The sequence below is a fragment of the Megalops cyprinoides genome, chromosome 1, assembly GCF_013368585.1.
Source record: "Megalops cyprinoides isolate fMegCyp1 chromosome 1, fMegCyp1.pri, whole genome shotgun sequence".
Taxonomy (NCBI): Eukaryota; Metazoa; Chordata; class Actinopteri; order Elopiformes; family Megalopidae; genus Megalops; species Megalops cyprinoides.
This window is the reverse complement of record NC_050583.1, coordinates 36,565,000-36,848,585: the sequence shown is the minus strand read 5'-3', so window position 1 is coordinate 36,848,585 and position 283,586 is coordinate 36,565,000. Positions and strand designations below refer to the sequence as shown.

General features: G+C 40.3%; 24 protein-coding genes, 1 long non-coding RNA gene and 1 pseudogene across 32 annotated transcripts in view; 9 read left to right on the top strand and 17 right to left on the bottom strand.

Annotated features, from left to right (window-relative positions):
- Positions 1–1,689, bottom strand: part of LOC118783919 (calcium-activated chloride channel regulator 1-like) — a 7,586-nt gene extending 5,897 nt beyond the window's left edge. The window contains exons 1-2 of the mRNA XM_036537882.1: positions 1,531–1,689; positions 243–389 (exon numbers count right to left, since the gene is read on the bottom strand). Of these exons, the coding sequence (XP_036393775.1) occupies positions 243–389; positions 1,531–1,689 (306 nt within the window). The remainder of the gene's footprint in view (positions 1–242; positions 390–1,530) is intronic.
- A 6,577-nt stretch (positions 1,690–8,266) lies between these two features.
- On the top strand, positions 8,267–12,863 carry LOC118789874 (progestin and adipoQ receptor family member 4). Its single transcript, XM_036546591.1, has 3 exons — positions 8,267–8,432; positions 11,126–11,344; positions 12,430–12,863. The coding sequence occupies exons 1-3, from the start codon at positions 8,267–8,269 to the stop codon at positions 12,861–12,863; spliced, it is 819 nt and encodes a 272-aa protein (XP_036402484.1).
- Positions 12,864–19,703: 6,840 nt separating this feature from the next.
- On the bottom strand, positions 19,704–25,396 carry pelo (pelota mRNA surveillance and ribosome rescue factor). The gene is made up of 13 exons (XM_036546332.1): positions 25,213–25,396; positions 24,345–24,437; positions 24,032–24,182; positions 22,906–22,996; positions 22,519–22,682; positions 22,321–22,381; positions 21,393–21,554; positions 21,240–21,286; positions 21,001–21,074; positions 20,826–20,897; positions 20,676–20,750; positions 20,425–20,456; positions 19,704–20,303 (listed from the first exon to the last, which is right to left on the bottom strand). The coding sequence occupies exons 1-13, from the start codon at positions 25,251–25,253 to the stop codon at positions 20,209–20,211; spliced, it is 1,158 nt and encodes a 385-aa protein (XP_036402225.1). The 5' UTR covers positions 25,254–25,396; the 3' UTR covers positions 19,704–20,208.
- A 669-nt stretch (positions 25,397–26,065) lies between these two features.
- On the top strand, positions 26,066–36,226 carry LOC118789699 (coronin-1A-like). The gene is made up of 11 exons (XM_036546235.1): positions 26,066–26,161; positions 28,957–29,160; positions 32,849–32,971; positions 33,180–33,309; positions 33,572–33,753; positions 34,409–34,528; positions 34,644–34,748; positions 35,122–35,267; positions 35,414–35,471; positions 35,729–35,941; positions 36,103–36,226. Exons 2-11 carry the CDS (start codon positions 28,963–28,965, stop codon positions 36,193–36,195), a joined length of 1,368 nt encoding a protein of 455 aa, XP_036402128.1. The 5' UTR covers positions 26,066–26,161; positions 28,957–28,962; the 3' UTR covers positions 36,196–36,226.
- Positions 36,227–36,253: 27 nt separating this feature from the next.
- Positions 36,254–40,254, bottom strand: LOC118789934 (claudin-3-like). Its single transcript, XM_036546682.1, has 3 exons — positions 40,102–40,254; positions 38,583–38,715; positions 36,254–38,046 (listed from the first exon to the last, which is right to left on the bottom strand). Exons 2-3 carry the CDS (start codon positions 38,712–38,714, stop codon positions 37,549–37,551), a joined length of 630 nt encoding a protein of 209 aa, XP_036402575.1. The 5' UTR covers position 38,715; positions 40,102–40,254; the 3' UTR covers positions 36,254–37,548.
- A 7,179-nt stretch (positions 40,255–47,433) lies between these two features.
- On the top strand, positions 47,434–58,322 carry ppp1cab (protein phosphatase 1, catalytic subunit, alpha isozyme b). Its single transcript, XM_036546379.1, has 7 exons — positions 47,434–47,814; positions 52,983–53,114; positions 54,211–54,441; positions 54,634–54,738; positions 55,012–55,235; positions 55,476–55,610; positions 55,801–58,322. The coding sequence occupies exons 1-7, from the start codon at positions 47,760–47,762 to the stop codon at positions 55,915–55,917; spliced, it is 999 nt and encodes a 332-aa protein (XP_036402272.1). The 5' UTR covers positions 47,434–47,759; the 3' UTR covers positions 55,918–58,322.
- A 21,336-nt stretch (positions 58,323–79,658) lies between these two features.
- Positions 79,659–97,080, top strand: atp2a1l (ATPase sarcoplasmic/endoplasmic reticulum Ca2+ transporting 1, like). Its single transcript, XM_036545992.1, has 24 exons — positions 79,659–80,006; positions 81,783–81,800; positions 81,950–82,032; positions 84,187–84,291; positions 84,751–84,889; positions 86,038–86,118; positions 86,448–86,533; positions 87,369–87,666; positions 87,893–88,059; positions 88,197–88,285; positions 88,896–88,998; positions 89,199–89,330; positions 89,820–89,945; positions 90,253–90,471; positions 90,884–90,995; positions 91,911–92,134; positions 92,494–92,714; positions 92,838–93,040; positions 93,137–93,222; positions 93,929–94,062; positions 94,861–94,978; positions 95,410–95,527; positions 96,122–96,165; positions 96,791–97,080. The coding sequence occupies exons 1-23, from the start codon at positions 79,889–79,891 to the stop codon at positions 96,124–96,126; spliced, it is 2,985 nt and encodes a 994-aa protein (XP_036401885.1). The 5' UTR covers positions 79,659–79,888; the 3' UTR covers positions 96,127–96,165; positions 96,791–97,080.
- Positions 97,081–100,841: 3,761 nt separating this feature from the next.
- On the bottom strand, positions 100,842–102,905 carry LOC118783807 (annotated as a pseudogene).
- A 172-nt stretch (positions 102,906–103,077) lies between these two features.
- Positions 103,078–106,489, bottom strand: LOC118789817 (sulfotransferase 1C4-like). The gene is made up of 8 exons (XM_036546476.1): positions 106,188–106,489; positions 105,588–105,746; positions 105,084–105,212; positions 104,583–104,680; positions 104,352–104,478; positions 104,068–104,162; positions 103,804–103,984; positions 103,078–103,632 (listed from the first exon to the last, which is right to left on the bottom strand). Exons 2-8 carry the CDS (start codon positions 105,742–105,744, stop codon positions 103,520–103,522), a joined length of 900 nt encoding a protein of 299 aa, XP_036402369.1. The 5' UTR covers positions 105,745–105,746; positions 106,188–106,489; the 3' UTR covers positions 103,078–103,519.
- Positions 106,490–107,496: 1,007 nt separating this feature from the next.
- Positions 107,497–113,419, bottom strand: LOC118789812 (sulfotransferase 1C1-like). The gene is made up of 7 exons (XM_036546462.1): positions 113,030–113,419; positions 109,639–109,767; positions 109,424–109,521; positions 109,154–109,280; positions 108,576–108,670; positions 108,174–108,354; positions 107,497–107,828 (listed from the first exon to the last, which is right to left on the bottom strand). Exons 1-7 carry the CDS (start codon positions 113,208–113,210, stop codon positions 107,716–107,718), a joined length of 924 nt encoding a protein of 307 aa, XP_036402355.1. The 5' UTR covers positions 113,211–113,419; the 3' UTR covers positions 107,497–107,715.
- A 3,197-nt stretch (positions 113,420–116,616) lies between these two features.
- LOC118789955 (katanin p80 WD40 repeat-containing subunit B1-like) lies at positions 116,617–119,031 on the bottom strand. Its single transcript, XM_036546722.1, has 7 exons — positions 118,832–119,031; positions 118,602–118,710; positions 117,803–117,834; positions 117,551–117,650; positions 117,250–117,315; positions 116,917–117,009; positions 116,617–116,822 (listed from the first exon to the last, which is right to left on the bottom strand). The coding sequence occupies exons 1-7, from the start codon at positions 118,909–118,911 to the stop codon at positions 116,691–116,693; spliced, it is 612 nt and encodes a 203-aa protein (XP_036402615.1). The 5' UTR covers positions 118,912–119,031; the 3' UTR covers positions 116,617–116,690.
- A 13-nt stretch (positions 119,032–119,044) lies between these two features.
- On the bottom strand, positions 119,045–121,098 carry LOC118783699 (serine-aspartate repeat-containing protein C-like). The gene is made up of 5 exons (XM_036537689.1): positions 120,794–121,098; positions 120,155–120,516; positions 119,543–119,627; positions 119,142–119,284; positions 119,045–119,051 (listed from the first exon to the last, which is right to left on the bottom strand). Exons 2-5 carry the CDS (start codon positions 120,514–120,516, stop codon positions 119,045–119,047), a joined length of 597 nt encoding a protein of 198 aa, XP_036393582.1. The 5' UTR covers positions 120,794–121,098.
- Positions 121,099–121,557: 459 nt separating this feature from the next.
- LOC118789618 (tectonic-3-like) lies at positions 121,558–126,485 on the top strand. 2 transcript variants are annotated; one of them, XM_036546100.1, is made up of 14 exons: positions 121,558–122,238; positions 122,429–122,543; positions 122,926–123,023; positions 123,215–123,336; positions 123,442–123,550; positions 123,817–123,932; positions 124,156–124,194; positions 124,303–124,377; positions 124,699–124,818; positions 124,953–125,048; positions 125,233–125,336; positions 125,461–125,608; positions 125,750–125,884; positions 126,093–126,483. In XM_036546100.1, exons 1-14 carry the CDS (start codon positions 121,839–121,841, stop codon positions 126,321–126,323), a joined length of 1,908 nt encoding a protein of 635 aa, XP_036401993.1. In that variant the 5' UTR covers positions 121,558–121,838; the 3' UTR covers positions 126,324–126,483. The 2 variants fall into 2 exon arrangements, with proteins under 2 accessions (XP_036401993.1, XP_036402001.1); XM_036546108.1 differs by lacking the exon at positions 122,926–123,023 and having other exon boundaries at positions 122,184–122,543; positions 126,093–126,485.
- A 130-nt stretch (positions 126,486–126,615) lies between these two features.
- Positions 126,616–132,053, bottom strand: mto1 (mitochondrial tRNA translation optimization 1). Its single transcript, XM_036537580.1, is given in 13 exon segments — positions 126,616–126,834; positions 127,053–127,210; positions 127,309–127,418; positions 127,578–127,749; positions 127,912–128,116; positions 128,623–128,753; positions 128,984–129,174; positions 129,308–129,420; positions 129,902–130,200; positions 130,320–130,437; positions 130,658–130,857; positions 131,064–131,263; positions 131,887–132,053. Coding segments are annotated over 12 exon segments (2,109 nt in total). The 5' UTR covers positions 131,257–131,263; positions 131,887–132,053.
- Positions 132,054–132,986: 933 nt separating this feature from the next.
- Positions 132,987–151,821, top strand: LOC118789508 (ataxin-2-like protein). Of its 2 annotated transcripts, none has more exons than XM_036545973.1 (23): positions 132,987–133,640; positions 134,711–134,750; positions 138,636–138,692; positions 139,732–139,803; positions 142,099–142,258; positions 142,347–142,468; positions 142,746–142,837; positions 142,955–143,218; positions 143,481–143,989; positions 144,122–144,208; positions 144,902–145,033; positions 146,275–146,355; positions 146,437–146,498; positions 146,785–147,125; positions 147,339–147,408; positions 147,620–147,757; positions 148,710–148,773; positions 148,912–149,090; positions 149,175–149,313; positions 149,606–149,715; positions 149,947–150,129; positions 150,223–150,406; positions 151,197–151,821. In XM_036545973.1, exons 1-23 carry the CDS (start codon positions 133,519–133,521, stop codon positions 151,253–151,255), a joined length of 3,267 nt encoding a protein of 1,088 aa, XP_036401866.1. In that variant the 5' UTR covers positions 132,987–133,518; the 3' UTR covers positions 151,256–151,821. The 2 variants fall into 2 exon arrangements, with proteins under 2 accessions (XP_036401866.1, XP_036401874.1); XM_036545981.1 differs by lacking the exon at positions 132,987–133,640 and adding an exon at positions 134,017–134,108.
- Positions 151,822–155,030: 3,209 nt separating this feature from the next.
- LOC118783514 (linker for activation of T-cells family member 1-like) lies at positions 155,031–163,584 on the bottom strand. The gene is made up of 13 exons (XM_036537464.1): positions 163,543–163,584; positions 161,814–161,886; positions 161,567–161,671; positions 161,223–161,265; positions 161,034–161,077; positions 160,052–160,130; positions 159,522–159,574; positions 157,275–157,313; positions 156,543–156,582; positions 156,032–156,108; positions 155,861–155,890; positions 155,580–155,636; positions 155,031–155,137 (listed from the first exon to the last, which is right to left on the bottom strand). Exons 3-13 carry the CDS (start codon positions 161,667–161,669, stop codon positions 155,031–155,033), a joined length of 672 nt encoding a protein of 223 aa, XP_036393357.1. The 5' UTR covers positions 161,670–161,671; positions 161,814–161,886; positions 163,543–163,584.
- A 5,544-nt stretch (positions 163,585–169,128) lies between these two features.
- adprh (ADP-ribosylarginine hydrolase) lies at positions 169,129–173,913 on the bottom strand. The gene is made up of 8 exons (XM_036546366.1): positions 173,633–173,913; positions 173,134–173,248; positions 172,215–172,323; positions 171,983–172,081; positions 171,701–171,806; positions 171,347–171,613; positions 170,095–170,309; positions 169,129–169,950 (listed from the first exon to the last, which is right to left on the bottom strand). Exons 1-8 carry the CDS (start codon positions 173,638–173,640, stop codon positions 169,802–169,804), a joined length of 1,068 nt encoding a protein of 355 aa, XP_036402259.1. The 5' UTR covers positions 173,641–173,913; the 3' UTR covers positions 169,129–169,801.
- Positions 173,914–176,938: 3,025 nt separating this feature from the next.
- Positions 176,939–183,124, bottom strand: sgf29 (SAGA complex associated factor 29). 2 transcript variants are annotated; one of them, XM_036546503.1, is made up of 10 exons: positions 183,054–183,124; positions 182,401–182,477; positions 182,121–182,196; positions 181,954–182,026; positions 181,327–181,391; positions 180,599–180,728; positions 178,598–178,744; positions 178,084–178,119; positions 177,697–177,859; positions 176,939–177,329 (listed from the first exon to the last, which is right to left on the bottom strand). In XM_036546503.1, the coding sequence occupies exons 2-10, from the start codon at positions 182,473–182,475 to the stop codon at positions 177,213–177,215; spliced, it is 882 nt and encodes a 293-aa protein (XP_036402396.1). In that variant the 5' UTR covers positions 182,476–182,477; positions 183,054–183,124; the 3' UTR covers positions 176,939–177,212. The 2 variants fall into 2 exon arrangements, with proteins under 2 accessions (XP_036402396.1, XP_036402405.1); XM_036546512.1 differs by having other exon boundaries at positions 182,977–183,055.
- Positions 183,125–184,942: 1,818 nt separating this feature from the next.
- LOC118790007 (nuclear protein 1-like) lies at positions 184,943–186,071 on the top strand. Its single transcript, XM_036546795.1, has 3 exons — positions 184,943–185,239; positions 185,437–185,583; positions 185,705–186,071. The coding sequence occupies exons 1-2, from the start codon at positions 185,143–185,145 to the stop codon at positions 185,562–185,564; spliced, it is 225 nt and encodes a 74-aa protein (XP_036402688.1). The 5' UTR covers positions 184,943–185,142; the 3' UTR covers positions 185,565–185,583; positions 185,705–186,071.
- Positions 186,072–190,264: 4,193 nt separating this feature from the next.
- LOC118789709 (double C2-like domain-containing protein alpha) lies at positions 190,265–209,462 on the top strand. Its single transcript, XM_036546262.1, has 12 exons — positions 190,265–190,276; positions 190,617–190,681; positions 195,800–196,140; positions 202,308–202,387; positions 202,791–202,865; positions 202,966–203,075; positions 204,862–204,988; positions 205,523–205,582; positions 206,836–207,035; positions 207,888–207,969; positions 208,361–208,457; positions 208,543–209,462. The coding sequence occupies exons 3-12, from the start codon at positions 195,804–195,806 to the stop codon at positions 208,677–208,679; spliced, it is 1,305 nt and encodes a 434-aa protein (XP_036402155.1). The 5' UTR covers positions 190,265–190,276; positions 190,617–190,681; positions 195,800–195,803; the 3' UTR covers positions 208,680–209,462.
- A 3,949-nt stretch (positions 209,463–213,411) lies between these two features.
- LOC118789595 lies at positions 213,412–236,130 on the bottom strand. Of its 3 annotated transcripts, none has more exons than XM_036546091.1 (9): positions 236,079–236,130; positions 233,654–233,924; positions 233,331–233,384; positions 232,928–233,161; positions 231,751–232,596; positions 231,475–231,621; positions 221,380–221,613; positions 221,134–221,280; positions 213,412–214,198 (listed from the first exon to the last, which is right to left on the bottom strand). In XM_036546091.1, exons 1-9 carry the CDS (start codon positions 236,085–236,087, stop codon positions 214,110–214,112), a joined length of 2,031 nt encoding a protein of 676 aa, XP_036401984.1. In that variant the 5' UTR covers positions 236,088–236,130; the 3' UTR covers positions 213,412–214,109. The 3 variants fall into 3 exon arrangements, with proteins under 3 accessions (XP_036401984.1, XP_036401975.1, XP_036401985.1); XM_036546082.1 differs by lacking the exon at positions 213,412–214,198 and adding an exon at positions 216,567–217,263; XM_036546092.1 differs by lacking the exon at positions 213,412–214,198 and adding an exon at positions 220,557–220,961.
- Positions 236,131–249,144: 13,014 nt separating this feature from the next.
- Positions 249,145–249,971, bottom strand: LOC118790031. The gene is made up of 2 exons (XR_005005485.1): positions 249,903–249,971; positions 249,145–249,203 (listed from the first exon to the last, which is right to left on the bottom strand). It is a non-coding gene; the product is annotated as an uncharacterized LOC118790031 (long non-coding RNA).
- A 2-nt stretch (positions 249,972–249,973) lies between these two features.
- Positions 249,974–252,398, bottom strand: LOC118783431 (zinc finger protein 813-like; the record flags this gene model as incomplete). Its single annotated transcript, XM_036537342.1, has 2 exons — positions 252,156–252,398; positions 249,974–251,013 (listed from the first exon to the last, which is right to left on the bottom strand). Coding segments are annotated over exons 1-2 (1,230 nt in total), but the record flags the coding sequence as incomplete, so codon positions are not given.
- A 4,456-nt stretch (positions 252,399–256,854) lies between these two features.
- LOC118789731 (zinc finger protein 500-like) lies at positions 256,855–259,704 on the bottom strand. Of its 2 annotated transcripts, none has more exons than XM_036546310.1 (2): positions 259,192–259,704; positions 256,855–258,347 (listed from the first exon to the last, which is right to left on the bottom strand). In XM_036546310.1, the coding sequence occupies exons 1-2, from the start codon at positions 259,379–259,381 to the stop codon at positions 257,371–257,373; spliced, it is 1,167 nt and encodes a 388-aa protein (XP_036402203.1). In that variant the 5' UTR covers positions 259,382–259,704; the 3' UTR covers positions 256,855–257,370. The 2 variants fall into 2 exon arrangements, with proteins under 2 accessions (XP_036402203.1, XP_036402212.1); XM_036546319.1 differs by having other exon boundaries at positions 256,855–258,344.
- A 2,510-nt stretch (positions 259,705–262,214) lies between these two features.
- Positions 262,215–266,374, bottom strand: LOC118783352. Its single transcript, XM_036537219.1, has 3 exons — positions 266,099–266,374; positions 264,928–265,427; positions 262,215–262,367 (listed from the first exon to the last, which is right to left on the bottom strand). Exons 1-3 carry the CDS (start codon positions 266,289–266,291, stop codon positions 262,215–262,217), a joined length of 846 nt encoding a protein of 281 aa, XP_036393112.1. The 5' UTR covers positions 266,292–266,374.
- Positions 266,375–268,963: 2,589 nt separating this feature from the next.
- LOC118789843 (cytosolic sulfotransferase 3-like) lies at positions 268,964–278,060 on the top strand. Of its 2 annotated transcripts, none has more exons than XM_036546534.1 (8): positions 268,964–269,224; positions 271,276–271,436; positions 273,539–273,658; positions 275,053–275,153; positions 275,423–275,549; positions 275,738–275,835; positions 276,619–276,793; positions 277,064–278,060. In XM_036546534.1, the coding sequence occupies exons 2-8, from the start codon at positions 271,304–271,306 to the stop codon at positions 277,174–277,176; spliced, it is 867 nt and encodes a 288-aa protein (XP_036402427.1). In that variant the 5' UTR covers positions 268,964–269,224; positions 271,276–271,303; the 3' UTR covers positions 277,177–278,060. The 2 variants fall into 2 exon arrangements, with proteins under 2 accessions (XP_036402427.1, XP_036402417.1); XM_036546524.1 differs by having other exon boundaries at positions 268,967–269,224; positions 271,302–271,436.
- Positions 278,061–283,586: the final 5,526 nt, after the last annotated feature.

Genomic DNA, 283,586 nt, shown 5'->3' with positions numbered 1-283,586 from the left:
AGATCAGTGCAACTTACTGTGTGACTGGATTCCCATATTAAACTTTGTCCTTTAAATAAATATAATCAGTTTACAATTTATAGCATATCAGTTTACTGCATTAGATATGAGTGCTTGTAAATGATGTTGATGTTTGCCATGCCACTAGTGCTCCTAAGGGTGATACAGTATGGTAGACTACATACAGAGGTCAGACAAGGTATTAACATATTACCTTTTCATAAATATCCTTTCTTGCATACCTTTCTATAGGTGTCTTCTGCTGTTGGTCTGAGGTACAGAGTGTGATTCTCTCTCCAAGTGACTGGGACCAAAATCCGGACCTCCTTGAAGAAAGCTCTATGTCTGGTGGCTTTGTAAAGGAAAGGGGATGCTTCTCTGAACATGCTCTGTGAAGGAAATAGGGGCATGAAGTGGGTGAGGAGTGAAAGGTGTCAAAAAGAGAGAGAGGGGGAGGGAGGAAGAGAAAAAGAGCAACAGAGGAAGGGGAGAAAGAGGAAAACCCAGGGTGCCCCACTCACCAGTGCTTCACCCGTCTCTGGGGTCCCTCACACCGTGCTTCACCCATCTCTAGGGTCCTTCACACCGGGGTCAACCTAACCTGGGGGTCCCTCATACGAACCCGGGTCTACAGAGTGTGACGGGGTACCAAACATGTGACTTTGACCGCGACACCAAAGAGCCAGCCTGGCAAATATTCAGGAATTAAATTTTTGGTACATTTGTTCTGGGAAAACAAAACCTACCTCTACAAAGGTAAAAAGTACTAAAGTAAAAAGTTAAACTTTGTTTACCATAAGGGGAGACATGTTCCACATCATTACCATGGAGACATGTTCCACATCATTTCCTTATGTTTATTTAATTTGTGGTAATGACCTTGGGTAGAATGCTTTACATTTAGTATACACAATAGTGAGCTGTGCCATAAAGCTGTGTCTCTGTAAACCAGTTTAGCATGTATCTATTCATCACTCATTTTCCCCCATTCCATTCAGTTTTAGCTGTTCTAATGTGCAATGGCATTCTCAAATTCAGCATGTAGTGCTTTGTGACTATTCCACCATATGAAGTGAAATTTGATGAATTGATTGGCTAAGAAAGTGCACCTGCACTGCATGTAGGACAGAGAAAGAAGCAGTGAAAGATGGAGAAGGATGAATAATGAAGCAGCTGACATAATCATGCATTTATGGCATCATCATGCTATAGCACCAACACTACGATGACCATGAACTAATAAATATATTGTTGCCATTGTTGTTAATATCAATTTATTCACATAATCAAAACTATTTTCAGGATAAAATTATTGATACCATTCTGCAATTATCAAATACATATATATACATATATAACACATGATATACAAAACATATATTATGGTACATTATATGATGTATGCACTGTATATAATGTAGCTATCCTTATTGTTTGAAAAAACAATATTGTCTTTGCATCTTTATACACATTTATGCATCTTTCATAGCTGCAACAACCCCACCCCACTCCCAGTCATCCTCTCCTCACCTTGATGCTCTGGATGAGATCAGGGTCCTCCGGCACTTGTGGATTGATAGCCACCAGCAAGCCCTCATATCCATTCTGGTAGAGACGCAGACAGGAGGACATGCACACCACAGCAGACAGACACAGCACAGCCACTTGCCACCCACTCCCAGACAGCATATTGACTCACACACTCACTGAGCACCAACAGAAGAAGGCTTCTCCACGGTAATTATTGTTTTTTGACAACAATGCTGAGTTCAGTAGCTCCTGAGATTTTGGTAGTAGTTTTTGTAATGGATGTCGCAATCACGTCTGCAGCTCTTGGGAGGCAGTTGCAGAACAAGCGGAGCAAACAGTGGAATTGCTGATGAAATGAAAATTTGTCAGAGGAGCACCAGTACTTGTAAAAATGTCATCAATAGAAGCACAGCTGTCAGTGGCAGCAGTCAGATTATTCATAAGCCTAGAATGACTGGTGCTTTGCTCTACTGTGTGAGCATGAAATGAGACACTATTTATAGGGCAAGACTCAAACAAAGAGATGTTCATTTTGTTTCTCCTTGGTCCCCTCCATCACTTCCCGATCATTGATGACTCTCATATTTCAAATTCCTGTAAAATAAACATGTAAACACAATATCTTTTGATAAAGACGTGTTTTAAGCCAGTGAGGAACACTTTATTTTCATAAAGGAACCTCCTTTTCATCTTCCCTCTTCCTGTCTGGGTTCGATGAAATAAAATAATAGATGTACAACCATGACAGTAATTCTACTGAGGCTTGCTAGATATTTTTGGTATCAGTTCCCATTAGATTAGTAAAATACACACCAGTTTTGTGTTGTGATGTGCCCTCTCGTATCTGTATGTGTGCTTTGTATGGCCCTCAGCCCAGCAGCATTCTGGTGCTCATTGTGGCCATTTCTCTGTAAAGCACTGGAACTGCAGGGCCAGGTGTGATTAGTGAAAGATAATTATTTTATTCTATACTGACTGACTTCTGCTTTTTGTCTTTTTTATGTTCTTATGTTTTATGTTCTATTTCTCTTCCTCCAGTGAGGCTAGAGGCAGGGTGGTATGTTTTATGTGCCCTGCTTGTGATTGTCATGTGGCTTCTGTATACTGCTGGTTTATCACAAATCTAAATCCTCAGGGCCTTCAATGTCTTCCTTCATCATTATGTTGTTTCAAGCTTTTTAAGAATGTGTGCCTCTCCCATGAATAGACTTTTGTCAGTCTTGTGAAGGCCCAACTCATGGTCATCCAGGGATCTCTTTGACCTTTGTAAAGAGAGGACTCACTTTTGTTCGGGGTCAAGAGTTAAATACATCCTGAGGAGTTACAAATAATAGCGAGGATCAAAGGTCAAAGGTCCCTCCTCATCATCTGCTTTCCCATTGAATTTATATTGAGATAGGCATGTGCTGTTTTATGGGCACAATGCAATATCTAAATAATATATTTTGGTTTTAGTCTATTCAGTTAAGTTCATCTGCTGTTGCTACAGTTTCTACATTGTGTACACTGAGTTTCTGGAGCTATTTGATTATGCTTTGAAATGGTTTGATGTGACTATTCACAATGCTTCAATCTCAAGAATCAAAAAGTAAGCATCATGAATTACTGGAATCAAATGATGAATCTGTATATTTTAGAGAAAATCCACATTTAAGGCCCAGTGATATAGAAGCATAAAATGCCTTTAAGAGGAATGTAACAGAACAGAAGTGCCTACATTCCTCTCTATATTGTGTGATGGGACCAAAGGTGAGGTACAGGGTTGCACAATAAAATGACGGACCAAACACAATCTAATACAAAAAAAAGGACTGTAGGACTTTTATTGTGACAGGTATGCACTGCCCACAGCAATGGCACAAAACAACAAAAAGAAAGTAAAAAAAGAAAAGAAATCCTATCCCCATCTGGAGCTTACCTCCACCTCCCTCAGTCCCTCTCTATTACTGACTAGCTAAGCTAGTCCCCAATGTAGCAAACAAATCCAAAACAGCAGACAAGAGCATTATCAAACACCAATGTATTTTCTCATACAAAGTTATTTTACACACAGATTCAGTCGTCACCTCAGTCCAAACACCACTCACACTCTCCCTCCACACTTCTCCCTCAACACTTCTTCACACCCATTGAGAGACTGGGGGAACCTTAAATAAGTCAGGGGAGAGTTCATTGGCAACAGGTGTGTTGCTGTAGGCTGGCTGGACGATGAGGCCTGGAACCAGTCCACCAGGGAATGGAGCCACTCTGCAGGCACATGGTGCCCCTCCACCACCACTCCTCTGGTCCTGTTACAATAGCTTCAGTTAGTGTACATTTAACCTTACCTACTGGCATCGATGAGTATGTAGCATAGAAGTAAGGAGCAGGGCTCATAACTGAAAGGTTGCTGGTTCAATTCCCCATTGGGGCACTGTTGCTGTACCCTTGGGTCAGGTACTTAACCCAGCACTGCCTCAGTAAATATCCAGCTGTATAAATGGATAACATGTAAAAATTGTAACCTATATAAGTTGCTCTGGATAAGAGTGTCTGGTAAATGCCAACAATGTATTGTAATTGTGTGAATGTTTAGCATACAGTATATATATATATATATATATATATATATATATATATATATATATATATATATATAATGTATATATATATTGCACATATTGCAGTAAATCATGTGTTCCACAAAGGAAATCATTTTTCCCTCAGTTAAATTAAATGTTGTTAAATAGCTGAATTAAGTGGTTTCTTTTGTACCATATTTGCATCTGTTCTTTTTTTTTTTGCAAGAATAAGAATAATGTACATGAATAAAAACTATAACACAATGACTGCAAAAGGTGTAAATGAGTATGTTTCTCCCTAGCCACATTCATAAAGCTGCATTTTTACTATATATTTGTTTGGGATTTGTTTTGGGATCATCCTTAAAGTCATATCTAATTCTGCATTGACTTCACTATTCTAAAACTAAGCTCAAAGATCTGTGGAATCCTTCTTTACAAGTGATTACACTTCATTTCATTAAAGATTTCATTATTTTAATATCCAAATATACACCACTAGTGTATTCTTACTGCTGGTTCCCTCCTTTAACATTATGCTGTGGTGTCTATGTGTTAAAACAATACATGCTATACTCTTCATGCTTAGAATTTTTCAGATGTTACAGTGGTGCGTACAGTTTTACTTGTACTGGCCAAATTCCCAATCTGGTGATATAAACCAAAGAAAGTTATTGGTGCTAACTTTAAGTTCCACCAAAGTACATGAAACAAGTAAAACAGTGAAGGTAAAAATTGTTCAGAACCACTTGGGGAATAATGAGAATGAAAGAGTCACAAATATTCTAAACTCCCAGTCTGGCCATTAAATCATCCCTCTGTCAAACTGTCCAAATAAATCTCTTTCTCCACATTAGCTTATGTGTGGTGCATGTTCTGATATACCAGGGGGGTGCTACACATTGGTGATGATTGAGGTGAGTTACTGCCTTTTACTGTAAAGTCTGTGACTATAATTGCAGTCATTCATTATGACATGTAAAACAGAATGTAATATAGAATGTTTAAAAACAGGACTTGGATGTGGAAACGATTTTGGAATCCTGTCGGTTTTTGGATGTGCAGATGTTGGTGCGCAGCATCAGGTGTTTCATAACATTGCTTTAAAGCAGGGCTCTTTTATAGGACACTGTGTCGGTCATGTGGACTATATAGGGAGTTCAAACGTCTGTCTGGGAGACACATTTGCGTTCCTTGGAAAGAAAATAAGAAGACACAGTAAATCCTATACCCCCTGTGTGATGTCATTTTTGAATAATATGTGATTCTCTCTGCTCAGACACACTTTCTACACTGACCGCATCTCATTTTCCACTTTGAGAGGATTTCTCCCTGTTTATGGCTGCTGTCTAAATTCCAGTCACAGTGTCATATATATGAATATTCTGCTACTTCAATGTCTTATGATATTTTTATAGCTTGGTGTTGTTATTATTTTTTATGTTCACCATATGACAATTTACCCTTTGGGAACATCAAAGTCTGTTTATTTATTGGTTGTGTGAAGTTGCAGCATTTTAATTCTTATATTCACATGTGATATTCCGTAAGGTGCACTTTTATCATATGCAAGTCTCTTGAGTGTGAAGTTGCTGAGGTATGCATCAGTTTGTTGTATTATTCCACTGACTAAATTGAATGATTGTGACCTTATTATCTTATAACAACCTAACAAAAGGCACAACTGTGCCAGCTCAAGCCCTTGGCTGCTACACAAACTCTGGAAGAAAAAGAGAAAGGAACTTACCTTCTTGGACCACCCATCACCTGTCTTCCATCATTACGTACCTCTGTGTGGCGTCCAGCTTCAACAGTCCCCCTAACCTAGGCAGAAAATAGCAAAATAATTGTCACAATGCAAAAGAAAAAAAATGGATTGAAGGTATACAGGCCCTGCAGTCTTGCAAATGACCATATGAATCGTGGGCAAATTAAAATTCTGACATATTGTGTGGCTATTGCACATCAGATTTTTTTGTTTATTTTGTTTTGTTCTTGTTTCTTTCAGATCCATATTTGACAATTAATTCTGTTTTAACTGGTTGTCATACTTACAGATACCTCCAAGCACTATTGACCTCATAATGACATAGATTCTTTGTGTCAATTCATGGATATTAAATTTAGAATAAAATAAATAAAAATAAATAAAAATTTAGGTCAAGACCCACCACTGAAGGATGAAAATCTAGCCTTTTCTTAGGATATCAGGGATAGTAAGAACCATGTATGGAACAGCTATCGTGTAGCTATAGAGGTCATAATACCAACTAACTTGTATGGCTTTTCTAACAAAAGGTTTTTTGGAGATTACTCCAATTCTTTCAAAAGCAAAGGTAGAGTTTAAAAGAAATAAGCAAGAAATGAATCTCAAACATGGCAAAAAGCTGGTTGAGTAAAGTGAGAGAAGACCATTTGGGGCAGAAAGAGAGATTCATTGCTGTGACAAATGTGTAGCTGATTTGAGCAAATTGAAATACTTTTGCATGTTGGCAATGTAGATATGACAAATATGTGAAGTATGCTGTGACAGGCTACTACAGCTCTATTATCATATCACTGGTGTTTGATAATGGTATTCTATGATCTGTAACAGGAAAATATTACATTTTTTGGAAGACACTTGTTATTCATAACTATGGCAAAAGAGTCTTAAGTGTGAGTAGCATTTAAGGTATTAAAAGTTCAAGACAGCATTTCTTCAAATACTAAAAGGCTAAAATTGCTCCTGTTAACACACTAGCCTAAATACTGTATGGACACCTTCTGCGGCATGCTGCCTAAAGTTACATCAGCAGGCTAATGACCCAGGAAGTTAATCCTGCACTGTAATTGGCTTACCGCTAGCGTGTTCAAGTCAAACTCTCTCTGACTGGCTAATGAACAATGGAAAGCCAGGCTAAAGCATCTAAGGGGATAAAGAGAGGGAGGGAAAAGGAAGGATGTAGCACAGTTTTAGGGTAAAGGAAACATTCATAAGAGACTGACAGTGTGGACCACAGAGGCACTGTGATAACACATAAGTGTGTTTCATTACATTACATTTTTGGCATTTAGCAGATGCTCTTATCCAGAATGACTTACATTGGTTACAAGTTATCAATTTATACAGCTGACAACCAAGGCAACTGTGGGTGAACTACCTCCCCCAAGTGTACAGTGACAGAATTGAACTAGCAACCTTTTGGTTACAAGTCCTGCTTTTTAACCACTATGCTCCACTGCTGTTTTATATGGTATATTATTACAATATTTAGGGTGCTTGAGGGTGTGTGCATGTGTCATTTTTTTCTATCGTGTTAATGTTTTTAGCAGCAGTTTCATTTAAAGGATGGATGAATGGATATGCTTAAGTGAAATTATCTGCTTCATTAGCACCACTACCCCCTATTTTGGCATTTACCTGCACTTGCCTAGCCTCAATAAGAGAATCCCGCATGACACCATGAGCAAGAGCATGTAAAGTATGCACCACAGCTGTACAGACTGCGATACTTCCAGTGGTGGCTACACATGAACATGATTTTCACAATAAGCCCCACTTTTGATCAACTCTGTTGAATAACATACACATTAAAATCACCTGTCTATACAATTAAATGTCAGTGCACCTGCCTGCAAAATGGAATCGGTGCTTCAAGTATTTGTCGCGAATGAGTATTTTGGTTCAAGTTTGTTTTAAACTTGTTTGTTTTAAAGATCTATTTGTGGAATATAAGCTACCAAGCTGAAACAGCAGGTTGCTGGCCAGTGAACTAACTGTACTTGACATTAATACCATTAAGCAGCCGTGTTTACCAGCCAGTGAAAATTGGAAGCGGACGTCGTGATGCACTTTCTTTGCTTTCGAGGATTAAGTTAGGTAGCTGGCTACAACACTCATCCCCAGCCAGCTAACTTGTTGCAGCCTGAGAGGCAGGTGTCTGATGTGCTAGCTGTCCACCGGCGGAAAAATGATCAACCATTTAAATGGCTTTGCCGCTTTCAGTTGACTGGACTGCTCGGATTCTTCATGTCGTTTTGCGAGTTATAAATGATCGTTTTATATATTTAATTTTCAGAAGTATCAGTGTATAGGTATATATATATTTTATAATGTGAGACCTAAACTAGGCAAACTGTAAATAGGTCGGTTGTTTTTAACTTCTGGCAGCGCTGTTATATTTTTGTCAATAATGGTTTTTTTAACTGGCCCAAGGCTATTGGACTGGACAAATTCACCTCCGCATCTTCAGTTCAACAAATACGTCTTAACTGGCTACCGACCAGTATCTTCAGTTCAAGACTGTATCAAAAGCCTATTCTACCTGCACAATGAGTTGGGGAACATATACACACATGGTAAGCGCAAAGGTGTCCTAGCTAGAACAATAGGTTATTAGAACTAAACATAACTGTGTGCGTGTAGGCTATGGAACCAACGTCGATATTGTCCAAACCTCTGCAGTGTCTTTCTCATTTGTGTTTCCAGTTTGTGTTGGCCTAGACCAACTGAATGCACTCATAATTGTTGGATTTCTTTAATTTGACCTCTGAACATACCAAAGGTTATGTGCAGAACTTTATCGTAGGGAGGTGCTTTAAAGTTGTCAGCAAGTTCCCCACTGACACAGCACGCGTGTCAAGACAGACGTTGGTACTACAAGAAAAAATGCAGTGGCATATCCTGAAATTTTGTGGCCACCACTCATTTTAGGACAGTGCATTATTTCGTCACAAACGTTAGAGGCTGCCAAATTACCATTTACCTCTGGTTGGATCATGGCATCGAAGGTTAACCGTCGATACATTTTTAGAGTTTAAATAATTTGCGAGGCATCTGATAATTTTAAACAAGTGTTGTTATTGTTCTGTTGCTTGAACAAGTTAGGCTAAAGATGTCATGACTTTTTTTTGCCAAAAATAAAAAGCTTTGCAATTTCAGCGTTATTGGGACTGGACATGACAAATCATTATTTGCATTCAGGCGCAGATACAGGGACCTATATATCAAGTCAATATGAAGTGCAGGAAATATTTGCATGAGGCTGTTTACCTTTGGTTGTGTAAGATAGCATACTTTACTTCATCTCAACCATATAGAACTAACAGTCCAGCAATGACACTCATCAATTATACAATGTAAAAGACAGTCGTATCTCAAAACCTTTTAGTATCACACATTTCCATTACTAGTGCTAAATCAGTTATATTACATTATTGTCATTTAGCAGACACTCTTATTCAGAGTGAGTTACATAGGTTACAGTTATCCATTTATACAGCTGGGTATCTACTGAGGCAATTCTGGGTTAAGTACCTAGTCCAAGGCTACACCAGCAGTGCCCCTGTGGGAAACTGAACCAGCAACCTTTCGGTTATAAGCCCTGCTCCTTACCACTATGCTGCACTGCCATCTATTTTAAGGGAGCACAGTTTCAGAAGAACATATGATCTCGCTCTATCCCCTTTTATATCAATGTTTGCAAACGTGTCTTTGAGAAGAGAACTAACTTGGTTAGTGGCAGTGGTCCAGGCTGTGGAAGTGGCATTAGGTAGTGCAGGATTAGTGCTAATCAGGGTCAGTGAAGACTCAGCTCAGAGGGAGTTTGAATAAGGCTGCCTCTCAATCCAGTATATAGTAGGTGCACCCTTGCAAAACTCACTCACAAAATTCACTTGTGGGAATCCTTTTTGAAACCTGGATGTAATTTTACCATCTTAAGGGCTGGTCCATTCCTTTAATAGCTGCTTTCTAATTAGCTCTGACAAGAGACAACTCTGGAGGAAGATCCATCTGAGAGGCTACTTACAGCTTGCTTTCACACTGTGCATGAGCACCAGGGACCCATATGCTTCCTTTTCACTCTCCATTTATAAGCCCACTTGGTTGTTTGTACGTTGCTGGAAGAATACAGCAAAGGCACTTGTGGCCGTTGATTCCATCTTTGGTGTCAGTTTCATGGCTTTTAATTTGAATGTTCTAAGATGCATTGCCACAGCACCAAACAAACTAATTTAATGACAAGACAGTGATTGGAGACAACAATGGTTTTGTCTCAGACTCTTTGTGTGTCAATTTTCTGTCTTTTCTTTTTTGTTTATTTATTCTGTTCTTATTTCCACAGTATCACAACCCCACACTACCTGCATAAACATTTTATGTCGGGTAACTAAAGTGGAATAGACAAGTTCAGAAGACATTTAGGGTATTGAATGAATAATATTATATGCTTTTACAGTATTTGTTTTACAGTATGCTCCATTCTTCTGAGCTATTTGCTTAAGTTTGTAAGCTGTTGCCTGTGTGTGTCAGTGTGTTAGTGTGTCTTTGCTGCCCTTGAACCAAGAGTGACATTTCTTTGCTCTGGGTCCCCTCATATATCCGATTTAAGTATATTACAGTAACACTCTTACACAGGACCTGTGGGGATTACCTGCTATGTGAGAGCGTATGTGTGAGAGGAGGCTGCTAAGCAGCCATACATCTGGTACAGACAGCCTAAACTGAAAGATTGTAATACATGGCAAGTTCCATCTTTCTCCTCCTTCTTAATCTTAGTGGATTAATATCAACATGTATCTCCTTTGCTTTTCTTTTACTTCAATTAACTCTAAACATTATGAGCTCAAAAATAATAAGCCTACACAGTGTGTGACTTGACTGGCCATTTTGCTGCTATAGTGCCTCAATGAGCAGGACAGCTAGAGACATAGAGGAAAATAAAATGCAGAAAGGCCAGCTAGATATCATATGCTGGAACACCTACTTAGGGCAAAATATTTAAAATTGGAGAGAGAGGAAGAAAGAGTGGGATACTGACAGGAAATTGTGGGCCACATTTTTCTCTTCAAACCATATTGCTTATGTTCCACATTGCCTAAGTGTAGGTCTGGGCAGTGTGCATTTATTTATTTTGCTCAATGCCATTGAATGTGTTTTAATTAATGCCAAGCCAGTGAATATTTGAAAACATGATTAACCCTCATTATCTCAAAGCAGTAGTCAGTCTTTTATGTTAACTCTGTATTCTTTTCTCTTCTCTCTCCCTCAGGAATCCCACTACTTATTTTCTTGGTGCTGCTTCCCCTCAACATCCCCTGGTCTCAGACCAGTGTGACATGGCTGGGTGTGGTCCACTTCCTGGCCTGCCTCTCCCCGGAGATTGGCTCAGTGCTTTATCACCTCTTCATGAACCATGAGGGCGGGGCACCAGTCTATCAAACTCTGCTCTCCCTGGATATGTTCGGGGTCTGCATGGTCAACACCTTAGGTAGGAAGGGCCTGAGGTGTAATGCATGTCTGTGTCCAAACATGTACTACAATGGCAGCAGTCAGGGATGTCTTATTCTTTGCTTACACTTTTCTTATTTGTTTTTACGTTGTGCTATTGTTGACAGAATCACTGTATTACCACTTGGTAATTATTCAATTATATTATATATGAATATTAATAACTTCAGTACCTGTTGTGGCAGTACCTGTTTATACATTTGAATTATTTTTGGAAAATGTATCATTTATCCTGGTTCCTCTTTTTTGTGAATGTTCATAGGTCTTTGTTTCGGTGTGTGCTGTGCTTGTGTGTGTGTGTGTGGTCCTCCTCCTTTCCTTGATTAGTTGGTCTCCTTGCTCCTTCAGTCACTTGTCTCCCCGTGCTGGGTTAGACTGTGTGGGTCTCAGGGTGAGTGTGGCAGGGGTGCAGTCTTCTGCAAGTGCCTGTCAGTAGTGTTTATTCTCCAGAGCATTCCACAGCAGGAATCCATTTAACAGCTGAGTTTGGCACCCCTGAGCAGATCAAACACCTTTACACATCCTTTTATTTGTGGACAGCACAATGAATGACTCAGCCTCATACTCTCCCAGGTCAAAACATTACTGACAGTGTAACATACTCATTCACAGGATGATTTTAGTGCACCAAAATTTGAGTTTAAGGCTGATACTGTCAAAATGGTTGTAGTGAAGCTTTTAGGCCGATTTATGTGACCAGGTTCCACCAATGCAATGATTGTGGCCTTCTGTGCCCAGGCTTAGAAGGATTGTCATCTGTTTGAAAAGTGCCCAGAGATGCCCACTGAGTTCCCCCAATTCAATAACTATTCGTATCATGATCCTGTATCATACCCCATTCTGTCTCCCCCTCTGATCACTGTGTCCTTATCTCTGTCAGTCAATCCAATGAGCTCTGAGACAGTGTCTCCCCAGCTTGGTTTTGATAGATTATACTGCTTATACTGTGCTTACATCCGCTGCCCTTATTATGCCTGGGTGGTTTTCTCTATCTCAAAAGAAAAGCCACACCAGGGTGAATGTGCCTGAGCAGCATAGAACCGTCTCTTCTGTCTCTGTATGCAGGAGCGCTGCCCATCGTGTACATCACGCTGCTGTGTTACCCCTCGCTCCGCAGCGCCGCCCTGCTGGCCTACATGCTGCTCTCTGCCCATGGCGTCTACAGTGCCCTCACTGCCCGCAGCAACGTGCGCCGGCTGCGGTCCTTCGCCTTTCAGGCACTTTTCCGCCTCTTCCTCTTCATGCTGCGCTGGGCGGGAGTGGGCACAGGAAGCCCCGCCTCGCTCAGCCACTTCCTCACCATGGACCTGCTGGCCCTGCTCGGGGGGGTCATCAACATCAGCCGTATTCCAGAGCGCTTCAGGCCAGGGCTCTTTGACTACTGGTGCAACAGCCACCAGATCATGCACGTGCTGGTGGTGATCTCCATCGTGTTCCTACACTGGGGCATGGTCGAAGACTTACTGTGGCTCCACAGCTACGAGTGTCCCCTGGAATAACACCCAGAACAAGATCTGATTTTAGGGGTATTTTTGGACATAAGGGACTTCTAGGGCCTGGGGGATGGATGTTTGCACACTGGCATCGATACAATGGCAGATGCTTAGAGGAGAGATTTGTAAACAGATGGAGATGCACAGACCTGTAAGTGAAGTGTTTTTATCTGCACTCAGGTGTAAATACAGGCACTCAAATCCACAGGTCATAACTAATACAGGCACTTTCACACATATATACCCATATGCTATACAGATTTATATATGGACAGAAACAGGCTGGTGCCGAATATAGACTTATTGGTAGAACAGTATTGCCCAATTGCTAGACCATGGATTACAATGGATATAATTTATTGCAGTAACTAACTGGATTGAGAGATAGTTTGGTATCATGGTATACCATATTGAATTGATTAACAGTGTTACCAGTGCTAAAACATATGGTGTATGCTACAGCAGCGCTTCTCCGGCTGGCCCGAGAGGAATGCAAATGGAAGTTGTTCCGGAAATAACAATGGTGCTTATGCTTGGACATTAATTGCAGTTTACCTATGATATTTTAATTTTAAATTTAATTTATTTTAAATTTAAATGAAGTTGGCTATATTTCCCTGATTAAATTAGGTGAAATAACTTCTTGTCTGTGTGATTAATATTAATAATTCCAAAACTGAAGACAGCTTTTTCTCCATATGCTGATTTATTCCATTCTCAAATTTTTATCTGCATCCTGTTCTATTTTCACATTTCGTGAAGGACATTTTTAATGAACCAGCCAAACGAGGTTAGGGTAACAATTTTCAGCAAAGTGAAGAAAAAATGATCTTCTTTTGGTATCATGTTGTCTGTCAAAAGCCACTGCAGATTTGTTGCACAAATACAAAGATTGAGTGTTTTCTTCATATTTGCTCAGGTTGGTGAGTTGATCACAGAGGACTTCAGTTGCAGCCCTTAACACTAAATTACATTGAGCTGAAATGATAGACATATGAAGAATGACCATAAAAGCTAAAGAAACTAACTAAATTCGTTATTCATTTGAATCTTTCAACAGATCGGCCCTGTTTTTGGACTTCATATGTATTGTAGTGTATTAGCAGGGGAACTGATCTTTTAGCAACAATCCTAATACTAGGATTTAAAACATTTTTTTAAATGCATACATATATGAAATCCATAAAGATAGAAACCATTTGGAAAAAGGGAATTGGAGACATCTCTTAGCTGTCCTAGCTTGATACCATGCAAAATGTCAAATGGAATCATGCAATTAATTTGGAATAGAATAACCAATGGAAGGGTAGCAGAAATGGGGAATTATTACTGAATTTCAAACTGATTCGTTTATTTTGTTTGTTTTAGTAGATTCATCTTAAAAGTAATTGTCGTACCCAATTTGGGAAAATTGGGTGCTTTGTGAGGGTCTGTCTGGGCCTCTGTTCCATCAGCCTGTTGGTGAAACACATCACCTCATCAGCACTGTAGTGCACAGTGCAGTGTATTGTCATTATCTGATGTGCATGTGTCTGGTGTGCTGTAGTCTTACTACACAAACAAGGGCTAGAGCAGTGAGGACCATTGTACACAAATGTCTGGGGATAAAAAAGGGAATGCTTATGTAGAGCAATAATTATCAATGTCCATGTTTGAATGACACATCTTTCTGTGCATCGCATATTGCTCTTAGCCATCATACAGTACCAGGCAAAAGTTTGGACAAACCTGATTAAGATGATGGGAAACATGCATTCCAAGACATTTTAATCTATGCGTAAATGATTGAATTTTTTTCTTAGACAAATATAAATCATGAAGTTGATGCGTATGTTTGAATTTCTTTCCCAAAAAAGTAATAAAAATATATTTCTGTCTGTTTTGTACAATCTAAGATATAAGGTAGTTTTGTTTATAGCACTCTTTGGGTCACTGCATAATTCCATTTGTGTTGTTTGATAGTTTTTATGTCTTTACTATTATTCTAAAATGTGGAAAATGGTAAAAATAGAGTGTGTCCAAACTTTTGACTGGTACTGTATGTCAATGCCACTCACACACCAGTGTCAAATGCCTCATCTTTGTCACCCACCTGTAGGTGTGACTGGTTTCCTGTCCCTTTGATGTAAATGCCTTTGTCCTTATTTCCCATGAGCTCAGACAGACCCTCTCAGTGTGTACTGTAACTGAAAGACTGTGCAATAAATTCCAATATATATTTTTAACCCAGCCATCCTGTCGTTTTTCATCTTAGCACATTTTCAGTGAGAGTGTTGGTGCATGTATATTCATGAATGTGTCTGTTATTGTGCCTGACTGAGGATCTATTCAGCCAAAGGCTGTAGCCACTGGGTGCTTCAAAATAACTCAAAGGTATATCTTGATTTACAGAGATGTTAGAGCAATCATACATTTCAGACTACAATAATGCTGATACTGATAATCACCAATTTCTTGACCTAAATCCCTCTTGAAAAAAAAAAATTAAATGGTTGACAAATCTGTGATCCATGTGTTGCTCATTGCACACCAAACTGTTTGGTATGTAACAGTTTGCCATTAAAGCTGAATTACACTATTCTTTGGATTCTCAGAGTTACAGAAACTAAAATTCTGCACATAGGGGCCCAATTTAGTTGAGGGACACGGCACGATGCTGACATTGATCATAGAGTCTCTGGTGGACGAAGTGGTCATTGCTGTCACTATATCATGGCCTGGGTACTCTGTGTTCAGCTGATTCGGCTGTGGTCTGGTGTTGACTGCCTTAGGGTCACCCTCATGATTGTGCTGGTCCCTTGCCTCTCGTCCCCTAGCTATGCTGCCATAGTCCTTATCTGCCAGGACTTTTCCCTATTACGCACATGCATCCCTCTTCCCCCTCTGTTCCCCCCTTTGCCTTTATGCCTTTTTGTTTCCATTCCCACACTTAACATCCACTAATTACTGTTCTCTGTTTGTTTCCTACCCCTGTAGCTCAAGCGTCACACCCCGACTTCAAATCCTGCTACCTCACTACCCTGCCCGTCAAGCCAATTGCGCGCTAAGAACCGAACAGCCCTGCTACCTCGCTGCCCTGCCTATCAAGCCAACTGCGTGCCAAGAACCGGACATTATAGGATAGATTTCATAATTACTATGTAGTTAATTACTGCTGTCTATCTAACCCAAATGTCTTAAAGTACATTGTACAACTTTAAGACTCTCTCTAATTCTATCTGCCCAGTGCCAGCCAGAAGCAGATGGGCTCCCCCTCTGAGCTGGGTTCTGCTCAAAGTTTCTTCCTGTTAATTAGGGAGTTTTTCCTTGCCACCGTTGCCTTAGGCTTGCTCTCAGGGGGTCTCAGGCCTGGGATCAATGTAAAGCTGCTTTGTGACAACTTTTGGACAGCTTTGTGTTGTAAAAAGCGCTATACAAATAAAAATTGAATTGAACTGAATTGAATTTCAATGCCATGAACAACCATATACTACGAAAAATGCAGAAGCCAGGCACAGCTTGAAAGTGGCACAGCCGGCACCATTGTAGTATTTTGACAGTGCATAAAACCAAGTGCAGCAGGACATGTGAGAAAAGTGGAGGTGTGACTATGTACTGGCCCATCAGGATGTACAGCACATTTCAGGTGTGTTTCACCCAGGTGTGGCAGGGCAACGTTTTCTGAACAACGGACAACAGTAACTGCAACAAATTCGGAGGAGGAAGACAGCAGCACATGAAAAACAAGAATGAATGAGCCAGTTGTTTCCTGGATTTTGTTAGTAAAGGGTAGGAAAGTGTTTCATTTCATGTAATGTGTAATGTGTAACACACATTTCATGTGTAATGACACAACATAGATTAGCATGGCTACACAGGTATTTATTATAAATACATTAATTTATTTATAATGTATATAATAATAAATTGTATAATCCACTATAAATAAAGTATAAAATAAAATAGGCAATTATATAATATAAAAATAATTGTTAGGACACAATTGGTTATGTATTGGTGTGCACTGATTAAATATGCTGTATGTATACCCTATGTCTGAAACAGTGACAGCCTAGCAGAGAAAATGATTTACATATAAGGGATGTAAAAAAGTTAAAAAAACTCCAGAATAATAAAACTCCTGAACCTTCATGTCATATTACAGACATATTCTCGATTATTTTATTTCTTTTGCAAAAACGTTCAATGGAGGAATTCATTGGTTATTTTTATCAATGCTTTCCCCGTTGAAATATTTACAATATATTATTGAGAGGAGGAGCAATATTTAATATCTACTACATAGAAACCACAGAAAACAGTTATAGCAATGCATTTTGAGCATCCCAACAGAATGCCACCCTCAGATAATACACTAATAATATATGGAGATTCAACAGAAACAGCGGACTCATCCTGAATTAATTTAGTAGACCCAAATCCACACTTATGTACTGTGGCTCACTTTAAAAGCTTTATTAAAGCTCTATCAATTCTAAAGTAAATGGGCTCATTGTAAAATTCAGTTTGTGAAAAGATTTACATGGGCAACACCCTTGTGTCAAAATATTTATATTTTACATATATATATATATTATTTCTTCATATATACTTCTTCAACACCAGTTAATTTCCAATTACATACCTCAAAATTCAAAAGTCAGAATAAACTAATAAAGAACAAAGTTTGCAATTAAAGCAAATAACAATCTTTTAAACTTATTTAGACTGACAGTGTACACCTGGTACTGACTTGAGGAGAAAAATCAGGAGCATACCCTTTTGAAAAATTTCAACAGAAATTTCATTATCTCAATGTCTAACCACTAACCTCTTTCCCTCTCTCTGTCTTTCCTTCAATCACAGCAACAACTGCTTTGTCAGCACTGCCCCCTACTGATTTACAGGTGAAAATTAACAAGACGCCTGGACCATCACAGACTGTCTACTGTTAGATGGAGGGTCCCCTCTCATAGCCTACCTTTGCCCACCATACAATCCCCTGCCCACCACAATGCCTACAGACTAGAACTGTTGCAATGAAATGATCATTTTCATGTTCTCCCACTGTTAACACTTCCATTGTTCTCCAGGAGTCTCCAAACCACTTATTCCTTTTCCAGTTCAGTGCTTTGTGACAATTTCTGTGGAAAATGCACTACGCTCTATGTTCAGTGCTTTGTGACAATTTTGATTACAATAACATACACAAATTTCACTGATCGATCTCCATAGCCAAAAAAGAGGAGAAATGAGGGGAAAGAAAGCATTCAAAAATGTTCACACTAAACATACTAAAGCAAAACAAGAAACACAACTGCACAACAGAGTCAATAAAAAAGTGACTCACATTTCATTATGGGTCTGCATAATTGTGCATGAGAGTGGTAACTCTCCCAGTTTCATGTCCTCAGTGTCTATTCAATAACTGCTATTTGTTGACCCCTCACTGAGCAACTAGCTTATGAGTCCGGCTTTTTAAAAAGGATTCGTTTGTTACTAGAGAAGGAGGAGGGCATACGGATGCTTTAAGGCAACATTTTTTAAGAGAAAAGCTTGGCATTTTATCCTTGACATCATTGCAGACTCTGACCCACACTACAGTAAACATTATTGCGAGCCTCATGGCAATTAAGCTTCCTGTATCAGTGCTCCCCTTTGTGTATTTCACTTGCACATATGCATATGTGCATTTGTCCTTTGCCCTCAACACCTCAGATTACTGCAAAAGACAGACCCCAGATAACTGGTGAGAGAATGTTAGGAAGAGGACTCCTTCATAAATGATACATGGAACAACTGTAGCTCAGGTAATGACGACAGCTATACTATTTGTGTGACCAGACTCCTGCAGCTCATCTAAAGCCCTGCTACCTACTCCACTTGTGCTGCCTGTCCACAATGTCTCTTCCCCTTCCCATGTTGATGTAATATGTTGTTTTCATACTACTGTTCATGTGGCCTTTTTATATGTCCTTTTGTACCCTTTGCTTCATAAGTCACTCTAAAGTCTGCCAGATGACAATGTAATGTAAATGAAAGCATACTTAGTCTTTGAGTTGTGTCTTTAACTGAAATGTGCAAATAAGGTGGCAATCTTTGTATTTGCTTATTGTAATAATGTATTTTAAGCGAAGAGGTTAATCTAGAATGGTCCTTTTTTATGCAAATGAAAAAATGATTATGTAGATAAGGTAATGGAGAATTGGATTAAAATGTGGGTACCCCAATGGCAACAGGCTTATTACACTAATTTACATCCTTATAAAACTTTACATCATGATCCTTAACAACCTTGAAATTGTCCAGAAATCTTTAAATAAAACATTAAGGTATTTAATACCACATAATTATAAATAAATACTTCAAGGCATTTCATAGTGTTTAAATCTAAAGGACATTCCAAAACAGTGTGACCTCCCTATTAGTATGACGGGGAGACCTGATCATGGAACCATGTGGCTACGTAACTTTTTTTAAAGAATACCCATGATCCCTCTTCTTTCAATACAATAACTTTTGGGCAAACAAGGCTCAACAAATTGAGAGCGGTGGCATTTTCCAAAATTAGGGAGTAATCCTGCTAAACCAAATGGCTTTACAAAGATGTTTGTGAATCAGAGTTACAGCTACGGTGGGAAGGCCTGCAATGGCCAGTATAAAAGACCTTGGAAGGTTTGTTCAGGTATCAACACCTTACATTGCTGCTATTCGTCTGGTGTTTGTGAAAGAGTTATGCTCATTACCTGTTTCATAAAGATACTAATCAAGATATAAATAAAAAATACAAAATACAGAGAAGACATACACAAAATACAGACACATGTGCAATAACTACACATATTTATTTGCATTAAATATCTCCTGTGGCATAGGTTATTTTGGTTAAACCATTATCATTCAGAAATTCTTGCGCATGTTTGGTATAAAGTTGGCACTAAGAAACAGAAACCAGCCAGTCTCACTGCACACCAGGTTTTTGTTACAAGGTGGAGCTGCTGCTGACTACCCAGACAATGAACCTGCAACCCCAAGCACTGTTTTTGTGGCTTTAATGAAGCAGCCCTGCACCCAGCGAATTAAACATGCTATGCAGTGGAGGTCTCTCAGCTGGTCCTGCTCACACACCCACACCCCAGCACTGCACACTATGTACCACTGTGCTGATCCCTCCCATCTCCAAGGCCACATCCATCTTAGTTTGAGTGTTATGTGTGTTTCCAGGTTGCTTTGTTAATCAGTGTCCGTCCCTTATTCTCCACCTTCTCACCTTCCTGTACGCTTAAATGAGTGACATCGCTTTCTCTGTGTGTCGCACTTCTCTGTGTCGAGTGCAGGTGACGCGGCTGACACACGCGGGTTTAGCAGCCACTCAGTCCTCATCGGAGCTGCTGTCATCCTCGGCCTCAGACAGGTCAGCGATTGGGAAGCGCAGGATGGCTGCCACTCCGCTGAGCTGATTCAGCTCTGCGAGAAAGAGAGAGTGTGTGTGTGTGAGAGAGAGAAAGAGCTGAGCCCAGAGGAATGTCCCATCAGTTATCGATTATTCCACTCATGTCTAGTATGATCCAAACACTCAAACACTTACGCTCCCCAGATACATGAAGGCTTGAAAATACCCTGTGAAAAAAAAAAAAGAAGAAAAAAGTGGCGTTTAGTGTCACAGTGACACTGTACTGATGTTTTTTAATCATGCTTTAATGTGGCCTATGCTTACTTGAGAGAGTCTGCTGTCTCACTGTACGCATCATCTGAAAGGTTGTGCTGTAATTTGCCTTTTAAAGCATTATAATTCTCAACTTTGAGTCCTCTTAACTCCCTCATGACATCTTTGTGTACCTGACTGTCCCGCCGTTGTCTCTCACACTGTCAACCAGTCGCACATACCGACTTCGAGTCGCCACATCTTGGTGCCTGAAAGAGGGAGATGCAAGGTAAGTGCACCACACACCCACTGACCCACCTGAGAAGACAAAGGAGCACACCTACCTGAAAAGCTCATCACTAATCAACAAGATGTCGATAGCCATGGCCTCATTGGCCTTCTCCACATGAGCCAGTCTGCAATTCATTACACCAAATTAGTCAGATCATTGGTAAATTACTAGCAGGTCTCAGCGCAGGAACTACAATATGTGTACAATTTTATCGGTCTGCCACTCACCCATAAAATGCTCTGTCTGGCTCATGTTGTAGCATCTTGTAGAAATCCTCCAGAGCTTTAACTTCTCCTGCTGCCTATAAACAAAGATTTAACACAGAAAATACATAAAATGCATCACCACTGACCCATAAGGGAACAGTTAATACAACATACCGACTCAACATGTCCTGTATGTTGTAGTGTCCAGTAATTCAAATTTTGAAAGATATAGACAGGAGGAAGGCAAAGGACATGCTTACCTTGGTGTCAGACAATCTACTTGTGACAGTTGGGTCAGATAGAATTTCTGAAGAGACAGACATGCAGTAAGTCAGCATTATTCTGCTTCTATGTCCACAGATTTAATACTGCACAATTACCTCTCAAACACCCTTGATCACTTCCAGTCTCACCTTTCAGAGAATACTTGTGTCCAGAGGAAGAGTGCACCAGCATGAATTTGGGCCTGTTCTCCAGCAGAATCTTGCAGTCCTGCCGAACTGCCTCCCGGAACAGGTAACTGATAAACTGATCCTTCACGAAACCTGGACTTGCCACCAGTACACATTTCACCACTGAAAGAAAACGAAAGAGACTAAAGATTTTTAATGACTAGAGTGTATGCCTCACAATGAAACAAAATGCAACAGTTCAGAGCACAGGCAAACATAATACAAGAACTCTGGTCAAGACTAGTGAGCAGACCACACAACAACTCTACCACACTGGCTCAATTACAGCACTATGCAAAGTACTAACTTTCCTGGGGGGGTCAATTCTGCCTTTAGGGACCACCAGTGACCACCTTATCCTTTCACCTGTCCACTGCCTTCTTGCCCAACATCCTGCCATTCCATGTAGAACACAAACATTTCAGGACTTCCACCATAACAACCTTGCTGTCCTGCAAAGGCCTTTTATTTAAGTGGCCTAGTTCAACATCCAGCCAAATGCTGGACAAGACAGACTGCAGTGCTTTCTTAGCCAGTGGAACACAGCTCAGGCTGATCACAGACTGCAATCAATGCTGCCTGTGCACCACCCCCTGTTGGCTGTGGGCTGTCATGCAGTTTACTGTGCTTATGCTACGTTTTATGAACTGGCACTAGAAACACTGGACACAGCTTGTTTTATGGGATCTGCCTAATACAGGGAACTGTTCTTGTGGTGAAATCCAGGGAGGGTAGATAACATAGTAGAGGACAAATAACAGTGGCTGAAATATATACTCAGTTCAACCCTCTAGTGCAGGAGTGGACTTGTGCAGCTGAGGCCAAAAAGAGCTACATGAAAGGGAAAAGAAGTATGAAACACAACGAAGCAGAAAGGCTTCTCTCTCACCATCAAAGTTAACATGTCTGAGTATTGCCTGCATCACAGCCTCATAGAACCTTTCCAGTGCCTGAAAAGAAAGACACATATGTTTAACACAGGATCCTAAACACTAACTTTAGATACAGAATCAACTTCATACTGTTTCTCCAAGTCTTGCCCATCTGTAAAACCTGCTTCTTCAGGCTTACTAGGAACTGTGGTCACCTTGTCATGCTGGGTGCAGCTGCCTTTCCTCTTGCGGGGAATGGTGACCTCGACCTTGGCCCTGAGCAGAGTCATGGCGGGGGTGACCAGCACCACGTTGGCCAGGCCCTCTTGCATTACCACTGCTGCCACATCTGCTTTCTGAGCTGGGTCACAGGCCTGCTCTGAGGGAGGAGACACCCTGTGAGGGACAGCTTGTTCCCTGCAGAGAGGCAGAGGGAAGACTTGGCCTCTCTTACAGCAGTGTTGCTACTTCAAGCACGTCTGCAATTTGCAGGCAGATCCCTCCCAACAGAAAGTGAGAGATCACAGCAATGGTAACTTGACCCAACCACAAAATAAAGACGGACATATGAAAGCTACCAGGACAGAGGGACAGAGACCTACCTATCCTGTCAAGTACAACACTGTCCCAGACTTTCTTGGCGAGAGTGAATTTCCGGTTGAGCTCCAGCTCAATGGTGTGATAGGCCCCCATCTGAGACAGAAAAGGTAAACAGAAGTGTGCCAATTCCTCAGGCTTTAAGACTAATGAAACTATCATATGAAACCAGCATATGAGTATATGAGTATATGTTACAGTACAGAATGTGTATGTGATTCTTGTTTGTACCTTTCTATTAGTGTGTTTACACCAGACCAGACTGGATGAGTTCGTAATGTAGCCACAGTTTTTCTTTGCTTTACCCCCAGATATACCCCAAATTATGATTCCATGGCATGGCCAAAGTGGGTAACACAGAAGTATATTAGTTTTCTGTGAGTCTTTTGATATCATTTTCTTTCACAAATGCACAAATGATCAGAAATTTTTGATTCACATTACTGTGGAAAACATAGCGTAAGTAAAGGAAATGGTTGTTTTAACTGATATTTTTCTTATTCCAGAGTGGCACAGTAATTAAACACATGTGAAAATGCAAAGAGCTCCCTAACAAGCTGCATTCAGAACAGGCACTGACTCAGCTAATTTATGGATGTGCTCCTGCTGTGTGTGCAGACTGAGACTAGAGACAATACAGGTCAGTGTTCACTGATACATCTGATTACCAAACATCAAACCCTTAATGCCCTGAAAAGAACAACTTGTTTCAGATGTGAATTTAATTTCAAAATGTATTCTTGCAGAACTACACTTGAATGCCGGTTATGTGTGTTTTATATATTTTATATACCCTTATATATCCCTGTATTTTATGTGTGTTATATAGCCAACTTAGCTGACAATATAAAATTAATAAGAATTTGTGTATGGAAGCAATTTCCACGTTCAAATAGTTGCATACCAGAAACTCCACAAAAAACGTAAACTATAGCTGCAACCTGAGACAGTACAGGCCAAATACGCTTGACTGAGGCCTGTAAGAATACGGCATACAGCTGCTTCTTTCCTGTACTGTGTGTGCGTATGGCAACTCACTGAAACTTTGAATTGCTCAAAGTGCTGGTTTCTTTGCAGCAATAATTCTGAGAGGCCAAGAATTCATTCATATTGTCTACAGTCATTGCTAACCTTGACATACTGATTCTCCTGAATGTTTGTTCCTTTCACCCTCAGCTGGCAGGCCTGGGAGTCGAAGTCGATGGTCTCCACACACACCGTCAGTGTGGTGCGAACCCGGGAGCTGCCAACGCTGCCCGTGGATGACTCTGTCTGCACCTTCCTGAGACAGGCAGACAGACACACTTACCACCCTGGCCCTATGCTGAGCGAACATGCAGTGGTCACTGACAGTACAGCAGAGATGTGTAGTCCTGACTAGTACCAGGGCATGGAGAGACAGACACTAGCAGAAGCTCACACAGCCGGCTCAGGTAAGTCTCACCTGATTGTCGATGCCCTCAGGCTGTCTCCCACCTGCAGGAGGTTATAGGTGTGCCACATGTCCTCCGCCTCCTCTGGCATCAGGGTCACTTGACTGAAAGAGAGGCGGTTGAGAATACGCTAAGCATGTTGACTTGCTAGGCACTAGAGTAGCAAAGCTAAGAAAACAGTGGTCAATTCTGTTTACAAATCACAAGCTATATTAAAACTGCGGCTTATCTCTTAATATTAGATAGTCGGTCTTTACGCCCCTAAAACGTTAAATATATTCCTAAGGAGACGTAATAATTACATTACGAACATTAACAGCCCGCAGTTTTTAAATATTTAAATTGATAACGATTTGTTGCATCAATGTAACAAATCGCATATGACTGTAGCACCAACATTTCTACCGGCAGTGTCCTGTCCATATGGTAATTCCGCTATAAAAATATGGCAAAGTTATTGTAGCTAACCAGCTAACTGGGTTGCATTTAAAGACTCACGATCTTAAATTTCATTGTTTACATTTCGCATATGTCTCCCTATGTAGCTGGCTAGGTAGATTACGAGCAAAGATGCTGTGGCTAGCTAGTTCGACCTAGACACCAAAGCTATTCCACTGCCAGCTAAAACCACCAGCAACTTGGCAATATAAATAGCTAGCGTTAGCTTGATAAGTCGAGGCTATACAGTATTTGTTCCGTTTTAATTATACCCACAAGCGAATTGTACATATCTGGATGATTGTTTTGATGTTATTTTATAATTCTGGTTAACTATGCTTATGCCACATAGCCGGCTAGCTATCTAAACAGCTAGCTACCTAGCTAGCCATTTCTGACTCCCGCAGCTATAGAAAATGAAACTTGCTATCCACCACTTACCCGGCATTATCCTTTTCAATATCTTTGTGGAGTAACTTCATGTTGAATTAGCGTTATTATAATGACGGTTAGTAGAATTTATCTGTTACTAAATGCGTTCGCTATATCATTAATTCATAAAAATAAATTATCGTTTTTTCTGGTCGTCGAAAACAAACCATACTTTTACTTATGAATGAATCACTCCAGCGCTTACAGTCGCAAACAGATAACGTCATTCCGTTCCGTACACGTTGGTTGCATGGACTAGAGTATTTTCATATTATGTCATTTCCGTTGAGTTCAACAAAATGTAGCGCCAACTTTGTGGGTCTGATCGTTCATTAGACCTAAAACATATATAAAATTTAATGTCAACCAACAGAGTAATTTCAGGCATTAGTATACTTATGAAGGTATGCAATTTAGTTCATTTCCGTAGCTTTAGAGGTTTGTAACAACATGTAGTGCTCTCTGTGTACGACGAGCTATGTTTCCTGTCTCTGTCCATTTCCCAAATGATCATAGTAGCGCTACTTTGCTTAAGGCAAATCTCAACTTCTGCATGTCTTCTGTCTTAGGCTTTTGCTATCCCGTTTGTCATTTATATCGTGTGTGTGATTGTTTGCCAAAAGCAATGGGCACTTGAACACTACATAATTCAATCCAATCTGATTTATATCAGCATTGTATTAACGAAACACCTTATTTCTTAATCATCTTTCAAAATGCAACGGTACCTTATTTCCAAATCATGTTCCTGCATTGTCATTTGTCACTTGAGGTTTTTTTTAACTCCTCTGAAAAGAGAGAGAGAGAGAAAACCGAGACACCTCCCATCTCCATCGTTCCCTCTCACTTCCTCCATCACTTTTAAGGTCTCTTTTGGACTACGGTCGTTCGATCTGTTCCGTCGAATCTTCAGCACTCTACAATCGAAGCGAAACCGGACCAGCTCACCTGATAGAAGGTAGTGATCATGCGTATCTCTGTCCCGCTGCAGTCATGGTACCGTGCAGTGCAGTGCATTAGCCCAGCCAACCTGGACTGTCAATATTTATTTTTAAATGAATAACTCCAAGATTAGAAACTTGTTACTTGCGAATGTATGCGTCTCTGTCGACTAATTAAATCGTTTTTATCCCTAGTTTCAGAAAATACAGCGATGGCAATCTCTAGGGCTCCTAACAGTAAGCATAACTTACGGGTATATTATTTACCGTAGTTAGAACAATAACATTGTTTTGTAAAACAAAACAACACTTAACAATGATTCATAAAACTGAAGTCTAGAGTGGTAATCCTTGCATTTCATCTCAGACATAATTAATCGGACAAATTGTTTGCATTAAATTATCGTTCCCCTGTGATTTCGCTCTTTACTCCGGAAAAAAAATTAAACGCCCATTCGATCAATTGTTTAATGAATGCTAATTATCTATGAAAGTTCACAGAAATTATTCATCCTTATTATTTATCCTGTACGCAACTTTTACAGCCTTATAACTCTATTTACAAAGCTGCTGTTCCACGAAGGGACATCAGAGGAGGCCTGTGTTGTCTAATTTTGTGTAGTGTTGTGAAAAAACATGTATACCATTAACATGTGAGGAGTACCCTTCATCACATAGGCATCCGAACATTCAAAGTGCTGTAGCTGCAGCAAGCTTAGACGTAATTTCATATTCCTCTTTGTTGAGAACCTGCTGTGTGATGTAAACATATACTTGTTTTAAATACTGGTCAAACTGCTCTGAAATAGGAATAGTCTACCCGCTAGTGTGAAATAAATAAGATAGATTTTAGATATTTTAGATTACAGATCTGTTTTAATATGGGCATTTGCCCAGTAGCTCACATTATTTTAAAGATACTTGCCAGTCTTCGAAGCATGCATTAAAACAACTTATAACAATAATAAAAATGAATTATCAGCCATTGTGTAAATGAATGCACTAAAGCATGGCTGAATATTTCTGAAACAGAAAAAGTATCTTTTTTTGCCATAGGATGTGGTTTAACAGATCTTTCACTGCAAGCTTGATCTACAGTGTCATCCCGTCAACTCCCACATCTGTCTCTCTGCCACACACACACACACACACACACACACACACACACACACACACACAGTTTTTTTTTCTCCATGGAGCATTTGTAAATAAAAATGTACTGTTGAATTGTTGATTTTGATTTTGAAATGCCTGAAATATAAGATCTACATAAAAATGTGAATGCATAGAAGGAATAATAACAATACAGACATATTATGTTTTGGGTGGTTGTAATCAACAGGCCTTACAGTTGACAATGCAGTTAATAGAATCCTGAGAAACTGAGAGTAATAACAGGTAATATTAGTGAGGTGAAGCTGTAGTAGCATTGATGAATTAGCTATTACATCTACAGTCATTGTTTTAGCTTTTTAAATTGCGTAATTATTGTATAACAAGACATCACCCTGTGTCTCAGAGATAATAATATTCTTCTCCCCAAATCATAAATAACTCATAAGTGACCAGTAAAAATAGCTGCCTTGCTCAGTAGATTTGCAGCCATTGCACTCAAGTACTCACACAATGGGATTAACACCTTTTAGGTAATTAAAATGTCTGTATTTTCTCACTTTATTAAGTCTTTTTTAGTTGTTGTATGTGTGGGTATGTACATATGTGTGTGTGTGTGTGTGTGTGTGTGTGTGTGTATATGTGTGTCTGTTTTAGAGTGTTGAAAGATAACATTCTTGGGGGAAGTAGTGTTGAAATATCTGCTATCATTTCAGCTTTGTCTTTTCCTTCCTCTATCTCTGTGTGTATCTGTGTGTTTGTTTGCCTGTGTGTATGGGTTTGCACGTGTGTGTATCTGTGTGTTTGTTTGTCTGTGTGTGTGGGTTTGCACGTGTGTGTATCTGTGTGTTTGTCTGTGTGTGTGTGGGTTTGCATGTGTATCATTGATGTAGAGCAGGATATTTTAATCTTGTTAGTGAGCCCAGAACACCAATTAGTATGGCAGTGTGGGCAGAGACCTTGTCCAGGAAAAAATATTGCTGTCTCTGGGTTAAATGCTGCTGTATTTCTGTATATAAGCAATGTGTAGCTATCCCATTTTACCTTTTGGCCTAGCATACCATGGAGAGTGCATCATTTCACAGATGATCCTATTTTTTATCATTTGTTTTATATCATTTCTCTTCTATCTCTGGATCCCCAATTTATCTTTCTCTGTCGTTCCTTCTCCACATGGAGGCAGGTTCTTATGTTAGGCAATGCCACTTCCTTTTTACATGCATTCTGTGTTACAGTTTAGAGTGTCAAAGTTAGCTGTTGACCAAGACGTTTTCTATTTGTGCTGCCTAGACAATACTGACCATCACTTTTGCCCACCACATCTCCATCATCTATGTCATATAAAAGGATTAACAGACAGGTTTTTCTTGCAGTCAGTAACTGTGCAGTAAATGTGCACATACGTCACCAGTTATAGCTTCTTGCGTAAGAGATTCAAAACATTTTATAATTCAGAAATGAATATCTATAGTAAATGCATGAATATACATAATAAAACAGTACACAAACTTGCAAGCAGTAGAATATTGCAAGGCCTGTTGTGCAAGCATTCAGTCAAGAGCAGCTTCTATAATGTGATTTCTTTATTTCTGTGCCATTGCAGACATACTGTAGTGTTTGTTTTTGGTCAGTTTAATTTGTAGTTGTATGTTAACCCTATTCCTCATGTTCCTTGCTCTCTCTTCCTCTGTCTCTGCAGATCACAATGGCCAGGCAAGTGGTCAGGGCCAGTAAGTTCCGTCATGTCTTTGGCCAGGCCGTAAAGACAGACCAGTGTTACGATGACATCAGGATTTCCCAGATGACCTGGGACAGTAACTTCTGCTCTGTCAACCCCAAGTTTGTGGCCATGATTGTGGATGCCAGCGGTGGGGGCGCTTTCATGGTGCTGCCTCTGAGCAAGGTAGGTGTAAAGTTGAATTAAGATTTTAGAAATTAGGCAAGGAAATAAGAAAATAATATCATGGCATAATTATTTGAATAATCATGGTGCTTGTATAGCACCCATACTAGGATTATCACAATAAATATTACTTTTTAACATCAGCACTACATTTGGCGGAAAGTATTTCTGAGGTTGGGAAATGATAGAAAGATACAAAATGATTTCACTTTTGAATGATTTCTGATACACAGTATCAAACCACAGTAAAAAGGCAGTTAATCCTCTGCAGAGGGTAGGGATCTTAAGGAAGGGTAGGGGTGTGAGTATTGGCACCTAATGTTTGAGGACTTAAGTCTGCAAGATGGCACTCACAGCAGGGACAGCACAAACACTCAAGATAAATGCATGTCATTTTTGTCATGTTATTGCAGGTGTGGTTGATTGTTAAGTTGACACAGCCCAATGAGGTCTGGAGCATGTAGTAATCTTAAGATGGAGTTTCTGTTCCTAAGGTTCATTGTGCTGAAGCATACTTTCCATTTCTTTTGTTCTGCTTACCAAAGTGTCAGCTGTGCATCACTGAATTTTCCCATTCTCAACACAATGTGCAGAACATATTGTAGAGAACTGTTGTGGGCAGAAAAACACCTGGTTTAACAAAACAGTGACTGCAACTGACACTGATCCTCTGATGAAATGTTGGTTTTTCTGTGTTTCCAACACTTATAATAATAAGGTTTGATGACAGGCTTAACTCTGTAGAAACTTCATGAACTTCAGAGGGATGAGGTTTAACACAAGTTGTGTTCAGAGAAAGTCAACACTAATAAAACATTTGTGCATCGTCCCCGATTTGACTGATGACTTCCAACCATTTCAGTCTGAATATAAATTAGCATTTTTTTTTCAACCACCTTGGTTGCACACATTTGAAAGTTTTAATTTGACAAAAGGAAGACCTTTTTTTAAATAAGGAAGCTTTGGGGAGGGTGTCAGTTTACGTGCTGTGCTCAGTTTTTTTGTGTCTTATCTTTTACCATATATGGAGAGCATTGCTGTCACCATAGCTTGGTACAGGAAGTGGCAAGAGCTGTGAAACAGAGAAATTGATGTGTGTTACAGATAAACAATGAAGCAAAGTGAGATAGTTCTGTTGGTTCTGTTGTACTGAATTTTTTACTTGATTAAGTTTCATGTGCACAATTATTTAAAGAGGAATGAATTACTCTTGGTTACTTCTATTGCTGTGAATACATATGTACATGAGTAACACAAATGTAAACAAATCTGAATGTGAATTTTGTCAATATTTGGCCTGAATAGGCATTTATTTATGTATAAAATGTTTAATGTATAAAACAAGCATAAAAGTAGTCAAATGAAAATGCCATTCCCATGCCTTTTGGTGTAGTGGTATTGGAAAGTTCTCACAGCACACAGGCCCTTGGAGCCAGCAGTATCATAAGGACTGTACAATGTAATCTTCTGGATTTTATCAGACATCCTATTTGATTCTGCTCCACAGTTCAGTGACTTGCTTCTATTTGCTGTTACTTGGTCATCACTAGTGAAAGTAGCGATAACTATATTGCTGTATTAACGTTTTCTTTGATTTGCTGGCATAATTTGTGTGTTCTTTTTAATAATAGTAATATTATTACTTTGAGTGTCCTGTTCAGTGAGGTGATTTTATGTTCACACCTGCCGGTAGTAAGGCAAACACTGTAAATGACTCTGGGTAACACTGGGTGAAGGAATGCAAATACAGATAGTATGACTGTGGTTAATCCACTGCCTGTCCTTTCAGCACTGACCTTGGGTCTTTTCTTTTTTTGGGACTGTCTGGGATGAATGAGGGGTTTGTGAGCTCAAATTTACCAATTATTGTGAATGAGTGAATTGCACGCATTGTTTGTATGGGACACAAAGTTATTTTTGTTTACAGTCGGATTTACATGTTTCAGAGTTCTGTTTCATATCGGTTGTGACCATGTTCGCCATTGTTACACCAATAAAGGTGCTCACATATGAAGTTCAAATAGACTCAACACCAAATTATGAGGGAAAGAAGGAAAAATGGACAGAGGCTGATGGTGGGTAAAAGGGAGACAGACTGAAATGGAGAAACATGGAATAGCTTCCAACTAGACTGACCATACATCAGACAGCAGCACTCCTTATGAAAATCACATGTTTCAACACAAGGGGGAAAAAAACAAGAAAATCTGTCTTAACTCTTTCAAAGAACTTATCACATGTACTGTGGAAAGGTATTTAAAAGTTTGGTATGGCCAGGGGCTGGGAGAAAAGTAGCTATTTTGCAGTCTTACTGCACCAACATTGTATCATAGGTGGTAGATATCTTAACACATAGATAAATGTGGAGCTAATATTAATGTTGCCACATGATAGTAGACCTACCTCTTATGCCTAGTTGTTTTGTCATATGAGCTTAAACTACAGCACATTTTCTGCATTTATGCATTACATATTATGTATTTCAAGAGTGCATGCAATATTTTGTGCCATGTAAAAAAATCAGAATCATTTCAGACTCCTTTTATATTGACAGTATTAGATGTCATTGTTTTACTTTTCTATGACTGCAGTCTGTAATCACTGAATAACCAGCAGGCTTCCTGTCCTGCTAGCACAGCTAAATGAATTGGTCTCTGAATGTGACTGGGGAAAGAGAAACCTATCGTGAGACATAACATTAAAAGACACTGCTACGCACGCACACACACACACACACACACACACACACACACACTCAGTAGGCACTGAGAACCCAGGACTCTGCTTCATAAAGGAACGACTAACAAAGTTAGAGGTTATTAGAGAAAATTGGAGGCATAGCTATTAAATTGGCATCAGCTGACTGGTCCTTCCCCGCTTTTCTCTTTCTCTGCCTTTCTCTGATTCTTTCTGTCTTCTTTTTTCTTGCTCTCACAATGTATGACTAAAACATTGTATGTGTACTAATTTTCCTCTTTCCAGTCAGTATCAAATTGTTAAAAGTACCAGTGTTAAAAGTACCATGTATAGGTCCAATATCTGGTCAATGTAGTGTGTAAATACTGGTGAACGACCTTCCAGTGTTAGTGTGACCAAATGGTGCTGTCCAGCAGTTTCTACGATATGGGAAAGTGGTGTTAAAAGAACTAGATACATGAACTTCGTTAAATCTAGCTTATGTTTTTCTTAAACCTAAAAATCAGTCACTACAGCTCTTACTGTGCTTTGAGTACTACCAATGTTTCAAACAAAAATTTACTGGATACCTTTACATTAGCACAGTATTCGTTAGCATACTGCTTTCTGTACATACAAATCTTGTCATGTGCCTTATAAAGCCGTTGCGAATGAAACTGTAACATTATATAAGAGGATATTTTCAAGGGAGTTTTATTGATGTTCCCACACAAGGGCAACATCAAAGTGAATTACACTTCAGGACACCGATACAGAAATTGTTTAGAAACAAGACCATTGCATTTTAAATTTAGCCAATTTGCTGGTGTTTAGATCTGTTCAAGAGTATGTTGAAATATTTTCCATTGACACCAAGACAGGTTTTATGAGTTTTCTTATCACTCCTTGTTAATGTACTGTGGTGAATTGTATGCCTCTGTGTTTGAGTGAAGTATCCAGTGGTCAGTGTTTCTCTGTGTTATCCTCACATTTCTTCTTGGTTTGGCCTTAGACGGGGCGTATTGATATGTCCCAGCCCACTGTATGTGGACACACTGGCCCAGTGCTGGATATTGAGTGGTGTCCCCACAATGACAACATCATCGCCAGTGGCTCTGAGGACTGCACTGTGATGGTAAGGGTCAGAGGTCACTGACTGGTAGCTGATTTGGACGGTTATGTAACAGTGTCCCTTGTGCAAGGTGCTGGAGGGCTGTGTGAGACAGTGATAATATACTGGACACACTGTGTGGATAACTGCCAAATCTGACAAAGGATGCCTCTCTGCTGTTAGTCAAGAAGAGCAGAGTGTCATCCTTTGTCTGTCTCTCCTCTTCCTCTAGGTTTGGGAAATTCCAGATGGAGGCCTGGTGAAGCCACTGACGGAGCCAGTGGTCACACTAGAGGGACACTCCAAACGAGTGGGCATCCTAAGCTGGCACCCTACTGCCCACAATGTACTGATGAGCGCAGGTACAACAGTACAGTTTCTGTATCAATGTCAACTACCACACATCTATACTGGTACTACTTGTCTGCCACTGCTACCATTCTAATGCTGTGATACTACACCACAGCCACTAATGCTAGTCTGCCGCACTGGTAGTTCCACATTATGAAACTGGTATAACTGCACACGTAAGTACTTCGTTACTGCTCTGATACACAATGATCCTACACTGTTACACTCTTTTCACGTTTTCTCCATGTCTGATCTGCCCCTCTCTGCCTGCAGCCTGTGACAATGTGGTGATTCTGTGGAACGTGGCGTGCGGAGAGGCGGTGGTGCGGATCGACTCCCTGCATAATGACCTCATCTACAGCACCTGCTGGAACCAGGATGGCTCCCAGATCCTCACCTCCTGCAAGGACAAAAAGCTCCGCATCCTGGACCCGCGCAAGGGCACCGTCATTACCGTCAGTCCACATATCTCCAGTCACTGCACTGTTCTTGATAGCCCATATGCGCAACCTTCAGACACATCTGTAAAATCTTCGCATAATTTAGGCTGGTAGTGGTTTTCATTTGCTCGAATTGTAAAAATGAATTGCGGTCTATACTTTGTATCTAGGGTAGGAAGTTCCACAGGTTGTCCATAAGTGGTCACAGTGCCCTGTGCTAACATCCACTTTCCCAATTTCCTTTGGGCAGTAGTTGTATTAACGAGCCTGCTGCTGCCTTCCTTTTCTCCCTTCCCTCTTCTGTCAATGTTCACGAGCGTCAGATGCTGGTGTGCTGGCAGTTTCTGGCTCTCTCTCCCTTCTCCCGCTCCCTCCTATGTGTGTGTATATGTTTTCTGGTTCTAGACATTTTATATCCATGTATCATCTCTCAACTCACAATGAGCTGTCGTCAGCACAAAGCAACATAGTTTCACAGAGTAGTTTTATCATAATGTGAATATTATCTCAAAAACACAATGCAGTATGCATGTTTTTTATCCACTGTTTTGTCTATAGCATTTATAGTATGAATTTAATGAGCAACATGTAGACACACATGAAACTCTCTGTCTCTCTCCTCTCTCCCTCTGCATTCTTCCCCCTCTCTCTTTCTCTCTTTCTCATATAGGAGAAAGATAAGCCCCACGAAGGCTCGCGACCAGTCAGGGCGGTGTTTGTGTCTGATGGAAAGATTTTGACCACAGGCTTCAGCCGTATGAGTGAGAGGCAGGTGGCGCTGTGGGACCCGGTGAGTATACTTGCAGTATCATCACGCTGTCGCTAATGCTACACGCAAGACAATCAAGTAATCAACTGTGCGTGAGTGCCCCACACAAAAAGTGAGGGCAGTTTGTGTTCTACAGAAAAACTTTGGGGAGCCCCTGACCCTGCAGGAGCTGGACACCAGCAGTGGAGTCCTATTGCCCTTCTTTGACCCTGACACAAACATTGTGTATCTCTGTGGCAAGGTAGGTGTATTTAAAACAAGATGTGTTTTCCAGAATAACACAGCAGGTGTTACATTACTTTGAGTATGTCAGGCGGATGACATTCACGTTGGATCGCCTGAAGTAGTTGTGAATTAGGCTATTCATTGTGCTGCACTTCCTTATTTAAATGAATTGCATAATATTTTGGAAACTACCCTTGATAAGGATGTCTCTCTCCCTAAAAACTGATAATTTGCTAGTTAAGAGTGAAGAGTGATGTAATTAGTAAAAATGAAACCAGTATATATTACTGTACTATGTTTGTGTTCTTGTGTGTGTGTGTTCGTGTGTGTGTGTGTGTGTGTGTGTGTGTGTGTGTACAGCTGTTTGAACCCTGTCTTTCCTGTCTCAGGGTGACAGCAGTATTCGGTATTTTGAGGTGACGGATGAGCCTCCTTATGTGCACTACCTCTCCATGTATAGCAGCAAGGAGAGCCAGAAGGGAATGGGATACATGCCGAAGAGAGGCCTGGAGGTCAACAAGTGTGAAATTGCCAGGTACACAACAAAGTCATGCTGACTACTGATGGTTGTCATGCTTTCAACGTATGAGTATATGTTCATTTTGGTGCTTGTGTGTACGTGTGTGTGTGCATCTGTGTGTACATGCAAGAGTATAAATATGATTTCACCAATCCCATCAGGTTCTACAAGCTTCATGAGAGGAAGTGTGAGCCCATTATTATGACTGTCCCTCGCAAGGTAAACATTCTCAAATCCTGTCTCCATCAAAATGGAAGATGGTCATGCAATTGATCATCACACTGTTTTATGGAAGCAATGTAATTTCATTCATTACAGCCATTTAAGGTGCTATATGCTTGATGGATGGGCATTTTTCTAATTATGATTTCCTTGAATTGTTCAATTTTATCATTATTTTCACTATCAGCATTTAACATTTTCATTACCTTTTTTGTCATTTTTCTCACCAATTCACATTCTTTTTCTGCTTTTAGTCTGACCTCTTTCAAGAGGACCTGTACCCTGATACAATTGGTCCAGAGCCTTCGGTGGAAGCATCTGATTGGTTTGCGGGTAAAGATGGCAAGCCAATTTTAATGTCTTTAAAAGATGGGTTTGTGACAACCAGAACGAAAGAGTTCAAAGTTCACAAGAGCCTGATGACTACTACTGCAGCTACCTCTGGGCATCCGCAAGGTGACAGCATGGTGAGACAGCACTTTAACTTCCATCATTGCTCTAAAGACCAAATGCGCTGGGAATTTGGTCATGCAAGTAAGCAATGATTGGGCTTTGTCCTGAAACTGGAATTGTACTAACTCCCTCTAAAACTAATAAATCTGTGTCTCTTTCTCTATTTGTGTTTCAGGAAATACAGTCTGTGCAGGAGGAGGTGAAGAAGCTGAAGGCAGCAGTGGAAGAGCTGACTAAAAGAGTGGAAAACCTGGAGAACAAAAACTGAGAGAAAGAGAAAAACAGGGAAAGCGAGTTGAGAGGAGAGAGAGAGAAAGAGAGGGGCAGAAGGGGAGGGGGAGTATGATGAGGAATGGGGGGAGAGTGTAAAGGAAATTTTTGAGAGAAAAAATTGGTGTTGAAAAAATGAGTGTGAAAGACTTCCTTTTTATGTTTTTTATTGGAACAAAATATTCTTCTTCAAGGTTCAGTTGTGAGGCAAGGTGTAGCAAAGGTGGTTGGAAATGGGATATTCTAGTACCAACCCACAACTTAAGCTTTGTCTCAATATGTTTTTAATGTGTAATGAAGATTTTTGATGGCTTTAAATAAACCAGCCAGTATTTTCAGACATGCTGTTTGTATTTGTGTTTGTTTTTAAGAGAAAGAGATTTGAATTCCATACTCAACCATGGTCCTTCTATAGATAGCTTTCTGTATATTAGGACTTATTGTTGATTCCAAATGTAATTAAGCATGTCTCATTATACCACACACAAAACACAGTTCACTTCCTCATAAACGTGGCAACTTGCACAAAAAAGAATCACAAACACACTTGAATGAATGATTATGTTTCTAGGTACACAACAAATTTAATCCAAACATATTTTACAATTCTGCTAGTGCCCTCTAAAGAATAATAGTACAATAGAGAAGTAATAAAATTACTACAAATCCCTTGTTTCATTTCAAATGTACTATAAAAAAACAGTTTTGACAAGAGTCATGACCCCTTTGGCTCACTCTAATATGATTCCATATCAGTAAAGTAGAGAAGGGCATGAGAGAGAGACCATACTTCATGTTCACAAACGTCGAACATTTTCCAAACAAAATGTATTGAGTTCTTGTACAAAAAGGTAATCCCCTTCAAGTGGTGCTGTTTAATCATTTCATAGATTTTGTTCATTCAATGGTTTGATTTTCTTTATTTTTAAACGACCCAACTGAAATTTAATGCTAACACAACTCTCCAGACAAACAGAACTTTGATCAGTGAAGTGAAAAAAAATCTAGTTTGAATGTTCTTTAAGTGTTTTATTGCATTGCATGTATTGCTGTGGCTAATTGCTACCTCCACACGTCTTGCTGATGATAGTTATTAAGAATTCCAGTACTAAAACAAAGATTGTCTCCACCTCTTACCCTTTATCCTAAGAAATTAAAGAAATGACAGTAATTTAACATTACATATTTTTCCACCTTTTTCCCTTGGCTAGTGATTAATAGTTATGATTTACATTATAAAAGGATCTTCCCCTCTTCTGCATCTTACCTTTGAATCCCATCCCTTAAACTCCTCCCTCATTGATTCAAACCCACCATGACATCATCGCCTCTACCCCATCCCTGCACCTCTCTACACATAGTTGGAGCTGGGTGCGGAGGCGCTGTTGCTGTAGTATTTGGCGGTACCACCTGAGCTGCCAGACCGGACCCGGCTGAAGCAGCAGAGGAGCCCCCCTGCCAGCAGCAGCAGGACCCCCCCGGCCCAGCCCACGAAGATGCAGGCCCCCAGCTCCTTCTTCTGGGGCGTCAGAGGGCTGTAGAACTGCCGGATGATGGTGTTAGCAGACCAGCTGACCGGGATGATGAGCAGCAGGCCCGCCAGTATAAGCCCGATTCCTGCCACCAGCGTGATCTTGGGCTTGGCGTCCTCGTTCTGCACGCAGGTGGTGAAGTCGGAGCCGGCGAAGAGGATGAGGAGGGACAGGGCGGTGAGGAGGCAGCTGATGATGGTCATGGCGCGAGCCGCCTGCAGGTCAGCTGGCAGGATGAGGAGGGAGTCGTACTGCTTGCACTGCTGTTGGCCCGTGCTCTGGACCACACAGGCCATCCACAGCCCATCCTGGCTCACCTGTAGAGGAGGGTCACCAAACACCATGCTACATTCCACGCAGGTCCACAACACATGGGGGAAGTTACCTCAAAGCTTGGTTTCAGAGTGAAATGTAGACAAAAGGGGAATAGCAACAATGACATGCTGTGAAAAGGAGCAGGTAGTATGTGTGTAGGGACAACGGTAAAACCTCAGCTTACCCGAATAATAGGATATGAATGTATAGACCCCATTGTCAACATGAGTAGAAGGAAAATCAAACCTGAAACTTTTTTGTCACAAACCTATCATTACATCCCTGTTCCACCTAAATCAGCACTTGCGTGTTATCAGCATTATTACTCCAGCAGCACCATATTGTACTGGTTGATCCCAGAGATATGGGCATAGCTTCCATTATAAAGCTGAGGACAGACTATGACATAATATACGCTCCTTGATGATCCTTTTAATTAGACCATCTGATTCTTCATCCTACTGACACATGTCTATATGTCTACACACTATTTCTTACTGACTCTTGTACATTTTCTCAGAGCAGAACAGCATAGTACCTGGGCTGTGACAATGTTTTGTCCTGTGAATGATGACACTTTCCATCTGGGAACAGCACAGCATACTATTCCAGCCACCAGTCCAAGTACACCCAGGGCCACACATACAATGTGCACGCCTGCAGAACCCATCCTGAAAGAGAAAAGGTGTGTTTATACCAACATCTGGCCACCGTTATACATGTACATATACATACACACACATAAATAAATGTGCTCACAAACACTCATGCACCACATTATCACCTGGTGCCATTACCTGGGGGAATTTACTTACTATTCAAGAATACGGTTTGGAATACAAACACCAAAATAAGGAAATACAATACAGTACTGGCAAAAAGGCAATGCAGAGCCTTATCTCGCCCAATTAAAGAATAAATCTCCAAACCTATCTCAGTAAACTGTGTGTTTCTTTGTTTAAAGGCATGTGCACTTTACAGTCAACTTGCTAGGTTATGTAACTCACAACTACTTCAAAATGTCCCTGAGAAAGTCGTAGCCTATGGACATCAGCAAGTCCTGACTCGCTCATCTCCTCCCACTAGTCTCCACACACAGACTGAGGCATCAACTGGCCTCGTTGAATTAAAGGGATTTCAGTCAAGAACTCATTCCTTTCATTGGACCCATGTTCAGGGTTTTCATAGGGCTTTCAGGTGTTCAGGCACTTCAGAAATTTTTTTAAACATAGCCTATTGTTTTTGATTTTGCTTTTTTGTGACCACTAGCACCCCAACGGGTTTGAGGGAGTGTAAGGGTGGGATAAGATATGACCTATGCAAGACAATGCTTAAGAGTCTTGCCAAAGGCGCTAAAAAAGAAAAGAATCTGTGTAACCACAACCTTTATCCCAATTTCCACATTTTTTTCAATTGTTTCACTGCAGTATTGTCTGCTGGTATGATGGAAGATTGGACACTCACTAGCAGCACAGCTACCCTACCTGGAAACATGAGTGGAAAAGTACTGAATAAATACGTACACCTCTGGCAATCAGGAATTGCATGCATCTTGCAGTGACAACGCCATGAAAATGTCTCACATTGCTGTGATTTTGGAAGGTGACTGTTCTTAACTTCTTCCTATCTTTGAGAACTACTAAGTGGAATCTTATGCTAGTCCAGCTCTAATGCAGCTCTAAGGCAGTAGTTTGGCCCAACATGTAGGATATTGCAGACATATTTTCTATCCAGTGTAATTACACCATGGACCTTTCAGGATGTATCCTTGAGTGGACACTATTGATATTCTACAATAAAGCTCAGACAATACAATTTTAAGCATCAGCTACAGAACAGTAGATACAGATCATTTTCTCAGTATGAATGATATTTCTCAAATGTAGAAAAAAAGTGACTGGAAGGGACACAAGAAAACAAGGAGATGAGACAAAATAGTAAAATGTTCACAGATGAAGTTGGAGAGACAAAAGAAATGGAGGAAAAAGGCAGAAAGATAACAGGTGTATAGAACATAATAAAGTATAAAAACAATGGTTAAATAAATTGACATATACCTTCAGTAGTGTCTCCTGGGTATGAATGTAAAATGTGCCTCTTTTTGAAGGTGGTCACTTCAGTTTCTTGTTCTTTCTCAATGAAATAGTCCTTTGGGGATTTGTATGTGACCAATGGTCTTGGTTGTGTGGGCTTCAGTGTGAGGGGGTTTGGTGCAGGAATGTGAGGTGCTAGGTGGGGCACAGAAAAAAAGGCTGAGGTGGTGGTGGGGGGGGGGGGGGGGGGCAGTGGTTTGAGCTAGACTGGACTTGCCTTGGTAGTCTCTCTCTCTGACACTTTATCTCCAACCAACCACAACATGCTCCTGTACTGTGAAAGATTCCAGATCAAGTCATTATTTGTGGAAATTTGATTCCAAATGTCAGTGCAGACACACAGTATTAAATCAAAACTTCAGAACCACCAAAATTCTGCACACTAAGAAAGGGAGAGAGTCTTTTAAAAGTCCTTTATTATTTGGAATGTGCAGTGTTTTTCCCCCCTTTTCTCCCAACTTGGAGTGCTCAACTGGGTCCAGAGACGCCGCCCTTATTGCTGCAACCCCTACCCTCAATGCGGGATGGTGCAGGCAAGCATATGCTTTCCACTGAAACACATGATGTCAACCGTCGCTTCTTTACATATTGCAGCTCCCAAGCTCAGCCTGCACAGACTTGAGTCAGAGAGGGACATTTCATACACAGCTTGCGTAAGGAGAACGGAAGGTGCCAGATTGACCAATGGGGGTTGCTGATATGCAATGGAACAGACTAAGCTCCTGGCTGACCTACCCACCTCTATACCCCTTGGCAGAACAAAGCCAATTTGTTCCGCCGCTATAGATTTGTCTGCTGATGTGATCGAACCAGAGCCATAACCTTTTACCAGGTGGACCATTTGGGAGCTCAACGGTCCTTTGATAACAATTTTATTTTCAAAGAAAGAACACAGAAAACATTCTATTTACATATTTACATGTGAAAAAGGGAAAAGAGGGAAAAAATAAACACAAAACAATGAAATCAAACAACTGACTCCTTATGTGGCTTTTCGCTTGTGATGTACTCTTCCTCACTTGTCTCACAAGTCTCTTTGGATAAAAGCATCTTCCAAATGAATAAAGATAAACATAAATTAAATGTGTGGGGGTTAAATGTGTGCTGCCAAAGCAAAACGGAAGTCAAGGTTTGCAACCAATGTAAGGTTTTTGCTTCAGGGTTAGGCTTACGGCTACAGTTAGGGTCAGAACTGAACCTAGGGTTGGGCTAAGGTTAGGGTTATGGAAATGTTTGATCTTTGATTACTTTTTGTGGCAAATGCCATATGTACATGACAAAGTACCACAGTGGGGATATTTACCTTAGTTATCTCAATATTAAAAGATATATAAAAATGCATTTCTATAGCTACAAAAGTGATCACATTGACAAGAGATTCTTTTTCAGTTAATCTTTTTCATCTATCAGCCATAGCCTTTTTGAACAGTTGATTTGATTGGTAAAATTACATTTTGAATATTAATTCCCTCTCATATCCAATTTCATATGTTTTTCAAAGTGTATAATAATTTTATACGCATCATATTCAGGCCCCATATAGCCACATATTCTCATATATTCACCACCCCTCCGACTCCAACTTCCATTCCCAACCCTTAGTTTGTAATTTAACCCTAAATTTGTATTCAACACCACCATCAGATGTAACCAAAATACTGTCATGTCATGCCTATCTTTGTGCTTCTCACTTTATATTGGCTACCTGTTGTGGTTGGGATCACATTAAAAAGTCTAGCCCTATCCTATGGAGCAGTAATAACAACAGCACCCCCAATTTATTGTCAAAATTCTGCCAGATCAATCTGCCTCTCTAGCTGTAGTCACCTAGCCACCCCTCTCTGAGGGTTGATCATGTCATTCACATCCCTCCTCTACCATTGCCCCCCAAGTGGAGGAACAAGCTCCCCAATTAGTCGGGGCAGAAGGGTCACTGTCCACTTTCTGGCACTGACTAACTACCCACCTACACCCTCCTATAGATATTTATGCGGTAGAAAATACAGCATAAATATATACATTCATGACAATCACAAAATGCATTCATTTTACTCCTGCAGAGTACATTTTTTGGGTACAGCTGGTTTTCAATTTCATGGCATAATCACAGCAATAACTCACAACATTATCAAAGCGGATCCTTTACACACATTTATGACTGAGAGAGACCAACAGAGAGGGAGATAGCAAGAGAGCTACAGGGAGAAAGAGAAAGACTTGACTCTTAAAAGCACTTTTTAACATTTGTTACAAAGTGCGTGATTTCCAGAGAAGTGTATAAATAAAAAAGAAAACTAAACAGAAGAATAACCGAGAAACACAAAAATTAAAGAGAACTGCAGAATACAACCAAAGAAAACAAAAGAAAACATTTTCATAAACCTGAAACCCAAAAGGTACATTCCTAAGCCTCTAAAAATGTAGTACTCACATTCTCATCAGTTTGGCAAAGTACATAATTTCTGGCCCATTTTTCTTTAAATTGATGAAAATGTTTTGAAATCACCAAAGGAGTGAAAAATGTCCTCATCTATATCAGAAAAATCACAGTCCTTTTGAACAGCTATGTTAAGCCTGACAGGAATTTATGATGCAGGTATGTCAGGAAGGACCCTCCACTGAAAGGTCATCAACTTATTTAAGGAAACAACCTCCAGGATGGCAAAGCATCCACTTCACCACTAGCCGATCTCTCCAGTGTGTATCAGCTAGATTAGCCATCTTTTCTGCTGCTACAGTTTGACACTTTGAACACATTTGTTTTTTTTTTCCCAACATTTTAAATGTTCTTCCTGATCCTTCCAACATTAAAGAGCAAATCTACTCCTATCAGTTCCTACTTGGTGTTGATTGATCAGAATTGCCAGAACCCAGTACTGTGGCTCTAACACTTACTTCCCATTCCCATCCTTCAAAGACCTCCTAGTGAGAGCGAGAGAGACAGAGAGAGAGAGAGAGAGAGAGAGAGAGAGAGAGAGAACATTCCTTAACTTGTACAGACTTGAATACTGTACTGGACTTAACAACATAGCTTTATTACATAGAAACAGCTATCTGACAAACACCGCAGCATTTGGAATGTCTACAAGAAAAGAGATGGTGAGGATGATGCCGTACTCCTCATAGCCACGTCAAAGCTGTACTTGTTACCTAAAACATTTCAACACTAGAGGGCAGTAGATCGCTACAAAGCATTTGAGTGTATGTGGGATAGACGTGTGCAGAGTGTGGCACGACGTCACATAGCAAGCAAAACAAGGATGTACCTTTACTCTATATGCTGGTCACACGTTTCACGTGTCTAACTTGAAACTTCATTAGCACGCTAAGTGCTGAAATATGCAGTGTGAATATAATACATACATGTGGCAAAAACACATTTCTACAGATGCGGGAATTGGAACCTAAGAGAGAGAGAGAGGGATCATCTTGAACTGTATGCAACTGTTCACATTATCCTGTTTCCCCCGAACTAAAATAAATAAATAAGTTTAGGGGAAAAAAGTGTAGCCATGTGTTTGTGAAGGATAACATGTTAAGTTGCTCCTACTCAGCATTTTTCAAATACATTTATACATATTTACTACATACCAATAGCTTTATAATGTGAAACTTGAAAATTCAAGTAACAGCTCCACCTGTAGTTTAAAAAACCTTTTTTTTTTTTTTTTTGCTCTGATGTTAGGGTGAATAATGAGGACTTTGCCTCTGTGTTAACATCCACAAAATCCATGCTCTGATGTATAGTATTTTCGAGGATAATGGGACCTGAAAAAAATGGCATGTGACATGACACGGCAAATGAAATGTCATGGCAAAAAAATGACAGTGACAATTTTCAAGTTCAATTTGACAACTACATGTCAAAAATTGTAATATAGTTTTAAATTCATATAAATGTTTACAATGAGAAGTGTTGTACAATGTGCAAGTGTTTTGCATATTTAGCCAAACTATATATTTGCTAAAACTGTACAAATCTGACTGAACGCTAGTCTGTAAATTCCCAAACATGAGAATCTCGATTGTATTGTGTCTGGTGCGTTTGAGCTTTTCTCTGTTTTTCTTTTAAATTACATTATTGTCATTTTACAGACGGTCTTATCCAGGCCGACTTACATACAGTGGGTTACAATTTTATCAGTTATACAACTGGATATTTACTCAGGCAACTGGGGGTAAAGTACCCTGCACAAGGATACAACAGCGGGGATCGACCTAGCAAACCTTTCGGCTCATTTAAATAGGCTTAGACTGTTGGAAGAAACATCCCCCATCTTACATGGCGGTGTATGATATCGTCAATGTTTACGATCGAACGGTAATACTTTTAAGTGTAACGCAAAATACAATGCATTGGAACTAATGAGAGCCGGTGGTAGTTTTAATCGAAAAAAAATGCAATGAGAAGTGCTGGTGGCTGTTTTACGTTGTTCTTTGTTAGCTTGAGTTTTTGATTCGTGTGATGTACTCTGGCCAACAAGGGAGTATTGTCCTGCTCTAGCAGCAACTTAGGTTACGTTGTACCTCAGCTTTGCACAGTTGCATTAACTACGAAAACTGAGTTGAAAAACATTGTTGTTGCTTACGGCCATACCACCCTGAACACGCCCGATCTCGTCCGATCTCGGAAGCCTGGTTAGTACTTGGATGGGAGACCGCCTGGGAATACCAGGTGCTGTAAGCTTTTTCCACCTTTGCCCCGATGGGGCGCTGTTGCTTTATGTTTAATGACTTTTACTGTTGTGTTTGAGGAGCAGTATGATCCTTGTGTGCAATCAAGATGCCATTTTGAGGTAGTGTTCGCCTCTTACTCTTTGTTTGAGTGGTGTTTTGACACATTTGAGGCAAAGAAGAAAACATTTGCCTTATTTGAAAAGATCCATGTAACTCCTTTTGTCTGAAAGAAACTTAAGAGCTGTTCATGTGGTCATGTTTTCTGGGTTTGTTAGGCATGAGGATATCAGTACTTGGCTAGGAAGATGTTACACAGTTTTGCATGGAACGGGAGTGAGAGACATGGAGATGATGGAGTTAAAACAGGTGCATGATTTCAGGTCTGCCTGCGAGAGGGACCAGGTAGAGTCAGGTTACAGCACCTCCCCTGTACCATCCAGTTAGGGGTCTCCCATAGTTCAGTCTTATATACTGGGCAACCAAAGGAAATGAAAAATCCCAAAGAAAAAGTTGACATGGACAAATGGTTGAGCATGCTCAAGTATAAATTAAATCCTAGGGCCCTGTATGTAAATATACCTGCCTGTACATAGGTGTGGTACACAATATGTATATAAATAACAGTATGTGTACTTAAGTGATATCGGGGTTGAGCATTAGTAATTAGTAATCCTTTGAACTGCCTAATATTCAACTTTAGTAGCCTATGTTAAAGGAATAAACTCTGAAATGGGCAATCCAGAAAGCCTGAACAAGTCAGAGTAGTCCAGAACAAAAGCAATGCTGACATGGGTCTCTGCAGCCCAACAGTCCTACCTCGCAGGTAGATCCTTCATGGTATCTTGAAGGGGTGGGTCTAAATCACGCTAGCGAACCACTGGGGTACCTCAGGAATTGGTGCTTGGACCCCTCCTTTTCTCACTATACACAACATCATTGGGCCCAATCATTCAGGCAGACAGCTTCTTCTCCCATTGTTATGCTGATGATACCCAGGTTACAGCATGACCCCAGATGACCCCACAGTCTCAGCACGGATCTCAGCCTGCCTCTCAGACATCTCAGCCTGAACGAAGTAGCACCACCTTCAAGTTAATCTAAGATGGAGCACCTCGTCATCCCAGCCAGCTCATCCGTTCAGCCCAACATCAACATGCAGCTTGGCACAACGACACAAACTCCATCCAGGTCTTCAAGGAACCTGGAGGTAGTGTTTGATGACCAGCTAAACTTTACTGACCACATCACAATGGCTGCCAGATGAGGCTGATTTGCGCTGTACAACATCAGGAAACCAAGCTCTGCCTATCTGAGTATGCTGCTTAGCTCCTTGTCCAGGGTCTTGTCATCTCAAGACTAGACTACTGCAATGCTCTCTTGGCTGGCCTACCTAAATGCACCATTTAGGCTCAGTTGATACAGCATGTGGCTGCACGTCTGGTTTTCAACCAATGGAAGAGGGTTACACCTCTATTCGTCTCGCTCCACTGGCCTCCTGTAGCTGCCTGCATCAAGTACAAGGACTTGATGCTTATGTTCAGAGCACCCAAAAAAAAACCCAACCTACCTGAACTCACTACTACAAACCTATGTTCCCTCTCAACCACTGTGCTCTGCTACTGAATGGGGTCTGGTGGTCACATCACATCGATGCACAAAATCACTATCCAGAATTTTCTCCACTGTTGTCCCCCGATGGTGGAATGAACTTCCTCACTTCACCTACTCTGCCGAGTCGCTCACTATAGAAACATCTGAAAGCACAGCCCTTCCGCATTCACCTGATCACCTGAAACACTACCACCTAAAGTAATCTCTTGTGTCTTAAATTTTGTTTTTCTTACGATCTTTTTCTTTATTATCTTACTAACTTTCTTAAAACAATTCTATGGTTTAATGCACTAATATCTCTATCAGCTCGCTTGTACCTTGTCTGGCTAAATTTTGAAACTTGGTCATGCAGCGCTTTTAATATTGTTGACTCCTTATATGGCTTTTTGCTTGTGTTGTATTCTGCCTCACTTGCAAGTCGCTTTGGATAAAAGCGTCTGCCAAAATGTAATAAGTTAACAGGAAATGCCGCCTGGCAAATCTGCGAACCGCGAGGGTCTCCTGTATGTTCCGATAGGACCAAAATGTTTTGCAGTATACCACTAGAGGCAGTCTAACAGCAGACGCGCTGTATATTTAAAACACTTCCTGTAGCCTATCTTTGAATGAGTAGGCCGACAAACGGTTTTGGTCTAATCCCATCTATGTTCTCTAAGTCCCGCCTCATAAAAATAATAACCAATGAAATTCCAACAAACGCTAATATATGACCAATTAAAACGCAAAAATTGACGTATTGGCATGCCTTGTCTTAATGATGAGCTCACATTTCACCCAGAGCCCAAATCCTCCGTTGACGTCATCTCTATAGCCAGAGGCGGGAAGTCTCATTTAAAACAGACACTACTTGTATCCAATGAAAATCTACAACAGGGGTTCAAACGTTAGCGGAAATCCAATCAGTTTTAACTAAATCTGAAAAAAGGAAAAAGACGCGTTATGTGGGACTCCTAGTTGGTTCTCACGAGCACTGCCCTTTAAGTTTCGTAGGAGGAGAAAAAACAGAAACCGAAGCGGAATTAATTTTTGTTGGGGGAGACCTACATAAACGCGAAATAGTAGTTCTCCTGAATTCCGTTTATTATATAATTATTCAATTGTATATCAAGTTTTGCTAGCTAGCAAGCTAGCTCGTAACAGCACTAGCTAGCTTGCTAGCTAGCCAGTAATAAAGGCTAGCCTGCTACTAAGGTAGCTACTACTAGCTGTCTTGGACGTTATTTGTTGGGGGTGGTGGGTTTTCTGTGTCGACTACAAAGGAGAAACTAGTAGCTGGCGTAGCTACCGAGGAAGGACTGAAAACAACAAAAATAGCAAGATAGCTGGAAAGTAAAATGGCGGAGCCGGACAAATTAAACATTGACTCCATAATACAGCGGCTTCTGGAAGGTAAGAGCATATGTTAAACCATTCAAGCAGATAGCTAGCTAAATTAGCTCGCTAACGTTATTTCATAGATAAGATAATGCATTGGCTGATTTGTTACCCCAATAGCTGTCTAAATGAGCAGTGTTGTTCTTTAGGATTAGCTGTTCTTCGATTGTTAACGTTAATTATCCAGTTGCATAGAGGAACCTTAACATTAACGCAAAAGACGTACCCGGGTCGTCAGGAGCACTAAACTGAACTAACAGTTAGGCTAACGAGCTAGTGTTTAGTTGCTAGCTGCCGAGTGGGGCTGTGGACTGAAATGTTACTTAATCTTAGATAACGTCAGATTAAAGCAAGTCATGAGATACCTAGCTAGTGGCGTTTGTGGTTTGTGAGATGATGTAATCTTGCCTCTTTTCGTACGAACGTAACGTTAAATTCGCTGAGTTAGCTAGTTACCTAAGTTACTGGTGTGGCATATTTCCACACGAGATACCATCAGGGAAAGAGTAAATTACTAGTTAGCTGTAACATCAGTAGATGACCAGGTTTAACAAACATGGAAGGAACGTTGCCTAGCTATGAGGTGGTTAAATGGCCAGTTTAGGCTAGTTGAAATATCCCATTGTGATAGCCTAAGGAGCTTAACTTAAGAAAAGAGCGAACGTTGCACAGAAAACGTTTGAGCTAAGTTGGCTAGCAGTCGTTAGCTAACAGATGGGATCGAGTAGTGGTGGTTATACTCACAGAGACGTGTCTTAATGTGGTAACTTGTAGTTACCATGTTGACACTTGTACTTACACAGTGATCTTAATAGCAAATTACCCCGTATTTTTGACGCTTTGGCAAGGAGGTAGGTGACCCTGGAGAAATTGGAAGGTGTTAATAGCTATCCCTTACGGCTGCAGTTGATGGCGGTGGACTCGCCATCATCTGCAGGCTGTGGCACATTAAGGGCACACTTAATCATGGAAATTTCACAGAAGTAGTGATTTTGTTGTCAGCGGCTTTAGTCACATTTATATGAATTCATTATTATATTAATTATATTAATGAATTGTAACTGCAGCTAACGTTAGGCCACAGCGGTAGGTGTTGAAATGGACAACAACACGTGATTAGTAGTGACTGAGAGGAGAGACATCCTTCCGCCTTTGTAGTGATTGCTGCTCAGGTTAGGGGCTTCTCGGTGCCAGAGGTCCTCTTGGAAGCTCATTTCGGTTGTTTACATTTGCAGCAGTGTTCAAACACGAGATAAATATAAGCTCCCTTAGAAGAAAGCGTTCTTATGTGCATTCACTCCGAGAGCAACCAATTTAATAGTTCACGCAAAGCATAGCATTCGAGCATTAGGAGTGTGGCTAGATGGTATATTGTTCTCATTAGCGTAGTATGCTTTGTTTCTGTTAAAAAAATCCACTAATTATAGTAACCAAGACCTGTTTGCAGTCATGGTATCTGATAAAGCTGTAAAGTATTTTGCTGAACAGTAATGCTGGCATAACATTAAGTGGTGACAGTACATGGAAAATCTGTTTATTGCAGAGTTACCTCTTGGTTTTGAAGTGGATCTGCTTATGTGGTGGAAAGGCAGTGCAGAGCGTTTTACCAGACTCATCCACTTGGCAGGAATATTTTAAGCATTCCCACAACACCAGACCCAAGCACAAAAAGGTGCTCTGTAAGGCAAAGCAGTTGGTCAGCAAAGTAAGGTCTTGTCTTTAACCAAATAATGTGGATGTGCTTCTGTTCTTGAAAAGAATAGTGATGTACAAGCTTGCATTTGAAGTTAACATTGGATATGTAGTCCTGAGCTAACTAGTTTTTTGACATGAATACAGAATGTACAAGAAGCCTGGAGTACAGTTGATTTACACCCACATCCACTTTAGTTTGTTCATTGTTACTAGTTGTTTTTTTCCGGTCAAACATCAAAATGCATATAAATGCTATTGGAGTCATTTGGTTTTGGGATGGTAGGTAAGTGTTGGTGTTTCTGTTGCACCTCTGATGGTGTGTTTCTGTGCGGGGTTAAATGCATGCGTTCTTCGTAATGACACGTACCTGCCACCTGCAATAAAAGAGGATAGTAAACAATGCACGGAAGATATGTCATATAAAAATATAAAGTCTTGGCTCCAGATTAAAGCATTCCTGTAATTCATATTTCCTTCTCCCTGTTTAGTTCATAACCTGTTCATTTAGGTGGATCAGTTAGCACAATAAGTGTAAGAAGATATGAAACCCAGGCAAAATTATAGCAGGTATTGCATTACAAATGACTACGTTTACTATGATCAATTGTGTTTCCATGATTCCAAGTTTTGTGACAGTCTCTGTATTTGAATGCATTTCTTTAAAAAAAATTGTTGTAGATAGTTATCTAAAACAAATTCCCACAGTTGGTTTTTGCAAGATTTCAGAAATGTGAAATTTGAGACAGTCTTTGTATGTAAGCCTCTGAGCAGGGTCACTACACCATGCAAATAAACTGAACATGGACATTAAAAAAGACACAAAGAGTTCTACATGTCTCTTATAAAGCTCATCATTGGGATGTTGTCAAAGAGTGATAGGGCTTGTGGCCATTTCTTAAACCACAGGAAGCAGTTGAGAAGAGTGGAAAAAGTATGCCATCTTTTTTTTCTTGTGTGATAAAAAAAATCACCATTTGGGCGGTTTGTGAATCCCTTTTTCTTTCCTTTTCATTTTTTTTGTGAGCAACCTTTTGATTTTTGACACACATGGGGAAGGGAGGGGAATTCTCTTTTGAATTAATGTTTCCTGTACTTCTCCCTTTACCATTTCTCATGGTTGTCAATAGATGCAGAAATCAGGGTGAAGCTTAACCGGAAAAGATGAATTGTAAATCTCTAGACACTAAAATGCAGATCATAAGGTGGAATGGGGAGAAATGAAAAGTGAATTTCTTCAGGTTAATACAGCCGACATTGAAAACCTGTTTCACATTGAGCAGAAAAAGTTAATATTTTGGTGCCACATGCTAATGACTTTAACGATGGAGCTAAGGCAGTGGAGATCTTGCAGCACTTGATCTGAGTGAAATGTCAGTGTTTGATCATTTTCATTTTCCTCACATGTTTGTTCAAGCTGAGGTGCATGCAGGAGTGCATGGACATTCTGTCAAATACAGTTTGCAACCCGAGATTCTGAAGTTTGATTGAGAATACAAGAAAAACAGCAAGCATATAAATTTTCCACATCAGTTAGAGGCTGTTTGAGTAGCCCGGATACTGTTTATTCTAAATAAACAATAACAGTAGAATTTAAATGGGTTGTCATATTACTTGGCAAAAGATTTCCATGCCTTCCCCAAGGAAGCATAGAAGATGCAATTTTTACAATATAAAATGGCCAAAATTGGAGGTTGTTAATTTCAGGGTGACGCCAAACACATACTTTGAATCATCAGCTTGGTAAGTAATGAGTGAGCAGATCAAATATAATTCCGTAATCTCATATCTTCAGTGCACAAATGGTGGTGAACGCCTGTGTGTTTTATCTCCAGGTTAATTAATTTTTAAACACAATGACGCAATGCACAGGTGTTAGTAAGCTGCGGATTCAGTAGAGACTGTCCTCTTGACAGTTTTTCTAATGACATTTCCAGGTATAGCAGACGTTGCAGGCAAAATTTTCTATAAATGGTGAAAACCAGCGACATGATGAATTTTAGGAAAGGAAGAGATCGAATTTGGCCAGTTCTGATCTGAGGAGGATGGCTCAAGAGTGACAGAATACAAATACTTACAAGTTGAGATTAATTGAAATTCAGATCCGCCAGATCTAAATACTGTACAATGGAATGCAAAGACCTACATAATTGTAGTAGTTTGCTCTTTTGAAGTGGCCAAGGAACGTGTGTCACACTGGTGGGTAAAATAATCACCAAAGTTTAGATTTCATGCGTCTCTTCGTTTTGGTCGATGGGCAGAGTCCAAACATGTCTGAACTGAAATTTGTCACGTAAAATGCGACAGTAATGTTTAAATCATGAATGTTGTAATGATTTCAGCTTCAAGATAACATTTTCAGCATGAGCTACATAGCGCTTAGGGCTCTCCACTTGCACAGCGTTGACTGGAAGGCCTTTGTTTATCTGCCTCTTTGTAAGCTCAGGGTTGCTTACTCGTTGCCTGGCTAACTATAGCGTAAGCACTGTCAAGGCTTAGCCGTCCTAATCAGGGTTTAAAATGACAGGCAACACCACCCTATTTTTACCACTTTTATACTGGGAAGAAGGCCATGTTACTTCACACAGAGTGCTTTGTAGTGTACTTACCTCTGGCTACAGACACAGTAGTTGCACTTTTTGTAACAAGTAGTTCCTTGAAAATTGAAGGCTTTCTTTTGTTATGTCTCCCTGCAACTAATGAAAGCCCTGTATTCATGTAGGTTTTGTGATTGACCAGTGCTGAATAGGTTTGATCCAGAGCTTTGCAATGATACCAGCAGTACCAGGCTGCTGCTTTGTGTGGCTTTGATATTATTTTGTTGCTGCGATTTTGCTGTTCATGCTGTTTTATGACCCGTTTCCCTTTCCCCTGAAGTTATGTTGGTTCCCAGATTTGTAGGTAGACCAAACCCCAGTCTGTGATGCTTTTGCCTCCTATAGTGAGCAGTAATGGATCCCTCCATTGGTGCTGTGCAAGCAGTGTGGACTGAATGCTTGTTAGTTTTATGCAAGTATACCTCAAGTGCACTAAAATAAAACATTGCAACCAGCTCAGTAGACTAGCTGTGATGTGTGCACATCTCCAGAATAGACCTTGGGTATTAAAAATTTGTCTTGTGCTTTCTCTTGCTTCAGCATAGCACTGTTATAATATATGAGGCTGTGGTATATAAGGAATACATGGAATAATTAAACAGATAAGGAAGGATTTTGTTTGGATTGGGGTTTTTTGTGTTTTATTTGGAACACAACCCAACCAAGTAAGCAACATTTTGCAGTAGTAAGGTAAGCATTGGTTAGGTTAATGGGATATTGCAGTAATTGGTTGTGCAAATCTGTGTATTGTATGAGTAATATCTCTTTAAAAATCATACCTCTTAGAATGTCTATAATTGAGATTGTTCCCCCAAGTACTTACCTTTCTTATCAGGTGTAACTGGAATTGACTGCAACCCCCCTCACTCTTATATGATGTACCTCCCCATTCAGTGAAAGGCTCCCGACCTGGCAAGAACGTGCAGCTGACAGAGAACGAGATTCGTGGCCTTTGTCTGAAGTCCCGGGAGATTTTCCTCAGCCAGCCCATCCTGCTTGAACTTGAGGCACCACTCAAGATCTGTGGTACGTCCTGTTGTACAAACGTTTGATGCTGTACCATCTACAAACGTTTGATGCTGTACCATCTAACCTCATTTAAACACACAGACTTTGGGTGCAATTTCACGTGTTCACATTATAAATGCTCAGGACTGGAATGTTGTGTAGTTTCTTCCATTCCCTCCTTTTGTCTCCATCTTAATTTTTTGGTGCACTACATCGTCACAAACCCTGTTCCACAGTTAGTAATATGTGGCAAATAATAGCTATTCAAAACTGCCTCAGTATTTACTGGTGTCCAATAAGGTGTACGCACACTTTGTGTCCTCTCAGCTAATAGGACATAAAAAAATAGATGGCCACCATCTTTGTCGTACATAAAAGCCATGTGGCTAACGAAACACTAACAGCAGCAAACGGCTAATATTGCTACACTAATAATAAGAAACTAACACACTTATGAAATAGTTTATCATTCTAAAAATAAATGCATTTTGTTGTAGGGTGAGTAACTACAGCTAACAAGGATAAAACATATGCTTTTATACTCCCTGTCTAGATTTGCTTTTTGCAGCCAGATGCATTAAAATGGCGACTTGTTTTCAGTCCCTGGACTATAGTTCTTCCTATATCATAATAATTATCCTAATACTACTCACTGTTTTCATCTTTATGCTATACCTACTGTTAGTATTAACAGCACCAGCTTCAACACATTGTGCTTGTACCATTTCTGCTATTCTACTATTGATAACGAGAGTCATGCTACATACAACTCTAGAATATGTGGTGAAATCATTTTGTTGCTACTAAGAGGTTGCTTCTACATTTGTTTTTCTCAGTTCAGCCACCCACTAGTAATGCACCACCCATGATGTACTGTTTTCCAGAATTATGTGTTTTTAAGTGACTACACTCTTTAAACCTTTTTTCTTGTCTGTGGTAAGTGTCAAAGTGGAGTGCCCAAGCACTGCTAGTTATTCTGTTTTGGCTATTTAGCCGCATAGCAGAGCCCCTTAACTTCCAGACACATCATCTGTTTCAGTGTCAGTGATGTTCATCAGTATTCATTGTTGCTGTTATTGGCATTATCCCTCCTGGTTTTTGCATCACACCACAGGTGACGTCCATGGTCAGTACTATGACCTTCTGCGACTCTTTGAGTATGGTGGATTCCCTCCGGAGAGCAACTATCTGTTCCTGGGGGACTATGTGGACAGAGGCAAGCAGTCCCTGGAGACCATCTGCCTTCTACTGGCCTATAAAGTCAAGTATCCAGAAAACTTCTTTCTCCTGAGGGGCAACCATGAGTGTGCCTCCATCAACCGCATCTACGGATTCTATGATGAGTGTGAGTAAAGGACATGTTGGTTGTTGTGTAGGTTACAAGTTGGTTTATACAAAGTACCTTGCATACTCACTGTGTACTCATAATGCCCTGCAGGGGTATGCTTTTACTGAGTACGTCTTCTACTTTCTGAATGGAGACCCTTTCAGAAAGTTTTGTCATAATTATAATGTTCCCTGTTGTGGACTCCTGCAGGTAAAAGGCGTTATAACATCAAGCTATGGAAGACCTTCACAGACTGCTTTAACTGTCTGCCTGTGGCTGCCATTGTCGACGAGAAGATCTTCTGTTGCCATGGAGGTATGCTGCATGTCCCATCAGTCCCTTTTCCCCTCGCTTTCCTCATGGATGTCTGTGCTTGTGATTGAAAGGCCCAGATGACATACACAAAACCAGCACAAAATCTGACACAGTCCCTTCATGGCCTGTCTTGACTCAATGGGGAGAAAAAAGTTAAGATTAAGAAAGGGCTCTTAGTTGTTCCCAGTCTCGCTCTAATGTGATACCAACTGTGATACTATCTGCTCTACCCCGAAAATGCATTCTGATCAGTCTGTTCCTCTTTTTGCTCAGGTCTCTCCCCTGATCTGCAGTCGATGGAGCAGGTACGGAGGGTTATGCGTCCCACAGATGTCCCAGACCAGGGCCTGCTGTGCGACCTTCTGTGGGCCGACCCAGACAAAGATGTGCTGGGCTGGGGAGAAAATGACCGCGGCGTCTCCTTCACATTTGGAGCTGACGTGGTGGCCAAATTCCTGCATAAACATGACATGGACCTCATCTGCAGGGCACACCAGGTGAGTGACCACTGTGACTGGCGGACTGGCTGAAAGAATAGCTTTCGTGTGTGGTGTTCAGCCACCATCTGCATTAAGGCAGAACATGTGGATGTTTTCTTACTGTTGCTGTGGCTGTCTTGTTTGCGTTCTGTTTGTATATGCTACCCTGGCACTTTCTGTGTACGGGGGTTGATGTTTGCTGTAGAGTTTAGGAAGTAGATTTAAGTTCCACATTAACTGCTGCACTCTCTCACCCAGGTGGTGGAAGATGGGTATGAATTCTTTGCAAAAAGACAGTTGGTAACACTGTTTTCAGCCCCTAATTACTGCGGCGAGTTTGACAATGCTGGCGCCATGATGAGTGTAGATGAGACCCTCATGTGCTCCTTCCAGGTGAGTTTATGGAAAATTGTGCATGGGAAAATTTCTGCACTGGTCTGCACTTTTCAGGTGACTGTTTGTATCAGTGTTTTTCATCTTGTGTGAAGTGTGCTGTGTGCCATAGCTTGTCTGTGCCATGCCTCAGTGATAATTTGCAGTAGTCTTGTTTTGCATTAATCGTCCTCCTCTCTGTGACATGCAGATTCTCAAGCCTGCTGACAAGAAGCTGTACTCCTATGGGGGAGGAGGGGGCATGGGGTCTGGACGTCCTGTCACTCCTCCTCGAAATTCAGCCAAGGGTGGAAAAGCCAAGAAATAACACCTACTGTACATTTCCCTCCTTTTTCCTTTTCTACCTCCCTCTTTGTCTCTCCTCTGTTACCAAGCGGCAAAAAGTCAAAACAGTACCCAGGGTTTAGTCTCTTGTTTTCTTTTTAACTCTTTATACTTAATATGTGTAACAGTTTGAGAATGTGTGCGTGCGAGAGAGAGGGTTGTATGGTGCAGTTCCCTCCTTCCTCACTTTTTTCCTCCCTCCTCTGTCTCCCTGTGGAAGAAACCACAATTTCTTATTGAGTTGTTACGGATGCATACAAGGCACAGAGAGCAGATGAATCTTGCAGTAAGCAGAAATAAACAGAAAGGGAAGGGACAGAGAGGAGTGTACTTTCATTGTTTATGGAAGGTCCTGCACTGTTTCAATGCTGAATGTCAATATTTATAGATCGTCTGCTGGGACAGTATGGAGTAGGGGGTTAAATGGTTGTAAACAAGTCGCGCACTGACATGTTCATTCTATTTTATTGCCAAACAGCTAGGTTTGTACAAACTGCTAAGAGAGAATGGTGATGTATGTGTGCTGAGAGAGACTGAGAAGGTTTTTGGCTGTACAAAATTGCTGACTCACATTCACAAATTCATATGAAGAGCCAGAGATTGAAATGCAAACACAATTTAGGTTTGATGTGAAACAAATAACTGTCTGATTACTTGAGAGGTCATTTTTGTTTTTTAGTCTTTCATCGAAAGTAAACAATCAATAAAAGTAAGATTTATTGAAATGTATCCACTTTGTTTGTTTCTCCTGTAACATAAATTCATATTTTATTTTGCCCACTTCAAAGTATTTTTACTCTATTCTTCTCAACATCACACGTTCCCATTTTAAAAGCAGTATTAGTCATAACTTTGATAAGTTCAAGGTCTGATAAACTGAATATGACATGGGTGTTGGGAAGAGTAGAGTTCTTTCAATCATGCTTTTTATTCTGCCTTTATTCCTGGGGAAACAAGCTGTCTGGGTCATTTGTCTAGTTGCAACTATTGTGTTTCCTACCTTTTTCCATTTTCATTTGCTCTTCTACTCTGTCATGTTGTCTTCTCACCTCCAAATTTATTTCAGTCTCTGACTCTCAATTTATCTGTCACTTTGCACACAGTACACACACCCATCCTATCCTGTCACTGATTGGTCATCCCCAAAGCCTGACCTCTTGGGCTCTTGGTCACTCACTGCTTCTGCTGCCTATACATTAATTTCTTTGGTCTTTAACCTTTTTACTACTATGTATTGCTTTATGCTTTCTGAAAAAGATGATTCTCATTGATTTATCTTTCAAGATGAGTTTGATGTCAGCTGATTAGTCTTGTGTTTTAGAATTTAAAATGGGGGTGGGGGGCTTTTAAAAAAAAATGGTGACATATTAAAGGCAGCATAATGGACTTTGGTGAGTGTTCTGTTGAGGGTGAGCGCATTGGCCTGTTGAATTTTGTACCATGTCTGTATTCAGGTGGGGCTTGTATGGTACTGTCACTGTTCCTGTCAGTCGTTTTCATAGTCGTCACAGACTTTCCTCTCAGGTGCCCAAGATGACAAGTACCCACTTGTGTGCAACTGATCAACTGTATGAGCAACTTGCTTTTTAATTGTAAGAATCAGGATAATTATTAAATACTTTGAACTTTATGACATGGATGAATTCTTATTTGTGAAGGTAGAGCTTGGCTCTTTAATAATGCTGCTCGAAGGTCCCCTTTTATATGACGTACTGTACAAATGATCCAAAGCCTATTGCATTAGATGTAAAAGAAGTTACTATTACTCTTGAAATTTGTAAGAAGTACTATTACTGACTAAATGTATAACATAACACTGCACATCTTGGAAGGGACTGGTTTCCGATGGGCATGTACAGAGCATTGAACAGGGCGGTAAAGTTGTTAGTGGATTATGGTGCTATGTAATGTCAGAGAGGAAAATGTGACATTCTCGTCAGTTGCTTCCTCTCTTGGTATCTAAAACTTAAGGCTTTAAACTGTCATATGCTTTACTTAATAGCACTATCAAACTGAATTGTACATAGACAATCTGTGTTGATAAAGCAAACATGTTTTAGAAGCCAGCACAGAGCTGAGAGAAGAATCATAAGAACAGTAGATTTTTTAGCAATTTTTTTGCTCAGGATTTTGAACCTTGTACTGCTGGTATAGTTCTAAAATTCTCAGCTCTTTCTGTCATTAAGAGCATGTTTCAAAGAATACACTCGCAGAATGGAAAGCAAGCGTCCAATAAGATATGTTGGCATGTTACAGTGATGCAATTGGTGGATTAATTACTTTTATTCTAGACTTAAGCAGAATACTCTTTTTACTTCATGGAGAGAAGAGCCAATCAGGGACCTCTTCCCCCATGCTCTGTTGCTGGGTAGAACACTCAAGTTAAAATTGATTGTAGATTAAAAAATAGGTTTAACCACATTTTAATGTTTCTCTTTAAAAATGTGATATGCTCTCTAAGCAATCACAGACCTTTTATCTGTTACCAGGTAGAAAATAAAGCGGAAACATTTCTATATGGTTGCTTGTGTGTCTTGATTTTCTCTTCATTCTCTCAAGTTAACATTGGTCGCCTTAGTAACTAGGTATATACTGTGTGATGTGGGACAGGCAGGGTGTTGCAAGCTCATGTTTAATTTGACAGGGTGTGGGGCACATTCAATTTTTAAATTTCTGTTAAAGGTGTATGCCCCTGAGTAACAGTATTGCAAATAGACAAAATTTGTGGTTATTTCCTATTTAAACTAGCAGTCATGGTTAAATACCTCCTGCAGAATGCAGTGGTTGTCAAGTCTCAGTAACTCTTATCCATTGATACACAGCACTTGGCATTAATCAATGTCTTTGTTTTGAAGGCTGAAAAGATGCTGTCTGAGTACTGAGTAAGGTAATCCTACCCTCTCTGTCTTTGTTACTCATTTTGTGACAGAACATAGTTTAACCTGTAACTGCACAAAAATATTTTGCTGCTGCAGAGGCCTTAAAAGTGCTTATAGAATCAAACAATCAAGACATTCAGTTAAAATAAGAACAGAACGAGAGATCATTGCTCAGAGTGGCTGTGTTCAGTAAAAGCCACAATCTCACGTAGGAAGGTGCTGAAAATAGCCACAATGGTCACAATATGTGCACTTAATGATATGTCAGGCACTACTATGAGAGTGCAGCTTAATTTATGCTAGATGAGTTCTAAATTCAAAATGTTTATAGGCTATGTATGATCAGCTAACACATATTTCAATCTTCCAGTCTTGCTGGAAAATATCACAGTAACTTCATTTTGCCATTTAAATTTCTTTTCTTGAATAAAATGTGCAATTGTGACCTTTATCTGTGTAATGCTATTAAGACTAAGGTATAAGTTCTTGTTTTCATTGCAAAGAAATGTTCTCTGTGTATATGTTCTTGCTGTAATTAAATTAAGGGTATGAATAAAGATGAAGGTAACATGAAGGGATGTAGGGTCACCAAGTGGATAGCGTCTGATAAATAAATGTATATATACAGAAAGGGACAGAGATTGATAGGTGTATTTACTGATATTTCTGAGAAGCTGACCACACCTATTTTCAGATGTGCAGCATGTGATTCTCTACAGACAGATCACACCTGTGAAATATTAAGTCATGCACAGATGATAAGTCAGAGTACAGGAGTAGTATGTTTTCAGATTTAGTGAAAAGCATGTAATTGTGTCTTAGAGAAGAGCATAGACTTGTACTAAAATCTTAAATTATTTTAACTTCAAAAGTCAAATATTTTGAGAGTAAAGTAAGCATTTCCCCCAATGAAAGTCAAAACCTTTGATACTGCAGTCAAAGCTTTCAGGATTTGAGTTGTTACATTTCACTTTCCAAAGTCCAAATTTTTGGTAAATAAGTAGTCTCAAATTTCAATAATATTAAGGCCACATCAGACTGTCAAAAGCCAGCAGGTAATCACAGAAAATAACTGTTTCAGCTCTACAATATGCTGTTTTGATAGCATTTATCTAAATATCGTAGTTATACTATATACAGTAAGGTAGAACAAATGATACCACTGCTCTGCACTATTTAACTTGTGAATTATGATGTGATACTGTCTTTTTCCTTCCCTATTATGTCTGTGATAATGCACCGTTGTGATTGGTGAATGTGTGCATTTACCCTTTGTATGACTGTTATTGTCAGTAATACAGCAGTCTATGTGTTTTAGTGTCAGTGTACCCAGTGGCCATAGCTGTCAGTGTCATCGCCCCGACCTTGGGTTCTCAGTGCTGGCTGAAGCAGGAAGGGCTTGCTATAAGACTAACAATGACATTCACAGTGAACCAGAGGAGAAGGCAAGAGGGATCACCATAAATTTCTTACATGTGGGGGACTCCCATTGCAAACATGATGGTACTGTCAGCATGTGTGTGAGAGTCATATATTGTGTGCACTGCCCTGTCCTGACACTGTACTGATACCTTCCCGCCCCCGGTTACAGGCACAGCTCAGCTTGACGACTGTACACTGGTGGCGGTAGACATGAATGGGCAGATGGGTCAGACATGTTTGTCAACAAGGCCAACACTGTGGAGGACCTGGAGGTGGACCTGATGGAGCTTTAGATCTGGAAGATGTTGTCCAAATTCAGCTACGATGGGTAGAGCACCCCCGTCATCATCAGCTCTGCCCTGTGCGCCCTGGAATTGGGGGGGGGGACTGAGGAGATCAAAGGGGAAAGAGGTAAAACAGGTTTTGAAGACAGCTGGTTAGAATGAGAGTGAGGCAGGGAGGGATGTGGAGACATTGTTGAGGGGAGAGATGGAGAGAGAGTGAGTGTGCCCAGCAAAGAGGAACATGCTTGGCCTTTCATGTCCATCTTCATGCCATTGATGTTTTCATTCACCTGCAACATGGTCTGTAGGATGACAAGGTAGCAAGCTTTAAGGCTGCCTCTGCCTCCGAGAGTAGTGTTGAGGCAGTCAGTCATGACTTGCCTGTTCGGTTGTGGCTGAGGAGAAAGATTAGAGGGGTGAGATAGACATGGATTATGGCAAAGAGAAACAGGGGGAAGCAAGGTAGAGGTCGTATTGTGTCTCTTACCACCATATGGACTGACAAAGTCTGATGTGATCGTCTGTGAACAAAAAATAACCATTACCTCCTGACATGAAAGCTGTGACATGAGATACTGAATTGTTAGTAAACCCATTCATATTCACTTTGACAGTAGCTTCTGATGGTAAGGCAGATTTGCACGCATGCAGATGTCTTATTCAAAAGATAGTATCTTGCCAGTAATAATCACTAAATGTTAAATTCAGAAGTTTTACCCAATGTGGTCATGATTCCCTCTGATTCTCCCCTCTTCTGTAGTTGCAGGACTCTGTGCTATAATATTGTTACGAATGGTAGCTGCTATTCATATGCTGTTCTGGACAGTGATGTATGTGACCTTTGGACATGGATTCAACTGAAATTGTTAATGTTTCTGAGAAGAGCTCAGACTGCAATGTATTGCTTATACAATAAAATAAGATTGGAGAAGAGGAACTTTATTGTTCCCAAGGGAAAATTTGCAGTCCTTTATTGAGTCAAGTGCTGCTGTACCCATAACATTAAGCATCAGACTTACATGAGAAATAATAAATAGATTTGAGTAAACAGATATACAAAATTCACAACATTTGTAACAGTCTAGGTTAAAAAGGCTTATGTTATGTCTGTCCATCACAAATAGTTTGACAACCCATGTTTGCTACAAAAATTAAATAAAAATTAAGCTTCTTGAGTTTATTATGTTCATTTTAACAAGACCTGCAAGGAGTGTGACTCCAAGAGAGGAATCTAGGAGGGGTCTCACCCAAATATAGAAAGCAACTGGATATAGTCCCTGTACTCCCAAAATATTGTATGGACCTTACTGATAACTGATCAACCCAAGATGGTTGAAAAGTGGAATGGTGCATAGGGACATATTGTGACCAGAAATTATAGCTGCAAAATGCTTGTCGTTGCTTGCAACCTACCTGTATGTGTTTGGCTTTTGCGCATCTAAAGATCATTAGCACTGCTTATTGCGTGACCACCAGAGGTCACGTAAATCGTAGCAATGAGATCCACACAGTGGCCAAAATAAATGCAAAAAATCAAAAAATCAAAACGTACTTCTTTTCCAGTTACCTTAATAGTGTATCAGGGTCCAGACGTCCACATGTGGTTTGTCATACGTCTTCATCACTCTTCATTTTGAAGTTTTTTCAAGATACTGCAATGTTACTCTTAGAATTTTCATTACTTAACAATTTATATTGATTACAATTTAATTGATTCAGGAGTCAAGACGCACAGCGGCGCAGTTCCTATCGTTTAATAACAGAGACGGATTTTCGGACGCAGCATGCTGTGATCTACACTCCATCCCAATAGGTGGCAATATGCAGCTTTAAAGTAAACATAAATCTGACAATGCAGTCATGGGAGACGTAGAACTCAGCGCGAGTGTTCCAGGCGCTGCAGTACGATCCAGCTGAGTACATGTGAAAAAATGTTTTAGGTAGCTGCCAAGGCAAAGAGAAATGCTGTACCTAAGAAGTGTAAAGCTGGCAGTATGAATATAAATCTATTACACTTTTTAAGCAATAACTTGACTAGACCAAGTAACTTGTACGAGGGTTTTTCGGAACAGCTAGCTAGCATCAGTAAAATTCGGCTATTAGCCAGTTTAAAGGCTAACCGAGTTGGCTAAAATGATTAGATAACTAGATTAGTTTAATCTAGTCTGCGAGGGAGACGTGACCTTATCCTTTTCACCGAACTTCTGTTTGTGTCCCTCGGCGTCCAAAACGTATTCTGTAAACCAGCTAAGGGCAAAAGATGATTGTGTTTTACTGTGAGCCTAACAGCTTAACGCTAAGCGTTAGAGAGGTGTCAGTAGTCGATAGCTAACTTGGTAGTCAACAAACTTGGTTAGTTACCATATGTAGTGACGTTTGGAAAGCATACTGAAAGACAGTTTCACTTCAGCGTTGAAGAGGAATCGGTCTTGGTGTTGGTCGGTCATATATTTGACAATTTACAACCGTATGATTCGTAATATTCGTATTTTATAGCTGATCTATTAAACCAACTTGAATAATTAGTATACTCTGCCCGTTTTTCTTGTATGCACTGAGAAAGGTGAAAAGGCAGACAGGGTCGGCGCCCATCATCGGTGAGGGAGCAGCAGGAAGTAATTGCTCAGGCTCAAAGGTGAGAAAATATTTGGCAGATAACTGTCAATGAGTTTAAAACAAGTTTAACAAGTGGCCTTCTACAGCAAACCTTCACTTGTCCCTTAATGTATGAAATTATAATTTTTTTTGCGTACATTGTCAAAATGTGTGGAACAATGGGAAAATACCTGTTTTATTTCTTTTTAACAAACCATGTGCAACAGTACTGTCACCCTGTCGTTTGTTGAATATGATGACTGAAGTGCAAGGATTGATATCAAAATCCATGAATTAACCACCTAAATGCCTTTGTAAAAACACCACATGAATGCTCCACACATACTTGTTGTATGATAACTATACCCTTGATTAAGCCTGAATTATTTGAACAGAATTTCTTTTTTTGTGTGTGGAGATGTTATAGGCAAATCCAAATGTTTGAGAGTTTTGTTTCTTTTGGGTGTCTTAATTTGTTTCAGATGAGGTATCTTACTGACCCACCAGAAAAAATATGTGCCAATATGGCACAAATGTTTCTCAGAACAATAAATAGTTCACGTTCCAGGCCCTTCCAGAACCAGCTTTAAATAACATGAAAAATGACACTACAACCTCCACAGAGTCTGATATGGAAAACAGTCAAGGCTTCAGCTCCTTCCAAATTCCAGGTACAGCAAATGACATAAGTGACAGATCTACCAGGGTATGCAAGCTTACCATAATCTATAGGGGCAGACAACCAGCTTGGAGAAACCGGTAACCTGCTGAGGCAGTTCTTTCCAGACACAGTTCCTGTTTGTCTGAAAGGGCAAAGCACACCTGGAAGAGAACAATGCTGTCTCCAAAAACCGATTAAGGTTTCCACAAACACCACCAATGCTTTGGTCCACCAACAGCAGCTGCTACAATGCATTCCAGTACCAACAGGAATGCCCGTCTCCTCCAACCCAGATGAGGTTACACCCCTTTAACCTGTGCTACAGGGAGGTGAGACAGCACTCTGTGGGTGAGATGCAGCCAATGTTGAAAAAAGGCAGTGTGTTGTAGGTGTGTGAGGTATGTGGTAACAAGATCCACACATTTTACAACTATCCTAGTCATAACACCAAGTTGACCAGGCCACGTCCCCTAGAGGGAACCCTCACCCTGTCTCTAGATTCATAAATTCTCACGTACCTTTGATTTTGCATTCATCTACTGCTTTCTCTGGGGTAATTTTATTCCTGTGATGCGTTGATTATGCATGAAGACTTCTCTTACATAAGTTCTTAGAGTGTGTTTGCAAGCATTGATGTGTTGAATGATATGACTTGGGGAAGCACTCAGCCAAATAAGTGGTCGATCATAGTATTGGGTAAAGCTGATGCAATAGCTTGAAATACTTGTTGGCATTTGAACGTATGAAAGATTGTCCAGATAAACATTTGACACAAGAAAAATGAATTCACGGTGTTTGTTTTACATCTGCTGGAAAGTATGAAAATAATAGAAAGGATTTAACAGAGAGAGTGCTAAGAATAATCCCACTTACTCTCCCCATCAGACCTCATGCATAAGCATGTGTCCCCCTAAATTCTGTTCTGTAGTTACTAAAAATATAATAAATTATACAAATATTACCAAATAAAGGTTATTGCCCATTGGTCCAGTCTGTGAATATGATGATAATGTAGCATCGGCAGGGTGTTGAATTTCTCCTGTGCCATATTTCTTATGGAATTATAGACTATCTTAAGTAATGTTAAAGATGGTGCGTAAAGATAATCAACCTTGACATAATTCAGAGCCACAACTGAAATGCATTCTGCATGAACTTGTCTGAGTTGTATTAGCCATTTGGATGGGGATTTTACAGTTGCTGATCAGGACAATCCACAGTAGATTAATTTCAAACTCTAACATCTCAATGAACTGCGTTCAGTTATCTGAAGGCAATAATGTTAAAGCTGTCAGAGTTAAAGAATTAATGTTTGAAGAATGCTCAGTCGGAAATATCTTTGTAGCACTGTTGATGATAGGAATTCTTCTAAAACGGAATAAACTGTCCAGCATGCTTACACATTTCTTAGAAAGGAAACAGCTATGCAGTAGAACAGGAGATGTCACATACATCACATCGTTGCACATGGTTATAAAGGCAATCGAGTAAGAATGGACACTAAAAACATTTTATTGACCCACCTACAAAGAACTGGCTGGTGGGGTCTTCCAATTCAACATTAAATCTTGATATAATTCATTTTGAATTTATGATGTTGCAAAAAAGAGTTTGAACATGCATGCACATAAAAACCAAATGAATCCACAGAAACAAATGAAACTGTAGAAAGCCTAAATAAACAATGTGTGCATTTTTGTACCCAAGTCAGCCTCCTAAATGTGCACATCTCTCAGTATTTCACAGCCTGCTCCACAGCCACTCTCCTTCTAATGCGTCTCAACTGCAGACTGCTCACTACTTCAACATTTCCCTTCAGTGCCTCAGTGAGAGTGTACATGGAGCTGTCATTATTATCACAGAAATAATTAAGATATCTCAAATGAAATTCTGTTAAAATGTGCATGCAATCCAAGCAATAAGAGGGACAGTCAGAATATTTGAACCCTTTTCATTGCATTCGTACACTGGCATATTTTGTTATAAATTTTTCCTTTCCTCATATTTCCAGAGTGTGTCATGGTGAACTGGTTTGTAAGACTGGAAATACTAACCTTTGTATCCCTATAATTTTTTGAATAGCTGTACCACATAACTCACATTCTGATTTTAATACTAAGTGATATTTGTATTATTTGAACAGGTATTCAAATCCATACTGTAAGTGTGTGAACAGAACTGAATCCACCCCCAGCTGTTCTTGATTATGTGTACCTTTTCTCCTGTTACACTTAACGTCTTTCCCACGCTTGTCTTTCCCCCTGTCACAGTGACAAACCTGTTTTTTGTTGTTGTTAGTGATAAATGGAGGTATTGGATGGTTAAACCTGGCAGGAAAAACTGTTTAAAACTTAAACATTATTTTTGTCCAGTTCATTTGGAAAACCAGAATCGATTTTTTTAAAAAAATCAACTGCTTAAAAAAAATCTAACAATCCTGAATGGATATGATTGCTATCTGCAGACTGCCCTGTATATAAATACACCTGTGAAAATAAATAGACAATAAATAATTAATTAAAAATAATTTAATTAATCAAAAATAAGCATATTTAAATCAATCTATCAGTTTATTAATTTAGTTTTTTGTCTTTATATGTCTGTTTTATCAAGATATATTTATTAACATAACACAGAGATGGCATCTCCATAATTTTTGAAACAAGGGGTAAAGTAAATTTGAATGGAGACTATGGGAGAAGAGATAGGTTGCAAGATATATGTTTATCATTAGTTTGGAAAACATTGATGTTCGTGTTTGTATCAGACATTGTAATTTGCCTGTGACAAAATAAAGAACAGTAATGAAAAGATTGCTTAGACTTACAGCTATTATTACAGCTATTATGGTAAGAAAAATGCTTTCACAAACATACATTTAAAGTCCACAAACCTTAATATTCCTCTTCTTATAGTTTTGCTTAATTTTGCTCTGTCTTCACTGCTTTCATTATCCTTCCATGACCTCCCCCTCCCCCCATTTCTCATGCTTGCAGCTGTTGCTCAGGAAGGAAGGAAAGACCCGCCCTCTCCATATGCCCCTCTCTTTCACCCATACTGCTCCTCTTCGTCTCTCACTCCTTCTACCTCACGTTCCTCATTCTTTCTCTCATTGCTATTTGCATGGCATGTCCCTGTTGACATTTTTTTTCTTATGTCAGATTTTTGACTTTGACTTCCTGTCTACCAATGTAGCAATGCTATTGTTGCAGATAATGTTGTAGGTAAGGAGTCATAGTTAACAGAAGTTATTGTAAGGCAACTGATGATGACAGTAATGTGTGTACTTTTCAGTTGAAGTCCACATATATTCACTGTACATATTCACTGTAATGTTGTTTGGTATGACAAAACAAACAAAAAATCATGATAAATATCAATGTTGATCAACATATGATATGTTCCATCATAGTAGGGATATTCCAACACTGACAATGGAAGTAATAAATTAATCAATGACATAATGTCTTTATGACATAAATTGTGTGTGTTGTAAAGAAGCGTGCTTCATACTATGGCAAAAAACAAACAAAACCAATAAAAACAGGTGGTCACTTGGTGACAGTTTCCTGTTTGGGCCTTGTAAGGCTTGGGGCTGTCCATTTTCAAAGGTCAGCTGCTGTGACATCAAGCCCAGAATAAAAATATCCCATGAGAAGGGGGACACAGACAGAGACAGACAGGGAGAGGGACAAAGACCAAGTATCCTCTTATCTCTGGGATATCAATTCCTTCTGCTTTTTCTCAGTTGCTCACTCTCTTGCTCAATCTGCCCATATCTTACAAAATACCAAAGGACAGCCCCTCTGTGAATAGTGGTTGTTATCAACTGGTAGCAGAGAACTTGTCACTTTCATAAACATCTGTGTAGTGTTAACTATTTTTCAGACACTCTTTTAATCCATTCCCAGAAGACTGCACAATGGTCAGTCGAATTATCTCCTTACTAGTCTCTATGCCTCACTGCCTGTTGATCCAGCAATTTATTGATGTTTTGGCTGTGTCCACCTCTTATGCACATGCACAACTGTAGATCAACTGTATACCCCTATAAAGGGCTACATTCAGAAAAAAAACTCCCTCAAAATTGATCTATTCAGAGCAGCAACAAAACCCAGTGGTTGTCCCATCGGTCAAAGAACAAGATATCAAAGTTAACCTTTCATTCTCTATCCTAGAAACTCAAAGTCATTGGACTGTAGAGCAAAGCACCATATGTACGATATGCTGTAAAGAAGAGAATGTGAGTGCATCCTGTACTAACCAGCTAGACATGTCATGGTTAAAGTGGAGCACAATACGTGGAAAAATGACTGCACATGTCCTCAAAAATAGATTTTAACATTCTCAGCAACACAATTATGTGGCAAGAGATGCAGCAACTAGGAATAAACAAACTGCATAGGCGTAGCAGGCAACAAGCACTCTGCTTGGATGCTTATGAGACTGCTAGCAGCTACAGCTCAGAGTAAGACCTTAACGTGCCACAGACTCAAATGGATACTATCAACAAGCCTGCTACTCCCAGACAGACTCAGAGATTAGCACATGTTCCTAAACTGTGTCCTTGGAAGGTAGAGGTCCACACATGGTGCCCACCCAAAGGAATAGATTGTGGCAGCATTCACTCAGTAGGATCTGGAAAATGTGAATGGTATAGCTCATGTAGCAGGATAGCCATAGACCTCTCTGTAGACAGATGCCCCACCCCCCTCAGTACCACAGGAGCAGAAAGACACAAGGGTCATTTACACAAATAACCTCCTCATAGAGGAGATAGCTCAGAGAGCTTTCACCAATAGTGGATTAAGCAACCATTCGTCTACATTCCATACAGCTACAGATTGGGAGCAGTGTTGTAAAGGACAACTCATGTCCCCCAGATAATTGACATAGACTTGCTGTCTTGGCTTGATGTCTGGCTCACATACTGTAGCCTTGCACCTTTGACATGAAATCCTCCTCTATTGATTTGGAGTTGGATGTTCATCTAATCCCAACTGGGAAGCTTCCTTGGATACTAGTCCATAGTTTTGGATTACCGGTAATGGCACCCTGCCGAGAGGTGCTTGTAGTGTAGCCACCATTGTAGAGCAATGATTTTAATTAGGGGAACCAGCACCACATGCATATTGTAACTTACAAGGTAAAGATCCAAGAAGAGGAATCAAATCTGTACAGGCCTCAGATGTCAGAAGCCCAAACTGTAAATGCAACTGCCACAAGGCTATAGATACATTCATGACTAGAGAGTGGCAGGACTCCACTCTCTGTTGCATAAATAGCTTCTGTGGCATACAAATTAAGACAGACTCATGAAAAGATGGACTGCTGGAGAGGAACTTCATTTTACAATGTTTAAGAAAAGTTTACAACATACTGATTCATATGTTGTTTGCTGGATACAGGAGTAAACAGCAATATAACATGCATACTTCAACTTGGAAAATTAAACAAAGAATTTATCTGGCTCGGCTATATTTGGATGTGGAAGTAAACATTCCTGAAATTCACCATCAAGAACAAATCATAGTGATGAACAGAAGCATCTTTCAGCATGGAGCATCCCTCTTAGGGGTGAAAATATACTCACACTCTCCACATCGTGCCTTAATTTTCTGAAAAAGCCAAGTCATTTCTGTCCGTAGTGCCTCTTAGTGAACAGATTTGGACACGTAAGTGTGAACCACCATAATGAACTTTGGGGTGTAATGAAGGAGCAGGAGCCTGTATCCTTCTTAGATCATGATCCTGAATCCTTGACACCAGTCCCCCAACTGGAATAAAAACCCTTGGGATTGAGCTTGTCCTGTTCCACCTGTGTTTCTCTGGTCTTCCTGGTGTGTATCAGCATGTCTTGATAAGGGCTTGAAGTCCAAATATAGTTGTAGGGACTGTAGGGAGCTTCTTGTCAGTTTTACATAGCCTGGAGTAAGCCACACAGATTTGCTTCCAAATCAGATCAGATGCAAGCCATAGTCCATCCCACAGCTAGATGTACATCCACAATCAGCCCAAACGTGTTCATCAGTTCCGGAAAGGAATTGGAGGACAGACACTTCAAGACCTCCATCTGAAGATCTTAAGGAGTGTTGAGGTGTTAGCATAGTGAGCCCCCAGTATAACAGATGGCACCTTCTACCTACCTAGCCAGGCCAGCCACTGCCTCCAACAAGGCTGACAGATCCTACTTTCTCACAAACTTCCCATTGGTTACAAGGGTTTGGCATTCAACAGTCTGGTGCTTAGTACCTTTGGACTTCACAAGTGGCTAATGTGTACCAGGTGTTTTCAGTCTGATTACTGTCCTAGGATGGCTGAGTAGCTAGTAAACTACTGATGCACACGGCATCAGAACTGGTAACCCTCAACCAGGTACATCTGCTTGCCAGGCAGATATTAATAGAAATGCCCTCTCCCAGTGAAAACTGTACTTTATCAACATAAGCTACTCAGGAATTCACAGATTTCATACCCCTATCACAAACCCACTATTTTGGAGGTCATGAAGAGCAATGGTGAAATTTGTCTTAAAAGAGTTTTTTTGGATTCTGCACTAAACTGACAATGTGTGTCACTTGCCTTTCTGTGCTGCACAGACAGAGGATGGCAAGACTCATCACGAAAACACTTGCACTTACACAGGAGCACTAAAGTGAAATGAATGCAATCCTCCTAATACACTCCCATACAGATATAGCCCAGGCTACTTTTCACACTGAAAGTCCCACAGTAAACCACAGTGAAATAAGAACTAATCTGAGGATAGGTTCAGTTCCACTGACATCGTCTGAGTGACTGATGAGCCATAGGGTGCCTGAGAGTGGAGAGACCTAGTGGAGGAAACCTATCACTGTCCTGGCGGAATGAAACAAGCTTGTCCACTATGGGTTTCCAGTCAGGTGATTACACAGCTAGGATCAAACCTGGGCTATAGAGCTCAGTCGGCACTCAAATCAAGTGTCAAGTTGCCAGCTGAACCAGTCAGGAGCCCCAAGATAAAGTTATCACAGTGCAATAATTACGCATGTATTATTATGAGGATGGAATTTCACACTATGAAGGTCATTTTTAAATAAGTAGATATGAAATTGTTATTTATGACAGAGTTTGTCAATGACCGCAAGAGACAATGCTTTATATAGCTTGAAACAGCGTTTTCATACAAGTTAATGCCATAGCAAAATATATCTGTGCAGCACGTATTGTAAATTGTGATTTGACATAACATATTATATGGATTGACATTGTTTTATGTGTTTCATATGAGCCATTTTGCATTTATACAAATGCTTAAATATTATGAACTAGTAGAAATACTCTATGATTAAGATGTTATGAATGTGTTAAACCATTAAATACTTTATGATATATTTCAAAGAAAATGTTACCAAAATTCTCATCCTAATACTAACTGTAATAATTACTATATATATAGTTTCCTTCCCACCTGTTTATCAATTTTATCACCATTATAATATTTCTTAACATTGTTTTACTTTAATTGCATATCCCCTAAATTAATGTAATTGCATTAATAAATACTCCTGTCTGTATCTATATATATATCTATATACATATATATATATATATATATATATATATATATATATATATAATATATATATATATATATATGTGTGTGTGTGTATGCATGGATTGCATAAATTCCCTTCTCAAGTTGCATTTTCTAGGAACAGATAGGTAAAATGACACTGATGTATAGCCATTACAGTGTATGACAGTATTGCTTTCTGGGCGGCAGTGTAGCATAGTGGTTAAGGAGCAGGACTTGTAACCGAAAGGTTGCCAGTTCAATCTCCGCTGGGACACTGCTGCTGTACCCTTGGGCAAGGTACTTCACCCACAGTTGCTTAAGTAAATATCCAGCTGTGTAAATGGATAACATTGTAAAGAACTGTAACCTATGTAAGTCGCTTTGGATAAAAGCGTCTGCCAAATGAATAAATGTAAATGTAATATTATAGTAAACTCTAACTGTAATTGCACGGCTTTGTATCCACTTGATTTTTCTCTTCTGCTCTGTTTGCCCATATACATGCCTGCTGCAGTCATGCCTGTTGTGTTCTAGAATTAGAATGTATGTATATATGTTTAGCACTCTGCACTGTGTACTTTGGGGATGATGGACACAGCTGACTTGTTGGCAGAGTGCCACAGGGATTTGCAGCTGTCCTAAGAGCTCAGCACCTATCTATCACAACATCTGTTGTTCCATCACCTTACACACAAGCATGTTCACAAGCATGCACACGGAAATACATGCACATGTAAATACTCACAAAGTAACACCAGCATGCATATGCATCCAAATAGATATTTATGGACTGCACCTGCCTCATTGTAATGTGTCTGTAAGCCCTTTTCACGTAGGCTCTAAGCAACTCTGTCATTACCTTTTTACCTGCACTGATTTATTCCACTCAGCCTCAATGTCCCCCTGTGTCTCTGTATCCATAATCTATATTTAACAGTGTCCATCTCTCTGCCTTGGTGCCACACTCCCTGTAGCTCTCTTTTCATTCATTCGTCTTCCTGTCATCAGCACTCTTCCTCCAAGTCGTTCTGTCCATCATTTACCCATACTTGCCCACACCTAATAAAGTGAGAAAGAGGGAGACAGAGGGTTAAATATACTCATAAAAATCAGGAATGTGGTATCTTAAATCTTCAGATCTTTGTCTGTATTTGAAATGCTACACAGTACCTGTCTATGATATGCAGCCACATACTTGTCAGTGTTAATGGTATGCTATCAGCAAGGATTTTTAATCACCCAGGAGTCTATTTCCTATTCTGTTCATTGGCATAATGGAGAAACATTGTTATCACTATTGTAGTTACTCATCAGACCTCTTCCACTAATGTTAGCCAAAGCAAAAATTCAGTGCGAAATCCTTGGCGCCTAGTAAGGAAAGAATGGTCTCTTATGGTGTCTCTCTCAGGCACAGACATGTGGCCACACAACCAGCTGCCGGCAGGGGCTCAGGTCTCTTTTGGTGTCCTTCTGTGTCCCGACCTCTCTCGTTCCTCAGTGATCAGGTTCCCTTCTCCCTGCTCCTGCATGCAACCTCAGAGCTCTCAGTCTCCATGCACAGTACCTCTGTATCCCCCACAAATTTCAGTATGTATAGGCTGCTCTTGAGATCAGATGCAAAGGGAATTTTTTTTTGGCTTTACACTTTTGTCCTGCAGTTCCATAAGAAAAGATTTTGATTACTCCTAGGGTTATTTGCTAATGAAAAAATGTCAACGTGTTTCATTTAACTTATGAATTATTTATAAGGCTCATACTGTAAAAGCAGTTCACCAATAAACACTTGATGTGCTTAATTTTCAGATAAGGTAAGGTATAAGATAAGATAAAATACTAAACATGTTTGAGAAAATAATCATAGATTACCTTTATTTAGTAAGGTTGTTTGTATTCAAGAAAGATCCTCTGTGGACTGTGCGTATACATTCAACATGCAAACAACTTCAATATGTTTTGTGAATTAACTCTGCATGTACTGGACTTGCAAAACTTGAGAGACAAGTAAACACAGTACATACTTACTAAGTGGATGTTACAGGGTTTCAGCTCTGATACTGAGAGGTACATATTGGTAAGGAGGATGTTCGCATCCATTTGGAACAACTTTGGTAAATGATGTCAACTGGAAATTGAATTGCAGCTTCTTTCAATATTGTGGCAATCACACCTGGGAGGAGACTTCATGTCACTAAGACAAAGCTTCATAGTGATGGATAACTACTTTATTAAGATGCCTCTGATGTTTGACTGTTGGAAGATCTGCTCTGGCTCCCTGCTGCATTGTGGCAATTCAACGAAATCATTTTATTTATTTAGTTCATTTTGTTCAGTGCACTCAAGCATAGAGTGTTTACCTCTCAGCAAGTGAGGAGCAACTTTATGGCATCTGATAGATTTACAAGGAAGAATCCTATAGGTTCGGAAATATTTCACCATAATTCATAACTGCTAGTATTCTTTCCAATATGTAACATAGCAAAGACAGGGAGGAAGGGGTTCAGGTATAGTGCAATGGATAAAAAGACAGAAAAGGAAGATGGGTACTGAGGAATCTTGAGAGAAGATGGAATGTTGTGAACTAGGAATGCCTACAGCATGTAACATCTGTTGATGGATGTAAAGATAGGGTGAGGTCACACACTTTGTACAGTTCAGTGAATCCCCTGTTCCTCCCTCGCCACTGTATAAACGCATGAACTGAGGTCCATGTCAAAGGTTAACCTCTAAAAATAAACAGTGCAAAAATGCACCAACTGGGTGAGACCTAGTTGGTCTGTGTCTCTCAAGCCTATTTACGCTTTGTTTCTAATACTGGGCATAAATGTCCACCTGGTGTTCATATTATTACTGCGGACACTATCATCCCCGTCAAACAGTATTAATAAAACTGCTAATATAAATGTAGTGTTTAGAGAGACATTGGTAGCCAGAAGGGTTGTGACATTTCAAGAGAAAAGCTGCCTACCTGTAGAGAAGCTGCCCAACACTTCTCCCATAAATGAGCCAAAAGAACAAAAGGTTAAAAGAAAACAATTTATTTTTAAAACAAACAACAAAACAAAGGAAACCAGCCTATGCACAGCACCAGCAGAGACACAGTGAGCCTTCTCCCCAGCTCTGCAGCCACACCTGTGTCTAATCTGCCTTCCAGTTAGTGAGGTGTGGCTTGTAAGCCAATAAGATGGGTCCCTCCCCACAAATTGCCAACATGTGCATACAATTAACCAATGATTACTACACAATTTACAATTAATATAGGTTCAAGGGAGAGGTGGTGAAGGCTCTCGTTCACACTACCCCCAACAGAGATAGTGTAAAACATAAAATAGATAGGGCTGAAAAACATAGAGTTAATAGCTTTTAAGCCCCCCAAATGTCATGTTGTTCAGATTCTTAAATAATTTTGATGGAGAAGATGCATGAATCTAATCTAATCCAGTAATGTCCACTGTCCTAGGGTGCAATACATACTGATGGGGTGGGTTCACACCACACCTCTGAAGTCAAGCTAACACCTGCCTCTTGCAATGTCCAGAGCAGTTTTACTGAGGCACTCTATAGTGAGCCCCAGCATGGTGCAGCAATCTTGTAAATGACACCTCACCCCAATATAGTAGCACAATCCCCGGCACCACCATGCCCACTGTAGCTGAGGTTGCTGTGTCAGTGTTAGAGTGATAATCAATGGGAATGGCTCTCAGACTTTAGTGTGTAATCAGCAGATCTGGGAGGTGCTGAGTGGTTCAGTGTACAGAACAGCCTAGTAGAGGAACCAAAACAGGCAAGCGATAAGGGCTAAGAGAGACAGAGGGGTTAACACAGTGCTCAGGCAATGCCCAGCTGGATGACACAGTACATTAACACTGCACCCAGAGAGGCTGGGAGGAAGGTTATTGCAGACTCAGGCTGAATATCTGAGCAGTCTGCACAGAGGAGTATATTAACACTGTGCCAACACAGAGTGAGAGGGAGAGAGGGGAGAAACTCTATCCCACTGGAATATTGAGTTAAATGTCAGTGAGCTGCTCTGAGGGAGACACTGACAGACTAACCCTACCTCACCCTCAAAGGTTAGAGGTCACACTGTGCGACAGGAGCTGAGATTAAGAGAGGAGGAGATACAGTGCAAAGAGGGTGCACAGGTCAGGAGGGACAGGATGGGAAAGAAAAAATGAGGAAATTACATTGTGGATTGGAGTGAATGACAGGGAGGAATGTGGAGGGTGTTTTTTAACAGAAATTGTAATATATGATAATTCTGTAAGTGGGATGTGACAAATAATGACTGTAGCCACCTGTTTTCTTGACTGACAGGCCCCAAAGTAGTGGTATAATATACCTTGTGATATTGCTGGCTACAAATCATTTCAGTTCAATTGCTATACATTTGATTAGATTCAGTTAAACAAATTTTATTGTACTTGATGAGAAATGTATTTTGCTGCATAAAATGTGAAAATGCTAAAAAAAAAAGAGAAGCACAGTTCCAGGAAAGGAAACAACAATGTATGTGTAGGCTAGTATGCAAAGACCGGACTGAATTAACGAAATTAAAGAATTAAACAGACCTTTAGTAGCCCATATGCCCTGAATTGTCACTGTCCATAAGAGCCTGTCCCCCACAAACCTGTGTGAGCATGGTATAGATCTGCTCTGCCCCAGAGAGCAGCTGCTTGACAGCTGGACCCTCGACAAGAGGGTTTAACACTGCAAATGAACCCATGGTACCTTCAAAGTAACACTTTGGAAAAACAAGCTAGTGGAATCCTGCAATTCCAGGTTCTTTGAGAGATAGGTCTTGGTAAAGATGTCATACCCACACATAATTTACACAGACTGGGATTAGATCTAAACATCAGTGGGCCAAAGCAGTGAAGTAATTTCAGTCACAGTGAAGCGGGAAGAACATAGACTCCACCCGCTGTGAGGACAGCCATCCTAAAGAGTCCTGTCAATGGAAATGAGAAGGGGTCTGTGACACCTGTTGGTCACTGATCACTCAACAGGCGTTCAAGTCTGGAAAGTATGATCCAAGAGGTCAAAGGGGGGCGTGTTTTCGTTTTCTCTTAAAACAACCTATAAATCAAAGAGCTGTTAGATGAACAATTGCCCACAATCTTCACTTAATGACAGTAAGTATGGGAGTTTGAACAGGTTTAGCATATATGTGGACATTACTGGCATTGCTAATGGTGGAAGCTAGTAGATGAAGATATATACTCTATGACATACTACAAGCTGATTACTTGAGACAGTGATTGGTCAGTGATGTCATTCTTAAACTACTTTGTAATTCATAATTTGGAATTCAGCTGTGCCTTGAGATTACTTGAGATAGACATCTCTTTTGCATTGTACTCTGTATTTGTGTTATTTTGTAAGCAAATATTAACACCATTTGATATTCTTAGCGTGTTCCAAATAAATCACTTTCAAAATGACTTCTGATGCAAATTATGATGCACTTAGTCTTTTAGTAATAAGTTAATCATTGGCTAATAGCCACTTCCCAATCTTATTTTCAACAAGTTACTTTCTTGTAGCTTTTTCCTTGACTATATATCTATTGCAGTGTTACTATGCAGGGTCAGTTAGCTCATCTTCTCTCATAGAATTCTTATTCTAGATGTTGTTCATTTATCAATTTCAATGATCTTGTATAAGAGTATATCTCCACTCAGTAATTACAACACAAAACATGTTATAAAACTTATAAAAACTAGAGATATAGTATGCAAAATTAACATCATTTTTAGAGTGTAAATACTTTTATAGTGCCACCCTTGTAAGATGTCATCAAAATGTGAAATATGCCAAAAAAAAAAAAAAGGTTAAGGTCATCTCCTACAATGTTGTACCACAAGCTATGAATGCCGCACATGGTCAAGTTATAATTCATTATAAAACTTTATGAAGAAAAAAAAAGTTTGCTTTGTGTGTGATGAAATACTCTCTACGTTTTTTATTTGTTATGTTTTAACAGCTTTCCATCTGTTTGCATAAGATGAATTCAGAAGTGGAACATGCATGCACCTTCGGTACTCCAACCAAATGAAATGGTCATTTAGTTTCAGAAGTACCCTCTGTACTTCTCCCTTGAACTAATGTTTGACAAACTGAAAGCTACATAACATGACTTGCCAGCTAGCTGCTCTCTTAATGTTTTGTATTTTGTATTTTGCACTTTAAAGGCTTTTACTAGCTAACACATATCAATGCTAATTTTTGTAATTTCTCACAGTGTAAAATGAATTCCACGTCTATATGTAACATTACCTGGCCAATCCCTATCAAATTCAGGAAACATTTTTTTACCATAAGGGTATAGCTACTGTTACGTTATATAGCTAGCTTAAATGGGGGTGGAGCTGTTGGTAGCTGACACCAAAAACAGGGTGGGTACAAGAGAGAAGCCTTTGCTCTAGGAAGTGACTATGATAGCTTGACTGGCCTCACACCTCAGTGAAGTCCAGTTGGATCTTGTATGCTGCCCACAGTTATAATCATTAAGCCACTGGATCACATGGATGAATTGTGTCAACAATACAGTGACCATGCTTACAGACTCCTCACAGCAGGCCAAAGCCCTGTGGTTATTCAGCAGAGCAGCATGTGAGAGATACGCCTGCACAAGACTGCCGGCTCACACCTGCAGAAGTAGAGCTGCCCTGAGCTGGCCCTGCAGAAACCTGAGATGGACTGCCTGGCTTTGGCACATCAGGAATATCAGTCAAGCAGTCAGGTTATAGCTCTTTGCTATGAATTACCACAGTGCACTCCAAACGATTCAGATGTCCAATTACATTCCAAACACGATCCAATTTCATTTTCCAAATCTGATTCCAATTATAAATACACATGTAAAACTGCCAGGTACAACAGAGTTACTGCTGGCACTGCAGCAACCGCTATTACCACGGCACATAAGCGCACGCTCACGCGCTCCCACACGCACACGTACAGTCCTGATAGCGCACACTACACTGACCATTCCGCATAATGCAGCAACCAAGTGGAGCAACGTTGTTGGTGTTAAGAGGACGTTAATACAGATGACTCTCCATACCCTCAGAATTGCTCCTGCTTGCCAAAGGAACACAGTGTACTGAAGTTTGCTGGACTAGTACCCCCCTTACTCATTGTGCCTCAGCACTTCTCTGCTGTCCACTCAAGTCTCGGGTTTTACTCAGAGTTCCAAGAGAGGGCTTAAGTGAACTCTCCACACGTATCAATCTCCTCTCCCCTTTGCGCGTGTCCCCCCTCCATTGGTCTCTTATGTAGCCTCTCTCACTGCAGTCTTCGCACCAAACAGTGTCAATCAAATATGCATTGTTATACTGATTCTTATTCTGACATCCTGTTAGTCTGTTTTTTTCTGTTTCAACCCTCTCACCTTGCAAGTAGCAGTGACGGGACAGCAGTGCTCAGTACCCTCAGCGTGTGTCAGTAATAAAACCCTTTGGTACTGCCCCATTCATCTATAAGCCTCTCTATATCTCACTCAATGCACTCCCTCTCTAGAAAAGTAAAATGTGATGCCTCATGTCTTCATTATGAACAGTCTGTTCTGTCGAGTGATGGCGTTATGTGTTGTAATGTGTTGATGTCCTCCATCTCACCCTTTATCATCCCTCTGTTCCATTCCCTCGCGTTTCCTTAAAGTGTCAGTTCAAAACTGTGAAGTCAATTAAATCCGCTATTACTCTACGCTCTAAGTGTACTATGGACTGCATGCTGTCAATAGCCAATATTTTATTTGTCATTTCTATAAACAGCGATGTTAATCTACTGCAGTGTAGTGTATGCAGTCATTGGGGATAGTAGTTACTTTATTGACCCTGTCTCCTCGGTATAATGGGTACTGAGGTCATAGTCAATGTGTACATGCTGTTCATTCAGTCGTTGTAGGTCTACCAAGTGGGTACCCCTTTTGAAACTGTGTCAAGCAATGCTTGTCAGGCATGTATGTATGTCATTGTATTAATGCTCCTTTACCTCTCTTGGCCTCTGTCTCCCTGACCCTTCTTCTTCAGATAAACACTTGAGCTATCACTCAATGCCTCCCCATCCCTCATTCCATCTCCCCTCTCTCTCTTTTCTCCCCCACCCTGTTCTCCTGACCATGCATGTTCCAAAAACAGACCTCATTTTCATTTTGATGCAACCCCCTCCACAGTTGTTGCCCAATTCCCCCAGCCCACCTCCTCATTTCTCTACCCTGGCTCCGCCCTCAAGGTTCATATCTAATATACTTAGCCAATGGGGAAGGAGAACAGGGTGTGTCTCTACCAATGGGATATCTTTTGGCAGTATAAAACCCACACAAAATAAGTGGCAGTTCGCACTTTCTGTCAGTCCAGCGCTCCTGTTAGGAGGGGGAGTGAGACCGGTGAGAGGGGAGAGAGAAAAAGAGGAAGGGGGCCTTTTTTGTCCCTTCTTAAAAGGGTGGTGGGCAGAAGTTGGTAACCTAAACGCTGAAAACAACAAAAAGCACGGATAGGCGTATATAAACCTTTCTTTTTCCTCAAAGTCCTCCCCCCCTTTTATACAAAAGGATGGAGAACGCACACACAAAGTCTCCGACAGAATGTCTGGCCCATTTCGGAGTGAACGAAGCCGCTGGCCTCACTCCTGATCAGTTCAAGAAGAACCTGGAAAAGTGGGGCTACAACGGTGAGAGCAATGGAGGGATGAACTGAGGAGGGGATAGAATGAGAGGAAACCTGTAGGCTTGGTGAGGTAGAAGGATGTGGTACAGATGAAACTTGCATTGAATGTAATGGGTTGAAGACTATGGTGGCAGTTAATGGCAGTTAATGGGAGTGCTGTTGTGATGGTGAGGCATATCAACTAATGGAGGGTGAACTGGAGAAAGATAAATGAGAGGCAAATGGAATGGCAGGAGGTGTAGCTTTTGAGATTGGATGTCTGGAGAGTCTATTTACAATGGCATCACCAGAAGGAAGAATACATGTGTGTATTTGTGAGAGTAGTAGAGAATATGGTACACAACATGATCATTCAGGAGCCGTACTGTGGTGTTGAGCTGATCAGCAATGTGGGGATGTGAAAGAGTGAGAAACATTTTAGGTGAAAGAGAGAAGGCCTGTAAGAGGATGTCTAAGGATACCATTAAGAGGAGGCAAGAGAGTGAGGAGAGGGGAGTAAGCGGGCACATCAAACTCATGAATGAACAAATGGACATATGTAGGCTATTTGCTGAGAAACTGAGTGAGAGGAATATCTAAAGTATTTGCATAACAATTGTTTGATTTTCCTGTGTTTCACCAGAGATGGATGTTGTCATAGTTTTGATAGAATGACATGGCTTATGGTGTTGCTTCTTTTTAACATTTCACTGTTTCCTGTACTCTTTTGCGCTGGTAAAATGGTACACTCCTGCTGACTTAGAAGGAAGAAAGGAATAATAAAAGCTGAGACAGATGTGGAAGGAAAAAAAAGAAGAAACTTGGAGGGTCAAGAAAGCAAGGGATGAGGGAGAAATGGACGAGCGTTAGAGTCAGGAAGAAGAGACTGGAACTGAAGGAATTTAAATACTGCCTTGGCCAATGTTTCATATATTTATTTATTAATTATTTGATAAATAACTGCAACAACCATGAAAACCAGCATTAAAACTATATTTGGAAGGGGTTGCATTATGTAATTCCATTCCTCCTTTATAGAGTTTTGGGACCATTTGTGTTTTAATGAATTAATAAATCAAGGCATAACAGTAACAGTAGCAGTCACCTTCAACAAATTTCAGAGGGCAGTTCAAAAATCTGTTAAGGAAAATGCAGCTCAAGCTGCTGCATTTATTTTCAGAAATAACTTTCAATTAATTGAGCAAAGGTAACAATAACTCACCTTCCATACCTGCAATATCATAGAAATTGTTGTTTATGTTTAGTGATACTTAATATGCCAGAGTATAAGACCAGCTACAATGTATTTAACTCCCTAGGAAACATGTTCATGTTATTAACAAGGTTACAATGGTGCTAAATATGTTGGCAGCTGTTCCTGTGTAGTGTAAGAGAGTGTATATGTTCAATGTAATGTCTAGAGCACTCAGAAGAGAATTATCAACTTATTTGGCATATAATGGAATCTTAAACCTGAATTATAATTTTATGTTTGTCAATTGTGGGATCACAGCTACATGTAATCTAATGTACATCTAATGCCTTATCAACTTGTAGTTTACTGTTCAAATGTAGTTATACAGTTACTTTTAAGTATGCAGTTGAAATTTGTAATATTCCATCAAAATCTCATCTCAAGGGAATACATAGCAGGATACTATGATAGACTCATAGTTTCCTACTCCAGTGTATTGTACTATTGTCTGAATTACGTGTATTGTGATACTGATGACTGGAAGTTATTGAATTGTCTAAATCATGCTAATTGTCTGTTCTGTTTGTCTCTCCCTCACAATAACAGAGCTCCCTGCTGAGGAGGGTAAGTACTCTCTCTTCTTGCTTCAGCATCCATGTGAAGACATACCTTTCTTCCCTGCATGTTGGTCCTGTACCACAGTATTAAACACACATACACTATACTGTTACTTACCATTTTCCAAATCCTTATCCTCTTTTCGCCTCTCTCAGGAAAGTCACTCTGGGAATTGGTCGTTGAACAGTTTGAGGATCTTTTGGTCAGAATTCTGTTGTTGGCTGCCTGCATCAGTTTTGTGAGTAAATTACTCCACTCCTCTGATTATGAATACATTGCTTTATCACTTTGTTACTTTGCAGACAGTCCATGTAGCTTTCCTGAGAGTTTTATTTGCTTTTGCTGCAGTTTACCTACAGTTCAGGAGTGTGTCTCTCTATAATGACCTCAGATGCGACTCTGAACATACTAAACCGGTGAAACCATTGATGCCAAGTGTATTAAAATACTGAGGCTTCAGATGAAGGATTTTCATTCAAGAGAACCTGGTTCAGATGGGCTCTGCAACTTTGTGAATTTGAGTATCTTTGAATACTTTCAAACCTAACTGCTAAGGATACCCCCAGATACACACTGGTTTTGAAGAAACTCCATCAGTGTCACCAAATCAAGGAATTTTTTGTGCAACATAAATATTGATATTTCGGTAAATAAAAATAAAGGCATCACTATATCATCCATTCATCAGTCATTCATCATTGATTGAACTCCCATCTTTAGTCCTGGTTTCTTATGTGGCAGTATCTTTGGTCTAACCTGAATTTCCAGCATATATTCTGATACCTAAATTTCTTCCCTACCTCACAATTTGCCAGTACACATATGGAGTTGACTTCAATGACTACAGCCGGACTGTTGTGGCAGCTTGCATGGTGAAGGGTCTAGTCACCCATCAGAAAGCTTGTGTGGGAGACAGGGTGGACCTCTGCTACGGCATACCTCTGACACGTTTCATGATTTGGGAGTAAACAACAGACTTGGCACATAACCTGTTTGGCAGAAGGCTGACCACCTGGCCATATCCAGCGGTAAATGTAAACAGGAAGTAGGGGTGTCTCCTACCCAGCATTAGATTAAGAGGATGTGGCATCCAAGGGACATGGGGACACTCCACAGCTTGACGCTCCACAGTTATTTTTGGTGAGGGATGTGTTTTTGTTATTGTTGTGAGTGCAGTTCTCTCAATATTAGATTTGATGATTTATGTACAGTCACATGACTGTATTTTCTTACTCTCACACTCTTTCTGTTGACTCTATTCCGCTTACTACTCCCTTTCAGTGCATGTATCTCAGTTTGAGAAACAGTTTTTATCTGGAGAAAAATCTTCAGGAAGTTCATCTGGGTTGTTATTATTCCTGTTCTCTTCCCATCAAGTGCACTGATTGCCATTGAGATGCAACAGAGTAAACCTATAAGCTCCCCTTAGGGTCCTTTTCCATGGAAACACCATCCCAAACAGTTGGGTATCCAATGTGCTTTTCTGAGTCATGTGTTCATACTTGCAGTCCTTGTATCAGCATTTTGTGGTGTGTACTCTTGTCATTGACTTTAGTAATTATTTATTTGGCAAATGTGTTCGCCCAGTTAGAATTCCAAAGCTAATGTGGTCTGGTAAATTAAAAACAAAACAACACAGTAGAAACTACCACAACAATATCATAGGTACAGAGCATCCAGAATTATGATAAACAGACAAATGTTTTATGCTGTTTGAATGAACTCTTCTACCTCCATTCCTCTCTGTCCATCTTTAATTTTGTTTTTGGAGAACTAAGGGGTTGGACATGTAGTATTAATTCCTGCCCCCTGTTCTCTGCCAGGACAGCTGTCATTATAGCCTTAGAAGGAGTGAATTGAGGAGGTACAGGGAGAGAGCAAGAGGGGGAAAGGTTTATTTTAAGAAAGTCTCAAGCCGGGCAGAGAAACTGTATCCTTCGGGAAAGGTCAGGATGGAAGAAACAGGGGACTGCCAGCAAGAGAGGCAGAGAGGGTGACAGCGGGTGAAAGGAGGGGGGTGGACAAGGAATGAAACACAGGGCTAACATTGTGTAATAATAATGTGTACTACAATATTATTATGGCCATGATGACCAAAGTGTAAAAAATACACCAAGTAAAGCCACATAAAAGATATATTTTATGGATGGTGTTTATAGCAGCCAATAAGCAGGCTTAGTCGTATCAAATGCTGTTGAAACCTGTTTCCTGAATTAAAAAAGCAAATTGCAGTGATTAGCCCTTTATTTATAGAATAAGGTATACTCAGGTTCTACATGTTGTGTTATACTAAAGTGTACACCTACTGATGATAAACCCTTTGGCCTACCCATTCACAGTGCATATACACTGTACCAAACTTCCTCTCATTCCATACTTGTCTCCTGCTCAGGTGCTGGCCTGGTTTGAGGAAGGTGAGGAGACTGTCACTGCTTTTGTAGAGCCCTTCGTTATCCTCCTTATCCTTATCGCCAATGCTGTGGTGGGAGTCTGGCAGGTGAGTGGAGCAGCCATCAGAAACATATCCCCAATCACAATACTATAAGACAACCTGGAATGATCTCTGGAGAGTAAAGGCTGATGGAGGACCTCTGATAGAAATCTTGGGGTAGAATAGTCATGGAATGTCGAGGCTGGGGTAAGAAGGGCTCAGGGGAATGGGAATTATAGTAGATGAATGATAAAATGGTCACATTACCCTCAAGGGGCTTTCATAGGTAGTAAAGTTAAATGGCCAAGTTATATAGAGGTCAAAGTTCATGCACAGAATAGTAAACATATTATGTTAGGGGTCTAATTTCATGCTCCACAGAGTAGCTGATCATACTGAATTCTGGGTTTTTACAGTAGTGTAGTAACAAAATCATCTAGATTCAGTTTATACAGACAAATAGACAATGGGTGGAAACATCTGTCAAGGAAAGGAACTGAAGTTCTGTGTTATGTGTTTCTACAGGAACGCAATGCAGAGAGCGCCATTGAGGCTCTGAAGGAGTATGAGCCTGAGATGGGCAAGGTTTACCGTGCTGACAGAAAGAGTGTCCAGAGGATCAAGGCCAGAGAAATTGTCCCTGGAGATATTGTGGAAGTGTCTGGTAAGACTGTCTCAACCTGTCCAAATCTCCTTCTGTATGCCTCTGTTGATATAAATCTGCTCACTCATTTTACACAGTTCTGCTTATATCCAACAATGGACATATGTCCATCAGAAAGGCCTGTGCAAAAGCTGCCAATTTAAACCCAATTTAATTGGTTGCTTGGTTAGTCTTGCAAAGGAAGCACTTCCTTGAAATACTGGTCACTTCTTGTTTACATAGCACAAAGAGAGGGAAAGGGTAGAATAAACAAGGAAGATAGAAAGAAGACTGTGAGGTTATTGAAAAATGGAAAATGTGGGTGGGTGGGGGTCAAGTTGGAGAGAATTGGCACAACATCCTACAGAGAAATTGAGGGAGTGAGTCATACAGGCCTTTTGTCCGTTTATGGCTGTGGAGTGGGCGGGCATAGAGGACAGATTGAGATGGTTAAGGAAACTTGCTGAGAGAAGGAAAACGAAATCTTGGGTATAAATACACCCCAACACCTGTCCCTCACGTTCATATATCAGTACGCACCTGTTGCCCTCCATATCCATTAATTTCCCCCTCCCCCCATCTGCCCCTCCAGCCCATCACTGGATACTCTGTCAGCTCAGTTTCTCTCTCTTAATATCAGGGTTAATTTACTGCAGTGGAGAGATTATAAATATACCGTTGACCCCCACTTACTTGAATGTAGCACTCTGTTTAATCCTATTATTATCATCATTATTACTATTCAGACCTCCTTATTCAGGATAACTCGTGATGCTTGAAATCCTGATTATAACAAAATACACAACATCAAAATCTGAAGCAATTTTAGATATAAAGAATGAAAATAAATCTCTCACACTACATACTCAGCCTCTCTCAGCCACAGCTGTGGGTTCTGTGTCATTCCTTACAAATTGTTACAGATACAGATGTTCAAACAGATGTGCATAGCAGAACAAGGTTAAACAATAAAGAACAGTGCTTGCTCAGTTCATCCGCTTCAAAAGGATAAATACAGTTATTTTCACCACTTAAATACACTGTAGTGAGTTGTATAGTGTGCTTTGATGTAATTTCCATCAATGTGCACCTACTCTATCTTTTGCTTTACTCAGTTTATGATATTATTAATATTATATTCATAGCATCTCTCTTGATTTTCCTCTTAGTTGGTGACAAGGTCCCCGCTGATATCAGAATCACTGCTATCCGTTCCACAACCCTGCGTGTTGACCAGTCCATCCTTACCGGTAAGCCTCAGTGAGTTTATGCTCACATCTGCCTTAGCATTCTCCCTGCCTTTCTCTGTCACCTTTAAAGTCTTCTTCCCTTCAACTTTCTCTCTATCACTCCTCCACTTACTCCTCTCCCAATGGCAGTGTTTCATTGCTGAGATTCAAAACAGCAACTGTACTAATAATATATGCAATGAATCTGTACTTTGCCATTTAAAAAAAATGTGTTATGAAACCGTGAAAGAGATGTGTGTGTGTGTGTGTGCACGTGTATGTGTGTGTGTGTGTGTGTGTGTGCATACGCACACAGTGTGCTCACCCCTCTGACTCAATGTTTCTTTCAGGTGAGTCAGTCAGTGTGATCAAGCACACCGAAGCTGTCCCCGACCCCAGAGCTGTCAACCAGGACAAGAAGAACATGCTTTTCTCTGTGAGTATCCCCCATGGAGCTATTCCACGCTTAATTGCCCCTCCATAAATATTGTCAGGCTCTACTACTTGAAGCTGGGTAATGGAAGCACAGCAGACTGTCACTTTTTCAGCATAAATGAGAATTTTAGTAATTTTCAGGACTGACATATTAAATCTAGGAATACAGTTGCAATGGGTGTTCCCATCCATTTTGCCTCCTTTCACTTTTAAATAGTGCACAAAAACAAATGTAATTAGCATTACTCCAAGATATTCTTCAATCTTGTATAGTACAGAATTTCCCAGAGTCAGGTTTACCAACTCTTTCTTAGAACCATTTGTTCAAATGTTTTTGCACAAAACAAAGCCAGTGGCAAACTAAGAACTTGTTGAAGCAAATGCCTAACTATGGCACTGTTGTGCATTCTACTTCTACTAACTCCCCAGTGTGAAAATTCCTACTTACTGGCAGTAGGCATCCCCCAGTGCCAGTAGATACTTCATCGGTATGCCATATGTTCCTGCCATCTCCAACTGGCTCACGGATGCCTGATGTCTCAATGAGACTACATATAGAATTTTAGCAAGACAGGTTCATCATCTTCCATATACTTCCTACAACACCTTTACATTGACTGTTGAGGTCCCAGTGACCCCAGTATCAAAAATACGGCACTTGATGTAATAGATGTAATAGCTCTTACATCTTTCCCAGTTTCATTTGCTGTAACTGTTAATATAGCTCAGGTAATCTCAGTATCATGGGGAAAGTGCTTCAGTGTTTCTGAGGTTCAGTCGTTTGGCCTACAGTGTTTGTGAATTGCATTAATCCCCCTTCTCTCTTCCTTTGTTAGGGCACAAACATCGCTGCAGGCAAGGCCATTGGTGTGGCTGTGGCCACTGGGGTCTCCACTGAGATTGGCAAAATCCGTGACCAGATGGCCGCCACCGAGCAGGAGAAGACCCCCCTGCAGCAGAAGCTGGATGAGTTTGGCGAGCAGCTGTCCAAAGTCATCTCCCTCATCTGCGTGGCTGTGTGGCTGATCAACATTGGCCACTTCAACGACCCCGTCCACGGTGGCTCCTGGATCCGTGGTGCCGTGTACTACTTCAAGATCGCCGTGGCCCTGGCTGTGGCTGCCATCCCTGAGGGTACGGCTCTGAGCTGCCCTCCTTCTCACTGGGAGTGGGGGGTGGGGGGTGACTGAGGGCCATGGGGATGTGTGTTCTCTGTGTATGTCACTGTAACTCTTTTAAGCGTCTATAAGACAATGGACTTCTCAGAGTAAGTGCTTGACACAATATGTGTGTGTCTGTGTCTCTCGCAGTGCTGTGTTATTCAGCACACCCTAACCCCTGTGTCTTCCTTGTCACTCAGGTCTGCCCGCTGTCATCACCACTTGCCTGGCCCTGGGCACCCGTCGTATGGCCAAGAAGAACGCCATTGTCAGAAGCCTGCCCTCTGTGGAGACCCTGGGCTGTACCTCTGTCATCTGCTCTGACAAGACTGGCACACTCACTACCAACCAAATGTGTGTGACCAAGGTGAGAGAGTCAAGTCCTCTTGGTCTAATGCATTAGGCCTGACTTTATACACTGTACTGAACTGTATTCCTCTGCTGGATCAAATGGGTGTCCACTGAGGAAGCATAACAGCCCGCTGATAATCTGTCTATCTGCAGATGTTCATTATTGAGAAAGTGGAGGGTGACCATGTTACCCTGGATGAGTTCAACATCTCTGGCTCCAAGTACACCCCCGAGGGAGAAGTGTAAGTGCAATGGACCACCAAGTCACTGATGTCATTATTTATTATACCTCTCAGCCCTCCCTACACCAGGCCTTCTGATCAGGGCCATAACCCAAAGCAGAGCAAGGCACTCACCACCACAGAGCAGCAGTGTTACCACACACTGCCTTTGGTCATGCACATCATCTTAGAAGCACACTGACAGGAACACTGAAAGCTGTAGTGATAGCTGCAGTATCACAGATATGACCCCAGACATTAAATCAGACATTACATACACCAAAGAAATATACATTTGTGACCATTGTTACTGAATGGGTATTGTCTATTTTTATAGCTACCTTCCAATCCGTAGTATTTCAAACCTCTTTGAAAGGCTGCCTTGCAATTAAACATGTACCCATCCACATTAAATCAATTATGGCCTTTACAGTTTTTAATTTAAAAAATATACTTCACAAATGGTTTTTGTTTGATTGGATGTTTGACATTGAAAACTTTTAATCCACTCCAAAAATTAGGTGCATCTCAATTTCCATATCTCTTGATGTACAGTACAGTTAAGTTATTCATTGGCAGGCATAGCATTAAGAAATGCAGCAATTAATCTCTTTCTCTCTCTCTCTTTCAGCACCAAAGAGGGTTCTATTGTGAAGTGCGGTCAGTATGATGGTCTGGTTGAGCTGGCAACCATCTGTGCCTTGTGCAATGACTCCTCTCTGGACTACAATGAGGTAAGTGAAGCCCCCATGTGTCCATATACACGTCCTTAACCAACCTCGACTGTCACCACCCCGTCCTGTTCAGCAGTCTGTCATTCTTACACCCCTCCTTTCCTTTATCGGATTGTGTTTCCCTGTCAGTGTTTTTCTGCCCATCTCTTTCTGCTGGCTGTCTCTCACTCTCTGGGTCACTGTCCTCCTCTTTATCTCAGGCTAAGGGCATCTATGAGAAAGTGGGCGAGGCCACTGAGACTGCCCTAAGCTGCCTGGTGGAGAAGATGAATGTGTTCAACACCGATGTGCGCAATCTGTCCAAAATTGAGAGGGCCAACGCCTGCTGCACTGTAAGTAGCTCCAATATCCCCTCACACATACAAGTACACATATTTATGTGCTTTCTTATGGCAGTGCTGCACCACAGCATTGATTCAAATGATTTACATGGTATGTGCAGCACACTATACCAGAGATTTTATGTTCTGCCTATGACCTCCTTTCTCAAGTCTCTCTATGAACCATCTCAGAATACCTTTAGCACACGGTGCTTTCACTACCAGTTAGAATAATAATCTAGTCAATACTCTACCATTTGATGTCAGACTTTCCCAGTTATGGAATGCGTCTATCACTGTATTTCTGACCAATAAATACAAACACGTAGAATTGTTTCAGCATACTTGACTCAATATGTACAAGAAAACTGCATTTGGCAGTGTCACACTACTAAAGTGTACTGTATTACAGTTAAATATCTAACGGAATCATTCAGCAAACAGTACCCTCAATACCTCTGTGTATATGTTAAGTCCTGATCTCTCTGCCTTTTACCACAGGTCATCAAGCAACTGATGAGGAAGGAGTTCACCCTGGAGTTCTCTCGTGACAGGAAGTCCATGTCCGTGTATTGCACTCCTGCAAAAGCATCTCGTGCTTCAGTGGGCAACAAAATGTTTGTCAAGGTGAGCTCTTGCTTTCGAGCTTGGCACAGATATACCATGTTGTATGTTGTCAGTCAGGAGTGTCAAAATTGACAAATGTGTTTGTGTAGTACTATTTTGACTGAAAAGTAAAGTGTGACACTCCGTCAGATCTTTTGTATATTGCTCTGTCTAAATACAGACTGAGGGAAATTTTCAGAGAAATACTGAAACAAGTGGCTATGAAAATTTACAGCAGCAGAGGTAGAGAAGGTATTTTGAACAGAGCCTGGGGCTGTACAGCTTGTGCCACTCTGTAAGGGCCTAATTCCTCCCTCTCTCCCAACAGGGTGCCCCTGAGGGTGTGATTGACAGGTGCTCCTATGTGCGTGTCGGTACCACCCGTGTGCCACTGACCTCAATAGTGAAGGACAAGATCTTGGCTGTCATCAAGGAGTGGGGCACTGGCAGAGACACCTTGCGTTGTCTGGCCCTGGCCACCCGTGACACCCCTCTGAAGATAGAGGAGATGAACCTGGAGGACTCCACCAGATTTGTAGACTATGAGGTGAGATGGAGAGAGAGACAGTGAGAGAAAGACAGAGAGGGAAGAAGGCAGATAGTGATGGTAAAACACAGGTTTTGGGGGATGGTGGAGCATTCATCCATCTTTTTAACTTACATAGATACTTACAGAGCCCAAAAGGTTTGATTGAGACTGATTTGCTTTAATTTGATGCAAAAGAGGGAAAGGGGGAGGGCTGAGAGAAAGAGGATGAGTTTATCGGGGAATGTGGAGAGGGATGGAGAGCGAGAGACTGCACAAGATTTATAGTGTCGAGAATGACAGCGAGGGAGGCAATGACAGAAACAGTGACAGTGTGGAGAATATTTTTCCCCTTGGCACATTTGTTCCTCTTTTTCATTCAGGGCCTGACGGCATTAATGCCACGTCATTCTCATGTGTGCTTTCTCTGCAGACTGACCTGACCTTCGTCGGCTGCGTGGGTATGCTGGACCCCCCCCGCAAGGAGGTCACTGGCTCAATCCAACTCTGCAGAGCGGCTGGCATCCGCGTCATCATGATCACTGGTCAGTATCAATCCCTCTCTCCCTCTTTTTCTCTTTCTGCTATTTTCAGTCCATCCGACTTTATTTGCTCTGTTGCTAGCTCTGTTGCTGAATGGTTATTTTTGGTGGTGTGTGGAGAAGGGGTGAATGGTACAGTACGGTATGGTATGGTAAGTATGGTAAACTGTGGTATTAAATTATGAAACAGCAATATCATAAATCAAATGGCATACCATAATATATAATGACATCACGCAACCAGGTTTTATTATGAACATGTCAAAAATACATCACCTGTAATAAAACTACATGAGACAATGGAGCAACTGGACCAACACTGTCTCCTCCACTCTCTATCAGTTCTTGAAATGTAGCTAGTAGTTTGATTCGTTGCTACTGCACAAGTGCACATGAGAATTGCCGTCATACAGAGGATTTCTTGCATTTTCTGCCCAAACATGCGATCGAAAGGAGCTAAAATATCAGGGGACACCATTGTCACAGATGGGGGTATTGGTAGAAAATGAGACTTAAATCTGAAGGTAATGTGGAAAGAACATCATGGCAAAAGGAGGAAATACAATAAACCTTCCCCCGACGGTAACTCAGTGGTTAAGACACTCACCTAGAGCATAAGCTGATCAAGACTGGGGTACAATCCGAGCTGTGTCATCATGTTTTAATAAAACAATACAAATCCAGGAAAATGACCCTGTGATAAATTAACTGAAGTGCATAGAGTGATTACTATGTCAAAAAATAGGTTTTATGAAAAATTATATCATGATATATATTGATAATTGTAATATTATGTGGTTTATCAATTATCAAAAGTTATCAATTGTGATATTGTGTTGTTTTTGTCTATTTCCTTTCCTCTTTTGTCTGTATGTATCTGCCTTTAGGTTTCAAATCCCTCTCTTCTGTCTCTTTCAGGTGACAACAAGGGCACAGCTGTGGCTATCTGCCGCCGCATTGGCATCTTTGGAGAGGATGAGGATGTGACTGGCCGTGCCTTCACTGGTCGTGAGTTTGATGATCTGCCTGTGTACGAGCAAAGGGAGGCTGTCCGCAAGGCCTGCTGCTTTGCCCGTGTGGAGCCCTCCCACAAGAGCAAGATCGTCGAGTTCCTGCAGGGCTTTGACGAGATCACTGCCATGGTGAGGGGCTGGGCCAATTCAGTCATTTAACTCTTGCTGGGCCACTGCTGCATTGAGAACTGCACCTCCACCACTTTGTACCAATCTCAGTTTCCCCAATGACCCCCAGAGTGTGTAACACAGCCTTGCACCGTGGCAGTGTGTTCATACATCTATAGATGTTCTGTGCCAAAGCTGCAGTAAAAAAGGTGATGATAATCATGGCATCTCTTGGTATTTAGACCTTCTTAGACCTTTCCCTCAGACCTTCCAGTCAGAATGGGGTGCAGTGGCCCATACTTCAATTCCTGTAAGTTTTGTCCTGCATCGCCTCTCCTATTCACCTCTTCCTCACTCCCTCTCTCTCTTTGCCTGCCTAGACCGGTGATGGAGTGAACGATGCCCCCGCGCTGAAGAAAGCCGAGATTGGCATTGCCATGGGCTCTGGCACAGCCGTTGCCAAGTCAGCCTCTGAGATGGTCCTGGCTGATGACAACTTCTCTTCCATTGTGGCTGCTGTAGAGGAGGGCAGAGCCATCTACAACAACATGAAGCAGTTCATCCGTTATCTTATCTCCTCCAATGTTGGAGAGGTCGTCTGGTGAGTGCCCTGCACAGTGTCTATTCATGTCCCTACATTTCTGTGTCTGTGTAAATGCACTATAGTGTGTGTGATTAGTAACTGTGTGTAGTATGTTAAATTCCCTCCCTCCCCCTCTTGCAGTATCTTCCTGACTGCTGCTCTGGGTCTGCCCGAGGCCTTGATCCCTGTGCAGCTGCTGTGGGTGAATTTGGTCACAGACGGTCTGCCCGCCACTGCCCTGGGCTTCAACCCCCCTGATCTCGACATCATGGGCAAGGCTCCCCGCTCCCCCAAAGAGCCCCTCATCTCTGGCTGGCTCTTCTTCAGATACATGGCCATCGGAGGTACACAGAGGTCGCCCTGTGTGGCTGATAGACTTCAGCTATCATTTCTCACACGTAGGGGCACCCAACACTGAAGCTTCTTTCTCTTTCCCCCAGGCTATGTGGGTGCAGCTACTGTTGGTGCAGCTGCTTCCTGGTTCATGTATGATGAAGAAGGTCCAGGTGTGACATACTACCAGCTAGTGAGTCTTATACTCCGGTTAAACACGTTTTACTGCTAGGTGCTAGGCGGATTCTGGTTTATAGTGTTGAGAACTTCTGAAAAAATATGTACAAACTTACTTTCACAATCAATGAAGACTGAATGTAAGGAAGACCTGAACAAGACCTAAAAACATTAATTAACTCTATTATGTATACCGCTACCATATCACTATCAAACAAATATTAATTAAAAAAGGACGTGTATTTCTTCACACATGTGGTATAGGTATAGATAGGTGTAGGCAGCACACATCTGCAAACCAGACTGAATTAGCAGAGTATTTAAAATGCTTTGGTATAACAAGCAACCCATCTATTGCATTTTAAAAGAGTTACAAAAAGCAGGAAATGCATATTACATGCAAAACATAATTATAAATTACTTCTGCTGGTAATTTCATCTTAATTGCAAAATGGAATTCCACCTGAAAAAACTACAGTCTGGAAAATATAAATTGTATTGTTTTTGGATCATTTCAACAGTCGACACGTTACACAACCCATATACAGTGTTCTTTATTGTTATTTTTTACATTTGAAGCTATTTTACGTCGCTAATGTGCTGATTTTAACATTCCAAAGTAAATTCTTTCGTGATGTGACTAAACAGTAAGAAATTGATGTGATAATTGAAACCTTTCTGGAGCTTGATTGCTGTGCTTGTCCTCTGTGTCTCTCCCTCAGTCTCACTTCATGCAGTGCCATGACGAAAATGAGAATTTCACGGGCATTGACTGCGACGTGTTTGAGGCTGCCCCACCAATGACCATGGCCTTGTCTGTGCTGGTCACCATCGAGATGTGCAATGCTCTCAACAGGTCAGAATGCATTTCTGCATTTCTGCAGAGTCTATGCCACTCTGCCTCCCAGTGAGCACCAAAAGACTTTAAATAAAGACTTTTGACAGAAGGGTGTTTCATGTAGGTAAAGCCTCCTTTTTTCCTTGTTCAATGCAGGGCTGATCTCTCAGCAGTCTTAATTCAGTGTTCTTTCACACTTCCCATTTCAGAATTCCAAACATTTTCCTGACCTCAGTTTACAGATCTCTCAGCTGAGTTTTTTGACTGGTTTGGTGGCATAGGCTATAAATCATTATATGTTCATTCTAGGAAATGTAATACTTGAAAAGAGATCTTGAGATAGAGCTGAGTGCATGGACTCGTACCCTTTGACTCACATTACTAATTTTCTCAATTTAAATACTGTTAGACATTTTTATTCTTTTGGTAAAGTTAAATGTTTTATCTGTGTTAAAGATTCAGAATGTAGTATCCTCTTTCTAGCTTGAATACCCCCCCCCCCCCCCCCCTTCTGACTTCCTTCCAACATGTCCCTGAGTCCACAAATGCCCCGTTGACAAAGCCTAGGCTACAGCACATGACTAATCTGATGCAGAGCCATAGATCTACAGTTCTATTAGTTGCATCTTAGAATAAATAAAAATGCTGAATTCCTATTGAATCTATGACCAGAGTATGGCAATGTTATGGAGTCACACATGTTTTACCAGATTTTGCATGCTTTATGCAAACTTTCAAGACCTGTGCAGAAACCTTATTTAATGCTGTAGTGCAGCCACTGTAGATGTTAATGTGTCCCCTGCCTCTCTCCCACAGCTTGTCTGAGAACCAGTCTCTGGTACGCATGCCTCCCTGGAGCAATGGCTGGCTGCTGGGAGCCATGGGCCTCTCCATGTCCCTCCACTTCATGATCATCTACGTTGACCCCCTGCCCGTGAGTTTAGTCTACACCACCATCACACCTCCCTGTATCCTTTTCTTTTCTGCCTCTCTTTTAAAATCCTTTATCACCGTCACCGTTCTCTGTCTACATCTCTCTCTCAAACCCGACTTTCTTCCTCTACCTCCCCTTTAACACACTCTAATCCTTGCACTCAGAAGAACTGTATACAGTACATTAAAGGCTCATATGCTATACTCTCCAGTACTTCAGTGTATGCACTCAGCAAACCCATTGCAGTTGAAGCTATTCAACGTTTAGAGCCATTCCCAGAACCCCTGTCAACTCTTACAAATCTATCCATTGTTTTGCTTTTGTCTATTGTATTCTGAGTTGACTCTCTCTTAGTTCCAGTGTTAATATCCTGTGACCCTACAAATCCTGAGCATCCTGAATTAACCCCCCTCACCCCCTCTCTTCCTCAGATGGTCTTCAAATTGACTCACTTGAACTTTTCTCAGTGGATGGTGGTACTGAAGCTATCTTTCCCAGTCATCCTGATTGATGAGGTTTTGAAGTTCGTTGCCCGCAACTACCTGGAAGGTATGAGAGAGCCCTTAGACACCCGTAAACACCCATGAACACAGACTACCACAAGCCAAACCATTGCAGGTGTGAAATGTTCCACCCCTCCAAACACTCAGAGACTCTCGGATTACAACTGGTGTTCATTACAACTGATTGCATTCTTCACCATTCTGGGTTTTTATCATGGACCTACTTACATACAAGCACACTTACTCTACTGAATTGGAGATGTCCACAAACCTTCCATTAAACCACACATGTGACCTAACAACGTACTCTTCTAACCTACTGTTTGCAGCTCCTTACAAAACTGAGTTTTAATTTATAGCCTAATCTTATTTTGAATGAAGTGTAAATAATAACATCATGTGAAATTCATCATTAATTTTTCAATGTTTCTATGACTTTATCTCCCTAATGATTGCCACTTTCCTTCCTCCATCTAAACCTTTCTCCACCAAGACTGAATTGCACTTATTTTATTCAGTCTCTGGTTATATCAGTCTTTTCTCACTCTCTAATAAACTGACTCATTTCTTTCTCACTTCCCTCTATGCTCATTCTTTTTCTCTGGTTATCAGTCATTCTAATTATTTTATTTCATTCCAGACTAATCCTGTTCCCCTCCCTCAATTTACCCGTAAGAAAGCAAGGTATCCCACAGTACTTCTTATCAGAATGTCTGTCCGTGCTCCTGGTGTGTCCGCTGTACAGTGTGGTTATGACTGGGCTGCTCACTACAGTGCATGTCAGTGCCGTTGTCATTGTGAACATCATGTACGTACTCTGTGCATCTAGACTGTACCATGACTGTTTCTCTTTGTCAATCTCTCTCCTCCTTGCCGATACGAATACCAGCCCCTTGCATTTATGTTTGTCTGTCGCAGTATTATTTGTGATTTCTGACCGTCATTGCTGTATAGGACAGTGTGGGGGTACTGTTCCTTTACGTCTCTGTATTTAGAGATTTACACATAGTGATTGTGGCTGATGGTTCTGAACAGGGATCTTTTTAGAGGGCTATCTTGAACATTCAACATTCATTATTTGAAGCATAATAAGAACTGCATAGCACTAACAATAATGGTAATGGTGATGACAATAAGCTAAACTACTGTAACGACGAGCATTTTACCTATAAGAAAAACTGTAGCACTCATGCTTTTTTAAGTAGTAGTATTCTTTAATTAGCACTGCTAACATTACTAACAGTAGTCCTAACGGTGCTGGACAGTCTCTGTCCCTGTCTTACCCTCGTCTCCTTTCCCCCTGTTGCAGAGAGAGAGATGATAATCTAGTGACAAAGAAGTGGAATTGAGAACAGAGGGAGGAAGAGCAAGAAGTGCTGAGCGAGGAATGAGGCGCTCCAAAGAGCAAGAGCCCAGCTAGTCACTGGAAGAGGGAATAAAAACAATGAAAATCAAGAAAAAAGCACAAAACCAAAAAATATATATAAATAAAACCTCTGTGTACGAAAAGAGATTAAGTTAATATATAGGTCATTACAAATACTATATTGTAATAATGACAATTTTATTCTTAAAAATAAAGATACATTTTGAAGAGAATTCATGTTCTTTTGTTAAACTTGTTTTCTCAACTTCTGTCTGTTACATTCTGTGTCTGTCATTGTCTCTTTGTCTCTGTTTCCAATTTCTTCTCTTTTCTCCATCTCATTCTGTGCATACATGTCTATTTTTCTGCTTTCCTTCTATTTTCTCCTTTCCGTGTGCCTATATCACTAGTTTAACACTGTCCATCTCCTGCTGTCTTCAACTAGTCTTCCTCTCCATACTTGTCTGTGTCTTCCTCAGTCTTCCCATCTCTTACACTCACTCCAAATACCTGCTCGTTGGGATGCCAGCAACAAACCTGCCTCAGCCCCCCTGGATTGTATCTGACTGCCATTGCAATATTGCACCCCTGTAGCTAACCTGCAGTGCAGTGTATCCCAACTGTGCTCCTGGGGACCCACTGTGTATGCTGGTTTCCTTTCCAACAGAGTTAAATTAATAGGGTTTGACTGAGATGTTATTTGACTACTGATTTGGGTTTCACACCTCTTGACTGTTATTTGCTTAAAGTGTTTTTGTGAATTAAATGTGTAGCTGGTGGCCAGTTTGTGCTAATAAAAAGATAAAAGTAAGGATGTGTCTGCAACTTATTTTGGTTAATTTACGCCTGCCATGTCAGTGAATGCTAGTAGCTACACCCAGATAAGGAAGGAAATCATAATTTACATGGTTCAGGCTTTGAGAAAAAATTAATCTACACATTATTTTTCCTGACAAATGGGACAAACTGCTTTAATGGGAATTTCAGATCAGAAGCCAACATCCACTAAATAATTCCAATAAAGCTGCCCTAACTGATTCATTCTCTAACTGATACTACTTTTTAAATCATCCTATGTTATGGGCTATATTTCATGGAAGCTTAGTGAGGGTATATCCAAAGAATAATCCAACCAAAACTAACCAAAACTGCTTAAATGTGTCACTGTTGATTCTGAATCATAAATGCCCTCAATATAAAAAGAGGATAAAATGTCACATTTAACAAAGATTTTCATTACGACATGGATAATTCACTCCAATGTGTTTGTGCTTATTTTCTTTGCTACATTTTCTTGGGACAAACCCATCAGCTTCTACTCTGTTAGGCCAGTATAACAGGAATTTGTGTGTACACCTATGAGTGTGTGTTGGAATTTCTTGGAAATATGAACCGGTGAATTACTGTTCACGTGTGTATGCTTGTTCACATTGACAGAGTTTAATTTGCATGATAGGAGTAACTGCTCAACTGCCTTTAACAGGAAAATTTTTCTGGCTCCCAAGCTATCCTGATTAAAGCCATTGAATCTGCAGGCTACAAATGTCAGCAAGTAAAGAGTCCAGTACATTGTTGTATAGTTGTTTTCATTGGTTGTTGGCTTTTCTCGTTGGGGCTTGCAAAACCCAGCACCAAACACTAACTCACAGGAAGCATTAATATGAGCAATTATAATTGTTGGTAAGCACATGACACACTACACAATCTATGCGTGTGCTGTTAAGCATATGTATAACACATTTTTTAAAAATGAACCAGGCTCGAATTTCAGTCTGATTTGTTATCCATTAGCATTCAATTTATGTGATTACACTCTGAAAAAATGTGATGTGATGAAAAAATGTAGAAAATGGGAAAGAAACGTTTGGAAATGAATTAAAATATTTCAGAGGTAAATGATAAATGACACTACTCATTAATCTGACCCAGACAGCTGAGTTACTGTGTTATTCTTAACTTACACATTGGTCCTGGGACAAAGCAGAACTTCTTTTTTTGTTTGCTTCTTTGTTCTTCTTTCTTGCACTGAGGGCACCGGTGGCACCAACCACGTGTCCAGAGAAAATGTGTTATTTGTAACTATGACTGCGCTGTACACTGCTATTAAGATCATAGCATATGATTTTTTTTTTTTACTTTATAAAAATATAAATTTTTTAAAATAAATTTAAAAATTATCCAATACATACTTTTATTTGTTCCTATTTAATTAGGGGGTATGGATACCCATGGATAGTGTTGTTTGTGTGGATGTGTGCATATATGTACACATACCCACCCACACACACACACACACACACACACACACACACACACACACACACACACACACACTGCATGTGCACAGAGGATGTGCAATGAGGTAAATCCACAGACGTACAACTGGTGATAACAAATTAGGTGAAACAAGTTGGAAAAGAATAAAGAAATCCAGAGCAATGAATCTTACTGGTTAGCTAATCCAAAGAAATGAATTACTTCTGGTGTGCAGCACTGCATAATAACCACCTTGTAGAGTGTGCTGTACCGCCAGAGCTGGTCCTGACCTCCCTGGGGCCCTAAGCAAAATTCTGCTAAGGGGCCCTCCTACCTGACCTGTGAGCCATGTAAATCATTTGCCATTGCCACACAGTCACACCTGACACCCCAGTGCTCCCACTACAATCCTCCTTTAAAACAGTTTGCTCCGTCGGTATAAGAGTAAGTAGACCTATACAGAACAGAATGAGGTATAAACAAACAATATTTATTGTGAATATTAACATAAACATAAATAAGAAACTGTAGAAAATATAAAATGTAGAAAATAATAAAATATAACACTGAGCTTTGGCTCCGTTGCCTGGTAATTAGTCCAGTCCTCACAATATTATACAATTAGCTCTGGCTATACAATGTTAAACAGTGGCGGCTGGTGAGCTGGAAACAGGGGAGGCTGAAACATTACCTTTAAGTCTATCATTACTTTCAACCTGGTCCCCTTTATCCTCCTTGATTGACAATAAAACAAATAATTCACAGAATAATTGACACCAATGCGTAAATGGAGTAAATGATTATGCTCGCGAAACAGCGCAGATTGTCTGTAGTTTGCGCGCTATTGCAAAAGCTACAGCATGAGGTTGTTTAATTATCAAGAATGGCAATTTGAACAATTAAGTGGCAAGTAATCCCAAAGCTTTCTCTTAAATGTTTCACATTATAGTTTTTTGTGTTACAAAATTCAAATTACAAAACGGAGCTAAATTTAGTTAGATCGATTTAAATTACTGAGAATAAACTTTTAGGTTAGGTTGAGTGCAATGAACAATAACGTTTAGAACACAGACCTCACAAAAGCTGTGATGTGTCATGAGCATCTAATGTAATTTAAATCGATAAATGCCATCCTTGTTAATTAAACAATCTCACGTAGTAGCTTTCGCAAGCACACAAACTACAGACAATCTGCGCTGTTTCGCGAGCATAATCATTTACTCCATTTACGCGATTGGTGTCTATTATTCTGTGAATTATTTGTTTTATTGTTAATCAAGGAGGATAAAGGGGAACAGGCTGAAAATAATGATACACAGTTTTCAGTTAACATTTGCTATATTTTTAACGTTAAATCGCTGTTTCCCCAAAGCTAAAATTAGCTAGAATTTTTCCAATTTTGTGTTCTAATCGCACCGGTATTAGCATATGCGCTCCACGGCAAATCACACCGGTGTGACCGTACGCGCGAAAGGGTTTAATTTAATTGTGTGGGGTGGTTTTGTGTGTGTGTGTGTGTGTGTGTGTGTATGTGAAAAAAATATTTGCACCGAGGCCAGTCACAATTATGTTACGCTACAGGATGCACTGCAAACTAGCACATCAACTTAACGTTACTGTTATTTGCTGACATCAAACTTGGAGAGGAGAGGACAAAAATTTACCTGATTGCTGTTCCCGCAATTCACTCTCGTGGTGTTTTTTCCCCTCTTTTCGTGACCACAAGGATAGTTCCGCTTCATCCACTCATCGAAGTTGTAAACATTGACACCCGCTTCGACACGAGGGGGAGGCGGGTCCCTTGCGTAATTTGCGGGGCCCTACGCAGCCTGCGTAGTGAGCTTAGAGGGCTGCCCGGCTCTGTGTACCGGTCAGCGCCGAGTGTATTGGTAATGGCTTCTATAATGACCTCACACCCCTTTTCTAGCAAGCTGAACGTGTTCTGCATGGTCTGGTTGATAGTCTTCTCTAAGGTGTTGCACATCTCCTAAATTTCATTTGCAGAATGGTTGGATTAGAGTGGGAAAGATAAGTCAAGAAAGGTCAGTAGTTCTAGGACAGCAGACATTCTCATCCTGTCTGGTCTTTGTTGTGATGTAATTTATGTACATGCTTGCCAGCATAAAATGCAAGCATTTTTTAGATTGCTTGCTTAGCATAAAAGAAAACCTGAAGCCATACGTGTTCCTGGCTCATGCAGACACACTTTAACGTGTAACAATAGAGGATAAAAGACTGTAAGTATACAGTATGTCAAACTGATGTCTTCCTACTTTGTTGGGGTTAGTAGAATGTAGATGGTGGGCATGGCAAATCCACACTTTTTGGGCCCTGGTCTCTTGCATAGCTCCTGAACAATTTGCATCATCACTCTCTGGGAAAGAATGCACAGCTCACATAACTACACGCTCCACAGAGCCATAATGTGCACTTGCACATTATCAACCTGCCCTTGAGGAATCACTGGTAACAAAATTTTCCTGGATGACATATTTGAAATGATTTTATAACACCTGCCAAGACAGGTGCCTCGAGTTATCAGTGCAATGCGCAATGAACAGCATGCCAGCAAGTCAGAAGCAGTGTCTTGTATTAGTGATATAACCAATCACTAGCCATTGACATTTTTCATTTAAAGAGAGTGCCACCGTCCTTAACTTATCAGGCATGGCATGGTAATATATGAAAATGCTCCAAGATCATACATACGTCCATCTCTGCTTGGGTTGCCTGTCTGTCTGACTCACTCCTGGCCTCGTCCACCTTGCTCAGGTAAAATCGTAGCTTTTCCTCCTGGCAGTCATTCAGCTTCTTTACGACATCCATCGTGCCCTTACACAGCGCCTGACCCATTGGGTCAACAAAAATCAGAATCAGGTCACACGGATTGCCTGAGGTCAGGCAGAAGTGAGTCACAAACACAACAAACACAAGTATGTGAACACAACCAAAGATGCATTAATCAAGGAAATGTTAGCACAAGAAGGACCGACAGTCATTACACAGACGGGAACCTATAACAAAGCGAAATATACAGCATAGCGCAGTCCATAGCAATTGGGTCCTTCTTCTCTGTCCAGTAGGCAATACAGTGGGGTACTACTCAGGTGAGAGAAAAAAGCTTGTGTATTTAAATGTCATTAAAGAGAAAAAGAGCTGCAGGGAATTTACCAACCCTGATCTATGTCAAACGGAGACTTATTTCTCCATCCACCAGGCCAGGCGTGTCCACGAAGGTCACCAGACTAAAGTGTTTCTGCCTGCCTATTTCTGTACTGAGGTACTCTGACACCCCTGACAGGGGAGATATTCATACAGTCTTGCAATACACACTCGTAACAGGACACAGTCCCTGTCATTGAGTCAGCATCCAGCAAACTAGCCACCTAAGTAAGTTAATGCGCTGGCTAATGTTAGTGTCACACTATCCATTTTCCACACCCGAGAAATATTGTGTTCGTAAGGATTGCTTGGTATTTTTCTTCTTCCTTCCGACAAAAATTTAGAGTTAAACATATCCCATTCTTTTATGGGGTAGAATAATGGATGAATGTTAGCCCCCCACCTTATGTAAGCAGACACAAACAACTGGTGCACACAATCACAGTGAGATTTAAGACAAACCCAAAAATATGAACGTGTGCATCACTGTAAGAGACAAGGTGCACAAAACACTCTTTCACACCAGAAAATAAAATCAATGGATGTAATTACAAACTACACCCTTGATTTTGAATAAAAACATGTTTCTTTGTACATGACATACATTACTGGACGATAGTGCTCTGTAATCCACTATCATGTTAAAGGGGCAATAGGTACCAAATTTTGGTCCTATGTCAATATTTCCAGCACATTTGCTGTTATTATTCAATTCACTTTTGACCTGTGACTATGCAGGTGACATAAATGTTTTAGACTGTAGAACACCTTCTTCACAGGTTGTTTATTTTCACAAGAGCCAGTCAGGTGGTTGACTTTTTATTCTGTGAACAAAGCAGCAGAGCTAAAGGCAGATTTAAAAAAGAAATATATGTGCATAATACATTATCTATTTGTCTCATTCATAGGCAAGGATAATATACACTTTGGGTTAGGTTTTGCTGCATTGGTTCAGGGCTCAGTAATAGCAGCTTAAAGAACACAGGCACAGAAAGAGCGACATAGACAAAGACATAGACATGCCAGCATTATTAAACTTTTATCATGCAGCAGCATATGGATACAAACAATTACTGGACTTCTGTCATTAGTGCTTGTTTATGAGTTGCCTGGCCACTGGAATAAAGTTCTCTCATTCATTATACACTAAATTTATTTCTAGTTTTATACATTTTGAACAGATTTTCTGAATCGGTTCTTCACAAGGCTGACAGGTGCAAATCATAACATGGAGAATGTACGCGTCATATTATTTCAAAGTTCAGTGCGAAAACGTGGGGACAGTCTGGACATCCACTGATTATACTCCTCTTCAAATCTCTCATTCTGGGCCACAGTGAAGATATTCTTCCAGTCCCCAACCTCTCCTTAAAGGCAAAGAAAATGAGATTTTCAAATGCTTCTGCAGAGGGGCTGAGAGAGGTAAGAATCAAATACAAAGAGAGTAACTGAGGAAACAGCGTGGAAACAGTATTGCAGATATTCTCATCATTGAAATGGATGCTGCAATGCCACTGATACTTGGACAAAATGCTTACCTTTTCTCATGAAGGGTGATACTGCTTGGTCAAATATGTTTGCAGGAAGTGTGCTATGATTAGCCATGGGGTTGTGTTGCATATTTTGGAAAGACGTATGGTCAACCAGTCTGTCAATCCCAGCCTGGTCAATCTCCTTGCCAAGGAATTTAGCAAGTTTACTTATCTCTCTGGCAGGGTTCTATGATATGAATGAGAGACAGAGACACATTGCAAAAGGAATTTCACACTGGTCACAAACGATAACCCCCTTCTGTGTCTTACTTCTTTCATGTCCTCATAGAAGAGGTAGAGCATCCGGCAATTCTCCTTCTCCTTCCACCAGCCAGTCACATGATCAAACCATGAGCCCCAGGCCACTGAAAGAGAGAGTGAAAGGCTTGTTGCCATAAGGGGGTATACTCAAGTGCATTGTGCTGCAGTACTGCACCATGTAGTACAGGACAGTCTGCGTAAGTGTGGTATTGTGTTCAGTGACATAATGAATAGCCAGTCCAAATTTTACTGCAGACTTTACAGAACCATTTACTGTGTATAGAGTAGTATACCTTTTCCAGTGAGGAAATTCTCAAAGAATTGTTCCCATTGCCCAGGCTCTGGTAGCCTTTTGTTCATGCGGTGGAAATGGTAGTAGCTCACCATAGTGTCCTTGGCATTGCGAGCTACATATACCATCTGAAGAAGAGAGGAATACACACGTGCAAATGCACATAAAAGAGTTATAACCCCACATTGTACACAGTGACAGAGAGCGCGAAGACAAAGAAGGCACTGCTTACTTTACAGTTCTGCTCCAGGAATGAGGGGGGAAGGAGGTGAAAGGGTAAATGAGTCTTGACCAGACGAGGAGAGGGCAGAGACTGCAACATTTCCAATCCTGAAAAGGAAGGAGAAATGGTCAACACAAAGCTGACAAAATTAACATTCAGGGCAGTGCAGTTAGTCGCTGCATTTCTTATATAAATCACAAAAGCAATTTCTTATTTCCTAAACTCTGTTGTCCTACAAGCTAGCTTGTGCCTTGTCTGGCCAACTATTGAAACTTGGTCATGCAACACTTGACCAAGGCTTTCGCTTGTGTTGTACTCTGCCTCACTTGTAAGTCGCTTTGGATAAAAGCGTCTGCCAAATGAGTAAATGTAAATGTAAAACAACAGTATTAACTAGAACACTACTAGAATGCTCAAGCCATTCTGCCGCAGCAGCACTGACATTTTATTTGGCTCTATACATGAAAAATACCATTATTATGTGCACATGCAAGTGCATGATGAACTAACCTGAGGGGAAAGGTTTGGGGGGGTTAAGCTCCAAGAATGGAGCTCTGGCCACAGAGGGTTTCTGTAGGCATAGCGATGTGTCGCCTCCTTTCATTATCCCATCCACCATCTCTATCACCCATGTTGTCCCTAAGAGAGGGAAAGAGCTGGGGTGTTGATACAGTCCATTCACACTAAGTTCTCTACAACAGAAGGAGCACTATTATTAATAGTGTTTACACGCTCTTAGGAGAGCTTTACTGATTAGTATTATATCATTAAATACAAAGTTAATTGGAAATCATAATCATTTACAAATTTGCTGTTGTCAGCTGTCAAACACTTACATACATGTACAACTACCAACAGCAGTCTAATTATGTCTTGGATGGAACACATATGATGTGACATAAATTCTTGTATCTAGTCTAATGTGTACAACAACACATTCATATTGATAATCAAAGAGAACCAGTGTGGGCATAAGTGACAGGACACAGCGCCTTGCCACAAAAAGACTATCACCTGATTTAGGGTAGGTGGCGATGAGAATGTCATCAGATCTAGCCTGGAATTCTTGGATTTCCCTCCACTTGTCAGTTACAGAGGGGACCAAAAACACTCCACCCTCACCCTCCACCAGCATCTCCCTCCCTCCTTTATCCAATCCTTCACCCTGCATCCCTGAGAAAGAGAGAGTGATTCATGAACTAAACATGATAACAACACAGCAGGAAACGGTTATGAGCTTCTAGAGCAAATGGTTATAACTATCTAAAGCAGTGTCTCAAATCTTTCAGAACTGGGTAAAATCATATTAAAACATGTGTAACACCTATATACTTACATATAATTTCATGGGTGCATGAACTGCTGCAGTGCATGAGAGATTACAGTGACTTTTTGCATGCACATAAATTATTTGATTATTAGTACTGGTAATACAAACACGGTAATAGAGACGGACTGAATATGCAATTTTGTTTTACAGGTGGTAAACATGTAACATCACTTTAAATCGTACACTTCAGTCGTACAATGCACATTTTAACCTAATGTAAAATGTAAAAACAAACAACATTATATATTATAACTTGACTCTGACGTTCATATGCATACACTTACCTTACGTATTTCTGTTTCTCTTGTGTCTTGCACATTTGAGCGTTGTGATTTTTCGTTATTTAAGTTAGCGAAAGGGGAGGGGGGAGCAGAGAGTACTCATCACATTAAGTTATGATTGGCGCCTAAGATCCATGTGACACGTCAGAGTATGGAAGTAATATACGTGGAACGAAAGCTTCATCCAAAAATCTAACTTGCGTGAGAAGCAATAGTTAGCTGCGTGAGAAGGGGGAGCGAATGTAAGGCTGAATTAGAAAAAAGAAGGAAGGAGGAGGAGCGTGTGTTTACTGTTGCGTGAGAAGAGAAACGTGGGGAAGTGACCTTAGCGAAGGTGAGCTTATTTCCGTGACAAAGGACGTGATTGGTGTGTGACTGGGCCGTAACAATCCTGAATTGCTTGAAAGACGACTAGCTACCTAAACAGATTTAGTAGCAACTGGATCTTTCGCACGCATATGGAACTTGGAATGACTTTGCAAAATGTCAAGGGGAAGTTATAGAAATTAAATTAGAAGGACAATCCCATAGTAATAAATCGAAAAAAATCACACCTTGTTTTCACTCATTTAGGCAGTCTATCAACAATATACAAATGCACTCCACTAGAGATTAAAAGCAGACGTACGTCTAAATTCACTTGCACTACTAACTTTACACGTTTCAATTATAATATCTCCGTGAGAGGCACTTTTTAGAATACAGAGTCCGTTGGATTTTTTTTTTTAGGTCCGCTACACGAACCGTTTCAGAACAACTGTCGTGGAAGTAGAAATTAAATTTGGTTTTCGAAGTATGAAAGGCAGACTGAAGTCTTTGTTTCGATGTTACTAAATGGAGATTCTAGCGTGATTACAGGAATGAGTTCTGTTCAGTGGTTTTGATCTCAATAATCAGTAATTTATATAAACAGAGTGCTCTTGGTATAACAATATTTGTAGACATTATTTTGATGAAAAACATTTACACTATAACTCTTGTTGTTGATATGTTGTTTGAAAAAAAGTATTACAGTGCTATTTCATTTGTCTTTAATACCATAGTTTGTATTTTGTTTATGACATCAGTTATAAAAATGTTGTCATGCTATGTCTTGTATAATTAGCGGTCATGTTTACACATTTTTGTGTAGTGCAAACATATTTTTTAAGGCCATATTTTTTGAGATAGAGGATGAATTTTGATTGAACTAGACAGCAATTCTTTGACAAGAATTTAAAGTTCCCACACGGTGTCTGATTAGATAGCCAGCTGATGTGACACATGTAACAACATACTCATTATAATTACATTTTATTTTAATGATTGCTTGTACAACATTTTAAAACACTCAAAATTTGATATACATTTTAAAAGTTTAAAATTACTCCACGACACACAATCTTTCCCCACTTTTTCTCCCTTTCGTCACTGATTTCATCTGTCCTTCACTGCAAATGTTCTTGATCCAGCTCTCAGTCATCTCTTCCTCTTTGGTAATCTGTTTCCTAGAGCTCCTCTGCATTGTATGGACAGCGCTGCTGCACTGTCTTTAAATCTTTGTCCGGAAGGGAATATTCGCCGTTTTCATTTGTCGCTCATAATCTTCATCAAAAAGCTGCGACTGAGCGGATGAGAAATAATTGACCCAGTCTCCAACCTCCCCTGCAAAAAAAGAGGTGGGGTGATCACCGTATGCAAACATCAGCCTGCCAATGCTGTCCAGACCTTCCAAGAATTCCACAATCGGCTTTCTGTAAACAAAGTGAACTCACTTACTTTATACTTTACCTGATAAAACAGAGACACAGACATGTGACTTGTTTGATTTTATGATAGGATTGCTTTAGTTGTATGGCTAGTATTTAAGGTCACATTGTTTTATGCTTCACAACCCATAAAATATTTTGCACCCTGTACAGACTGATGGTATTGTAAACCTGCATGAGTAAAACCATCTGATAAGACTGCTTTGGCTGACAATGTCAACACTTAGAGATGTAGACAAACCTTTTCTCATAAAAGGGGAGATGGAATGGTCAAAGACAGGCTTAGGAATAAAGGTGTAGTTGGCCATGGGGTTGTCCTTCATGACTTTGAAGGACGTTAGCTCCACAATGCACTCTATGACATCATCAGACAGTGAAAGGTCCAGGTACTGCATGATGCGCTCCACCTCCCTGCGAGGATTCTGGAGGTAATTACAAAACAATGCGGGGAAGTAGGATGATGAACACATACTGTTAGAGCCAGTAATGATGACCACAAAAAAGTCAGGGGGAAAACTGATTTACTTTATAACTTGTGGAAAGAACACAGATATGCTTAATTGATGGTCTGCGGGAGTGTGTATGTGTGTGTGTGTGTGTGTGACTGAGTGAGTGAGGTGGTGTGGGTGCAACACATTCTGACCTCTTTCATGTCTTCATAAAATAAATAGAGTATATTCCTTCTCTCTCTCTCTTCCCAGTAACCCTTCACATGGTCATACCAAGAGCCCCAGCCCACTGTGAAAGGGAGATGGTTTTAGGTAGTGTTGAAACAAATTACATCAGATCTGCAATGGGACAGGATTCATGCTGAAAATAGAATAAGCTCATGGGAATATATAGCAATACAGCATACAGGAAATGGCAGTGTATACAGGCAGGGCTGAGTTACATAGTTTATTGGTGTTACACCAGAGCTCTTTTCCAGTTATTATAATGAACCTCTGGTACAATGGAACTTAGAGCTAGTTTGCAAAATAATGTATACAACATAAGTGAGTTGGGTTTATCTGTTTTACAGACCCCTGTTTTCACACTTGAAAATCTTAAATTCTTTTGAAAAACACAAGGAAGACATTCAAAATTAAATTTGACCAGATACATGACATTCACGGTACCAATCGTGGACAAACAAATCATTGCAATTCTCATCAACAACATCATATTTATTTTAAGAATTGCTCTCAGAAGTGGTCAGAATAACTCTAATACTTAACTTACACTCTCCCTTCATGAACTTGTGGATGTATCCCTCCCATGGTCCTGGTTCAGGCTGGGTCATATTCATCCTGTCAAAGTGGTAGTAGCTTACCATGTTATCCTTAGCATTGCGGGCCACATATATCACCTGAGGCAGAAAAGATTGGGGGGGGGGGTTAGAGGGGAGCACAGGGGGAACAGGGATAGGAAAGGTCCATTTGGTTTACAGTGATATGCTTATTCTGCATCGCCACTGAGTCGAGGCAGTATTTGTTGAGCTCTGAGTCGTACCTTACATTTGTTTTCCCAGAACCCCTCAGGTACCAGTTGGATGGGCAAATGTGTCTTGATTACCCTTGGGGGGGACATTGTGTTTAGGAGGTCGAGGCCTGAGAGAGGAAGTGCGAAGGAAACTGTTTAGACAGATCAGGCAGTACACTACAGGGCATAGTCGCACAGTGGAAACCACATGTTCAGCACACATATGAAGAGGCTGAAACAGATACCAGAGGGGATGGGAGGAGGGGAACATATCTCAAGGAAGGGGATCCGCACAGCTGTGGGAGCCCTTTTGCACGCTTCTGCATCTCCATTGTGAAGCAACAGGTCCACTATCTCCTGGGTCCAGGTGGTTCCTGGAAGAAAGAAAAGAAAAGTAGCCTAAGTGAAAATGTGCTCACTGTCTGTGTATTAATCACTGTCTACATGTATCTAAATAAAAACATGCTATATGTTGCTACATGCATCTATAACATTTTTTAGTGTTTATTTACTTATTGTGGCAGTGGTGGTGGTGGTTGGGGGGGGTTATTGATCCAAGGATTTATCAAGTTGCTTATGGAAAACATTTAGTAATCACATGCTTAATCTAACACTTCATGCAAAAAAACTGTTTTAAATCTATACTGTATGCTGAAAATTATCTGTTGATTATCTGTATGTTCTTCTTTTAGTTCACACATCCTCATATGAAACCATAGTACATCATGTCGTCTCATGTGAAGCTTATGTATATCACATATTCTCATATGATTAAATGTTACACAAACGAATACATATTGACTAAGCATCAACAAATCAATACGTACAAAACACTCTTGGAGGTTGAACATAGGATGATTACAGAGTATTCTCCAGGAGACAGTCATCAGGTGATTTTTCTGTTTTTTAGACTAAACATTTAAGGTCGCTGTTGCCTCTTCCCAGGCAAAGAAGAGGGAGGGAGAGAGGGGGTGACCACAGAGTTATGCATATGCTTCAAGAATCATGTAGATGAGATAATCACTAACAATTGCCTTGGGTATATAGTTAGTTGTTTCCATGTGTGTATGCTCAATAAAGTTGTAACAGTTGATGTTTGGAAAAAGCTGTGCTGCCTGAGTTCTCGACTTGTCTTGTTCACTGAAGCTCCAGGGTGTCTGTATCCAAACAGACTTGAGTCAACTGTTACACCCATGTGTTTTTTCATATTACACACCCTCCAATTGAGGACCCACCATAATATTTGCCGCTTGGAGAACCTAACATTTGCTTTACATTTGGTTGTAAAATTTAATGTAAATTGCAAATGTAATTCATGTGAAATTTCAGGTGTCTACCCAATTTTTTTAGTAACTCTCAAATGGTTTGCTTTGGCCCTGAATTTTGTGTTTTTAGCAAATTTCACTACAATGCAACTAATGTCCTTACAAAGGATCTTTATATAAATAAGTCAAAACAGAGGTCCATACACTGATCCCTTTGAGAACTCACTTCCCCCATGCCCTGCTGATTACCCATTACCCTACCCTGATACAATCTCTCTAATTGTAACTCTTACTGATTTCAGTTACAATGCCCACATGAATCCAAATGAATAATATCATGGAGACAACCACATTTTGAAGTTTCCTCTAGAAGTCTTGGTAGCTTGTCAAGGACAATTCACTCTGCAAAAACCATGTTGCAAATCTTTATGATCTAATGTCTTTGAGGAGTAAATCTTAACATATCCTGATAGATTCCAAAATCTCATATGAGATGAAAGTTAAAACTAACAGACTTGATATTTTCAGGATCAATCTAATCCCATGTTTTATATTTTGGTATCATGCTACCGTTGTTCTTAAACTATATTAATTATTTCAGATGTATCAGAATGAACTGTCATGGCTTATTCCCAATGAAGCTCACAGCAAACAAAAAAGTAAAGTGTATCTGCAGTACCTTTTTGATCGAAATCAAAGTCTCTTCTCTAATTTATCACACATAACCTCCTCCATAACTTTCACTTTTCTATCACACTACTGAGAAAAACACTTATTTTCCCTATTTAGTGATTTCCTTCTCAAAGAGCACTTTTTTCAATCCAGATACTGGAGCGCCAGTTCCTACAATTTCACACACATGTAAATTCTCTTTAATGTAGAAGACTACCTCACCTTTTGTTTGTTCAATCCTTTCCTATTAATTTAACCCTATTTATCACAATTTAGCTCCCATTTCTCACAACAGCCACTATGGCTGTTGTGAGAAATGGGAATTTCTCACAGGAATATAATGTATTCCTGACACCTGCCAAGAGAACCTCTGACTCCAATGTCCCGAAACAAGCACCAGATCCACTCCCTGCTGCGGCCAGGAGCTTGCCCATATGCTCCAGGAGGACTCCTGCATGTGCACCACAGAGGCTGCATGGTGCACAGGACTCCTCCATGTGTGCATACTTTGCACATGTACATCTCTACCTGACTGAATGCTACGCTATCACTAAAACCATTTTTAGCAGGATGTAGCTAACTTTGTAGCTTGGGGCTCATCGACCTTTCTGGATATATTGTTCCATTATGGCAAGCATGCGTTTTCGTATGATTTTGGTCACCTAACTCCACTGTCGCATTGTCACTCTCCAAAAAGATCATTCTTGGAGCTATACCAATTCATTAATTCAGCAGACACCAGCTACTTGGACTTTGAGATCAAGAGTAGCGTTCTCTACATGCTAAACCATCTGGCAACAGATTAATTAATGCAGGACATCCAGAATCCAGAGCTGCAATCACCTAGTAATCAAACACTGCATTAGCCGCTACTTAAGTGACTGGCTAACTTTCCTTGAGGATGTTTTTGGTTGCTACTGTCTATACAGAGGTGACAAGTTTACAGTGAAAACTCGACAGAGATGGTACCAAAACTACCTTACCACCTAAATACAAACTGATTCTTGCAACAAAAGTAAGAAACATATGCCGAGAGAGCTGAAACCAAATAATATAATCTAATGTTATCCAATGTGCAAAATTGTTAAAGTGCTCTCCAATTACTGTACTGATCTAAGGTGTGCTCTTGAGAAGGTGAAAAAAAATTCCCATAAACTAGTTAGCTCTAGCTATCTTGCATGCTGTTTAGCTGAACAAGGAAAGGAAAGTAAATAAAAAAAAAAAAATCTCTGTGCTGCAAAAGTGTTACCTAAACAGCAAATATGGTTCTGTGGACTGTAAACCCAAAATTTCCTAAAACCAGCAATTTGTACTCTGACAAAAAAAAGGGCAAAGGGATAGAGTATATTCCTCTAGTAGAGCAAGAGCTATCAATCAGACAAGAAGACTAGAGCAATAGCATGTCAATGTTCCATGAATACATTTCCAGTTAATCAACAATCAAACACAATTAGTGTTTTAGAAGTAAAATAATTACATATTACAGATGCAAATGCTTTGGTTGATGATTAATCTTTTAATATACATATTCATTGCATAATGAATGAGTTCACATAAATTAATGGTAAATGATTCTCAGTCAGTCCTCTCTTTTCCAACCTGCTCTTTCATTCGCATGTCAGTCAGTCAGTCAATATATGAGGCTCTATACCTCCTTCCCTCCTTGATTTTCTCCCCTTCTTCTCTCAGCTGGTCTCACCTGCTTTGGGATAGGTAGCAATGAGGAGGTCAGAAGGGTCAGGGCAGAAAGCCCAGACAGAATCCCATTCCTGGGCGATGGGTTCCATCAGCGGCACACCCCTCACACTCTTCAGAGGAAAGCGGCAGAGTTTATTGCCTGCTTTCTCAATGGCTTCACTGTAGGTCAGCCCTTTTTCCATTAGTCCCAGGAACAGAAAATGATTCTTCAGTGAGGTTCTTTGCTCCCTTTTCCTTTGTGGTAGCTATTTTCTTCTTACTCCGTTTATACTGTATCTCACTTTCTTTCTGGCTCCTCCCTCACACCCTCCCCCTGAAAGTGTGTATTTTTTTTTTCCTTCACTCGTTTTTCTGTGTCTGGACACTTCCTCACTCTTTCCCTTCTCTGCCTGATGAGGTTGCAGGGGGACCCTGAACTTTACCAGCAACCTCTTATGCAACTTCCTGACTGGATTCCATTATAATAACAACAATATTATCTTACGGCTAGACTCAGAATTTGAGGGAATGTCTGAAACATTCTCTGCTGGAGTGGAGATGAAAAAACAGTGCAGCACAAGTACAGATTTATACAGGGTTTGCATGTTTTTAAAAAGACCCAGAACACCTTTATTTATAGTATTACAAAAGACTGTGTGCTATCACACTAGTTTTTCTTTTAGCATAGAATGTATAACCTTGTGGAGCTGACCACTGGCAGACACTCCCTGGAGTCAGTTGACTTTGAACTAAAGTAGCATAATCATCATGACTGGGGAGCATTTCTCTGTAATAAGTCCAGGAGCACTGTGTTAAACAGCAACTCCACACAAAGGTTTCCAATCTCATGCTGGCATTCTGACTGCACAGCATACATACTGACACAAATGCACACATTATAAAGTTTAAATAAGCATACTCTGGTACATATTGACATTCTCATTAAAACAGAAATTGTAGAAACACACACAATAGAGATGCACTAAAGTATGTACTATTGTACTGCAATTTTGCACACAGACCTAATAATATGGTACAGTGTTTGAGCATAGAATCATGCATTTGTATCTCAAAGCTGCATTTATTTGAAAACCAAATCAAAACCGATAGCTATAATTTATAGTTTTGCCTTCTTTCCGAAATGCAATATATTCTCATTCTCATTGAGTGGTAGTTCCTCAGACCAATGAAATACTTGCTTCAGATTACATTTGCTTGCTTATGTCACAGCAGTATAGAATCAAACAGTATTAAAGTATTTTACCTTTGATAATTGATAATTAAATGTTTAAGTGACATGCCATTAGTTTTATGCAGCAGATATTGATTGTATATATGCAATTTTATAGGCACTTTAGGGTTAGGAAAAAGTATAAAATTTAAGAATTTGCAAACCAAGCTCCAGTACATTATCTTGAGTCACAACACTGACTTGCAAAACTATTCACACCTGTATTTAATTACTGCTACTTAGGCAGGTGTGACTTGTTATCCAATAACTTACCTTCTCTCAAATGCAGACAGTGACAATCACAGCAGGTAAACAATGATAATTATGATTAAGCGGTTTCAACTTAAGTTGATTGATCAAGCTCTGCCATAAACATTTCGCAACCGTTCATCACAAAAGCAAGTTACTGACTACATTTAAATGTTTAAAGTGCAGTGTATTTGGGGATAAAGGAAGCCTCATCTTTCACACCTATTTTAATACATTAATAAAGGATAAATGTTTTATCATAAAGCTGGGACATAAAACTGGGTTGCATTGTGGAATCACAGTGTCCTTTATCTTAAGTTCATTTTTGGAAACTAAAGTAAAACATTCTCTCTTGACTACCACACTATTAAATAAAGTATAATTTATTTAATACTCAAGCTGTTTTTATTTGTGATATTCAAAAGAATTTACCTATTAACTGTAAGATAGTGAAAGTCTTAATGTATTGTTGGGCAACAGTGACATCTGGAGGAAATATATAATTTTCAAAAATAAAATCATTATACAGTGACAATAAAGAGATAGCTGCTGCTTAATATAAAGTGTGCACTGTTCAATCAGCCAAATTTAATATACTGCTGTCCTAAGGTACTGCTGTCCTGAAGTTTGACTAAAAACATATGTTCACAGGGGAGGTGTAGCTTCAGTTCCAGCCCTCAGAACCATCCTTAAGTTGCATGTGGGCATTTTATCAAGATGCAAAGGTACAAACCCAGGGTCAAAACACAGCACCAGAGCCAAATATTTGGCCCAGGGTCCACAAATCAGATATAGCAGTGCCTAGCCATGTGGGACCTTGTTTGATGATGACCTATCATCTGTCCTCTTTTCCACTGCTACTATAGCATATAGAGAATAACTCCAAACTGAGGTCCCAGACAGCTACAGGGATCACCAGGGAGGCGAAGTAGAGCAAAATCCAACCTGAATAGGCTCCTGTCAGCTTAGTGCAGCACTGATTCAAGTCTATGACCTAGGCAACACAATTGTGTGGTAAGTGATATACAGTGTCCAGGTGGCAAGCTATGCATGGCAAATATCCACAGGCAACCAGCTGACAAGATAGTTGTAGCAGTGGATAAGTAAAGTACCTTTTACTTTAGAAGTACCTGTTACTTGTCTTCTGGAACACATAATTTTTTGAATTTTCACAATTTCACAATTTTTGGTACAATTTTGGTCCAGACAGGTGTGCTGATGATGGCAAGCATGCGATACAAAAAAAAACTGATTCCGTGGCACATACTGTCTGAGTTGAAGGATGCTGAAAACACACATGTTCTACAAGTGTAACACCTACTCCCCTCAGCCCTCTGGGACTTGCGTGATAATTCCACTGCAGTAGAGTTTGTTATTCCATTGCAGTAAAGTTATGGAACCACAAAGGAATTACAAATTAACTTTCTTTCTTGCTTACTTTTAGAGTGCTTGTCAGTATGAACATGTACTATGGCACAGTGAGGACATGAATTTTAAAAATGCAAATGTATAAAATTCCACTTTAAGAACATACAATGGAAAGAATTGTGTATAAATCATGCAGTAGAGTCACAGTGCAATATGCAAAAGGCAAACAAAGCAAAATCAGCTGAAGCACATAGAGATGTGGAATAAAGAAATTTATTTTTTTTTCTAAATAACATATTCACAAAATGTAATTAGGGAAAATAAATTCTGCTTAGAATGTATACTTTATACATACTTGCTCAATGCTCACTTTTTTTGCAATGACAAGGGACAAAAACTATTTATCAGTTTGTGACCCTAATTATTTTTTGATTTACTGATTTATCAGTACGGAGTATAAAGTCAATTCCATTTAACAACAACAACAACAAAAATATCACAAGAAAAGCTGTAAAACATAGGTTGCTGATTCTCAGACTCATGCAACCAGCTGGGAACTGCTTATGTAAAGTTACCAAAAACAATTTCCTTCAGGAGTATTAAAAGAACATTCCTTTAGAGGAAGACCAACCAGTTCTAAATACAGTTAGAAGTAAAGCAGTGCTGGCACAGAAGACTGAGAACATAACAACAAGTCCAAGTATGCTATCAAACAGAAAATGATGGTGAAACATTTTTAAAAAATTATGTTGGGACAATAAATCATGTAGTACAAAACAGCCAATGGTATATTTATATTTCCTTTGTCTTGAGGAAAAATTAGTTCAGTCCTGATTCACTGATTGCTCCTGTTCAACAGGAAGACTCTTTTCCCTGAAGAGGCTGCGATTAATCCCATCCACCTTCCCTTTGGACAGACACTGGAACTGAACACCGCTGAAGGTAGACCAATCAGTCTGGAAACACACTGAGTTTAGAAGAAAGGAAAGAATCATCACATGCTAACAAACTGTGACACTGTATGGAACAGACATATATACAGATGAGGTCCATCTACTAACCAACAAGGTCTGGCGGTCGATGACTCTCAGCATATTTGACTGGCTACCACCTGCTATAATGTGATCTTGGCCCAGCCAGTGACAAGTGTAGATCTGTGAAGATATTACATATGTGTAATATATAGACATGTAGACATATATAGACACATACATATATACATATACAAACTCACATTTAATTATAAATTATAATTAGGAGGAACTCTGGAAATAACCTAATATAGTACTTTTACTGACACCTATCTTTGGCGTATGATGTCTTTTTGCACAAAAGACAGAAAGACAAAAGTTGTGAAAAGACAGACAGAAATGTGTGAACAAGGAGAGACTTACTCTGCTCTGTCCCTGAGGATCGTTGGGGGCCTCTGATATTTTCTGACCTGAATCATAATCAAAGATCTCAAAGAAAGACGTAAAGGGTCAGTAAAATATACAGCTCCACAGACCATTACCATATATTCACACTGACATGGAGAGAAACTCCAAAATATGACTACATTGACACTGCTATGGACATTTATATACTTCCTGTAAGACTGTGTTGCGATGGCTATGTTCTATGTTCTTCTGTACAGATCAAAATCACGACACAATGTACAGAGTGGGGTTTCTGGTGTTTTGATGCTGCCACTACCTCAAGGGCCTTCTCTTTTCTCCAGGACCCAGACAGGATATGATTGGCCACCGGGTCAATCTGCAGACAGTCCCCACACACATGTGGACCTAGTACCATCCTGAGAGGAAAAGAAACAATAAACACACAACATACAGAGTATAGGCCACAGATACATTATACGACAATGTATCTCGATGGACTGACTGTACAGAGATGCACTATTCCAACAAAGACTAATATGAAGAGGAAATTAAATCCAGTCAGTCTTACCTGACAGAGTTCTGTTGTCTGGTATCCCAGAACTGCAGTGATAGATATAATCAGAATGAGGGTAAAAACTGTATGTTACTTGCACAGAATTTGTCATATTCAGCATGGTCAGACAAACATGATCATGAAAAAGTCTAATGAGAATAAGCCATTCAGCCTATCTAAGTCTGTCACTTTGCCTATCCTGTACATCTAGCACAATGACAAATCTGAGGTTCGACACCCAGACAGTCTGCGCTGATGTTTGTCCAGGGACTGGAGGTTGACCATTCTTTTGAGGTGTAATTACTACTTATGGAGAGTACAGTAATACGTAAGTTGTCCACAAAATCCACCACATAAAAGGTCCTTTCAAAACAAATCCAAGTGTCAGGAGTACTCTTGACAGAACTTTAAATGCCATAACTCTCGACAGCAGCAATTATGACAGAAATAAACATTTACATTTTAACCTACATTTTTTTTCCCACTGATTGCACTTAATAACAGCAGTTAATATGCCCTCATGTTCTTGCCAGACCTACATAAATTAGTATATAATGGTAGAATATATAATAAATGAGTATATTTTATGTGTTTTGTATTTTATAATTCTGTTATAATTTGGTGTTACCTTTATCTGTTTTTTGGTGGTGTCTTGTGGAGCAGTGTTTATTTCAAATGTTATTGAACATTAAAATTAACATTGTTGTTTACAGAAAGTATTTTTTCAACAAACTGTTATTATTAATGTATTTCTGCTTTCATGAGACTTACAGATTTATTTTATAACAAGATCCACAAGCTGCAGTCTACTTACTTGAATAGTGTTGTCCCATCCTCCTGAAATGAACTCTCTCTCTCTGTTGGGGTGAAAATTCACTGCAAACACTCGAAAACGATGCCCATCCATAACTGTTCTGTTAGAGCTGAAAGAAGGTGCAAGGAGATAATGTATAATATACAAATGTGAGATTTATCATAAAGATACATGTAATCATGGTAAATAAACTGCAGAATTATCTTGGCTCATGTAGATGTCATACTTACCTGGCACTGTAAGTGTGCAGTCTTTGGTGAGTGTGAAGGTCATAGAGATGTATTACAGAATCTGATCCACCGGTAGCCATTGCTTCACCAGATGTAGAGAGGGTCAGAGAGAGGGTCTGTCTCTGACCCCCTTCCCTTACATTGCTCTCTCCCACCTCTCTCAGCCCCCATATATAGTCTCGTGCCCACACATACCAGCATCTCACATTGCCACTAGCATCTGACAAGAGGGAAACATAGAGATTAATTAGCAGACACATAGCTGTGAGAGAGAAGGAGGGTTGAAAGACAATATGAGGGACATCCAAACATGCAGTGCTCACATGTGGCCAGCAGGAGGCTGTGAGATTGGAGGCTAACAGAGAATCGTAGCGCTGTGACAGGAAGAGGAGACAGAATGCTGTCTCTGTCCTTCAGGGTTTGCACAAGGCTGCCACTGTCTATACTGTAAACCTGCCAGGGGAAGACAGAGATACTGTTATAAAAGTGAGTGGACTGCACATTTTATCACCTTGTGAAGATGCCTCTGTAAAATGAATCATAAATAATAACAAGAAGAAAGTGGTGAGAAAATCTGGTGAACTAAACTTGCAATTGTGCAGATTTGAGAGGTACCTTCCAATCGGTATTTAAAATGACTTCAGATCAGGGAAGATTGTTTTGTAAGATCTTTGTTATTTTCATTAAGAAATGACAGAAGTGAAAATGTACCTTAATAGTCCCATCACTGAGTCCAACTGCCAGAAGAGTACCTTCATTGTTGAACTGGCAGACCATCACCTCACGCCCACATTCCCTGAGAGAGAGAAGCCCTTTCACAACCCACCAGAATGGCCAGCAAGCACCCAGCTTTACAAATTTGGTTTTGCCGTCTTTGCCGTTGGTAACATCAAACATCAATGCTGCCTAACTACAGGAAAATTCCCACAGAGATACCACTCACATTGTACTAGGTGCAAAGCTGCTTTTTGACTGCTGGTGTGTGATGTATATATTTATATATGACTTTAAAATTTTGTATTTTCAGAACATTAACACCTTTGGGATTGTACCACATCATTGCTTTCTTTAGATTGTTGTGAACAGATTTGATCATTCACTCTCTCAATGAATCTTTGTTAGCTATCCAGACAGATTGTAAGGTAGCTGTGAAGGAGTAAAACATTAACCTGAATAACCACACAAGGGAGAGGAAAAAGACATTGAAGACTCAGGCAAGTAACTGAACACAGTAATAACCATTTCATTATCTAACTGTTGAAACTACTTTCATGTGTAATGTACACCAGACCCAAGCTATGGAGATGCTGTAGACAAACTCACAGCACAGAGCGTATGTGGAGGTCTCCTTTAGTTCTGGGCTGTCTGTCTGTGCTTGTATCTGTCTCTGTCTCTCTAAGTGTGTCACTTTGTGTGACATTATCGTTGTTGTCAGCATCAGTCTGTCCAGCGCATCCAGGACTATCTGTGTGTCTCTCTGTGTCCAAGTCACACTCTGTTTCACTGTCAGTGTCTAAGGTACTGCCTGCTTCCGTGTCCGTGTCTGTGTTAGTGTCAGTGTTACTGGTGAGCATGTCAGTCTGCTCAGGTTTGTGTTCTGAATTCTGAGGCAGGTCATTAACAGCTTCAACAGGCGGAGCTGTCAACATTCCGTTCCTCGCGGGAGAAGAAAACGCGCCCGACATCTGAGAAGAAGACACAAATAAAGGAATTAACTACAGACTAAAACAAGTTTCATTACAGCTAGCTGGATCGGTACCTAGAAAGCTTCTGAAATTGGATGGTAGCCAGCTAATGTTAGTTAAGTTGCCCATTTTATCCATAGTAACTAACGTTCGTTAGGTAGGTTAGCTAATTAGCTGCAGTTAGCTAATGTTACCTAGCAACCGCGAATATTAAGTCTATTAGTAATACCTAGCTAACCATGTACACTTAGTTAACAGAATTACATCCCCGACTCACCTTAACTTTTGTCAGTCTTTGACACTGTTTGTTTCCTCTATATTTTGGATATTTTATTCTCTGTTCTTTCGCTCAATATATACGTATTATAGACCCCCCGACAATGAAACAACTGTTTCCTAGCAACCGCACGCTCTAGTTAAAACTACAGCGCAGCTGCTGTTGATGACGCATTTCTGAGTTGCTGCAGGACGAACTTGGATCTCCAAAAAAAAAAGAAAAAAAAAACGCTTTCACCTTCCTAAAATATAACGTTACTCGTTTGTGTCCTCAGACTTTGTTCTCAGCTGAGAACTACTGTCTCATTGTGGGACTGTACACATCCTGTCCCCGTACTGTCACTATACTTACTGTATGCACTTTTGTACGTCACTTTGGATAAATAAATGTAAATGCAGATGCTGCGTGTAATGGATCTGGCGGTGATCTGTCAGTATGCTTGTGCTTACTCGGAATTGAAATATTTTACGAGGTTACGTCACTATTATGTCAAACCATTTTATATTTAATGTAGAACTTCTAGCGACCACTGGAAACACATTTTTCTTTTCTCCGTACTAAGGTCCTTCGCATCTTAGTTTTGTAGACTCGGCGTAAGCTGTTGAGCGAATGAGCCTATAACCCATCCCCTCTCGCTCTAAATTTGAGGCATTTGGACACTATGGCGGCCGACGCGCCTGAAGAGCGTATTGGGAAAAACGTCATCACGTCGTCTTAAAAAAGGGGTTCCTAAGAGACGAATGCAAGCTTACCATGTCAACGTCTTTAGTGATATCTTAAAAGTGAACATTTGGGAAAACGTAACGTTATGATTTTTTTCGTTTTAAAGTATGTAGTTAAATGGGATGTTTCAAAACTGGCTCGCTAGATGCTTGTTATGTTTTGGAAAATTGCAACTGAATGCTAGACTGCGAGTAGCGAGTGAGCTTTTCTAGCCTTCCAGTTTACGTCGTTATTGAAATACTTTGGTTAGCTATGTGTTGTGGTTCCGTCTGATCACGGTTTCATTGCATACTTTTCCCTCTCTTGTCTAGCTGCTAAATTAATGGCTACTTTGCTTTTATCCCGCGCGGTACAGTTCTCAATCATTCTGTCCATATGTTCGAACGGCAGAGTGTTGACGCAGCCCACTGTTCCTGACACTTTAACTGCGAATCCGACAGAACTTCCATCAGTAACTACAGATGGTTCGACCAAAAAGCCGGTCATCTACACAGTCTTTCCAACGGAAGAAAAATCACAGGCTGTGACCGAATTTGACTCCACGTCACCCGGTTCCTTTGAAACAGTGACCCCGGAGGCTACCACAGACTCGCTTAAGACCACAATTTACGCTACCACAGACACAGATAGAATTCTAACTGATGCCACCACCGAAACAAATGTAATCCCAACTGATGCTTCCACCGAGACAGCTTTTATTCCAACTATTGCTAACATCCCAGGTATGATTATCTTTCTTCTTCTCGAATCGTATAGTTTTGTGGCTCTCAATTAGTGATCACGTGCTGTCCCATTGGTCACTGTTTTTGTGTTGATCTGTGCCCTGTTTTGTTGCCATTGTTAAAGCTTCCGTGTGCCTTGTCTGACAGTGTACAGGTACTGTATTAATCTGTCCTCCATGCTTTCTCTCAGGGTGCACCTGCGATGTGACCCCTGGCTTGTGCGATATTGGCTGTTGCTGTGATACCAGTGACTGTGACATGAATGACTTGGGTTCTGTCTTCTCTGGTTGTGAAGGTGACCAGAGGTGAGAGGGTTTACAGGGCAACTAAATGTAGATGGAGGGAATTGCATGCACTGAAGAGCCTTTTCCTCTCCACTGTCGTTTTCAGCCTGGATGCTTGCATTGTTTCACACATTGATTTTACCTTTCACAATTCTTTAGTGTCACATCTAAAAAATGTTACATTTTCTGCATAATTCTGTTTGATGAAGTGTTATTGTAGTGTTCTGCCTGGAAGTTATTATTACTGGTAATAGCAGCAGTAGCAGTATGCTGTGGTTTTCACAACTGAAGTTCACAGTTTCATGTAAGTGTGCACAAAAATACTAGGTTCTTCAGTAAAACACCAGATGTCTGCAGAGGTCCTACAGGTGATTGCGTTTTGGAACAAGGTGTTGTGTTGCAGGTCTGGTGTATGCATTGAAAGCTGGTTGATGTTCAGAGGAAATGTAGACCCTGACCTCATCACAGTCAATGACTCATACTTCTGTGTCCGAAGTGAAGGTAGACCGTCATCCCTTTCAATCAGTAATTTCGTCACTTTCTCACTGTACTCTGTCCAGGGTTAGATACCATTACTCATAGTGTCATTTCTTTCTTCCTTCTCTGTTTCTCCAACTGAAATGTTAATGTAACGGTGGTTGTAAACAGGCACTGTATTAACTGTCATCTTTCCCCTGTTGCTGTCACTGCAGTTCAGCCGAAAGATGCTCAGGCCCTTCCAGCTCTGTCTTCACTTCCCAGGGTTCAGGACTCTTACTCATTCTCGCAACAAGATAATCTCCTCTCCAGCACCACAGCTTCAGCTTTCTATAGAGTAAGGAAGTAACTATATCTTCCCTTTTCTTGCAATTAAGATGAGGACATCTCATTAGTAACTGTTCTGTGCTAATGTGCTGAACGTCCTGCGTTTTACTCTCAGGTTGATGATGCCATCCTGACGTATTTCAGCAGCTCATCCCTGTTGGGTGTGCTGAGACAGCCTTCACCCGGGGCAGCTACCACTTCCTGTGTGGACCGGAACCCTGCCCGTACGGCTTACTGAAATTTACCATACTCAGTGTGTTCAATCTAAGATCAGATAAATATTTGTGAGAATGTTTATGAACACCATAAGGAGTATATTTGTGAAATGGCAATAGATATATTAAGGGCTGAGTTTGCTCGAGTATGTTAATAATTGCAACTGAAACTTGCAACCAAACTTCCGTAATTCATGGACACAAAATGGCCACAATTCTGGGGAAAGCCTTGTCACAGAATGTTTTCAGTGTTTTCATGCAGCATTCTCTCTCAGGGTTCCTGCGCTCCGTCTCGCTCTTCTGCTCCCGCTCAGTGACTCCCGACTCCTGTGTGGGGGGGGGCCTCGGACTCAACGCGCGCTCGTACTTCAGCGGCATCACACTGCTTAAGGCATGTATGAGTGTGTAGGAGAGCCCTGTTTCTGTGTGAGCGAAGAGACAGGGGATGTTTCTGTTTTCCTGCAGCAAACACCAATTCACCTGCTGTCTAACAGTCTCTGTTGATTCCCTGTCATGGTAGAATACTGTGCAGTAAAACTTCATAGGTATTTGTGGTTCTGTTACCCCTACAGTTACTGTAGATATGAGTGAGATAACAAATGTCTACATTGCAGGCCCCTGTCCCACAGAATGTCTCCACTCCAAACTTCACGGTGAGTGGCCCAACATATTAGTGACACTGCAGTGTAGCTTGCAGTGGAATTAAACTAGTAGTCAGTCATCGTTATATACTGTATCAACTCTGTCATTCTGTTTTTTAGATCCCACTTACTGCGCTGTCAGAATGGCCAGAGCCAAGCTTAGAAAACAATTCTTGTTTGAATGTTGTATCAAAGGTGGGTGGCGAACATCACATGTTGACAGAGAATGAATGTTAAATGTGCTTTGGTGTCCCATCTGTTTATATCTTTGTTTATTCTATTATCTGCCATTCAGGTATGCTACTATATAGCCAGCATCCCATTAGTGCGCAGGCATCTAGCAGTGCATTCATTATATTCCCTCATTTCTGCACGCTAATTATGAGGGCATTTTACATTAGTGAGCTGTGTCAAGTAGCAAGTTTCCACAAGACTTCTGTCGTTAAATGATGACAACATGAACATGCGTGAGCACACCACCAGCATGCTGTACTGATACGCCTCTCTGTCTCCCAGGTGGAGTATGTCATTGAGTACACAAGTGAAGGGGTGATTACCAATGTGATGGTGAACCTGAACCTAACAAGCACTAACTCATTCACACAGCTGTTGCAAGAGCATGCTGTACGCTACACGGTAGGTTTGATGTCAGCATCTTTTCATTTTGGTCTTTAATAGAATAACTGGAGCCTTTGAAAGGTTTGCTGGATGGCCAAGAAAATAAATATTTCAGTTTTGACGTGTTCCTTAAAATCCCCTTTGTTTCTTAGTTGGCCACACCTTCACCTACCCCTGGGCCCTCCCCTGTGGTAGGACTACTCTCAGGGGCTCCTGTGATTGGCCGGTTCGGTAACATCGTCCAACCTGTATCCTTCAGTCAGGAATAACAATCCAGCAACAAACATCCAATCATAACTCTACATTTTCATTGACATTATTTGTTATTATGCTACATTTGTGTAATCAGGTCATCCTGGTGCTGTTTTATTTCTCAAGTTGTGTGAATCTCAGTGCTTTAGTCCTAGCGTACGTTCCATAACTGGATGCCAGGTCACAGTACAGGGGACGCCTCAGGGGGGCGAGTGCTCTAGCACCGTTAAGACCCGGACCCCTGTTCTCTTCACTCACAACTATGTCACTGGCTGCACCTTTAGGTGAGAGAGTTAATGTCCTGCCCCTCGCTGCAGGATACAGTCGGTCCACATGCAGTAGTAAGAGATGATGAGCATTTGATGTCACATGCTGCGTCACTGACTGTCCTGTTGTCTCTCACTTTAGCTCTCCTTCACATAATTGTTCTGAGCTGCGATCTCAACTCTTCGAGATTCTTGAGGGGTCTGCAAGCCCTGACGATATAGCCATGAACTCGGGCACACAACCAGACTGGACAAGAGTCATCACACAACGTTGTGGTGATACTGTAATGGTGATTCTCTTTATCTATGTATACAGAACATTATGTGAATACGGTATGTTTTTGTATTGTTGTAACCACCTGTCAATGAGTATGTAGGGCAGTTTCCAATCCATGGATATGAGCATACTGCATTAACCTTTTCCCTTTCAGGAGGACTGCGAGTTGGGTTGTCTTGTCCCTCACTCCCTCTCTGTTCAGCTTCTCTGGGCTCAGCGAGGACTGCTCTCACTACCCCAGAATCAGATATTGGGGGCAAAATTCCTATTCCAGTGTCAAATAGTAAAGGTAAACCTGTCCTCCCCCCCAGCACAGTGATATGTACCCTACAATCTTCATGCTTCAAGATGCATAAGATTTCATATTTTATATTTTATATATATTCTATATTTTAGTTAGTGTTAATGCATTATGACTTACAATAATTACATGTACAGTATTATAAAACATGTATAAAGTATTTTGAATGCATTACTCCTCTCTTTCTCTTTCTTAGTGCCCTGTCACGTCTCCACTTGTAGTTACAACTGAGGTGACATTCTCTGATGCCACCGTTTACCCAGAACCTCCCAGGGGCCAGCCGCAGCCTCAGTGGAAATTCCCTTTTGGGTTCTTCTCCAGAGGAACAGAGGAACAGGATGCTGGTGCTGCAATGAACTGCTATGGCCACAGTGGGGCAGTGTGGGGCACTCTGTGGATTGTAACTTTTGTACTCATGATATCGTAGGCTGCTGATCTGATATCAGTCACTGCATAGTCACGGTACTCTTTGACATTGGGTCCACACTAGCTGTAATGTTTTTGGTCCCTATTAACATAGATTATGATCAGACCCGAATGGCCCTTTTCTAGACAGTTCTGGATGTTTTTTAATATAGTCTGTGATGGTGAGGATCAAAACACAAGTGTGGACCCTTGGTACATGAATGGTATACCTTACTGTTCATGACTGGAGTAAATTGTTTAAAATAACACAAGAAAATGTAAATAGGTTTTTTAAAAAAATAATTTATTATCTTCTACCTTTTTAAAATAAAGTTGGTTTGCACATAACTATGTACAGTCTGTTTCACTATGATGTCATGTGCATTTCTGTGAAGATCTTTTTGACTCCTTTCTCATCAAGAAGCTTTTGTATAGGTTTGCTCCTCTGTCTCCCTCTCTGTCTTGCGGACATAGTTCAGCAGGTGAACAACTGCAGCAGGGGTCATTCCTTGTAAACGGGTGGCAGCTCCCAGCTGTTTGACAGAACAAGAGAAACATAACAGACAGATTAAACTTTTCAAATATGTTTATTACTACAGCATTTAGCGGCAGACTATGTCATCAGTGTCAGTACAGGTAGTCACTAAGATACTACTGACATTGTGATGCAAGACATTGCATGTATGATGCTGACATGCTTTTGTGTCTGTCCAAGTGCTTTGTAAACGGGAAGGACCTAGGTCCAACTTACAGTGTGTGGTCGCACACGGTCCAGCACCTCTCTGACCTCCTGGGAGAGCGAGATAGGGAGGGAAAAGTAGTCTATGTCCTGAGGCAGGGACAGACTCTCTTCCTCTCTTATTCTCTCCACCTCAAGCTTCTGCTTCTCACAGTGGGGGCGGTACACCGCTGCAGAGGGAGGTACAGAGTTCGCACACATTGTAGCCTCTGCACTGGCAACAAACGGCAAGAGGCAACCATGTTAGTACTGGTATGGCTTTACTCACCTTCAATCTTGAGCCTCTGCGAGAACTCCAGGTAAGCTGAAAGGTGCTCTGGGAAAGCAGAGGCCAGCATCTCAAAAGTGATGTCTTTGTACTCTAACAGCTCCAGAGCACTGTGAAGTACAGGAGTATACATTAACCAAAAAAGTGAGACTCTGTTAAAGCGGTATTCACAGTCAATGATCAAGGACAGCGACATTAGCACTGCCTGATCGGGGGCATGTGAAGCATTACTACACAGCATTGCATTTCCATGTGTTGTTATAACTGACCTTACTAACGTGCTCTTGTTTTCGCTGAGCCTGATCGTTCCGAGTCTCTCCCTCCATCTCGGGGGGGACATGGAGATGGACTGCAGGGCGGTCAGCGCCTCATTCAGAATGTCCCTGACTCTCTTCGCTTCCTTGTAACGCCTGAGAGACACGCAGCCAACCTCCTCAAACCCTGATGGAGACAGAGACACAGGTGTCTTTAATCGAAAAATACACACACGTTGTCCTATGCTGACATGCATAATACAAGACAGGGTGCAGCAGAGACAAGCGGTAAAAACGAAGAACAGCAGGGTGAGCAAAAAACTTGGCACACCAGTCGTTGGGCCGGTACCTCTAAGAGAGAGCCGCAGGTCTGCGTTGTCAGGTCTGAGTGCAGTTCTGAACTCAGCACGGCTGGTGAACATGCGGTACGGCTCAGTCACCCCCCTGTTCACAAGGTCATCGATCAGGACCCCGATGTAGCTCTGAGTGCGGGAGAGGGAGAGGGGAGGCAAGCGGAGGGAAGTTCGGCCTGCATTGACCCCCGCCCACAAGCCCTGAATGAACGGGAGGAGAGAGGTCATGGTGCTGTACCATAGCTGATTTTAACATGATGTGTAGGCGGTTTTCTACTTTATTCACACACCTCTTAAATAAAATATCCTGTAGCGAATGTAAGTTTTATGCTGGTTGCTGGAATTATTTACATCTCATTTACAAATGGAAAAAAAAAACTTGCACAGGATGCAGCCTGGATTTTAAGAAAAAAAAAAAAAAAACTTTTGGAGCATCTTAAAATTTGTCTATGGCTATTTTAAAAAGAATTCAGTGACATCAGCAGGTCTTCAGCCCCGCTTCCTAACCACAAACAGTGCTATGCTTCTCAAACACACAGTAGCTATATTTATTTACATTTGTTTACATTACAACTGTTTCCATACTTTGATCATTTTGAGTGTAAAATTTTGAGTACGTGGCCGTTATATGTGTGTATGGTGTAAGCGTATGCTGTGTAATCTGTGAAGTAAATAATATTGTTCTGTGGTGGAGCTATGGACTCTACCTGTGCAGCAGCCTCCTCATACCCAGTTGTCCCATTGATCTGTCCAGCGAGAAAAAGTCCTTGAACTCTTTTTACCTGCAGAGAAGGCGACAGTTGGGTGGGGCACACAAAATCATACTGTACCCCATAACCTGAAAAAGAAGAGGAAGGGTGAGAAACGCAGAGGCAAAGATGACTACCAGCACTGCTGCAGCTGTAACAGTGGTGCTCTGTCAGTGTTAGAAGAAACAGAATTTCCAGTGTCCTCTGGCAGCAGTAGTGCTACTAATCAGTACAACATTACATGTGCCACCCAGACCAGATGGCAGGTAATGGTCCCGATGACTGCAATTGTGATGAGGTTGGAAGGAGTCCTGCATACCAGGTGTCTGGATCTCTGCCCTCTGTAGAGCTGGAATCTCTCTCAGGAGGCGTAGCTGTTGGTCAGGTGGCAAGGTCATGGACAGACCCTGGGGGTAGAGCAGGTCAGAGGTCATGCCCTCTGGTTCCAGCCACACCTGATGTTTCCGGCCTGGAAAACGCAGCACCCTCGATTCAATGGAGGGACAGTACCTGAGAGAGGAAACTGCCGCTGTGAAATGTATAAACTCTCTCTTTCGGTGTAGTTTCCAATTAAATACAACTAACTCAGTGAAAGTTCTGGCCTGTTTTGCTGTTATACTGAGTGTGTTTACAGTATGTCTACCTGGGCCCCTTGGTGTCCTGCTGTATATGAGTGTTGAGGTGAAGGCTCTCCATCACCACTCTCTCCACTCCAGGGGTGGTGTAGAGAAGATAACAGGGCAACTGGTCTTCTGGCTGAGATCAGAGATATGGAATCATCACCATCTCACGAGTGTTTTGCAAATTTGTAACTGTTTTTTCTGTCTTTATGGAGGTATATTCCACAGGCCACAGAATTGGGCTCTTCACAATTTTCCACTTGCTGTTTGCCTTTCACTATGCATTGTTTTTTGCTAGTAATCATACAGCTACTTATAAATCAACAGATACTACTAGCAGTGATCACAGCCCTATCCAACAACAGACAAGACATGTAAGGTGTGTCTTATTTTACCGAAATTACAATTCCCCTGGCCAGATGGTCTGGTTCCCTTCACTGTGTTTGGACGTACATGATGAAGGATACACTTTACAGTTTCTTTGGTTCTCGACTGAATCTTACCAGCCTAACTCAGTTATGGTGCTGCTGGAAATCATGTAGTAATCATACAGTAAAATCACATTCTTTATTTTTGCCCTAATGGCACACTGGGATTTGTGCGAATTGTCTCCTTACCTTGCAGCGTGTTTCTTTATTAAGGAAGCTGAATGGTGTGGGTTGTTTGTCAGGGGCATGTGTGTGTGTGAGGGACAGCTGCACTGTTTCCTTTAATATGCGAGGTGGTGTTCCAGTCCTCAGCCGACCAGTCTTTAACCCCAGTGTCTCCCGCAAGCTGTGGGACAGGCCGGTGCAGGAAGGGGGGTCCCCAATTCTACCCCCTGGCGAGGTGGTTCGGCCCATGAAGAGGGAGCCTGACAGGAAAGTGCCCGTTGTGATGACAACAGAGCTGGAGAAAACAGGCCGGCCTCCATCCACTAGGGGGCAATAGAGCAATTAAATATGGTGTTATGACTACCATACATTTACAGAGACCCCTGACTTTAGCATTGTAAAATATCAGACAGATATAAACACAAACACATCTGACACATACCCATTCGGACTCCAGTGACTCTGTGCTGACCGGGATGATCTGGGTTTGGGTTCAAAACCAACAGCTCCTCCACTGACCCCTCCAGAACAGTCAGCCTGGGTGTGGAGAGCAACTCAGTCTGAGGGAGGGAGAGAAAAGCAGGGAGAGCAGGGTAGAGGTAAAGATAGGGGATATGGGGACAGTCAGAGGATGGACAGAGGTAGGTAAATGATTATCGCAAATGAGGGTATCACTTAAACTGATTTATCATAGTGGTCTCTCTCTGTCTTATCTCCTTTTCTGACAAAAGCCATTCAATGGCCATCATCGTGCTAAAGGTCCTCATTTTCTAAGAGTACCTGGATGAACTGTCTGTATCGGTCACGGTCCAGCTGTGCACGCGGGCCCCAGACCGCTGGTCCCTTGCTGCGGTTCAGAATCGAGAAATGGATCCCAGCCCAGTCTCCTGCACGTCCACAAAGCCCATCCAGAGAGTCCACCTCACGCACCAGGTGGCCCTTCCCCACACCACCCAAGGAGGGGTTGCATGACAGAGCACCTGAGGAGTGAGAGTCAGTAAAGCATCTGTAACACAAAAATTCTGCACAGACCATCGACTGACTGGATATAACATTAACACAGCTCTTCACAAAGAACTTTGGCAAAGAAGGTTCAATGTAGGACTTGTAAACAATATAAATAGAAAAGAGAAAGAGGTTTCTGTCCCTCCCAGAGGGAGCAAGCAAACAAGGTCAGGACTCTCACCTATAGTTCGGATGTTCTGAGTGATGAGCAGAGTCTCTGCCCCAACCCTGGTTGCTGCAGCAGCTGCCTCTGTCCCAGCATGGCCTCCGCCCACCACAATGACATCATACTTCTTATGAGCGATGTCACAAGCTGTCCTAAGGGATGGGAACTGCAGGGAATATGGTCTGGAGAGTAGCTGCCTTACCAACATGAGACAGCTGTCAATCAAATAAAAATAAAGTAAGTCAGAGATGGAGATGCAATGACTGTGACCCATTCGTTATGCTAGAAAAACTCACTGGGAAATTACTGTGGGTGCTTAGCAGGATAATATACACGTGTAGCTGTGCATAGAGGAACCAATCGTCGTTACGAACATCTCTGGGTCATTTTTAAAAGACGCAAACATAACTCGTCTGATTAATCACTACGTTGGTATTCCAACAACATCAAGCCCATAACCCACATTAAACGTTTGCCAGAGTAGTCGTGCCTTTACTTTAGTTTTAGCATCAACGTCCTCAAAATCTTAACGTGCAGTTTGTTGTCTGCTACTGAACGCCCTATGGTCTTAAGTAGGTTAGACCGAGAGTTAAACACATCCCACCACTTTGATAACTTCCTAACTAGCGATCTTAAGTTAGCTATCTGACTAGATATGTTACCGCTTAACTCACAATGTCCCCCACGTAGGAAAGGGAAATGAAAAGCTAACAACTTCTTACCATAAGGTTATTGCTGACTGGCTAGGAACCTGCAAAATTAAAGCTACCAAGCTACAGCTCACAGCAAAAACTATGCAGTCAGCTAGCAAGAGACGGACTGTGATTACTGTTGATACCTCGCAGTTGCCTTCTTTCGTCTATCTGGTCGCTGTTTTTTCAGGATTTCAGCTGGCTGGCAACGCAATGGACATACAGTAGTCCTTGTGACCGATGTAGATTTTGACACCGTCTTACAGAACCTAGTTACATGAAACTAGAAGGTCGCATCCATGCGCTACACGCTGAAAGCACATCCGGGTCAGAGGGGCCGAGGCGTCACCGAAACTTTCGGTGGTAAAGCCGACTATATATACTGGCATTTGTGGAATGTTTGATGCATCTGCGATTAACTTGACGTGGTTGCAAACTGAAAGCATTTTTGTTGAGGCACTTTGAGTGGCAGACATATTTCTGAATCTTATTTCTGCATTCTCATCTCATGAGTTTCTCATCTCATTTGTGCAGATCGTACAATTTGTATATGTAACTTGAATATTCTATAAACCAAAAGCAGTTTGTTCTAAATACCATGTATTTATGACTATAATGATACAATTGAGATTTATTTGTGAAAGACAAGTGAAGCAAATGTACAGAGGAGTATGCATAGTACACTCACAAACACACAACGAAAGAACTGATTTTCAAATATGTTTAATGTGAATGACACGCGTTGCAGTTAGAATCAACGTCTAATTCAGGTAAACTCAGGTCAAAATTCCAACAGCATGAAATTAAACTTTACTACATATAATCGGAAGTCAGTGGAGGGATGCTGTGAGGTCAACTGCTCTTGAGAATCAGTTCATACTGCACTAATTTGATTCCTGTACCTGAACTGCACTCATGGGAGGACCATGTGTCGAGGTGTCAGAGGTGAAGTTTGGACAGTGTGCTCAGGCTTACTTAATGGGACATGATATTCAGGTGCTACAATGATTCTCATCGATGATAATATCATACGTATGCGTTTACAGTCCCTGGGTTGTTCTCTGATCGCATGGGCTCTGCTGACACTGCATCAATGTCCTTCCCAAATGTGAAAATTAAAGTGCACCTTAATTAGCGAGCACAGTGAAACGTGCGCGTACACCAAGACGATTTACTCTATCAGTGGTCATGCGCACGCACCATGTACACGCCCCTTGAGCCCCCCCCTCACTTTCAGTCGCGCGCGGATCGTGAGTGAAGCAAATCTCGAGACGTGGTGACGGCAGTTTTCACCCCGAAACCCGAAGATAATACATATTCTCATTAATGACATTAGCTAATACTAACGGAATAAATCGGACCTGAAGGATAAAACGGGGAGCCAGATGAAACGGGACAATAAACAAGAGAGAAACAGAAGGAGCTAGCTAGCAACCGTATCTGTCGTCCCGCCGACTGAGCTTGCTAGCTAAGAAGACTCGTGGTTTTATATTGTGATTAATGACTGGGGATCACGACTTAAAATTGTGCAAAAGAAGCATCTTCATTTTCCCATCCAGTTGCTTGTTGGGTACAATTTATTCCATCAGCTAGCTTTGTGGTAGCTTGCTAGGTATCAAGCTCGTTTCTCCAGCAGAGATACAGGTAGCTAGCTTACTTGTGTCTTTAGCTAGCTAACTGTTAGTACTAGCTAGCAAAGGACTCTGTGGCTCCGTGGTTTGACTCAATCGACAGGTTAGCTAGCTGTATAGCTAGCTGTCTTAACTAAAAATTCGGCCATGTTGAAGCAGCAACAGTCCGGCTCCAGCGGACGGAAAACCTCTAACGGGACTTCAGGTCCATCCAGTATGTCTTCCACGGTTTCTGGAAATAATATGAGCAGCAGAGCAACAACGGGAAGGTAAGGGAAAACCGGTTGATTCCTTCCAGCAAAGGTCGAGGGCTTTCTCTGCAAGTTTAGGCCTGCCGGTCAAAGCCGGGTCATAAGAGGGGGCGTGTCGTGTGGGCGGGAATAAGCTCATGTCGGTTGGTCTATGTGGCTAATTAATGTGTGATTGATAGGGACCAACAGCCAATCAGATCTCTGTAGTCAAGCCGGGATAAACCGTGTCAAATTCTTGAATTGGTGAAAGAGGACCAGGGGGTTTTGATTGAAAACATAATAAAGCCAATGCAAAGAGGGGTTTTGTGAGATTGATGGCAGGGCTGACCATTTACCTTCTTCTGGAGGAGGGGTTTGAATTGGTTATAATTTTTTTGTTGTTGTTTTCGAACCCGTACAGTGTATTTGTTGTAGCCAAAAGGCTATGAAGTCTCGCCGATTGGAACTTTAAAATAGCCGAATAGCAAGGATGCACACTCATAAAAAGTACAGTACTGACTTAATTCTGTTTTTCATGTGGCTGGTTGATACTGCTTTCTGTTGAATCTGTTGCAATGTCGCTAGCTAATATTAGCGAGGTAGCTGTGAGCTTGTCTTTGTGTTGTTGGCAAGCTGTCCAGCTGACTAGCGACAGCGGACCCGTCAGGTTATCCGTAATTGTGTGCGATTCAAACGCTCGAAAGCTGAGACAGTAGCTAAGAAATTGATACGTATTATTGTGGCTGATGTTTTAGGAGTGTAGCAACGACATCATCCCAGCTAGTTGCACAGTACAGTTCATCATTTAGCTATGTTGCTGTTGCATGATTACGCGTAGAGTATTTGCTCGATTTGTAAGTGTGCATGCCATTGTTCTTCTGTTTATGACGTTAACCAGGAGCAGTGCTTTTTAACGGTGCATGATGATACTACAGCATTATGTGCTTAAGTCTGATGTATAATTTATAATTTCATAGGAAAAAAACTGGTTAGCTAGCTATAATTTATGTATATGCCTGTCTGTAATAGTATGCATAACACAATGCTAGCTATTGTAACAGTGTGTTGTATTGGTTAAAATCTGTCTTATTTCTTTCATGTCCATCCAGGAGCCGAAATTCTGTGAAGGCTCCTCCACAGTCCTCGCCAGTAAGTTGCTTTTTTCCATGATTGCATTGAGACCAGTTGTGTCTGTGAATGTCCAGGGCATCATACATATTTTTACTTATACATACTTTACTTTTACTTTCGTTTGGGAGACTGTATGTTCTGTAATTTGGCTGTTCTGGTGTTTCATGCTGTGGTCTTATTACAGACAAAAAAGTATGTTGGAATGTGCCACATCAGTTGGAGACTTGTGGTGCCCTTGGAATGTAACTGTATATGGTGAATTCTTTGGCTCATCTTGATCATAAGCTAAAGGGACGAAAAGTCCCATAAAAGGTGTAAAGAAGTAAGATGTTCTTTACATGTTAAGAAGTAAGTAATAAGCAATTTCACCCAAAGGTTGTATTCAGGAGAATTTTAGTGTTACCAGGTAAGGCATGTAAGACTCCACATGAGCTACACTGAGCAATCATGTGCAGCAATTTTGGTAGTAAAGTGCAGGTACCCATCTAGCTGGCTAAGGCAGTTGTGGCTAGGAGGTTTTTCCCGAGGTTTCAGTAAATGGAGAGGGAGTTTCATTGTTGAGAGAACAGAAAAAATGTATGTACACAGACAAAAACATGGTGAATATATGTTAACCGCCCCCATGCGTGTATTGCTACAACATTTTAGTTTATGTATTTATAAGGGACAGTGTGCACTTAAAAACATTAATGATATGCCATGTCATTCATTGTACCCAAGTTAGCTAGAGGATAATTTGTATTGACAAGTCCAGAGTTAGCTCATTACATTTATGACCATGCATAAACGCACAACATGTTATAATAAATAAAAGACAGAGAGAAGGAGAGAAAGTTTTCATCAGCTCAGAAAATATCGCTTACTTTCATACGTACTTAGATTGAAGGCCACTGTATTTAAAACTGTTAATGAAAAGGTGTATTATATATATATATATATATGGTGATATACTATGCAATAATAATAGTATTTTAGATTGCTTTTAGATGAAAGAAATTCAATATAATTGTAAATGTAATAACACAATACCCTTCATAATTTAGAAGCTGGAATGAAAATTAATTACGTTGAAAACTGTTGATAATTGCAGTTTTGGTCACTTTTTGTTTCAGTAAAAAGCTGAACAGTTACATTGTTTATAGTATCATCTGATAAGGAATTCCTTAATACATTGTACCCTTGATTGCAAAAGCTGTCTGTCGAGGCTTAGTATGCTGATGTGACGCTACATAGTCAAGTGTTTCAGTTGTTTTTGTGACTGAACTTTTTTTTCCAACTGAGTTTTATAAATTCCTTTAGGGGAGGGGGTGTTAATCCATTCACAGATTTAAAAACCATGCCTGTGTTCCTGAAGCTGTCTAAATTTAGTGGATTATGTGTCGTGTGGATGTGGCAGTGATGATATTTTATTAGCTTTTCTCTAGAACTTTCGGACTCTTTGTAGACTCAGTGGAAAGGTTTAGTTGCAGTAGGTCCTTGCTAGTTATACAGTCGGGTAAAGAATATAGCATGCATATGCATCTTTGCAGCAGTAGTAGATAAAGTATTCCTAGTATGTGTGAAATTGGACAGATTGTTTCACAGTGTAGACTTTTTTATGTGTTTACAATAGAAAGTTGGAAATCCATCGCCGTGTTCAAATGCTTACATTCAGAAGCAATGGTAATTTTGAAATTATGCATTTCATTGGCAAATTAATTGTAACTGTAGTATTCATATATTTTGGTATATGAAAGTATGCTTGAGGATTAAAGCATTCTACCTTGACCTGCAGTTTAGCTAGTCCATGGTACATTTTCGGGTAACTTCTGTTACGTGACAGGTTCTTTTCCTTATTTTGCGCTTTCATTGTTTGCCCCTGTTTTTCATTTGTTCTTGATATGTAGCTGCCCTGCTGAAATCAAAGTTTCCCAAGGAAGTCCTATTTTCTGTGGCTGTCCTTAGATTTGTGCAGAGAATTTCTGAATGTAGAGATCCCTCTTCCATCCTCCTTTTCAAAGCCACATTATGAGTGTCTAATAAACTAAATTTTCTAACACCTTGTAAACCTTACAGACTGCAGGTGGAGCAGGTCATGGCACTGCTAGCAACAGGCTAGCCATACATGTACCTTCAGGCAGTTTGAGTACCTTGTCTTTCCCTTCTGCATAGTGATTCATTTGACCACCTACTTCCCTCACATTCGCTGGTGCTGACCTTTTTGTTTTATTTGCCCATCAATGTCTCACAACTTTTCAGTTTGATCTTAGAGAATAGCTGATGTCACAGTATGGACTATCAAAGTGAAGAGAAAGTGGCCCTCAGCCAATATTGTACTTTTGTACAGTCACAAGCATGGGTATGTTGATGTCATTTATCTTATTCATGGGTATGTGTTTAATGTAGATGCCACACACATGCACTGATATTTTGTTCTATAGATGCATTGCATTAATAATCTGTTTCAACTATGAATCCGTCCATACGTTAACAAGATTGATACTGTGAATTGATAACCCTCAACAAAGGGCCTGAATGACTATGATCTAGATTTTGGTGTATCTCAAGGAAGGGCCAAAGCATCGGTGAGATTTGGTACAAGCCATTAACCTTATTAAACAATTAAGGAGAAAACTATAACATATAAGTAAATTGGATAATAATTTTATGACATGAAGTTAATGGCAGTTCTTGTGAAATGTGAAGCAAATTTCTGAATACATTTAAATTAATTGTTGATAAACACTCAGATTTTGCAATGCTGTTCAGTAGAAATAGCTAAAGCATAAACTTCCACAGTTTATTACATTCAGCAACTTACCTGATATTAAATGACCAGCAAGTGCAGTTACAGTTTAGTACAATATATATGGATAACTATTTGCAATTCTGTCTTTTGTATTTGTTGCTATAATTGCATATAGTTCATTTGACAGACTTCCATCTTAACATACGTACATAATTTGAATTCAGTATCCATTTCTTCTTTCAGTTTAAAATCAGTTTTTTACATTCTAAATCATATGATGTTCAGATTTTTTAAAAATATATTACCTGTTGATCATAGATATGAGTTATTACATTCTCATTTTGGTACTGTGTATCATTTTTCAGTCTCAGGAGTCATGAATCTAGGTCCTTACGAACAAATACATAAACGCCATTAGCCTTTCATTTCACTTTCTGTGTAGCTGCTGCATGGTAAGTTATTGTAACTGATTGGTGTCAAAAAACTCACCTCAACCAATTTGCATATTTGTTTGAATCTGTCGCGCATTCAGGGAAACCGCCAACCCAGCCAGCTGGTGTACAGAGGAGAATGCATGGTTTCTGCTGCCTAGTGAGAACATATGCTGTGTTCAGATCTGTCTGTGTCGATTTGTTTGGAAATGTATGCAGTGAAAGACGTCGCACATAGAGCACAGTGAAATTTTAATTGCATCGCGATTTAACTCCTTAACTCCAATGTGACGCCGTCTACTTCCATCATTTCATTCGAATGGCATGATAGTGGACCCAGATAATTTGAGAGTTAGGCATCCATGAAATGTTTACTATCAAAAGGATCTGCACAATACCTCCTTAGTGTGATGCCTATGAGCAAGTAGAGTACTGTGACACATGCAGCAGGTGCTCTGGCAACGTCAGAAACTTCTGAAATTTTAGCCCATAAATGTAACTGTCAAATAATTGTATGCAACTTTTAATTGACCGATTTGCTGGTGCTGGCGCCTAATGTGAAAAACAGTTATAAAAATGAACAGACCAATTTGTTTCCCGTGTTGAATTCCATTTCTTCTTTGCTGTGCCTTTATGTGTATAGAAAACCATATATAGAAACCTGTACATGTAAACATATATAAAAACCTGATGATTCTCTCTCACTCTCTCTGTCTTTCTCTCCCCCCTCACTTGTTTTCTCAGGTGTTTGAAGGAGTGTACAACAATGCCAGAATGCTGCACTTTCTTACAGCTGTAGTGGTGAGTCACACTGCCGTTCAACTGCACAGATTCACTCTGTGGTTCCAGAAATATATAGGCATGTGCATTTATTCATTCAGTATGTTGGACTATGTGTTTGCTCTTATCTTTTTAGCTGACACACAGATCCATGATCTAGATCCATGGCAACATTGACAGCCTCAGCTTCAGCTATTTTTGTGACTCTCTCAACAGAAGAAGAGATCATGAGACTTGAGCGTGTTGGAGTAATGACTGATTGGACAAGTCAAGTGTTCATTTAAGTTATTGGACTGGACGGAAAATGTCCAATATTTTTTTCACTTTTAACAATTTCATGTGGCTTTCATACAATAATTTGGTGTTTGGTACTCTCTGCAATACACACAGATTTGAATCAATACTGTGAGGCTTGTGTGTTGTATGTTAGACTTTGGTGTAAAATAGATTTAAATTTGAGAAGACAAGTGTAGTAGTGGACTGTAAATATGTAAATATTCTTAAAAACACTGTTAATTGTATAAAAAGATCTTGTATATAATACACACAACCCCATGGCTGAAATCTGAGGGTAAACAGTGCGATATAAAGTTATGTTGTTTTGACCCAAAAAAGTTGAGAAATTGGTGAACCAGTTTCAACCATGCACACAACCACTTGATTGTCAGTGCTGAAGTTTTCATGACAGTTTCCTGCTGTGTGTGAAATGTTGGTCTTACTCCAGTAAGAAAAAGACCCATTTTGCTGAAAGATCAGCGGTGCAATTTTGTCCTTAAAGGAATCCCTATGTCCTGCTTTCCACTGACAGCAACACTGTCCTTAGTCCTCTCTTGGCCTTAAGTACAATCAGTCTAATATCCCCCATGAACTCATTAACTACATGTTAATTACTTCACTTATGAATGTGGAGTTTTCCTGTTTTGTGTTATTATAACTTGTATTTTATGTGTTTACATTAACCCCTCATTAAGCAGTCAGTAGCTGAAAAAAGAGAATCCAGTCTGCCACTCTGCTGGCTGTAGTATAATGTAATATCTCTCTCTTTCACCTTATTCTTCAGGGCTCCACCTGTGACATCAGGGTCAAGAATGGAAATGTGTATGAGGGCATCTTCAAGACCCTCAGCTCACGGGTAAAGAACAGCTCTTTATGTTTGGGATGCTGACGTTCAGCCTCTGCTTTTGTGTCAGTTGGTCTGAGTACGTTGCTGTGTTACTGCATACAGTGAGTCTCTTGTTACTGTTCTCTTTATGCTATCAGTTAAAATGTGGCCTTGAAGCTGGCTTGTGTAATATTTGGCCTCAGTGGTGCATTGTTGTAGTGCAGAGAAAGAAACGTATCTATTACCATCTTCCACAGCTGCTGTCAAAGCACCTAAAGTGGTTGGGACGCATCCACACCATGTCTGTGGTACACTGAGCGTAATGTGATGAGAGACCAGTAACGCCTTCTCCGAAGGGTCCTACATAAGAACTGTATAAAGATCCATAGTCTTTCATATCACCATTGTAAACGCAGTGTGAACATTCGTAAACACCTACGCATATCAACATATATTGGTAAAGTATGCCATATCACTGTCCAAATCGTAAGTGACCAAAACCAAAACCTTCCCATTCAGAGTCTGTCTCACAAATTGCACACAGGAGTGCTGTATACGTAACGTTAACTTGCCAGTTGTAGTATATATGAGCTATATATATATTATAACTGGCAAGTTAACTTGTGCAACACTTTAGTACAAATGATCCATAAGCGTAATGGATCATAGTATAACGTGTATTTAACATAAGAAAAATGTGATATTAGATGAATACTCACAGTTTCTGCCTAGCTGCTGACATTTGTATACTGACTTTCCATTCTGAACTCCACAGAACCTTTCTTTTTATTTGGCAGTAGTAATTTGGCATGGAAAACATGAAACACTTCCTGGATAGTATGCAGCTGATGCATTGTTTTTTGGTGATTGTTGTATGGATTGGTGACTATATGTACTGTCAATGTATGAATGTACTTAACGCCCCTGCGTATTTGGCATACTATGTGATTGGGTGTGAGTTGCAGTTACGGGAATGTCACTTGTGAAATGGCTGGTGAAGTAGCACACTTTTTAATGCTCTTTGTGAGTTGGCATTTGTTTTGTGAAAACTTACATAGGTCTTATCGAAGTGTCATGAAGTGTCATGAAGTAAGTTTGAAAGCTTTTTGCTTTTTAGCTTACAGTGCTTTTTCTAGTGCTGAGATAGAACCATTCATATAAAGCGTTAACCAGAGAACTAGAATGGATTTTTTTTTTCGTATCACATGCACAGCGCTGTGGAAGTAGTAATTGGGTCAGAGGTTGGGATGCATTAATAGTTTGAATGTTTGGAACAATGTTGAGCTATTAACAGTGCAGCAAATATGCAAGTGTTGTCTATATTTCAAAACATGAACATTGAAACAGGCACCATTTTACCATGTGTAGTAATTTGTACCAAAACAACAGACTGAGCATAAATGTGTTCACCAGCTGTATGGCAAGGACATTAGTAAATTAGTAAAATGTTCGATTGCTTGGGGCCTTCTCAGTGGCTTGCTTGGTTAACTCTGTTCGGGCCTGTTCCTTTACACAAATGATTGATTCTTGAAAAAAGCATCGGCGTAATTCAGTGGTAAAGGTTAATTTTGTCGTATCAGTTTTCTCATCCTGTGTACTACCAGTTAAATGCTCCAGGTTGTGTTATTTTTGGTGCCACTTAATAGCGACATCTGTTTTCAGAAAAAACTGTGAGTGTTGAGAACAGAATAAATTAATGTATGTAACTTACAAATTAGCAAGACTAGGTTTCTGCTGGCATCAACTCAAGCAAACCCCTCTTTTTCTACTTTTTAGGAGTTATGAGTATGGAAAATATGGAAAATATTTTGTTTTGGTTCATGCTTGAAGTTGCAGTGGCATTGGAGTGGAACAGTGCAAAAGCCATCCTTTTTGCCCTTTTTTGTGTCACACACTCTGAGTTGTACCGTTACTGCAATATTCGTCTTAAAGTGGTGATACACCACAAAGGAACTCACTCACACATCACTGCTCATCACTGAAATAGATAGTGAGACAGAATGTAGCAGTTTAGCTGCTGTTTTGACAGCAACAGATAATTGCAGATAGGGGATAAAGCCAACCCATTCTAATTCAGAAATGCGTGACTGGATAAATGCACTATAGCACATCAATTTTTATTGGTGGGTGACACCGATGAGCTCATATACCCTTTGTGTTATTGCAGATCTGTAGCTGATGTGGGATGTAAATTGATGGGAAACTTTGCACACAACCAAGGAGTGTTCTTGTCAAATGTGCCAAATGAAAGTGTCTGCTAGAAGTGGTGTAGGATCTGTATGTTTGGTCTGTGTGAAGACGGCCTGTCTCCCGCTCGCTCCTCAGTGTGAACTGGCAGTGGATGCGGTGCACCGGCGCTGCGAGGAGGGGGGTAACTCCTCAGCACCTCCCAGGAGAGAGGAGATCACAGACACCATGATCTTCAGCCCCTCTGACCTGGTCACCATGACGTGCAGAGACGTGGACCTCAACTACGCCACCAGAGGTATTGTGGAAAGGGCATCGTGCGGATCTGTGGTGTGTGTGTGTGTATATATGATGATGATGATGATGTTGTTTCTCTCCATCAACAGACAGTTTCACAGACACGGCGATCAGCTCTTCTCGGGTAAATGGGGAACACAAGGAAAAGGTGCTGCAGAGGTGGGAGGGAGGAGACAGCAACGGTGAAAGCTATGACCTGGAGACAGACACTGTGAGTCACACCTCCTTCCTCTCTCATCTTCATATGTTCATTTCGGCTGTAAATCTCACCCTTTCTCTCCACCCTGTCTTTATATAGAAATACAGAATGCTTAGAAACACTACATTTTTACAGATGAGGATCAGCTAACTAAATTCAACAAACTGGTATCTCTGAAACCAGATCCTAGTCCCCATTGCCAGGAATAAGTGAAAATACAGCATGTATCCATCAGCTGACACTAGTTTAACATGAAACATGATTCATGAGCAATCTCTCCCTCTTTCAGTCCAATGGTTGGGATGCCAACGAAATGTTCAGGTTCAACGAGGAAAACTATGGCATCAAGTCAACATATGACTCCAGCCTTTCCATGTACACGTGAGTTTCAGCATGATGTCATGTTTCAGTCATGTGTTGCGCGGTGACCCCCTGCCCTGCCCTCCCTCCCTCATGAGTCCAGCAGCGGGTACAGACCCTCTCTTCCCCCCCCAACAGGGTGCCTCTGGAGAGGGGAAGCTCGGAGTGCTTCCGGCAGCGGGAGGCACGGGCGGCCCGCCTGGCCAGCGAGATCGAGTCCAGCCCGCAGTACAGGCACCGCGTGTCCCTGGAGAACGAGGACGGGAAGACGGAGGAGGAGAAGTTCAGCGCCGTGGTGCGGGACAGAGACGGGGGCGAGAGAGAGAGGGGCCGGGAGAGCCCCCGGGAGAGGGAGCGCGAGAGGGGCCGGGACAGCCCCAGCTTTGCCAGCGGCGGGAGCAGGTGAGCACGTGGTGCCACACCGGTGGCACGGTTCAAAAGTTTGTGTCGATATGTTTGCGTGACGACATGTCTGGGTGGGCTTTTCCTATTTACTGGTCCATTAGTCTTAACACTGTCCAAATGGAAAATTGTCACAGTATGTCACTTGCTCATACTAGCTTTTTCTTTGTTACTGTTTCCCTCTTCTTTTTTGCTCTGTCAGCACACTGTTTTGTGTGTTTTCCAGTTCAGCGCATTAACCCCTCTGCCTTGCTCCTGCTAGGGAGGGAAAATACATACCTTTACCTCAGCGAGCCAGAGAGATGGGGGTGTCAGGAGGCAGCATGAGAGGAGACCGAGAGAGGGGGGAAAGAGGAGAAAGAGGCAGTGGAGGAGGTAGTACAGCCTCTCTTCCGAACCGAATGGGGGGTTACCACTCAAGCAGACCGGGCCCTCCAAACTCCTCGCCAAGACCCCCTCTTCCCACGTCCAGCAGCCAGTCAACCCCTTCATCGGAAAGAAACAGTCCTCTCTCCAACAGGGGAGGGTATTCTCCTCACCACCCACAGAACAGTCCCAGTCCAGCAAGTGCATATACTCCCTCCTCCTCTCTTGCCAACAGCAGCGGGGGGAACTTTGCTGGAAGCACGTCTCGCCCCGCTGAACCTTCCACAGCTGCTCCTGCGCCGCCGGCGTCCTCCCCGACCAGCCCCCCCACCCACAGCCACCCTATTCCTCACTCCCTCTCACATCCACACTCGCTCTCTGACACCGCAAGGCCTGTCAATGGAGGTGAGTAGCTCTGTGTGTGTCCGTCTGTCCGTGACAGAGACAAGGCAAGCGTGAGGAAAAGAGCTTTGTCTTTGGGGCTCTTGGCTGTGTGTGACGTGTCCTATCCCTGATGCGCATCTCTCTGTTTGTTAGTGACGTCCAGAACCTCCCCTAAATCACAGAGGCCTGTACAGACCAACAGAAACCTGCGCACCCCCAACTCTCACACCACTCCTGCAGGTGAATTCACAACAATGCTGATAACAAGTTTTATTATGTGATTGAAGCAAAATAATGTAACAAACATGGCATCACCTACTACTTTTGCGACAGCCTGATTCTGATTCTGATTCTGACTTGGGGGATATTAGTGGTTTTAACCACACAAGCCCCATGTGGCATTCATTCATACATGTTCTGGTCCTGTGACTGGCACCAGCAGGATCACCAGTATCCTAACACTAACACCAGTGTAGCCAAGAAAGGAGTCAGAATTGTAGCAGTCCTAGTCATATCACCTGTGCCTGTGTGTTGCCAGGCATGAATGATGTGATGGTGTTCTTGAGTTAATTAGGAACAGAATATTATTCTGAAATTCTGAATATTGCCGGCAGTTGTTGAACTTGTAGAGTTGCATATTTCAGAGAAAATTGCCATTATTTATGGAAATATGTTCTCAGTTGACTAAGGCTTAATATGTCTGAATTTTATATATATATATATATATATATATATATATATATATATATATATATATATATATATATATATATATATAATAAGGATAGGACCTAGTGTTTTTATATGATTCGTTTAACAATTAATTCATCTAGACCTAAAAGCTCTAAAGTAATCTTTATTAAACAGATACTCATTCATCTTAAGAGTACTGGTAGACATTAAAACTGACTTCTGAATCACGTCTCTCCTCAGTCTCCCGTTCCCCAAAATCAGGGGTAACATCCCAGGACCCACCTCTTGCTGCTGCTCCATACTTGGATACCACACCTGTGACCATGGCAACTCAGAAAACACCTGGCCCCGCCCCCCTCTTCCCTGTAGATGGTGAGGTTTCACCCATCGTGCTTCCTTTCCTGCTTACCCTCTTTGTGCATCACAGTTGTGTGCTGTTGTTATGACCCATCGCACAGGAGACCTCACCCTTGGTGGGTTTCTCATTTAACGTTTGAATGTTGTGCCAGGCAGCATTCCCTGTTTCTGGCCTCCTGAGCACCACACCACCCTGTGCTCTGTTAATTCTGTTTAATTCACGGTAGCGTTAGCATGTAAATGTACAAATCACTCACTTTCTTGTCGCATTATTGTGTTGGGTTGTATTGTCGGACTGCAAAAGTGTTGGCGTTGTGTCTGGCACAAATGTGCTGTGTGAGCGAATCTTCATTATCACTATACTGTAGCATTTGCAGATTTCCCCATCTGCAGGGAACTCTAGATTTGAAAATGTGAATGGTGCAGTTATCCTGTGTCCACTTTCTTTCTTGCTTTCTTGCTTGCATGTGATTTATTTTGTTTTTAGCTATGAAGGATACTGGGTACCTGCGTGAAGTTGGCACCCAAAGTATTTAAAAAGTTCGAAATGGTATTACTGTTCGTTTGTGCTACGTTTGTGCCGGTTTGTGCTGTAAAAATTTTCGTTTGTGCTGCTATGGATTTGTTAATATAAACATTACATTTTTGGGCGATGACATCACCCAGCACCCCAACCTTCTCCGAATTGCTCCAAAATGGTCACGTTAGTTTCTGCTACGTTTGTGCTGGTTTGTGCCATGATAATGTTCGTTTGTGCGGTCATGCTTTGGATAAACACTGTACTTCATGGCAAAAATTCTGTGACAACTTCCAGAACGCTGCTTTCTCCATAACGAAGAAAGTGGGTTCTACTGTGCAACATTTTGCTGGTTGGTGCCCTGAAAAAGCTTACATTACATTATTTCCTGATAGGCCTACACAGAGCGCTTCAATGCCAAGAGCAATAACATTACATGGGATCCCAGTAAACTTACGTTGCAGCGCTATTTGGAAATATCCAACACTTAAAAATGACAAGCACTTGTAGCTGTTTTTTAAGCCAGCTAATTACTTACAAGGCCTGAGCTGCATTTGCTAATTAGCTGGTTACGAAGCTGGAAACTTCACGCAGGTATACTGGGTGCTGCAGAACCCCGCCTCTCTGAGTTGATCTTATGGGTCAGATGAGGGGAAGAATTGATTCTCATTGTGAGTGGCAGTATGGATGACAATTTTGAATGCTGTGGCCCCTTAACGTCTTTTTCCTTGTTTCCCAGTGAATGAAATACTCAGTTCGGCTGCAAAGGAGAGGTCAGCGGAGAGTCCGGTCAGTCCGCAGGATAGCAAGAACATCAAAGGTATGTCGCTGACAGTGTCTCTGACAGTGTGTGCCTGCGCAGGAAAGTGTTGTAACTTACCTTCAGTTCCACCTCTTTCAGCGCCATCAGTTCAGCAACGGTCACAAATTGAAGAGCTTCGGAAGTTTGGTAAAGAATTCAGGGTAAGAGTTAAGGTTGTTACTTTGAAGTGTTTGGTAAAAATTGTGTTCTGTAGCTGTTGGGTATGCAGATTATGTTGCATAAAGTTAATTGGTCAGACCAGCCTATGAGCATGTTCAAGAAGGGACGCCTGTCCTTTTGGACCACTTTGGCATATTCTGACAATATTATAATACGAGATTACTTAAATCCATGTGAATCTTGTATTTTAACTGAGAACAGAGAGCGCAGAGTAGAGTGTTATAATGAACCCAGAGGTAAGTGTTTTGTCTCATTTTGCCCTCCCAGCTTCAGCCCAGCGGAGGTGGCTCCAGCAGCGCCAGCACAGTTTTGACAGCGCCTGCTGAACCTCCTCAGACGGGTCCCGCGCAAGCCCCTCCAGCAGAACCCAGCACAGCCACTGAGCCCAAACAGAGCCCGGTGCAGAATCCCTCCCAACCCCCGCCCTCGCCCTCTGAGGAGCAGGGCAGGGAAAAGGAGGCCGAGGGGGCCGTCAGCGGGACTGCAGCGTCTGCTGTCCAGGCAGCGGTTTCAGACAGGCAGTCTCCTGGGACGCCTCAGCCTGCCAGGACCCCGGGCAGCGAAGATCTCAGAGTAGAAGCTCCAGACAGAGTGGAGGGTGTAACTGAGTAAGTAGAGGTGACCTTGAGGGTGCAAGGGAAGATACATGTGGAGGAGCGTGTGGTTAAAAGGAGAAGGGGGAGTGGAAACTAATTTGGGGGAAAGAAAGCAAGGGAGTATTAACAAATAACAGAAAATATCTTGTGCATAGTGTGGTAGGGGGTTGTATTGATTATATTAATTGAGACTGGCTGTTTATAATGTCTGTTTCTTCTTCTCAGTCAAGTGAAGAAGTCCACTCTGAACCCCAACGCCAAAGAGTTCAACCCCAATAAGCCGCCTCTGACTCTGGTGAGCACCCGGTAATGACAGTTTGTCACTAGGCACAGAAAGACTCCCACACTAAAAACGCTGCACAACCACCCAGAGGGCCAATCACTGTGTGCAGCGTGGACACTTCAGGAATGTGCATGGTATTTCTATATGAATTACATGCTGAAGAAAAGCTAAAACCAAGACTGAGTTCTTCTCCATTCCTCCTGCTCCCTAATTCCCTTTGCAGTCCAAGCCCACCTCAGCCCCTACGCCGCCACGGCCGACCCCTCCCAGCCCCTCTGTGGTGCTGCAGCCTCCACCAGGACAGGGGCCCATCTACAACCCCCCCTACCTCTCCTACGTCTCACAGATACACTCTGTACAGGTACCTCACGTTTGCTTCTGTGTGTGTGTGTGTGTGTGTGTGTGCATGCATGCGCGCGTCCGTGCGTGCATGCACTTGAAGTCAGACAAACTTCACTAAAATTAGTTACAATAATGGTTTGATGCACTTTTATCTCTACCAGTTAGCTTGTACCTCCTCTGGCCAACTATTGAAACTTCATGCTGCACTTCTAATATTGTTGACTCCTTGTGTGGCTTTTTGTTTGCATTGTACTCTGCCTCACTTGTAAGTCACTTTGGATAAATGAACAAATGTCTGTCATGCTGCCAAATGAATAAATGTAAATGTAGTGTTTCCCCTTAAAGTGTATTCAGTCAGCATGTCACAGTTGACTGGAAATTTAATGGCTTCATCACAGTTTAATTGTACATATGAAGTTACACGTGCAACAGTATAAGGTACAGAATTAACGCCGCTGTGGTCAACATATCAGGCAGCGATACAGAAAATAGACATAAGGGCTGGCATTTAGATCTCAGGTCTTAGAGGACAGTGGAGAGTCCTCTAAGACTGAGTATGACCTTGTGTAGGAGTTCTGGGGAAGGAAGAGCAGTGTTGGGTCAGCTCATGGTGCTCGCCCCTGGCCTTGGACATGTGTCCATTGTGAGCAGAAGGCCAGTTAGTGTGCATGCTGCAGATGGATGTTGGAGTCAGTGCCCTGCAGCTGTTTGAGGCTGTAAACACCATTCTTCTCATTGGGCCACCTGCCACAGCTCCACAATGCCCTTTATACAGTTTATACTGGAACAGTTTTATCTGTCTGGATTTTTGCTGGAATAATTTTGAGTTGAAGTGCAAGCTATGTAAATGGTTAACACAATGAGAATCACCGCATAAACCAGTTTAAGTTACAGCCCTCCAGTCCAGGGTCTGGCGCTGTACCCACCACACCCTGTCCTTCCCTGTGTTACCCCATTTCTCCTCCTTTCAGGCCCCTCAGATGTACCAGTATACCATGTCTACAGTGAGCCAGGGAAAATACCCCAGAGCAAAGGGTAAGCTCTGTCTCTCACTCTGACAGCTCAGGGTCTTTCTTCATCACGCTCATTTTGAAGGCGTTGCGCACGCACATACACACCCACGCTCACATCTCACGCTTGTCACGCTCTCTCTCTCCCCGCCCCCTCTCTCAGGTTCGGTGGTGGCCCCTCGATCGGACCACAGCTCCTCTGCTCCCCCCATGATCCAGGCGGCTGCGTCGGCGGCGGGCCCTCCCCTGGTGGCCTCCCCCTACCCCCAGTCCTACCTGCAGTACAGCCCCCAGCAGTACAGCCAGCAGGTCATACAGGCCATGACGCACTACCCTGGACAGGTGAGGCGTTCAGCCGGGAAACTTTGTGTGCTTTTGACTCTCCTGCCCCTGTGTTATGTGCTGCATTAACACTCTGTCTCTCAGCCCATGTACTCGATGCTGCAGGGCGGGGCCCGGATGTTGGGGTCTGGAGGAGGACACCCCCAGCCACTGGGCCCTCCTGGTGGCCCTCAGTTCCCCGGGCAGGGAGAGGGCCCTCCAGGCCCACAGCAGGGACTTTACGGTCAGTGTCATTTTGCAGCGTTTAACTCTACAGCGAGAAACTCTTTCAGAGAGAAAAATGCTAGTCTTCCTTTCATCTTAAGTGATCGCTTTGAAGCTGTGGGTGACATTAATAAATGGATTGACAGACTCGCTTTATGCTGAGCTGAAGTATGCCAGCTAAAAAAAAAAAAAAGCCTTGCCTCCTCAGAGTGCGGAAATGTTGTAGCTGCCGTCAGTGCTCAGAGTGATGGCCTGTAAGTCCGTGTGTCACGCGTGCACGGCTCACCCCGCCCTCTCTGTCTGCCCCTCAGCTGCACAGTCCTTCTCCCACCACTCGGGCTCCATGCACCCACCCCAGCCTTCCAGCACACCGACGGGAAATCAGCCGCCCCCTCAGCACGCAGCCCCCAGCCCCAGCCAGGTAAAGCACGTCCCAGCACTGCGGCCTGCGTCGTCTTCCAGCTCCGCTTTGTCAGTTTGGTCATCACTGTTTCGGTGCTTAGCTCATGCGTGTCCAAAGTGATTTACAGAATCAGGTGTTACTTATTTTTAATGAACAACTGCGCTCAAATCAGACCCAGTTGTTGGTGTTTAGTGGCAGACATGTATGTTATAGATGATAGTTTAACGTTCTCAAACCTTCCTTTCCCAGTCTGCCCAGTCTGGCCCTCAGCCGCAGTCTCTCTACCACTCTGGGCCCCTCTCTGCACCCACCCCACCTAACATGCCCCCCGGACACACCTCTCCCCAGGGCTCTTACCCCCTGCAAGGGTACAGTCTTCACGGGCACCAGCCCATTCCTCACACCTACACCTCTCTGGGGCAGCTGGCGCAGGTGAGCTCCCCTCTCCCTCTCTCTGCGGTTGGCTTTTGTGGGTTTGCCCCAGTGATGATGATGCGGTACTCAGCGCTCCCTCTGTCCTGTCAGGCTCATGTGCCGGGGGCTCTGTCCGGCCCGCACCACTCGGGTACCCATGGGCACCCCCAGGTGATGCTGCTGCACGCGCCCCCTCCACAGCAGGGACCAGGCTCCGGTCCTCAGCACCCTCAGCACGGTCCTCCCCCCCAGCAGGGCGCCCACCAACATTACGCCTATATCGGACACCCACAGGGTGAGTGTGCAACCCCGGCAGCGTGGAGCCTTCAGCAATAATCCCTGCATAGCAATGTCTGTGTCCATTTTACGATTCAGTTCCAAGCTCTGCTGGAGCTATTTTGAGGCAAATATGAAATATCTGTATATAATGTTTTTTATCCATATTTATATAATGTTGTTCATTCACAGTGATCATGTTTGTTTCCATATACCCAAACTTATATGGATGTATTTGGATATAGATCCAAATCTTACAGGAAATGTGAGAAATAGACATGTCTAAACAGAATGCATCATGATGCCAGTGTTCTAATAGTCAAATTGTTGCTGCCATTTCACAGTGGCCAGCTAGACAGTAAGAAGCTGTGGTTGCAGTCCTGGCTTAGGATTGTTCTGTAGAAAAGCACACCCAATGGTGCATTTTGTTCTGACACACCCATTTCTGCCTCTTCCTGCTTCATCGAATTTCTATGTGTTAATAGAAATGTACCACGATAAAAAAAGGTCACCAGTAGATAACATCATTTGGCATTTGCCAAAGTGAAACTAATCAGAATGCTGCCCAGGAGCAGAGTGATGCACCGTGTATGAACCTAATTCAGGATTTCCCCTTACAAGTTTACCTCCTGCAGTATGACTAAGAGACTAAAATGCCTTGGGTCACAAAGTATGGCTTTTCCTCATTGTACGTGTGCACATACATATGAACATACAGTATTACATACCGGAGCATTGAGTTGCTGCTAAGTGTAAGTGCAGTGGAGATGCTTGTAGTGCTGACAGTGTTTCCTGTGTCTGGCCCACAGCAATGCCAGTGCAGGCTCATCCCCCCCAGCAGCTCCCCTTCCATCCTCAAGGGAACTAAGCGCCCAGGAAGGAACACAGACGTGGGTGGAAGTCTACACTGCCCTCTCCTCCCGTTCAGTCAAACTTGGGAATTGTTTGCATCTTTCCAGTGTCAGAGGATGAAACTCGCTGTCTAAAGCCAGCACAGCCGTGTGCTGGAGTGTCGGTTCGGCCTCTCCTCACCCTTCCAACGTGGAACCTTTTTTTTTCCACGAAAACCCTATTTTTAGCCGAAGAAAAGGGTAATGGGGGTTGGAACGCGCTCATCCATTTATACAAGAGCTTTTTAGAGACTTGAGAATGACTGAACCTTCGTTTCTTTTTAACTGTCCAGAGGGAGAACTGGCAAATGGCAAATAAACACATACCCTCACCAAGAGAACTTGGATACTGAGAGACAGTTTCTTACAGAGACGACAAGTGCCCAACAGAAAGAAAGAGGAAGAGGACAGGGAGGAATTTTTAACCGAAGAAAAATGTGCTCTCCCGTTTTTTACTCTTCCCCTTTTCCACTTCCTCTCTCGTGTTGTAGGTGAATAAAGAAAAAAGTGAAAACGCAAATAAAAAATGAATAAAATAAAAAAAGGCCAAAAAAATAAAGTTTTAAACTAAACCTCAGAAGTGTGGTCCAGTGATTGTGTGTGTGTGTTTCGCTGAAGTACAAATGCCTAGAGTTTTTCTGTACTTAGAAGAGCTGTGTCCTCCCACTACCATTATTATAACAGTTACACAGTTGCGTGATTCTTGGAGACTGAACTAGTGGAAAAACACTTGGGATTGAGATTCAGTCTCTGAAACACCAACTTAAAGCAGCAATGGTGCTGAAATGCTTTCGGACTGATTTTGCAAGAAAAGGAGCTCTGTTGTCCTAATTGTACTAGAGGTTTTCTAAGAGATTAATATGAAAGAGTAGAAATACATTAGAGGATTTTGTGTGTAAGATCCCTGTTGGGTAGATAAACTTTTCTATTGCATCCAAAATATACTTTCTCACAGACAACATGAATCAAATACAAAAGGAAGTGGGAGTTTTTTGTGTTCATCTAGCAGCTGTTTTTTTTTTCTTACATTTCCATATTAATATGGAGGTCTTTTCAGGTTATGTCCAGTACATCTAAATTTCACATGTAAAGGACATATTTTTATTGGAAACAATCCACAATTGGTGTTGAGCATAATTGTGCAAATTTGATCAGGTTATTGTTCTGGACAAGCATGTAAGGGCGGTCAAAAGACGAAATTCTGTGGAAATTGGCCCTGTTCGTAAACAAATTCATTGCTCTGAACTGGTACGCATTTAGCACCATTTTATGTTATACACAAACTCACTTTTAAAGAGGAGGGTCTAAAGACAATGTGGGAAAGTTACATCACATCAACCAGTATGTGGGAGGAGACATTGATTAGTGCCAAACATCTCCAAAATCAGTAAAATTTGTTTTCCCATAGTAGCCGTGCTTCTGAACTATGAAATTTAGAGACGTAAAATACATATGCACTTACCTGTAGATTCATGATAGTATTCGTCAGGGTTATTTAGATCTTTATTATACATAATAGTATGTACAGTATAATTGCTACAGTCACTAGCAAGAAATGAGCATGGCACCTGCCCTTCATAGAACACATGACAAATGGCACAGCTAGAGTGAGTATGTGGCAGCCCACAGATGGAGTAATGGGGTGGGTGTAGCAGTCAGAACTGTATGGGGGGTTGAAATCTGTAGATGTAATTGGTTTTGATGGAGCAGATTAACAGCCAAGAGGTGAGAATGAAAGATATTGTGAGAGGCCTTTGTCCTGCTGTGGCTGCTGGTGTTGATGGCTACCCCAGCTCCTCTTGTTTGGAATCATCATTTGGCATAGTGATTTATTTGGAGCATTTTTTCCAATGTAAACCTTTCATCAGTTTGGGATTCTTGAATTTTCATGAAACGAGGGAAGATATGGATGCAAAGCACAAGCAGAATCTCTGTCCTCTGAGATGCTTAGAGGGACTTGTGAAGAAAAGATACACACAATATTTTTCCAAAATATGAAAAAAATTTGTGTACACAATTAACATGTACTGGTTGCAGTATTAAATTCAAAGCATGACTTCCATGTTTCTTCATTAAAGCAATGGAAGATGTATTGCCTTCCCTGACTTTATACTTTGAAAAGTAGGTGTCAATGACATATTTGTAAGTGATAACTATATTATAATTTAAATTTAGTTAGCCCAGGCTAGCTAGTGCAAATCTACTGTGTGCAGGAAGTGCCCTAGGCTCATAGGCACCAGGACACATCAGCAGTCAGCTGACTGCCACTCATCTTACGTCAAGTACTGACATCTTCCAACAGTTACATACAGTGGTCCGTTAGAAAGTACTCAGCTAGCAGTGAAGTCACTTTCATTTACTGTGTGCAATCCATACAGTCCTGCATCCAAGCCTCCACCTGCTTTTTGGCTTCGCTAAAAGGGGATGTCAGAGTGTCTGCTGATCAGCTTCCTCACATTAGATATATGAAGCCAATGTGAACATATGCTGTCTCACTCATCTCCAGCAATATGACTTTTAGTTCTATATTGTCTCTAGTGTCTTTAGTGTCTGCATACAGTATATAGAAATGAATATGTGTGCTTCATGAGGTACATTTATGAACTCAGCATACATAACAATCGATAATTTATGATTTGGCCTTTATTTCCACATCATCATATTGTCAAAATTATTCGGAAACACATCCTCATAAAAACGAAACAGAACTAAATTTGTTTTGACAGTAGGTGTGTTGCATGGCAAAGACACAGATAAAAACAAAACACTGCACTGTGTGTGCTGAGGAGGAAAACCAAGCAAAAAACCTAAAATGCTGGTAACCCTAACTGATTGCATATAATAAAATGAAAAAGGAATGAACAACAGTAAAGTAAATGAACATGAACAATGCAGAAAAAAGATTCTCAGGAGTCGTCAGCTACAATTCACTAGGATACTAATCAATATTTTTACTGTTAGCTTTTTAATGTTTTTCTCTCAGTTCCTTTCTCAGAGTGCAGCCGAATATGACCAGTTTCTTTATTTCAGGTTGTTTCATAGGTGCTGAAGCTGAATTTTTCCTATGTACATTGTTATGGTTGTGGTGCAGTCTGTTTTATACCCACAGAGGGCCTACTTATATGACCACTCCCCTCTCCTGGCCCCTTTCCTCTTGAAACCCTCTCTTCATATTAGAAGAGCTGGGTAGTTAGTGAGCTGAAACAGAAAGAGTGTTACATTTTAAACTAAGCTCCACTGAAAATGGTGCTAGTTGACAAATCCACCATTTTATCTGTTTGCCCTGCTGACTTTTTAAATGATCTATAAAATTACACCTGTGGCTCATTTTCAGGGCTCAACATCACAGCAAATAATGCATGCTGGTTTTCAGCCTTTCAGCCGGGTTCAAACCACAGCACAGAGAGAACCTGTCTTGCAGCGAAACATATGAAATGCTTATATTAACACGTGCAGTAAAACAGTAGTTTGTTACATGACACACTTTAGAAAAATCATGTGCTATTTCATCCACATTACAGAAGCTACTACAAGTTATACTATGAAATACATGACATCAGCACAGCCTTACTTGACAAGACAGCTGCATCACTTTATGATTTAGTCTCTTCTCCAAAAAATGTTTACCAACACTTGGCAGGAGAGCAACATTAAACAGGACTGTATAATTTTGGCATTTTTAACTTAATTTGGTTGTTAAAAATGACACATCGTGTCATTCATAAAAATGACACATTGCACAAGGATATTTTTTTAAACGAATAGGGGTAAATGTACTAAAGAACCTCTGCGCGGGGGGGCATTGACGTAATCAGAACTGCCATTGTCCTCCTCGCTGTCCATGCTCTCACGGGAGGAGCCTGTGGGGCAGTGGCACACCACATGCAGAGTGTGTCATTCACCACACCAAGCAAACACACACTTACATGCTCTTTTCGCCCCATTACTATCCCTTTTTACTGCCGACAACATGCACAGCAGTATAAATCATAAAACAACCCCACCTACACCAGATATGCTGCAGTGCAGAACAGGTGAATCATGATGACATCATTAATGTGACAACAATCCATCAATATAAGTGATTATATTACAAAAAAAGTATAGATCACAAAATGATTCCAGTTTGTCGGGATTAAAATGTAGGATGCTTTGATATCAGATTATGATATGAGGCATAGAGCGTTTCCATATCAATCTCACTTCCACTACAATCATTTCACTGCAATGCTAAAACACTGTACTATCTAGGAAAATGGCAATAGCAATAGCAGTACAGTCAAACACAATGATAAAACCGACCTGGTAGAAGTCCATGGGTGAACTCATCCTTCACATTGATATAGCTTTTCTCACTCGCTGTCAATGCACAAACACACATGTACACACAAATATTTTCAATTAAATCCAACTTTTTCTATATCTAATGTTTTTGTACTGTTCACAGTTAATGTTGTTAACAATAATGTAATAATAATAATTACATTTTTTCAATGCTATAAAAATATTTTTGCAAAAAAAAAAAAAAAATGACAAACTACTCCCTGTGACACTGTGTATGATTCTCAGTTAAACAAACCTACCAGAATCCACATTCACATAATCACCAGCACCTGGAAACAGGGCAAAATTAAGCAATTAATTTAATAATATCTGCAACAATAATGTGATTATTGCTGCAGACACCTTATTACCACTGGTGCTTGTGCTATTTAATACATCTCGTCCTCTCTGCTTCATTCTTTAGTGCTTACCAGAGCTTTGCATGGAGGGAAGACTCTGCTGAGATCTACAGATGGACACAATGACAGGAGGGTCTGGCAGCACCTGTCTTTAAGACAGACAGGCGTATGGACAGAATGACATGAATGAGATAATGCAGGTGCAGAATCATCTGGGACTGTGCAGCCTAATTACCCAAACCAAATTACCACCAGTGTGGCTGGCACCTGTCAGTCCATTTTCCATGTCAATTTGAGTTTTAGATGAGAGGTTTTCAAAGTGTGAGGCAGACCTCCACAGGGAAATGACTCTGAGGGGAGGTGCAGCCTGATCTGTAGATGTTAGCTACATGTTAACAGTCTTCGTGTTAAAATGAAAATTGTATAAAGTTCCATATCAAGTAACCAGTTAGATAAACCTTTTTTCTGAACTGAATGAGGAGCGTCCCTGTGTGCTTTTGTGGGGAACATTTATCAGGTCATGGTGTCTATAGTGAAATATTACTAATTATATGCAAAAATGCATAGATACACAGACACTTACATGTAGCCTGTTATGTCATCGTCTTCTTTGTCATCGACACCTGTGGTAAAATGGAAGTCCATCACGTTCACTCATATACAGAGACTTCATCTTGCAGTTGTAAAACAGATTGAAGAGCTTTTGACCTCTAAAACACGCAGTCCAATGTGCTAGTCCCTGTTACAGTACATGATATTATGCTTGCACTTATGACTGTATCTTCCATTGCTATGCATTTTAACTTGGTACTCCTTTGATAGTCATCCTCTGTCTAACACCTTTTTGCACAGTACCTGCCACAGTTCTTGTTAAGAAAAATGATACTTCTTCTGATTTGACACAATTAAATGCAAACTACAATCTGGTTTCTCATTAATTTTGAATATCTCAATTGAACAAGTGATATGTTTTAAATTATGTACATTATAAAATGTGTTAGTCCGGAAGTAAATGAAATGAATTATTTTAGACGTCTTGAACAATATAGATGTTATTATGGTAAAATCAGTTGAACAAACTTTTAACTTTGTGTTAAAGACAAGATTGTGCTGCTTAGCATGTTTTCTCTCGTTTGTTTCCTCGTTTGTCACTCACTATACTAGTGCCCATATTTGTACTCTAACTCTGTGAGTCACAAAAATGTGTTTTACTCTTTATTTTCTTTCGTTCTTTCTTACCACTTTGGTAACAATTCTGCTCCTGTCAGTAATACAGTAACAAGGATTACATTACATGTACCATTACAAGGATTACCTTGCGGAGGTTCCTGGTTCTCATAGCTGGGAATACTTCCTGTAATTAACATAGAAATTAATTAGCATAACTCTAAAGCACCTGCACAGTTAAAGGAGCTGCAATGTCTTTGTGTTTAAGAAGAACTAAACAAAAAGAACTGCACTGTTGTCAAATTTGAGAGGGAAGAGGTAAATAGCAACTCCTGTAATTAATCTGTAGATGTCAATTGCCATGTACATTAACTGTATTTATTCTGTATTTACCTCTTTCAAAAAGATTATTTAAAGCAGCAATATTGCATAACACGTACACACACACACACACATGCGCGTGCGCGCACACACACACACACACACACACACACACACACACTCACACACACATAGTGGCGGGCCAGTGAAACGCCCTTTAGAGGTCTGTGCAAATACATCACAAGGTGAAGATCTTTTTTTAAACACACTAAAGTATGTGGTACAGATTACTGACAGTTGCTGTTCTCCTCATCACCTCTAGCTTTCAACTTGTCTTTCTTTCAGATTATAGATATATATTCAGACCTTGGTCATGAAGTTGCATTTTCCTATCACATAATACATCGAGAAAGCCATACCAAGAACACTTCCTGGAGCATGACAACCATTGCCATTTGATCATTTCACCTAACTTCCACCAGGGGGCCAATGTCTTTGTACCTTGACAATACTGAAAGAAGTGCATCTTTGTGGTAAGGGGCCCTGTTACTATAATTTTATTTTTCAGACACATATGGTTTAAAAACAGAATGTGGCTAATTGTTTAAGATCATAAGAAGCTGCTACTTCTTGATTGTGATGAGAGCTCGGAAGGAAGTAGGACACGTTAGCTTCTTGGTTTGAACTATAATTTATTATCTCAGCCAATTTACTTGTGCCTTGGTGGAATTTACATGGTGTCAGGCTGTGTACTGGTTAACTACTCAAGTAGTCTTTAATCTGCTGAATATGTTAGGCTACATGCTGAACTATATTTACTGGAGGCTCGCAATTGTTTTTCTCAGGTGGTTTATTTAGTGGCAATTTGCTATTGAACTCTTAAACATTGACGTAAGATTTAAGATTACACCATAATTAGGTCATTTACATGCAGTCCGATGCCTTTGCATGCAGAAGGAGAGCAGGAAAACAGCAGTTAATACTAGTAACTTGACTTACAGAGTTTTAAAAAGGCAATCTTTAAACGTTCATAATAACAAATCTATTGTTTTTCATCTCCTTAGTCACACTGATTATGAGATGATTTTGTTGAATATACAGTAATTAAAGTACTTGTCGCAGATCAAAAGAGTATTCTTGGACACACTGTCTGGTAAGTCTTTGTTTTCACTGACCCCTTTCCTTAAGGCCTTTCAAACAAACTGCAAAACAACTTTATTGTATTGTGCTCTTCAGCTCCAGCTTCTACTGCCTTCCCGACTCTCCTCTGTTTACCGTCTTCTTGTGCTGGTTTTCTCCATAATTTTCCCATTTAGTCACAGGTTTATGCTCTGCTCTTATCTCTGCCTGAGCTGAAACACCACTGAAGTGAACTAAGGCACTGCTACAATGAACTGAAGGACCACTAAAGTGAACTAAGGCACCACTACAATGAACTGAAGGACCACTAAAGTGAACTAAGGCACCACTACAATGAACTGAAGGATCACTAAAGTGAACTAAGGCACCACTACAATGGATTGAAGCACCACTGAGGTGAACTAAGTCACTACTACAATGGATTGAAGCACCACTGAGGTGAACTAAGGCACCACTACAATGAATTGAAACACCACTAAAGTGAACTAAGGGACCACTACAGTGAACTGAAGGACCACTAAAGTGAACTAAGGCACCACTACAATGGATTGAAGCACCACTGAGGTGAACTAAGGCACCACTACAATGAATTGAAACACCACTAAAGTGAACGAAGGGACCACTACAGTGAACTGAAGGACCACTAAAGTGAACTAAGGCATCCCTACAGTGAGTTGAAGGACCACTAAAGTCAACTAAGGCATCCCTACAGTGAGTTGAAGGACCACTAAAGTGAACTAAGGGACCACTACAGTGAACTGAAGCACCACTAAAGTGAACTAAGGGACCACTATAGTGAACTGAAGCACCACTAAAGTGAACTAAGGGACCACTACAGTGAACTGAAGCACCACTAAAGTGAACTAATGGACCACTACAGTGAACTGAGGGACTGCTAGATTGAACTGAGGGGAAAGAAATAGCAGGAGCTCACCATCTTCAGTAGGAGAAAAGGAAGAGGGGCGACTTTGCGGCTGAATGGGAGACCTGAAGGTCAGAGAGAGGGAGAGATAGAAAATCCATGATGAAACAGCATTTTGTGCCCATTACTCTAATTTTCTCTCTAAAACATGTATAGTGCATATATAGTACCACAGTGTATAGTGCAGGTTATATTAAGATCACATTTAATGATCAAGTAATAGTTTAGTCATATTATTATTTTTACGATACATGTTTTTCAGTGCAAAGTGCTTAGAGATCTTTGGCTAGCTGCACAAGTAAGATTTGTTCTATTCCTTTTCCATGATATGACACAAAAGATAATTCTATGGTGTGGTATTGATGCTTGTCTCACTTCTTCCAACAGAAGTCTGGGGTGCCCAGTTGCCTGCTGGAAATTGAATTGTTTAGCTATTGCATATGTCCCAATGTGTGTGGCACTGCAGTAATGACAAATGCGGTTATTACTGAAGCATGTATATAGTGTAAATCTGCATTGTGGTGTGAGCGGGAGAGACCTACGAGGCAGACAGAAGATGGGAGGAGTATCCAGAGCCCCCACTTGTATTCATGTGAATGGTGGAGACAGGGACCGCTGGGCCTGCCAGAACCATACGATGACATATTGTCAATTTCAGTCACAAGGACAGATTCTAAACATAAGTACACTTATATCTCTTCATCTAATTTACCATCAACATTTTTCTAAAGTAACCATATATGTTGTACATCACTTGCACTGTCTGTAATACACAGTTCAAAAGGGGTTAGACAATAAAAAAAAAGTTTGTTTTATTAATGATTTCCACAGCTAACACTAACAATATCAACAATGATTATGTAATTAACACTGATTGCACAAACATTAACGATATAATTAACTCCAATGACTATGTCCTAGAAAGCAGAGGCACCACTAAGGTGTTGCTCTGTTCAGGCTGGGTGTACAGAAAAGATCACAGCTGAAGCCTAAAATTCATCCCTTAACACTCTTCATTTTTTCATGGCCTAATAATTTTTTCATGTATGGAAAAGGTGGAAATAGATGACTGAGGTTATCACTTGCAGAGGTGGTACCTTTTCCCTGGTCTTTTCTACATGCCGTGACATTATGCATCAGACCAATGTCTACATACGCTAAACCCTTTCCTATTAGAAGACATGTGGCTTTCTTTCTTTATCTTACAGTTAGAGAATTTTAATTAACTACATCTAATGTGATTGTGTTCTGGGTGTTAAAATGTAATTACTTTGTTATTTTTACTATCCCACCACTTTCCTAAAGTTTCACTTGATTACTTTATATATGCGTGAGGGCATAATTTTCCATTTTATCCATAACAGTCAAAATTCTTTTTTATTTTTTTTTACATTTCTTCTCAAAAATGTGCTCTCTGAAGCATTGTGTGTCTACCTGATTAAGTTGTTCTATTCTGAAAATGTATCGAATGATATGCATGTAATGACAAGAGAATAACATTAATAATAATAAGTGCATAATTACCTGTAGTTCTCACAATACGAAATCCCCCCAGTGCTACTGGGTCACTAAGAGGAAGAAGAGGGGTGTCATCTCAAAATATTTCAGAATAATAAAGACTTACTGGATACTGCATGAGTGTAAATCAGAAGCACATACTTTGTATTTAGTCACCAAGTACAATGATGTTGATATAGGCAATGAGAAACTTACGGACGAGTTTCATCATAGTCCTCATATTTCTGCTGTATAGAGGCTGAGGAGGAAAAAAGTATTAAGTTTGTTTCTATACCATATATTGTTCATAAGTGTGTCAAAGGCAAAACATTCTCATAGCCACCCCCACCCTTGGTCCTTCCATTTCTCCATCTATACACCCCTGCTGCCCACATATAATCCACATAAAAATCCATATAATATAATCCAGTTTTAGAAGTCTTAGTCTAAGAAGTCTTAGTGACTTTGCCTAACACTTTGGCTTTTTAGGCTTTTTTTTTCAGAAGGAGACAAGTATATTCTGTCTTCCTCCCATATGACCCCTCCCCTCCTTCTCTTACTGTGAGGGGGTTTTCTGCAGCTCATACACAGTCCAGCCAGGACAACCACAGGCACAACAAGGAGAGCTACCACCAACATGGAGTCCAATACCGTTGTTTCCATGACTACAGACAAAAGGAAATGGGGACAGGAAGACGTTCATCATCATCTTGTTGAAACTGTGTGAAATATCACATGATTATGGCGTCACAACAAATTCATTCACCATGTCATGAGAACTTATCATAATGAATTTTGACACATCACCTGCTTAATAGGACTGTCAGATAAAGTACTTCAGCAAAGTTTTCTTCTTACACCACTTTCTCACTTGGTCAGCCTAGAGGTGATTCAGAAAAGCACACATCAATCAGCTAGGAGGCCACAAGAATCTTTCACCTTAACACCAAAGATGCAAGTGACTTCTCTATCATTCTTGAGGACAATGCATCACATCAAAACCCAGTGACCCCAGCAAGCAACACTCAATTATTGAAGAACACAGAAGAGTCAGAGGAGTCAAACTGCACCGAAAGTTGGGTTCAATGACCACAATTCACACGACTCCACCTTATTTGCTGGAAAATATGTATGGGAAAATTATTAATTATTTTTAAATATTGATACTATGGCAAATACTTCTTAATACAAAATGTGCTTACCTTGTTTAGTCAGGACCACTGACACAGAGATTATACCAGTTGTCATTATTATTGTGCCATTAATCAGATGCCCTTATTCAGAATGTTTCTATCATTCGTGTCAGATTGGGCTACTAAAGAAGTCCCATTATTAGTTAGTAGTTCCCTCTACGATGGATGTATGAAATAGAGGAATCTCTTTCGCTCTCTTTCTCTCTCTGCGGTTCAATTCAGTTGTTAATTGGCAGGAAGTGGATTTCCTGTATTCTGCACTGAATATATCTGACACCGTTCACACTTTAAACTCCTGTAAGAACCTAAACATGCTGCATAACTTGCACACTGAACAACACTGTACTCTTACGCCAGTGGACCATTCAGATTTCATTCAGATTTCACTGTCAGTGGACGTATGTATTATCAATGTACAATGACATCCACTTATGCACAATACAGATGGAGGTATATAATGTCCACCTTCTTTTGTTGAGGCATAGAGCGTTTTAAGCTATATTTGAACTACACAGACTACATATTTACCCCACATGCCTGATATGTTCTTTGCAAAACATATATGCTATTCTGTATATATAAGCAGGTTACTAAACAGCTTGTCTGAATATGCAGAGCATGTTTTTGTGGTTAAGAGGTCAGCATATATAACATATCTCATTACGCTGGGAAAAACTCTTCCATTTAACACAGTTGTTATGAAGTCTGTTTGATCAAACAGGTACTGTTCCTTGTCAGCCAGAGGCGGTATTGCATTCAGTGCACACTATGCAACCATTTGAAAGTGACAAGTCAACTCAATATTATATGCACTTGTTGCACACATGCATTGCAACCAAGCTGTGCTACGACAGAGAACAGGCATTGGAGTCACACAGAGAGATGTGCAATAGAAAGGGAAGGATGGTGCTGTGCAAAAATAATTTGCTCTGTGAGGTTTTGATGCCTAATGTCACCCAACAACTAAGATATCTGTAACACAAGTGTGACATCACAAATGCTTATAGTGACATAAATATGGCTAAAACATAAATTCATTCGACACCACAGCAAATTATCATTAACTGTCAGATTGAGCGAGAGGGTTGCTATTGTTCATACACAAAATTTCTGGATACACTGTGAGGGTAGTGGTATTAGTAACACAAATCCAGTAAAGTCACTGAAAAAAACCTTTTGTATTTTCTTCAATTACTTTCTCCAAATTTGTACATTTTTATAATATATAGGCTATTTGTGGATTTTGACATGAAGTAAGTGCGAAAGGATATCAGATATGGAGATGATAATAAATAGATGGAAATTAATTTGTTGAAGTCATTACGGAATGTCACATAACTCACCTCTCCTGAAGGGGCTACAGCAACAGATGATGTTAGTTGTCCTTTGAATTGGAGCTTGTTCAAGATATCCCATCAAGTGTTGGCAAAAGACTTCAAACTGTTTCACATCATGTGAACAAACCTTCATATTCTGGGTTCCGCCATTTTGAACACTACACCTTTCCTTCTTTTCTCAGTCTTTGTCTTTGATTTTTTTGCTTGTAATGTCTTCTACCTATTCCTTTTCTTTTTTGTTTTTTTTATTCTAAATGAGAAATGTCTGGTTTGTTGTTTCTTCTTTTTTCTTTATTAGTTTCTCAGTATGTTTTGTGGCCTGGCCTAGCATCTACCCTAAATATTGTTCTCTGGTCCTGTTGTATGATTCTCAGCCTCACTCTAGATTTATGCTAATTTTCTGTCACCATTACGGTTTGTTTTTTTTTTAATGCTTTTTCCTCTCAGCATTTTAAAGCTTATCTTTTTCTTCTGTTTCAGTTCTTGCTCTGTCGTTGAGCTCACCTCCCTCCCCCTCACCTTCTCAGCTACTTTCTCATCACCTACCCTGTCTTTCTCTCTCTACTTCTGTTTCTCCACCCACAACTCTCTTCTTCGTTTCTCAGGCTGAAGAATCTGAAACTCATAATATCTCACCGACTTTTCACATCTTCTCAAAGCACCCTGTCCACTCCCTTCCTTCACTACCCAAAGTGTTGTATCTAAAACACTATGAGTATGAGTAACACTGAATGCAAATTACATGATAAATGCATTGTCTTGTGCATTTCACCCCCATTATCCCCGGGATAATAACTGTAATGTAAGCGCTGGCCTATTTGACAAAGCACAAGTAATCATTTCATCACCTTATGTACATCAGACATCAAAAAAGTCTGACACATGAAATGATTCCTGTTATTACTGTATGTGAGAAAGGGTTTTCCAAGTTACACAAGCAAACAGAATCGTTAGAGGAGTATTGGCTTGGATAGTGACACTGTTGGTCAGTAAGCTTGCACATATAGCACTGTGCAACTGAGGACACTCCAGTCCACTCCCGTGCTTTGTGAAGCGACAGTGTTGCTGTTAAGTACTAAGTATCTGTATCAGCATCTGTACCTCACCCGCTTTCTCCCTAAACAGGAAACCAAACCAACAGAAGGAAGTGATCGTTTATATTCCTTCAAGCGGAAAAGAGAAGAGACAGAGTCTGAAAAAAAGCGAGGTGAAAAAGATGCCTGGACTGTCTAGTTTACTGTCACACTGTCTCTTTTCTACAGCGGTATACAGGCAGCGTGTTTCCCACAAGCGCAGATGTAAAGGGGACTGCGGGCTGAGAGAGGAGGCCTGTCGCCCAGCAGATATCAGCACTATGTGCTTGAGGGAATGAAGTCGCTTTAGAGACCACAGTGCTGCAGTTGCAGTTTACACCAGTGGGTGGATGATATCATTCGCGGGCTCCTAAGAGCGAGAAAAGGAGCGTATGTCTGAGTCAGTATTACCAGCCATCCGAACCGTGCAATCAAGCAGTCGAAAACTCCAACTGTTTCATTGATAATCATCTTGGAAATGTTTTCACGACAATAATAGCAAGGAATGTGTTATAATCAAAAACTACTTATAGCTCAAATTAATACATTGCCAGAATAAAGAACATAACCACATGCTTGATTTTTACAGACTATTGCTGAGACGTGTTGAATGATACATAATTTAAAAAGGGAAAATAAGCAAACCTCTATTTTTTAAGCTTTTAAGTATTTTTATTAATGAAACATTTTTACATTCTCAAATACAAATCAGGGCTGCCTCCCTTAAAATTGTAACATGAGCAGAGCTGATGACTGTGCCAATGGCAGCCTCTCAGATAGTTGTCTTGTCTGAAACTCTACCAATACTGTGAAATACACTTCACTGATGGGCAGGTCTGTCTTTCCTCAGCTCGGTCACCATCGCTGCTGTTGTAAGTCAGTACTGAGCTACTCTACATCAAAACATCAGAAGAATGTGCTCATTCCTCACAACCTATTCAACCCACCCACCAGGGCTTGATTCTCTCATGCCAAGGCTACTGCAACTTGCCGCCCTCCCTGCATGTGCAATCACACAACTGCAGCTTATTCCGAATGCTTTGGAAATCTATTCACTCATGCTCCTGTAGTTATCATTAGTGAATCCCCCTCTGGCATGGAACACACTGACAAGTCACTCCCTGTATTGTCTCAGGAGACTCTGGCACCTCTCAGAGGGATTTGCTCTAGGTTAGACCTGGTTCATGCCTGTGGACTGCTTTCTTCAGTTCAAATTACAAATCTTCAGTTATACTGATCTCAATACTCAGCCATTCAGTATTAAAAGATGTAAGCAGAATGATCCAACCTGTTCATTATCTCTATTATACCATGACTTTTGTTCCAGTTTAACCAAAAGTATGAATACATATGGGGGCCTCTGTATATAATTGGCTGAAAATTGCTGTAACAATTTTCCCAGATTGCATGCATCCCTGCATGTCCTTTTTCATATCAATTAAAAACACTGTACACTGGTAGCATTTAGGACATTCAAAAAAATGAAGGATCAGAGAGCAGTAATTGTATCACCAAAAAGCCATAAAATGCATCAAAGACAATTTCCGTTTCATTATTTTTGTTCCATTTTAACACAACTTAGTCTCTGTATGCATGGCCCTACAGTGTGACTACATCTCTGTGTTCATTCACACCTCTTTCACAAGCATCACATGCTGCGTTTCTACAAAACCCAGACAGCTGGTTTGCATCTGGGTATACACCTCACTGCTCATTTCTTGCCGACTCCATAATCAGTAAATCAGCAGAACCAGTGGTAAACACAGCAAAGCCTAGTACAGCAATGCTCTTTCAGCTACGCTTCCCAGTGGCTACGTTTTCCACTTTTGTTTGTGAAAGCTGGTGTGTGCACACTGAAATCAAACCTCATCTTAACCTTAGATCATGTAGCACGTCAGGTTAACACCTTGGATCATGCAGTGTACCAGGTCCTAACACTGACAACAACTGCAAGCACCTTATGATGGTATCTTGATATTTTTTTTGCATATTCCTGTCCAGTGTTGGTTTCCATTGGCACTAAGGGGCTAACAACAACCAATGAAATGCAACTTTTCATGAAAAATTACAATTCAATGATGTAATGTGGTTGCAAAAAAACTGCTGTAGAAGCAAGTGTTTCCTGTGGTGCTCAAACAGCAAACAGCAGCAAGAGATAAAATGCATTGATAAAATGCAACAGATGGAAAAAGGCAAGCCAAAAATACACGCCCGCGATGAGCAATTTATTAAAATGTCGCAAGAGGATGAACGTTTATTTAATCCCTCCATGAACACAGAAACAGAAAAAATGTTAAGTGTGCAGAAATACACTGGTAGCGCGATAGAAACGGTGATTTTGCATGTCCTGGAGATATGATAACTTTACAGTGTAGTATCAGTGATGACAGGGTGGCACTCTGTGTAAGAATTATCCCACAATCAAAACACTGAACAACTGAATCTGTCACTCATGTTGCAAGACATTTTTCTCATTATGACATTACTGCCATCTGTTGGCCATTTAATTACTGTAATGCTGCAGTAGAACACTACCAGCATTTCCTTCTATGCCTCTGATTAGGCCAGTGCCAGTTGCACACTTTCATAAGCCATATCATTTTTTGGCACATAACTCGTAAATGTATAGGATTAAAATGTTAATGCACAGAAAGAAATAGAACAATCGCTATATACACCATCACTCACCAATACACCAAATTAGTTGTTTGGGAATTTGTATTGTTAGAATCTGTCTGCCTTTTATTCAATTAATTTTATTTGGTTCCCTTTTCAACAAACACATCCTTAATCTCTAAGAGCTGTGGAAGCATAGCCCCCTAAGACTTTAACCCTGAGCTGCTATTGGATCAGAATGAAAAGAATCAGGCAAATGTAATCCAATTACTACTCCAGGGCAAAGCTTTCCCCTTGTTAATGCAAAGAAAAAACAACAAGACACAAAATTATCTACTAAAACATTGTGATGAGGTAAGTCACAGTACTTCACTAACTAGTAACTATCACTCTTGTCTTTGCATTAGATGTAATCTCAGGGGTCTTCTTCTGAGGTCTTCTGTGCTTCACCTATCAAAGAGAAAGATGAATGCAGTGCTAATCGCAAGGACCTGACAGTCAGGGAGCAATGTCATTGTCAGCATTATGTGAAATCAGTCAGCTTCAACTGCAGACTCAGCTCACCACAGAACAAAAGGTATTACCGTCTGTGACACCCTGCCACCTTCACACACACACACACACACACACACACACACACACACACACACACACACACACACACACACACACACACAAACACATATGAGATGGCACAGTACACATGGCTGACAGACAAATCCTATCACACTCCCGAGCTCAGCACTAAAGAAAGAAAACACCTAGGTAACAAGCTGACATAAGGATTGAGTTATCCATGAAAGATACTTTCCTTTACCCCCAGATAAACAAAACTACATTTAATCAATTACAATGTGCATCGTGCTGAATACGGGAACTAAAAATAACTGGGAAAGCTGCATGAAATAAACTTAAGGAATCTGAAATGACACATAACATGCCATATTGGAATAAGGCACTTGACCTCCAGGTCACTTCCTCTGTCTGATTCCTTAGGGATACAATATACGGGAGACGAATGCACAAAACTGAGAGAGGAACAGAGAACCGCCTAGATCGGGAGCAGAGAAAACAGGGACTATATGAATGATCAGTGTTTGTCAGTTTGTCTGACAGTCTCATGCACCATGCAAACAGCTTGACTGACACACCTATGAAACAGGCTGTCAACACTACCAGCAGCACCCTAATCTGTTCAGTTTAGTGATGACAGAATCAACAATTATAAGGGTGTGTGGTCTCATATTGGGTAAAAACAAATAATAACAAATATCTAGTCAAACTGGTTAACATATCGGTATCACCTGGTCCTGCGGTTACTTTTCATATTTAGCAGCTTGCACACCAACTATTTACATTCATTTTAATTCCATTCAGTTTCTATCACATACTCTTTACATAAGCTTAGTGTATACGAGCTAGGCACTAGGTACATTAAACAAGGAGACGTACTGTTCATATAATATGACCTATAGTGACATCACGCTATTCACATTTAGGGTAAATAGATACTTAATAAATGGAAAAAAACTCACAATTTGAACTAAATCTTTCACACTGGGCTATACGCTGTCCTCCATTTTTAGTGATTATGGCTAAGCTAATCAGAATCTAACTAATCTGACTACTGTTGCCTACAGTGCATAATCTTTCAAAATCACTGCTAATGTTTGCAGTGGTTCAGAGGGATTATGTCTAAACTACATATCATTAGATAAGCACCCTCAGTGAAGAACAGTAAGACTCTCTATGATGATGGTAAACTTAGCTGATGTGACAGCAATGACTTCTGAAGACCAGATATCAGATTAGTCTGATGAGGGAAATTTTATGGCAAAATCTGCTGGAAGACACAAGACAAAACCAGTCATTTCACAGGGATATAACTGATGAATGTTTCGTTTATTAAGTGCAGGACTGACTGACAGATCAAATGACATGTATAAGCTATAGAACTAAACTGCTTTGAAGGCAAGTACACTGCTATGCCTCAGCCACAACTCATGCATTACTGCCGCTAGGCAAGACTTTGCCTTGGTGCACTGAGAGTGGACTTCACTCCTCACTCTAGGCTTTAGTTGGCAATAGTGATGACGACATGGGCAGTTGCTGGGGCATAATTTTCACCTACTTGTTGTGCTCCAACCCAGGAGAGTATGGTGCTAAGCATGAACTAGGTATGAAAATTAACCTACCGAATACTGTATTTTACAAACTTTATAACCAACTTGAAAAATACATTTCACTTGTTTTATTAAAACTATTCACAGTTAGCAACTTAGCAGCAGTGGGTTCTTACTACCAATACAATTCCATTCCTACTGTCATATACCACACCAACCTGACCTGTTCAAACTATGGAGTTACAGCACTGCATGGTTGCATTACTTCTAACTGCAGTTTAACAGAGTTTGAATATCAAATTTAATGATATCCCTGTAGATTTGTTTAAAGTTATTCAAAGCTATCGCAGTGAAGGCAATTCATCCCTTTGCATTGTCTAAGTCAGTGCATTAATTAAATGAAATCTGAGGCACAGTCGACTACTTTGTAAAACTGTACACACATTCAGCTGGTCAGTGTGAAAGAGCGTACAGTTTCTCAGCACTGTTCTCCAGCCTGTCCCTGTACTCCAGTTTACTGTAGTTACACTCTGGAACTCCCTCGGTGCCGTAGAGCAGCCCCCAGCAGCAGCATGCGATCACTGCGGTGCTGTCACTGTCACCTGCAGAAACGGGGGACGAGAGAGGGCAGGATGTGACGCACAAGAACCTAAGCAGGGCAGGTTTATCAGATATTCCCTTGAGTTACATTTCAGTTTCAGACACCAAGACAAAAAATGGTGAGAGAAAAAAAGGTGAAATCTGACCTCCGTGAAAACCTGCACGGCTCATGAGTTCTTTCCAGTCAGGCCCCGCCCCAAGCAACGAGTCCAGCGCAATCATAGGAGCATCATGCCCGCTGCGGCCCGCCCACCCAGACAGGCTGAAACTCTTGTAGGCCAAGTCTCTCTCAGCTGGCCCATAGGAGTCTGGCCAGCGCACAGGCCCCTCCCCTGATGACAGACCCCTCTCTGAGAGGTACCTGATCAAGGAGGAGGAGGGAGCGATTGAAAGAGAGAGGGAAAGACAGTCGTTCTTTCAAACTTGAGATTAACAGAGAAACAGAGTATCATTTTTACATCAGCTGATTAGTAAGTAGATTGACTGGATGTTTCAAAATTTCAGTGTCACTGTTTATTTACAGCACGTTGGAAAATAAGTCCATTTAAGCGGTAGCAAGTCCTTGTCACAATAGCTACAGTATGACAACAGAAGTACTATTATGATACTTAATTTAGTTAAATTAATTCACTAGCAGTAATCTCATTAATGCCATTTCTTCTTCCCAATTGTGTCTGCTGCTTCAGTCTTGTCACTGTATGTTTCCAGTTTTCATGAATGACCACACGTGCTTCATAAACAGTCAGTTGTTTTTGTCTGTGCAATCTCAGTTGAGTGATGGTAACTGGCAAACTATATTAACATGACAGACACATAAATACATGACAGCCATATTAAATTATGGAGATGGAGCAAATCCTTCATGAACCAAATAACTAGAAACACTCAGAGGTCAAACACAACTTTTCGGAATGTGCCCCTAGTAGAATTAGGGTCATTCCATTTCAAGTCAGTCAATCAAGGGGATGTGGTGCAATTCAATTCATGAAATGAAAACCGCTCATCGTTCCTCTGAATATATTTTGATTAACAGAAATTTCAGCTCATTTCTTGAATGGATCGAATTTGAATGGAAATGACCCCAACTCAGAAGCCTACACCACTAAGCTTCATCTTTAGTTTCTTTGACATTTGCAGTGAAAAAATATGTTTAATATGCAACTAGAGTCCCAATTAGAAGAAAAACTGACAGTGTTACCTCAAATCAGCACAAGCATGACAGAGATGTAACTGACACATGTTCTGGAGTAGGAAGGGTATGGAGGTGAGTGGAGTTGGGATTTATGTGTATGCTCTGAGCGCATGGGGTCACTGATAGAGATGGAGAGGCATCTTTAATGGAGGGTTTACATTGGTTATATAGATTATTATTTTTTTCAATGAAGTACTTTTCCTTACCATTCCCACTTCTCAGTGAAATATCCCCAATCTCTCAAAGTCTCTTCCACAGCATAGCCCTGTGATTGGATGTAACTCTTGGCAATTGGGCAGGCTTCTCTCACCAGTCCCAACCCCCAGGTCATGATTGGCCGGCGCTGTGCGGCGTATGAAGTGAACAGTGCAGCTGCCACTGCACCAAGGAAGCCAGTGGGATGAGGGTGGGTCATTCGTCCAGTTTCCACAGCAACAGAGACTAGAGCGGGAAGCTGGTCTGGGTGAGGGTATCTACAGGGTAAATGGGCAAGGAGAAAAGCAACATTTATACAGAGCATTCAATGAATGACAGGGACACTCTAAGTCTCTTTCACTCACCTCAGTCCAATACACATGGACCTCATGGCAGCCCCACAGCCTGTTCCGTCTGGGTTATAAGGCACCCTGTAACCTCCTTCACATCCCGGTCTCAACTGGGACACACCTGACACAAAGGTGAGGGAACGCTTTGTGTATGAATTTACCAAATAGGTCACCATAGCCAAACTGCATGGAGAGGAGAGGGCTTGTGTATCCAGCATATTCACTTTGACTGTTCAAAATGTAATTGACAGAGCTCAACAGGTCAGTGCACAGCAAACACTTATGATTCTTTCTTACCCCAAATGCTAGAGGGCCCTGGCTTTCTACCCTCCATGTCTTTCATGGCTTCCACGTAGCGAAATGCCACATCTTGTAAAAGCTCCTCCCCTTCTTTCCCTGAGCGAGGGTAAAAGATAACCAATATCCTCAAACCTCAGCCAAGGCACTATGAATGCATGGTAATGTCTAACCATGTAAACCAAATGCTGTTAAACTGTGTTAAACAATTACACTGCTACTACTGACTCACCAGATGCAAGGGCCTCTGCAGTTGCTAGGTGTAAGACAGTGTCATCACTGACTGGCCAGTCAGGAAGTTCTGCTGTGATATTCTCGATCCCACCAAGCTCCTGAAGCTCCTGAGAATATCAATACAATTGTCATCCCTGTAGTAATAGTACCCTCTGTAGAGCTGGTAGGAGACAAACAAATAATTATGCAGCCTGCTCTTATGTAGCAGTGTACAGACATATCTGATGTAACCACCGCTGGTCTCAGTTGAAAACATAAGATAGCAGAACTAACCATACCATATTTAAAAAATGCCATAATACTAAGGCTATGACTTCAGAATGGGAATTTTTCAAAACATTTGATGGCCAGGAGACAGTAAGTAACCATAAAAATTCCACACTTCATTTGATTCTTACGACCTCAGTTCTAAAGTTTTTTAATTGGTTACAGTTCTTAAGTCACAAATGACAATTATTCATAACCATACAAAATTCTTTACTTAGAGTTATTGCTTGCCATTGCTCTCAAATCAGATGTTGCTCAATACAATCCAACAATCTGGTGAGGTGTGTCAGTCATTTGTCATCGAGAAATCTGTTCATGGCTACTGCAGGCCCTTCAAGTTCAAATTCTGATACAAACAATGTTCATTTTATTTTTTCCTGCTCTGTTTGCAGTCTATATTTCAAGATATCATAGACATCTCTTAATTTTACATGATCTGTATCCTCTGGGACATCTCTGTGCACAGAGTATATACAATGGCATTGTACAAAAACAACTGCACAGTCATAACAAATGCATCCCATTGTGAACCTCCTTGTGTCCCTCTGTCACAGCATTCTGTCCAATTTTGGCTGCATGTTTGTTTTTTTTCCTTTATCTGCCAGTCAGTGTGACCTTCCTTCATCACCTTCAGTATATGGTGTACAAACCTGATGGATGGTTGGGCCTGATTCGTTGTACTCCCACAACTGGTTCCGGTACCCCAGAGCATCACCAACGCCACTCAGCAGCATGGCTGCTTTATAATGCTGGAGGGTGGGAGGGCTGAGATGGTGTTTGAAAGATACAAATTAGTCATGTCAGTGCTGCTGGTCGTTATTAGCCATCACGAAGCACTACCGTCTGAAAATGAGAATTCCTAAACATTAAGAGCATGAATGCTAATATTAAGAGAGACAGGGTTTCTTGTCCAGAGTTTAAAGATGGGACATTGCTAAAATTGGAAGCACAAGACTGCACTGGACTGTCCACTGAAGGGGGAGATAAAATTCTTTATTCAACTTTTCAGCGCGGTCATGCCACCAAAACCTTGCCTCACCGTCACTGTTTGACATTGTCACTTTTGTTAATTGTTCTCTAACTGCAAACTGCACTACTATTCCTGTTGTACTTAATGTTGACAGAAAGCAATGCTTCCAAAACTCTTACCGGTCCATCGCTACGCTGCTCCCTTCTGCGGCAACTCCGGAGTCCCGCAACAGAACCAGTCGACACCGCGGCTTCAGCAAAACTCTTGCTCAGAGACACACGCCTATTTCCCTCTCGCTTAAGACTAAATAGTTATATAACAGGTAGTTTGAACAGCTACACGCGCCTTTTAACAATATTCTGAAGTTTAGAGTAATTCAGTCTTCATTCCGTTACTCTACTTTCTTCTCCTTGGTAACGTTAGCAGTTTTTCGTCAGCAAATTTGCTTGCGGCAGCTGTTGATCCAATTTTAACCCTGGGCACACTTTAACTCGGGTAGGATCTACAGCAAGTGAACTCACTTGATTTTCTATAATTATGTCACTGAACACCCAATAAAACAATACAATCAACATCTAACGTAATGTTTTTGTTATTTTTTAGCAAGCTGATATAAAATGAAAAGAAAACTTCTAATATGAGCAGTTGAAAAAATTAAATATTTCGGTATTTTTTGATTGTCAATAAAAGAACATGTCATAAATGCAAACTGCATAAAGGGACAGGAGAGAAGATATTTACCCAAGGGAATAATTACACAAAAAAACAAGACATCCTTATCGCACGGGAACTACTTACTACCTCAGGGGAGAAAGCTAATAATCGAGATGTGACACTCTCATCACAAATCTATTATAAGAAGCTGGTAAAACCCACTCCACTTCACTCATCCTTCCCTTTCACAGAATTAGAAAATACATGTTCCGGAAGAAGTGTTGGATTGTAGAAAATGAGCAGGACAGTTGATGCAAAAATCAGTAACGATGGTGCTACGTCGAACAACAGCAATAATGATGGGGAGACCAAGCACGCAAGGAAACAAAGAAAATCCCAGATGCTTTAAAAGTTACGAAGGCACATGAAGTAGGGATCCCTGCTAAAATAAAATTATGATACTCCATTCAAGACATTATCAAAGATCTGGACAGGTGCAAGAAATATGCTGTTAGAGGGGGACGACTTCCACGAACACTGCATAACAGCATCATGAAGACCAAGGTAGCTGATATGTAAGAGAAAATTTTTTTTTGACATCACATCATTTTGAAACAGACTCCATAATTAGCAAGACTCCAAAGAATTATTTACATTATCAAATGCAATAAGAGAACAAGAGGTAAACTCGAGTTAGCTGTTGTATCTCATTGTTAAAATACGGAGGTACCAAAAACACCCAAGACAAAATACAAATTATCTGCTGAAATTAAAATCCTATTATTGATTCTATTTTGTTTTAAATAAAAGTTTTATGTTTCAAACAGGGCTTTATAGCAGCGTTTTGAAGGTCCATTCGTATGATATAATATGGTACTATGGACCACGACTTATCCGATTCTGGATGTGGATTTGTATAGAAAATGGCAGCCAGGTGGGAGCATAAATCAAAACTCCTCTGCCTTTTGGAATTCCTGTAAAGTACAAAATATTTAAAAAGCTGGATGACAAAAGAATAACCATATGTAAGCTTTGCAAATATTGAATTTTTGTGTGTTCTACTACTACCACTACTAAAAATAAATAAATAAATTCAATAATTATACACTACTGAGGAAAGATTCTTAAATTAACAATTAATTTTAAAACTGTCAAGTTGTGTAAAATATTGATCATTATAAACAAATTCATGCCTGAACATGAACTTTTCATTATTGTACAGCAATATTGACCATATTGTTACACAGATATTGGCTCCGCCCCACTTTTTACATTTCAGCCATGAAATACTGAAATAGACACAACTTTGGAAATTTCTTTATCATGGCCACAGAGGAATTATGCATAGTTTTGTTATATAATGGAAATATGAAACAATATTACAAAAGTCATATACATTAACACAGTAAAAAGGATAGCTAATGACACCAGTGGTTCCTAGCATACTTCCAGGTTTCCATGCCTGCACCTGATGTACAGGTCACCCAGTTCAATCCATGTATCCACTTCACTGCCTTAAGCCTGAAGATACATGTGAACTAGAGCCATCAACATGATTCTCTGAGCATAAATCATGAAAGCAATTCAATGCGTAACACTTCAGGGGTTGTCTTGCAAACAAAATGTTCTTGTGTAACTTGGTTTGGAGGATAAAGGTCTTAATTTTCCTATATCTCCCAAAAGAACAATCATTTCTAACCATATTATTTTACTTTTCATTTCTAAAGGCCATTTACTGTGCTTTGAGTGTAAGACAGTTAATGGTGTACATCACAATTAATAGTTTGGTCACAGTGTAGTATGGCACCCTGTACAGTACCAAAAAATATAAAAGAAAGACGACAGTTCATAACCCGCTGATTAATATACCTGGCTTCCCACCAGCGGTAGCTATTATTAAAAATCCTTGACATGCCATGGTTTCTGGGCTAAACTGACCAATGTACATCATGCAGAAACTATTTTATCACCCTGAAAATTATCTAAGCTACGCTCATAATTACATCACAAAAATGAACCTACTTGGTGGTAAGATTGGCTATTGCAATTCAAGGGTCTAAGCACTAGGTGGAAGTGGCTCGCCATGTCTTCTTTATAGAACACATTCTTCATATTTTTTCTTCCTAACTTTCTTTGACAAATGCTGCCTTTTACAGCTGGCCATCTTAAATTCAGTGAGCACACATTTAGTTTGCTTTGCAGAAACTGTTTACGTTTCAATGATTAGATGGCTGCAAGTTCTTCCCCAGCCATGCAAGCAAGCAAGCTTGACTTGACTATTTATGTGTAAAACCAACAGGGGGGAGGAGAAACTATATTGGAGCCTCTTCTCCTTCAGCTTGATTTAACATGATCTAAGAACTACTCCAACATGCTTAACATCACATCATTTGGCTTCAGAGGAGTAGGGACTTTTAGTGGGCTACAATGTAATGAAAACTTGTAGCACTGAAAAGGTTGAGAAAAAGGTCTTAGTACTGAATCTGAAAGGCTTAGAATTTTAGACATATTCATATTTTTAAGTTGAACAGTGGCAGTATCCCACTTGTTATTCAGCTGAGAACATTTAACACATTCCTCACCATTTCTTGCCTCACCCTCCAGTTCCTCCTTGTCTCTTTCCTCTTACTCAGGAAATAAATTCCAGTAAAACATATAATATGGAAATGTATACAGCTTTACTTAGACTATATTTCAGAACAACTTAACTCAAAAAGTGACAGAAAAGTCTATATTGGAGACATACTGATTTACATACACATATTGACACAGGTGAACACTGTATGTTTGTGAAAGCACATGCCCATCCAAATTTGACATGCATCCTCCCTTTTATCTGCCCATTATCTCCTAGACTCACAAACATCGTTGACTTCTCCTCCTGTAAATCATTACATGATTTTTCTTTCTAGCAGACAACCTTGCTTTTTTATACAAATACACAGCTGCATAAATCTTAACAACACATTCATATAACTGGATATTAACTGAAGCTTATCTGGTACCTTCTTCAAGGAGAGAACACTTTAGTCCAGCCTGGGTTTCAAACCAAACCCTGCTTCCTGACCACAAGTCCAGTTCCCTAACCGCAGTTAAATAAAGTCTTCATTTCTTCTTGTTCTCCTTGCAGGCCACCACGTATCTCTGGGCCACGTTGAGGGGAGGGGAGTAACCATCAGCGTAGGAGGTGTCCTCAAACAGCACTGAGTAGTCATCCTGGGGCTAAGGAACAGAAAAAATAACTTTTTACACCACATGAGCAGTACACGCTAATTGATTGGACAACAACAGAGGCTGGGATGCAGAAAGACTAGTGTTTGCACACTGACTGGGCACATTAACAACGCATTGAGAGACAGATGGGCAGTACAGTATATACGCACAATGACGTCTATTAGAGTGTGCAGTATAGAAACAATATAACTTAACATTTTGATGATACTGAAAGAATAGAGGTGGTAAATATAAACAGACCGATATGCACACTGGCATGGGGTTGGCATGGACACTGACAAACTGGGCACTGTATGGACATTGACCGACTGCTCTTCACAGTCCATTAACAATGAAACACCCTCCCTGCTCTTACCCTGTGTGGGGGAGTGTGGATGAGCGCTCTGTAGAAGCAGGTGGTCTGGGGGTAGAGGGCCAGCACCAGCTGGTCTTTACTGAAGAGAGCCTCAGGGTCCGTCTCAGGGTTGGCCTTCCACTGTGGCAAGGGGATTATTCTTCTCCTGCTAAGAGTGTGCCTCCTGGAGACAGAGTTTAACACACAGTACATCCATAACGACTGAATTTAACGCAGTATACCCACAGAGTGACAGTCACGCTGAAGAGAACGAGGGTGAATCGACTGTACTCACAACGTCTTTAGTGCTACTTTACAGAAGGACAATGGTGCTTTACAGAAGGTATTCTCAATAACCTAGCATAAAGGACAACCATACCACACTATGGTAGGGGTAACGATACTCACTCTTTGCCTTCTTCATCTATGTCATCCACCTCATACCTGGGAGCAGGGAATAAAAATAAAGAGAGGAGAATGAGCTGGGGTGATTAATAAGCTGTAACAGATTGTTCCAATTACTGCAACTTAATAAGCTGTCAACATCCTCCGAACGCCTGTAACTCTCAACTTGCTAATGAATTCTGTGTTGTGTAATTTGATTTCTCCGCTGCTGGTCGTGCCTGTAGATCCTGACTAACTCTCCGGTTTGTTTCATCACTCACTCCCCTGTCTTCTTGCTGACTTCACATAGTTAACAATCCCCAATACTTGCTGGTACACTGACTGTGGTGGAGAGGCCTACAATAGAAACAGTTTATGGAACTTCTCTCTTGCCCACCTCCTGCCTTGCTGTTTTTTTTTCCCTTCACTCTGAGTGGGTATGGTCCTCTCTATATACACACACACTTATCCATTCTGCTCCCTTCCCTGCTCACACGACATGGATTTCTCCAAAATATGAGCTAATTAGTGGACTTACTTGTTGGTGGAGTGGCTGTAGCTGACCACTTCTGCTAGTATCCACTGTTCATCCCCATCCACTGCCTTCACTCTGGCTGCCACTTTGTCTCTTGGCTTTGCTACGTAGTCACTGCTAGCTGGTATAGCCCCACATAGGGGAGGGGGGCTAGAAGACAGAAGGAAAGAAAGGGCAAGGATAATTCTAATGGTGTCAAGTATTTAAACCTGAGCATACTCCTAGCTAATACATTCTATACCAAGTGTGACAGAGTGCTGTGAAGCACTAGTGAGTGGGGCACCCTTGGATGGGAGAAGTACGGTGGGGGAATGCGCAAGGTACGCCTTTGTGCGTGAAGCACGTGGGTGCACTTCCCGAAGGGGAGGGCAGTGTGACAGAGCGCTGTCACTATGGTTGAGCATGCACTCTGATTGCCATACCAACGTGCCTGGCTCTTTGGCGCTGCGGTCAAGCTGCAGGTTTGGCACCCTGTAGACCTGGGTTCAAGGCCGGGTGGGGTGACTGCTCTCGCCTTTCGCTACATATGTTGTCTGAAGTGGGATGGCTTGCCACGAGCCTGGCTCTTTGGCATTGCTTTCTGGTCAAGCTGCAGGTTTGTACCCCGTAGACCTGGGTTCGATGCCGGGTGACTGCTCTCGCCCTTTGCTACACCAAGGATGCCCTAAATCTGGGATTTGGTTTTGCATATGGCCAAATATCAAGGGTTACTATTTCTATAATAGAAGTTTTGGAATTTGGCCAAATAAATATTTAATCTTTACCCTGACATATGTGGCTCTATATACATTAAAGCAAAAAGCAAGGTTAGTTTCAAGTTATGATCTGAAATAATAAATGTTACCGCTGTGAAATGGAAAAATATGTTAAAACCACACAGTTGTCTGTAAATATTTCTCATCAAAAGACTGCAGTACTAATAAGGAGACATACAAGTTCATACAAAGAATAACCTCCCAGCTGTAAGGTTGCAAACAACTATACACCATCACTGCTGCTAAAACCCCTGCCTCTGGACCACTATCAAGAACACAGCATTTGTACTACCAGTAGAATGGCCACTAAGGTTATTGATAGCAGTGGAAGCAGTTCCACTGAATGCTCCAGTGCTTTCAAGACACAGAGCGGCAATGTAGCTTAAAAAAACAAAGCTTGGCTGTGCAGCCCAAAAATAGCAGTAGACATTAGTCAACCCTCAAGCTAAAAACAGTCACTCCTGGTAAGATGATGATGGATGTGCTTCCTTATGCTGTTGTGGAGATTTTCAGATTCAACAAATCTGCTTGAACCAAGGCACAAAATCCTCTCTTGTCATTTTTTTTTGTCTTACACACATGAAATAATTTCCCTGATAACTTCACTGCATATATGTGAATATTTGTGATGTTCAATGAATCAGCCTTTCTGCCAAGCGAACATGCTGTTATTAGTCATAGCAGAACAAAATGCACATATAACCACTTCACGAAAATTAAACTCCATGTTACGGAATTTGTTATGCTATTGCACATATAAAGTACACAACCCAATTACATTCTAGTACTATCTTGAAACTGTAAGCGTAAAATCCATACATAATGACTAAGGAAAAAAAAAAAACCTAATAATGGCTATCATCTACACGTCATTATGAACAGTTTATCAAAGTACCTAAACACTGTACCCATCACAAACAGACTGTTGTCAAACAACAGCTATTAATTATTTATCAGTTATTAATTCATTTAGTTTAGACATTACTGCATTTATTATTTTAGGTCTTCAAAGCCTTCCCATAACTCACACTGGCTATCAGTCAGACAGAGAATTTTGTCAGACAATTACCAGTTATTTAATATACAGACAATTCTCAGATAATCTAAATGTCCGGTATATTAAAGACACTGAAATTTAGCAGTGTCAAATTTAATAATCCACAGCTTTATTTAGTAGTGGCTTCCTGAATGCAGATTTGAGTATCAGTTTAGGTAGGGACAGACAGGCATGCAACAAATGAAAGGATACCTGTCTCCTGGCTTGCCTATCCAAAGAGGCAGAGTCATGGCTGACTGCTGAAGGAGCGTCATCAGCACTCCCCTCCTCATAGTCTTCCTGGGTGGGTCACTGTCATTATAAACCCCTGCCATCTTCACCGCTGAGAGAAAAAGAAAGGTTTAGTGTGTGTTCTTTGGATGATCACTTGGGAAAATTTCCTTCACTTCAGTCACTTACAATGAGGAACACAGGTTTAGTGGTCACCACCTTTTGGGATGGTTCAATCCAGAATGAAACAGTGAAGAGGGTTCCTATTACCCTTCACTGGCCCCTTTGGCAGGACACAATTAAATAATTCTTTCACATGATGAATGACTTCATTTAGCTATAGACTGAGCTAATTTTCACCCAAAAAGTTCCTTAACTTCCAAATTCAACCATATTGACACATTTTTCACTCTCTACACTGAAAAGTGAGGACTGTACCTATGTACTTATGACATCAAAAAAACACTATACAATGCCCCCCACCTTACTCAAGGCTGAAGCAAAGATTACTGTAACTTGGTCTTACAGCCCCTCAAATCTTTTTGAGCACAGCAACATATTGTTATGCACATGGGACATTTCTAGAAGCAATTAACGGAAGCAATAAACTTTGAGTTGCACTTCAAGCCCAGTCAACAGTGTATACTTTACTAGCCAAGAAAGTAGCCTGAGAAAAAGATGGAGATGTATATAGACTATCTCACACTCACCAATTCGCCTCTCCTCCAGTAAAGACTTGATCTCTGCAATTTTGTCGAGGGCATGGCGAAGAATACTGACAGAAAGAGAGAGTTAATGTTCCCATAGTGATTTTAATACAAGAAAACAAAACAAGGTTAAATAAAATGTAGCTACATATCACAATACATCACTTGGGTTTGTTGGTAATATAAAGCAAGCTTCCACAACCACCACAACCACCAAGAATCCAGCACTTACAATAAATCTAGAGCCTTTAACAGAGTGGCTAGATTCTCAGAATTCATTTGTATCGGTACTCACAAGTTCACAACAAATTCGTCTCTATGGAAAGAGAGGGCATGGGTCTTTGGAGAGAATATGTGAACTGGATCTATGATAAAGGATAGAGCTTGGAATAATACAAAGTTTGTAACTTCCTAGGGTTGACAGGCTACTTACAGAGGATGATCTGCCAGGTTTTGGCAAAGCATACCCTTGTACTTGTGCAGAGAATTAGGCCCTTTCCTGGTTTCCTACAGAAAGAACTACAACAACCCTGAGGTGTATACTGGCATCTTAATGCAGATTTGGGAATTTTGGACATTGAGTAAAGGATGCTTTGACATCTCCAGATGTTCATAATGAAGCTCACTTACCTACACTCTGCCTCAGCATCTGCCTTTGCTGTGGTGTAGAGTCCTCTCAGCTTTGTCCGATAATATGGAGAAGCTGTGAGAAACAAGGAGCAACAAGCAGCACATTCACCATTACAACAGTGGGGCAGAGATGGAGATAAAGGAAAACAGGGCGAGGCAAAACTCACTTTTGTTTTCCGTTTGCATTCTTTCATGTGTTTTCTGAATGTTAAGAAGATTGTGCTCACTGCGTGACCGCTCCTCCTAAAAATACAGTGAAGCAGTGTCATTACTCTCCAAACAATGCACAACATGCTACATCATAATAGGCACCACCTGTTAAACAGAAATTGTTGTAAAATCATTTATTCAACACCCTGAATTACAATGGGCATGTGAACGTTGCAGCTCAGCGGACATATATTCATACATATAGAGCCCAGAGGTCAGGAGATTTCACTCTCTCACCTGTGTCTGTTTGATGAGTTGGTGCAGTTCCGTAAGTAACTCTGAAATTTTGGTGTCTGCCGATACGAGAGCCATGACTGAGAGAGAAGTCAATACATGTTGCTACATTAATTGGTTCAACATCCCCACTGCACGCACGAACTCTCGCAACATAAAAATGATGCAAATGCCACTAGTAGACTAGCCTAGCAAGCAGTCAAATGACTAGCTATTCTAGTTAGTTAGCATCTGAAGTCTATCCAACATATGCGAATAACACAAGAACAGCAGCTGTTATTAGCTACTAAACGCTACCACAGTATTTCCTTCAAATTTAAACGAACAGGCAATAGACACATTTCAGCTCCTATATTAGACTGAGAGCTACCTAGCCTGGCTGGCATCACTGCTTACCAAGAAATTTCGCTAGCTAGCTTGCTACTAGAAACTCAACGCCCCAAGTTAGCTTCTTCGCTAGCTTGCTAGCTAACTAGCGCTTGCTGCTAGGCTGGCAGTTCAGCAAAATATTCTTTCCTTCAGTAATTTATGTGTATATATGTATAGTGTATGTTAATTTATAAATATCAAGGTGTATACTTTTTAAAATATCCCAAAATAGTGTTTGATTTATGCGATTCCACAACGCTTCTTCTCAGACATTTGAATGGCCTTACCGCCTTGTTACCGTAATCAGTTCTGCTCGTACTTGGGCCGTCGCATACGGATTCATACAAGGGACAAACAGTATAATGGGACTTGGTGCCATTAGGATTTATTTTTAAAACGCCCTTTTTTGACTTGGGGTTTGTAGTCTTTAGCCTGTTTCTTTGTACAGTATGATCCCTTTCGATGATTATGTAAAATCCGTATGATGAAAATAAAATACCGTTGACACGTTTTTACTTTTTTGTAGAATGACTCTTTCAACGTTGTTTACTGTCATTTACTTCGCTTACGCTCTTATCTAGAGAGACTTACAAATCAGAGCAGCGACTTAGAAATGAGAAAACATCGGCGTGCTTTCCTTCTAGTAAACACGCTCCTTTGATGAGCACGTGGGAATTGTGCGGTCAGCAGTTGAATCTTTCTGTTTTTGCATGTGCGAGTGAGTCGGAGGATCCATGCGTAATGAAACCCCGATAACGCAAAAAGGGTTCACAGTCAAAGCAAGAAAAAAGGGTGGATAAAATGAGAAGTTTCAGACGGGGAAGGAAAGTTGTGTACTCTATGTGAAGAGGTGAAAATTAAGCAAATAAACTATTATAAGTATAATAACGAGCAAATAGAGGAAAAAAAAGAGCGAATTCATTTCTAGTACTTCAGAGAATGCCCTCCTCAATTCTGTAATATGCAACTGAATCTGAAAATCAGCACCATTTTCATTTATTTAATTGGCGGTATCCAAAGCAACTTACAAATGAGGTACGGTACAACACAACAGGAGTTAATATTAAACTATGCCCGTGAGATAATGAGATAAACTAACGTTGTGTGTGTGTGTGTGTGTGTGTGTAGGGCCAGACTATGTTGGTGTCAGCACATTTCGTCAAGCATAATATGTCAGCAAATATTTACTGAATTTAACTCCTGCCTCGCTGAAAAGAGAGGGAACAGAAAGTGTTAGACAACCCTGCAGCACTAGACAGTGCAGCACGGCACGTTCCATTTCTCCTGGTCGGCTTCTCTGAACCATACGGAAACGTGTACCAATGACGTTTTTTTTTTTCAACCAATGAGGGAGACTGCATGTGTGGGTTATTCAGGACTGAGGTCGGTCAAAGGCCTATTTCTGAGAATATTCGACAATCTGAAGAAAGTTTTTGAACGTTATTTATACACACATCGAGACTTAGACACAGTTTGTGAAGATTACAAAAAAATATGAAGGCTGAGCTATATATTTAAAGTAAACATTAAGTGTATACTCGTACCCTGGAATACAAATGATCAATTAGAATTACCTAGAATTGTAGGCAACGTGCAAAATAGATTAAAAGTGGGGCATACAAGTGGGTCACACGTAGCGCGTGAGACGTAGCAGGTGAAAGTCAAGAGTTGATAAGATTACGCGGGCAATGTTCATTCTATTAATCTAATCTGCTCAAGTGACATTGAGAGACAGGTGGGGAGGTTTGACGAAATATTTTAGTTAAGTGGCAATAAAGGATTAACAGTAAGCATTAAAACAGCAACAACAAATGAAACAGTGCACTAGAAAATACAAGTTTCAAGTTTTTATTTTTAGTTATCATTCCAACGCTTAGTCTATTGTTTTTTTTTTAATTCAGTGCACCTTTCATAAACAAAAATATATTTTGCCCCCAAAAAACGTTTGCTTATCAAATGTTCCAAGGGCACCTCTTAGCAGTCTACGTGACTGTAAAAAACAACAAAGGAAGGGAGAGAAACTTTTTTTTTTTTTATCACATGTTAGTATTTGAACTTGGCACTGCCTTGAACAAACATTGACCAAAAACTGATGCAACAGTGAGTCAGGTGACGGACAGGGGGAGGAGGGAAGGATAGACACTATAAAAATCGCAGCGAGCGTTTCGTCAAAACAAAAACACGACAACGTGCCGAGGAAACCGAACAAGGAGGGTCACAAATTTGTTTTGTACGATTATTATTTGCACAGGAAAAGTGAGACGTTTCTTTTGAAACAGATTTGTCAGTTTTTCGGTTTGTTTTTCATTCCTCGTTTTCCTACTTTTCAATTTAAACAAGGAGGGTGTTAGTAGTCGAAATCTATACGTAGTGAAAATGAGTTTTGTGGACGTGAAAAATATTGAAGCAACCACATTTGAAGAACGTTACTATGACGAATATGAATATTATAATCTTACTGACAAGTTCAGCGGTAAGACCCCAGTCGTAGCTTTGTCACTTAAACTTTGCCTTCGCATATTTTTTTATTCATTGTATTATTCATAGTTACTGTATAGTATGTGGGTGTGTTTGTTGCTGATGCCTTCTAAAAATGTGTAAGGTGTATTCAAGTTCCATGCTACGCAACATGCGTAGTGGTTTCATTTAAACCGCGCTGATGTGGCTCAGGTGGTACAAGTCGCAAGGGGAGGACGAAGCGTGAAGCCAGCTGCAATACCAACAAGCCTAACCCTGGAGGCCACGAGCGGAAAATAACCGAGAAATTACAGAATGCTGAGAAAAAGGCCAAGGAGTGAGGAGGAAGTAAGGGAAAAGGTGAGGGGAGGGATAGTGTTCATCAAGCTGTCGTTGGATGGTGCCCTGTAGTGTTTTACCAAGAAATTGTAGTTACAGACCTCTGACTTTGTGATCCGTAAAGCTGTTGCTTTGTTTCCAGTGTGTATCGGACAGCTAACCCTGGCAACGGACCACAGCCGCCTTCGCAACGGATGCGCAGACCACAGGACCAGCATGTGGGAAGGACAACCAGTCTGGGCATGATGAATACACGTGGGGGGAAAACCTTAAGCATTCACATCCTGAATAAAAGGAAATGCCCAGTGTTTTCAGATTAAAAGGAAGGGAAAGAAGGGCCAAGTATGACAGAGGGTGGAACTGTAAGATGACTGGGTCAGGGTGAAATTGCCTCTGCAGAGTGTTAGTCTGCGCAGTCTGCCTTCTGCCAGTATAAGGAATGGTGTTTAATCAGGGGGAAATTTAGAAGGATCACTTAATGTTAAAAGCTTTTTTTTTTACACAATGAAAGTAATTCAATAAGTGACTAAGTTCTGTTTGTGGCAGCATTGAAAATAAATGCTTCAAGTCTTAAACTGCGTGTCTATGTGTCTGTGTGTGTGAGAGAGAAAGAGAGACACCCCCACCACAGTTTGCATGACTCACCCAGAGGGTCATAGAACAACAAGCTGATGTTGGTAGCCTACCAGAGGTTGTCTGAATAAAATCAATTCAGGGCTTGGAGGAATGGAGCCTTCTGTCACCAGTAATGTCAGGGGTTTATTCTTTCACTTGGTAATAAGTCTCAAGTGTGTGTTGTGCAAAATAAACAGTCTGTCATAATTAAATCCAGTTTATTTACCCTAATTTCAGGCATCTGGCACCCTTTTATGCAGACAATATCATCTCCAACGAAAGGTTACTATATGTTATTTTTATACCTTATGTCACAATCCCAGTTTCATTCATCTAATTACATCTGACTTTGTTTTAAATGTCATTTGTGATGTTTGGTTTCAACAAATTAATTCTGAAATGTTTCACTCAGTTAAATTAATTGTTTGTTGTACCTTTGCCTGTCTAAGGGTGGCAGTGATACATCAAGTAACCCTTCGCAGACATCAATACAATTCTCTATGTGGTACTACTTAATGTGATAGTATTTAATAAGTCTGCTTTTAAAATATTCATGTATCCGTTAAAGGTGCTATTCTAGTGGCAAGCCTGACCATGTCAAAGATGATCAGCTCGGTATTTAACAGGAAATCTCCAAAAAATGCATTTATTTTGACAACATAGCTTTTGCACCTAATTCATGGATTTCTCACCTCGATTAAATGTACGTGTCCTCTGCCAATACCCTCGAACACAGCTCAACCAGGATTCTAGCAAATAAAAATAGACACATCAGTCTGATCTGTCAAAAAAGGAAAAGCTGAGGCCAACATAACCCGGACACTTCCCTGGAGCTCCCCCGTAAGGTGGCATAGAGTCATGTGACCAGTAGAGAGACTTGCATGGCTGAGTGCCTCGGCTTCTAATTGAACGTCTTAGATACTTTAAGGGGCGCTAGAGCAGTATGCCAGTCAGTCTTTTGGTGAGTCAGTCGTGATGAACTATATTTAGCTGAATTGTGTGTAACACTACCTTCCCTTGCTCCATATTCTCTCTCTAGCACACAAAAAAAAATTGCAACACAAAAAACACCAATTCAACATCTCTCTCACCCTCCCTTGTTGCTCTGTTGCTTTGTCTCACTGAAAGTAACAAAAATACGGATAATACATTTCCATTAATTACTTTTACTGCTTTTCTCTCTTCCACATGCTTAACAGAATATAGGATTTGTGTAAGTCATTTGCTGCAATTCCTTTTACATTTGTTAGGAAAGATGATACTATAATATGAATGAATATAAAACACAATTTCATATCAATTATAGCCAAGGAACAGTATAAAGGTGTATCCTTCTAGGTATACACAGCATAAACACTATAACAGTTGACATCCATTCATTCACCATATGTCAATTAATTAATACATAAATGGAATATAGAATATGCAATGCAATATAGATCATATTTATTTACAGCTTTGTTTACAATTTTAGCTTCAATGTCTTATGGGACATTACATATTTATGACATTGCTTTTATGATAATGCGCTAATAGAAATTAATATAATAGCAGGGAAGCATTAATGTAACATGCTTTAATGAAAGGAACAGTTACATTTTTCAGAGAACTCTGAGAACAAGCTAACATGAGAATCTATATATTTCCCCCCTTTTCCCACCAATTTTCTCCTGTTAAGAATACCCCCTCCCTTTATCTCTGCAGTCATGATACCAATGGCTTTGGAAGCTCCCCCTGTTGCCTAGCAACAGACCCTGAGAATTCCAAAAGAGACCATATAGAGATTTAATATTTAACACTTTTTATGGTTGTGTGAATGGGCGTCTGTGTATGTTTCAGTGTCAGTCAAGCTTGCTGTTTGAGTGATAGTGCTAATGTAATGTTGAATCTACAGTGCCAGTCAACGGGTACAGCCTGTATTGACCTCTATTTATCAAACTCCAAGACATCTCAGTAATAGTCGATTAGTATTGTCAATCAAAGCACTCTGTAAAATATCAATATCAATTACCAAATATCATTTCTGTATAATACATAATAATGACAAAATTCAGTGTAGTTCTCCTGCTCACTCTCTGTCTCTCTTCCTCTATTGTCACAGGGAGCAATTCATATCTGACAACACAAAAATGTGTGTTATTGTTAGCAATAATCGCAGTTAATTAATTGAGTTTACTGCAGTTCAGGTCCAATTTCATGCACATTATAACCCGTCTCTCTTTCTCTCTCTACCTCAGTGCCATACTGATATCCAGTCAGGATGCACTTGATGTGTCCCCTGCTCTCTCTACATATGCCCTGTTCTAGGCTATATCTGTCTCACCCCTTCTCTCCTTTTTCTCCTCCTCCTCCTCCTCCTCTCTCTCTCTCTATCTCTCATCTATCTAGCCAGAGGGTATGTTTATGACAGAGGTAGCAAATGAGGTAGCAAATTCTGGACCATTGTATATTTGTATATTTAATCAAGGGAATGTTGTAAAAAGAGGGCAAAATTAAGAAGGCATTTTATACATTCAGACAGCCCCAAACACACAAACCACAGACTCACTCATTCTCACAGACCCTCTCACAGACCATATGTACATTCTCACATATACTGTAAACAGGATCTCCTAACAAACAGGCATGCGGTTACTGCTACAAATGGGCACAGTGTAGCACATGCACACTTATATGGACCAGTGTATAAGTACTGTATACTTACTTGAATCTATAGAATGCACCAACCAAATCGTTTCCATGGTGACAAGAAGGTCAGTGTAAAAGGAGGCAATGTTATTGTTACCAGTTTGTTGTCTGTCTGTGTCAGTGTCACTGTCACTCTCAACAGTGTGATTCCCACTCTGTCTCTTTCAAAGTGATGTGTCAGTCAGCTGTAGCATCCTATCAATATTTGCCTCATCAATAAAACAGTCATTGCGTGGTCATTCAGTGTATCAGTCAAGATATTAGTAAACTATATGAGTGAATAATTTAGGAAGCCAAGTAGTATACATAATTCAACTGATACTAAAACAAGTACATTGATCAGTATATGCAAAGTACAGATATTCAGTGGTAGTTTGTCCATGTACCACAGGGTTTTTGTGGTCATTAGTTGTGACCATTACCGTAGCCCACTGTTAAATAGCTCAGTATCTTAGAAATTATTTTTATTGCTTGAGATTATTTGTGGACTTTTTGAACTGACTGATAAAATGATTTTAATGAACACTAAACCTGCAAGGGGGGGGGGGGGGGGGGTGGGTAGAGAAGAGAAGGGGAGGGGTAGTGAGAATAAGATCAAAAACAAACAAATACCCCCAGAAACAGAGTGAGAGAGAATGAGTGTGCGCATGTGCACGCGTGCAGAGAGAGAGAGAGAGAGAGAGGGAGGGCAGAGAAAGAACAGTGATAAAATCCCTTTGGCACAGAAAGACAGGGGAGAGCATGTGCGTGGGTGGGACTGAGAGAGACAAGCAAAACATGAGGAGAGGGCTGAAGCAATTTTAAGGAAAGCAACTGCAAGTTAACATTCTCATCTCAGGAAAACCTTCACACTACAAATTTTGTATACATAGGCTTATTCATTTATACTTTTGACTAACAGACACTTTGAAAGGGAGCAGTACATGGCAAAAAGGAGTTAGAGAGAAACTAAGAAAATAGGGAGAAATAGATACATTATTTCCCTACATGAAAGAGAAAACAAGAGAAAGGGTGTTTTTGGTTCTGTCCATTATTGACAGAGGTGTCATTAGAGTAATTATACAGAGAAAGACAGAGATGCTAATACTGGCTCATAGTGTGTTACACTACAGTCACATTGCACTCAGGCGTGGAGAGAGTGAAAGACAGATAGAGGAAAAGAGTGAGAACAAATCAGGGGTGGAGAGAGAGAGAGAGAGAGAGAAAGAGAGAGAGAGGGAGAGAGAGAGCATCTGTCTGTGGTGGGAGGGGTGTGAATGCAATATATACACACTGGCTGGACGCTACAGTCCATTAACACTGACACAGAGGATTAATGCACACAGACCAAGAGGATATTGTAATAATTGAAATACTGCATTGAGAAAGAAGGAGAGTGTGAGAAAGAGACTGAGGGAGAGAGAGACGGAGGGTGAGAGGGAGGGAGGGAGGGGGTGAGAAAGGAGAGAGAAAAGACAGTCACACACATAAAACAGGCTCTCAAGGAAACATCTACCCATCTACTCTCCTCCTTCTGTTTTTCTTTCTTTGGTTCAACACACCTTCTACCCTCTGCTTACTCTCTCATTCTCTGCTCCTCCTCACTAATTCTTTCTTACCTCCTTGCTATTTCTCCCTTTTTTCTATTTGAACTTTGTCTTAGTAATTCTATAGATATTTAATGAATAGTTAATACCCACCCCTTCCCTCTCCCTCTCTCCCTCCCTCCCTCTCTGTCTCTCCTTCTCCCTCTCTTTTTCACCACCTGTTAGTGCAGACCCCTTACTCTGGGATTCACTCGTTTATGAGGGAGTTTAACACTCACGCTATCACAAAGGTAAGGAAAAATTCTTTCTGGAAATATTTTATTTATCACTTCCTCTTTTCATGCCCCCCCCCCCCCCGTTTGTTATTTGTAATTTCTATTCATTCTTACTCTGATCTTTTCCTTCTAATGATCAGTTTGGCTTCTTCCTTCATCTCTGTTTTATCTCACCTCTCTTCTTCTCTGTCTCTATCTGTTTGTCTCCCTCTCCATCTCTCTACCACTGCATCCATAGTGTCCAGTCCATGTGTGCTGCATTAGAACCCCCCCCCCCCCCCCCGCCCCTCCTCCTGTTTCTCTTAGTATCAGTGTCAGTGTGTCCAGCCACTCCATGTATATACTGCATAACCCCCACCCCACCACTCCCCCCCTCCTCTTTCGGTCTGTTAATCTGCATTGTTGCAAATGTAAACCTTGTTTTTGAACATAAGGAAGCAACATAATGTGCAAAATTGCATGAACCCACACATAAAACACACACGCGTACACATGTGCAAACACATGTTCACACACACAACACAACCCAGTGCTTCTAGATCCTGACACTCTATCAATGCAATTACTGTGAAGTTACATTTACTATTTAAAAGGTAGTATAAACCATACATCTATTATGCTATGCTACTCTATGATTGTTACATTGGAATTAAAACAGGGAGTGACAGACTGATGGGCAGAGAGAGTAAGAGACAGAAGCAGAGAAAACCAAGAGACTAAAGGACAGGGAAAGAGAGTGCAAAGAAAAGAAACACACTGACAGAGGAGAGAAAGATGAAGAAAGTGAGGAGGAAGACAGAGCAAGCACCAGAGCGTGAGAATGAATGTGAGAACGAATGTAATTCAAAGTGAAAGAATAAGCTGGAGAGAAGGCGACAGAGATGAGTTACCCAGGGAGATAAATGTTACACAGTTTCTTAACATGTACTTGTCTATCATGGCATTCCAATGCATGCTCAAGCTTGACTTCAAAATCAAATCCAGAATCACATTCACATTCACAATCACATTTTGCAGTGTACGCGTGGTCAAATTCAGACGTGATTTCATGATGACATATGATTTCAGCACTGGCCAACAAACTGATAGGCTGATATAAAAATTAAAAATGTTCTATCCTACGAAAGACTGACAGACAGTAATGATGACAGCAATGATAATGGTAATGAAAATGACTGCAGTACTATTACTAGTAGTAATGTGATGATTATAATAATTTGTACCATCTTATAGTTGAAGCTGCGTGACTTTCATTGCGCTCCCTTTTTACCAACATTTCATTAATGTATCTCAGTTGTTAACCTATATTTTTTTTATATTTCCCATGGAATAGCTGTGACGATGATAGTCACTCTATAGGAAAAAATGTTTTTCACACCTTTTGATGCAATGTTCAATGTCTGATGTCTGACAGTATGTGTTGGTACATGCGTGGGAGTTGTGCTGTTGGAACGCTCAAGACCATTTGCATATGAGTTTGAGATCGTTTCATCTGATTGCTTTTAGTCTATCTCTCCTTCTTTTCCTTTTATCTCCCTCCATCCACATGTTGTCAAACCTGATACCTGGCCTCAGGTGTAGAAAATGAAATATATGGTCGATCTTTGTACAGTCATTGAGAATTATGGGTTTACATCATGCATTTCATTGTCAAATGGTCTTAGTTGATGTCATGGAATGGTGTGGTTTGAGCCCTCTCTGCTGAAATGTTTTATTATTTTTATTTATTTATTTTATTGATTTTTCATTAGATAACGAAGTGGTTATTTATGAGGGAAAAGGGCACTCCCAGATCAGACCACCAGTAACGTGACCATTGCAACAAGATGACAGAATTTCTGCTACATTCTGCTGAGTTTGTGTTACTCTAAATGTACCAAGAATGATGATATGACAACTGACTCTGATGTTTCTTTTAATACCTGAATTCATAAAAAGACATGAATTGTCCGTTTTTCTCAGAGTCAATTCAAAAGAAAAATGAATCCCTCAAGATGTCCCAGTGTAATGCTCTTTTGTCAAGTAGCCCTGTCTACATCCTCATCAGTCTCCAAATAATATAAAGTGCAGCAAACACCTTGATTAAAACAAAAGTATTTGACCATGTTATGCCTCTTCTCATGATGCTTCCATGTCTGTCTGTAAGATATTTGACTAAACTGAAAAGAATATCCTTAATATTTTAACTGGTTTGTTAGCTTACGTAATGTTATTAATTCCTTTTTTCAAAACATCTTGGCTATTTTGTATTGCTTAATATTTCAGAGCAACACAAGAATGTGGCAGTGACATTAGTTACAACGGTCCCAAACTAAGAAAGGACCAACAACAGAACAGAAGAGGGAGGGTACCATTTTTGAGTGTCCCTTCTTTGTGGGCTCCTCTGAAAGCATTTTTTCTTTGCAGCTCTGGCTTGCTCTATAGGGAAATTTGAGGGGTTTACCTTGCTGAGCTGTACCTATCTACCATTGCTGTACCACAACAAACTGAATTTAATCTAAATGATAAAACTGTTGTAATGTCTGAATCCACTAATTCAATGACATAGTGTAATTTGGGGATTTTTAGGATGGAAAATGTAATGATGTCACAGGCAGGACCCAGGCAATTAGTAGTAAGCCATGGACAGATGCCAAATTAATGTAATAATGATTGTAATGACTGCTTTTTGCAATCCTCATTACATTATTACGTCTATCTACATTTATATTTGTAATGGGATTTTTTTTTCCATTACCATGATCATTTGTTATAATATAAAATTGCCTTTATCTCCTGATTTATCCTTCCCCCTTTATAAAAAAAAATCAAACATGTTGTTTCTTAGCTTTACTATATATTCCACCGGGTTTATTTTTAAATGCAAATGAGCTAATTTGAATCTCTCATTCAAATAGTAGAAGATAGAAGATGCTCAAACTACCTCGCTATGTTTCCTGGGGACTGGAGGCAGAAAGTAGCAACGCTGAAGGGGTCACTGTCCATAGCTTCTGAAACATCATACTGAGGTTGTAGAATAGTTTTACACACCAATGGAGAGTTCTCTGCCTCTGAGACAATTTAACACAATTAACTTACATATTATATTCAGAAGAGGTGTGAGAAGGAAAAACATAAAAATAGAGTTTTTTTTTTTAGGTTTAGTAGCACTAAAGAAAATCTAAAATTAGGTGAATTAACTGTCATAAAAAGACAATTAACACTACATATGATACAACCAACTCAGAGAAGATTTAACTTTAACACTCATAGCTTAGTAAAAGGATAGATTCCAGGGAAGCAGCCTTCTCTGACAATAAATGTAGATGCATGTGTGTTTTGATTAAATTTGGTATACAACTTAACTCACCCTTTTTGGATTTCATTATTGCAGTGCACGTCATATCAATATATATCTCTTTATAAGAAATGGCTTTACAGTTCTGTCACTAGAAGACTGTCTTGCCAAACCAGAAAGCCTGTTTATGCAGAGTGCTTTTGAAAAATTTGTTCCACCTTACTTGCTGCTTGTAATCTGTGGGAACATTCTCTCTGTGGGAACATTCTCACTCACTTAGCTGCTTTTATTTCCTTTTGAACATCTAACAAAATCTCCTCCTGCAATAGTGTATTTAGGCCTACCATCTTTTCCTCTCACAACTCAATACATGTGCAGATTCTTTTTGTTCAACATCCAACGGGTCCGCCCCTGCCTCACTATGTAATCTATGCAGCTCCATGTTCAGGCCCTGGTCCTCTCATGCCTGGACTACTGTAATTCCCTCTTTGTTTGTTTTCCTGCTTGTGTCATCAAATCCCTACAACTAATCCAGAATGCAGCTGCACAACCATCTCCCCAAATGTAGTCAAGCTACACTCCTGCTCACTTCACTTTATTGGCTTCCTGTTATTGCTCACATCAAATTCAAAACCTTGGTCTTGGCATATAGGACAGTGAAGGGGACAGCCCCCCTCATACCTACATTTGGTCTTCAGACCATATATATATATTCCACCAAAATTACTGGGATCTGCAACCATGGGGCAACTGACTGTCCCATCCCAACGGGGTCACTGTTTTCAGACATGATTTTTATCTGTACTGGTCCTTCAGTGGTAGAATGAACTCCTCCCAAAGGTTAGGACAGCGGAATCACTGACCATCTTCTGAAGCAGACTGAAAACCCACCTCTTCACACTGCATCTCAGTCCCGCCTCAATCCCCACCCCTAACACATGCACTTGTACAACATGCTGTTTATTTTACATGTAGTATCGCAATCCATTTTGAGTTCTGTGATGTAGTGACTGATTTAAGGTAGCATACTTGGCTTCCCTTGTCTGATCAGGTTGCCAAAGTTAACTTATGATGGGGCTTACATAGTGTTATGCTCACACTCACTGGTCTGGGAGTGTTGTTAGCCTGGTCTGATACTGTTGCTCATTCAACTTGAATGGATACACTTCTATTCATTTGTGCTGAAAGTTGCATTGGATAAGATTGTCTGCTAAATGACTGTAAAGTAATGTAAAATAATGTCCCTGATAACAAATTACAACAAATAATATACCTAACTGGCCAAGCAGTCCATGACCTATGTGATCAATTTGTAGCCTTAGTCATAATTCCATGTTTATTTATACTGCAATATAATGGTCCCCATGGTATCATTGTTTAAATGTTTTTTTTTTCTGGAATGTTACCATTGTCACTTCTTGCCTTTCTGTTTGTATCATCATCAGTTGTATTATCTACTTTAACAATCATTTAACATGATTTTTCCCTGATCAACACTCAACACTGAGCCCCAGTTAGTCTGAAAAAGGAAACGGAACAGTGTCGAGTAAAACTTGAGTCACTGATTCTGCACTGTATTCAAAGATAACAGTCAAAGGAATTAAGCTTTCAAAATTAATTCAAAAGTAATTTTGGTCCAGTCAGGGAATTTATAAGTCCCTGAACTTCCTTCTTTTGTTCATTGTTATATTCAGCCTAAACCTATACTTGCCACCTCAAGATGTGTTCAGTAATTGATTCAGTTTGTTTATACAGTGCTTTGCTCTTTCTCCTGTAATAAGAGAATGCAATTTCCTGCTTATCAGATTTCATAGATTTAATCATTTAATCAATTTAATCATCTCTCTCTTCTTCAGCTCTATGACGGTGCGCAAAGGAAAGAAACTGACCATCTCCATCCAGGAACACATGGCCATCGATGTCTGTCCTGGCCCCATCCGGCCAATCAGACAGATCTCTGCTTATTTTCCACGCCTCTCCCCAACTTCTTCTACCTCTGAGCCCCTCTCCCCAAATCCAGCTGGATTTCCAACAGCCCTCAGTCCAGCGGGCGGGGCCTCAACGGGTAGCGGTGGCCTGTTGTCTCCTGTGTTGCCGGGAGCTACAGGGGGAGGGGGTGGTGGAGGTGGGACTCTGTCTGCGATGAGCAGCATGGACACGTCCATCGAGATCGACAGCTGTGACAGCGATGACAGCAGTGAGTCTTAAATTTCATCATTACTTCACTGAGAAATAAAAGAAAGCCATTTTGTACCCTTACATTTGTAACTGCTACTAATCATGGCCACTAGGAGGGTTCTTACCTAGAATATAAGCCAATTTTATCACACTGTGCTGTGAAGAGAGTGGTTCAAGAAGCGGAATCAAACCCAAGAAAATTAGAGATAGCTTCTTTCCTGAAGAAAGTCAGCCATTTTTGGATATAACATCTGAAATCCAAAGATTCATCAGTGGATAGCAAAATGCAAAAAAAGATAAAAATATAGGTAATCTACCAAAAGGGGGGATGATTGTGAAAAAACAGACACATTTAGAGTCAAGTTATGTACATAGGCATGTGCTCATGCATATGTATACACCTATTTTGTGTGTGTGTGTGTGTGTGTGTCTGTGTGTGTGTGTGTGTGTGTGTGTGTAAGAGAGAGAGAGAGAGAGAGAGAGAGAGACAGACAGAGCAAGAGAGAGAGGCATGCATGAATGGTAAATGGCACACATAAGACATGCATAAGAAACATGAATTCCACACCCAGGGCGATTTTTACTGGGTTTTAAAAAGTCATGCTCTATAATAGCCAATGGTATATGCTGCACCACCCCACTGCTGCCACAAGAATTTCTCCTCACAAATGCCTATCTTGGTGGGATATTTATTACAGAAATCACACAATAGAATTGCAGCTTAACAAACTGTCACAGACAACTTTGGTTGGGACCTTTGTTACAACACAGCTATAGAGCTAACTGAAATAATAAACCTGATGTAAAACCCATCCAGTAGTATAGGTTTTTGGTTTAGTAGGAAGATTGAGGAAGACTTTTTCTCCTTGGTAATGCATACTGTACACATATTTAGGGATAAACTTGTTCTTATTTGCAGCTCCCATGGACATAGATTTGTGTTTCACACATCATTTGGATTTAAAAAGTAAAGTTTTGACACATAGCCCCAGCTTACACCTTTTGTCAGTTTTGAAACCTCATGTCTGGAGTTTCAGCGCATGGAAATGTAGTATTGTGGCATATTCTTTTAAAGCCATCGTGATATAACACACACTCTAAAAATACTGTTACCTTTAAAATTGCATGTTTTATTTCATTTGTTTTATAGTTAAGTTTAAATTGTGTTAAATGTGATATCATTTCCAAGAATGGAGAGCATTCATTCACATATAAGTATGTTTTGGCATATTTAAGACCAGCAGCGTTTTTCACCTGGTAGACACCCACATGTGGATTGACGTGTGAATCAAAACTCACTTAGCATGAGGTGAATGGAACCAGACAGCAAGTATTTGGCCTCTGTGTTCTGTTTGTACTGGTCTTTGAGCATTATCAAATAAAACTCATTGGGTTGCAAACGCATAAGCTCAGTTTCAGTGGAAACATGTAGATTGCTTCATACCTTGTCAAGAAAATATGTTCATTTGTGCTGGAGAACAGTTGCTTCGGACATAAACCTTAATCCAATGTCCAAAGGAACTATAAAGAAAAATATTATTTCCTTACATGAAAAATGTCAATAACAGTTATCAAATGCACAATTGCTATGCAAATAACTATCGATAGCCACCATTAGTCTTCCTCAGTGTGATATAGATGACTAAAAAAGATAAAATAGATAATAGAGTGTCATACTGTGTTTTTAACTGACAAGCTTTTCTACACATTGACAGTAAGTAATAAAGACAGTCCCCACATCCCCAATCAGCATATCTGAGAATTTAATGTTGGCTCAATATCATTTTATTTTTTTGCACTGTTGCATTGATTTTTGTCATCGCAAACAGCTAGATCTGCCTGGACGATACCATAAATACATTCAGTGGAAAATGATTATTTAAATAGGGAGGTAAAATACATGGCCAATGCAGTGTGTGGGTTTTAAAATTATTGTAATTCTGCTTGGAGAGATCCTTGATGACTTCTGACATCTTTGAATGTTGTACAATAGTTACAGATTATAGATTAGAGTTATATCTAACACCCCAGAAAACGAAAAAATTAGCATTTGAGATAGTATATGTCTAAAGGTACTTAAAAACGTAGGCCAGTTTATTAGAAACTAGAAAAAAAGGGGTTGCTCTGACCCAGGACAGATGCGTTTAACTTGCATCTCATGTTAGTGAATGTATTATTTGGGACAGGTCAGAATTAATCAGGAAGAAAATGGTATCAAAGGGATAGGCAGCATAGCTCCCAAAGTGGAATATCATCCATAACAAATCTCCTGGGCTTCTCTGATGGGACACAAAATGGATTGATTAAGATCAGGCTGATGATATTATAAATGTAGCTTCCCAAAAAAGGGTTTCACAAAGTGTACATGCATGCTTTATTTTCACACCGAATGAGACAGTTTAGTTCTTTTATGGATCAGGACATTGTGCTGAAGCAGCAACACCAGCAGAAGCAATAAAGCTATCTCCCGCTGAAAATAAAACTTCCGAAATATATTTTCCTCATGGGCACTATATGAATTTCTGAGCTGACCCTTTGGAAAGAATTTTTAAGGTGGTTCTTGCCTTTGGCCTCCAACATCACATATTTGAGATTTAAATATGGTTAAGAAAATGGTCTTAATTACCCTGATAATCTAAAAGTTAATTAAATATGGAAAGATTAGTTTCTAACCATCTTTTTTATCAGTTGGTGCTCAAGTGATAGAGCTCCAAGGTTTTTCAAAATATCTGTAGTATTAGATACAATATTTGTATAAAATTAACTAAATAGTCTTACCGACTCCACCTAAAATCTCATAATGGGAGTTGTAGGTGGGTGTCAATTTACAAGTTAAACTTGAGACTTTACATAAGGTTGATTCTAATTAATTTATTTGTTTAATTGCTAATGTTTCTTGTGTGGTCTCTGAAATTCTGTATTACCCATCATTCAAATGGTCTCATATGAACTGGTCAAATATGAATTCAACAATTTTGTCAGGCAAAATGAGTACATGTAATCTCCATGTTGTTTACTATATTTGAAGAAGAGGCAAGAGACCCTAATTTTAAGATACTTGGTTTTAATCATTGAAACATATTTGGCAGCATATTGATTTAGAGCATTGTGATGCTGCCTGTTACTTGTAGGTGCTGCATGTACTCGTTAACTATTCTAAAAGATATGAGGTCAGACTACTCAAAATGCCATGACTGTGACAGCCTATAGAAAGCTACAAAACTATAAATGACAAGTGAGTGGAGGAAAATGTTAATATATTGGTGTGGGTTACTATCATGGCAGCATAACAGAACTAGAGTCACTGAATGTAAATGCCCCCAAGCATTGAACCAATTGAATTCCCATACACAGTACATTCCTTCAATCAGTGCCTACACTTCATCCAGTTTTTTCAATACATGACTATGCGGGTAGTATCAAATATACTGACTCGCAATTGATTCATTTAGTCCCTCAGATTCCTTCAGTCATTTTAATATGTGACTACGAGAACTCATATGATATGAGATTACTGTATTATATGCATGCACCATAAGTTTTGTAGTTACTCACTTACATGTGAGTGTCCGGAATCTCTTCTCTCTTTTATTTTAACCATACTTTCACAGGGTGGTTTGGCATTCTTTTCTTCACTTTCTCACACTTAGGCCTCACAAAAGCATACATTGTACCAATTTTTAGTTGCACTAGCCAGGGTTACCAAATAATAGTAGCTCTTTCCCCATCTTAAAACTTGTGCTGTTCTTTGCAGTTAAGGCTTATGAGTCTGCAGGTTAGCCTGCTATCTTACTGGACACGTATATCTCTCTGAACAGAGTCCAAAAGAAAGTCTTTCTGTATTTCTGTCTTCATCAGGGCTCTCACTTGACCTGTAAGTTTTGGAAGGGTGTTTGAAGACAGGATTAGGTCACTTCTATCATTATGGTGTGTTTGTGGATGACAAGGGGCACAAAGTACATCTGCGGACTCCAGCTTGTGGGAACATGAATTAACTTTATTGAGAACTTGCCAACATAACATAAAGGACACTTCTTTTAGAGGAGTAGCTGGGGTTTTAGGATAGTTGTTTTCACTGCAGTTATCACTACAAGGTCAAAGTATGCAATGAATATTAATTAATATTGTGAATATGTTTGTTGTAATACAAAACATCATGTCAAAGAGCATAACAGTCTAAAAACATAAAATCTGTTATTAGGTATTGCCTGCATGTGTGCATATTTACTCATAAATTCATTCCTCTGCAACAATTAAATTAACAGAATTTTGAGATAAAGTGCAAGTTCATGGGAGCCAGTTAGCTACAGCTAGCATTACTGACTTGAGATGGATCAGTTGTGGCTGTTCAAAACTACTCCCCTGTACTGCACCCCGCTAAACTAACAAAAGCTAGAATATATGACAAGGTCTTTTTGGATTTTTGATTTACATGTACAATCAAATTGGTTGGTGGGGTAAGTAAAGATTTAAGTAAATATTTGCACACCACTGTACTGGAGAAACTGAATGAATCAGAGTGTCAGTGAACCAGATTGCTGTCATTGCACAGTATTCTGTGTTTGTGATATTTGCTTTTGAAGTTGTGCTGATCAATGGTGAAATAAAGGGAAGCTGAGTCCTACCAGAAAAAAAGGTTTGACTGATCACATTAAAGTAGGAATCAAACTTGCTATAATGTACCAGGGATTCAATTTAGAAAATGACAATCAGTACAAATGTTATCAAAATCTTATTCTATATTTTGTGGTCACTGTTTTGGTCACAAAACTAGACTCCATGTCACCCCCTGTCCCTGCCCCTTCCCACTAATAAAGCCCTTGGCATGAGTTCTGATTTCCAGAATGCTGTCATTTTTGCTGCCTGTCTGGCTGAAAAAGAACATAGTCAGCTCACTACCTTGCTAAAACATTATAACTAGCTAACCTGCTCACTCAGTTGGTTTACAACTTCATTATTTAGTTTGGTAGGGAACAAGCTCAATTGATGTTAAAATTCAAACAACAAAGAAGGCTGCAAATGAGGAAATTGTGTGAATGTAAGACAACTATTTTGTTTTCTTAACATACCAACCTAGAAATATTGGAAATATTGGCCTCTGAATACACTGAAGCTGCTAAAAATACAGTCAAAGGTCATGACATGGTGTTGAATCAAATTATGTTGCAGCCAGTTTTGTAATTGGTGGTATGTTAGTAGCATGCACATATGCATTTTGGAAGACAGCACTGGCCTACATATTTTAAACGGTATCAGTGTTTGTGACCCAGTCTGTGTGAGAGAGCTAGACACATTCTTTTTCATCCACAGGTATTAGTCTGTCTCCTGAGTGCTCTCATTTTACAGTATTTCCTTATTTGTTTGAAGATTTCCTTTCTTGTCAGACTTTGAACTTTTATAATTAACTGTCTCCGCATGTAGTAAAATAGTCTGTGAATAACGGTAATCCATCTTGTTCGCATCATTGCTATCATAAAATCATGTCTCACAGCAGCAGTGCAAAATCCCTTAAACCCCTTTAACTCTGCCTGACTGGCTCTGCCTTACACCTAACACATGTGTCAGTCACTAGTGGGTGGGTTCACTTATCCTGTATAAATATCCTAAATAAATATTTATCTTGTAACATAAAATTTGAAATATAATGAAATGTTTATTTTTGCTAAATATTTCATTCTGAGACTAAGATTCAAGAACACATGGATATTGAAACTGAATCTTGAATCTTTGTTTTTGAAAACCCATATTTAAGATACAAATGGATCACTTAATTTTGAAGCTTATTTGTAAAATTAATTTTAAATATTCATTTTTATAATTTACATATAATGTAACATTCATTTTCTGAAAAATTCTTAATTTTGAAATCCAAATGTTGGATTAGGCTTTATAGATATTTATTAATTTCATTTTTAAATCTTTGATTAAATATTTAATTGAGATGTTCATTTTAAAATAAAATAATTATTTTACAAACTCTTATTTAATTAAACATTATTTCATCTTGTATTCTCTGTATGAAGTACCATAAATAAATAATTTCCCATCAATATTCTGTTTACAGGATGACTCGAACAAAGCATTTAAGATAGGTTGTCTATTTTTTTTTCTTGCATTAGACTTAAAAATAGACCAGATTAGGACTGCATGGCTATGATAATTGACTTTGGTATTGTTGGGTTTCAGCATCCCTGGGCACCTTGGAGTTTGACCTTCTGTATGAGAGGGCAACCAGTTCCTTGCACTGTACAGTGATCAGAGCCAAGGTACCTGTCTTTCTCACAATTTGCACACTGCAGTATCTAACTAAAGTCCTTGTCTAGCAGGTTCTTCCATCTATTTCTCCCCTTCTGTATGTTTTTTATGTTTTTTCCTATTAGACTATGTTTATTCCTAATGCGTTCACATATGACTGTCATATGACTGCATACTGTATTTCTGAACCACACGTCAGGGTCCTGGTTTCAAAGCCATTCTCACTTTTTCTGCAAATCCCCACCAGCTTCCTGAATTGTGCTTAGTGTAATTTATCGCATCTCGCCTGGTTTCTCAGTTTGCTCTGCTCTGGCCTGTTGTAGGCCCTGTCTGCACTGCGGTGTAATGCCTCCTATTCCCTATTCTCTCTCCCCCCCCCCCCCCCCCCCCCCCCCCTCTATCTGTCCCTCCCAGGGTCTGAAGCCAATGGATTTCAATGGTTTGGCAGATCCCTATGTCAAACTGCACCTGCTTCCTGGAGCCTGCAAGGTGAATTTCACTTTTATTATTAGAGTCAGTGGATGGCAAATCACTTGTGGCGGTGCCAGCATTCTTATTGTGCTGCATTAGCATGCCTGCTCTCTCCTAGGCGAACAAGTTGAAGACAAAGATTGTGCGCAATACTCTCAACCCAGTGTGGAACGAGACGCTGACCTACTGTGGCATCACTGAGGAGGACATGTACAGGAAGACGCTCAGGTATCTGATTGGTCCGCCATTCTGATTGCATCTGTTTTTTTGCATGTTGTCTTTGTCCACAGTTTCTATTTTTGTTTCTCTCTCTGACACACAAACACAGACACACATACACACACACTCTCTCTCCTTGCTCTCTCTCACAACTGGAGTGACAGATTGAGGTCAGAGTAACTTCCAGGGGGTATTTAATTTTATTGACCCCCAAGAGGTAAAATATCACCATCCATTATGTGTGTGGCTAAAAGTCTTTCAAAGTATGCGTGAGAATAGAATAGAAAGGAACTGAATTGAAAATATTTATGGGTCCTAAAGGGGAAATTAACTTACCAATAGCAGCAGACAGAAGATAACACATTAGGACAAACCTACTGCTTTTTCAAAACCCACAATAAGGAATATTTCTACATCAATAAAATGAACATGCAACATTGCAATGGACTTATGAAAATGAGTGTTTCTGTGTTCATGTATCTATGAATATGACTGTTTATATTATACAGACCTTTATATGTGTTACCTTTCATGTCTATATTCCTGTGCCTCTCAGTTTGAAACCTCACCGCCAGTCTGACTCAATATCCTCTGCAACTCTCTAAATGCTTGAATTAAATTGAAATTGTAGACACTACACAGTGGAAGCACTTAACTGTCATCCATTGCAATAATATTGAAATGATCACGTATGCAGCGAGAATCATTTTCATTAGAGTCTGCCTCCATTCTGCTTTCCACTTCACTTCCAGTGCTCATCATCACTGCATGTGCTGTTGGATTCCTCTCAAAGGAGGGAGTGTGTTCCTATAATATGGGTTAACTAGGCAACACAAGGTAAATTACCTCTGTCTTGCTAAATGATATTGAGTGGTATCCCAGGGCAACAGCACTTGCCAATCGCTAGCGCTTTTACAATTTTAAGTTCCAGGCGTGCAAGTGGCTGTTGACAGGAGGTAATTTGGCCATTTAGCTGCCTGGTCATGGATTCAGTTAGGGGCCAGACTGAGACTGGATGCACAGCATGCTGTTTCCTTGGCAAATCCAGCTGCTTGTCTGGGTAGAAAGACTATACCCTTCAAGCAGCTTTAATTCCTGTGACCTTTTCATTGTTTTCTATTTGTTTCTCTCCAGGTGTTTTTCAGCTATGCCTTACCCGTCTATTAACACGTGGGAGGGTGCTGGACTGTCTTATCCTGACATAATAAATAGAATACAGTTTTACTGTGGTTATCAGAGTCGGAATCATTTATATCTCTGTATCACATGGACCACCTCTCTTAAGCAAAAATCCAATGATCTACTTAAACTATTTCAGCATTTGTGTTTTTCATCTATTATACATGCAACTGATGTTTAAACAGTTGCTTTATGTCATACAGGCCTTGGATTCTTTAATTATCACTAGTAATACTAAGACTAGTAATACCCTGGGGATTTCTTGCCTCTTTCTCTCACATGAGTGTTAATGTGCTGCTCAATACATGAAATATTCAGCATGTATATTCCAGCAGTCTGCATGTTCCCTAGGTCAGTCACTGTAGTATCCAATCAGTCAGTGCTGATATGATATGATATGATATGATTCACAAAACCCCCTTGTCCTAGTGTCAGTATTAATGACTACCAAAGAGTGCTCTGACATGTATATTGTTACTACACCCACAACAATGTTGCAGGAATGTTCATTTCCAGCACGTAACAGAGGCGTGCAGAGAGAGCATTGGTTGGTCAGTCATGTCCACCAGTATTGACACCATATATGTTGTATTGAATGCTCCATGCTCTCTCTTAGGGTGTCAGTCTGTGATGAAGACAAGCTGACCCACAATGAGTTTATAGGGGAGTCACGGGTTGCACTGCGTCGGGTGAAGCCAGACCAGACTAAACACTACAACATCTGTCTTGAGCACCCACCTCCGGTGAGTTGGGGGGGAACGTGGGAAGCCTGGCTCTGTGTACATAGTAGGGAGACTGTACACAGCTATGCACAGCTATGGCCAACATGTTAGCATGGTCTCACACTGTAGTCTTGGTCACTTCATCTCCTGTCATTATGCATCAGTCAGTTGCATAGTCTGCTCTCTGGAGCATAACGGCAGTGATTGCCGCATTTGGTTGTGGTGAATTCTAACCTGGAAAGGGATGTCTGTCAATCAGACATAGAAAACCCTTTATGTATTCTGCCAAAAATACTGATTACAGAATTCCCAAGCTTTTTAGTGTTGGGTGCATACTACACAGCACCCAAAACTGTTCAACGATGCCTCTAATTAGAATCTCATTCTCAGAATTAGTACGCTTCTCTATATAGAGTAGAGTGATAAATGAATAAAGAAGCTCACCTTGCCTTTCTTCTCTCTCTCTCTTTCTCTCTCTCTCTCTCTCTCTCCCTCTCTCTCTCCCTCCCTCTCTCTCTTTCTCTCTCTCTCTCTCTCTCTCTCTCTCTCCCTCAGCTACCCTCCCCTTCTGCCATGAGTGCAGCACTCAGGGGGATCTCCTGTTACCTGAGAGAGGTATAACTGTTTGTCTGTTTGTCTGTGATCATCTTTCTTCATTGGGATGTTTATACACCTGTCAACACGTATGCAGCTGCATGCGTGTGTTTTTGTGTGGACTTCGGTCCATCTTTTTCTGTCTGTAGACAGTGGTGTATTTTGCCAGGTGTATCTTTCAGAATGTGTGTCTACTTGTATCTGCTTGCTTTTGAAGGAGAGAAATGCCACAGTTATACCAAAGCAGCCCCAGGCAAGCACACAAACTGTAGACAGACTAAACACTTCTCTTTTGATCCTTTGCCTTACATATGGAAAAAATAATGGAATGTGGCATTAATATTACATTACTTCGTGCTTTTGTTTATTGTTGATGCCAAATTACAGGATGAGTGTGATGTTGCTGTTGCTGTTACCATTATTTTGTCCATTAATTTTGTTACTTTTCTCGTCATTGTTGTCACCATCTGTTTTATAGATGTGGTATGTTTGGTGAAAGCGAAACATAACTACTACTTCTAAAGATTCTATGTTGACCAACAACCAACAAGAATAATTTAAAAAGACAAGATTCAGAGAGACAGCTCTGGAGGACTACGATTCAGCGAGACCACAGGGACAAATGAAAGCATGGAGGGGGAGAGAGAGACTGGCAAAGAGAGAGAGAGACTGATAGAGAAAGAGAGAGGGTTAATCAGTATTCAGATACTGCATGTACAGCACCAGTGCTAATGAGGCCCTGATGTTTGCCAGAAAGAAAGAGAGAGAATGTAGGAGGGAGGGAGAGAGGGAGGGGGGGATAGAGAGAGGGGCCTGAGGACAGAGAGAAGACAAGGAGAGCGTAAGGGAGGAATCAAATATTGATTGTGTCCTATGGAGTGTTTCCGTTTGACTAGATAAGAGGGAATGAGAGATAGAGAGATAGAGAAGAAGAAGAGAGGTGTGGAAAGGGTAGACACATAAGCACAAGGAACATATGTGTGTGTATATATATATATGTGTGTGTGCGCATTTTAAGTGTCTATGTGCATATTTACATAATATATACTCACATGTGGTAAAGCACTAATAGAGTGACTCGCTCTGTTCTGCAATATTTCTCTCCTTGTCACATGCTGCACTGTATTTCTCTCTCTTTTCTTTTTAATGAGAACATTCCTTTCAATAGACTCTTCAGTACGCTTGTTTTCTGAGTCTGTGATTTTATCCTATGGCTATGCTCTACTGTAAGTCATTTTGTGGATGCTCCATTCCCTGCTGTGTCTCCTTTACAGTGGGAGAGCGAGCAGCAGAGGAGTCTGGAGGAGAGGGGGCGCCTCCTGCTCTCCTTGCAGTTCCTGCCCCCCTCCAGCGAAGGAGAGGGAGATGGAGACCCCAAGGAGAGGGTGCGCAGTGGACTGTGCGTGGGAGTCCGCCGCTGTGCCCACCTGGCTGCTATGGATGTCAATGGCTTCTCTGACCCCTATGTCAAAACGTACGTGGGGGGATGTCACCCAGACATCAAGATATGTTTTAAGGCAGAGGAGAGGTGTGCATCTATAGGAAGAGAAATGGAGAGACAGACAAGGGGTCAACATCAGAGGCAGGGATACACAGAGAGGGATAAATCTGGAAGGAGTGTGTCAGTGTCAGCAAATGCCTCAAGAGGCTGGTCTGTAGACAAAGAGAGAGGGGGAAGAGAGGGGACTCGGACTGACATGCACTTACAGACACAGGATGGTTTGTCTCTTTGTCTGTTTTGGACCCAGTCAATGTCCTAGAGGTTCCCCTGAAAAGAGTTAAAACAACAAACCACATCTCTCTTTCACTCGCTCTCTCTCTCTCACTCTCGTTCTCTCTCTCTCACTCACTCACTCTGTCTCACTCTCAAGCTCATCGTTTCTTCAGATAAATGTTCCAAACCAGCTATTTCCTCAGGCTAAAAAAACAAAGATGGTATACAAATAGACACCCCCCCCCCCCCCCCGCCTGCCACCACCACCAACACACACATCTGTATCTCTCCCGCTCTCACTTCTTCTCTGATTCACAGCACTGTTTAAAAACAAGCATACTCTGTGCTTATATTTAAATAAACATTTCCTGGAATTCAGTGAGATGCCACTGAATATCAAGAAATTTTAAGTGTGTGTGCGCATTAGTGCACATACTTTGTGCTAACCGCAATTTAAAAATCCACATCAAAATTTCATGGAAGTCAATGTCATGCCACCATTTGTGTGTGCATGCCTGCATGCCTGCCTTGCATCAGTTAACCTCCATGTCCTAGTCTGCCTTTGACAGCAGTCTAATTTCCTTTCTCTACATTCCCTCCTTTCCATATCAGGTACCTGAAGCCAGACCTGCACAAGAAATCCAAGCATAAAACAGCTGTCATAAAAAAGACTCTCAATCCAGAATTTAATGAGGTACTCAACTGTATGTCTGTCGTTCAGCAAGGAAGTGCATGTTTCATAGCACCCAGTAATTAGTAATTAGCACCTACAATAAACACAATACATGATCTAGGTATGCAATGAGTGTAGATATGTCTGGATCATTTGAAATACTTTAATCTGTACTCTTAGTCTTAATTCTGTCAGTTTCTTTTGCTGTTTTTTTTTTCAAAACATAAAGGGGGAAAAAAACTTAATAATGAGGCAGTTATGTTTGATATTTACTGGAGTCTGTGCTATCTTGGCAATTGGTTTCCTGTCTTTGAGAACACATCCTGCCTGTAATTTTGTATTGTATATGTGTATGCTGAATCTTTATTCTCTTTTCTGCCAAATCTTCCCATACCAACACACCCTTCATTAGGAGTTCTTCTATGAGATCTCTTTCTCAGAGCTGTCTACTAAGACTCTTGAAGTCACTGTTTGGGACTATGACCTTGGGAAGTCCAATGACTTTATTGGTGAGTAACTTTATTATTATTAGCCATGAATGTTACTGTTGTTGTCATTATAACCATAACATACTGTGTTATGTGTGCATGGTAGGTGGAGTTTCTCTGGGATGTCACTCACAGGGAGATGCGCTGCGTCATTGGGTGGACTGTTTGAAGAACAAAGGCAAGAAGGTGGAGCGATGGCACACGCTGACCAATGAGCTGCCAGGATCTACTTACCATGACTGAAATGGCCAAGTCCACTGTATTACTCTTGGCTGCAGCCAAGTTCATGACAGGACAGGGCATAGGTATGAAAGAACATGTATTGCAAGTAGCAGTGGAAGGATTAGATATACATGTGATTATGGTAGAGTGCATCCTGCCCTATTACCATTATTTTATATTACCATTGTTTTCATTTACTTTCCTTTATTTTGCCACCTTCATCAATTCCCTATTCCTTTCTCTTGCAATAATATGCTGACTATTGAACAATGCTTCCAAATACAATTCTAAGTGGTCTTAAAATAACAGATATTATTGTTAAAAATGCTGCCCATATATGGTAATCTACTTATTGATAATAGCAATTATAAAAAATGGTTCTTCCATGTAGGCTGTTTCTGTGTGAAATCTGGGTAAATAACTCTGCATGTTAAAATATTGTTGCAACTGTCGTTCTGTTTCCCTGATGCCTATCCATGTCTATAGTTTTCTTTAGAGTAGGTTCTGAGTACACCCCACAATGTCTTGCTCATATTTTTGGCAGCGAGCTCACCACTATTTACTTTGATAGCCCCTGTGTTCTTGTCAAGTCAGATAAATTTCTTTAGAGTTATTGAAAAATGAAGTGACATCTATGACAACCTCTCCGGTGCTGCGTACAGTGATTTTGATAAGTCTCCACAAATTAGTTCCGAAATGCTCTAAATAGACATGACGTTTCTGCACAAGGCATTGTGGGAAGGCATTCCAACCTATTCTGGTCTGTCTACCTCCCTTATTACCCCCTCTCCCTCTCCCTCTCCCTCTCCCTCTCCCTCTCTTTTGGTACTGATTGCTCACACTTCTGTTCAATGTATTGGTGTAAATATTTATTTGCTAACTTCTTATTAACAAATTATTGTTATCAATATTTGTATCAATAAATCAAATATTTAATCATTTAATTTTAATTTATTGCTTTTACTGTAGCATTTGGATGCAGAATGCTTGTTCTTACAGAAATTTATTATTGCTCTTTATTAAATGTATTTGATTATTATGATTATGACTGCCTTGAATAGACATCTTTAATGTGACCTGCAGTTCTCCCACTGTGCCTGTACAGAGTAAGGGAGCACACTTACTTAGTGTCAATGGCGCATGTTGATCTTCAGTGGTGTTTATATATTGTGTCTCTCACTCAGGCTGTGTCACTGTGCCAACTACAAAGCATGTCTGTTTGTATGAGTGTGGATTTATAATGTTTAATAAGTGTTCCTGTTGCTCTGGTTTTGTTTTGTTTTCGCAGGGATGAGGGGACAAGGGGTAATGTTTATATTTCTATCAGGTGTTTACGTACAATATCAAATAAATTTGGAATGCAATGAATTCCATAACTATTGTGTGTTACTGCCCTGGTCTCTGTTTAGCATAGGTTTGGTTTTGCTGCAAAACAAGAGTGGCAATAGGACTCCCATTCGAGCCACAGTAAACACTCATACCTCATAGTGATGTGGCAAACAAAAAGTCATTGAGTTCTACACAATATTTTTCTAATAACATTTTGATACTGCTGATGCAGTTATTGGCTTGAACAGTCTTTATGTGAATAGAAAGCAGCTAGGTGAACCATTATAAACTGAGTCATCAGTATTATTATTAGTATTATTATTAAGACATTTTTAGATGCCTATGTGCCTCTGGGTGACTTACATCATGTAACCGATATTCATAAAAGCACCCTAGTGCTGAACAATGAAAGACAAACAAAAATAATCTGTTTATTTAAACTGTATTTGATGCAGGTCAATACATAAAGCATAACAAAAGAAAACAGAGCAAAGAGAATAACAGCACAGGAACACTGTTACTTATTAACCCAAGCTAGAAGGCACAAAGAAATAACTCTATTAAAACTCAGTTTTGTCCTCCATAATCACCCTTTATACATCCAAAGACTGTATTGTATTATACACACCCTACAGACATTTCACAGGTGAAAGATCAATTCCTGCAATCCACCCTCTCTGAAAAAATGATGGGCTCTGATGGCCTGTAGTGACTGTGGATGAATTTCACAGTTATATACCACAGATGATGGCCGAAGCTCACAGTTATAAGATAAACCCCCCGATGTTGTTCCAGTGCATGACTGAGACACTGTAGCATGACACAGTAACAGTACCAAAAACGGTGAAGAGGGTGACTAGAGACTATATAAGATGTAGAGTCTGATCCCTGACTGCTCTTTTCGGAAGGAGCACAGACACAGTAATTAGTAATGTCCTGCATCTGGTAAGCTGTATGGCCTCAACCTGGAGTTTAACTGGAAGAGCCTGCACAGTGTTACAGCAGACCATAAATCTCTGAAACTTCTGCAGAGGACCATTTGCCACTGACTTTATCCACTGAGGTCATTCAAGTGAGGGCATATGAGGAATCAGAGCTCTTACCTCATGCATTGAAGAAGTATCTCTAACTAAAGACAGATCTTGACAGAAGAGGGGGACAGCCGTGATAAGATGTACAGCACACACAAGACCGCAAACGCCTGTTCCCAGCTTAAGCACATTTTCTGTGAACAGCCCCAAGTTTAAAACCAGTGCCAATGGATATGCTACAACTAGGAAAGGGTGATTCAGAGGTGATTTGATAATCACAAAGAACATGTTTTTTGAGTTGAATTGCATAATTACCATGAATATCAATTTTAATTAAGGATCATGAATTGGTAGCTGATTCCTTTCTACTAGGTTGCATCTAATGTGATGATGTTAACTTTATGAGCTTACAAAATCAATCATAGAATATAAACTCTATCTCTCCCACTTTGTCATTGTGACAAGAAGCTTCAGAATGTGGGTTTTGTGATCTGTTGACAGAGAGTATCTTGTTGGAACTGTTGTCATAAAAATGATTTATAGTGACAAAACCTCTTGTTATAATTAAAGTCATTTAATATGATATTCAGAGTACTGTAAACCTAATAATGCATCAGTTTCTGATGGGTGATCCATACTGAAATGAGCATGCCTTTCATGATTTACAGTGTGTCCATTTCAGTAAGGATCACCCAGCAACAGCAGATTCAGAAACAACAGGCAATACAAAGGTTTGCCTCCCACATTTTTGCTCACAGAATACCATTGTTAAAGAATACACAGACCAGACTGATTATGTGGGAGACCATCTGGATTTTCAAAAAAGGCAAAGCAAAAGCGTATGTGGTTAAACCAATGTTATACTATTAAAACTACACATGCACCGCCCCACCCCCATGCCTCACACCACAGAGATGCAAGAGTGTCTGCTGAGGACAACAAATGACAGGTGATTTGGCAAAGAGGCTATGCAAAACTTTACAAGAATGTCATCTAATCTGGATATATTTTACAGAAATTCTGTATGTCAGCATGTTCAGCAAGCAGGATGATAATGTGAGAACATGAGGCCATGGTTTCTGCCGTGGTCTTTTATTCACTATGCAATGATCAGCTGTCCCTGTGGTAAAAGGGGTTCTTTACACTTTGTTACTGTTTTCTTAGTTATTCTCTGAAAATTACATCTATTATCTAGCATTCTATAAATGACATCTAACCATGCTTAGTGGTATCTTTGCTATTTTTCTGTGACTATCCAATTTAACGCAAAGGGAAATATAACCATGGCTATGTACTAGTTGGCTAGCCCAACATTGTACTGTACATTTGGCAATCCTTTCTTTTTGCAGAATTCTTTGGACTCCACTCTGTCTCTTGCCAATATTTGATGAACTCTCTCAAGCTACACGGAGTCCTCGGCAAATATGGTGCCATTCAATTTCCGCATCCTGACACTCTCCCAGATGCACACACACAATGTTCCTCTATATCTCTGACATTTTCACGTTTGTTTTGTACATGAAAGCATGATGTTGTGTAAGCATATGACAGGTCATTCAAAGTGCATGCGTTTCCTGGAGCACACTCTATTCAGCCAGAGGCACCTGCAGGGTGTTGCCCTTTCATGTTGCTGCTCCAGGTGTTTTGTCTTTGATGCCTGTTGCTGATTCAGACTCACCAGGTGAGGGCTCCACATGTGCCCTTGATGCAGCTGTGCCCAATCAATAAAGAGGGGCTGTTTAAACTTAAATGGCATTCAATAAAAGGTTGGATTTGATTTGATGACTAAAGTCACTTTCTTAGAACTGTTATGCATACACAATATATCAAAACGTTTACACCCACCCCCCCGTACAAAAATAGAAAACGGCAGAATTTTCTCTAAAAAAAACTTTGCTGTGGTTATAGAATATAAGATAAGATAAGATAAGATATCTTTCTGTCTATACATGTAGTGCTATCATTAATTTAATGATTAATATAGTAGTCTCATGGCAACATCTGATATCTTATTTAAAAAGACATTGAAATTAATACTTTTAATATCAACAGTTTCACGGTGAGGGCTAACACAAGATCGGAGAAGTGTAGCAAAGAGTACTCAACTTGAAATGGCTCTCAAGTTATCTTAAACAGTCAGGCTGAGAATGAACTGAAAATATCTGTACTATATCAGGTCTTCCCAAACTTGGTACTGGGGCCCCCTGTGTATGCTGGGTTTTATTCCAACAAATGTTGTAGTTAGGCATCAAATACTCACTTTAGCTTACTGAAAACATGCATTTAAGTATTTCCATGATTTTGCATTTAAGTGAATTTGAACATTTGTTCACTACAGCAAGTTCCATGGACCTAAAATTCCTTGGGGTGGGGGTGGGGGTGGGGGTGGGGAAGGGGATAGGGGGAACACCATCTCAAACACCATCATTGTGTAACACCCACATGGGTGATATAAAGTAGCCAGGATCCATCACAGCTCCTTACACTCCGGGAACTGTAGCTTTGACTAGAATTAACACCAGCACACACCCAGGGGACTCCCAGAACCATGCATGCATTGCTTAACCCTATTCATTGGAACTTACTCTGCTAATTAAATGCCATGCTGTAGAACATCAGCTGGTCTTCGATACTTTTTGTATGATATTATATGGTACAATCAAGTTGTGGTTTTTCTCCGTTATAATCTAGTTTGGTTTAGCTCTGCTGTTGTTGTCATGAGCTGTCATCTTGTTTGACTCATGACAAGATGTATGTGTTGACATTATTGAATGATTGTGCATATCATTCTACCGTCATCTTATCTTTCTTTGATCCCATTTGCTTTATGTGATCATCATCATTTATTATCACATAAATTTGCACCATTCTGTTTCCATCATTCCACATTTCATTTATTTCTACTGGCACTGCTCTACTGCTCATCTTCTTACCTCTTAAAATACAGTTTCTTTGAGATGACTTTGCTTTGCAGGGCACTGTAAAATGCAAAAATAGATGTGCACTAATACTACTCTTAAGGGCATGATACTGAATAAAATATGAACTGGACAAATTGATCCAGCAGCACATCACCTGAAAGAGGTGAAGTTCACTGAATGAGGCAACAGAACTCTCTTGTCCAGCAGCTCGCTTTGTCTCTGTCGTTAGAGCAGGCCTCCACTGGAGCTCTCTGTCGTTCTGCAACAACACAGCACCATGCACATAATGTTAGACCCAACCCACATCAAGGATCACCAAAGGGGATTTCATTTTGCACATTTAGCCTTTACATTTAGCGTGACTGGATGGAAGATGTGTGTGTTAGTGCTACCTCAGAACAATTGGGGTTAAAATGTAATTAATCCAAAGGTAATGACCCATGATGTGTTCTGTGGTATCTGTGAAATCAATGAACACAAACTAAAAAAAACATTTAACATAGAAATGGCATGAATTCATGAATGAGCCTCCTAAAGATATAATGGGTTGTTTAATTTTGCAGAGTAGGTTGAAAATATACAACAAAAAACATACAACAAACTCCATAAAATGAATATGAATAACTCCCACCCATAGTCTGTGAAATGAGAGATGAGAGTGTAAACTTTCGATGTTCTGAACTGTCATGATGCACAGGCCTGGTAGTGTCTGTTAGTGAGTGTGTAAGTCATACAGGCTTCTGTTACAATTTAATGGGAAATCAATTCCACAAAACTTTCATCATAAAATCCATATTTAAATTAATTGCACAACATGAAAACCTAAGATTAACTAGCATGGTGGTCACTTTGGTCATACATTTTTGTTGAACTCAAACAATTTATTACATTGTGATTTCATAGTCATCACAGTCATCATAAATACATATGTGCCAGCCCAAAAACCTGATAATCAATATACTTAGAGTTTTAATGGACATAATGAAAAAGAAAACTAATTTTAGTGAAATGTTTCTTTTCTTATAGCTCAGTGTAGTTCAAGGTAACTCACTATTGCTAAATTGAAAGAAGGTATGAACATCTCATCATTGAGATTAAGGATTAAGATAGGATCTGCATATTAATTCATGGTGACCTGTGTGCCAATAGTTTGTTAGTGCTAACCGGTCAAATCAGTATTCTTCAAAACACCATCTGATTTTGGTTAGGTACCCCTGTTTGCATGTTTGTTACTTGGCAAGTTAGCAAAACAGCTAAATAGATTTGTGCAATAAACTCTTTCTGTGATTGAGTGATTGAGCTCATTAATATTCAATGTGCACTGCAATTTAACTGAAAAATGTATGAGCTGAGGTTAGCAGTGGCAACATGGGTGATGCTGTGGTGCAGTTTTTTTGCAGTCATATGATAAAGCAGAACATTCTGCACCCTTCACAGCTTCTGCAGTTTTATTGCCTTAGTAGTATCCAGATATGGTTCAATACCTAATGAATTCAAATGCTGTCATTCTAAATTATGCACAGTAAGGCCATTTGAAAGTGTAAATTGTGTCGTTTAAAATGACTCTTCATTTGTAAATTGCTACTCATGTCACAAGTGCAGACTTATTTAACTCTCCTCTCTCTCTTGTGTTTCCAGTCTCAACATTCTGTTATACATAGAATCTTAGGGGAGGCATGGAAATGGAATTAAAGCTTCTATACTCACTGAGATTTTTAATCCAAAATTCGTGATTGATCATTTTGGTTTTGTACCAAACATCAGATCAATTATGAAACAGCTAAATCCAAAACGAAATATATGTAATGCTAGCATGGCTAATAATTGCTAGCTAGAAATTAAAAAATAAAGAGTGAATATAATATATAACAACTAACACTCATGATGTTTTTCATACTTCAGTAAAGCTGGGCCAGTTAGTAATACACTCACTTCTTGACAATTTCAGCTATACAGAGAAACCTGACAAGAATCTCCCTACTACATTTCACCATCTTTACTGAACCACTTTTGCTGTCATTAGATGAAGTGAAACAGATTAAAGGTATCCCACATCTACACCAGCATGCCATAAAATCAGCCTATATTCTGATGAAATATTTCTTTGCATTCAGAAACTTCTCATGTTACCTTTCCTCTGTCATGAACCTGATCAACATCTTCAGTTCTATCTCTGGATGCTTGGTAAATTGCTCCATCTCTGAGGTTCTGCCTCTGAGACAGTGTATCTGAGATACTGTATGCCATGACATACCTTTCACATTACCTACCACAGGTATCAGGTACTTGATTCTAAATATCACCTAATCTCAGTAACCTCATCCTTCTCATGAAAACAATAAAAGATGACCTTGACAGATGGAATGTCCAACCACTATTATTAATGGGGTGATTCACCTTTAAAGATCAGAATACTATCCAAAATAATCTGTCTCTTCAACATTTACACTTTGCAAACTAACCCCTATCTTGTCCAACAATGACTTCTTGATCAATAGGAAGCCTTTTACATTCACATACAAATCATCAAACACAAATGCTAAGTACCAATTAATAGTAAAAAACAAATATAAGTTGTTACACCCTTTGTTCAGTAATTTTGGACACTAGCTGTTGAGAAGCTGGCATATACGATTTCAGTGATGACATCAAAACAAGAAGGACCAAAGACATGTCAATGCAAGTAAAGTTGGCTATTATGAGGCTGAAAATTAGCTTCAATACACCAGAGACATAGCCAAAACATCAGGCATGCCAAAACTGTCTCGTACATCATTAGGAAGAAAGAAAGCACTGGTGAGCTCAGCAGTGGCAAATGACCTGGTAGACCAAGAAAGACCACTATAGTGGAAGACTGTAATTTAAATTATGCAGAAATGCCTTAACAATGGCCGAACAGATCAGGAACACTCTCCAGGATGTAGTCACAGATTTGTCCAAGAGCACTATGCACAGTAAACTACATCAGCAGAACCTCAGAGGGTACACTACAACATGAAAAACACTTGTAAGCCTCAAGAACAGAATGGCCAGGCTACAGTTTGCTAAAACATACATATCAAGTGTGTAGCTCTGGAACAAAGTCTTATGGACAGATAAAACAAAGACTTACCTGTACCAGAGTAATTAAAGAAAGAAATTATGAAGAAAACGGAATTGCCCATGATCCAAAGCATAGCGCCTCATCTGTGAAGCATTGTGGAGGTAGTATTATGGCTTGAGCATGTATGGCTGCAGTTGGAAATGGCTTCTTTATCTTCTTTGATGATGTGACTGCTAACAGCAGCCGCAAGATGAATTGTGAGGTGTACTTAAACATTTTGTCTGCAAAGATACAACCAAATACCTCCAAAATCAATGGATGGAGCTTCACCATGCTACGGGACAATGACTCCAAACACACTGCAATGGCAACCAAGGAGTTATTCAGGGCCAAAAAGTGCAAAATTCTTGCCTGGCCAAGGCAATCACCTCATCTGAATCTAACATCTAACTCAGCATGCTTTTCGTACTAAATACTAAAGCAAGACTGAAGACAAAAATACCACAATCCAAGCAGGAAATGAATATGCCTACAGTGTAGGCCTGACAGAGCATCACCAGGGAAGATACCCAGTGTCTAGTGATGTGTGTGGGCTGTAGACGTCAGGCAATCACATATGTATATAAATACATGCGACCAAGCATAAAACATGACCACTTTACTGAACTATAATGTTATTCTGTCCAAATACTTGTGGTACCCTACACCAGCAACAGACTCTAAAGGCAAATGCAAAGCCTAGAATCAAGACTAGATACTAACAACTCTTTTGTGCAATGGTAACAATGCAAACAAACATTATACCTACCTTATAAAAGACAGTTGTGAAACCAATCATCCAAATACTTGACGCTAAATGGTGGGAATATGTACCAAACCTGCTGTAATTTCTAAACTGTTCATCCAATATATATGAATACCCTCAAATCTGATAGGCTGCACTTTAGCCCTGTAGTCATTGTGTTATTTCAAATCCAAAGTGCTGAAGTATAGAGCCAAAACAACAAAAATGTGTCACTGTCCAAATACTTTGGGAGTTTGCTGCATCTCAGCCTGCAGCATGCCTCTCCCTTTCCCTCTGCCTGATTGGTTTATCAGCCTGATTTATCAGCCCTGAAGTAACACACCAGACACCATAAACACACTGCCTAAAAAACTTCAGAATTGGGGTGTAGCCAGAGTACTAATTTTAGATCTAAGACTGGCTATTTTCTGGTACCCTGCTTCCCTAAGCTCTTCCTCCAGCTGCCACATGATGCAATGGACTAAATATGTTCAACTGTATTCTGTTTGGAGAATAATTACCTTCCTTTTTTGTGTGAATAAGCTCAGAGAAGGGCTTCTAACCCATTTAATTATGATGCTTTCCTTCCAAAAATTTCTTTCAACTCAATGTATTCCATATACTGTATATTCCATACATTTCTGCAAACAGAAATATATGGCATCCTGCTTAATGAACAGCAAGCAGCCCACAAAAGGTAATAACAACTCAGAGTCAGATTTTACAGGTCCTGAGATACTGCTTCATGCCTAAATATGGCCTGAGCACCAGAGGTGTTGTGATTCTCTGGGTAGGCCCAAAGTTCATTCAATTTACTACTGCTAAAATTTAAAGATTACTGTTTAGTACACTTTATTTGGTCATAGTTATAACAATATTTCATGTTATTTTTCATTCTGTATTTACATAGGCTGTGAATAAATTGGTAGAGTTAACCAACAAACTCCTGGAACCCTGTTGCTCATGAGCCAAGAGGAAACAATCTGCCATAAAATCACTAACTAATGGGATTCAATTCTCAGGGATTTACTCCTTAAAGCTTTTTTCGGTGAACCTGCCCCAAAGATGCAGTATGGGATGCAAACTTCTCAGTCTAGATACTGTTGTACTATTTCACTTAGGCCTACTAACACTCAGACATTAGTTATTCATGCTATAGCCATGGGACATTGTTTGCCTGTGAAAAGATGGCCTTTCTGGCTCACAGTCCAGTCAACCTGGAGGTTGAGAGAGGGCCTCCATGGAATTCAAATAAAGAATCAAAATTTTAAGGGCTGCAAGTGGTTCAGTTGGCAAGGTATTCACACAGAGTCCTATGGCTCAGTTTGAAACTAGCCTTGTCATTTGCCAGCAATGGCCAGGATCACAGGAGTGGAACAAATCATCCCTCATTCCATCAGGGATGCAGATAGCTACCAAGGCTTTCTCATATCACCGCTCTTTGGTACCCGTGTGATTTGCTAGGCACCTGTGAGCTGCTTGCGTGATGTCAGTGGAATAGCACCTACTCGATAATCTGAACCCACTTCACTGTAGAGCACTGTGTAATGTGTGCTATGAAAAATACCCATTAGCTGCGTGTGATTGTAGGATTACATTCATCTTGCTTCAGCACTCTTTTGCAAGTGCAGAGATTGCTGTGGTGAGATGACCCTGATGTACACCTGGAAATACAAAACAGGGATGCATAAAAGTTCAAAAGAATGAAAAAAGTATAAAAATTTTGCTTTTAAATTTTTTGTATTTTATACTGTTCTCCATTTTCCACTGTTGGCCAGAGGCATGTGTGAGTGAGAGGCAGGCTACACTCTGCATCCTGCTTCCTTTAGCTTTTCCCCTGTGATGCACCAGACCATACATGCTACATTAAGCTCTGCTAGGAAACGACGAAATTTTTATCTTGAAAAGTGCTGGCATTCTTCCTCTGTCTCTATTTAGGTATAACAATGTGGTAGGTATTCTGCAATCTGAAGTATGCCACTTTTATATTCCCACACAGGATCCACATTAGCATGTTGCTGCTTGTTGCACTGCACAGTTTATGAAATGCTGCCAGCTAATAACAGACATATTTGGAAGTCCTTTTGGGTGACAAACTGGATGAAACAGGCTTTGTTTATTTTACTTATCGTAGTTAACTATTTACAACCTATACATCCATGCAGAGTTTTTAAAGCCCTGATTTGATGGAAGTACTAATAAATATACTGTCCTTTGCCTAAGAGATGGTGGAATTCAATAAGGATTTCACTGTATTTTAGTTCAAACTTGGCTTAAAGGGTTTTGTTCTTCCACAAAAGACATGTGAGCAATTACAGGACAAATTAACCAAATTAATGATGCATTTCTAAGATTGGACTGCTTAAGGACAGGCTTTTAAATGACAGAAAAATATCATTGAAGCTCTCAAGTATAACAATTCAAAGCAGCAAGTGGTGAGATTTTTGAGATGCAAAAGCAAAATAAAGATATATTTCAATATTTTAACGCGTCAGTGGGTTTTCTGAGCAATTTCAAAAAGTCTGGTTAGAAGGTTAGAAAAGGTTAGAAACCACATGGGGGTGAAAAAAAACTTGGGCCTGAGAAATATCCATACATTTCCTAATGTATGACATGTCCTAATATATGTCTATCTTTTGTAAATATATGACACTGATGGTTCTGCTTTTTACCCTGTTTCTTTTTCTCCTAAATTCTTTCTGAAAAACATGAGATTGTAGACTATAATGGCCCCCTGGTTTAATGTCAAATAATACAGAATGGTGTTATGCATATATCTACACTGTAGCTTTTTATCTCAAGTTGATATTTGTACATTGCTAAAAGGCCCTAGAAGGGATGCTGGAAAGCTGTTTTTTTAAATATTGAACAAATCTTTAAATAGTTAAATAATAAATGACTACATAGCATGGCATGGGCTTTCTGTTCCTTATTTTAAAAATTTATATTAAAACAATTGTTGAGACTTACAAAAATGCTGAGACCCATGAAAGTGCTGACTTTCATTCAGTTTGACAACAAGTATGAAACCAAAAGGCTGGAAACAATGATGGCATTGGCAGCATGGTAGGCTGTATAAACTGACTGTTATCTGTGAAAGAGGCGAGACTGCTTAGGAGATGGCACTTTTTTGCTGGTGGATGAGTGGTACGGATTCTTTCTCTCCCATATCCCTGCTTGCTTTCCTGAGGTCCACTTTGATCGTTGAGACAACAGAAGACAAAAGTTTATACACTTACACTTACACTTATACAGTAAGATTGCGGTATTTGAGAAGACATACGAAATATTACATGCCAATATGTGCACCACCATCGCTGCACTGAGTGATGTCAGCATGCAAAGTGAATTGGTCTTCACAACTTACTGGAGACTTTGGCCTTGTTGTCTGCTCTTGAGGCCTCTTCCTTTTTTCCTTTTGTCTGGACATCCTTTGGCACGTCTTTCTTATCCTCCTCCTCAGACACTTGTGGTACTGTCTTAGGTGTGCTGTGCTTTTTGAATTTTCCAGTACCTGATAATACGGTCAGAGAGATCAACAGAAAGGATGATGAGATATGGAAACAATGAAATTGGGAAACAGCGACAGAAGCACCATGTTAATACCACTTACCGAAAGACAACAGTCCACTCTTGCTGTTTGACTGTTTGGACTCAGTTAATGGCGCCACCTCTGTTTCCCCCTTCCGATCTGTGCCTGTATCTTTCTTTGGTGTATTTTCCACCTGTTCTGCTAACTCCTCTTGTTTTGTGTTGCTTTTCTCCCAAAACTTGAGTGTTGCAGTCTTTTTTCCTCCCTGTTTTTCCTCTTCTTTGTCTTCCATTACTTCTTTCTGGTGACTACTTTCTGCATGAAATAGCATACCAGTCTAAATCACTCAGAAGAAAACCTGGGCAATGTCAGCTAGACCGACAGTTGCTAACTAGAAGGAACCGATGAAAAAGAGAGAACATAATATATAAAAATGTGAATGAACCTCAGAGAACAGCCTCTAGATTTCACTGTCATTTCCATACATTAGGTAACTGACAATTGATGAAATGTGTCACCCTTAAGTGCATACCAGATGGAAGTGTTTTTATCATTTTCCAAGGAAGCAACTTGCGGTGATCTTTATTCTTTATTTCTTCTCCACATCATCTGCTTCAGATTTATTAGATCTGATTTGGATACAGACATATTTTCCTCATCACACTTCCCTCAATCCATACACGCTGCATTAATCTCACTCATTGCAAAACCTATTAAACACTCCTGTTTCCTCCAGTTTAGAACATTATCACCCTTGAATTCAGACCTAAAAAATCATAGGCAACGCTTCGTCAAATGGCTTAGAAACAGTAATATCAACATAGCCTGCCCAGCAGGAAAATATGTACCATAGGGTACTTGCCTCTTGGTCCTTTTTCAGCTTTTAAGTTTGGCCTGCTAATGCTCATGAATTAGTTATTCATGTTATAGCCTTAGGGTGTTGCTTACTTGTGATACAATGACCTTTCTGAGGCATGGTCCAATCAATCTGGACCAAGAGAGGACCTCCATGGCATTCAAACACACAATCTAAATTTTTTTGTCTGACTTTCCCACCGCTGTCAGGAAAATAGCCAATCAGATATTGTTGGTATCTGAGTGCAGTGGAAGCCAAAAAGCATGGCCCTTTCCAGACAGAAGTCTCTTGAAACATGATTTCAGCAGGGCAGGTTCCACCCTGCATTCTGCTTCCTTAAGATCTTCCCTCATGATGCATCAGACTATACATGCTACATTAAGCTCTAGGAAACTACTTACTTTCTTTTAACCCTTAACTGTCCAGTAGCGACCACACACCCCTTAAGATTGGGAAAAGAAACCCATAGTCTATGTGCTGCCCCCCCCCCCCCTCCCCCATCCTTATTGGAATCCTCACTGCAAGGGGGCTGAGGGATACTGAACTACAGAACTACACCAAACTGATGTGTGGCAGAACATTATTTAACAACCCTCCACTGCCCCCCAACCATTTCCTCAATCCCATAGAAGGCTGTCTTGTCGGTAGCGTTCTGGAGCTTGGCGGCGTTATCCAAAATGGTGCAATACTGGCATTGCTTCAGGCAGTGTAAGCCCCGCACTGGGCATGTTGGGGGCAGAAGGCTCCTCAGTTGAGGGCCATTGAGAAGTAAAGGTTGGATGGCTTTGTGGGTTTCCCCCCCAGTTCCCCATGGTTGTCGCCCCACCATTTTGAGTATTGGTCACACAGCCACTTCTGTCTGTCCGCAGCCATCATGGCCTGTTGCCTGGTGAATTTGTGGGCTGTATCCAGTCGGTCTTGTAACTGTCAGACATACTTGGGGCCAGCTTGAAGTGCATCAGGTGGGTTAACGTAAAGGAGCTCAGAAGGTGTCCTAAACTCACAACCGAGCATCAGCAGTGCAGGGGTACAGTTGGTGGTCTCCTGTACTGCGTTCCAGCAGGCCATCAGTACCATTGGAATCTTAACATCCTAGTCTTTCTGATCTTATGCTACAACCAAGGCGAACTGGCCACTTAATGTGTGGGTGGAGGCGTGTAGTACATGCCTTATGGAGACACACCTCATGGGACACTCGTGATTCAAAATTTCAACCCTGGTCAGAGCGGAGCTCAGTGGGAACCCCAACCCTGCTGAAGAGACCTTTTACTAGTGTGTCACAAACTGTCTGGGCCTCCTTGTCAGAGAGGGCATATGCTTCTGGCCACTTTGCAAAGTAGTCCAAGGCAACTAAAACAAATCAGTTTCCCCTGGTTGAGTGGGGATATGGGCCAAGGATATCCACCTCTTCTCTGTCTGTTGGGGCTCCAACTCTGTACTGCTGGCAAAGGTACAGATCAGACAGGCCCTTCTGGGCTACACAGGCATCACACCATTGACAGAAACATGACAGATAGAAAGCTTGTCAGGATCTTCATCAGCCCACAGTGGCCAATGCCCACCTGGCCATAGTTAGCAGCCAGCACCACCTCTTGGAGCGCATTTGGCACCACCGCCTGCCATCTCGACTCACCCATAGCAGGCTCAGGCCAACCGCAATGTAAGTTGCCTTCTCGTACTGACAACCCTGACCACTGTAACCACAAGCCTTGTATCTCTGCAGATCACTGAACCACTTCAGCCTAATCAGGTCGCTGACAACATTCAGGTCACTATCGGCTACCTGTTGTTCCTTCCAGGAGGATATTTCACTTGGTAAGAAGGCTCTACAGGTTGGCGTCAAAGTCTCAGGCTGCTCTGCTTCCCTCAGCTCTGCTTGCTGGTTAATCAGGGGGACAAGGACTTTGAGACAACCCATCTGCATGTGCTCTCATGTTCGGTGCTCTACTCTGTACTGAAAAACCTGCAACTGTTCCAGCCATCTGGCTACATGACCTTCTCCTTCTCAGAAGGAGAGCAGCCACTTCAACGTTGCATGATTGGTACATATCAGGAAGAGGAGCCCACACAGGTAGTGGCAAAAATGACATGTGGCATCTACCACAGCTAGCAATTTGTGTCTTGTGATACAACAATTCTTCTCAGGCTTGGAGAAGGTCCTACTGAAGTAGGCCACCATTGGGTATCATTTAGGAAAGCACTGCACCCAACCCCTCCTCATTGGCATCTGTATCTAATATGAATTCCCACTCTGGGTTGGGAGCGATGAGAACAGGTGCCTGCCAGAGATCCTCTTTAAGGGAGTCAAAGACAAATTGCTGGTCTGGGCCCCAACAGAACACAGCCCCCTTCTTGAGCAACTGGTAAAGTGGTGCTGCAACGATGGAGAATCCAGCCACAAATCACTGATAATAGGACACTAACCCCAAAAAATGCCCACAGTTGCTTCAGGGTGGTTGGTATTGGTAATTGGTATCCACACTGCTGCTACCTTGATCTTCTCAGTCCTGACACCATCCGCACGGATGTGGTGACCAGGGAAGCTCACCTGTCTTCTCAGCAGGAGACACTTCTCAGGATGCAATTTGAGGTCCGCTGTGGCTATCCAAGTAAGAACATCCTGAAGAGAACCTAATGCAGCTTCAAAATGAGGGCCATGCACTAACAGATTATGGAGGTAGACCAGGCAGCTCTCTGGAGGGATGTCTGTCAGTCTCCAATCTCCATGAAATGTTCAAAGGCTGCTGGCACATTGTAAAGTCCAAAGGGCATAGCCATAAATTGCCACAAACCCCGCCCTGTGGTGAAAGCAGTCTTTGGCATTGTATCAGGAGCTAATGCTACTCGCCAGAATCATCAGGTTATCCCATCCTTCTTAGGGACCATCACAACCAGGGAAGCCAAGAGACTCTCAAAGGGCTCAATAATGCCTGCAGCTAACATTTCTTGCAAGCATTACTCAGCAGCCTCCTGTCTGGCTATGGGCAGATGACAGGGTCTTTATCGGGCCTCACCTGTATCAATTGTATGCTGCACAAGGTGTGTTCAGCCAACATCAGCAGGGCCAGTTGCAAAGATGTGGTGGAATTGGTACAGTACATCCCATAGACATTAATGCTGCTCTGGAGTCAAGCCATCGCCATTCTTTTCCCGAACGGATCTCACAGTGGCTTTGTCATTGTTTGTAATGGAGATTTTAGCGTTGCTTTAGCCGCGTTGCTAGCGCCAAACACCATGCCACTGGTAGCATCAGCATTGTATACATTCTTCTCTTCCAGTTGTGGTTTGATGACCTCGCATCCAGCACAAGCTCTGACGACTTCCAGTTCATTTCCCCCCTACTAGGTTAGCACTCACTACATTCCTCACAGTTTCAGGTAAAATTCTCTTTGCCTCGCAAGTTACCAACTCTCTCAACACTCGGTCAAATCTACTGTTAAAGTCTTACAAAGCACCGCCATCAATCTGTATCCTAGCAATGAAAGGGATCAGCTTGTCTCCCGCAGTGACTGTGTTCCACTCAGTTTTGGACCCCCCAAAGTGGTGTTTCGCTCCAGTTGCTTCACCCGTAGCCATCCGCTGGGCATTCCCTCTTCAGATAGGTCAGCAACAGGTCTGAGCAGTGGCATGAACTCCAGCCCTGCATCCATCATCTCTTTCTTCCTGCAAGGTTCACATAGGGAGTATCCCACTTCTGAAACACCAGTTGTAGCATGCACGGCCTCCAAACTTTGCTTCAGCCCGGGCATGGAAGAAAGAGTCGGCGAATATTTACTCCTGTTGGGTTGTGCGGGTCGCCAAGAACAATAAAGTTGTCCATGGTTTTCTAACGATGGTAACAAATTATTAGAGCAAAAAACTACTAGTGCTGCTTACAGAAGGAAGATAGGGAATCTGCTCTAATATGACGGTGCCAAGGTGCCAACTGATGCAATATTGAAATGTTGCAACATTTTAATTACATGCCCCCCCTTAAAACCCTTAACTGACCAGTAGTGACCATACCCCCCCCCCCCCCCCCCCCCATGTCCTTATTCGCATCCTCACGGGGGGGCGGAAGGATACTGAACTAAAGAACTGTACCAAACTGATGCGTGGCAGAACATTAGCTAAGAATGCTACAGTACTAATATATGTTTTCTTCTTGTCTTGCCTAGAGGTCTATGGAATTCAAATAAAGATTTCACTGTATTTTAGTTCAAACTTGGCTTAGAGGGTTTTGTTCCTCCACAAAAGACATGTGAGCAATTACAAGACAAATTAACCAAATTAATGATGCATTTCTAAGATGGGACTGCTTAAGGACAGGCTTTTAAATTACTATAGAATATTATTGAAGCTCTCAAGTGTAATAATTCAAAGCAAAGTGGTGAGATTTTTGAGATGCAAAAGCAAAATAAAGATATATTTCAATATTTTAAAACATCAGTGGGTTTTCTGAGCAATTTCAAAATCTGGTTAGAAGGTTAGAAAAGGTTAGAAAACACATGGGGGTGAAAAAACACTCATGCATGACATGTTTTCTAATATGTCTGTCTTTTGTAAATGTATGATGTGTAAATATACGCATATGTCTTTAACCAGTGATTAAAGTTACTTTGTGACCATAATATTATTTAACTTACAGAGCTCATTGATAAGCCTGTTGGTAGAAAATACATGGGGCTGACAAAAATCCTTTCCTAATGTATGACATGTCCTAATATCTGTCTGTCTTTTGTAAATATGTGACATCTGCTAATGTGTCGCTTTTTACCCTGTTTCTTTTTGTCCTCAGTTCTCTCTGAAAAACATGAGATTTTAGACTATAATGGCCCCCTGTCAAATAATACAGAATGGTGTTATGCATATATCTACACTAGCTTTTTAGCTTTTTATCTCAAGTTGATATTTGTACAGTGCTAAAAGATGGCCCTAGAAGGGATGCTGGAAAGCTGTTTTTTTTTTTAAATGTTGAACAAATCTTTAAATAGTTAAATAATCTGAAATGACAACATAGCATGGCATGGGCTTTCTGTTCCTTATTTTAAAAATTTATATTAAAACAATTGTTGAGACTTACAAAAATGCTGAGACCCATGAAAGTGCTGACTTTCATTCAGTTTGACAACAAGTTTAAAACCAAAAGGCTGGAAACAATGATGGCATTGGCAGCATGGTAGGCTGTATAAACTGACTGTTATCTGTGAAAGAGGTGAGACTGCTTAGGAGATGGCACTTTTTTGCTGGTGGGTGAGTGGTACGGATTCGTTGTACCACCATCACTGCACTGAGTGAATTGGTCTTCATAACTTACTGGAGACTTTGGCCTTGTCTGCTCTTGAGGCCTCTTCCTTTTTTCCTTTTGTCTGGACATCCTTTGGCACGTCTTTCTTATCCTCCTCCTCCGACACTTGTGGTACTGTCTTAGGTGTGCTGTGCTTGTTGAATTTTCCAATACCTGATAATACAGCAATCATGCAGAAAGGACAGACCGAGGTCAGAGAGATCAACAGAAAGAGGAATGGTGAGATATGTAAACAATGTAATGGGGAAACAGTGACAGAAGCACCATGTTAATACCACTTACCGAAAGACAACAGTCCACTCTTGCTGTTTGACAGAGTTAATGGGTCCACCTCTGTTTCCCCCTTCAGGTCTGTGCCTGTATCTTCCTTTGGTGTATTTTCCACCTGTTCTGCTAACTCCTCTTGTTTTGTGTTGCTTTTCTCCCAAAACTTGAGTGTTGCAGTCTTTTTTCCTTCCTGTTTTTCCTCTTCTTTGTCTTCCATTACTTCTTTTTGGTGACTACTTTCTGCATGAAATAGCATACCAGTCTAAATCACTCAAAAGAAAACCTGGGCAATGTCAGCTAGACCGACAGTTGCTAACTAGAAGGAACCAATGAAAAAGAGAGAACATAGTATATAAAAATATGAATAAACCTCAGAGAACAGCCTCTAGATTTCACTGTCATTTCCATACATTAGGTAACTGACAATTGATGAAATGTGCCACCCTTAAGTGCATACCAGATGGAAGTGTTTTTATCATTTTCCAAGGAAGCATAAATATACGTATATGTCTTTAACCAGTGATTAAAGTTACTTTGTGACCATAATATTATTTAACTTACAGAGCTCATTGATAAGCCTGTTGGTAGAAAATACATGGGGCTGACAAAAATCCTTTCCTAATGTATGACATGTCCTAATATCTGTCTGTCTTTTGTAAATATATGACATTGATGGTTCTGTTAATGTGTCGCTTTTTACCCTGTTCGTTTTTGTTCTCAATTCTCTCTGAAAAACATGAGATTTTAGACTATAATGGCCCCCTGTCAAATAATACAGAATGGTGTTATGCATACACTAGCTTTTTAGCTTTTTATCTCAAGTTGATATTTGTACATTGCTAAAAGATGGCCCTAGAAGGGATGCTGGAAAGCTGTTTTTTTTTAAATGTTGAACAAATCTTTAAATAGTTAAATAATCTGAAATGACAACATGGCATGGCATGGGCTTTCTGTTCCTTACTTTAAAAATTTATATTAAAACAATTGTTGAGACTTACAAAAATGCTGAGACCCATGAAAGTGCTGACTTTCATTCAGTTTGACAACAAGTATGAAACCAAAAGGCTGGAAACAATGATGGCATTGGCAGCATGGTAAGCTGTATAAACTGACTGTTATCTGTGAAAGAGGTGAGACTGCTTAGGAGATGGCACTTTTTTGCTGGTGGGTGAGTGGTACGGATTCGTTGTACCACCATCACTGCACTGAGTGATGTCAGCATGCAAAGTGAATTGGTCTTCATAACTTACTGGAGACTTTGGCCTTGTCTGCTCTTGAGGCCTCTTCCTTTTTTCCTTTTGTCTGGACATCCTTTGGCACGTCTTTCTTATCCTCCTCCTCAGACACTTGTGGTACTGTCTTAGGTGTGCTGTGCTTGTTGAATTTTCCAATACCTGATAATACAGCAATCATGCAGAAAGGACAGACCGAGGTCAGAGAGATCAACAGAAAGAGGAATGGTGAGAGATGTAAACAATGTAATGGGGAAACAGTGACAGAAGCACCATGTTAATACCACTTACCGAAAGACAACAGTCCACTCTTGCTGTTTGACAGAGTTAATGGGTCCACCTCTGTTTCCCCCTTCCGGTCTGTGCCTGTATCTTCCTTTGGTGTATTTCCCACCTGTTCTGCTAACTCCTCTTGTTTTGTGTTGCTTTTTTCCCAAAACTTGAGTGTTGCAGTCTTTTTTCCTTCCTGTTTTTCCTCTTCTTTGTCTTCCATTACTTCTTTTTGGTGACTACTTTCTGCATGAAATAGCATACCAGTCTAAATCACTCAAAAGAAAACCTGGGCAATGTCAGCTAGACTGACAGTTGCTAACTAGAAGGAACAGACTAAAAAGGGAGAACATAAAATGAAACAACTAACATTCAAGATGTTCCTAGAATTTCCACTAACATAGTTTCCAAATAGTGTAGTTTTCATCTAAAAATATGAATAAACCTCAGAGAAGAGCCTGTATATTTCACTTTCCATACATTAGGTAACTGACTATTGATGAAATGTGTCACCCTTACATCTGTACCAGATGAGTGTTTTTATCATTTCCAATGAGGCCACTTGATCTTCATTCTAAGACTCATCATCTGCTTCAGATTTATTAGATCTGATTTGGATACAGACATATTTTCCTCATCACTCTTCCCTCAATCCATACACGCAGCATTAATCTCACTCATTGCAAAACCTATTAAACACCCCTGTTTCCTCCAGTTTAGGACATTATCACCCTTGAATTCAGACCTAAAAAATCATAGGCAACGCTTCGTCAAATGGCTTAGAAACAGTAATATCAACATAGCCTGCCCAGCAGGAAAATATGTACCATAGGGTACTTGCTTCTTCCTTTTTCAGCTTTTAAGTTTGGCCTGCTAATGCTCATGAATTAGTTATTCATGTTATAGCCTTAGGGTGTTGCTCACTCGTTATACAATGACCTTTCTGAGGCATGGTCCAATCAATCTGGACCAAGAGAGGACCTCCATGGCATTCAAACACACAATCTAAATTTTTTTGTCTGACTTTCCCACCGCTGTCAGGAAAATAGCCAATCAGATATTGTTGGTATCTGAGTGCAGTGGAAGCCAAAAAGCATGGCCCTTTCCAGACAGAAGTCTCTTGAAACATGATTTCAGCAGGGCAGGTTCCACCCTGCATTCTGCTTCCTTAAGATCTTCCCTCATGATGCATCAGACTATACATGCTACATTAAGCTCTAGGAAACTACTTACTTTCTTTTTATCTTAAAATGTGCTGACTTTCTTCTTCTATCTTCATTTAAATTCAGTGTGATAAAGTGATAAGTATTCTGCAGTCTGGAGTATTCTACTCTTTACCAAGAGTTTAACTTGATTACCTATAAAGGGATTAAGGAAAAAATACAGTTTTCAATATATCTGTAAAAAAGTTTTTTTTGTTTTAACCCCTATGGAGAATGGCAACAGAAAAGTGTTATGTGGCTATTTAATTGACACTAAACAAAATAACAGATTGATTGGTTATGAAGCTATCAATCCAGCTCACTTTCTTCTTTCCTCAGGTTAAATGTGAACAACATTTTGTGAGCTTTCAGTTAGATAAAAAACATAAATGGATCACCCTAACATCCTGTGTAATTAAAAAGAGAAACAGGTCACAATAGTACTGCATTTCAAATACCTTTGGCATAATGTCAGACTCCAGTATTTTATTCACAAACTTATTTAAAATGTACTTAATCTGGTAAATCTATCTAAATTTAATTTACTAAATCCTGATGCTGCCAAGCTGTACATAAGTCTTGCATGCATTTTTCCTGAATAATAGCATTTGCAGCCAGGATTAAGAAAAAATGACTTCATGGCATGGCATGGGGCTTTCTGTTCCTTATTTTATAATTTTATTGACTTTCAAAAAATGCTGAGACCTGCAAAAAGTGATGACTTTCATTCAGTTTGCCAACAAGTAAAAAACAGGAAGGCTAGAAATGATGATGGCATTGGTAGCCCCAGCATGGTAGTCTGCATGAATTGAGTGTTATATCTGCATGAGGCAAGACTGCTTAAGGAATGACACATTTACTGGTGGATGAGTGATACGGATTCCCTGCTTTCTTCCCTGAGGGCCACTTCAATCATTGGGACAACAGGAGACAACAGTTTATTCACTTAATAATATTGCAGTATTTGAAAAGACATACGGAAAACAACATGCCACTACCTGCACCACCATCGCTGCACTGAGTGATGTCAGCATTCAAAGTGAATGAGTTTTCACAACTTACTGGAGACTTTGGCCTTGGTGTCTGCTCTTGAGGCCTCTTCCTTTTCTCCTTTTATCTGGACATCCTTCGGCATGTCTTTCTTATCCTCCTCCTCCGACACTTGTGGTACTGTCTTAGGTGTGCTGTGCTTGTTGAATTTTCCAATACCTGATAATACAGCAATCATGCAGAAAGGACAGACCGAGGTCAGAGAGATCAACAGAAAGAGGAATGGTGAGAGATGTAAACAATGTAATGGGGAAACAGTGACAGAAGCACCATGTTAATACCACTTACCGAAAGACAACAGTCCACTCTTGTTGTTTGACAGAGTTAATGGGTCCACCTCGGTCTCCCCATTCTGATCTGTATCTGTCTCTTCCTTTGGTGTATTTTCCACCTGTTCTGCTAACTCCTCTTGTTTTGTGTTGCCTTTCTCCCAAAACTTGAATATTGGACTCTTTTTTCCTCCCTGTTTCTCCTCTTGCTGGGCTTCAGATTCTTCCTTCTCGTGACTGCTCTCTATATCCCCATCTTGTAGAATCATTTGATTCAGATAGTCACTAAAACTCTCCATCAACATCTGATCTAGCTTTTCCAGCAGCTGTGTGACCTGAATGCGATCTTCTCTGTCATTATTTTTGAGAACATGATACCTGTTGCCACACCTTTCAACAAGCATCTGGAGTTCCTTGTCTTTTTCAATGTGTTGCTCAATAGTTATGTTTGTCAGTTGGTCACCATGGGTGAAGAGCACCATTGCTGTTTCCCAGTCATTCTCGCTAAGATATGCTAGATGTTTCTCCATTTTGCTTCTGCTAATATCTGTTGTTAGGTCAACTTGAACCACAACAAGGTGAGCCTTTGGACCTGGTGGTAATTCAGACACACTCTTTTCGATACCTGGTACAATTCTTTTCATATAGTCCTTCACAGAGTTCCCCTTCCAGCCAGGTGTGTCCACCACAGTTACCTTCCTCCCATCTACTTCTGCCTGACTGGTCATACATTGCACTGTTTCTCCAGTGATGTGGAATTCCTCCCTGCCCAGGATGGTGTTTCCTGCTGAGCTTTTTCCAGCCCCTCTCTTCCCCAGCAGAACCAAACTCATCTCTGAAAGACGGTTAGCTTGACCTCCTTCATCTGTCACAGAGAAGAAACATGGCTCATTCCCCCCCTAAGACATGAAGCACAGAGCCAACAGAAATAAAGAGCACAGCACAGCACAGAGCCAAGAGAAATAAAGACACAACATTGAGCCAACAGAAACACAGAGAACACCACAGAGCCAACATAAACATAGCACAGCACAGAGCCAACAGAAAAAACATTTATTTTCATTTTTAAATTCTGCACCTTACTTTTAACTTAACTATCAGTTCCTTTCTAGAGGTGACAAGAATCTCATTGATCAATGACAGAGGTGAAGTGAAACCAGCTCAGGATGATATCTTGAGGAATGTAGATATCTTACCCTGATCCTCCAGAAGACTTGGCTCCATTTCATTCAGTGTGTCAATAAAGGCACTTTTCGCTGATGACCCTCCAGCATTTAGCGCTTTCATCAAATACCATATTTTCTCCATTGATGTAGATGCTGAGCAGATTTTAGAGTACATTTCATTCTGGATGAAACCTTTGGAAAGCAAGATCTTGGCTATACGGTCCACTACTTTTACTCTCTTCATGAGTCTGAGATTATGCTTAGCTGGGAGGAAAATGTGACATGACAAAGATGGTTACTCATACTGGTCTTTTTGACACATGAAATTTCCAGCAACCCTCTGCATGGTCTTGATACATTTGCAACTATCACTGTAAAATTGTAGCTCAGATTTCTTTTAATGTTCCCACTGATAAAGTAGTTATCAGCTTACCAATTACTCTATCTGTGGTGACGACTATTTTTTCTCTGACTGGAGATGGGGGCACTGAAAAGGACATGTAGAACATTGTGTTGGCAAATGTGATTTAACAGGTTTCAGTTTCATTGCATAATTGTCTATGACTTTTTTTCACTGCAAATTTCACAAAGCAGCAATTTGTTTAAATCTTTATGGTGGTTTTGTTCTGTAGACCTTGTTCTTTGAGACATTAGTGCAGTAGTTACTGTCAAGCAATCATGCAGTAATCTTAGACAAATAGACAAAAATGTCTATTGCTCTCAACCTTGTAATCAAAAAGAAAAATGTCAACGAACATTTATTTTTCGCTTCTTCCAGCTTTTCTGCAAGATCATTCTGGTTCATCTTCCTCAAAATAGCTATGGTAACTGTTATAGCCCCATCCCTGAGGTAGCGTTCCATCATCTTGGTGACTGTGTCCTCTCTTTCTGTGTCCTCAAGACAGGCTTTTCGAAAAGGTATAAACTCCAACAGCACATCCTGGCACAGGTGCCATTTGAACAGCTTGAAATCCTTTTGCTCCAAATCTTGCAGAGTGCTCAGAAGGAGTTCATCCAATGTTATTATCTGAAACATGTCAAAACAGAATTCAAAGGCAGCACTGTACAGTTTACAAAAGGAAACCAGAGAGTACAGTCTAATAATGGAATAATATTGGAGTGTACCTAGTACCCAATCCTGGCTGTCATTGCTATTTTGAAACATGCTTAGAGTTTTTATATTTGAAGTATATTATTTAATTAATACTAGATCTTTTATATTTTTCCACTGTGGCTCAACTCAACCAACAAAATAAAACTGACACTGATTTTATACCTCTAGCAGTAAAAATTCCAATTGACAATCTGCTACAGACATCATTGTTGTTGTTTTAATTCGATATCTATAACCTCAATCCCATTTAATGAAAACTACATCCAACTAATTACATGTGGGACATGGCTACCTAAATAAATCTGAAAGAAGGAAGATTCTGAAAAACATTATGACCAGCAAAACACATCTACAAATAATTATAATTACGGACATATGGATTTGTGAAGATCCAAAACATCAAAGAAATATACATCTGTGTGGCTGCTAAGTCTACATTAGCATCTTGTTCACTAACCCTATGACAGAGTGCCGTCACTAAGGTTGAGTATGTGCTCTGACTGCCATTCCAACGAGCCTGGCTCTTTGGCGTCGCGGTCAAAGTTGCATGTTTGGTACCCCGGAGACCCGGGTTTGAGGCCGGGTGGGATGACTGCTCTTGCCCTTTGCTAAAAATGGTGTCAGCAGTGGGATGGCTTGCCATGAGGCCATCAGAGGTGTGCCTGGTGTGTGAGCCGTATGAGGGGACCCCACGTTCAGTTGACCCCGGTGTGTGAGGGACCCCAGAGATGGGTGAAGCACAGTGTGAGGGACCCCAGAGATGGGTGAAGCACTGGTGAGTGGGGCACCCTGGCATGGGAGAAGTACAGCAGGGGAATGCGTGAGGGATGCCTCGGTGCGTGAAGCGCATTGGCGCGCTTCCCAAAGGGGAGGGCAGTGTGACAGAGTGCCGTCACTACGGTTGAGTATGCGCTCTGACTGCCATACCAAAGAGCCTGGCTCACGGGTTCGAGGCCGGGTGGGGTGACTGCTCTTGCCCTTCGCTACAAACCCTATGGAAACCTTTTTTAAGTTTTTTTTCACTTCTAATTAGGATTCCACACTCCACCTATTTTATTATTCTGTCAGTAATACACATCCAGAGCAACTTAGAGAGAATTAATTCATATATTGCTGACATGACAGTTATAACAGTATGACTTTGTTCAAAACAAAGCACAGCAAAGCAGCCATTTTGCACTGGTATGAGGATGGGTCATTTGTTATGATTCTTGCTCTGCATTACCACCCAGTGGACAAAATTGTGCAGCACTATGGATGATAAAAAATCTTACAATCGGGAAAATGCATTTAACCACAGCAGAAGAAGCTCTCTCTCTGTGTTCCGTGTGAATGCACGTGTTGTAACTTGTGCCTTATTTTATTTTCTTAGAAAGTTGCATTCTTTTATCTATATATTGTGTTCTGTTTGCCATTGAACTGATTGCATGACCAAAGGAGACCATTTTTAACCTTAAATTATTTTATGCAGGGGCTCATTGCCACCATATCCCAAAATTTTCATTATTCTGAATCACCTGGAGCCTTTTTCCTTTGGAAAAAAATACAGACAGAAGATTTTGTTTCTGATATATCAGTATTAACATAATTTGTTCATTTTACATTAAAAGCAGAACAGACTTCTGGGAGAGGAAAGGTGTTACACTGTATATGCCTCTTGCAAATGTGTATGAACGGTGTGGGCAAAAATTCAGAAATTCATGAGCTAGTCTTCCACTTTTGTAAAAATGTACTGATTTCACATTTTTGCATCAAAACATCCTCTAAGCTGACATGTATTGTAACTATTCCAGAACCATAAAGCAATATGTCATTTTATATTAAAACCTTTGAATACAACACGATGAAATGTGCACGATATATCAGCCCTTATCACATCTTCACCATCATACAACCTAAAAGATTGTCTTATTCCATTGATCATACGTTAAGTACACAACACATATTTTTTTTTATTCCCTTATACTGACTGGAGACTATTTACTGACTGAATGTGACAGTTATTTATAATCTAGATCTTTCTCTCTGTCTCCCAGTTTACTTCTGCATGCACTCCAATCAACTTACCTGAGTCATTATTCTCCACTCCAAGACTCCGATCTTCTGCTGTGTGTCTCTCTCTCAGTGTGAAAAAATGAACTGGATATCTTTCATGTTACCTTCCTTATATAACCTTGCTTCCTCATACCTAATTGGGTGAAAGTAAATGGAATATACACACCCCCATTATTACTTAACTGGTTTTGAGGTACTGTTTTGTCTGTACTGTCACCCTAGTATAATGAAACATCCTTTGGTTCCCAAGACCATAAATTTGAAGATTGGAATTTTACTTTTTTTCTGTAGTAACAAACTCCAGTTCTTGTTGTAATAATAGTTTACTGTGAAAGATTTTTCAAGCAGGGAATTATGTTAATAATATCAGTTATTTTTTTCTATGCAGGCTTCTTACATTATCCCCCATGAATGAACAAGCAATTGAAGTGATCTAATGGATCCAATTAAATGATCTCATCCCCAATATGAAAGTGTCTGTGTGTGTGTGTGTGTGTGTGTGTGTGTGTGTGTGTGTGTGTGTGTGTGCATGCGTGCGTGCATGCGTGCGTGTGTGTGTGCGCATAACCCTGTGGTTTCTTGTGCTCAACTTGAAGTGGAAACAAGGAATGCGTGACTGTCACGGTTACTTGGGGAGATGGCAAGAGAAGAGAGACAGAGTGAAGTTAGCTAACCACAGAGCAAAAGGTTTTAGCTTTTAAACAGTTATTAACTACAAACCAATTAGTTTAAAAACAATACAAAACCCTACTCGGCATACATCCCACAGAGGATATTTGTGTGCTCGGAGTCTGAGGACAACTTAATTGATGGATTTTAATCAGTCCTCACAGCCTCTCCAAGACTTTGGAAACATTAGCAGGAAGGAAGGAAGCAGCGGTAAGTCAACACAAATTTGTTTTCTAGTTAGATATTAACAAAGGGACCAGTCTAAAGCCTCCTTGTTCCTCTGAATGAAGAGAGTCACCCCTTTCAGTCATGTGCATCGTGAAAAATGGGACAGCCAAGAAATGCTACCCATATCAACTCTGAAGTATTTACCTTGAATAATCACCAAACATTTCATAAAAATTGAGCAAATTGATGAAGATTTTACACAATTGATAGTCTTTTTTATACAAGTATTGTATTGAAACAGACAATTTTGAAGGAAAATGTTCACTCTATCCCTCTATTGATTACCATTGATTAATTTGTTATTTTAAAATGCATTTTTAAATCACCCCTTAATATAAGGACAGATTTCCAGTCAGGAATTATTGTTTTTCATTATGTAACATTCTTCAGTGTTCTTCAACAATCTTCAGTCTGTATATAACCCATTTTCTTGGTATGTATATATAGGTTTATATGTACATTGAGTGGCCACTTGAGGTGCACCTGTCCTTTCCATGAAATATACTGTTCAATCAGTGACAGCATCACATGTTCAAACTATGCTACTTTAAATTAGGTAGGCAGGCTACTAAAGATTAGTGTGTGTGTGTGTGTGTGTGTGTGTGTGTGTATATATGTGCAATTCAAAAGGAGAATGTCTTTGAACATGGAATGGTAGTGGGTGCACATGACAGTGTCATAGGTGTATCAAGACTGACCTACCACCCCCAAAAACACAGCCAGCTGCGGTCCTGTGGTTGGAAATAGACCATTGATGAAAGCCAACGCACATTGACACAAGCAGGATAATGCTCCATGCCACAAGGCTAGGATTGTCCAGGAATGATTCTGAGAACATGACAGGTGAAATCAGGTTACTGCAGTGGCCTCCCCAGTCACCAGATCTCAGGTGGAATGAGATATAGTGATAGAGATCCATCACAAGCCATTTTGCAACAATTGTGTGCACTGGAGTTGAGATGGGCCAGCTTCCCATGCACGACTTGACAAGCTCAATTACTACCACACTTAGCAATCAGTCTGGCTGAGTTGTTGTCATTATCTTAACATCGCTCTTGACTGGCAGCAAAAAAGCAAAAAAAGACAGCAACCAGATGTCTAGGCACTCTGAGGCAACTCCAACCCAGAGAGGCTACACACATGCAACATTATGTGGGTACCTGGGATGGTAATGGGGGTCATAGGTGCATTACCCTCCTGAGTTCACACAGCAGATTGACAAGTTCACCACCACTATGTAGAGTAGCTAAGGAGGCGCACACCACACCCACAGTTGCTAACATTGTAACTCCATCTACCATTGCAGACCTATAAAACAAGCAAGCACACCTGAGCATTAACCACCACCACTATCATCACCACCACCACCCAACTCTACACCTACTCAAGAAGAGGCTCAGCATTTGCCACAGACATCCATCAGTTCCCTAGCTGTGGCTGGGCTTCAGGTATGGCCCTCCATGCTCCAGTGTTCGCCTCACCTGAGGATTCCTTTAAGGGACTGTCAAGACCTTGTATAATGCGGTGAAGGGGTGTGATGTATTGAGTTTGTGTATGTGTTCCAGTCATCAGGTAATGTCCTCAACAGGTAATGGTACATGCCTGGTTTCAGAGGTCAGCCTTGTTAAGATAGTCCAGCACTAAGCTGTAAGCTGCCATGTTCATGTAGCGCTTGAGTACTTTGCAGAAAACATTATATTTACACTACACTCTTGTCTGTACTGAAAAAAGTCATTATTTCAAACAAAATTATATCAACAGTTAGTGTTTACTCACTGTGTTTAAAGTGACCCAACATCCAAATATATATGTAGCTAGCTTGTTAGCTAAGATAACTTGCAATCAAAATGTAGACATCATGTTTTTGGAATGAAGATCAAGGACATGTTCTGAGGACCGAGGCTGGCTGTTGCTGGTGATAGGGAGAGCATTAATTCTAAAATTCCTGTACAACTTTGTCAAAATTGTATCAGAATCCTATAGGACTGTTTAGAAACATGCTAGATTTTTACTGAATTCTATCAGAACCTATCCTATACATTATAGATGTTTGAAATTCCCTACAGTCACCACAGCCCTCAAGACTCGGCTCTTCCTTTTCCTCCTCCTTCTCACTCTCCACCCTAGCTCTCTAAATTCTCTCCCTGGATCCCATTCCCTCACCTCTACTGAAGATATGAGACCTTTCCTGAGAGGAAGGTGTGCATCCATTGTACTTATTTGTTTTGGCCAGAAAACCTTACTGAACATTCTGAATGATTTCCTACACAACATGAATTTCCTTGGCATCACCTCAGTGTTTTACAAAGCTGGTTTCACTGCATAGCTGGCTAGCTGGCAGTGTTTGGGAGAAGGACAATAGCAACACACATGCAGACAGGGAAATGTTCAAACGCCTTCAGAGTAGTATAGTTTTTGAACTAATCTTTTCAGTATACCGTATGTACTGGTTCACTATTCTAAAATATTCGTTCATTTGATTGATCTAGCAATCACTTGTATTGGTGGCATGGACTTGGACATGAACTTAAGTACTGGTGACTTCAAACATGGCTTGGACCTAAGGACAAGCGACATGACTACAGCACTGCCACCAATGTCGATGGAGATGCGAGGAAATGCTAGGAGAAATGGAAAATAAAACAGCTTCCCTGTGAGGACTGAAACAGAAGTCTTCATCTGTTCCTGTACTGTGTGTATAATGTTTAATTGTTTATTTTCTATTTGTTGAGGATGCTCTGTCTTCTGTTTAACATCCTGCTAAATAACATCTGAATCCAATTTTTTGTTGTAGTGAAATATTGTAAAATGCTAGGCTAGGGCAGATCATCAGTGATGTTACCTGGGGTCATCGGGTGTTTCAGGTCTTTCGAACATCAGACACCCTTGCCCAGGCGACCCAGCTAAGGTTGATCAGACCTCTGCTTCCGCCCTAGCAGCAATTGTCCACAAATCCGCCCTCTTGATCCATAACCTCTCTCTGCAGCCTCCGTGCTGTTCCTGATGGCTCTCTTCTTTTTCTCTCATGTGATGCCAAGTGCAGAGTAGGCCCTGCAGAGGGACTGCCCTGCAAAAACCTCCACCCAACTTCTACAGGCAAGCACCTTGCCCTCCAGCCATGTCTATGGCAGTCACTGACTAGGCCATCATATTGCTCTTTTTTCCGCTCAAAGGCCTCCTCCATATGTTCCTCCCAAGGCACACTGAGCTCCAGCATGACAATGATCTTGGTTGCCTCCGACACCAGCACTATGTCAGCCCTGAGAGTGCTCTTGGCAACATGCTGTGGGAATTTGAGTTGCAGTCCCAAGTCCACCATCAGTTATGAGCCCTGCTCCTTAACCACTATGCTACACTGCCACTTAACCAGGTTGATGTGCGGTCTTAAGTGATACACATGCATGCAGTCATACTGCTTCTCACACCTATTCGAGTGCACGGACCTTTGAAAGGACAAGAGCATGTCCTCTGGCTGTGTTTCACAACGACCAAATGTCACACACTCTGGTGCCACCATCAGCTGCCAGTCCTGAGCTGTGTTGAAGAGCCCTGGTGCTGCTTTGGATGTTTTTATCGGCTTCTTTCTGGCCTTAATGAAGTGATAGCTGGCTTTGTTGGATTTTCTCTTCGGCAACTGATGATGGCACTTCAGATGGCCTCTACAATGGTCTTGAGCACCTGGTTGTGCCGCCACCGGTACCTATCTTCACCCAGTGCCTTTGGGCAGCAGCGGTGGTGGAGATCGGAAACCCACAGATGAGCAGTGGCCACAGGATCTTTTGGAAAATCCTGGGCTGGCAGATCCATGCTTTAATTCTTCTTAGGAGGACTGTCTTGTCGACCTCCGTCAGCCACCCATCTAGCTCCTCGCATGTGCTTTTAACTGATGTTGCATCCTTGAGGCTGCTGTTGAAAATCTTCCCCAAGCTCTTCACTAGCTTCTCAGAGATGGTAGGATCGGTCTGCAATGGAGAATCGGAATCTGTCCATGACTCTGCCTTTTTTCAGCACCAAAGATCTTGATTTCTCAGGCTTGAATGTCATTCTGGCCCAACCCATCAGTCTCTCTAGCCCAATCAGGATCCATCTAGCTCCAGGCACCAACTCGGTGGTCATTGTTAGATCATCCATGAAGGCCTGGATTGGTGGCTGGCGAATCCCAGTCCTGGACTTGGGGCCCCTGCACTGCAGCTCTGCTGATTTCATTGTCAGAGCAAACAGCATCAGTGAGATGGTGCTGCCTGTTATAATCCCACCCTCCAGTCTGTGCCACTCTGATGTTGATGACCCTGCTGAGACTCTCAGTCTGAAATCCCAGTAATTATCCAGATTGGGCATTTCTTGTCTTTCACCTTGGCTGGAACATGATGTCTCTCCAAAGTCTCCTGGGCAAGCTTGTACAGCATTGAACCATATGCATTGGTCAGGTCTAACCACAGCACCGTCAGGTCACCTCTATTCTCGTTGACATCTCAGAGAAGTTGAATAACAACTTCTATGTGCTCTAGACCAGTGTTTCTGAACCCTCTCCTGGAGGACTCCCTGCCCTGCATACATACAAACTGATAAAGAGACTGATAAAGACTTTGTGGGGCCAGACAAGAAATGCCCAGCGGCCAGCAAGAGGCCACCCTATAGCCCTGAGAAGGGATAGCTTGGGAGCCCCAGAAGCCTGGAGGGAGCCATAGGGAGTGAGCTATGGCTCCAAGATGCACAGGGAGGGGACTGGCAAGGCTGCAAGGCTGGTGGGAAGATTTCCTCGCGTCCAGTCATGAGTTTGGTGGGACTCCAATCAAGTTGACTTTGCCTAGTTTGAACACTGTGAACACTGAGGCACTTAATAGAGTGGCAGCATGGCTGTCTCACATTTCTGTATGCAGGTGTGTGGCTAGAGAGCAGGGCTGACTTTGAGCAGCTGGCTCTGTGTGTTCAGGCTGTTCCCTGTCTTCTAAGTGGGTCTACAAAAGCATCCCATTAGTGTGTGTGTGCTCCACTGAAGGTCTGTGCTAGAGACGCCGAGTAGGCACCAGTCTCGCTCGTGCTAACCGGAAGGCATGTAGAGGAAGATTTGCCACTGCTGCTTTGCCTCCCGTAATTTTAGTTTAGCTTTTGCCTTGCGAGGTTTTTATGTAAGTGGCCTGAGTTGGTGTGTTTAGCCACCTGTTGCGTGTGATTTTTTTATCGGTAGACGGATTTTAGGCGTACTGGCTGCCCCAGTGTATTCTTTATTTTATTTTATTGTTTTTTACTATTTTTGCTCAATATTTTTATATTGAATTTGTACTTAGTCCTTAACCAACTGGTTGGGACTCTAATCTTTCCGCCTTTTTTCGTGTGTGTTAGTAGGCACCAGGAACAAGGGCACGTGTGGTGTGTCGGTCTCTCCCCTTCCCAGCAGAGGTAACCTCCTTGGCGAAGTGAAATACTACGTCTCTGTCGTCTTTGCTAGCTTACCTGCATGTGAGAACCCTGTACAATATCTTAGGAATATAAGTCGTAAACATTTCTTGGGGTGAAAGTCCCCAGGTGGCGTAGTCCCTAGAGCCAAGACCTTTGACTGTTCCACCAGGTCACACATTGACCAGCATTGTTATAATGACAAATAAGAAAAGAGACATGTCTTGTTCATTTGACTTGGCTGTGACATCCTTGTTCAGTGTAACTTATTCTATGCTTCTTGCCATCTTCCGTTTTGCCATCTTCTGTTTTTTCTTCCGGGTTTTCTGGGATTATCTGGGCTGTGTATCTGGTCTTCACAGCAAGCAGCACCACTTGGACCAGGTTGGTGGGGTTTTTTTTTTTTTTGATTCTTTGACACTGATAAATGAGAAATGTTGGCTGAAAGACAATATTTTAGGAAACAAACGCCCCATCTAGACCACAATGATTTTTGAAAATCAGCATTTACATTTATTCATTTGGGAGACGCTTTTATCGAAAGTGACTTACAAGTGAGGCAGAGTACAAGCGAAAGCCATACATGGAGTCACAATATTCTATTTTCTAGAATTCTAAATTGTACCAGCAAATTGCTTTGTTTGAAATATGTTCAATTTCTAATGTGTACATTATGTGCATATTTGTGTATCTTTTTGACTATTGCATGTAATACTACTTCTGCAAAATTTAGATATGTTTGTATAATTGCATGCTGCCAACAATTAAGTTGTACCTCGCATTCACAAGAAGGAGGCGGTGGGGTAACTTCCTTCCTTGAATTCAATCCTTCACTGGAAAGGGAGAGGATATTGTGCATCCATTGTACATATTTATGTTGGCCAGAAAACTTGGTGAGTAATTACCACACAATGTGAATTTCCTTGGTATCACATAAGGGTTAGATAAAACTGGTTTCACTGCATACTTTCAATCAAAAGGGAAAACAACAGTCTGAGTGCAGCAAAAACATAATTAAATAATTCAAATTAAAATACAACTTTTAAGTGTCAGGTAAAAATGTTATAAAATAAGTCAAAATAAATATTGCTAGGACAAAGAAAACTGCTTTTATTTTAATATGACATACAAGAGAATGTGAAGATTTTTAAAGACTTGGTTACAACAAACACCTGATAACCAGTTAGCAACAAATAAGTGAAATATGTGTGTAGATTATTGCCATTTTAGCCACAATTGTAACTACATTAAAAATTAGGAAATATATGGTAGCATTGCTTTATAATTGTGCTTATTTAGCTTGTGTCTGGGGGAAAGATCAAGCTACAGACTATTTACTTTTCTTCTGGTTGGTTGATGAGGTTACGTCACAATGTGTTGAACATAAAATAAAAACATTCAGAATTGGCATTGCATGGTTGACATTTGATTAAAATTGTATGCAGCTTGTTTTCTGTTATGCCAAGATCCATCCAGATAAAAAAATTACATGGGTTTCAAGAGAATCTTGAATATTTGCTTAGCAGATGCTCTTATCCAAACAATTTTACATAATTTAAAAAGTATTTGTTTTTAATGTTATCCATTTATTCAGCTGGACATTTACTAAGGAATAAAATTGGCAACCTTTCGTTAAAAACACTGATCCTTACACTACACTGCTGCCGACCTTCCATTAAAAGCTTGAACTCCATATCTGAACAGCTATAATGAAATAATTATCTAATTGCATTCAAATGTGTCCCAGTTCATATGTTGTTTTGGCAGCTTGGTGTTGAGATTGACCAATAGCCTCATCATAGCTATAACATGTCCCCCCAAAAAGTGGGTTGCATAAAGGGGAAAATTTTGCAGTGTGTTGTGACTTGTAGTGTGAAAAATAGACATTGGCTGCATGTAAGTATATTAGAGGATTATATTTGTCTCGCCTTAGCATCCTGCATGGGTGTAGTTTTTGTCGCTGTGAGGCGAGTCTAGGGTACAATTGCCAATTCCGACAACAGGGCTGCACAAAGTGGAAAAAACATTCAAAGGATATCCTTGCTGTTTCGCAACCCAGACAAAATTTCAGTTGAACCCTTTATTAATGCACATTGTAGAATTAAGGGATCAACTAAGTTCATGTTAAATTCCCTGGAAAGAGGGGGGAATTTATCACTTTGTTGTGATTGGTAGCTGGCAGTATGACAGGGTGGAACTTTGCCTCAGGAGCTTCAGTGAATGAGGAGAGTCAAGTAGCAGCCAATTAACAGCAAAGGTTTATCAGAACATATGCAGGTGGAGGCAAGTAGAAACAGCACTGTTGAGTACAGAGGTATAGACAACAACTCTACATCACTGACTCCTGTGGAGTCCTTTTATTCAATAAGATCCCCCCATCTAATTTATGTTGAGCCAAAGATGGCTTCAGTCCTCCATCGCCATAGAGAATCATACCGCAATAATGTAATATAATGTAAACTTTCTCTTGTGGGGGGGACAACACTTGGTTACTGGTTATTATCTGGTGAAGAGATTAGGCAAGAAGTGTGGTTCAGATACTGTAATTTGGATGTGAGAATAAAAGGGGATATATATGGGTTGACAGAAAGCAGGAATGATGCTCTCCCATAGTGAAGACAGGAAATGAGCTCAGTTCGTTCACCTTGTTGATTTCTATAGTAGAGTGCTGTAGTTCAGGCACTGACATTTGTCCATTTTTTAGGCTGACATTGTTCTTACTCTGAGTTTCCTTATCCTCTGGATTTACTGTACTGAAGGACTCTGGATTAGAAGGCTGTTCTGTCATGCCAAAATACACTCTATCATCTTCTTTAATCTGGCCAGATGCTATACTGGGTTGTGAGTCCACCCGTTTAGTGTTGATAATCCATATCTTTACTGGATGGGAAGGGATGCTGGAGTTCTTTTTACACAGACTGGTGTCAGTGGTGAACCTGCTGCATCAGGGGCTTAATGTTAAGATGTTCAGTGAGCTACTGTTTCTCTTAAGTAGTGTGAGCTTTGTGGCCTGCCTCTGAATGCAGCTCCTCTCCTGCTGCTCTATGGGAGCCTTTACACCACACAGCAGCAAGCTGTTCAGATAGAAGAGAAATTAAAGAAACATTGTAATGTAGCCCTGGCATGTTGTAAAAACCAGCCAAGTCACTGGAAAAATACAATTTTAGCTCTGTATTAAGGTGAATCAAAGGCAATATTTAATGAGCAATATGATTGTCTCCGAGTAATGAACATTTTGAAAACAAATGGAAAATAACAACTATAGAATGGGATCTAGCCCCTTTTTCTATCACCTGAACAAACTATTTCAGTCTCAAGCCCAACATCCTGCAACCTACATCTGAGAATCTGATTCTCTCACTTTGTTCAAGTAGTATCCTCCTGGTAATCTGACACAATCTCCCCACCAGTTCCAAAACCTACCAGACAGTCACCATCGTTCAGATATACATCTGAAAGCTGTTCTTTTGGAATTTTCTATTGTCCGTTGTGACAGTGAAGATAAATATTTAATCTTTTCAGACATCTGCTGTTTGACACCAACATTCTTGATCCTCTGAGTATATTTTGTAATTTCCTCATCACGTGACTAGAGAGAGTCTCTGCAGAACTGAAGCTCACTAGATAAGCCACATGTCCTCAGTGCTCAATAGGATGTGTTTTCATCAGGGCTACCTGCAAGTCCAAATGCACCTCTTGAAAACTGACTTTTCACTCATTCTGATAGGAGACAATGTATAGTGCATTCAGAAAGTATTCAGACCCCATCACTTTTTTACATTTTGTTATGTTACATCCTTATGCCAAATGTTTAAATTCAGTTTAAATTTCTAGTTTCTAGTTTAAATTTCTAAATTTCTGTTTTTGCTTTGTGACTATGGGGTATTGAGTGTAGACTGATGAGGGAAAAAATGAATCTAAACGATTTTAGCATAAGGCTGCAACATAACAAAATGTGAAGAGTGGAGTTTGAATACGTACTGAATGCATTGTATATAAATACACATTCCAACCTAGATGGCACCTGCTTCCAAGGTTTACAGTCCACATAAACAGAAGGGAAAGAAGCATCTGTTTCATCACTTCAGTCAAGTTACTATACATCTGGATTGCTCCTTGGAAGCTGCCAGCAGACATTTGCTCTGAAATCTTTTTTGTAAACATTGGCTTACGTAGCCTCTGAACTGTTCATGAATTGGATCCATTACCGATATATCTTTCAATTAATACCAGGAACAGCACTTTGGTGCAGTGGTAAGAAGCACAGTTTGTAACCCATAGCCCAAATGGGCCGCTGCTGTTGAACCTTTGGGCAAGGTACTTAAACTGAAATTTCTCAGTTCTCAGTCATGCCCACCATTAGAAATGGATAATGTGTAAAAATGTAAACGATGCAAGCTGCTCTGCCAAGAAATTTCCAGATCAATGAAAAAGGAGTAAGTAAAGTACAGTTAGGCATCAGTTTAAAGCAAATACAACTGCCCAGATTTACTGATCTTTTTGTACAAATGAATTATTATGCATGATTATCACGCACATCAAATTTCTAGTTGTTGTCTAGCTAGGATTAGCATTGTTTGTCACTGTTTTTTTTGCAACTGAAATAAAAGGCAACCTTGAATCATTTACATATGGTAATCTATGGTTGCAAAACTAGCTTGGATTTCATTTTCCATGACTTCTTTGGTAACATGAACTTCAAAAAACATCTTTATAGCCACTTAAACTATTGCATATTTAAATATTTAATAGACACCTTGACTTCTGAGATCAATTTATTTATTTGAATTAATGTTTTTGTTCCAGAGACTTACTTTTTTCCTTTATCTCTAGTTTTATGAATTTCCCCAAAAAGGTTCTGCTCCTTGGCTGTGTTTACTTTATCTGTCTGTGGGGATTTCTCTGGGAGCCTAGTGTGAGGTGTATAATATGTTGATTTGGCATATGACTGTAAATCATGCTGGGAACATAGATTAACATGTACATATTGGTAATGTTGTGTAACCTGAGAGTGAGATCCCACATAACCAGGAAAGCTACAAGATAGTTATTACTATTACTGTGCTTATTACAGAATTTTAATTACGTTAAAAACTGTGTACATTGAAAAATGCAAGCATGTAGCTACTGCAAGTGCACCTGACAAACTGCAGCATTGTTTCAGTGAGGGTTGTCACTCTGTAGGAGATTTGAAACTGGAGACTCATGAGGTACAACCACCTCAGGCAACAATTGTGCCTCTGTTGTGCAATCTTGTACATTATATGTTTCAAAGGCATGCTCAAAGTACAGACTATAGCTGCTCCAGGCTATTTCATTCTATTTTAACCCTGTTTACTTCCTGATGAGGAAGTAACTAACACAGTCAAGAGACATGAGGTTTATCCAGTCTACAAGGTCTCAGCATCTACCTTCATCCAGTCATTTCCCTGTTAAATTGTATGAAACCTTATGTGTTATTTAGTCCCTTTCAGTGCTAATAGCTTTACAATATTATTGCTGCTATATATACTTACTTGTAGCATGAAACTGGGCCCTAGAGCCATAAACCTCCAGAGAATTATGTTCAAAAACATCTTAATCATGCACTTTAATACATGCGTAATAAACAATAATGGCTTATTTGGCACAACATTGTAATCCATAATGTGGAGAAAAATTAAGAAAATGTCTTTTGAAACATTGCCTTGACCCTGAATGTTAAGCAAGCAACCCTGAAAGAAATCCCCTAACTTTCTGCAATTTTCCATTGTTTTTCTCTGAGACAATCCTTCATGTATTGCCAAGCATTAACTTCCTGTATGCTCAGTGTATTCACCCATTCATCCATCCTATAAAGGCTGAACTTTTGTTAACTTTTAAAGAACTATGGCGCTCTGTATTTCTCTCCATGGTATCATGTAATAAAGCTTGATCCTGACCCAAGTCTCTGGTTGTCTGATGATTATTCAATAAATCTGTGAAATTATTCAACACTTACAGCCATCTCTGTGACCCCAAACAGCTGTCCCATCTCCTGAGCTTTTTTTTTTGCCTTGAATTTAAACTGCCAGATGAAATGTCCTGTGATATGTTTGACTCTGTACAGAGCTTTGGATCATATTTAAACTCACTAACTAGGCAGTTGGTTTAAGTTTAATAATATATTTCCTGTGTAGCAGACCTGACATTGCAGCTTGTATGAGTCCTGCATAAAGTGGAGTTGCAGACATCTTTCATATTTGTTAAGATGGAGGTGGAGGTGTTGAGGGAATTTATATTTCAGAATTTTATCCTTAAGAATTCTTCTATCTTCCAAACACCACAAGAACAAATACTTTTGATCCAATAAACATTGTGATTGGTTTCTTCTCTGTATGTATTCCTTGATGTCCTGTCAGATAGAACAAATGAAAGAAAGACTCAACATTTAGGACACTAGTGTTTTTTTTTTCTTTTTTTAACACACTAACCTCATATGAGTTTGTTACAGATGAAAGGAGTCCTATATCAATTATAGAGATACATACATTGTTCCTATTCACACGTTTTACAACTATCAAATAAAATAAAGAAGGGCTTTATGATTTCTTTGATGTGCTAAAGCCCATCTAGGTGAGACCAAAATCTATACTAAAGGTAAGCAGTATTAGTGGAGCCCTAATAATGTTAAATTCTTACACAAGGAGGTGTAAATATTGACCCTGATATATCACACTCCAGTCCAGTGTGGTCCTCTTCTGTGTCTGGCCTTGTGTAGTTCAAGGAGGTCCTGTGTGTTTCTTTCAGTATATATATTTTTTTGCCTCAGACTGGAGTTGTCTGAACATGTCTTCTGCTAGCTCCTCAGCTTTCAGAGACCAACTCAGTAGAGAGAAGGAGAGAGAGGAGAAGAGAGACAAAGCCAGAGAGAGAAAGAAAGATCATGTGAACATAAATATTCAAAAGTGGCCATGCAACGCAGCAAATAAGACAGTCTAAAATTTAGTTACAAGCAGCAACTATGTGCACCAAGCACAAAATGTCCACATTGATTAGCAGTAACTTAATATTTAACCTATTTTCTGTGTTTTGAGGTCACACCCAGCACATCTACACTAAAACACTAAATTTAATGTGAATACTTCTTGAAACATGATCAATATTTTATGTTAAGTTTAATGTGAAAGATTTACTTTCTTATTGTGCCCATATTTTCAAGAGAATACAATCTGTTCATACTTGCTCATAAATGCTGATGCAAATTTGCCCAGTTGTACAAGAAACATGAGGACACAGGAACAAGAAAATCATTGGGAACAGATTGGCTCATGGAGGCTAATCTAAATTAATTTGATAATAGTGGCCATTTTGTTTAACACGGATACTATCTATCCTTCAAAGGGCAGAGACCAAACAACAATAACTGTGCATCAATGCCATAAATGCTCTCAATATATTCAATCGGACAGGGCAAAATATAGAAATGGTCTTTTCCTTCAGTAAGCTTACTGGTGTGTTTTGTGATTTTTTTCATGCAACATAACAAGCAGAGGTATAAAATAATATAAGTTAGGCTATTACCTCTGTTAATGGACAGCAACATCTTAGCAGTTTTTATGAATTCTCTATCAACAAAGTCTTTGTTTTCTCTCTTGTGTGTGAATTCTTTTGTGATTTTTTAAGGCACCTCCATCGTAGAAAGTTTTCCCACAGCGAGTACAGCAGTACGGTCTCTCTCCAGTATGGATCCGCAGGTGCCGTTTCAGGTTTCCTACTTGAGTGAAACTCTTTTCACACCATGTGCAATGGTGCGGTTTATCTCCTGTGTGGATTCGCTCATGTCTTCTCAGGTCTCCTGACTGAGTGAAGGATTTTCCACACCATGCACAGGCGTATGGTCTCTCACCTGTATGAATCTGCTGATGTATTTTAACGTACGAAACATGACTGAAACATTTCCCACACTGAAAACAACAGTGTTGTTTTTCTTCTCTGTGAGCAACAGTCAGATTATCAGACTGAGCCTCACTGATAGGTATACTAGACAATTCTGTACATTCACCTTCTGCTCCGTTAATGTTAGACCCAACAGTCACATTTGCTTCACACAGAGATTCTTTTATACCACTCAGATTATTTGGGATGTAAGGTAATTGTGAGAGCTGTTCAAGATTAAAGTCTCCTTCATCGGGCTCCGTTTTAACTTGCTCTGGCCCAAGGCTGGGCAGAGATTTCAGCTCAGTGCTGAGTGGCTCTATCACTGAGACATTTGCCGTACGGACTGAGTTTAGCTCAGAATTTACAGATGGTGAGACCATTGACAATGTGATTTCCAATGCCAGCTTCTTCAGTCCTGGTGTAACTAAGCCTGCATCAGTCTCTGCCGTGAGGACAGACTGCTGTCCAGTACGCATGCCTTCTTTCAGCCTAGCCTCTTGCTGATGTATGATTTCCTGATTCTCCTCAATCAGTGTGGTTTCAAGAGGATCTGCAGGGTTAACTGATTCCTCTTCAAAGTCATTTTTTACACAAAAAGATGACAGAATTGGCTCTGATGTTTCAGAGGCTGGTGTGAAGAACTTGGCAATCTCCTGTTTCCGTTCTGTGAGCTGGGTGTTCTGTTTCAGACCAGAGCTCCACTCCTGCTCACTGAGCTCAATTGGTGTCCTTTCTGCAGTGAGCTGCATGGCTCCTGGAGGGAGGAAACATAATAACTTACACAAGCAGTCCTGAATTTGGGATTTGTTGTAAATATGCTGTGAGCAAATAAGTGTAGACAAACTGTGTTAATATCACTTTGCTCAAACAGCCACACTCTATCGGTTTCAGTGTTAAAAGGACTCAAAGCTGTTTATGGATTACACAGGCCAAGTCTGAAGGAAATACAAATCTACTCCAAACTATCCAATTTCATGGAAAATAACTTCTCTTGGTCTTATCGGCAGTTCAGATCAGATCATTTCTGTTTCATTTCCAACAGATATTATTTTGAGAAAGAAAACAGAATAATTATAGTGTTTTGTTACATGATACTGTCTCTTTTGTCAGTTTCAAACAACATAGCAGGTCTTACTGTGCAATCACAATGTTTGACTGGCAGGACCAATGTTATATGTGGAATATGCCGTTGAATATGGGGGAGTTTTTGTTAGTGATTTAGTGGATATAGTAGTAATTGGCTAATTGATTTAATCAATAAAACCACACTTAGCTACAGAAATGTTGTAAATAGCCAATCAAAGTCAGAAGTCCAATTCCTTCTAATCACATCAAGGACCATGAGATACTTTAGAATGAATACACAGGATTAGAAGGGGAAACAAATAAAACCAGTCTCCTGTTTCTAGTAAGATTATAATAAGAGGTTAAGTACTGGGAGATTGAATATTAGAAATATTAGAATATTGAATGTAGGAATTATTGTACCAAGTGGCTTTTCATATCCTATAATTTCAAACTTTGTTTGACTGTTGTAAATATGAGACTACGCGAATAAACGGACAATAAATCTGGCAAATGCAATGATATATTATAATTTATTACATTGAGATTAACACCGGGTTTTTTTCTACCCCAACATTTTCTTTATGATTCATGTATGCAAAAATCGGTTATTAGCCGACCCCCAAACAGGCCAAAAGGGGAAAAAGTATGGTTCATGGTCATCTGAACCACGATCACTTTTAATCTACTCAGTGACAGAAATCAAGAAGGTCGTGTTTTACAGGTACAGTTACTACCTAGCTGAATCCTTGCTGATGTTGCGTTTGCACTGTTTCATGGGTTGTGTTGCATTGTATTGACTGATGAATGAGGCAATCAGTATAAATTTACCCGGCCGTGATGACTCGATCTCGTGTCCGAGTATGCGCAGCCTCCGTCTGAGATTCTCATTCTCTTTCTTTGTTCGGGCAGTTTCCGCCTGGTATTCCGAGACCGTCTCCCCTACTACACCTAAGATCTCGTGCACGGCAACCATTAAACGTTCGGTAAGATAAGAGTTTAAGAGCTGCAGTTTCGTCATTTTAGGGCAGCTTTAGGAGATATTCAAGTTACCCAAACAGAATGATTCCCGAAAAGAACCTTTCGAAATCTGTGTAATGTTCTTCCGGTGGTCAGAGGCATAGGCTTTTCAAAATAAAAGTAATATGTCACAATATATTCAACTGCCGTAGTCTTTTCCCCCAGTTTAAAATGTACTTTTGAGAAATACAACACTGTAATATGTCACAATTAGCCTATCCTGATGAGATAAACAAAACGAATCACATCTGTCATGTGACACTGAGTAGAGAGAACAGTTGATGCTGGAGGCAATGCTATAATGACTGTGGGTATGGGGAGAAGGCATTGAAAAAAGTTTCATCTTGTGGTTACCAGTGAGAAAACATGCTATTTGACACGGTCATAAACACCCAGCATCCTGGAATGAATTGGCAGGAGCAGACTGGCGCTCAAGCAACAAGTTTGTCGACAACGACCGGTTTCCACCATACTAATGTTTTTTTTTTTTTAGGGGGGGAATGTCCTCAGGGGAATGTCTTCAGAAAATCCATCCAACGAGCAACACTGTCAAACCAAATTAACAACACTCCCAGACTAGTTTTAGGGGGTGGGGATTGAGGTGGAAATGAGATGCAGTCTGAAGAGGTGGGTCTTCAATCTGCATCGGAAGATGGCCGTTGATTATGCTGTCCTGACCCCAGTGGGAAATTCATTCAGCCACTGGGGAACCAGTACAGACAAGCATCATGTTTGGGAGGAGCAACCCTGTTGGGATGGGACAGTCAGTTGCCCCATGGTATAATGATCTGGGTGGTACATACAGTCTGAAGACTGTTTGTAAGTCAGGGTGGGGTCCCATTCACTGTCGTGCATGTCAGCACTAATATTTTGAACTTGATGTGAACAGGGTGAAGTGTGGTGAAGAGGGGTGTGACTTGGCCATGTTTAGGGAGGTTGTAGAGAAGTCATGCAGCTGCATTCTACATTAGTTGCAGGGGTTTGATGGTGTAGGCAGGAAGACAAAAAAGAGTTACAGTAATCCGCTCCTAACACTTATCATGCTCTCTTTTCTACCTCATTACTCTCTCAAGTTCCAGTAACTGGACAGGAGTGTCTATAGCTTATTAAAAAGAATAGTCAAGTCTGCAAGCAACACATGACCACTTACCAGGTGTTGTCACAATGACACCCTGCACTGCAGCAACACCCACCAATATCCAGGCTGGATTCAGGTGCACATTTGGCATTTAGTCATTCAATCCTGATATTTTTCAGTAACATGACAGCATACTATCACAGGTCACTGATCATCTTGCTCCATTACCTGAGGCATAATGAAGGAAAACTACAACTAAAGGGAGAATGAAAAGACCAGCAAGCAGTCTTACTTATACACCTGATAAATGGGTCCTGGAAGCAGAGAAAATAAAGTCAGCCATAAACAAGGCAAAAGGGAAATTTGTGTGAAAACTAAAACTTGAAAGAAACGTGTCAAAACAAAGCACCTTGAACAGGAGGAGTCTTCTCAAAATGAACACTTTGCCAAGTCTCGACAAAGAGAGGTATGTTCCCAGTGCTGGGAATGCAAACTACAGACCCCTGAAACCTGATTTCCAGGGGGCTATGTCTAAACATGCCACCACTATGGTTACAAGCTAGAGCAATATTTTGGATCACACTTACAGGAAGGATGAAAATGTTCTAGTTAACAATAAGGTGAAGTTGAGCAATTTTTATTTTCCAGCGTGCTACACAAATAAACCTGAAAATGGTATTCCCATTTTTTTTCAATGAGGTATTTATCGTCTCATCTAATAGTACTGACTTTTAAGCATTATATTCAAATGCTACAGTTACCCCCAGGCATGGGATAAATCATAGCATTTGACTCCTTGTATTTCAAACAAAATCATTCGCCGTCTGTTAGATTTAGAAAGGTAAACAATCTTGTTGCCTTTTCTAGAAGACATAGCATGTTTATAGCATTTTTCAAATACATTTGCTCAATTAAACTCTGAGAAACTGAAGGAAAGGTAAAAATGTTAAAATTATTGCTGGTCTCCCTTACCACATGAATTTCAGATGCATGACATAAAAAATTAAACTTGTCCCAGGATTTAACAATTAAAACATCATCTGTAGGTACTGAGAAGAAAAATGACACATTTTGGCATAGAAAACTATAGTGGGTCATACTATCAATATACCTATAGTAAGTGTTATGCCTTTTTCATTATTTGGCACACAGATAGGAACGACTGTTATATTTTCATCTATGTGTTGATGGGCACAGGTAAACCATAATAAACCTACAAATTAAAATAATAGTACCGCTGCAACTGTTCTTAATCTCTTTTAGGTCAGACTGAAATGTTTTGCCCTTACCTTAAGGGTCAGTGGTGATGCAGGAATGAGTAACATACTCATAAAGAGGTACATATTGAAACAAAGAAGACAAAATCAGGGAAGCCTCATTGTGGATGATTTTGTTCATAATTCAGGACTGAGTAGGTTTTGCCAGAATTGAACAGTTGTCTCTCCATTTTAAAGGCATATTTATTTGAGGGGGGAGAACCTTTTTGACAGTACTTCTGAAATTGATCTTTTTAGATTTTATTCCCAGAGTTACAGTGGCTGTGGACAAATTTGTTAATCACAGAAAAATCACAGATTAAACACTACCAATAACCAAACACTACTTTCGTTGTTTAATGCTGTGATGCATCATTAGCAGACTAGAAATGACTAGTTTTGATTTTGTGGAATGGATAGATTTGTGCATTAAAACCACAAAAAATGCAAGAGAATGTTCTTGTCCATCTCAAGTACTATACCAAGGTCTGGCTGATCTTAACTGTTACAGAAGTGATTATAAATGGAGAGGGATCAAGTAACACTGTAGGACCAGGTAAAGGTAACCTTAATCAAACTCTGTTGAAAGCAGATGCCATAATATAAACTATTGTAATTTATACAATTCCAGACATTATAGTGTACTTTCTGGCCTAAACCTGACTCCTGAAGAACAAAATGAATCTCAGATGAATCTTATAGTAGTATCTTTAAATTGTTAAGTTATACAGTAGAGAATATTTCATGAGTAATACAAAATGTGTTCAACAAATAATATAATCATAATATATATATATATATATATATATATATATATATATATATATATATATATATATATATATATAATGTATATATGTTATATTAAATATATTATAATAATATTTAATGGTGAAATCTGAGTTTTAAATGTTAGAACATTAAGGCAAAGTATCACAAGTATCATAGAGCCATCCTGTGGTCTGAGAAGGAAACATACATAATACATGAACAACAGGCACTGAGGGAATTGGTGGGTTAGTAAACTGATTCTTTCTGTTGCATTTAATGAAATGTTGCAGTTCAGCAAAATCTGCCAAACTTCCCATCACTAAAGGTCATGTCACCATCCAGTGACCCTGGATTGGTTCTGTCTTTTTTGCTCCTGTCACAAGAGCATTGTTATTTCAAACGACTTCACTTGCTCCCACTTCAACCTGCCAATCTTTGTTTGCAGAATGCAGGTTCAGAACCAGAAGGAAAGTCTAGTACAACATCCAGAAAAATCAGTGAGGCCAGACCCAATAACAATTTTTCAATAATTCTGAGACAAACAAAAGCAAGTGATATTTTGAACAAAATGTTTAAAAATTCTCAGCGTTTTATTTCTTCCCAACATACCTTTCAAGTGCATACCAAGACGTGCCAGGATGGTGCCTCTTTGACAATCTCATGATAACATTCAAGGGTAGGAGTATGCCTCAAATACCAGCCAGACTTAAGACATCTTTCTTCATCAAAATCACATCCATGGACTGCTCTGTTTTGAAGTAATTAAGAATGCCACTTAAACATGAAATTATAGCTTCTCAAGATGATTGCTGAACCAGCTGTTGTTAGAATAGCTACTACAATTGTGCATGATTCGGTTCCTCCACAAAACATTGATAAGTTTTCAGTGGATGCTATACTGCACACCAAGTGCCCCAAGGAATGATTCAAACAATCTTTCCTGTCTGATATTATACTGACCATTTAGATTTTTTTACAGCTTACATTGTGTTGCAGTTTTTATTGTCAGAATGATCGCAGGGAAGCTGCACAAAACGGTATGAACGGAACTGGGTTAAGGCACTGATGTCATTTATAAATACTATTCATTTAAAGTAGTCTCCATATTACTTGAACCAATGTTGCTATATAGAAATTGGAGAAAACAATTTCAATTACATTTTCAATCACCTTCAACAAACTGACCAGAGATGTAGTAACAATTTATGTAGAAAACAGGACACATTTGCCATTTTTCTCTTGTTCATTTAACAACTGACATTTCAGCAAACAGCGTATGGATACTTAATATGAGCACTGTTTATTTTTATTATTTCTTTCAAGTCTGTTTTTCAAAAGTCTTAAATGCTTAAGCATACTGTATTCACATTTTATGTATTTGTATTTACAATTTCTTGCATGCTCATTTATGTAGTGTATCTGTTTTCAGCAGTCTAAATTTCATCAGTGTTATATTCATACCTACAGCAACTCCAGATTTATTCTATTCTGTAATGCAGTGTATTGTACACCTGCTCTCTGTGAAGACATTATCCAAATTTCTCAAGTTCCTCTTTGTCTTCAAACACAGACATAAGATGTCAGTGTATAATGTTTCAGTCATTTACAGACAGAATCCTGTTGTTTTACACAACATTCTACAATGAGTTATTTTCAAACTGAAGCTGTCATGTTTAGATTTAAAGAGAAAAATCTAACCATGATGAATGTGTGATGACTTTAAGCACTGATGAACGTTATATCTAGAGACCAGGCCTGAGAAACTGTGTTAAATACAACACGAGTCAGCAAATTGTGATAAATGGATTACAAACATGCAATACAATACAAAATGCAACACAACAGGCTTTCAGACTTTATGCCTTGTAAGTCTGAAGAAAAAAATAGCAGAAATCCAAACTGTAGATCACACAACTACTCTTCAGGATAACAATGCTTGTACTTTCTTGAGGTGTGAGGGAGTACGTAAGTGGACATTGAGATGTGTCCTCCTATTATAAGCCTTCCCACATGGAGTGCAACAATATGGTCTCTCTCCAGTGTGAATTCGACAGTGAACTTTGAGGGTGTCTGATCCAATGAACCTCTTTCCACAAACAGTGCAGATATATGGTTTCTCTCCCGTGTGAATTCGAAGGTGCGCATTTAGATGCCCTATTTGTTTAAAACATTTCCCACATTGAGGACAGCTGTATGGTTTCTCTCCAGTGTGAATTCGTTGATGAACTTTAAAATGTCCTGCATGACTAAAACACTTTCCACACTCTGTACAGCAGTATGGTTTCTCTCCTGTGTGAATTCGCATGTGCAGTTTGAGGTGGCAAGCGTGACTGAAAGACTTCCCACACTCAGGACAGCAATATGATCTTTGTTCATTAACTGCCTCAGGCTTGTCTTCAGACTCCTGTGTTTCAGATTGTGATGTAGGACAACCTTCCACACCACTGTCATTTGCACTGTTGATACTGTCTGGATTTCGATCAGGAATGAACACATCTGGGGTAGCAGGCTGTTCTGTCATGCCATAATCCATTCCAACAGGCTCTGCTTTAATCTGGTCACATACTATACTAAGCTGTGAGTCTGTCTCTTTGTTGTTAACAATTCGTATCTTGAATAGATGGGAAGGGTTGTTGGAGTTCTGATCATATTCACTCTTCATTGTGAATATTGACCCTGTTTCAGGTGCCTGTGTGTTGAGTTCTGATGTAAAACATTCATTGCGATCACTCGACACTGTTATCTGACCACCGTTCAGCTCCTCTTCTCCCTCTCTGGTTGGGTGTTCCTCAGTGAGCTCCTGTTTCTCTTCAGCTGGCATGAGCTCTGAGCTGCAGTCCTGCTGCTGTTTGGGAGCCTTTACACCAGAAAGAGGGATAGCAGTGGGCTGTTCACCTGCTGGAGGAGGGGGAAAAAACATGGGAGTAAGAGTTTAAGAAGAATGCCTGAAAAAGACAACACACCAAGTAGTTTTTGTATGCCAAAGCCATTTAATTGGACCGCTGCTCTATCAACCAATGTATATAGGCTATTCACGCCAATAAGTAATCAACATTTCAGTTAACAGATGGATGAAGTATTATCTTCAGGGTTTCTTGACAGCTTAACCTTTGATAAGACAACACAAAACCGTTGCCCCCACCCAAGGGTAATAAAGATCACTTTTGTAGCCCTTAATTACAGCAATATAGGACGTGTAACTATACAAGTATTTCAAGCCACTGCAATGTGCAGTTTATGTAACCTTGTAACTCTCTCAAAAATGCTGTGTTAGATTAGCTGGCTAGCAACAAGTAACTGCCAAAACCAGGAAACACGTGAGTAAATAAGGGACAAAACGTATATTGAAAGCAGGTGCTTCCACGCAGGTGTGATTCCTAAATTAAGTCATTAAAGTCGCGTAATGCTTATGCATAAAAATGCTAGACAGGCCATGTTCATGTTGCCCATTGTTTTGGCTACCATGGCTAGAAGAAGAGATCTCAATGATTTTGAGAGATGGGTGGCGCAGGCTTGTTAGGAGCTTCAGAGATGAAGACTGCTCAACTTGCTGATATTTCACCAGGAACAGTGTAGGTGATGTTGGCATGGAGGTGTACTGTCAATCCTATGGTTTTCGAAGAAGCAAAAAAAAAAAAAAAAAAAAAAAAAACACGAAAAAAAGACGGTTCCGAAACCGATTCTGGTGGACCATAATCAAAAATCGATGGGGGGGCGGCATGTCTGAAGATGGAATACTCACTCTGCCAAGCTATCTCAGCCACAAGTCCAACTTCACGCAGCTTACATCTCAGATTCTCGTTTTCTTTCTTTATTCGGGCAGTTTCCTCCTGGTACTCAGACACCGTGTCTCCTACCACCTCTAGTATCTCTTGGACAGCCACCATTAACCGTTCGGTGAGGAAGGTATTCAGAAGCTGCAATTTAGTCATTTCGGTTGAAATTAGTCTAGCTATCTAACTGGCCTATCTAGCTACGGAGAATCGTATAACAGTTAGTTAGCTAGTCTAGCTAACCTGAATATAAAAGCGATAGACGGTCACACAAAAAAATCAGTCAAGGTTCCTCCTCTTCGACCAGATGGTTTGTTTGTGTTTCTTGCAAACACGCTGAACTTAAACACTGTTTTAACCCACATGTATAGCTAGTTAGTCCAGCCGAGTAACGTTATTTGTTGTGACGGAAACGGAAACCGTAATGGTAAGGAAACTAACTTGGCTGACATTGTCTAGCTGGCTGGCATTCTACCGATTCTACCGATAATGTTCTCACAGCATAACGTCGTCTTCTTTAATGTTTTATAACTTCAAAGGGGCATTATCGCCACCTACTGTACTGGAGTTTTTCTCTTTGCCAAGGGTGTGATAGTTTTTTCGCATGCGCTTTAAATGTTCAGATATGCAGTTCAATAGACCACTGTCTTCCCTTAACTATCTGTCTATTCAAAACACAACTTTAATTTTTTTTGCCTTACAAAAGGGGCTTGATCAGTCATACGTGGTTTCGGTGCAATGATTTCCACTGCCAAGGAATGCAATGATTTGCAGATAGACATTACCAATGGTGATAGGGCTGCCTTTTAAAAACACAAACATTGCTTTTCATTAAATTTGTTCATAAAATGCTTGCACAGGCTCAGTGCAGCTGAACTAAAATCAATTATTGCAGTTATGTTTGCAATTTTATTTGGTAAAACTTTTGTATTTCAGTTTCTTGAAATCAGTCCCTGATGGATCCCATTTGTCTAAATTTGTTCTTTTGTGCTAGGGAGCACATGATTATTGGACACTTAAAGTGGATCCTGTTACACCCTTTCTCATTTTGAGAAAGTCAGGTTTATAAACAATGCATAGCACACACGGGCATAACATTTGGCACTACTTGTGATTATGAAACTTGCTTGCCCTTTCTCGCATTTAATACATATTCCTGATAGACAGACACACCAGGTTGGGCAACTTGAACTTTGCCATCACCCCTGAAGTCCTTGGCATGCTTGATGCAAGAAACCTGACACATTCATGGTCATGTTTTTTCTCTTTATTTCTATTGTTTAATTTGTGTTATTTCAAAGGCTTGTTTTCTGTCTATTCAGTTTCTTTTTTTAACTACCTTTGCTTTTCCCTGCATACAACCAACAAATGTAGATTAAACTTGGAACACAACTCTTCCCAGTCTCCTTGCTATGGTTTGCCTACACTGCTTCTCACTGGCATTGTGACAAACCTGTCACACACAGTGGTACAGCAGAAAGCTTAGTTGCATCGTGACTGAATGGACACGACTCCATGTGACCTCTCAGAATTGGGTTTAATATGGGAGTTTAGATCTGCCAATGCATTCTGAGGACTGCCTCCCCAACATGCTTTGTCTTACAAATTGTTATGGAGGATGTGCCACTTGCTGGAGAAAGCTGTTGTCATAAATCCTGTGTTGTTACACCTTCCCTCCATGCAGTGTTTACATTGAGAGAGCCATTAGATCTAACCTAATATGGTCGAAACGACATTACAAAAAAACTAGCCGGAATGAATATAGGGCCATATGCATAAACCCATGCACACAAAACAAAAATTACATATTGTTTTCTTTATGGTAAAATCAGAAAAAAATGACATTTTTAATTGTTTAAAAAAGTTTTAAAAATATAATTATTATTAAAAATGTTGACAAACACACTGCAAAAAATAGCCCTTCAAAAATAAGAAATAAAATAATTAATACAAGGTGTTTTTTGCTAGTAATAAGTGAAAAAATCTGCCAATGGAACTAGTGGAAATACACAGATATTCAAGATGCACCGTCTAAAAACAAGTCCTTGTAGCTCAAGGAAATTTTGCTTGTTTGGTGACTGTCTTATATTAAGTGTAAAGAGATATTTTGACTTGAAAAGAGACAAATATGCTTGGTGAGATTTGGATTTTTTGCAGTGCATAAGTCTCACTGTGGACTTTCAGATACATCACGTTCAATTAAACTGATTAATTGACTACTGAAATTTGCTCATGCCACATGCCTCAGTTTTGTACAAGAGTCTTTGGACTCTGGTACCACTCATCAAAAAGACAGTCCATTTGCAAGACTATCAAAGATAAGAACATACGTAGCTCAATGACAAGAGCTGGCCATCCAGCAATTAGGCTCATCATTCTGCCTATGGTCCAGATTAGCACTGCTTTAGCATAGCCTGGCCTTTATTACTCACGACAAATCCCAGTAAGTTACTGTCTGCATTTATGACTGGCAGATGTCATTTATAAAAAGCACTTGGCTTAATTCTATATTTAATCATACAAACTTTCTTCAGAAAAGTTGTAAGTAATACTGTCAGGAAAAAAAGACCACACACATGAATATAGCTGCGCACATCTGGAGTATGACTCTTGTAACCCCAATATCTACACCTCTCCTCCAAGAAATTGCACCTACCATCCTACCATCCTACCTTACCTCTCTCATGTAATTAACTCATCACTAACCTCTGGCATTGTCCCTGAGTCCCTTAAGCAGGCAAGGGTCCACGTACTAATTAAAAAACCCACTCGGAACCCCTCACAAGTCAATAACTGTAGGCCAGTCTCCCTCCTCCCATACCTCTCTAAGGCACTAGAACGTAATGTGTTTAGTCAAATCTTCCACTTTCTCACTGCTAACAATTTACTTTACCCTAACCCTAATCTGGTTTCAAAGGTAATTGGTGTCACTAATGCACGTCAAGCTGCAAAAGCTGCCTCTCTCTCTTCTGTTCTTATCTTCCTAGATCCATCAGCTGCCTTTGACACAGTCAACCACCAGATCCTCCTGTCTGAGCTGTCGGCCCTGGGAATCACTGGAGCAGCCCTGGAATGGTTCTCCTCCTACCTCAGAGGTCACTCCTACCAGGTCTCCTAGCAGGGCTCCACTTCCTTGCCCCAGTTCCTGAAGACAGGTATTCCACAGGGATCAGTGCTGGGACCACTCTTGTTCTCTCTACACCAGAACACTTGGAGAGGTCATAACAGCACAATGCCTGTTGTATCATTCATATCCAGATGATATATACCTATTCATTTCCTTCCCTCCCAAGGTGGACATCACTCCTCAAATATCAGCATGGCTCACTGATATCTTGGGTTGAGTGAACAAGCAACAGCTCAAACTGAACACTGACAAGACTGAGATAGTCTACGTCCCAGCAAATATGTCTCCTCCAAGGAACCTCTCAATTTGCGTTGACAATGCAAAGGTAATGGCAAGTACAGCTGCCAAAAACCTAGGGGTAACCTTCAACAGCAATCTGTCTTTCAAGGAACATATCGCAGGCACAATCAGGATCTGCAGATTCCTTTTGTTCAACATTAGGAAGATCAGACCATACCTTTCCACATACACAGCCCAAGTCGTGCTCCAGGCTCTCATCCTGACTTGTCTGGACTACTGCAACTCACTGCTTGCTGGCCTCCCGGCATATGCCCTCCAACCACTGCAGCATATCCAGAACACAGCAGCCCGGCTGACGTTCAACCTCCCCAAGCAGACCCATGTGACACCTCTCTTTGAGTCCCTCCACTGGCTACTGGTTGCAGCAAGGATCAAGTTCAAGACCTTGTTACTAACTTTTAAGGGATTCAATGGATCATTCCATACAAGGCATGATCAAGGCCTACAAACCAGTAAGAGCGCTGTGCTCTGCTACCTCGGGTCTCCTCTGTGGTCCAAAATACAAGGGCAGCAACTCTCGGACCTGCCTCCTCTCAGTACTTGCTCCACACTGGTGGAATGAGCTTCCTGCTGAGATTCATCAAACAGACTCCCTGGGTGCAAGAGAAAAAGCTAAAAGAGAAAGCTGAAAATTCATCTCTTCAAGCTTTATCTCTAGTCTACCTAACCTACCTCTCTCTCTATCCTACCTGTCGCTATTTTCTATTTAAAAAAGCACTCTACACTAGTTTAGCACTAACCGCAGTATTTTACTGACCTCTAGTTGTACTTTTTGATAACTACTTTTAGCATTGTGATGCAATGTAATGTAATGTAATGTAATCCATAAATGACATACTGACGCCAAATTGATCACACAGACTTATCAAGATGTGTCTGGGAAAGCAATAGCAGCTCATAAGCCAGCTATTATCCTGGGCAAAAAAGTCAGCTCAGTCCCTAAACATTTTTCCCTGAAAAATGCGTGGATCATCGAGTCATCTAATAAAGGTAATACAGCCATGGTTGAATGTCAATGAGTACAGGTACTGGACCTTTTTAGAGTCCTACATTTCCAAAAATGCACAAAACCTGAATCTGAAAAATTTGAATCTGGAGAGCTACATGATCATATTCACACACACAATCATAGGCTTGCGGGCCTCACTATTAATTCAAATCTGCAATACAACAGCATGGCCACTAGGAAAGGTTCATACTTCAGGTCAGGAGCTCACATAGTGAAAAGTGCTTTTGCACATCAGTTTCAAAGTCTATAAATCATTACTTTGATGTAAATTTTAACACTCAAATTTTTAAATCAAATCTGTTCATAAGATTATTTGATAAATGCGCTCCCAGGTGTCTACCCAGTTCTCTACTCCATTTAATCTCTTTACATTAGTAACTTCCAAGCTGTTTGCATCATGTCCAAGTTTAGTGTCATCAGCAAAACTGTTTTGCTCCTACTCTCATTATTCTTGTCCACGTTTATCATTTCTAATGGTACCATTTTTCTTCCCCACTCCTGATCACACCAAGCCACCTCCCACTACATTATGCCCTTTACTTGAGATTAACTCATTATTATTAAGAGTGTCCCTGATCAAGAAACTTGTTCTCTACATGCTCAACCAGCCAAGCAGAAATTAATTCAACACAGCAAAGCTTGAAAATAATCTGAAGAGACTGTTGAAAGATTTGACTGTATTTAAGACCCAGTCTTCCATCTAAAACCACAGACAAAATTTCACATATGCACAAATATTTTGTGTTCCTGTCTGCAATGACAGAAAAACACACAATGAACTCCAAATTTTAAAGTATACATAGTAGATCTTATGGATTGTTATGCTTGCAGATTTTTAAGACGTGAGTGGGTACGTAAGTGGTAATTGAGGTGTGTCCTCCTATTGTAAGTCTTTCCACAGTGGGAGCAACAATATGGTCTCTCTCCAGTGTGAGTTCTACAGTGACTCTTGAGCGTGCCTGATTCAATGAACCTCTTCCCACAAACAGTGCAAATATATGGTTTCTCTCCTGTGTGAATTCGAAGGTGCACATTTAGATGCCCTATTTGTTTAAAAGATTTCCCGCATTGAGGACAGCTGTATGGTTTCTCTCCAGTGTGAATTCGTTGATGAACTTTAAAATGTCCTGCATGATTAAAACACTTTCCACACTCTATACAACAGTATGGTTTCTCTCCTGTGTGAATTCGCATGTGCAGTTTGAGGTGGCAAGCGTGACTGAAAGACTTCCCACACTCAGGACAGCAATATGATCTTTGTTCATTTACTGCCTCAAGCTTGTCTTCAGACTCCTGTACTTCAGATGCAGGGAAACCTTCCACAATACTGTCATTCATATTATTCATCCTATCTGGATTTACAGCAGCCTGCTCTGTCATGCCAGAATCCACTCCATCAGGCTCTGCTTTAATCTGGGTAGATACCATACTGGGTTGTGAGTCCATCTCTTCGGTGTTAACAATCCGTATCTTGAATAGATGGGACGGGTTGTTGGAGTCCTGGTCATAGTCACTTTTCACACAGAATGGTGTCAACAATGACCCTGTTCTTTCAGGTGCCTGTGTGTTGAGTTCTGATGTAAAACATTCATTGCGATCACTTGACACTGTTATCTGACCACCGTTCAGCTCCTCTTCTCCCTCTCTGGTTGCATGTTCCTCAGTGAGCTCCTGTTTCTCTTCAGCTGGCATGAGCTCTGAACTGCAGTCCTGCTGCTGTTTGGGAGCCTTTACACCAGAGAGAGGGATAGCAGTGGGCTGTTCACCTGCTGGAGGAGGGGAAAAAAAAACAAAATATAAAACAGACTGCCTACCATAAAAGTGTTAATATTGCTAAATTGTTCATAGTACACCAATGAAAAGCAAGCTATTGTGTAGTCTAATGTAATTATATAAATTAAGGGATTATTGCATGTAAAATCAACAAGTCTCATTATCATATTATCTTTGTGCAAATGACACTGATATAGACACTATTACATTATTACATTATTACCTTGTTGGGTAAGGGTGTCATCTAAGCATTATTTGTATGCTTAGATGACACCCTTACCCAACGTAATTTGTTTGTATTGGACATTTATCCTCTATTTTATATAATTGATTACCTAAACAGTTTAGTACCTTTCACAAGTGTATAACAGCAGAACATACCACCTCCTGGTCACAGCTCCACCTCAACGTTTTTTAATCAGAAATTCTCAGCATGTAAATATGAAGATCGAGGGTCATGGCAAAAGCAAGTTGCATTTCCACATAGTCAGGTAATGGGCTCACATATTAATTCATGTAGAAACATTAACTGACAAAATATGTCAGTAGTAATAAGAATGACCACAAACAAAAATTAAGTAAATGAGAGGTAATGTTAACTGCATAGCTATACAGAAGCGTCCTGAATGAAGGGATGATGAGGATGGAACGAGCAAGCAATACTCACAATATTGCCAAGCTGTCTCAGCCTCAAGTCCAACTTCACGCAGCTTCCATCTCAGACTGTCGTTTTCTTTCTTTATTCGGGCAGTTTCCTCCTGGTACTCAGACACCGTGTCTCCTACCACCTCTAGTATCTCCTGGACAGCCACCATTAACCGTTCGGTGAGGAAGGCATTTAAAAGCTCTAATTTTGACATTGTTGGCTGTCATGTAGGGCTAACAAAACAACTATGCAGAACCCCAAACTGCTTCTACTTAGCAAGCCCACAAAATGACACGGGACAGCTCCAACGAGCTAACAAGAAATGTTCATACTCTTCTGCTAGCTAGCTGGCATCCACCGTTTTTCTCGATAGCTAGCAAACGTTTGCTAATTCTCTCAGTGTTCTGTTTTTTACATCCAATATCTGTCAACATTTGCTAGTAAAACATAGCTATCCAGCTGCCTAACCACGCAGCTCGCCCTCAATTACGCTCAAGAAACTGACGCTGTGACTGTCGCGCACGCTTTCCACGGTAAGCGTCACCGAGTGCCTCGGTCACATGGGGCAGCATTTCAAAGAGACCGTAAAAACCAAGATCAAGGGCTCTTCATAGAAAAAGTGTTATGATATTATTGAACCAAAGTGATATAACGGAACTCTTTAAGTACGGCTAATAAAGAGAAGCCGGAACTGCTTAGGCCGACCATGGAAAATTTATAGACATATGTAACTAGATAAGTGAACAGGATCTTTCCATTGTGAGCACGGAGGAACCGCGAAGCCACAGATATTCTATACAGTGTTATTAAATATCCGATATTGTATATTCTACTATATTCTCTAAGTACAGAACATCTGTGGTGAATCTGGCCACACTTCCGGTTTGAATTTGCAGACCTTTTCCAGTCAAAATAAAAGTTCTGTTGTGCCTCATTGTTTTGGAGATTAAACACACACACATTGATTGAGACTTTTTTTGCGCCACTATCGTGTGTGCGAGGAATCAATTTAGTGATCCTAATAGCATCCTTTTTATGTATACCGTCTCCTTGACTGAGCCAGGATTGGGATTCAGGAACAGCATGATTGGCTTTTAAGTCAATGCTTGCTTTTATTTTTAAATAGTAGTAAAAGAAATTCTACTCACTACTAATTCAAAGAAGTTCCTCAGTATCTTACCAATCTTTGGATTTCACATTTTTGTTTGAATAACTTCCTATTAACTTGCAGAACACTGGATTCTCCTCTGTAAGGCCTATCAACTCATCCTCCTCTGCCCAAATGTGTGTAATTTGTTTTTCATAAAACAAAAAGAGAACCAAACCAAGGGTTTCTATTTATTGCTAGGATGTGGATTTCAGGTTTAGTCTGTTTCACTTCATACACTTAGATTAAACCACATTCCTTAATTGCATGTATATCAGCTAGGTTTAGTAAGAAACAGAACTATATTGTCAGCACATAATGACATCTTATGTGATTGTGCACTAATCTGAGTGTTTGCCTTATCTAAGTGTAAAAGAATCAATTCATCATTCATAGTTCTATGGAAAAGCAAATAATAAAATTCTAAAAAAATTCATCAGTTTGGCTATCAAGGCCCAGAGAGCAAAGAGATTCATTAACATTTTCTATTAGAATTTCAACTTTGGCCTTACTAAAGACTTTGGGGAGTGTGAAGGAAAGCCTATACATATCCTCCAAAAACTATTTGATGTGTTGAATTGTCAGCTGTATTGAATGTTTACTTGCATAATTGAGCAAGCTCTTTTTAATTGTCTTCTCATGTGCCAACTTAGATCTGACTTAAGCTTCATTTAAAATCAGGTTAACTGTGATTGCAACTGTAGTTGACCAGCCATTGGTTAATGAGGCTCACCTGCGCATTCAGAAGCTTGTTAAATATAAGTGTGTTGCTGTTGCTAGAAGGCTCATGTCTTCAGCATTTTTGGTTGGCTCAGGTTGGATTTTTTTCATTTTTTAAAAAAATTATATTTAGTAAATTCTACTCCTGTCTGTATTTCTTTAGTGCGAGAAGTATCAACCAGCTTTTCCACATATGATGTTAGATTGGGATCACATTCTCAGCAAAAAAGGAATGAAACAAAGCTGAACCTAACACATAAACTACTGGACTACAATTAAACTCGATTAACACACACTAAAATACTCATTTACAGCCATTTTTCACATCCTGGTTTGCCTGCTATTTAATGTAAAATGAAAAAACCTGACTTAACTCCAAATGTCCTAGATAGCTAATAAGCTTGAAAATAACTAACTAATAGCTAATAATTAACTAGCAAGCAGATAACTTTGAGTGTATGAAGTCTTGCTAACTAGCTAACTTAGTACAGTGTAGAAATGTAAGGCATCCCTGAGTATAGGAGAAACTGCTGCTTCACTGGCAGCAAATCCAAAAAAAGTTATATCATCCACATCCAGGGTCACAAGCCAATGTGCTGCAACAAGTGAAATCTGCATTCCAGATTTGGCTTCAAATTACATGGTGACGAAAGCAGGACCAATAAGACCAAAGTTTACTACCTATCTTGCAAACAGTTTTTGCAAACAGTGGTCATGGTTGTAGATGTCACATTTTCCTCTTTCTGCAGCACATATGTAGTTGACCACATGAGGGAATTGTTTGATGGATATATCATACAGTATGTGGGTTTTATGAACAGGAATAGTTTGGGTCTGGTGCGATTGCTGAAATAGAGAAGAGCAATATACACACAAAAGCTCTCCACGAATGGAACTGGGGCAACTTTACAGTCAGTCAACATACTCTTGAGTTCAAAGTTCAATGAAAGCCATTATAGTATGTTTTACCTTTTTTCTTGGACTTTGTGTTTTTATTCTGCACCCTATGCATAAGAATTGTAGAAAAAACAGAATACAAAAAGAAAATATGTTCTTGAGTAGATTTCCAAAAGATAAGGAGGAATGAAGGGGGCGGGAGAGAGAGGGTGAAGAATGTAATGCAAAAATAAACAGTGGAAACAGCAGGGGTGGGGGAGTCCACAGAAGAAAAGGAGATAGGGATACTGTGGGAGAGAAGAATTAGAGCTCCACAGAACACTTGGTCATAGAAGGAAGTATTTACAGATACTTTAAGGGACCAGAGTTGAAACCAACAGCAAGTAAGTTGTTATTAGAATTTTAATATTCAGCTGTTTAATATTTAATAGAAAAAATTACATAATAAGGTATACCATATGTACATGTGTATGTAATCTTAAGTAGTGTCTACTGATGCATTTTTAGATACTGTATGTTTCAACTGTATTTTATGTCTGCTCTATTGTACTGGAACATACACATAAAAACAACATAAAGTAAAACAATTTGATGATAAGTAAAAGACTTAATTGAAAGTTTGTGGGGCATCTTTGCATTCAGCTTTCAAAGGTCACTTTCATGGAAATTAAAAATATTAAAATGGATTATTTAGGAACCTGATGATTTTGCTATATTTTAGTAATAGTAGTAAGAAGAAGTTAGTAGTAATTAGGGTGATAATATGTCCTCTTTTTCCCAGACCTAAAAAATGCGTCTCTAAAAGAGGACATGTCCAGGAAAAAGAGGACGTATGGTCACTCTAGTAGTAATATGTTTTTTTTTTCCACAAACAAAAACTCACAGTACATATTTCCTTGCCTTCTGTATTTTGTATTTGTGTATATACACACACACACACACACACAAATATATATATATATACATATATATATATATATATATATATATATATATATATATATATATATATATACACTCTCCTTGGACATTGTTCAAGGTGAAGCTGAGTACCAACAACCCCCTAGCTGTGTAAATGATATACCAGGGGTTTGAGTGCTATAACACTTTTAAAAAAACAGATCCATAGTTGGCTAACCTTAGGTTAACCTGCTACATAAGGCAGGGAGAGTGAGTAGATTTAACAAGTTTTATTGATGACATGCAGCAGTATTCTGCCAATCAAAGTAGTGCTGCTAGGTTCTCCAAGTGATGTCATCTGTCAGGGAAAAAAATACAAAGCCATGATGTAACATGTATAAAATACTTGAATTATTTTGGACTCCCAAAATAAATGAATGAATGAATATATGTATAAGCAAGATAAATATGTGATGACATTTAGAATTAAAAGAAAACACAGTAAGTGTAAGTCTGGAAATAAGTCTGGAGCTGGTGTAAATCCTGCACTGACTGAATCCCCACTTGCATGCAGAACAGTGGTAAATGCCTTTTTCTACAGCATGCATGCAGTTAACCACGTGGACAACATATTTTTTGCTGCTGTTGCTTGTGTCCTGCTCAGTCTTGACTGTATGTCCAGTCATTTTGTGGTACTAATTTCTCATTCCCATATATCAAGACAAATTCTTTGAAAAAGAAGGACAAAATACAACCAAGACAGTGTTGTTGGATTTTGTCCATGAAAATGTAAACGGCAGCAAAAACAAGTCTATTTGCAGGAGAAAGTGACTTTGTGATGATGTATATCACTTTGTGATGATGGCAGAAGGAATACACAGAAACAATACAGTGCAAAACTGGCTTCCACAATGTGCAGTGTGATCCTCAATGGTGTGTCCAGTGGTCATTGGTTTGAACTTCTCCAGGCAGGTTCTTCACCCCCCCGTCTAGGAAAGGTCATTTCATTACTACAAGAACATTAAGGGATGTTCCCTGGAGACACAGTTTCGGCAATGTGCTGTCAAGCCCAGTGCATTAGGATACTAATCTCTTCATCCAAGGTCTGAAGAAGTAATATCTGGCTGTTAGTGTCTGGCCTCTTTTATGGACTTTCAGTGTGAAGTAATGAGAAGTATTTCGCCGACCTCATGAATTATTTAATGAGATGGGCCATTATTTTTATACACATAGACTCAATTTTACATTTCAATAGCAACTGTAGGAGGAAATTAAGAAATTCTCAAAGTGATGTGTATACCAGGAGGACACACTAGTTTTGCGAGTATTACACTCCTATTAGAGGATTTTGTTGTGGGTTAATCTGAGGGTAAATGTGTTTGGTAAAAAGCATATCTGAAAAATGTTTTATTGTCTGAAAAGAGCCTGTCTGTCTGGTTTGTATTTACTCTTTGTGTTGAAGCTTGACTGTAATGGAAGGTCTTCATTGGCTTGACCAATAAAGTCATTCATAAATCCTCTCTCTCCCTCTCAGTTTTTTGTCTCTGTCTTCTTTGTCAGAAATGAGTGGGAGGCCAGAAGTATTTGAGTTTGAAGGCATCAGCTTGACTCACTTTTTCACAGATAACTGGGAGAATGTGAAAAACTTTAAAGCTAGACCAGATGACATACTGATAGCCACCTACCCCAAAGCAGGTGAGTTATGGCTTTTTTAGATGCATTTTTACTGACACACCTTAGCTGTAATTGTACAAATTTGATCCAGTGTGTGGCCTCTCAATTGATTTTTGGTACCATCTACACTCACATTTTGTGTGAGATTGTCTGCTCATTTTCTCAATAGTTTATGAAGGAGGAAGAAATGCATATGCTGTTCTTATTCCTGTTTTTGAGAGACCAGAGATTAAATATTGCAGTTGTGAGTCTTATTATTTGTGAATTTGGTATGTGTCATGAGAGGCACATAATTGTTTTTTTTCCAATATGAATTTTCAATGATATGTGGCTCTTAAGTAGAAATATGCATTATGAAATGTATTGTCTTACTATGGTGTTTAACCTAGGATAAACACTTAATTTCAGCTTCATACAACTTGGCTAATGCAAGTCTGTGTCCAGCACAAAATATTGTCCTTTTACAATACAATCTGATCTGTGTACACAAAGTCTCTGTCTTCTCCCCTACAACTATCTAACATACTGTATCTCCCAACCTGATGTATTTTGTTTGCTGAAACCTGCTCTTAATTGCATGTAGAGCACAATACCCAGTACACTGCTCAGAAATAAAGGGAATGAATGGTGTCTGAACCTTAATGTATAGTTATATTCTCTATTGTGATGTGCAGTAAAGCAACTGGCCTTGTTAACTTAATTTCAACCTACATGCACACATGTTGATAGTGTATTGATGACAAGAACTTTAAACTGTCCCTTTCACCTTAGTCTGAAGAGAAATATGAAAACTTTCTCTTCTCCCTCAAGAATATAACCATGTCACTTTGTACTTTACCCTCAGAGATCAGATCAGATAGCAAAGCTTAGGAGTAAGAACACAAATTTGTGTTTCTCTCCGTTATGTCCTTGTAAAAGCGTAATGGTGACAGGTAATACAGCCCTGTGTCCACCTTCTCATATTCCCATATCCTGGGCTTTCTAAAACAGCACATTCTACTGACAAGAATTACATCCTTACAGGACAATTTGATTCTTATTAGCAGTTGATGATTAAAGGAAGAAATTATAAATGAATAGAATGAACATAGATACATGTTTTAAACTGTGTTTTTCTCTTACGAAATTGAGAAATGTTCTTAATTAAATTCTTCATGAATAGAACAAAACATTTTTGAATACAAAATATTTTTATACAGTCTTGTAGTAAATAAGATAAAACTATGACTCATGGTACTTGTTTGTCAGCACAATGTCAGCACAAGTGTTACCTCAATCATAAGTGTCTTTCTAGCTTGCGTTTGCTTTTTGTCTCCTTTGTTCTTCATGATGCCTTCCCTGTCTTATAGAAGCTTAGTCTTTTCTTATTATGCACCCTTACCGCATAACATGTTGTGAGTGAGCCCAAAATAGTTCTTATGAGCCCATTCCTCAATTCATACATGCAAAATGATTAAACAGGGTTAGGTACAGGAATGAGTGTTTTTGATCGTTTTGATCGAAGCACATGATTGTTATGTTAGCCATTCTTATAAAGGGAGTGCACTGTGTAACCTTGGAAAGGTGTGGGTGCAGTTTTATTGGGCTCATCTCAGTTTATAGACCTCATTCACTCTACATATTTTAGTGGATCACTCCCTGATTCTGACTTTTTACTGCACATTATCTTAAGCTAAAAGACTTTTCCCTCTGCATTAATGCATAAACACGTATAGTGGTTCAAGTGAGGGTGTGCCCTTGCCATAAAGCAGAGCAGAACAGAAAAACTTTTCTGCACTATGCTTTCGAGTATTTTTATTTACTGTCAGATCTTATTCCACATTATATCATCATATACTGTGTTTACGGAAAACCGAGCTGTTACAACCACTGAAACACTGGCATGTCCATAGTGTGATGGCTGACTCATTTATTGTGTGGTCACTGTTCAGTAAGTCAAAAGAATGATTGATTTTTAATTACATATATTTTGCCAATTACAGAATGATGTTGGCATCCTTTGTGAAGATCCTTTTGTGAGGGGCTGTTATGAGATAAGCAGTATTGTACAGCTGTGCACACAGCAGTGGCAAATGAACAATCAGTTCATACATTGTCATAATTACACTTTATTCCTCACGCAGGCACAACATGGCTGTCAGAAATAGTAGACCAGCTGTATTTTGGAGGGATAGAGGGGCGTACTATTCCCCTTTATGAACGAGTACCCTTCCTGGAGCTCTGTGGTGCAGGATTTCGGCCAGGTAAACTAGAGGGAAAGTGTTTGTGTATATGTATGAGAGAGAGGAAGAGATACAAGGGATTTCTTGGTCATACTATTGACACAATAAATGGTAAACAACAAACCTTGCGTAACAGAAAAACAGACATATTATATCTTTTTTCAGGGTGTAAAAATGAAAAAATATTATTCTGTACACTTACAGCTTTGTACAATGTAATGTCATATTTTTCACAAATTATTTTTATTCTGATTTCTTTATTTTGTTTACTATTCAATAAATCAAAAGGATCATGTTTATTCATAAGTAATATAATTAATATATTACTAATTAATGTACATTCAGTAATATAAAAGTCATATGAATTGAATAAGTGTTATATGTAGTGTAAAAAAAGATATGTTTATATTTAGAAAATCTTCATGCCCACTTTGAAACATGGCAAGGGGTATATTGTGTCTTTGGGTGATTTTTGCATGTACAGATCCTATACCCCTTGTTATAATACAGGAGACATTGAACTCCAAAAAACTGTATGACATTTTGGCCTAAAGAAACTCACGTTTGGCCAAAAACCATGTTCCAGTATAACAATAATGCAAAACATTCACACATATCTACTCATTTTCTCAGTTGGCCATTGGCATTACATTCATTTCACCTCAGCATGATATGCAGTTGACAGTTCCGAAATTGGGCTGCATAATTAGCGGAAAGCATGAGAAAGTAGTTCACAAGCAAAAAAAATTCCAAAAGATCTAAAGGATCTAGAATAATTGTGACTGGATCAATTGTCAAAAATCTTGAGAATCTTGTTCTCCATTCCTGAGAACTGCCAGAATGTCATTAACTGCTACAGAAGCCATGAGTTGTGACTTGGATTTACTAATTGCAGGGGTAACTATGAACAGAGTACAGAATACAGAATAACTATGACCCTTGTGTTTTTAGGAGTAAATTTCATTATTTGTGAACAATATGACTTGGCTCTCTGCAGTGCTGTCAAGATTTAAGTATAGCATTTAAGAAGAAAAAATATCCAATACTTTATTTATTTGTATCATATCATGCATTTTGTTTATAGTTGTTCAGGTGTATGTATGTGGAGAGCCATGTATCTGTGTGACCCATACTGCAATTTTTCAGTCAAAAGAAATGATAAAACAAATTGATCAGCCTCAGCAGTTTTTTAAATCTCCCTCTCAAGCACTGTCAGGTATGCTTCATGACAAATAAAAAAACTTACAAAATCAGGAAGCAAACTGTGATATAGCTTGCATTTTACAAACAGCAGCAGTGGTGCAAAATAAAATGAAATTTATTTTAATAGGTTTACTCATAGCCGCATTAATATTTTGTTCTGTCATTCAAAGCCTAATACAAGCTAATAATATTTCATGCTTAATCTCTCTCAGGAACAGAGGCTGCGGACAATCTCCCTTCTTCTCCTCGTCTCATTAAAACTCACCTGCCTGTACAGCTGGTCCCAAAATCATTCTGGGAGCAAAACTGCAGGGTACAGCTGGGATTATGCATGCTTAAATGGGATACACTGGGCTCTAGTAGGGAACAGACTAGTAAAATGAGCTTGAAAGGAGAGGAGAGTATCGATATGACAACCAAGGAGAAAGTACTGGCTTACAACAGAGAATCGGAGTAAATTCTTAAAGCAATTTTATACAAGTTGGATGATGGAATTTTTCAGGAAAGCAATCCATGTTAAAGTCAAATTTATAAAGTCCAGCAAAGTTAAATTGAATAATATAAACTCTTTACCTCTCCTAGGTGCTATATGTGGCCCGCAACCCTAAGGACACCATTGTGAGCTTCTATCACTTTGACAGGATGAACCAGATCCAGCCAGAGGCAGGACCCTGGGATGACTACATCCATAAATTCAACTCTGGGAAATGTGAGTTCACCTCTGTTACTGAGAGCAGATACATCTCTCTGGGCATCCAGATGGGGACACATGGCCATTCAAAGTGAAACTTTATTACCTGTTTATCTCAATGATGCACCTACATAACACAGCAGTGGTGTATTTAGTCCTGTTAGTCAACCTATGTCTGTCTGTCTCACTGTCATTCTTTTTTTCAGTGGTGTTTGGTTCCTGGTACGACCATGTCCAGGGGTGGTGGGACCGAGGAGAGAGTTATCCCAGGATGCTCTATCTTTTCTATGAAGACATGAAAGTGGTCAGAACTGCCACCATTAATACAAATAACGATGGCAGTCATTATGATAACTATTATGAGGACATAGAAAAGACGACATGGTTGAGAAAAAGTTGAATGGTGAATAATGACACTGATCATTGTTCCTGATTGATTGATTAATTTATTGATTGATTCAATGGTGCCCAGCTCATGTGGGCTTACAAAAAACTATTTGCAAATAGAATGAACAAAACAAAATACAGTGCAAATCATGAACATTATATAGTGTACATACATAAGCACATGCACACCTGTAACGTACACGCATTTATTGGCGCATGCATGCCATACATCCATCCCCACATATACAGTACCTGAAAACACTCTGGTAGTGACCACTGTATTAATCCCTGCTGGATTGTGCCTAAATGCATGTATCCATGAATACACACCCACACATGCATGCAGGGCAGATTGGTCAGCAGTTTTTGGTCTTCTGGATTTTTCTTTGCTTTGGAGCTCTGATGATGAAGAGATACTCACCTACCACTACCTCTAGTTTATTTTGATTTGTGGTGGATTGCTAACAGAGTTGGCTTTTGCCCGGTGTATGTCTGTAGAAATTATACATTAATAAGCTGACAGAAGGTACTCTTTTCAGGGTTTAGCTCGTAGGTTCTTACTGCTTTAAAGTGTTGTCTTGGGGACTTGCATCCAGAATTTAAGAAGTGTATTTTAAATATTTATTATCAAAGGAATTTTGCTTTATACGTACCATATCAAGTGTATCTATTGAATGTGTGGCCCATTTCTCTCTGTCAGGACCTCATGGGTGAGATCTCTCGTATATGCTCCTTTCTTGGTCTATCACCATCAGAGAAAGAGCTACAAAGAGTGACAGGGTTAACAAAGTTTGAGGTGATGAAGGAAAACAGTATGGCTGACTACTCCTCCATTGGTGTGCTGGACCAATCTATCTCTCCCTTCATGAGAAAAGGTAGAGGAAAATATGTTTTACTTCATCATTTGCTACACATCATTTACTTAATTTTGCTGAAAATTATTGAACAAGCAAATCTTTGACATGGTTTTTTTGTTCTTCCTGTATTTCTCTGTGGAATATAGCCTTTTATTTCATATTCTACAGGTTTCACTTTTCATTAATTACCATGTTATTGTGGCATGTTCATTGCCTTTGCATATGACATAATAGTATGACATTCTATAAATTGACATACATGTCATATCAATTCCTTGTGTCTTTCAGGGACAGTTGGTGATTGGAAGAATCACTTCACAGTTGCTCAGAATCAGGCCTTTGATGAAGAATACAAGAAAAGGATGGGGAAGAGCACTCTGACTTTCAGAATGGAGATCTAGGAAAGGAGACACTGACTGCGCTTTACCCCCCCACACACATTGCCACTGCACTGATCCTGAGCTGAGAATGCATATAAAAATGTACAGCAGTTAATTAAATAAACATGCAGCTCCTTTATGGACTGTTTAACTAACATTCAGGCAGAGACATAGCTCAAGGCTTAGTGGATATGTGTTGAACATTTTGTTGTTCAGTTGTTCAGTTAAGATATTACTAAGCAGTGGAATATTCCTTTGTGCCACTCAGAATATAGTTCCCTGACTCCTTATGTGACAAATGTAATCCCACACAGTACATTCATTGTGTCACAGCATCAGGGTCCTCACTAAAACCAAGTGAATTTTATTTTTATAAGGTTGTACATTATTCTTATTCTCGTACATGGGAAATACCAGATTTTCCGGCAGCCAGATACATAGAATAAGGTATCTTTGCCAGATAGATAAAGGTTACCATGTTCCGGTCTACTACATCATTAAAAATGCATTGCCAGGATGACCTTTCTTAGCTTTTTCAAGCACACTGTCTTAATTTCTTCTCTTTTCTGCCTTTCCCGCCATACCCAGAGTCATGTATCACTGACAGGACAATAACCCATCAGACACCTCACGCAACATATAAACCATGCTTTACATTAACAGAACAAGAAAAACTAGCTGCATGCAAGCTGTTTATTGGACAGTTAAATATTTGACCTCCAATTTATCATTACGAATAGATAAGAATCTAATAATAACAGATACAGGGATGATGAATTTATCACATTAGCTATGCACAACGTTAATACAAGTGACATCGATATTTCATGGCAACCAGCTCTTCAGTTAAAATAACTGGCTCACAGAAATTGATGGCTAGTTTAAAAAATTTCAAAACACTTTTATTTCACTCTTGTACTACAATTTTATATTTTTTCTGATCATACTTTAATGTTTCAGATGCAATTGTAATAAAAATTATAAAAATGTCTTCACACATTTTCTGGGAACTACTCATTTGAAGAATGTGTTTTAGATGTATGTCTTTTTTAACTTGTCCATTTCCAATTCCATTTTTCCAAATGTAAGTACTGGTATGAATATGACCTCACAGCAGATTAAATAGTGAGTGCAAATAACACTTCTTATGCACACCCCTGTAAAGCACCATGAAGCACCAAATGCATAAATAAAATCAAAGGGAAGCCTAATACTTAAGTATCAAATCAAACTCAGTCAAGTCATCATGTAACTGTTTCAGAAGTTGTTTTTCAAGAATACTTAAAGACCGTTGAGAAAGGAAACTGGCTCCTGTCTGGTTGCTTTTTACTGGGGACCTGTGTACATACAGCTGGCACCTAATGACAGTTCAATGCAAAAAATGCACTCAGACTGTAATTGTGGGATATCAGTTAACAAGCAACATGACATTTACCCAAACCAATAATCAGACTATAGCAGTTTGGTCAAGCACAGGTAATGGCAGAGGAGGGCAAGAGCTGGCTGAATTCATTGTGGTAGTGAGTGCTGTTGGGCCAAGGCAGGGAAGCATGAAGCACCTCTTTGTACATTGTCATTAACAACAAGGGTAGGTACCTGCCACAGATTCACTGAGGATAGCAGTAACTGACAGAATGAGGCAGCTCTGTGAGATGAACACATGGCTCCGGTGGACGGCTGAGAGGCACTCAGCTGTTCCTGCCTGAGGGAGATGGGGAGCTCACAGCACAGCAGAGAGCTGGGCCAGGTGATGAGACCTGAAATGTGTGTGTGTATCTATAGAGTATCTCTGGTACTACCCAGAGGCATTAAGAAAAGGTTTCTTTATACAGCCCAAAAACAATTCTATGCATTAAAATTTGGGGCACAGGGCTACTCAGTTGAGGGAAGGGACTGGAAATGATACACTAGACATAGTGAATGCAAATGTGTCAAATTCCAAAGAAATTAAAAGGAATTGCAAAATAGCACATACAACTGCTGATGAATTACAGACATACTTTTAAGAATGGTGAATGTAAAGCAATTGTAGGATAGGTGCCAAACTTTAAACTGTCAGGTTAAGGTGCCAGACAAATCACAGGGTGCCTGAGAATAGTGAGATGAGCAACCCCTGCTGATGTGCCTACCCCTTTCCTGGCAGAAAGGAAAGAATTTGTTCCACCAATGTATGCTTCCAATCATTGTTGACTGTTAACAAGCCTGGGATTGAACCATGGCTGTAGAACTGAACATTCACTCAAGCTGAGCATGTTAACCACTGAGCTACTCCGGAACCCTGTAAAGCAACAGTTTTGTTGCAAGACTGAGTCCCTTATTACTCAGCAGGTACCTGGTCTCACCAAAAGAAGACTCCAGCAAGGAAGTGATTAAATGGGATACAAGCTCCAATCCTGTAATTGTTAACCAGGAAGGTGTTCAGGAGGGCCTCTAAGTTACATAGCAGGGACAGAGGGCCAGGTAATGGAGAACTTTGTGCAGGTGAAATGACTAATGGTGAGACTTTAAGTAACACAGACGATAGACAGTGGAGGCTGCCCAAACTACTCCAGGAAAAGGACTGCACCCAAGTTCACAGTAGAGTGATTCTTAAGCATCCTCTCTACACCTCTGCTCTGGGCTCAAGTGACAGTGATATCACAAGTAGCTCTTGGCTATCTTGGAAGAGGTCAGCACATGCACAGTTAGTGCAGACATTCTGATGGTGTTTATGCGAACTCTGTGTTGACCCTTTTCCTGTCCCTCTCTGTAATTTTTAAAATTAGCCAAGCCAAACTTTAGCTGCCTGTCAATCCTAAACAATGTGATACACACCTGTCTTTGTCTCTATTTGTCTGTGTCACATAAAAAGCAGTGCTCATTCACCAGTGTCCAGAGTCAGTGATAAAATACCTCTCTCCTGTCTTTTTCTCACATTACCTCTAAAAATGAATGTACTCTCAAACAACCTGTGCTCTAAAACCAGCTCAGAAAGGGGTTTGGGTGGGATCACCACCATTCGACAAATTGCATTGTACTTCGTATATGTAATGGAAATCCCATTCATCCAGTAGAGGGCAACAAAGCATTAATCTGATATAAACTATGAGATGTGAGCCAGATCATTCAGGAAGAGCTGCTTCTAAGTAACTGCAGTGATGAAGCTCACTGTAGTCTGAAGTCACAAACATTCTGTGGGGAAAAAACCTGCTGAACACAGTAAATGGGTTTAAATGGCATAATATGCAGGAAAAAAACTGACCTTAAGAAAATTTAGGTAAGATTTAAGCATTCAGATGAAAAAGATTCTGAGAGAAGGGTCAAGCAGGCTTGACAGTTACTTTGAAATGTAGTTGCTGGGATCAGTTTTTGCTGTCCCAAACAGGAAATATGGTTGGTATGTTTTAAAGCTGTACATTTTGACCTCCCCTCACCACCCTCTGCAGAGTCAAGCTGCAGCATCTAAGAACTTCATTTGTGTTATCAATGTCAGATATCATTTATTTAAACAAGCCACATGAGCAGTGACCCATATGTGCCAGCAGCCATAAAACCCTTCAACTCTCTTCTGCCTGATGCCTGAAGCTAAGCAGGGATAGCACTTGGATGGGAGACAATCTTGGGGGGAAAAAAAAACAAGTTGCTATTGGAAGCAGTGTTGATGGGCCAGTAGGTAGGAGTCTTCCCATTGGACCTAACAGGAGACCAGTGCCCCAGTGTAGTGATGGGGACACTGTATTGTAGGAGATGTGGTCTTTTGGATTAGACATTAAAACTGATGTCCTGATTCTCTGTTGTCATTACGGATCCCGTGGCACTTCCAGCAAAGAGAAGCTTTGTGAAGACACATTAGCTGATGTGTTGTAAGCATTCTAGTGCAAAATGGATGCTGTGCATCACACAGGTGGGTGCTATGTATTAGTGGTGGTTCAGGTGAGTCCCCCTTCACTGTAAAGTCCTTTGTGAACCTTGACAGGCTAAAAGGCACTATATGAATGCAATTCATTATTATTATAGATGTAGTCTGGTCAAAAAAACTTTTTCATTTGTCTCTTGCTTATAAATACAGGCTGCTGTAACTGAAATAGTTTGCCGAATGGTAAACTGCAGACAAAGGAACACTAACTCGTTTCAACTAGACAGTCAAATTCAGCTGTTGTTTTAATTGTCCTTTTTTACTACAATATTAGTGCAGCCAAACTCTGGGTTCTTCTCTGTGGGCTAATATTATACTTTAGAAACTATGGCCTTATAATATATCATAATATAATAGGCTGGGAGAAGAAAATTGAGGGATTGTAGATTTTTCTCCTCATCTTCAAATCTCTTCTTTACAATGCATATCAGGATCTCAAGATGGCACTTGCCTATAACATAAATAAATGTATGTTGTGTATTTAGAGCATTTCTTAACTATGAGCCTACATGAGTAGAAAAAAACCTAAATGATCATAGGCGATGTTTGCAGTGTTTTCCCTGACATTGACTATGAATGACCTCAGGCCTACGCACCTGTCTTTCTCAAACAGCCTATTAACATCACATGAACCAAAGTTAAGTTAAATAAAATGCATTAAAAAATAAAACAGGTTAGCAAGTTAGATAAAATGGGTTCATCTCATCACAGTGCTGGCCAACACATTAAATCAGTTAATTCATTAACTCCTTGCTCCCTCTCCCTTCAGGAGACAGCAAACTATAAACACCTGCTAGCTAGCCAGCTAGCTTGTTTGCCTGTCTACAGTAGCTAGATTGAGTTGAAGATGTTACAATTCAACCTCAAAGCTACCAAATCAAAGCAACCAACAAGTGTTATTATTAAATAGATTCGTTATAGTAAAATATATAGAAAAAATTAAATATGCAGCTGGTAAGGGCTTTTGTTCATCTGAGGACAAAGCTAAGATCAAAGCTAGGGGGATCAAAGCTAAGTTGACCAGCGGATCGATGTGTCACTGAAGTGTGTGCATGAGTCAATACACAGGCCAGAGGCCGTGGATGAGAGTCATTTTGGCTACTCAAACCACAGGGTTCATTTATTGATTGACAGTAAGCCTAGGACTATCCAATTAAAATGGTTCCAGCAAGAATCCCACATATGGGATTCACAAGGTAGGCTGTTATGAATGCTGCACTTATTTTCAGATGATAAAAAAATTGTCAAGTTTTAAGGAGGACAGGATTTTATTTTATTGTTGGGTTTTTGCAATGATGAGATATGATATTGTAAAGGTGGGCTCCCTTTGCAAGGCAGTAAGAGGGGAAACACTGGTATATGCCTATTTAAAGAACAGTTGTTTTTTCCACAGGCATATTTTTTGGTTGTCAAGACAGGAAATTGGGCAACACAAAATAGTTGCTAAAACCACTTGATCATGTCCTTTTGTTGCTCAGGGAAGCCTGGCAGCAGTTGATGCTAAACCATTAAAGCCTTGAAACTGTTCAAAAGGTGAAAACTACAGGGATAGGGCAGGTGCTGAGGGACAAGATACTGTCTGAGCCAGGACATTTGGAGTGTAAACTGTACTCATAGAAAGTGGAAGGAATACTTTTATCATAGTGTATAGTCTTCTGTGTATGTGTGTGTATGTTTGTACAGAAACAGAGACAGAGACTCTAAAGGATGTAGTTGGGCAGTTACACAGCCAATCCCCCTTGCATTGTCACTGGCCAGACCCTGCACCAGATGTTCCACCTGTCCAATCTTTACACATAGCCATGTACCAACCATGCAACACCACCAGCACCCCCCCCCCCCCCTAATCAGGCTGTCCCCTCCTGGACTGTACACTCACGATCAGCAGTACAGTTACAGTATGCTGCAGCATAAGCCAGGCCACCCACCCCCACAGCCCCCACCACAACTTGCTGCCACTGCTGAGCTGGCAGAAATCATGCAACTACTCACACCCTCAGACTCAGCTCCAACTGCTGGACTGATACTCCAAAGAAGGGTAAAATATTAAAAGAAGCAGGGATGGGAAATGTATGTAAAAATAACAAAATACGAAAACTAGCTTACAATCTGATAAAAAGGAGGCTTCAGTTTCTTAAAATATATCTTTATTGCTTTGAATTAGATTGATGCTCAACTTTGGGCTGAATAATATAATTTCATTAGAAATGTGGAAATTATTGATATGCAAGTTGTATTGGAGACATTATATTGAGATGTGCCTACTACGCATAGTGCAGTGACATGAGGTGGAGACTCTGGGGGCGATACTGGTGTGGTACAAGAGAAAACTGACCAGACATCACAGTCACTATCCAGTCTCATCCCCATGAGAATTTTGATGATTTTTCCTCATCCTATAAAAAGAGATTAGCCATTTCCGGGCACAAGGAAGTGTGCTGTCCTGCGACAGCTTCAAGGCCAAATCAGGATTAAAACTGACTGTATTCACACATGGGGAAAAAAATGCATTTCGGCCAGACCTTCTTTACATTTC

Coding starts and splice junctions, on each gene's coding strand:
- pelo (XM_036546332.1), bottom strand. CDS start 25,253: ATGAAGTTACTCCACAAAGATATTGAAAAGGATAATGCCGG. Junction 22,997..24,031: donor AGGAGAATCAGTATGTCAAG/GTTAGCAATGAC, acceptor TTTCTGTCTCAG/ATGGGGGCCTATCACACCAT. Junction 21,555..22,320: donor CAGACATGTTAACTTTGATG/GTGAGAGAGAAG, acceptor GTTTTCTTTCAG/TGGTGAAATGTGTACTGGTG.
- LOC118789874 (XM_036546591.1), top strand. CDS start 8,267: ATGGTTTTTTTAACTGGCCCAAGGCTATTGGACTGGACAAATTCACCT. Junction 8,433..11,125: donor GGGGAACATATACACACATG/GTAAGCGCAAAG, acceptor TCTCTCCCTCAG/GAATCCCACTACTTATTTTC. Junction 11,345..12,429: donor CTGCATGGTCAACACCTTAG/GTAGGAAGGGCC, acceptor CTCTGTATGCAG/GAGCGCTGCCCATCGTGTAC.
- LOC118783699 (XM_036537689.1), bottom strand. CDS start 120,516: ATGTCGGGCGCGTTTTCTTCTCCCGCGAGGAACGGAATGTTGACAGCT. Junction 119,628..120,154: donor CTCCACATACGCTCTGTGCT/GTGAGTTTGTCT, acceptor TCTCTCTCTCAG/GGAATGTGGGCGTGAGGTGA. Junction 119,285..119,542: donor TCAGTGATGGGACTATTAAG/GTACATTTTCAC, acceptor TTCCCCTGGCAG/GTTTACAGTATAGACAGTGG.
- LOC118789955 (XM_036546722.1), bottom strand. CDS start 118,911: ATGGCTACCGGTGGATCAGATTCTGTAATACATCTCTATGACCTTCAC. Junction 118,711..118,831: donor CTGCACACTTACAGTGCCAG/GTAAGTATGACA, acceptor ACCTTCTTTCAG/CTCTAACAGAACAGTTATGG. Junction 117,316..117,550: donor GAAAAGAGAAGGCCCTTGAG/GTAGTGGCAGCA, acceptor TCTTTCTTTGAG/ATCTTTGATTATGATTCAGG.
- adprh (XM_036546366.1), bottom strand. Junction 170,310..171,346: donor TTCACTGAGAAGTGGGAATG/GTAAGGAAAAGT, acceptor CTCCTTGATCAG/GTACCTCTCAGAGAGGGGTC. Junction 169,951..170,094: donor CCGTGCAGGTTTTCACGGAG/GTCAGATTTCAC, acceptor CCGTTTCTGCAG/GTGACAGTGACAGCACCGCA.
- LOC118789709 (XM_036546262.1), top strand. CDS start 195,804: ATGACGGTGCGCAAAGGAAAGAAACTGACCATCTCCATCCAGGAACAC. Junction 202,388..202,790: donor GTACAGTGATCAGAGCCAAG/GTACCTGTCTTT, acceptor TGTCCCTCCCAG/GGTCTGAAGCCAATGGATTT. Junction 204,989..205,522: donor GTCTTGAGCACCCACCTCCG/GTGAGTTGGGGG, acceptor TCTCTCCCTCAG/CTACCCTCCCCTTCTGCCAT.
- atp2a1l (XM_036545992.1), top strand. CDS start 79,889: ATGGAGAACGCACACACAAAGTCTCCGACAGAATGTCTGGCCCATTTC. Junction 90,996..91,910: donor CCGCGTCATCATGATCACTG/GTCAGTATCAAT, acceptor TGTCTCTTTCAG/GTGACAACAAGGGCACAGCT. Junction 93,223..93,928: donor GTGTGACATACTACCAGCTA/GTGAGTCTTATA, acceptor TCTCTCCCTCAG/TCTCACTTCATGCAGTGCCA.
- LOC118789699 (XM_036546235.1), top strand. CDS start 28,963: ATGGCCAGGCAAGTGGTCAGGGCCAGTAAGTTCCGTCATGTCTTTGGC. Junction 29,161..32,848: donor TGGTGCTGCCTCTGAGCAAG/GTAGGTGTAAAG, acceptor GTTTGGCCTTAG/ACGGGGCGTATTGATATGTC. Junction 33,754..34,408: donor GCAAGGGCACCGTCATTACC/GTCAGTCCACAT, acceptor TTTCTCATATAG/GAGAAAGATAAGCCCCACGA.
- LOC118789731 (XM_036546310.1), bottom strand. CDS start 259,381: ATGACTAAATTGCAGCTTCTGAATACCTTCCTCACCGAACGGTTAATG. Junction 258,348..259,191: donor GGCTGAGATAGCTTGGCAGA/GTGAGTATTCCA, acceptor CCCCTCCTCCAG/CAGGTGAACAGCCCACTGCT.
- LOC118789817 (XM_036546476.1), bottom strand. CDS start 105,744: ATGCAGGGTGAAGGATTGGATAAAGGAGGGAGGGAGATGCTGGTGGAG. Junction 104,163..104,351: donor GAATTTCCTCACTGGAAAAG/GTATACTACTCT, acceptor TCTCTCTTTCAG/TGGCCTGGGGCTCATGGTTT. Junction 103,985..104,067: donor TCTATGAGGACATGAAAGAA/GTAAGACACAGA, acceptor TTCATATCATAG/AACCCTGCCAGAGAGATAAG.
- LOC118783514 (XM_036537464.1), bottom strand. CDS start 161,669: ATGGAAACAACGGTATTGGACTCCATGTTGGTGGTAGCTCTCCTTGTT. Junction 161,266..161,566: donor CTGCAGAAAACCCCCTCACA/GTAAGAGAAGGA, acceptor TTTCCTCCTCAG/CCTCTATACAGCAGAAATAT. Junction 161,078..161,222: donor GACTATGATGAAACTCGTCC/GTAAGTTTCTCA, acceptor TCTTCCTCTTAG/TGACCCAGTAGCACTGGGGG.
- LOC118789934 (XM_036546682.1), bottom strand. CDS start 38,714: ATGGGTTCTGCAGGCGTGCACATTGTATGTGTGGCCCTGGGTGTACTT. Junction 38,047..38,582: donor AAAACATTGTCACAGCCCAG/GTACTATGCTGT, acceptor CCTCCTCTACAG/GTGAGCCAGGATGGGCTGTG.
- LOC118783352 (XM_036537219.1), bottom strand. CDS start 266,291: ATGTCAAAATTAGAGCTTTTAAATGCCTTCCTCACCGAACGGTTAATG. Junction 265,428..266,098: donor TGAGACAGCTTGGCAATATT/GTGAGTATTGCT, acceptor CCCCTCCTCCAG/CAGGTGAACAGCCCACTGCT. Junction 262,368..264,927: donor CTGAAGACAAGCTTGAGGCA/GTAAATGAACAA, acceptor ACCTGTCTTCAG/GAACTGGGGCAAGGAAGTGG.
- LOC118790007 (XM_036546795.1), top strand. CDS start 185,143: ATGAGTTTTGTGGACGTGAAAAATATTGAAGCAACCACATTTGAAGAA. Junction 185,240..185,436: donor TCTTACTGACAAGTTCAGCG/GTAAGACCCCAG, acceptor GATGTGGCTCAG/GTGGTACAAGTCGCAAGGGG.
- sgf29 (XM_036546503.1), bottom strand. CDS start 182,475: ATGGCTCTCGTATCGGCAGACACCAAAATTTCAGAGTTACTTACGGAA. Junction 182,027..182,120: donor AATGCAAACGGAAAACAAAA/GTGAGTTTTGCC, acceptor TGTTTCTCACAG/CTTCTCCATATTATCGGACA. Junction 177,330..177,696: donor TCCACACTCCCCCACACAGG/GTAAGAGCAGGG, acceptor TCTGTTCCTTAG/CCCCAGGATGACTACTCAGT.
- LOC118789843 (XM_036546534.1), top strand. CDS start 271,304: ATGAGTGGGAGGCCAGAAGTATTTGAGTTTGAAGGCATCAGCTTGACT. Junction 275,550..275,737: donor TAAATTCAACTCTGGGAAAT/GTGAGTTCACCT, acceptor TCTTTTTTTCAG/TGGTGTTTGGTTCCTGGTAC. Junction 275,836..276,618: donor TCTATGAAGACATGAAAGTG/GTCAGAACTGCC, acceptor TCTCTCTGTCAG/GACCTCATGGGTGAGATCTC.
- LOC118789595 (XM_036546082.1), bottom strand. Junction 233,162..233,330: donor CACCACAGATAGAGTAATTG/GTAAGCTGATAA, acceptor TTTTCCTCCCAG/CTAAGCATAATCTCAGACTC. Junction 221,614..231,474: donor CACCAAGGCCAAAGTCTCCA/GTAAGTTGTGAA, acceptor TATTTCATGCAG/AAAGTAGTCACCAGAAAGAA.
- ppp1cab (XM_036546379.1), top strand. CDS start 47,760: ATGGCGGAGCCGGACAAATTAAACATTGACTCCATAATACAGCGGCTT. Junction 54,739..55,011: donor GATCTTCTGTTGCCATGGAG/GTATGCTGCATG, acceptor CTTTTTGCTCAG/GTCTCTCCCCTGATCTGCAG. Junction 55,236..55,475: donor TCATCTGCAGGGCACACCAG/GTGAGTGACCAC, acceptor TCTCTCACCCAG/GTGGTGGAAGATGGGTATGA.
- LOC118789508 (XM_036545973.1), top strand. CDS start 133,519: ATGTTGAAGCAGCAACAGTCCGGCTCCAGCGGACGGAAAACCTCTAAC. Junction 138,693..139,731: donor ACTTTCTTACAGCTGTAGTG/GTGAGTCACACT, acceptor CTTATTCTTCAG/GGCTCCACCTGTGACATCAG. Junction 147,409..147,619: donor ATAAGCCGCCTCTGACTCTG/GTGAGCACCCGG, acceptor TTCCCTTTGCAG/TCCAAGCCCACCTCAGCCCC.
- LOC118789812 (XM_036546462.1), bottom strand. CDS start 113,210: ATGGAAAAAGGGCTGACCTACAGTGAAGCCATTGAGAAAGCAGGCAAT. Junction 109,768..113,029: donor TGCTACCTATCCCAAAGCAG/GTGAGACCAGCT, acceptor TCTTTCTTCCAG/GAACCACCTGGACCCAGGAG. Junction 108,355..108,575: donor TTTATGAAGACATGAAAGAG/GTCAGAATGTGT, acceptor AATTACCTCCAG/AATCCTCGCAGGGAGGTGGA.
- LOC118789618 (XM_036546100.1), top strand. CDS start 121,839: ATGGCTACTTTGCTTTTATCCCGCGCGGTACAGTTCTCAATCATTCTG. Junction 124,195..124,302: donor TCTCCACTCCAAACTTCACG/GTGAGTGGCCCA, acceptor TCTGTTTTTTAG/ATCCCACTTACTGCGCTGTC. Junction 124,378..124,698: donor GTTTGAATGTTGTATCAAAG/GTGGGTGGCGAA, acceptor TCTGTCTCCCAG/GTGGAGTATGTCATTGAGTA.